General features: G+C 52.2%; 10 protein-coding genes across 27 annotated transcripts; 7 read left to right on the top strand and 3 right to left on the bottom strand.

Annotated features, from left to right (window-relative positions):
* Positions 1 to 38645: 38645 nt before the first annotated feature.
* LOC311510787 (nuclear receptor subfamily 1 group D member 2-like) lies at positions 38646 to 67856 on the top strand. 2 transcript variants are annotated; one of them, XM_084610767.1, is made up of 8 exons: positions 38646 to 38741; positions 55674 to 55964; positions 56532 to 56620; positions 56882 to 57026; positions 61565 to 62061; positions 63102 to 63287; positions 65008 to 65218; positions 65867 to 67856. In XM_084610767.1, exons 1-8 carry the CDS (start codon positions 38726 to 38728, stop codon positions 66061 to 66063), a joined length of 1632 nt encoding a protein of 543 aa, XP_084466893.1. In that variant the 5' UTR covers positions 38646 to 38725; the 3' UTR covers positions 66064 to 67856. The 2 variants fall into 2 exon arrangements, with proteins under 2 accessions (XP_084466893.1, XP_084466892.1); XM_084610766.1 differs by lacking the exon at positions 38646 to 38741 and having other exon boundaries at positions 55375 to 55964.
* Positions 67857 to 72216: 4360 nt separating this feature from the next.
* On the top strand, positions 72217 to 77885 carry MFSD5 (major facilitator superfamily domain containing 5). Its single transcript, XM_084610155.1, has 2 exons — positions 72217 to 72352; positions 75905 to 77885. Exon 2 carries the CDS (start codon positions 75953 to 75955, stop codon positions 77309 to 77311), a length of 1359 nt encoding a protein of 452 aa, XP_084466281.1. The 5' UTR covers positions 72217 to 72352; positions 75905 to 75952; the 3' UTR covers positions 77312 to 77885.
* An 8314-nt stretch (positions 77886 to 86199) lies between these two features.
* Positions 86200 to 114632, top strand: ESPL1 (extra spindle pole bodies like 1, separase). 2 transcript variants are annotated; one of them, XM_084609894.1, is made up of 31 exons: positions 86200 to 86296; positions 88438 to 88530; positions 88972 to 90087; positions 90974 to 91078; positions 92163 to 92283; positions 93970 to 94106; positions 94454 to 94647; positions 95733 to 95975; positions 96735 to 96879; positions 97516 to 97660; positions 98143 to 98282; positions 99607 to 99741; positions 100380 to 100499; positions 101635 to 101806; positions 102616 to 102744; positions 103410 to 103566; positions 104035 to 104144; positions 104812 to 105962; positions 107042 to 107474; positions 108183 to 108353; positions 108887 to 109100; positions 109817 to 110004; positions 110504 to 110631; positions 110714 to 110836; positions 111036 to 111191; positions 111504 to 111674; positions 111755 to 111859; positions 112357 to 112472; positions 112690 to 112773; positions 113334 to 113498; positions 114025 to 114632. In XM_084609894.1, the coding sequence occupies exons 2-31, from the start codon at positions 88450 to 88452 to the stop codon at positions 114224 to 114226; spliced, it is 6657 nt and encodes a 2218-aa protein (XP_084466020.1). In that variant the 5' UTR covers positions 86200 to 86296; positions 88438 to 88449; the 3' UTR covers positions 114227 to 114632. The 2 variants fall into 2 exon arrangements, with proteins under 2 accessions (XP_084466020.1, XP_084466019.1); XM_084609893.1 differs by lacking the exon at positions 86200 to 86296 and adding an exon at positions 87540 to 87965.
* A 5318-nt stretch (positions 114633 to 119950) lies between these two features.
* On the top strand, positions 119951 to 124828 carry PFDN5 (prefoldin subunit 5). The gene is made up of 6 exons (XM_084610379.1): positions 119951 to 120080; positions 121350 to 121452; positions 122046 to 122077; positions 123277 to 123351; positions 124262 to 124367; positions 124501 to 124828. Exons 1-6 carry the CDS (start codon positions 120009 to 120011, stop codon positions 124578 to 124580), a joined length of 468 nt encoding a protein of 155 aa, XP_084466505.1. The 5' UTR covers positions 119951 to 120008; the 3' UTR covers positions 124581 to 124828.
* Positions 124829 to 126991: 2163 nt separating this feature from the next.
* LOC311510594 (uncharacterized protein) lies at positions 126992 to 140025 on the bottom strand. 4 transcript variants are annotated; one of them, XM_084610377.1, is made up of 5 exons: positions 139724 to 140025; positions 137692 to 137821; positions 130867 to 130992; positions 129795 to 129909; positions 126992 to 128498 (listed from the first exon to the last, which is right to left on the bottom strand). In XM_084610377.1, exons 4-5 carry the CDS (start codon positions 129868 to 129870, stop codon positions 127639 to 127641), a joined length of 936 nt encoding a protein of 311 aa, XP_084466503.1. In that variant the 5' UTR covers positions 129871 to 129909; positions 130867 to 130992; positions 137692 to 137821; positions 139724 to 140025; the 3' UTR covers positions 126992 to 127638. The 4 variants fall into 4 exon arrangements, with proteins under 4 accessions (XP_084466503.1, XP_084466501.1, XP_084466504.1 ...); XM_084610375.1 differs by lacking the exons at positions 137692 to 137821; positions 139724 to 140025 and adding exons at positions 132600 to 132928; positions 133508 to 133647; XM_084610378.1 differs by lacking the exons at positions 137692 to 137821; positions 139724 to 140025 and adding exons at positions 132864 to 132928; positions 133508 to 133647.
* A 743-nt stretch (positions 140026 to 140768) lies between these two features.
* On the top strand, positions 140769 to 151188 carry LOC311510362 (uncharacterized protein). Of its 3 annotated transcripts, none has more exons than XM_084609972.1 (4): positions 140769 to 141167; positions 144114 to 144217; positions 146332 to 147491; positions 150148 to 151188. In XM_084609972.1, exons 2-4 carry the CDS (start codon positions 144148 to 144150, stop codon positions 150163 to 150165), a joined length of 1248 nt encoding a protein of 415 aa, XP_084466098.1. In that variant the 5' UTR covers positions 140769 to 141167; positions 144114 to 144147; the 3' UTR covers positions 150166 to 151188. The 3 variants fall into 3 exon arrangements, with proteins under 3 accessions (XP_084466098.1, XP_084466099.1, XP_084466097.1); XM_084609973.1 differs by lacking the exon at positions 140769 to 141167 and adding an exon at positions 141861 to 142470 and having other exon boundaries at positions 146335 to 147491; XM_084609971.1 differs by lacking the exon at positions 140769 to 141167 and adding an exon at positions 141864 to 142470.
* A 7138-nt stretch (positions 151189 to 158326) lies between these two features.
* LOC311510741 (uncharacterized protein) lies at positions 158327 to 162794 on the bottom strand. 2 transcript variants are annotated; one of them, XM_084610697.1, is made up of 3 exons: positions 162486 to 162794; positions 160234 to 160348; positions 158327 to 159002 (listed from the first exon to the last, which is right to left on the bottom strand). In XM_084610697.1, exons 1-3 carry the CDS (start codon positions 162501 to 162503, stop codon positions 158329 to 158331), a joined length of 807 nt encoding a protein of 268 aa, XP_084466823.1. In that variant the 5' UTR covers positions 162504 to 162794; the 3' UTR covers positions 158327 to 158328. The 2 variants fall into 2 exon arrangements, with proteins under 2 accessions (XP_084466823.1, XP_084466824.1); XM_084610698.1 differs by lacking the exon at positions 162486 to 162794 and adding an exon at positions 161507 to 161665.
* An 11578-nt stretch (positions 162795 to 174372) lies between these two features.
* Positions 174373 to 197890, top strand: ASB8 (ankyrin repeat and SOCS box containing 8). 4 transcript variants are annotated; one of them, XR_014709119.1, is made up of 5 exons: positions 174434 to 174512; positions 176250 to 176411; positions 180844 to 180948; positions 181697 to 183214; positions 197675 to 197890. XR_014709119.1 is itself a non-coding variant. In XM_084610482.1 (4 exons), exons 2-4 carry the CDS (start codon positions 176295 to 176297, stop codon positions 182327 to 182329), a joined length of 855 nt encoding a protein of 284 aa, XP_084466608.1. In that variant the 5' UTR covers positions 174373 to 174434; positions 176250 to 176294; the 3' UTR covers positions 182330 to 184405. The 4 variants fall into 4 exon arrangements, 3 of the variants coding, with proteins under 3 accessions (XP_084466608.1, XP_084466607.1, XP_084466609.1); XM_084610482.1 differs by lacking the exon at positions 197675 to 197890 and having other exon boundaries at positions 174373 to 174434; positions 181697 to 184405; XM_084610481.1 differs by lacking the exon at positions 197675 to 197890 and having other exon boundaries at positions 181697 to 184405.
* PFKM (phosphofructokinase, muscle) lies at positions 187872 to 244587 on the bottom strand. Of its 5 annotated transcripts, none has more exons than XM_084610474.1 (23): positions 244100 to 244587; positions 228184 to 228282; positions 219415 to 219488; positions 216226 to 216303; positions 213123 to 213312; positions 211762 to 211927; positions 211188 to 211232; positions 209850 to 209958; positions 208754 to 208849; positions 207262 to 207354; positions 205337 to 205462; positions 204582 to 204646; positions 203835 to 203898; positions 202942 to 203088; positions 201831 to 201901; positions 200682 to 200769; positions 199425 to 199577; positions 196678 to 196842; positions 195283 to 195344; positions 194294 to 194405; positions 193522 to 193621; positions 189112 to 189217; positions 187872 to 188117 (listed from the first exon to the last, which is right to left on the bottom strand). In XM_084610474.1, the coding sequence occupies exons 1-23, from the start codon at positions 244212 to 244214 to the stop codon at positions 187970 to 187972; spliced, it is 2472 nt and encodes an 823-aa protein (XP_084466600.1). In that variant the 5' UTR covers positions 244215 to 244587; the 3' UTR covers positions 187872 to 187969. The 5 variants fall into 5 exon arrangements, with proteins under 5 accessions (XP_084466600.1, XP_084466603.1, XP_084466602.1 ...); XM_084610477.1 differs by lacking the exon at positions 244100 to 244587 and adding an exon at positions 228805 to 228842; XM_084610476.1 differs by lacking the exon at positions 244100 to 244587 and adding an exon at positions 228643 to 228765.
* On the top strand, positions 243504 to 276243 carry SENP1 (SUMO specific peptidase 1). 3 transcript variants are annotated; one of them, XR_014709118.1, is made up of 18 exons: positions 243504 to 243586; positions 245335 to 245384; positions 246792 to 246922; positions 248108 to 248192; positions 248705 to 248864; positions 250518 to 250677; positions 251290 to 251390; positions 251482 to 251732; positions 254538 to 254592; positions 256212 to 256250; positions 257969 to 258053; positions 259137 to 259289; positions 259983 to 260114; positions 260969 to 261172; positions 262305 to 262384; positions 265971 to 266037; positions 272333 to 272417; positions 273170 to 273265. XR_014709118.1 is itself a non-coding variant. In XM_084610479.1 (18 exons), exons 2-18 carry the CDS (start codon positions 245381 to 245383, stop codon positions 274105 to 274107), a joined length of 1884 nt encoding a protein of 627 aa, XP_084466605.1. In that variant the 5' UTR covers positions 243504 to 243586; positions 245335 to 245380; the 3' UTR covers positions 274108 to 276243. The 3 variants fall into 3 exon arrangements, 2 of the variants coding, with proteins under 2 accessions (XP_084466605.1, XP_084466606.1); XM_084610479.1 differs by lacking the exon at positions 265971 to 266037 and adding an exon at positions 274045 to 276243; XM_084610480.1 differs by lacking the exons at positions 243504 to 243586; positions 245335 to 245384; positions 248108 to 248192; positions 265971 to 266037 and adding an exon at positions 274045 to 276243 and having other exon boundaries at positions 246816 to 246922.
* The last annotated feature ends 2484 nt before the right edge of the window (positions 276244 to 278727 follow it).

Genomic DNA, 278727 nt, shown 5'->3' with positions numbered 1-278727 from the left:
TCCCCATTGCGCTGCCCCCCACGCCTCTTTTGCACTGCCACTGAAGGTGATGCAGAATCAGGACCACCTGAATGGGATCAGGTTGAAGCCCCTGCCCCGTGTGGCAAACCTGAGAGAAAGAGGGGAATCTCCATGAGCTGAGAGCAATATAGGGCTAATGACACACAGACCAGTGGCTCTAAGTCTAATCATTACCAGGGAGTGCGGACGCAGGCGCATTACAAGATCAAGGGCATCAGAATGAAACTACACTTGAAAAACATCCAGGAGGTTAAGGTGTCACAAACCACAAACCCCCTGCAACGTTTCACTCTTGAGCAGGGCACATGGCGGGGCAGGGCAGGGCAGGGAGGGTAGGGAATGGGCTTTCACACCTTGCCGCTCTTCAATCCAGCTCAGTTCAGACCCGTGAGCCCCCCAAACTGATTGCTCCATCCAGGTCAGGCTAAAAAAAAAAAAAAATTACCCAGCAGACCAGGCAGCCACGTGACCTGGTGACTCAGACAAGCCACAGTTGTGGTTTGCCCTGAAAGCGAAATGCTGTGTGTGAGAGTCCCCTCCCCGCCTCGGTACTCTATTCTGGGCATCGGCCACCCCTCCCCATTCAGTGCCACGGTGGATGTGCTCTCCACTGGGGTCGGCTTCTGCAGCATCCCCCTCTCCTCCCCAAGCCCCTGCCCCCTTCCCTGGCTCTCTTCCACATGATGGTCCCTGTGCCACACATCAGCCCCGTGGGCAAACATTGCACCCTCTCGGTGTAAGTGGCATGCGTGGGACTCTGCATCATCTCAGCAAGGACCCATGCGGGCGGGAGGAGGGACAGGGGAAATCAGGGCTGCCCCATTCACACACACACACCCGACTTCTTACCCACGCTAGAGCTTCTGGGGTTGGCTGAAAAGGAGGACGATGAGAGCTCGTGGGAAACTGGTGCCATCCCCCCGGTTCAGTTGTGAAGCTCAGCAGCGGTGCGGATGGCCCGGACTGGTCCAGTAAAGAGGGATGGGAAGGGGCAGAGGCTGGTGTTTCCGCTGCTCTGTGGGTGCTGGGCATCCCCCATCAGGACTCAGACGCGAGCCGCAGCCCTGGTGCAGCCCAGCCGCCCGTGGTACAGGTGGAGCGTCCGGCTGGACAGAGCCAATCCCCTGGCACATGCCAAGATCTCACCGGTGCCACCTTGGAGGAGAGCGGAGCAGCTGTCCCTCCATGGGGCTCCCAGAGGAGACACCCCAGAATCTCTGCCTGGGAAGGACCCCATGCCAACGACAGGGAATCCATGGGAACCACAGGAGGGAAAGGGAGACCCTCCGATCTCCCAGGATCTGGCCCTAGAGGGATGGACTCGCTCCACTGACCCTGCCCTCCGAGCCCTGGTGCCAGCTCCTGTTACAGATGAGCTGAGCTGCAAAGTTCTCAGTCAGATTTTGACCCCTCACCTGCCCCAGGCTCCAGGTTCCAGTCTGGGGGTGGTGAGTCCTATTGAAACAGGGCATGGGCCGCTGGACGGAGCTGGATGTCCGCCGATGCGATGGTACCAGGAGCCAGCGGAGGATCCCAGCTTGCTAGCACTGTTCCGCAGAGGGGCGGGGGGAAGCCATGCAAAGCTACAGCCACCCCATGTAGCGAGCAAAGGGTGGCATGGGGGAGGGGGGGCTTTTCTCACGAGAGAAGCTCAAAAGTGCCTGCACAGCGTCTCTGTGCATCTCCCCAACCACTCGCCCAGCCCACCAAAACCACAGTCTAGCAGGGTTCTCCTCCGGTGCGCTGCTGAGGAGCCCCCAGCCCACGGCAGGGCAGGTCTCTCCCGCCCCCTCCGCTATCTCTCCCCTCCGGCCCGGAGAAGTTCCCCTTTCTGCAGCCCAACGCGCCTCGGTGCTGCGGCTCCAGGCCCTCGCCCGGCCCACGTGCGAACATGCAGCCCCCGCCCCAAACCGCTGCCACTCCGATGGCATGTGGAGAAATCGAGGCACAGGGCGAGCCCCTGACCGGCTTGAGGTCACATCCGGCGCCTGCGCTGGGAATGGTGCTCAGGTCCCGGGTTCACACCTCACCAGAGCCCTCCCTGCCCCGCCGACACTTCGGCAAAGGTGTGATCTCTTCCCTTCCACCAGCACGCCGCCCCTTTTCCGCTGCCCCTCCACCAGCAGGAGACCAGGCACACATCAGAGCAACCAGGGGTTAGAGCCGGGGTGGCTGGGAGTCAGGACTCCTGGGTTCGAGTCCTGGATTCCCAGTGTGATCGTGGGCCTGTCTTGTCTGGTAGCTGGAGCAGCCTAGGGGATGAAGTCAGGACTCCTGGGTTCTGGTCCCAGCTGTTGCAATCTCCCCCAAACCTCAGAGCTAGAGAGCAGAGAGAGCGACTCGAACAGGGGCATGAAGGGACCCAGCGTTGGCCAAGAGCTAATGAGAGATGCGCGGACGCCGTTCCGGGAGGCAGAAGCCGCCAAGGAGGTGGTTCTTGATCTGCTTTGCAGGGACAGGTTTCCGAGTAGCAGCCGTGTTAGTCTGTATTCGCAAAAAGAAAAGGAGGACTTGTGGCACCTTAGAGACTAACCAATTTATTTGAGCATGAGCTTTCATGAGCTACAGCTCACTTCATCGGATGCATGCCGTGGAAACTGCAGCAGACTTTATATACACACAGAGATCATGAACCAATACCTCCTCCCACCCCACTGTCCTGCTGGTAATAGCTTATCTAAAGTGATCAAGTTGGGCCATTTCCAGCACAAATCCAGGTTCTCTCACCCTCCACACCCCCACACACAAACTCACTCTCCTGCTGGTGATAGCCCATCCAAAGTGACAACTCTCTTCACAATGTGCCTGATAATCAAGGTGGGTGAGTTTGTGTGGGGGGTGGGGTGGAGGGTGAGAAAACCTGGATTTGTGCTGGAAATGGCCCACCTTGATTATCATGCACATTGTGTAGAGAGTTGTCACTTTGGATGGGCTATTACCAGCAGGAGAGTGAGTTTGTGTGTGTGTGGGGGGGGGGGGGGGGTGGAGAGTGAGAAAACCTGGATTTGTGCTGGAAATGGCCCAACTTGATGATCACTTTAGATAAGCTATTACCAGCAGGACAGTGGGGTGGGAGGAGGTATTGTTTCATGATCTCTGTGTGTATATAAAGTCTGCTGCAGTTTCCACGGCATGCATCCGATGAAGTGAGCTGTAGCTCATGAAAGCTCATGCTCAAATAAATTGGTTAGTCTCTAAGGTGCCACAAGTACTCCTTTTCTTTTTGCAGGGACAGGAGACCGGGTCCCTGTGATTCCTAAATGGAGCCTTTGAGCTGGACCCTCAGAGAAATAGGGAGCATGTGGGGCGGTCAGTAGCCCCCTTGAGCAGCAGCATGGCCTAGCAGATGGAGCCTGGGCACCAGGACGCCTGGGTTCGAGTCCCAGTTCTGCCCCTGACTCAGCACGGCCTTTGCAGGGAGGGGTGTCCCCAGGGGGATGGAACAGTTGGTATAACTGGGGGGGCTGAGCCATTGAACCAAACTGTAAGTCGGGCATTGCGGCAGCCCCCCTCGCTCCAACACCTAGGGGTGTCCCTGAAACAGGTCTGATGATGCCCACTGACCTCAGCTTCATTGTGCAATTGGTTAATTTCCTAAAGGGGCGGGGGGATTCTCATTTACCCCTCACCCTCCTCCAGTGCTGGATCGGCAATTGAAGCTGATTCTTAGCCCTGCTAGGACCTGCCTGCCCCCCCACCCCCTTGGCTGACCTCTGTCACCCCCTCCCAACTTAACTCAACATGATCTCTCCAACATGGCTGGTGTGCATGTGGGGTGGAGGGGATCCAGGCATGGTAAAATTCCCCCCTCTCCGCATAATAGACAGAGCACTCGGGTGCCCCATGCTAAGCAGGGGCCCTGCATGCCAGGCTCCCCCCGCAGCAACAGGAAACAACTGGGTGGCTGCTCAGAGCATACCTGGGGGGGGGATAGTGGGGAGTGGTTCCCCCCCCCCCCACACACACACACACACAGGCTGTGCTTTGTAGTCAAGATGGAGGGGGGAGGCCCAGCTGCAACAAATAAACGCAGATGGGAAGACAGCAGGGTGCGATTGTGCAACACACAAACCACACGCCCCCACCCCCACCCCCCCCACGGATGTTACAAGGGATGGGCGCAGTCCCTCGGTCGCAGCACCAGAAGGGCGAGCCCAGGAGCCCTGGGCTCTGCCCCTGACTCGCTGCGCTGCCTCCGGGCAGCCACTTCCTCCTCCGCCACCTCTGTGCCTCAGTTGCCTCCTCTGTACCAGGGGAGAGAAAAGCCCTGAGGCCGGCGGGGGGGGGGAGAGCAGGGGGCAAGGATGAATGTTAACAAACCTGGGAGGAAAGGTGCTAGCAGCAGGCGCATGGGGCTGTTGGGGTGAGGGTGGGTATGTCACTGCCCCCTGCTGGAGGGACTCAGAATGGGTCAGCCGCATGCACTAGACCCTGCACTGCTAAAAGCAAAGGAGGAGTCTCCGTTAGCTCACTTGGGAGGCGTAGGAGGATCACAGTTCTAGTCCAGCTGCTGCCATGACAGCTACAAAACTCCCAGCTGGCGGCAGGTCTGATACAGTATTTGAGAGCGCAGCTGTGCTGGGTGAAGAATCCCTGTATGAACAGCCCCAGAGGCAGCTGCATCTCACTGCTTTTGTGAAGGATCCCAGTATAAATCATTCCTGCACCCCACCCCAGAGACGGCTGCATCTCAGCACCGGCCGAGGGATCCCTGTACAACCATCCCCCCCGCCCCACCCCAGAGACGGCTGCATCTCAGCACTGGCCGAGGGACCCCTGTACAACCATCCCCCCCGCCCCACCCCAGAGACGGCTGCATCTCAGCACTGGCCGAGGGACCCCTGTACAACCATCCCCCCCGCCCCACCCCAGAGACGGCTGCATCTCAGCACTGGCCGAGGGACCCCTGTACAACCATCCCCCCCGCCCCACCCCAGAGATGGCTGCATCTCAGCACCGGCCGAGGGACCCCTGTACAACCATCCCCCCCGCCCCACCCCAGAGACGGCTGCATCTCAGCACCGGCTGAGGGATCCCTGTACAACCATCCCCCCCGCCCCACCCCAGAGATGGCTGCATCTCAGCACCGGCTGAGGGACCCCTGTACAACCATCCCCCCCGCCCGACCCCAGAGACAGCTGCATCTCAGCACCAGCCGAGGGACCCCTGTACAACCATCCCCCCCGCTCCACCCCAGAGATGGCTGCATCTCAGCCCGGGGAGATGCCTCTTCTGCTGAGCCTGAGAGTCTGTGAAGTGGGGTTGCTATGGAAACACAAATTGCCACTGAAGGTTGCATGGGTGGGGGGAAACAGAGTGCTCCCGAGAGGGGCCAGGGAGCGAGACCCTTGCCCAAAGGCCAGGCCTTTTAACCAGCCATCCATCTCCATCAGGGCTAGGATCTCCCTGCCCTTAATGGGGCGTCATAAATCGTGGGGCTGTCACAGGCACACTGCCGCCCCCCATGGAAAGACAAACACTGCGGCCACCTTTAACCCTTGACACTCTCCATCTCACCGGCAGGGCTGCTGTCTCGCCCTGCGCGGGGCCGGGAACCAGGAAGCCCCGGTGCACCCAGAGCCTGTGGGAAGCGGGATGCTGGGGGCCTGGGATGGGCTGAGAGGGGGGTGACACACAGGAAACAGCCAGCCTGGATCGGCCCAAAGGGCCCATCTAGCCCGGTATCCTGCCTGCTGCAGCGGCCGGTGCCAGCAGCTTTGGAGGATCCTGCAGGAGGCAGTGCCGAGACGACCTTCCCTCCCCAGCTGGGAACTTTCCTCCTAACCCCACTACTCAGTGCGTGGCACAATTCCCCCCCCCCGCCCCTCGAGAGCAATGAAGAGTCACACACACGCCCCTCCTCCATTGAGAGCCATGGAGCTGCTGGGCCTCTGCTAATCCCCAGCCCCGAGTGATCTGCTCAGGCCAGGCGGCTGGCTGGGTTTGGAGGGCTCCCCATGCTTGCCCCACTAGCCTGTGCTGCCTCAGACACGGGACCAGCGCTCCCAGGCATGATTCCTGATTAGCCACGGCCCAGCAGCTGACCCCAGCGCACTGGTTCATGGCCAGGCAAGGAAGGGCTGAGGCTCTGGCAGTGAAAGCATGGGACTCGGAGTTGGCAGCTCCGGGCTCTGCCCCTGACTCTGTGCCCCGCCGCGTGCCTCAGTTTCCCCCACCAGTCTGTACAGTGGCAGGGGGTGGTGGTGGTAGGCAGCTGCCTCCTAGGAAAGCTTTGAGGCACCCGCCCCCACCCCCACGCCAAAGGGCTGGAGGATCCTGAGTGCGAATCCTGGTGCTAGTGCCCGGTGTGTGGCTCCTAGTGGGCCGGGCATGTGACCCCTGATCCTAGTGCCCGGCACAGGAGGATCCTAATAGTACAATGGGACCCCGAGGCCCCACCCCAGAGGCAGGCCTCCAATCCCTGCAGTGCACTCCCTTCCATGTGGGCGGGCTTCAGGACAGGACTTAGGGAGACTCCACACAGTGACACGAGGCAGCCCAGCAGGGGGAGCTAGGGAGCCAGAGGGAACCACCCTGCGGTCCCCTGTGTCCACCAGCACAGAACCCCCTTGGCACCCACGGCAGCTGCTCCCTGCTGCTAGGGGATGCTACAGCCAGGGTCAGGGTGGGGTCTGCACAGCGGGACAGGACCCCCACCCCACACACTGCACAAGGGCTCTGTGCTGGGACGTTGGCAGCCCGGAGCTTCCCCTTCAGCCCCACGACTACCATAAAAGCTGGCCCCACAGGCCAGTTAGCCCTTGACATGGGGGCCACCCGAGGGGGAGAAGGGGTTACGCAGGAGGCTTAGATCTAATGACCCCTCTCCCACTACTCTGACATCCAGAGTTAGCCCCCACCTTGGGTCTGTCCTAATGCTGCACTGGGTCTAGTGTAGCATCATGGAAGCCTTCCAACCGTAAAACACATGCCGCTCCCTCCCCTCCTCTAGCAACCGGCTCACTAGTGGCAAACACCCTACTATAGCTACCAGCTGGTGGAGCTGCTCCTTTAGGTGGAAGCAGTAGAGATGTGTGCTGCGGGGTTGAATACCCCGAGTCTAAATCCTGCTGCAGAGGGGTCATTGCATTAGCAAGACCAGGATGTGTATGGAAAGCAAGGCTGGTTTAGAGAGAGGAGTTAGGGAGGAGAAAGACACCAGATATGAGGCTAAAGTAGTCACAGACCCCACGTGCTGAGCTCTATGAAAAATCCAGCCTGTATCAATCCATCTCCCCGTCCCACCACATCACACCCACACTGCACTGGGGCCAATCCAGCATCACTCTTACCCACGCTAGACGATCACTGAGAACTAGGACACAAACATGCTAACCCATGCTTTGAGCAGCAGTGTCAGTCAGGGGATGCTCAGTGTTTGCCCAGAAAGTGCCCTGGGACTCTCTGAGAGCCTCAGCATCCATTGTGTCTGCAGAGAACTGGAAAAACCATGACTCAGATGCACCTACCAGCTCCCAAACCAGAAGAGAAAGAAAACAGAACCCAGCAGTGAGTTTAGTTTTTTTTTTTTACAAACCTCACAGATTTTGGGGGGGAGATATGGACCCATGACTTCTGACCAGCCAGCGTTGCCGACAGTATTACAGTAGGACCCACCCAAATCCCCATGCTTACCTCAGCGAAGAGGCGCTTGCTATGGTACAAGGCTACAGCTTCAAATTCTGCACAACCCCTCTCCCCTTAGGAGCAGGTGACTGCTGGTTTATATACAGGAAGGCGGAGCTTGGGCACCCCTCAGATCCTGCCCACTCCTGGCGAGATGGTATAAAAAGACCCACTCCCCATGGGTTCACCTCTTTGCCTGCAGGTAGGGTGAGAGAAGGAGGTGGTTAGCTGCTGTGGCTGGGGGCGCAGGGTGTGTTCGGGGGGTGGGGAAAGGCTTTTTCTGATGCTGCTTTCAGGAGACAGATTGTGCTGGGCAGGTTTAGTGAGAGAATCGGGAAAGAGGGCTGATCTGAGCCCGGCTCGGCGAGGGGTTCTTCAGGAGACAGAGCGGGGCAAGGAGCTGAGGCAGGGCGGTGATGGGTGACGAGAAGAAGGAGGGAGGGGTGTGGTGGTGCTTTGCATGGGTCCCCCGCGCTCCCCACCCGCACCTGTTGAGTTCCTGGTAGTTATTGCAGCCAAGCCGGTGCCCAGGTTGGCACTCGGACGCCTGCTCAGAAACTTGATGCCTGCTTGGGACCATCATGAGCGTCCAGTCTGACCTCCTGCTCATGGCAGGCCACTGAGCCTCTGTACCCCCCCACCCCACCCCACCCCCATCATAGGCCCTGAACCTCTGGCGGAGCTGCATAGCATCTGTGCAGCTCCTGTGGCCGGGAGGAGGGGGCACTGCTGGGAGGTTTCCTGGGGTGCCCCGAGTGGTCGTGAGGGGGGCCCCATGCCTGGTCATGTCTCCTTAAAGCATGACTTGGTTAATGTCTGGTGAAGCCTGCCCTCCCGCAGCCAGCTCTGTGTTGGGGTGCTGCCTGCCCCCTGCTGCTGTATGGCGCCCGTGGCAGGGAGGGATTGATCGCCCGGCTGCTGGCCGCATGGCGTGAGCCCTCCCAGGTAATGGGTAATAGGATTACCTGGCAGCTCCTGGGGGAGGCACCTGCCTATTGATCTCCATTAGCTTCCCCCATTCAGTCAGCGTTCGGGTCGTGCCGGGGTCATGGGCCCAAGCCTAACCCAATCAACGCAGCGCTTCAGAGGGGAAGGGGTCTCCAGCAGGGAGCGGGCTGGGGGGAGTCAGCTGCTCTCTGTAGGCGAAAGAGCGGGGGTATGGGGGGAAACAGTCCCTGCCTGATTCAGGCTGGAGGGAATTGTGTCTAGGGCTGTATAATTCTTGGCCTGGTCCCCCCACAATGGCTGACCCACCCCCAAAGCTGACAGACGTGGGGTGGGTTGTGGAAGGGCAAAGGGGATCAGGGGTAAGCTGTGCTGGCAAGGTGGGGAGGATTGGGGGGGAACTGGCCTGCTGCTGCCTGAGAATTAGAGTGACTATGTGTCCTATCCCCCTTACTGCTGAGCAATAAGGGGGATTCTCCTCTAGCTGTGGAGGCAGGAGCAGCTGGGCTCTTGTTGCGGTGGCTGCATGAGTCTGAATCTCTGCCAGGGTCCTGAGTGCCCCCTGCCGATGCCCCTGAGCTGGACACGAGCAGCAGCGTCATGGGGAATGGCCTGGGGTGTGGAGCCAGAGTTTGGCCTGTTATAACCACCAGGGTCCCTTTGCCAAAGGGATTCCAAACACATCCCCACACAGCAACCCCCAGGTGGAGTAGGAACAGCACCCGGGCATGGTGCAGCTATGGGGGAGGTATTTATCTGGGGTGTTGGGCACAGAGGGGACTGGCCCAGCTCCTAGCCTGGCTGAAGTCTGGAGAGGGGCTTGGCCTCCATGACTCCAAGGGTATTATTGTGGATTTACCCCGGGGTGTACGAGAGAGGAATTGGAGACAGTGCTCAGCCTAACACCCCACCCCATCAGTAACCAGCTGCCCCCACTTTCCCAGAAGCCAGCCTCTCCACCGCCAGGAAGAGCTCCCTTCCGACTTTCTTCATTTCTCCCAATTGAATTTATTTCAGGCATGTGTGAAGTCATTGGGCCGCCTCCTGATTTCATTAGCCGGCCCCATGGCCCGCGGGGCGGCTGGGGCTGTCGGCTGGATGGAGATCTATAGGCCAATATCGGGCGCGAGAACTAGCCAGGCCGGTTCCCGGCAGACACATTACGGACGGGACAATCGCCTTGCGGCCTCGGCGCGCCTGACGGATTAGCGTATAAACCCTCCAACAGGCTGCTGAGTGATGGAGGGGTGGGGGGGTTCTCTGGGGTGGGGAAGGAGGCTCGGAGCAACTTTGTCTGCAGTGCCCAGGCTGGCCACAGAGCAGGGTGGCTGGAAACTTGTCACCCAGGGCCTGATCCTGCCCCCAGTGGGCAGTGCCACCATGCCCACTTCAAGGGTATAGGAGCAACTCCTGGCCCCCACCATGCTGGCTGCATCCACTGTGTCCCCGGCAAGTTAGGCAGCAAGTAGGAGGGGAAACTGAGGCAGGAAGAGGGGACGGGTCACCCAGCAGCCAAGGCAGGAATAGATCCCAGGTGTCTACCCATGAGAGAATGCTGCCTCTGCCTAGTTCCCATTTATCTGGGTATGGCCCATGTCTTGTCGGTGCCCTAAAGTCCTTCCGCCTGCTGCATTGCAACGCTCAGCATCAGCCCCAAGGAGGTGGCATCCCTGCGGGTGAGGGCTGGCATGAGGGGGCAACATGCCTGGAAAGATCTGGTCCATGGCACCCTAATAACCAACCAGCTAGCCAGGCTAGGCACACATGGGCGGTGCAGAGAGGGGCTAGCAGGTGGGAAAAACCGGGCATGGGGAGTGGTCTAGTGGTCGAGGGACTCGCCGTCAGGACTCCTGGGTTCCATTTGCAGCCCTGGGGTGCGGTGGGGTGTAGTGGTTAGGACAGGGAGTCAGGACTCCTGGCTTCTCATCCCAGCTTAGGGAGAGAAGTGGGGTCTAGTGGTTAGGGGAGGTGGGCCAGGGCACTGGGACCCCTGTGTTCTATGTCTGGGTCTGCTGGGTCCTGTGGTCTTATAGCTAAAGTGAGGTCAGGCTGCCAGGACTCCTGGGTCCCATCCCCAGCTCAGCGGTGCCATGATCAAGGAGGCCCTGGGGGCACAGGGTTGACTCACCCCGAGAAAGGGAAGAAGCTGGGTCCAATTTTCTCCCTACAAATCTCTGGATCCCATGGCTTAGATCTATCCAGGTCTGTCTGTCCCATCCTCCCTTGCTGTGGAGAGGCGACATGCCCCTGGGAAGCCCCATCTCTCCTTACCTATCAACCCCCTGGGGGGCCCATCTCTCCCCAGCCTTGACTGCCCAGCGCCGGCCCCGCAAGCTGGGCCAGGGCGCTGCTGGAGCAGTCAGCTGCTGTGTCATGGCAGGGGGAGAGGAGATGAGCCAGGAACATGGCCTCCTCAGCCCACCCTCAAGGAGGAGACCCCCTCTCAGCGCTCTGCTGGCATGATCCCACTGACCCCCCTGGGAACCTTATCCCTGATTGGCCTCTGGGGAAACCGAGGCACAGAGAAGGAAAGCGTCTCATCTGAAGCATGCCTGCTTGTCCACGAAGGAGCGGGGATAGAACCCCGGAGTCCTGGCTCCCAGAAACCCCCGCCCCCTTAATGCACTAGACCCCACTCCCCTCCCAGAGCTGGGGATAGAACCCAGGAGTCCTGCCTCTTGCCCTGCCACCTTTCCCCCACGTAGATGCAGGGTGATACTTTTCAGTGGATTTTAGCTGGCCGGGACCCAGGTTGGGCAGGAGACCAGAACCCTGGACCCCCCGCAAGGAGGAACTAGATCGGTCGAGTACACACCTCACTGTTTATACTGGGGTAGCACTGAGATCGGGGCCCCATTGTGCTGGGTGCTACACAGACCCCACTCAGACCCCTAAGAGATAACTACTGGGATAGCAGGGGACTGTGGTCAGGATTGAGGGGCATTGGCAGAGCTGGGGGGAAGCTCAGGGCTGGGAGAGCAAGGGGCTGTGGGTCGGGATTGAGGGGCACTGGGAGAGGGGCTGTGGGGAACCTGGGGCTGCAAGAGCAGGGGGCTGCGGTTGGGATGGAGGGGCATCGGCAGAGCTGGCAGGGGGAGCCCAGGGCTGGGAGAGCAGGGGGCTGTGGGTGGGAATGAAGGGAACCTGGGGCTGGGAGAGCAGGGGTCTGGGGGTCTGGAGTGAGGGGCTCTGGCAGAGGGGCTGGGGGGGAGCCCAGAGCTGGGAGAACAGGGGGTGTTGTCGGGAGGGAGGGGCACCGGCAGAGCTGGTGCGGGGAAGCTCAGGGCTGGGAGAGCAGGGGGCTGCAGGTCGGGAGTGAGGGGCACCGGCAGAGCGGTGTCTATGTACGATGGGGAGGAAGCCCAAGGCTGCGATAGTGGGAGGGGGCTGCAGGCCAGGGAGGGAAGAGCAGGGGGGTCAGCTTCCTGCCCAACGCGAGGGGGGCCCCGCTCCGGTTGGGCTCCCTGCCCCGTCGCCATCCAGCCGCAGCAGACACTGAGCTCCCCGGCCCATCTGCAATCGGTTTAGAGTGAAAAGAAGATCTGTGCACGCTGGCACGCAGGCGCCCCCCTTCCCCTCCGGGCCCCCCCTTCCCGTCCACAGCCAGGGGCTTCCAAGAAGTTAAGCAAACAATGCGTCAGGACTTGTGAGTTCTTTCCCCAGCTCGGACGCGGACCATGGATGAGTCCCTCCCCCACTCCCTGCCTCAGTTTCCCCACCTGTACATCTAGGTCCCAGCTGCCCTTTGGGGCCAGATGCGGAGATGTGCCCCATTCTTCCCAGGGGATGTGGTTTGTGGGGTGCAGAAGTGGAGTTCTCGGGGAGCTCCCACCCAAGCTCCCCATGCCCCAGCCCTGCCCTAGGCAGCAGCCCTCTGAAGCAGAGAGGGGCATTCAGTTGCGGGGGAGGGGGAAATCCCTTCTTGCTAGGGAACAGGCTGAGACCTGCCAACTCTTCCCAGGCCCCTGAGAAGGGAACTTCCGGCCACTGCCACCAGGGGGTGTCCTAGAGCTCACAGGCTCCCTACTCTGCTCCTGGTCGCCCCACCGCCAGGGCTCTTGTCCCAAAGGCCAGTGAACCGAGGGGACGGGAGGAGGCCTGGGGAGCTGCGGACTCCAGAGCCCTGCTCATCCCTGCCCTGGCACAGCGCCCCCAACTGGGTGTACAGCAGGAGAGAGGGACGGCGGAAGCGGAGCCGACAGAGGGGACGGAGAGAGGGATGGTGGAAGTAGAGCCGACGGAGGGGTAGAAGGAGGGGGGAGTGATGCAGGGGACGGAGAGAGGGATGGTGGAAGCGGAGTCGATGCAGGGGACAGAGAGAGGGATGGTGGAAGCGGAGTCGATGGAGGGGTAGAAGGACGGGGGAGTAATGCAGGGGACAGAGAGAGGGATGGTGGAAGTGGAGCCGACGGAGGGGTAGAAGGAGGGGGGAGCGATGCAGGGGATGGAGAGAGGAATGGTGGAAGTGGAGCCGACGGAGGGGTAGAAGGAGGGGTACTGCCGTCCCAGCCCCTGCTTTCTCAGAGGGCGGGGGGCTGGGTTCTCTCTGGGATGAGTGGGGAGGGAACAAACAGCCTCATTAATGTCTCCCCTTTGCTAGGAGTGAGTCAATATTTTCTCTGCCTCCCCCCCCCCCAGCCCCCAGCCCTGGAGCCCAGCCCAGCTGCCTCTGGGCTGAAATAACCACTTCAGAGCCTGGTGGCTGGGGGCGGGGGGGTGTCCATGGAATGAAACCCAGGCTTTGTGCTGCCCTTTCTGAGGGCTGGGCTGGCCGGCCCAGCCACGGCTGGGGGCTAATTACAGCAAACCACGCAGGGGAGGGGGCTGCGGCATGTTTGGGCCACATGTGGGGGGCAGGGGTGGGGGAGGGGGAGCGAGAGCGTGTGCACTAGTGTGTGTGTGTCCGGGGGGGTGAGCGTGCAGAGGGGGCCGACCTGTGACGGCCAGCAGGACGGCACTGGAGGGGTGAGAGCCTGGGGAGCGGAGTCCTTGCTCACTCTGGTGTCAATCTGGAGTCACCCCACTGAGCTGAGGGGGAGGGTCCTGATATACACCAGGGAGATCAGAGTTCAGCCCCCGCCCGATGTATGTGAGAGTGTGTGCGTCTGTGCACGTGTGTGTGTGTCTGTGTGTGTGTGTCTGTGTGTGTGCGTCTGTGCACATGTGTGTGTCTGTATCTGTGTGTGTGTGTCTGTGTGTGTTTGTATCTCTGTGCGTCTGTGCACGTGTGTGTGTCTGTATCTGTGTGTGTCTGTGCGTCTGTGCACATGTGTGTGTGTGTCTGTGTGCGTCTGTGCACGTGTGTGTCTGTGTGTGTGCGTCTGTGCACATGTGTGTGTCTGTATCTGTGTGTGTGTGTCTGTGCGTGTTTGTATCTCTGTGCGTCTGTGCACATGTGTGTGTCTGTATCTGTGTGTGTCTGTGCGTCTGTGCACATGTGTGTGTGTGTCTGTGTGCGTCTGTGCACGTGTGTGTCTGTGTGTGTGTCTGTGTGTGTGCGTCTGTGCACATGTGTGTGTCTGTATCTGTGTGTGTGTGTCTGTGTGTGTGTGTCTGTGCACATGTGTGTGTCTGTATCTGTGTGTGTGTGTCTGTGTGTGTTTGTATCTCTGTGCGTCTGTGCACGTGTGTGTGTCTGTATCTGTGTGTGTCTGTGCGTCTGTGCACATGTGTGTGTCTGTGTCTATGTGTGTGTGTCTCTGTGTGTCTGTGCACATGTGTGTCTGTATCTGTGTGTGTGTCTGTGCACATGTGTGTGTCTCTGTGTGTCTGTGCACGTGTGTGTGTGTGTCTGTGTGTGTGTGTCTGTGCACATGTGTGTGTCTGTGTCTGTGTGTGTGTGTATCTGTGTGTCTGTGTGTGTGTGTTTGTATCTCTGTGTGTCTGTGCACGTGTGTGTGTCTGTATCTGTATGTGTGTCTCTGTGTGTCTGTGCACATGTGTGTGTGTGTGTCTGTGTGTGTCTGTGTGTGTCTGTGTTTGTATCTCTGGGGGGGGTGTTTGTATCTCTGTGTGTCTGTGCACATGTGTGTGTGTCTCTGTGTGTGTGTGTGTGTCTGTGCACATGTGTGTGTATCTGTGTGTGTGTGTGTCTGTGTGTGTCTGTGCACGTGTGTCCGTATCTGTGTGTGTCTGTGTGTGTCTGTGTTTGTATCTCTGGGGGTGTGTGTGTCTGTTGGAGGCAGCATGAGTGTACGAGGGCGTGAGGCGGTTGGGGGTGCCCGGACATGGCTGTGAGGGAGGGGGCTGGGGCGGGCTGTGTGTGCAGACCAGGTGCCGGAGAGGGGGGGGCGGGGGGCTGAGGTGTGTCGGACAGTGCAAGGTGTGTGTGCACGAGTGACCGTGCAAGACGAGGTGCATTAAAGGGGCGCGTGTCAGGGCAGAACACATGAGGCCCCAGCCACCAGCCCATCTCCCCTATCGCAGTCTCACCTAGGGGGCCGGTCCAATGGTGCCTCCCCCCTCCCTCCCATCCTGGGGCAGAGCAGGCCCTGGGCAGGCAGGGGTTAACACTCAGCGTTCGTTCGCAGCCCTGGCACCCTCCCTGGGACTTTCCATTTTAATTAACTTCTCTTTTAAAGAACCTCCCTGCGGGCCAGAGAGCGAGCAGCTCCTCCTGCCATAGCATAGGGACCCCCTCCCCCACTGCCAGCCCAGCTCTGGGAGGATGGGGGGGTAGTAAAGTCAGAGTGATGCCCCCCACAAGGAGGTGTGTGGGGGGGGGTTGTCTGGCACAGAGCCCTCTGAGCCCGGGGCAGCTGATGGCTGAGGAGTCAGACCTGTGAACTGAACATTAGCCGGGGAATCTCCATTCGCTGTTAGCCATGTGGCGACTAGGACACGCAGGTGAGCGCTTCTCATTCAGCCCAGGAGAGGGCAATGGTGCACAGGCCCACAAGGACGCACAGGAAGGGATGCGCACGTACTCGTGAATGCACATGAATGCGCACAAATGCACACGCATCCACACAAGCCACATACGTATACACACGCATGTATACACAAATACCTGCATGCATGTAACACACACTGCTAACACACACACACACACACAGAGGAACCAACTCAACTTTCTGCCGCTCCCTGTTGGGTGAGGTGGTTTGAAGCAGCCCCAGCCCAGAGCTCTTGCTCTGTTGACACAGGACCAAGCCAGCAGGAGGCCCCGGGGGGGGGGGGTGCAATGGAGTTGGGGGGCCCAGTCTGCACCTTGCAAGAAAATATCCACTAGGTCTAGGCATGGGGCCAAAGCTCTGAGACCCAGGGCCACCCCCTGCCTCCTCCCGCAGTGACGCACAGAGGGGAATTTTGGATAAAGGGGACATTTACAAACCAATTTAGGGGGGGTCTCCCCCCCACTCTCCAGGAGTCTCCTCTTTATCCCCCTGGCAGCACGTACCCTCTAGAGAAGCTGTGATGGACGTAGGCCTAGCTGATTGCTGCTTGAGATCCCCCCCATCCCATGGGAATAGGCCTTATGCAGAGAACCCCCTGGCTCTAGATGCCCAGGGGGCACGTGCCAGGGTGAAACTTCCCCCCATGATCCTGCCATCCCAGCTGTCTCTGTGGCAGATCCTGCAGGCATGCACCACCGTGGAGAAGCAGGACTACAACCCACACCCTCTAGCTCCGGAGACCTGCCCCTGCCTGGGTCTGGAAGCCATGGGGGTGCTGACACTTCCCCATGGGCCCAGCCACTGTGGCAGCTTCTCTCCCACCGAAAGCCGGCATGTCTCACGGTGTGTGGCTGAGGGGTCTGTCTGTTTAGGGCAGGTTCAGAGAGGAACCAGGGGAGAACCTGGTTCCTGCTGGGCTAGTTTGCGGGGGGAAGATCCGGAGCCACCGATCCTCCCCGTTGGGCCCTGGGGTTCGATGCAGAGGGAGTTTGTTGCACAGAGATGGTGGGCAGCACTGCTTTGCAATGTGTTGCGACACACAACATACACACATACACACCCACTCTAACCCACAGAGCTGGGAACAGAACCCAGGAGCCCTGACTCCCAGCCCCCAAGCTCTAACCACTGGACCCCACACCCCTCCCCGCCCAGAGCTGGGAATAGAACCCAGGAGTCCAGACTCCCAGCCCCCCAGCTCTAACCACTAGACCCCACACCCCTCTCAGGGCTGGGAACAGAACCCAGGCATCCTGACTCCCGCCCTCTCTAAGCACAAACTCCCTCTTTCAAGTAGCAAGGGGGCAACTGGGGAATGGGGTTAGGTGTCTGGGGGGGGCCCCAAGTCCAGCATCAAGGGGAAAAGCTCCCCCTGCCTCCACCCCGCACCCCTCCCTCTGGAGACCGCTGCTCCCCAAACAGCAGCGCTTGGCTACCTACTCCGGAGTCGACTACAATCCGGGCCTTGTGCTGCTCTCTTGGCTGCGGCTCAAGTCAAACACCAGGGCTGATTTGTTGCCGTCGGTGGCAGGGGATGGAAAGGCGCGCACAGGTCTGAGGGGCCGCGGCCGCCACTCCGGGCGGCGCGGGAACAAGGGGGGCATTGAGGGGAGAGGTGGTTCCCCCAGGCTGTTTCCCGGCAATCTCTCCCAATATAGAGATTTGGGGAAACGGGGGCGGGGGGGGGTGGTGGTGTTTGTAGCACAGTCCTGCAGGGAGCAACGCGGCTGGTGGAGGAGGCTGGGGCGGGTATCAACCGGAGCTGTCTCCTGTGCCCCCTAGGACGCCCTCCCTTGGGAAATTTGCGAGGGGTGCCCTGACCTCATGGTGGCTTGTCCCCCACACTGCCCCCATCCGGGGTGCTGTGCAGAGAGGGGGCAGCCCTGCATTTCCCCCTCCTCACGACCTTCCAGCCTAAGGGATGGCGTAATGGAGTTTGCACACACCTACCCCTCCGCTCACTACTGGCCCCTTGTGGTGAGTCGCGGCGCTGTAGATGGAGAGCGCCCCCTGTGTTCACCAGCACGTCCTTTCTCCCCAGCCTCTGGGCTGCTCCCGGCCCTGAGTTAACACAGAATCTTCCTGTGTAGATTCCAAGGCCAAGGGACCACTGTGATCATCTCATCTGACCTCCTGGGTAGCCCAGGCCTGCAGATCTCCGTCTCCAAGAGCCCTTCCTTCCCCACGGATCCTCCCCGGGCCAGCCCCCGCGGATGTTCACGAGCCCGCCCATTTGGCACGGGCTCCTTTAACAATTAAGCCTGAGCAGCCCGGTTGGGCCATCAGTCCCCCTCCGTGGTTTACCTGTGCTACTCAGGGGTAGACAGGAGCCAGGCGCCCTGGGACAGCTGGTCTGCAAGTGCAAACCGGTGCCTCCATTCTTGTGCGGCATAAAGCGAGTGAGTCTGGGGAGTGTCTCTCCCTCCCGCCCTGGCCCATGAGAATGCAAAAGGCTTCCCCTGCTTTAGGCGTCCCAACAGCCCCCCTTCACTGATTGGCTCCAGCATGGGGTTGTTTATCACCAGTTCCTGCCTCCCTTCTCCCCTGCCCCCCAGCTCTGTTGTTCCCGCACTCGCATCTCTGGAGCAGACTCCAGGGCCCCAGCAAAGTGTTACCAACTGGGCGGGGGGGGGGAGTCCCCGGGGCTGGGGAGTGGGGCCAGGGCAGTGGCTTGGATCTGGGCTGAAGCATTGAAAAAAGAAGGAGGACTGGGGGTCAGGACTCCTGGGTTCTCTGCCTAGCCCCAAGACAGTGATCCGGGCATTTGAGCAGGAAGGTTAGTAGTCAGGACTCCTGGGGTTATCTTGCCACCTGCACGTAGCCTAGTATAATTCAGGACTACTAGTGGTTTGAGCAGGACACCTGGGTTCTGTCCCTGGCTCAGGGTGGGAGTGGGGTCTGGTGGGTTAAAGCAGGTGGGCTGGGATTCAGGACTCCTGGGTTCTATTCCTAACTCTGAGATGGGGATGCTGGCCAGCAGTTAGAGCAGGGAATCAGGACACCTGGGTTCAGGACCTCTGCACCCCGGGACGTTGGGCAAATCCCTGCCCCTCTTTGTGCCTTAGTTTCCCCCTCTGTACCACAGGGACGACATTCGCCTTGCCCAAAGCAGGGCCTGGGGGGGACTCCATCCTGACAGCCCTCGGAGGCCCCTGGAGGACGGGGCTAGAGAAGGGCCCAAGGTTCCCCTGGAGGGGAACCGCAAGCCCCAGTGGCTGCACCTCACTGCAAGGCAGCGCAGCCCTCGCACAGGTAAGCAGAGAGGGGCTGAGTGGCCTGAGCTGCTCCCAGCAGCTCCCCAGCCCCAGAGAAGCAGGAGGCCATGGGATCCAGACCCACCTTCCCCAGTGAAGAGCTCCAGGGCCTGGGGTGAAACCCCGGTTTCTTATGGAGATGTGGAGCAGCCTCTAGTGGAGCGTAGGGTAAACAGCAGCACTCCCAGCTACCATCCCACCGGGAGCTCGGAGCTCTCAGCTGTGGGGTCAGGCCCTTGATGCGGCTCTAACACTGGATCAGGGCTGTCTTGGAGAGGTAGTGTCCTCTAGTGGGTATGGCCGGTACTCAGGACACCTGGGTTCTACTGCCACCCCTGCTGGGTGACCTTGGGCATGTCACGTCCCGTCTCCGGGCCTCAGTTTCCCCTCCTGCCCCTGATCTATTCCAATTGGGCTCTCTTGCTCTGTGTCTGGGCAGTGCCAAGCCCAATGGGGCCCTGGCCTCCGATGGTGCCTCTTGGCACAGTTGCGCATAGCTGCTCATTTCGGTGGCTGCATTCTGCCAGCAGAGGGACTTTATGCGTCAAGTCCACTCCCGAATGCAGCTGTTAAAGCACTGCTGTGTTCCGCTCCAGAGGTGGCTGCTCCTCAGTGTTGGGTGAAACCAGCTCAATTTCTCTACCAGTGACGCAACAGCCTGGGCCTTTGGGAGCAGTTAGGATCTGACTTCTAGCCTTGAGCAAGTGTCTGGGAGTCAGGACTCCTGGGTTCTACTCCCTGATCTAGTTAGGAGTGTGGCTTAGTGGTTAGCACGGGGACTGGGGATTGGGGCTCCTGGGTCCCTGTTTGATATTTGGCAAGTCACAGTCTGTGCCTCTGCCTCAGTTTCCCCATTTGCAAAAAGAGGAGAATACAAAAGGCCAAATTTGGCAAATGCTCACAGATGCATGGATGGCACAGGGGTGCCAGCGAGAGGGGGAAGCCTGCGCTCTGTAAAGCCCCTCGAGCCCCGGGTTTCCTGTGGGCAGGGCATGGAGAGCCCGTGTCCAGCCACCCCTGTGTGGTAGGAGGGAGGCCAGTGTTTCTGCAGGCTCGGTGCCGGGGCTGCTGCGAGCACCTTACGTGTGGGGAGCAGAGATTTCCTGTCTCTAGGCCTCGGTGATGGCAGCCGCAGACCAGCAAGCTTCCGAGGGCTTAAAATACCCTCTCCCCAGCAACAGCGTTTCCTGCCAGCAGCTGCCTCTCGCCCTCTCGAGGCAGCGGCAGCTGGGGCCGGGTGCTGGGCAGAGGCGGGGGAAGGGGATCGAGCCGCACCCCCACCCCCACTGGGGACAGAAGGAAGCCCCCCACAAGGCTCAGCAGCAGCCCCTCCAGTCAAGGCACTGAAATGGGTCCCGACTAGGCCATCAGGGAGGGAGCAACAAGATGGCGCCTCCCAGCCAGCCGGGCTGGGTGGGAGGGGTTGCCCTTGGTCCTTCTGGGATGCAGAGGATCCCCAAGCATAGGGGCTGGGGACTGTAGATAACTCCCCACTCCAGAACCAAGAGACCTCCCGACAGCAGGGCAGAGGCCATGGCAGAGCCAGCCTCAGCCCCCTGTTTCATTCAGCCTCTAGGGGGGCAAAGACCCTTCAGCCCCGCTCCAGGGCAAAGCCCGCTGGCCTTCCTGCTGAGCGCTGGATGGGTGCAGGGTATGGGTGGAGCAAAGAGAGATGGGGCGGGGGGGCGAAGAGAGAAAGCAAGTGTGGCAGATAGAAGGGGGATGTGTATGGGGATGGAGGGGGGCGTATGAGGATAGATAGATAGATAGATAGATGGGATGTGGATGGGGATAGAGAGATAAGATTAGATGGATGGGCGGATGGACAGACGGACGGATGGATGGTCAGATGGATGGATAGGGCACACACCCATGAACCCTCGCTCAGTCTGTCTCCCCTTGACCTCACCCCCAAGTTTCAGCCCTGGCCACACTGGGGTTGGGGATGGCATCTCATGCCTCCCACCCCCACCCCCTGGTCGGTGAGTCCCCAGGGCTTTCGGGTGAGCCCCGGCTCTCGGCTTGGGAGTATGTTTAGCTGAGCTGGCTCCCTCCCTTGTGGGGCTTTTCAGTCCCCTGAGTAACCCGCCAGGGGGTGTCTCCAGGCCTGACGCCAGCACGCAGGGGAAGGGAATGGCCTTAACAGGGCCCTTCTGCGCTTGCTGCTGAACTCTGGGGCGGTTGGGTTTGGAGTGAGCCATGGCTAGCCGGAGAGCCCCTCCTGCCCACAGCACCCCCGGGGGGCAGAGGAGAGTCAGGTCATGATGGGTAGCAGGGGACTCTACTGAGGGTGCTGGGCACAGACAGGACCGTGGGGTTTGCCAGCTCCCAGCCTGCATGGCCTGCTGTCACCAGGAGGGGTGTCTCTAAGCACCAACCCGAAGGTGAACCCATGTTCGCCTAGCCCTCCCCCCGGGGGGCAGAGACCCATGGGCTCTGGCACCACGTCAGGGAGACACCTAGAGAGCTGGCACCCATTAGAGTGAGAACCAGCCCTGCCCACCTCCCCACCTGGCCCCGGGGCAGCGCTTGGCTTGTCCACGTGTCTGCCTCTGCCAGTCTGTCTGGGTCCCTATGAGCAGGGGCGTGTCTATATGTCTGTTGCCGTGTGGCTGTGTCCCCCTGTGTGGCTGTGCCTCACTCTGTCACAGGGCAGGTGTCGGGGTGTCTGTTGTGTGTGTGTGTGTCTCTGGATGTGTATGTCTGTGTGTGTGTGTCTCTGTGTGTGACACTGCCTGTGTGTCTGCGTGTATCCGTGTGTCTGTGTACGCCTGTGTGGGTCTGCATATCTGTGTGTGCATCTCTGCCTGCCTGTCTCTGTGTCTGATTGTCTCCGCATGTCTGTGAGTGTCTGCGTGTCTACATGTGTCTAGGTCTGCCTGTCTCTGTGTGTGTCACTGCATCTCTGCATGTGTGTGTCCAGGTCTGCCTGTCTCTGTGTGTCTATGTCTGCCTGTCTCTGTGTGTGTCACTGCATCTCTGCATGTCTGCATGTGTGTGTCCAGGTCTGCCTGTCTCTGTGTGTCTATGTCTGCCTGTCTCTGTGTCTACATCTGCCTGTCTCTGTGTGTGTCTGTGTGTGTCACTGCATCTCTGCATGTCTGCATGTGTGTGTCCAAGTCTGCCTGTCTCTGTGTGTCTATGTCTGCCTGTCTCTGTGTGTCTGTGTCTATGTCTGCCTGTCTCTGTGTGTCTGTGTGTTTGTGTCTATGTCTGCCTGTCTCTGTGTGTGTCTGTGTGTGTCACTGCATCTCTGCATGTCTGCATGTGTGTGTCCAAGTCTGCCTGCCTCTGTGTGTCTGTGTCTATGTCTGCCTGTCTCTGTGTGTCTGTGTGTTTGTGTCTATGTCTGCCTGTCTCTGTGTCTACCTCTGCATGTCTCTGTGTGTGTCTGTGTGTGTCACTGCATCTCTGCATGTGTGTCCATGTCTGCCTGCCTCTGTGCCTACCTCTGCCTGTCTCTGTGTGTCCATGTCTGCCTGTCTCCGTGTGTCTGTGTTTCTGTGTCTATGTCTGCCTGTCTCTGCATGTCTCTGTGTGTGTGTCTGTATTTTCAATGTGCCCCTAGTTGCCACAGCAACCCCCTGGCATGTGACGAACCCTGGACTGATGTAATTCACCAGGGATAATGCAGCCAGCGGCCACGGCGCCAAAAAGCTACATGAGCCCCGCAACGCTGTCCTTCCCCCGCTGCCCCCCCCAGAAAGGGTGGCCCACACCAGGGCAGCCATTGCCAGAGTGGGGGAGGGGGCCTCAGGGCTCTGCCCAGCTCCATCTCCTCCCTCTGCCACTCTGCTGGCACAGACAGCTGGGGGCCCATTTTTCCCATAAGCCATGTCAGCTTTCCTCCCCTGACTGCCACACACAAACCCACCTGGACATGATCCCCATTTTACAGGAAGGGAAACTGAGGCACAAAGAGGGGCATAGACACAGAGTCCATAATACAGCCCAGGAGTCCTGGCCCCCGCCTTTCTCTGGTCTAGCCACTAGGCCATGCGCCCCTCCCAGAACTGGGAATACAACCCAGGATTCCTGGCCCCCAGCCCTTCCCTGAGCTAACCACTAAGACCCACTCCCGGCCCAGAGCCAGGAATACAACCAAGGAGTCCTGACTCCCAGCCTTTCCCTGCGCTAACCACTAGATCCCACTCTCTCAACATAAACATTTTCCAGAAATGATGGCCCATTCCTCGCAGCCACCTCCCGTACTGCCCAAGACACCCACCCCACTCGCTGCTCCAGCCCTGGCCCTTTCCTGGTGTTCCCCACACTCCGGCGATGTACGGTCTGTACCCCTTCTGTATCACTCAGTTTCTCAGCCAGGCATTGGCAAGCACTTTCAATGAGCATATGAAGGATTAGGACATTAGGTCAAATCCCTGCCATCCTATAATACAATGGCAAAGGCCACTCCGTGACACGAAAAGGCAGGGGTGCCTGATTCTCAGGGCAATACAGCCTGTTTGCATCACACTAGCTGTACCTAGGGCCATCAACGTGGGGGCGAATATCACCTCAAGGCCCCTTTGCACTGCTAGAGCAGTGCACAGGGGCCTCAGCACGAATCCGAGCCAGGCCCGGGGTGCGCTGCATGGCAACGCTGCTCAAATGCAGCGTTAACCTGCGAAACTCACCGCCACAGGGTATTAGCCAAGCAAATGACTCTGCTAGACTAGACCACAGCACCCCTCACCTACAATGCTACTGGGGATTCTCTTTTGGCTCCGGGGGCTGGAGAGCAGGTGGTTCTGGGTTCTATCTCTCCTGGTACCAGCCGATAGAGCTCAGTCCCAGGGCCCTTTCCTTTGATGGTAATATGGCTTATGTGCTTTAGCCATTAGCGGCTAATGGTCCAACATCCAGGTGGCTCTTCTTGGCTTGATAGGGGCCCACCTTTGACCCCTGAGGGCGAATGGTCATCCCCAACTCCATGAGCTCTCTTTGATGGAGGAGGGGGTGACAGCAGAGTGCCCAGCCACGGCATCTGTCTGGGGGCCAGAGACACAAGCTATGCCAGACCTGGAGACTCGACTGCCGGGGGGTTGATACCATGGGACAGGTCAGATCTCCTGCCCCACAGCGGGCAGCTCATGGGCTACCAGCTCCTACTATGAGCAAATCATGCCACATCTAGCCCCACAGCTGCCCAGAGCCAGTTGGAAAGGGGGAGGAGTGCCCCCTGCTGGCAATCCCAGGCTGGAGCAGGCATGGTGATTGTTGATCTCATAACATTTTGGAGAGTGAAGGGGGCCATATCAGTCCTTCGCCCCACCCCCACCTGGTGTCAAGGGCTCCCACCCCATTCCTTCTATTTAAACCATAGGGCATGAATACACACCTCCCCCCGCCCCTGCCATGCCGCATCCCAAGGGAACTGGCCGTGGATACAGATGAGAGTAGCCCTGGATTTAAGGTGCTCAGTTTGCCACCCCAAGGCCTGCTATTTGCAAAACGCCCAAGGCCTCCAGTTTCAGAGGTGCTGAGTGCCCCCAGCTGGAGTCAGCAGGAACTGCAGGGCCTTAGGGCTCGCTAAACCAGGCAGGTGCGGTAGCCAGGATCAATGGCTGTTTCCGAGCATTGGGTGCGCTGGCCCTGTGCCCGTCACAGCATCCGTCGCTTGCATCCAGCCGCCTCTGAAATTCTGTACTTGTCCTGCTGGGAGAGCAAACGCCAAACATTTCTGTGAGTTCCTGGGGGCCGGGGCTACCTGTTTGGTCTGTGATTGTACAGCGCCGGGCGCAGTGGGGGCCTGGGCCACGCTTGGGGTTCCTGACTGTGACAGCAATCCAAATACTGCACAGACTTTCTACCTGGTCTCGTTATTTTAACTCCCTATCACAGCCGACCAGAAAACCCCTCAGAAACGCCAGCTGGATTTGCAAAAGGACCAAGGGGCTGGGTGTCTCATTGCCAAGTGGACAATCCCAGCCCGTAGCCAGGGGAAAGGAGCAGGGAAAGGCAGCTGCTTTCCCTCCCAGCCCTGTGTAATGATGAGCTTTTCACAGCGGAGCTGCTAAGGAAACACAGTGGGACAAGGCACAGGCTGGCTCCGGGACTTGATCCTGGGCGACAGAGCCTTGACTGGAAGCTGTTGGCATCTCGCTGGTGAGCAATGAGTTGGCAGGGCCTCGGCTTGCTGGCAGCCCCCTGCCGGCAGGCAGTGAGCGTGGCGCTGAATGGGTCTGAAGGTGCCAGCTCATTTCTCAGCACTAGGTGGCAGCAGGAGGCCACCAGCTCAGCCCCTCCAGTGCATCTTCTTAGCCCAGCCCTGGGCCCAGGGGGGCCCTAGAAGGTGGGATTAGCCTCAACCCCCTCAATGCACAATGGGCTTCAAAAGCAATGTGTCCTGCCTGCTCCCCTGTGGGGCCCAGCCCCCCCTTCCTCCCCAGCAGCACTCATTCCCCCTGGGCGGGAACCCCTCTCCCCGGCAGTTCCTCTGCCAGGGTTTGGGGGAAAGGCACGTTCTCCGGACGCTGGGGATTCCGCCTCGTCCACTCCCAGCGCCTGGCCCTGAGCGCTGCCCGACCCTGCAGGAGAGCTGCTGGAAAGTGGGAGCTAGGACTGCGTGCTCTCTAGTGGAGAGCGTGCCGCCCTAGGCATCATAGAATAGCAGGCTTGGAAGGGACCTCAGGAGGTCATCTAGTCCAACCCCCTGCTCAAAGCAGGACCAATTTTTGCCCCAGATCCTTAAATGGCCCCCTCAAGAATTGAACTCACAACCCTGGGTTTAGTAGGCCAATGCTCAAACCACTGAGCTATCCCCCGCCCCCCTCCTGGGTTATGTCCCTGGCCCAGCTGTGTGACCTCCGGCAAGCCGGTCCCCTGACTCCTCTGTGTCTCAGTCTCTCCTCCTACCCTTTGTGTGCTTTTCAAGGCGGGCTGGCTGTCCCTGTGTGGTTGGGCGGCACCCAGAGTGGTGGAGCCCTGTGGGACGCTGCTATAACACAGATACGAATCAAGGGCGGGCTGAGTAATGTGGAGTGTGGGAGGGATCCAGGAGCTTTCTGCCCCCATGAGGAATCCTGTGCCACAAGAAGTTAAGGGGCACTGGGGCAGGGAGAGAAGGGGGACAGCGTCTCCTGCTTTTGCCCAGAACCGGGCCAAGGGGAGCACAGGGGCCTGTCTCTGCAGCCTGTTGGGTGAGATGAGTTGGGGGGGTCTCAGCCCATGTCCTAGGGGATGGGGGGCTCCTTGTTTACAAAGCTTCCACCCCGTGTCGGCACTCAGCAGACAGGCTGTGCGCTCCTCTCTGCCCCGGCCAGAGCAGGACTGGGCAGGCTGGCAGGGGGCCAGTGGGCCAGGGCGGCACTGCTGCCAGGGCTGGATGGAGGCTGTCTGGGTCCCTCGAGGCGCAGCTCGTGTCAGACAAGGCAGGAAGGGGTTAGGTTCCCACCGCAGCCTGCTTTGCAGCCGCCTTTGCTGCTCCTGCCTGACCCAGATTCATGCTCTGCCCCAGATATATTTAGACTCCTCCAGCAGAGTGCGGCAACGTGATGCACGTGCCAAAGCCCAGGCTCCCACGGCGTCCTCGGCAGGGGTCCCCCCACATGCCACCATCTCTGTGCTGAGCCCCGGGGTGGGGTTTGTGCGGGTGGATGGAGACGCAGCCGGCTGGTGCAACGCAGGGCGTGCGATGATGTAATACGGGGGGGTGCCGGGGGCAGCCCACCTGGGTGAGTCACAATGGTGCAAGTCCCGTTTTGCACTAGTGCCCTGTGTTTGCACGCCATTATACTGGCATCCAGCTCAGAGAACCCACCCCCTTCCCCTCCCCCAACCTCCCCATCACTGGAGCCTGAGAGCTGCTCTGTCCTGCAGCCCTGATTGGTGGGTGCGAATCAGCTGCCGTTGGTCCCCCCCCACACACACACATGCACATGGCCCTTAGCATCTCACCCAGAGCAGAGAGCTACATTTGAAGACTGGCACATAGGCCAGGCTTGTCCGAGGGCTGCTCTCAGCAGGCTTTACCCCATGTGCTGCAACTCCTGCTGAAGATGGAGAGAAAATGGGCTAGAGCAGGGGGCTGGGCAGTCAGGACTCCTGGGTTCTATTCTCATCTCTGAGATGGGAGTGGGGTCTAGTGGTTAGAGCAGGAGGCTGGGGAGACAGAACGCCTGGGTTCTATTCCTAGCCCTGTTGCATACTCACCCTGTGACCTTGGGCACATTGTTTTCTCCTTGCCACAGTTTCCATGGGAGGGGTGAGCGTTTAATTCATTCACGTTTGTAAAGTGCTTTGAGATCCTTGGATGGCAGGTTCTAGAGCCAGGCACTCGCTGCAGGAGTTCCCCTTGGCACTGGCTCAGTCAACTGCAGTTAACAGTGCGGGCAGCCGCAGGGCTGGACTTCAGATGTTTCGGCTCCAAAAGCCCAGCCCCACCGCCCACTTGAGCTAAACGTCCAACAGCTTTCGGCAGTAAAGGAGCCATGACACACAGCTGAGCTGCCATTCACAGGGGGCAGGGTTGGGACACACACAGAACAGGGACTTCACACATGCACATACTCTGAGCATGTTGTCTCCTCCAGCAGGGGACACACACACAAGTCCATTCCAACACTTCCCTAACTCACGTCTGCGGGGGGCGGGGGAGTTTGAGGCTTAAGCCAGTCATGCTGCTAAAGTGCTTGGGGATAGCGGTGGTGTGTGGATGGGGCTAGTGGGTGATGGGGTGAGGGAGTATTATCATGTGTCTTTAAATATCCCCCCTGCCCCAGTCCCCATTTCATAAATATAAAGGGAAGGGTAACAACCTTTATGTATGCAGTAATATAAAATCCCTCTTGGCCAGAGGTACAGAATCACTTACCTGTAAGGGGTTAATCAGTTCAATTAACCTAGTTGGCACCTGATCAGAAGACCAATGGGGAAAGAAGATACTTTCAAATCTGGGGGGGGGGGAAGGTTTTGTTTTGTGCTCTGTTTGTGTGTGCCCTCTAGGGACAAAGAGAGAGACCAAGCAGGTAACCCAGCTCCTACTGAAATGATGCATCTAAAATTACAGAAATTATAAGTAATAGCAAGGAAATGCATTAGATTATCTTTTGTTTAAGCTTGTGAATTTTCCCTATGCTAAGAGGGAGGTTTATTCCTGTTTTTGTAACTTTGAAGTTGAGCCTAGAGGGGAATCCTCTGTGTTTAAAATATTTTTATTACCCGGTAAAATTACCTTCCATCCTGATTTTACAGAGGTGCTTCTTTTCCTTTCTTCTTTATAATAAAGTTCTTCTTTTAAGAACCTGATTGATTTTAGTGTCCTAAACATAAAGGGTCTGGTCTGTACTTTTATTAAAAGCAATTGGTTGGTATATTATTCTCAAGCCTCCCCAGGAAAGGGGGTGAAGGGGTTTGGGGGGATATTTGGGGGAAATGGGAACTCCAAGTGGTCCTTTTCCTGAATCTTTGTCTAAATCACTTGGTGGTGGCAGCAATACAGTCCAAGGACAAGGGAAGGATTTGTGCCTTTGTGCCTTCTAAGCTGGTAGAAATAAGCCATTCATGCGGGTCCCCACATCTGTACCCCAGAGTTCAGAGTGGGGAGGGAACCCTGACACCCGGTATGAGACAGCTTGTGTTATTTATGAGCTGCTGAGGGAGAAAAAGGAGACTGCCCAAAAAACAGCCCGAAGGTGAGAAATAAATGATGCCTTTTAAAAAATGAATCCCCAGTCATGGCCAGAGTCCTTGGTGTCCCCACAACCCTGGCGCAATCTCCAGCCTGGCCATATTTAGTTGGGATTGGTCCTGCTTTGAGCAGGGGGTGGGATTAGATGACCTCCTGAGGTCTCTTCCAACCCTGATCTTCTATGATTCTATGATAACACGCTGGAAAATGCTGACACCCCGGGAACTGGAACTGTAATAAATCCCCGTCAGCGTTGATTTTATGGTGCTTCAGAGCCATGCCCAAGATGGCTCTGTGTGTGTGTGTGTGTGTGTGTGTGAGATAGTGCTTCCTTCTGGAGGGGACAAGCCTGGCTCTTTGTGTGTTAGCATGTCCCCTAGTGATGGCCCGCAGCCCGGAAGGGAGGCTGCTCTGTGCTGCAGCAAAGCTAGACCACCTGTGATGTTTGCTTCTAGGTTTGTGCAGTCTGGTCTCTGGGGCCCCCTTAAGCGGGGCATTGTGGGGGGAGCTTGGCCCGGTGGACTCTGTGGATCTCTCTGGGCATGCCAACCTTTGCAGCTCACCTGTGGAGGGTGCCAGCAGGAACCTCAGGCCAGGTCTACCCTAGTCACGTTTGGCCATGGAGCAGTTAGGGGATGATTATTTCTGGGACATCTCTATGCTGGCCAAAGCTCTAATGTAGATGTGGCTACTGCGGCAAAGCAGTGCCCTGGCTGGGGTAACCTATTTCTCTTGGGGAGTCGGTGTAAGCTGTAAGAAGAAAAGGACGACTTGTGGCACCTTAGAGACTAACAAATTTATCTGAGCATAAGCTTTGAGCTACAGCTCACTTCATCGGATAAGCTGTGTCCACACTAGGAGGGCTTGCTGGGATAGCTATTCTGGAGAACCCCTCCTAGGGTAGACCTGGCCTTCATAATGGATCCGTGGCCACCTGGTGCTATAAGTCAGCTCCTCCCAGTCCACAAGCCCAGCCCGCTGAGCTAAAGGAGAATCACCATTGGCTACTAGTAGCATAGGGGGCCATGACACGGAAAAGCAGGTCGTATAAATTCCATCCAATAGGGGGCAGCGATGGCACGTATGCACGTGTGCACACGCCCACACCCCATCCAGTATCTTCCCCCCATCCCACATGCCACACACACACACACGCACCGTTTCTCTCTCTCTTTCAGCCCCCCATTCCAGATCCAGTAACACCCCACCCCTGGATCGGTATGCCTGAGCTGCTGCCTGGGGATGCCATGCCTCACAAGCGATGGGACCGAGGCTCCCCCCCCATTTAATTCCCAGTCCTCTGGGGCCCTCACAGCTCTGCATTCTGAGCCAATGGAGCAGTGAGCGCTGGGACCTGAGGAGGACTTGATAGAGCAGTGCATGCTGGGACCTGTCCCCTGCTGTGGGGGCTCTGTGTATCCCGGAGATCTCCACCCGCCCTGCTCAGAGCCGTGACTGGAAAATTGCCTGGAGCGAGCGGGCTCCGAGCAGGGATCCAGCCACTCCTCGCACTCATGCTTAACCCTGATCTAGCGCGCTGCCTCCAGGGACCTCAAAGCACACTGTAAATGGAAGTGGGTATCACCGTCCCCATCTTATGGAAGGGGAAACTGAGGCACGAAGCAGCGACCTGACTTGCTCAGGGTCACCCAGCAAGTCTGTAACAGAACTGTCATCGAACCCAGGAGTCCTGTCTCCTTGACGCTGTAATGCAATCCACACTCTTCTCAGGGCTGGCCATACAACCCAGGAGGCTGGTCTTCTACACCCCCCTGCTCTAACCACTGGACCAAACTCCCTTTCCAGCACCAGGCTGACCGATGGCCTTCCAAAGTGTCCAGCTCCCAGGCTGCAATCCTGCTCCCCCGGAAATCAATTCCCAAGCTCCCACGGGGGCCGGGTGTCTACATGCCGCTGCCTCGGGCCGGGGTCTGCCTTGCAGGGGGTGGGGGGCTTGCCCCTGCCCAGCAGCTGGGTCCCTGGGCAGCTGAGTGCGGGCCCAGAGCAGCCTGGTGAGCATAGGCCCCGTGCAGGGCTCAGCTGGCTTTAGGAGCCAAGTGTGCTTGGCCTTATGGACCTATAAATACAGCCAAGGCCGCTTTGCGGCAGGACCCGTGACTTGGAATATGAGAGGGGGCAGGGCCCACGAGCCACGGGGCTTTCTTGCCGGGTGCAGCAATCCGGCTGCAGAGAGCGGCTGGGCAGCCCGGGAGCATCTTCCCCAGGCTCTCCGCTGCCTCCCTCCCCTGCAATTACCCCGGGTGCTTTGTGCCCCCCCCCCCGCCCCCATGTGCAGCTGTGGCTGCTGTCCCCCTCTCTGCCCTATGTATTGCCCTGCCTGTTACCGCTGTCACTGTCCCACCTGTTGCCCGCCCCCTTGCTGCTGCCCCTGCTGCCCCTCTCCTTGCCCCGCCTGCTGCCACGCCCCCTGTTGCTTGGGCTGTTGCCGCCCTCCCCACCCCCCCTGCTGCCACCCTCGCCCCCCCTGCGGGTGCCTGGCCTGTTGCCCCCCTCCCTGCCACGGGTGCTACCCCGCTTCCTGCTCCGCTTGTCGAAGGCCTGGAACCCAGCTCACCACCAAGTGACCGGCGCTCGGGTCTCTCCAGTTGCTGCCGGATCCACAGGCCCGGGGGGACCGCCCCATCTCTGCTGCAACCGCGGCTCTGCTGCGGTAAGTTACCGGGGTCCCCCCCGCCCACCGTGCCTTACCTGCCGTGGTCAGGGACAAAGGGACCGTGCAGGCTAGGCCACCAGCACCTGGGCTGTTCCCGGCACCTTGGACACGTCCCTGCAGCCTGGCTGCCCACGGACCTGTGGAACATTCCCCGGGAGGGTCGGAGACCACAGGGGCTCATGCCAAGGCCTGGGAAGAGCTGTGTCCCCAGAAATCCCCAGAGCTCTGCAATGGGGTCCCTTTGCCGCACTAGCAGCCAATGCTGTGAGCTTCCCTGCAGCAGTGCCCAGCCATGGACCCCAGTGCTGTGAGCTTCCCTGCAGCAGTGCCCAGCCGTGGACCCCAGTGCTGTGAGCTTCCCTGCAGAAGTGCCCAACCAGGATGCTAGTTCTGTGAGCTTCCCTGAAGCAGTGCCCAGCCCTGGACCCCAGTGCTGTGAGCTTCCCTGCAGAAGTGCCCAACCAGGATGCTAGTTCTGTGAGCTTCCCTGAAGCAGTGCCCAGCCATGGACCCCAGTGCTGGGAGCTTCTCCGCAGCAGTGTCCAACCAGGATGCCAGTGCTGTGAGCTTCCCTGAAGCAGTGCCCAGGCAGGACGCCAGTGCTGTGAGCTTCACCGCAGCAATGCTCAGCTGGGATGTCAATGCTGTGAGCTTCCCCATAGCAGTGCTGCACTGGGGCATTGCTGTCAGCCTGACACAACCTGGGGACTTCCAGGTAGTTCCCAAGGCTTCAGTAGGAGCTATATCCCCTAGCTGCCTCTTGAATGAGGAGAGTGGTGAAGTCTAGTGGTTAGAGCACAGACCTGGGTGTCCAGTTCTGGCCTCTTTCCCAGCTTGGCCCCATCACCCAGCTCTTCTAAGCTGGACCAGCATCAATATTCCGATTATACAGCCTGAGAAGCCAAGGGGCAATAAGGGGACATCAAGGGAACAGTGCCCAGGGGTCACGCAGACACCCAGAGATGCAAGGGCTGGAGTAAGGAGCTCGGGCCCCTGTCCTGGAAGCGGGACACAGGCATGATCAGGGGCACGGTGTCGGGGACAGCTCTGCTTCCTTCTGAGGCTTCCCAAACAGGATCCTGGGCGGGGGCTGCCCCAACGATGCCAGCAAGGCAGTGAAGTAGGCAGGACAGGGAGAAGGGAGCTGAATCAGGGCCAGGGACGCAGTGTGTATGTTGGTGGGACTGGATATTTGCATGGGTGCTGGGTATTTGCACAAGCACAGGGGTAGTTGCATGGGGGTTGTGGTAGTTACACAGGGACAGAGGCATATTCTTGAGCACAGGGGTGGTTGCACGGGATGGGGTATTTACACACATGGAGGGGTATTTGCCTGGGGGAAGAGGCATATTCTTGAGCACAGGAGTATGTGCACGAGCACACGGGTATTTGCACAAGTGGAGGGGTATTTGAATGACCACTGGGTAGCTGCACATGGGCTGGGGCATTTGCACAAGCACAGGGGTAGTTGCACAGGGGCTGGGGTAGTTGCACAAGCAGAGGGGCAACTTGCACTGGGGCTTATGTAACCCATGCCTGCTTGGTGTGGCGCCCTGTCCCGCCGTAGGGATACTTTGACCATCCAGCGATTGACGAGTCTGCGACAGCGTTGGCTAAGAGCCACGAGGCTTTTAGCTCCTGCAATGGAGCCTCTTACACTAAGCTTCCCAGGTTCGATCCCGACGACCAGCATCTGTCAGCGTTACGTTTGCACTGAAGTAGCGATACGGCTTGGGGAAGTGTGGGAACGTGGACGGCTGAACGGTGGTGAGGTCCCCGGATTAGCTCAGACCCCCCCTGGCCCTCTCTTCCCCTGCACTGTGGGACGTCCCCGGGTGCCAGCAGGCTCTGCTAGAGCTGGGCTTGGGGGTGCTTTACTGCTGGGGCGTGTGTTTCCCCCCGGCGTGCGTCCCAGTAGGCCAGGCTGTGTGTGTATGTGTGACTCAGGAACTCCATGGGGGGGCATTGTTGGGGGATCCCCCCATCCCATCCATCCTCTCAGCTGGAGTCAAGTGGGCAATCCCAGCGGCTACCCTGCTTACTCCCCTAGCCACACCCCTGCTCGCCAGCCCCTTCCCCCCTAATCTGGGGTGAGCCATGCTCACATTGTCCGGGTCCATGTGCTACTAGGAAGTCACGCTGTGCCCCTCCCCCTCCGCACATGCCTTAATCTCGTTAATCTTCGCCTCACAGAACCGTGCCAGGGCCTCAAGGAATTAGCAGGGGCCGGGGCTGTCCCGAGGGGCCAGAACAGCTGGCGCCTGGATCCTGTCTCTGGGCCGGGCGATCCCACGAGGAGGCCAGGCAGCTGGGGCTCCAGCACGCTTCACGTGGTGCTCCAAAGAGCGCAGGAGGTCGATTCGGGCAGCGACGGGGGGTGAACCAGGCCCCCCGTGCGACGCTGAGCCCCCAAAGTTCAGTCCTGAGCTAGGGCCTCCATGGGGTGGTTGGGAAAGGGGGGGCATGGACCTGACCTGGGGAGTAGGGCCCCATGTGCTAGCCCCTCGTCCCCCACCCACCTGCAGGGAGCGGGCTGGCAGGTGGCCTGCCCTGTAACAGATCCGGGCTGGAATCTGGGTCAGCGTGGGCTGGCTGGAGCGACACACCCAGCCTGCCAAGGGTGATTAGAGATGGATCTCCCAAGATGGATGGGATCAGCACCTGCTGGGTGACCCTCCCACCCCACTGGGAGGAGGGGGGGGCACCAGGCACCCATCTGTTGCCCGGGTCACATATATTTGATACTGATCTTTAACAATACTCAATGGATCTGTGTCTCTGTCACGGGGCAGCTGGGGAGTTCTGCCGCATGTGGTGGGAAGGGACAGGGCTGATGAGAAGCGGGCTCTGGGCCCCCCATAATGTCTGTGACTGAGGCAAAATGGGTGGGGCCCCAGTGAACAAGATGTACCGGCGCCCCAAATTTCTCTCAACTGGCCTGGGGGAGATCTGGAGTTGGGGAATCCCCCAGTTGCCCCCCTCCTGTGCTCTGGGCAGGGTTCAGGGTTCCACTGTGTAGGGGGACAGGGATCTGGATTGTGGGGACCCCCCTTAGCCCCTGTGTGCCAAAAATCACATCTCTGTGGGGTTCACTGAGCCCTGGTGGGATTCAGGGGGTTCCACTGTGTAGGGGGAGGGATCTGGATTTTGGGGACACCCTTTTGTCCTCATGTGCCAAGGATCACACCTCTGTGGGGGCTCGCTGTCCCCTGGCTGGGTTCAGGGCGGCACAGTTGCAAGATCACCACCTGTTCTTTGTTGTAGAAGGGGAACCCCCAGGGCTACTGCAGCTTGGAGGGCAGTAGCCACAGTGTCTCTGCTTGTTCCATGCAGCGTTATGGGGAGGAATTCCCTACCCCCGAGCATTGAGAGCAGGATGTAGCCTAAATTGACTCAGGCCCCCCCCCCACTTCCCGAGGAGCTCACACCCCTCAGCATCACTGTCTTATTGCTGCAATGCTGGACAGGCAGGGGTTAAAGCAGGTTGAGCGGGGGGGAGGAGGAAGCCACTCAGCAGACCTCCCCTCCCCAAACTGCCACAGCATTGCAATGCCAGGGTGGACTTTCACTGGGCAGAGACCAGCCCCACCTCTTGAGTTACCCTGTGGCATAGGGAATGTGCACGGAGCTGGGAACCCGGTGCCAGTGAGGTCTAAACTCTTGGCTTCCCCTCAGTGCTGTCAATATCTTTGTGCCCCAAAGCCCTTCCCACAGAGCAAGACCTCAGACCCTCACAACTTAGGGCAAAAGCAAGTGTAATTCAATTCCCCACGCTCCTTGCTACAGATCTGTTAACCGAGCCTGCTTAAATAGAACCTCAGTCTCTAATACAAGAGAGCCACGCGAAGGGACGGGCCAAATTTTTGCAGCGGGCTTGTCTGTAACCACTAGCCCACACTCCCCTCCTAGAGGCAGGGATAACGTCTCACATTCTCGTGCTGCCTAGTGGAGAGTTGTGTAACCCGCTGGCAAGGTGTGTGTCTTGCCCGTGGGGTTTGTGCTGGGGATCTGAAGATGCTAGGCCCAAATCTTGGGGACCCCTTGCGGTTGCATGTGAGGGAATTCCTACCATCCCAGCGTTTTTTGTTTTTTTTTAAACAGGTGGTTTCTTGAATTTACCCAGCAAGAAACCAGCCTTGAAACACACTTGATGGTTTAACCCCTTCTAATTGTGGTGCTACAAGCAATGAAATGCCAGGGACTCACATGCCACCCATTTGCTGCATGTTTCCATTGCTCCCATCATGCCCTGGCAGGTCGGAAGGCTGAGCAGTGTGTGTGTGTGTGTGTGGTGGGGGTCAACTGGGGGAGATCAGGGTGTCTTGAGAGATCCGAACAAGCCCCCATGACAGGGAAACAAGCATTGAAATCAAATGCAAAACACCCCACTCAGGGACTGATTTAATACAAACCAAGAGGAAATACGTTTTCACACAAAACATCAGTTAACCTGTGGAACTCATCGCCAGGGGATGTTGTGATGGCCAAAGTATAACTGGGTTCAAAAAAGAACTAGATCATTTCCTGCAGGATAGGTCCACCAGTGGCCATTAGCCAAGATGGTTAGGGATGTCACCCCATCCTCCACGTGGCCCTAAACCTCCAACTGCCAGAAGCCGGGAGGGAAAGACAAGAGGTGGATCGCTCGAAAATTGCCCTGTTCTGTGAACTCCCCCTGAGGCTCTGGTACTGGCCTTTGTCGGAAGACAGGACACTGGGCTAGACGGACCATTGGCCTGGCCCAGTCTGGCCGTTCTTATGTTCTTATTATTGGAATCAGGACCCATACATGCTGCCGAGTCCCTCCCAGGCAGGCTCAGAAATCCAGTGCTGGCCTGTCTGGTTCTCAGAGAGCGTAGGACACTGCCTGCCTCTGGTCATGCTTCTGTCCTGTGATGGAAAGAGGGTTAGAGCAGCTGGAGATGAAGAAATCCTATTAGCCCATCAGGCAAGGGCTGGCATTAGCTCAATCTTCAGCACCAACTGGGGGCGCTGTACAGTTGAGTTCAGCCTTTTTGCCCTCATGCTAATCCTCTGCTCCTCTACAGCCCCCCTCCATCCACAGATCTCCCTTTGCTAGCCGGAGTGTGGGGCAGCTGCTCCTTCAGCTCAAATGCTTCGGTGTTGCATAGGGTCCTGGGTTCAAGTCAGGCTCTGGTTGAGTCCATTTGGGCACCCGTAACCCGAGGCTACTTTACAATCGTGGAGTTGGCTCAGTGAGGGGCAGCGCTCTGGAGCTTCCTGGCTGAGGCCTGTGGCTCATTGGGGTCCCTGAGCCTCCCCATTCTGTCCAATCTGTTGGGGTCTCTAAGCCCCGCCTCCATGGCCCATCTTTGTTGGGGTCTCTAAGCCCCACCCCTTGTGATCCAACTTCATTGGGGTCTCTAAGCCCAGCCCCTCATGTCCCTTCTTTGTTGGGGTCTGACGGCCCCGCCCCTCATAACCCATCTTCGTTGGGGTCTCTAAGCCCCGCACCTCATGTCCCTTTGTTGGGAACTGTAGGCCCTGCCCCTCATGACCCATCTTCATTGGGGTCTCTAAGCCCCACCCCTCATGTCCTTTTGTTGCTCAGGTGTTTATCCCCTTGCTGAGGCCCAGGGGTGACAGAGAAGAGACGTTCTCCCCCCACATCCTTGCACCTGGCACCCCCCCCGCCCCGATTCATTCCTGGTTCCGCTCCCGCTTGTCTTTCCATCACTTTCCCAATTCCTCACACTTCAGAAATGTCACCCCTTCCCCGCAGCCTTTCTCTCTTCTGATTGCCCCCTTCTTACATTCAGTAGCCCGGCCCCTTCCCCAACCCCACACTGCTAACCCTCCCCACCCTCGGGGCCTCCTCTTCCATTCCCCCAACACACAGGCTTCATTTCTGCCTCCCTCCATTTCTCCTTCCTTCTTTCCATCCCCTCTTTCTTCCACTTGCCCCACCCCACCGTCTCGGGGGGCACTTGGCACAGGACACTCCTGCCCCCTTCGGAAAATGCGTGGGTGAGATGCCAAGGGAGGAGAGGGGAGAACAGAGGGGAGAGGTGAGCATGGGGGGGAGGGGTGAAACGGTGGGGGAGGGTTGAATTGGTGGGGAGCGGATGAATCAGTTTGGGAGGAGATATTAATTGGGGATAAGTGAACAGCTGGGGAGAGGGTAGCATGGGGGAAGGGGGTGAATCAGTGGGGGAGGGGGATAATTGGAGGGAGGGGTGAATAGTTTGGGGGAGGGGGTCAATCTCCTAGGGAGAGGGGTGACTTGGCAGGGGAGGGGTGAATCGATGGGGGAGCAGGAGAGCCGGGGGAGGGGTGAATAGGTGGGGGGAGAGGGGAGGACAGGGGGTGGGGTGAATTAGCAGGGGAGGGGGATGAATTGGGGAGGGGGCGAATCGGCGGGGGAGGGGAAGAACAGGGGGAGGGGGATGAATTGGGGAGAGGGGTGAATCGGCGGGGGAGGGGAAGAACAGGGAGAGGGGGATGAATTGGGGAGAGGGGCGAATCGGCGGGGGAGGGGAAAAACAGGGGGAGGGGGCTGAATTGGGGAGAGGGGCGAATCGGCGGGGGAGGGGAAGAACAGGGGGAGGGGGCTGAATTGGGGAGAGGGGCGAATCCGCGGGGGTCCCCTGGCTGGCTAGTTGGCAGCTTTGGGGCTGGTGGTCCAAATGGGGCTGGGCCGGTGGGAGGATGACGAGGGGGCGTAGCCCGTAGACACACAAATGGGAACCTGGCAGAGATGGGGGAGCGATGGGGTGGGGGTAGGGGGAGAGGGGTAGGCAATCCCCCCACCCCCCCGGCCGGCTTTTCCCGGGGCGGGTAATGAACCACGGGCCAGGCGCGCCCTAGCCAGCAGGGCTGGATTCGGTTCACCCGGGGGGTGGCCAGGATGCGCCCTCACGTGGTGTCCTTCAATCCAGTTTTCCCTCCCGGCTCCCCCAGAAGTTCTGGGCCGCAGGCAGGGGACCCTCCCCGGCCTGGGCCAGGCTAAGCCCTTCGGGGCCTCGAAATCTAGTCGCCAGATCTGCCGGGCCCGTTCCCCGGGGCCACGGGGAGGTGACCCAGGCCTGGCACAGGCCGGCTCTCCGCGCCCCAGCTGGGCCCGTGCCAAGACGGCCGGCTGGCGAGCCTGGCACTGGGGGGCGGGCGGGCGCTGCAGGGCGAGCTCGCTCCGCGCTCCAGCGAGACGTGTTTACTCGCCCCCAGCTCCTCCCCTTCCCCATGTGCTCCGCAGAGCTGAGCTCCCCCCGTTCTCCTTGTCTGAAATGTGTGTCAGTGGGGCACGGCTCGGGCTGGCTCACATGCCGTCAACACACGAGCCGCCCGCGAAGGCATCGCCAGCGCCCGACTCCCCCGCAACCCCGCCTGGCTAGGAAACGAGCGCTTGCTAATCCCCGAGTGAACCAGCCACCCTCGCCCATGTAGACGCGGAGAAAGCTCCAGCCCCAGTTCGGAGCACGTGGAAGCCGCAGTCGGCAGCCGGGGCTGCCTTCTGGAATCTAAAGGCATTTGGGCAGCTGGCGGCTCGGGAGCGAACACGCCCGGAGGAGCCGCGGAGGAGGAAGCCGGGTGGCCAAAGACAACCGCCCCCCCCCGCCCTCGCCACCACCGCCCCCCGCCCACACACAGCCCCCTCACACTCCTGCCTGCCTCCCCGAAAGGGGCCCGGGTGAAATTAAGGACGAGCCAGACAGAGATCACCATGGATAACAGCCCTGGTAAGAGCACGGCCTTTCTGATCTGCACACTCGGAAGCATCGCGGTCACGGATTGCCGTGGGGACCCGGGGCTGGCCCGGGATTTGTGTGTGTGTCGGGGGGGAGGGGGCGGAGGGGGGGGTCAGACAAATTGCTGACGCACCTGGGGAGCTCATCGGTGCTGTGTTTATTTCAAGGATTCTCTTGCAGCTTCCAGAATGGGCTGGCTGACAAATAAGCTACTTTCTCTCTGCTGCAGCTAAATCAGAATCCGCCCCCCCTCCCGCCCGCTTTGCTTTATTTCCCTTCTCCCCACAAAACCCACTTGCGGGGGGGGGGAGAGGCAGGCGGACTTTTCAGAGGCTGGAATTTGTAAACTGGCAGTATCTTTCTTCTTTTCTTTTCTTTTTTTTTTTGCACGGCTGGAAAGCACGAAGGGTTAAAGCTCAGAGGGGAGGCTTCGTTTGGGGGGGGTCTGGGGGGGGTCCAGGGGAGGCGCTGAGCCTGGGGCGGGGGGGGGAATGGTTCCCTAGAGGCAGAGGGAGGATGCGAATCGGTGGTGCGTTCTGTTTGATGGGAGAGAGCCTGCAATCCTCCTCTAACCTGTCTCCAGCGCTTCTCCCCGTGGGACCGGCACAAAGCAAGGTGTGTGACACCAGGTCCCTGCAGACATGGGCCGGCTCTCGGGAGGGTGGCAAGAGGATGGCTCCTGGCGAGCTGGGGATTGGGCGTGTGACGTGGGAGGCATGGTATTGACCTACTAATGGGGAGTTTGGGGTCGACTGAGGTGCGGGTTGGGATTTCAAGCGGGTGCTTGGGATAGTGGGGGGGGGGGGAGGTCACCTCTCTCATTTCCAGGACTGATGTGGGTGGCGCGACTCCGGATTGGCACTGGCATTGATGGAGGGCAGGATATGCCCGTGGGAAGTGGGGATAATACAGTGCAGTTCTAGCCCCTTGGCGGAAGCTGCTGCCCTGTGCCTTGTAACCAGAGTTCACCTGGGGGCTCCTCTCCCTGTGTGCCGGGGCACGGGGACCCCCTCCCCTCTGGGGCAGGGAACCCCTCTTCCTGCATTTCATCCTCCTGTGTAAATCGCTTCTAAGCAGCTTGCAGCACTGGGCGGGTGGGGGGGGTGGAGGGAAGCAATGGAGGTCGTTAAGGTGTAACGGGTCCCTCTGAAATATCAAAATCTCTCCCGTAAGGGCCGCCATCCCAGATGTCGCAGTACCAGATGAGGGCACCTCATGCTCATTTCTGGGATCGCCACAGCGTTTGCGGGTCCTGGCATCGCTCCTGTGGGGTGAGAGGGATCCACGCGATGGCATTTGGACATGACGTCATTGTGGCATCTTGTGAAGTCACCGTGCAGTGTGGTGACATCACGGTGGGTCACCCTGGTGTCTTGGGGTCATGCCAGGGCACGCTGGCATCTTGAGAATGTCACACCAGTGCTTGTCCTGACGTCACAGTTGGGTCCCATTGGTCCTTTGAGGTCCCTGTGCCATGTGGTGACATCATGCGGAGTTGGTTTGCGTTTCGACATCACCTTCGTAACGTCCTGTCGTACGGAAGGCCCCGGGTGGCTGTCAAGTAGGGGTACGCAGGGAACTGCACCATCCAGCAACTGAGTCCGCCCCAGGTGGGCACCAAGCGGGAGAAAGGAGGAGGACAAAGTCTTCAGCCACCAGAGTAAATGGCAGCAGTGCAGGGGGACACGGCAGCAGTTTTATGCGAAGGATGCGGCCGTGAATTTTCCGCAAAAAATCACAATTTTCTCCCGGCCCTCCCCATATCTACCTGTCCATCCATTCCCTTATCCATCCCCCCTCCCTGCCCATATCTACTGTCCATCCATCTCCTTATACATCCCCCCTCCCTGCCCATCTCTACCTGTCCATCCATCCCCTTATCCATCCCCCCGCCCATCTCTACCTGTCCATCCATCCCCCCTCCCTGCCCATCTCTACCTGTCCATCAATCCCCTTATCCATCCTCCCCGCCCATCTCTACCTGTCCATCCATCCCCCCTCCCTGTCCATCTCTACCTGTCCATCAATCCCCTTATCCATCCCCCCGCCCATCTCTACCTGTCCATCCATCCCCCCTCCCTGCCCATCTCTACCTGTCCATCAATCCCCTTATCCATCCCCCCTCCCTGCCCATATCTACTGTCCATCCATCCCCTTATCCATCCCCCCTCCCTGCCCATCTCTACCTGTCCATCCATACCCTTATCCATCCCCCCTCCCTGCCCATATCTACCTGTCCATCCATCCCCTTATCCATCCCCCCTCCCTGCCCATATCTACTGTCCATCCATATCCTTATCCATCCCCCCTCCCTGCCCATATCTACCTGTCCATCCATCCCCTTATCCATCCCCCTCCCTGCCCATACCTACCTGTCCATCCATCCCCCCTCCCTGCCCATATCTACCTGTCCATCCATCCCCTTATCTATCCCCCCCGCCCATCTCTACCTGTCCATCCATCCCCTTATCCATCCCCCCTCCCTGCCCATATCTACCTGTCCATCCATCCCCCCTACATCCGCCCTCCCTGCCCAATATCTATCTATCTATCTATCTATCTATCTATCTATCTATCGAGCACCCTCTGTGTCCCATAGGATCCTAGCTGTCTCCTTTTGCTGCCCACTCATGGCTCTGTCTGTCTGTCCAGTCCCGGGGCTGGGACTGGCAGCTCAAGAGCTGTTGCTTGGCCCTCTCCAGCATAGGCCCTGGAGCTAGGGGGGCTGCCACAGCCCCGGCTGGAAGTGGTTTCCATCCTATCCAGGGTTTACAGTTTGGTTCAATGGCTCTCAGCGCCCCTGCTCTCCAGTGGCCACCTGGGCCATGGGGCAGCTCCTGAACATGCCTGTGTGCTATTCTTGCCTCCTGCCCCCTTCCCCCTGGCGGCCAGGGCACAGCCCTGGCAGCTGTGTCTTCTGCTGACCGTAATTCGCTCCGGCTGAGCTGTACATGCCCGAGGCTTCCCGGGTAAATCACGCTTAGGGGAAGATTGCCGGTGACTCAGAGGATGTCACGCAGGAGGGCGGGTGTGCGGGTGTGAGTGTGGGCGCTCCCAGCATCCAGCCAGGTCATTAAACCCTGGCGAGCTGGAACGTGAGTGTTGAACTCACCAGCCTGGCTTAGGCGGATCTCGTTTAGGAGGCTAAGGGCCCCAATCTTGGGGTCACGTGAAGTTCAAGGTGTTGGACACATTCCACAGCCGCCGGGGAAGTGCTTATCCGACCAGTCACAGCTGCGGTTTTCCCCGCTGAGGTCACACTCACTGTTGTCCAAGGAGGCTCCGCTTGCTGGGGGTGGGAAGAGGTAGGAAGGTCAGAGCTCTTGGAGTGGCACTTGGGAGGGTTGGGTGGGACTCAACGCCCAGCTCTGCAACTGATTTGCCGGATGACCTTGGGCATGTCACTTAATCCCCCGTGTCCCAGTTTCTCCATCTGTAGAATGGGGATGGCCCAGCCCTTCTTCGTGGGGATCATTAAATCTGTTAAGGATTGTAAGGTGCTCAGACAGTATGGTGGGGATAGTTCAGTGATGGGGACCTAAAGAAGGTGGGAGATGCCCATTTGCCCACTGGTGGCAGGAGCTCATAGAAGATGGAAGTTGAAATCTACTGACATACCTGTCCGTACCTGGTGCACTCTAAACAAGACAGAGAGACCCTGCCCCAAATCTAAATAGACAAAGAGTGGGAGGGGAAACTGAGGCACAGAGAAAGGCAGTGACTTGCCCAGGGCAGGACCTGCTCTGTGTTACAGTAAGACCAGACTTGACCCTTCCTAATAGGGATTGTTTACCAAGGCAGTTGGTTTGTGATGGGTCAAGACAGTTGGTTTGTAGTGGTACCAGATGCCTTGGTGATGGGCACCACTCTACACTGCTAAGTAAAATCCCAGGGCCGTGCTCGTTGCTGGGGTGACTGCATCCCGCACCCCGACACAAGCGCAAACTGGGAGCAGCAGCTATCCCTCCCAGTGTTCTGAGTGCCCCCTAGTGGCAGTCCTCATTAGAGCACCCCTCAGTGCCAGATGAGCCCACTGGACTGCACTGCCCTGTGCCCCGCATGGGGAACTGGGTTTGGAGAGAAGAAAAATGGCCGCCTGGAGGTTAGCTGCAAACCTCGTCGTCTGCTGCGTCTCGGGCCAAATCTCCCTGTGCTGCAACACCTCTTGCTCTCAGTCTCCGCTCTGCACCTCCCTTCCGGGACCTACATGCACGGTGCCTCGCAGGCGAGCGGCCCCCAGGGTTTAACGAAGGATCAGAATGGGCCTCTGACAATTCAGAGATGAGTGGACATGCCCAGCGCCCAGACATTGTCCATCTCCCTGCAGGCAGGGGTGCCCACACAGCCTATTCCTCGCCCACAATCTGGATTTAGGATTCTTACAGGGCACAGTTGAGGGTTAATCCTGGGGCTTTGATTATTTGGCTTGAGAGTGCGCCTCTCCCCTGGATGAGTCTGCTGCAGCCTGTCACATGACAGTGAGGGGGGTACGTGCAGGTATTTCTTGAGAGGGGGTGTCAGGTGATATCACGAGCATGCCTGAGCGGGCCTCTGGAAGAACCAAAGTGACGGCTTCTGGGTTATCCATCCAATACTGTCTTCTGATGCTGCTGGGAGCCTGGGTTGAGATTCTTAGAAGTGCCTAAGGGAGTTATGCACCTACATCCAGTGGGACTTAAGCACACATGAGGCACAGAGGCTGAATAGGGACAAATTGCAGGATCAGGGTCTTGATCGGTGCCAGATGCCTCCCCAGGCGTGAGCCAAAAAGACCCATTTCTGTTCCCCAATAGCCAGGCGTTTTTGGCGCCAGGATGCGCTCTCTGCTCAGCTCTGCAGTATTCTTACGGGCAGTTCCCCAGTTTAGTGGCTTTGTTCTTTGTCCAGAACCTAGAGAAGGTGGGAGATGCCTATTCTCCCGCTGGTGGCGGAAGCTCACGGAAGACGGGATCTGAAATCTACTGGCAGGCCTGTCCATACCTGGCACACTCTAAGCAAGACAGAGAGCCCCTGCCCCAGATCTACGTAGACAAAGAGACGGAGGGGAAACTGAGGCACGGAGAAAGGCCGTGGCAAAGCTGGGACCAGAAGCCAGGTCTCCTGAGTCCCAGCGAGGCCCTAGATCCACTTGCCCCCCTGAGTGCTGATGAATTGCACACCAGCGCCCACCAACCCAATCCCTTTGCCTCCTGCATGCCAATCACCCTGGCTTGCAGACACCAAGAGCTGTCCCTCCCTGCTCGTAGTTGAAAGGAGTAGTAATTCATCTGCCCAGACACCGAAAAAGAACCTGGGTAGGTTGGCAGGTCTCCCTTGAAGCCCCCAGAATGTTCTCCTCGTTCACTAATCAGCACGTTAATTAGGGGAACGTGCGGGGCGGCGGGGCGGGGGGAGTGGGAGCCAGTGCTTGAAACAAATATCTCCAAGGGGACACTAAAGGTTGCCTGAGCAGCGGGGTGATTTTTCCCCCAAAGCTGAGCTGGGGCTGGAGAAAAGCAGATGGCTTGATTGTTATCTCGGCCGGGATTTCGGTGCACTCTTTGTTTCAGGGCTCTTTCATTGTGCCACCGGAGCGTGGGGGGCTTGTCTCCCCTCCTGGAGCTATCCAGCTAGTGGGGCGATGGTGGGGTGTATGCACAAGGGTCGGGGGTTAGTTCTGGGCTGCCACCCCCACCCCCACACGCAGTCCCTGACCCAGAGGCTGCGTCACCTCATATATCTTGTCCACCGTCACAGTGACATTGACCTAATTTGCTCTCTGCTGCTTGTCTGCAGACGTCGGCGGGGCACCCAGGTGCCAGGGAGGCTGAAACCAGCTTGAAAATGAATAGGAAGCTGGCCCTAGAGAAAAAAAAAGCGGGGGGGGGGGGTTGCAGTTCGTTAGGCTGTCTCGTTTGCATGGCAACTGGAAAAGCCCTCTTTTCTCCAAAGCGAAGGGGAGGGGTTGCCTCTTGCCTGGTTCCTGCTGGCCAAGGAGACGCACCTGGCTCTGGCCCGGGCATCAAAACATATGCCCTAGCTCAACCCCAAGATATGGGCAGGACACAGGGATCACAGGGGAAGGGTCTCTGGCCTGGGCCATGGAGGGATCCTTGTGGGGGGGTGTCTCTTGCCCGGGCCATGCAGGGGTGGCTAGGTGACGGTCTCTGGGTTGGACTACACAGAGGACCAGATTAGATTATCAAAGTGGTGCCTTCTGGCCTCAAAATCTGCACCTCTTTTGCTGGAGAACAAATATCAGCGACTGAGGGAATCTGTCTTTCCAGGGGGAGCAGTCTGGTTCTCCGTTGCTTCCATGCCTTCCCCTAAGGGCCCAGCAGGCTTTAAAACAGCCCCTCCAAACAGCTTTTTCGTTCGTTGCTATGGCCACGAACCACAAAAAACTACAGCCAAAATTGGGAGCATCCGGGCCCATTGCACAGAGCACTGGACTGGGATGCTGGCTCTTGTCAGCTTTGCTAGTGGCTCCGTCTGTGCCTCAGTTTCCCTCTCTGAAAAGCAAGGATAAGGCTACTCGCCTGGGGACCTGAGTAAAGTGCTTTGAGGGCCCCAGATCGGATTATGTTTGCAGCCCCTTCCCGAAAGCTTGGGGTGGGGGTAGTGGTGGAGGGGATGGGGTCAGACCCATCTCTGCTTGGAAGGGGTCCCCCACCCTGACTTCCATGACAGGCAGAACCAGAACGCAGATCTGGGTCCAAAATGGGGAACTCTGTTCCTCCATTTATCGTTACCCCCATCTGCTCATGTGCAAGGGGGTCGCTCTGTACAGTGACTCCCCACTCAATTCTCCAGAGACCCCCCCATCCTGTCCCTGACCCTCCTCACCCACACACCAACCTCTCCTACCTTCTTGTAAATCCAGCACGGTCAGGCACCCCTGCAGAGTGGGCTCCCCAGTTGCTCAAAGGAAAGGAGCCTTTCCTTTTGTGGCAGGGGGCTGCCGAACTTGGAAGCCAAGGCAGAGCAGTCAGCTCAGCTGCTGGCTTTTGCTGCTCCCCCCTTGGTAAAGCAGGGTTCTCCACTCATCTGTCTTGGAAGGAAAGTCTCCCCAAAAGCAAGACATTGACTGGTTAAAATCAACACACAGCTCAGCTGGGAGTGAGAGGATGCAGGCTGTGTTGGGGCTTCCCACAGGACCCCTGGATCTGTAAGCTGGGGGGAGGGGAAGCCCCCCAGCATCAAGCAAGCCAGAGGCTAGGAGGCCAGAATTTTAGCTCCAATTTAGGCACTGATGCAAGTGGCTGCATCTCGGGTGTGTTGGATGCTGGAGAATCTGGCCCTGATTTTGTCCCAGCTGCTGCGTGCAGGGCTCTCTGGAAAAAATCAATGCCTCTCTGCGAATTGACCCCATGGGAATCCTGGCCTTTGGCTGGTTTAGAAACTCCAGCCATAGATGGTTGGAGATTTTGGTGATGGGGCTGTGGAAGTAGTCAGACTAGGGAGGGAGAGTCATTGAATTACTGTGCTCCTGATTATTATTATTCGTTATCATAGTGCAGATGTGCTCAAGAGTCCCAGGCACAGAGCAGGACCCTGCACAGAGAGAACAAAAAGACAACCAGGGGATCACTCCCCCACTGCTGAGATGCAGCCACCTCTGGACTGGAGCATGGCAGCTGTTTATACAGGGATTCTCTCGCCCAGATCTAAGCCAACCCCAGCCCCTGAGAGCGGGCGATCCTTGCTGCCTGCCCTTCTCCCCCTGACGCCGGACACTCGAGCTCTGTGGGGCTCGCTTGCCCTGCTGTCTCTGCTCCCAGATTCGCGCCTGATCGGAAGCTCCCGCCAGCCCGCAGATGCACTCCGATTTGCGTAACCTACTTAAGCCAAAAAAAGCGCGAGGCAGTTTCCTCCCCCGCCCCTCGCTCCACTGGTGAAGGAACGTGCTGGAAGATTAAACCCCGCACGAGTAGCTAGTGTCTCCTGGCAGCGCAGCTAAGTCCTTTACTAGACGCGTGTTCCCTTTCTGGGTAATCTCATTTATTTACACTTTACCATACGCAGGGATGCAGCATCCCATCTTGCCGGGGGAGAGGAGGGCTGTTTCCCACCCCCTGGGGGCCCCAGCTTGTCCTCTTTTTGCAGGAAGTTGCTTAGAGCTCAGGCACCCGAGACGGTTGCAAATGGAGCCTTGTGCCAAGCAAGAAATTTGGAGCTGGATTTTCAACGCCCTGAAATCCCGGGTTGTTCTGGTCTGGGCCCAGTATGAGGGGGCCTGAATTGGCAGAGGCTTCTGGGCACTGTCACAGTGTAAAGGTTAAACCAGATTAGTGAGGAGCTATACAAGCCAAGGAAGTTAACACCCTTTGTGTAACCCGGGCTGCAGCAACCTGTCTGGAGGGGCAGAGGGAAATCACCTGCATCCCAATCCCCTGCAGCACCTAGGTGACATGGGAAGGAGGGGGCAGGGGACAGATAGGACTGAAGAGCCAGGTTGTGTCTTGGCTTCTGCTGGGGTCAGGAACCCCAGATCCGACACACGTCCCTTACGAACTCCGGGGCCCTGGAGTTACAGCTCCAAATGTCCTGTCTTGCTCCAGCGAGGCGTCCCAAGCTGGGAACCCGAGATCTGACCCTCAGTTGCCCGATGCGACAAGTTATTTTACTGTGGGTGAAACTGACCCACTTTCTTGCTCCAAATCAGTGACAGACATCACGATCTTGCAGAGTCACGGCGGTGTGTGAAACCCCCACACGCTGGCATGAAGAATAGGCCTCTAGTCCCAGGCTTCCCCAGCGTGGAAAACACACAGGCAGAAGGGACACTGTGGTGGGGAGGGGGGCTGATTTTCAGGGCTGCCACCCGCTTGACTTCAGCTGGAATTGTGGGGTCCTCAGCACCTCTAAAAACTCAGGCAGTCAGCAATTTTGGGGCACCCGAAATCAGCGGAGCCAGGGTCAGAAAGGGGTCAGCAACCCCCCCTTTGTTTACCCATGAACCTACATTTGTTTCTGAGGTTTTTTGGGTTTTTTTTTTGGTATTTGGTATTTGGCTGCAGTTCTGGACAGATTGCCGGGGGAGGTGGGGAGTGTTTAAGAGACACGTGTGGGACTGCAAAGGCCAGCTTGGATTCAGCCTCTAAATAACTCCGAAAGCCAAGCACCAAAAAAACCCCAAAAAACTCAAAAACGTGCTTCCCGTGTCTGGAGAGAGAGGATAATGGGGTTTAAACGCTGCAAACGGCTGGTGGTGAGCCGACCCGGACTGTGAAATGTAGAAGGACTCCCCCAGCTGCTGGGAGCTGGGGAAGCTGCGGAGTGTGACATGCCTTGTAAATATGTTTGAGAGTGCAGTGTGATTTGCCTTTGTCAGGAGAATTCAGGTCACCAGGTACAGGAGGCAGCATCTGCTTCCAGCGCAGTGCCGAGGAGAAGGTGTCTTCATGATGGATTCCCCCCTTCTCCTCCGCCCCCCAGTGCCCATGAAACACACGCTGCGGCATCTTAACCTCTGCTGCTTTCCCAGCTCCAGGAGCTCTGCTGAAATCAGTCCCCCGGTGGGGATGGGTTTTATTTTTTTATTTTCCACGGTGCCCCTTTCCCGAAAGCAGCAGGTCCCCTTGTCAGATTGTCAAGTCAGCAAGGCTGGGACGGCGCCATTGTGCTACTCACGGCTCTGGGGCAGCAGGTGCCAACCGGGCTGCAAATGGCTGCGGCGAAACAGAGCCAGGGAAACTCAGAGGCGCTGGTGTCCTTTAGGCAGCGTGGTCTAGTGGCTAGAGTACTGAACTAGGACTCAGGGCAGCTGGGCTCTTCTTCAGCTCTGCCACTGCCAGCCTCTAGGCAAGTCACTTCCTCTCTCTTGGCATCTGTTTCCTCTGCCACCCTTTGTCTATTTAGACTGGGCACTTTTGGGGGCAGGGAGCCCCTCACTCTGTCTGTGCAGTGCCCAGCACAATAGGGCCCTGATCTCCACTGGGGTCTCTACATGCCATCCTAATGTAAATAGTGGCACATTTATCAAAGAGACATTGACTGAGCGGTCTAAGGGGAAATGGATCTAAATCTGAAGAGGGAATGTGCCATTCTGGGCTTCCCCTGTATTCCCAGTGCTGGAAATCAACAGGAGCTGTGAGTTGCAGGACTGGGTCAGTGTCTGGTTTGGGATCCCGCAGTGTAAGGTCCTGCAGTTGGATGGGGGCCAGGGCTGTGGGCTGAGAGTGATGCAGTTTTGCAAGCTGCCCTTTGGGGATCCCGATCCCCCAACATTCCCAGCCCAGCCACCATTCCCATAAGATGCCAGCGGCATCCGAACAGGAAAACAGGCCCCTGTCTGTACCTGACCTTGAACCCAAACCATTGGGGTGAGTTCAGATCCAAGGTTGTCAAATCCAGACCTCGCCTTCAAGAGGATCCAGAGCCAGGGGGCAAGTTTTTGGCCCATAGAGGAGGAGAGAGCTGAATTATAGGCTGCTTGTGCATTGCCCAGGGGTGCCAACCACCCAGTGGGGCTCTAACCCCCTTTGGAAGGGGCCATGGTCGGGAAGCAGGAAGCACCAGGCGCAGGGCAATTTGTTGGTCTGTCTGCCGGCTGCAACAGCAAGGCCCTGTCAAGGGGGGGAGGGTGCCCCCACAATGGGACAAGCCCCGTTCTGTTAAGGGCCGTCAGACGAGTCCAGGGCACCCAGCAGCTGATGGGTCATGGGAGCCAGGGCCCCAGCAGTCCCCCCACTTCCACCCAGCAGTCCCCCCACTTCCCCCCAGCAGTCCATTAAGACTTCCAAACCTTGGCACACACCAGCATCTCCGCCTTAGAGAAAAGCCCTGGGAAGAGTCCTTGGGCCAGCATGGAAGGGACCCTGAACGGAACTGCTGGGTCCAGATCTCATCCCAGCACCCAACATCTGCATCCCAACCTGGGTCCGGAGCCAAACTCAGAACCCGACAGCTGGTTCTGGTTCCAGATCCGAAGCTGAAACCCAGCAGCTGGGTCTGGAACCAAACCTGCAGTTGGATTTAAGATGTAAGAAACCCACCACCTGGCTTTGCAAAAGGAGTTAACTCCGGCAGGCTGACGGTCCCAGCTCCTGTCCCTCGGCCAGATATAGACTGGACCCACTGCTGGGCCTTGGCACCAAGCGACGGACAGACCCAAACCGAAGGGGAGCAGGGAAATTTACACCTTGCTCAAAAATAAATGTTTAAAGCGTTTTCAAGATTTTGGATGAACGACAGGGCCAGGCGCGGGCAGGAGGTTCCAGGTTCCAGGACAGGGCTGCCAGGCTGCAAAACCCCAGCGTGGTAATGGTTAACCCCTGGCACTGCAGGGTGGGGGCAGACCTCCCGTCCACCCCCAACTGTTTGCATTAGCCCGCTAGAAAGCCTTAAAGGGTTAATTTTTGGTCTGGGAGTGGACAGCCAGGTTCTGGTCTCAGAACAGGGAGGGGAGTGGGGACTAGTGGTTAGCGTGGGTGGGGGTGCCCAGGAGCCAGGACGCCTGGGTTCTGTTCCCAGTTCTGGGAGTAGGGGTGGTGGTTAGGGCAGACAAAGGGCAGCCAGGACTCCTGGGTTCTGTGCAGGGCTCCAGAAGGGAGTGGGGTCTAGTGGTTGGGGGAGGGGCTGACAGCCAGGACTCCTGGGTTCTGTTCCCTTCCCCCTCTCGGCACAGTGGAAGGGGGTGTGGGAGAGGGCGGGTAGCTTTGAGATGCAACCCCCTGAGGTCTGTCGGTCTGTCGCTCGGCCCAGCCGAGCCCCCTTCGCAGGGGGGCACTTTTGCCGCTACCCCCCCACCCCACATTCGGAGTTTAGGGGCGTCTGAAAGAGGCTGCCTTGGGTGCCCCCCCTCCCCGCCCATCGCCCCCGCCCCGAGCCATCGCGCCCCCCCGCCCGAGCGCCCCGGGCCGCCGCAGCCATGTGAGCAGCCGGTCAGGTGTCCCCGGGGCCTGGGGCTGGCGCGGCGCCCGCTGCTGTTCCCGGCACCGCGCCCCGGGCGGACACGTGCGAGCCGTGACCTGATTGAGGGGGGGCGGCCGTGTCCTCTCCTGCCCCTTTGGCCTGATCGTCTGCTGCCCCCCCCCGCCCCGGCGTGCCCTCTCCTACCCCTGCCCCTCCCTTCTGCCCCCACCATGCCCTCTCCTACCCCCAGCCCTCCCTTGTGCCCTGTCCTACCCCTGCCCCTCCCTTCTGCCCTCTCCTACCCCTGCCCCTCCCTTCTGCCCCCGCCCCCTGGCGTGCCCTCTCCTACCCCCTAGCCCTCCCTTGTGCCCTCTCCTACCCCTACCCCTCCCTTCTGCCCCCACCTCCTGGCGTGCCCTCTCCTACCCCCCAGCCCTCCCTTGTGCCCTCTCCTACCCCTACCCCTCCCTTCTGCCCCCGCCCCCTGGCGTGCCCTCTCCTACCCCCCAGCCCTCCCTTGTGCCCTCTCCTACCCCTACCCCTCCCTTCTGCCCCCGCCCCCTGGCGTGCCCTCTCCTAACCCCTAGCCCTCCCTTCTGCCCTCTCCTACCCCCTACCCCTCCCTTCTGCCCCCGCCCCCTGGCGTGCCCTCTCCTACCCCCTAGCCCTCCCTTGTGCCCTGTCCTACCCCTGCCCCTCCCTTCTGCCCCCACCATGCCCTCTCCTACCCCCTAGCCCTCCCTTGTGCCCTCTCCTACCCCTCCCCCTCCCTTCTGCCCCTGCCCCCTGGCATGCCCTCTCCTACCCCCTAGCCCTCCCTTCTGCCCTGTCCTACCCCCTGCCCCTCCCTTCTGCCCCCACCATGCCCTCTCCTACCCCCTAGCCCTCCCTTGTGCCCTCTCCTACCCCTACCCCTCCCTTCTGCCCCCGCCCCCTGGCGTGCCCTCTCCTACCCCCCAGCCCTCCCTTGTGCCCTCTCCTACCCCTACCCCTCCCTTTTGCCCCCGACCCCCGGCGTGCCCTCTCCTACCCCCAGCCCTCCCTTGTGCCCTGTCCTACCCCCTGCCCCTCCCTTTTGCCCCCACCATGCCCTCTCCTACCCCCTAGCCCTCCCTTGTGCCCTCTCCTACCCCTACCCCTCCATTCTGCCCCTGACCCACGGCGTGCCCTCTCCTACCCCCAGCCCTCCCTTGTGCCCTGTCCTACCCCCTGCCCCTCCCTTCTGCCCCCACCCCCTGGTGTGCCCTCTCCTACCCCCAGCCCTCCCTTGTGCCCTCTCCTACCCCCTGCCCCTCCCTTCTGCCCCCACCCCCTGGCGTGCCCTCTCCTACCCCTGCCCCTCCCTTCTGCCCTCTCCTACCCCCAGCCCTCCCTTCTGCCCTGTCCTACCCCCGCCCCTCCCTTCTGCCCCCACCATGCCCTCTCCTACCCCCTAGCCCTCCCTTGTGCCCTCTCCTACCCCTACCCCTCCCTTCTGCTCCCGCCCCCTGGCGTGCCCTCTCCTACCCCCTAGCCCTCCCTTGTGCCCTGTCCTACCCCTGCCCCTCCCTTCTGCCCCCACCATGCCCTCTCCTACCCCCTAGCCCTCCCTTGTGCCCTCTCCTACCCCTCCCCCTCCCTTCTGCCCCTGCCCCCTGGCATGCCCTCTCCTACCCCCTAGCCCTCCCTTCTGCCCTGTCCTACCCCCTGCCCCTCCCTTCTGCCCCCACCATGCCCTCTCCTACCCCCTAGCCCTCCCTTGTGCCCTCTCCTACCCCTACCCCTCCCTTCTGCCCCCGCCCCCTGGTGTGCCCTCTCCTACCCCCCAGCCCTCCCTTGTGCCCTCTCCTACCCCTACCCCTCCCTTTTGCCCCCGACCCCCGGCGTGCCCTCTCCTACCCCCAGCCCTCCCTTGTGCCCTGTCCTACCCCCTGCCCCTCCCTTTTGCCCCCACCATGCCCTCTCCTACCCCCTAGCCCTCCCTTGTGCCCTCTCCTACCCCTACCCCTCCATTCTGCCCCTGACCCACGGCGTGCCCTCTCCTACCCCCAGCCCTCCCTTGTGCCCTGTCCTACCCCCTACCCCTCCCTTGTGCCCTGTCCTACCCCCTGCCCCTCCCTTCTGCCCCCACCCCCTGGTGTGCCCTCTCCTACCCCCAGCCCTCCCTTGTGCCCTCTCCTACCCCCTGCCCCTCCCTTCTGCCCCCACCCCCTGGCGTGCCCTCTCCTACCCCCAGCCCTCCATTGTGCCCTGTCCTACCCCCTGCCCCTCCCTTCTGCCCCCTGCCCCCTGGCATGCCCTCTCCTACCCCCTACCCCTCCCTTGTGCCCTGCCCTACTCCTGCCCCTCCCTTCTGCCCCCTGCCCCCTGGCATGCCCTCTCCTACCCCCTACCCCTCCCTCGTGCTCTGTCCTATCCCTGCCCCTCCCTTCTGCCCCCGACCCACGGCGTGCCCTCTCCTACCCCCTACCCCTCCCTCATGCCCTGTCCTACCCCTGCCCCTCCCTTCTGCCCCCTGCCCCCCAGCGTGCCCTCTCCTACCCCCTAGCTCTCCCTTGTGCCCTGTCCTACCCCTACCCCTGCCCCTCCCTTCTGCCCCCTGCCCCCCGGCGTGCCCTGTCCTACCCCCCCGCCCCTCCCTTGTGCCCTGTCTTACCCCTGCCCCTCCCTTCTGCCTCCTGCCCCCCAGTGTGCCCTTTCCTACCCCCTAGCCCTCCCTTGTGCCCTCTCCTGCCCCTGCCCCTTCCTTCTGCCGCCTGCCCCCTGGTGTGCTCTCTCCCAACCCCCTGCCCCGGTTGTGCCCCCTCTGCCCCCATTGTGCCATCTATGCCCTGCCCTGATTGTGCCCCCTTCTGCTTCCTGTCCCCCTGTCCTGACCCCTTCTGCCTCCCTCCTGTTGTGCTCACTCCTACCCCTGACCCCACATCCCCGGCATCATCTGTCTGTCCGTCCCTCTGTTAGCTAGAGAGAGGGGTGTCAATCCTCTCATTTCTGCTGCCAGCTTGGATTTTAATCAACTATACATGAGGAGGGGGGGGGCGTTTAAAAATTGCACTGGGCTACTCCAGTCCCAGCCCCTCCCAGCAGTGGGCACTGTAGGGAGCGGGGCAGGAGTGCTGGCCGGGGTCGAGGCGCTCCTGGGGACACCAGTCCCAGCCCCTCCCAGCAGGGGGCGCTGTGGGTGTCAGGTAAGAGAGAACTATTGACAGGCTGCCTGCACTTTCCTGCCCTGCCGAAAGTAACTGGGCTGGAGTCTTGCTGCGGAGTGGTGGGCACTGGCAGGCTGAGCCGGGGGAGAGAAAGCGGCTGGCCCATGTGGCTGTTATGAACGTATTCCTCAGGCCCTGTGGCTGTGTTACCTGGGCGCCAGGGCACGCCACTCCCCGGGGGCATGGTGAGAGCAGAGCCCGACGGCAGCCTGATCTCTCTCTGCCCCCAGGCCGAATGGCGAAAGGGGCAAATCCCCCAGCTGGCTTAGCCTGGCGCCTCCTCCCATCCCGCCTGGCAACCCGCTGCTGCAGCAAAGGGCCTCTCTGAGTTTCACCCCACCATTTTCAGGGAGCAGGCAGGGCTCGGCTGTAAATATTTGCTCTGAGCTGGAATTTGGGCTGCCGGGGGTTGAGTCCGGGCAGCGCCTGCCAGGTTAAAAGACCGGATCGGGGCCTTCTTAAAATCACAGGCACAACCCCAGAAAATACCGGGAGGGGCGGGGAGCGCTTATTTTGGGTGCGGGCGGGTTTAAAGGAATGTGTGACGGTTCCCACTGTGGGGGAACCGGTTCCCGCTGAGATCTTCGAGTCAAGAGCAGCTATTTTCCTGATATAGGTCACCAGGAACATGCGTGCGTGTGGGTGCCCACGTGCACAAGGGGGCGAGGTCTCCTCTACGCCTCCGTGGGCTCCCTCCACACAATCTTCAGGCAGGTTTCAGAGTAACAGCCGTGTCAGTCTGTATTCGCAAAAAGAAAAGGAGGACTTGTGGCACCTTAGAGACTAACCAATTTATTTGAGCATGAGCTTTCGTGAGCTACAACTCACGAAAGCTCATGCTCAAATAAATTGGTTAGTCTCTAAGGTGCCACAAGTCCTCCTTTTCTTTTTGCGAATCTTCAGGCAGTTTGCTGTGACTGAGGGTGGAGGGGCCTCTGCTAATGCAAAAGGCAGAACTGGGATGGCAGGAGGGCTCCCCCCACGCTCCCTCTGCCAGTACAGGTGGGGACTGAGGGGCATGGACGGGGGCTGAGTGTCCGACCTGGATTTGGCTCAAAGCTCTCGCTCAGAACTGGGCCTGCAGAGAGATGGAATCGAGGCAGCTGGCGTCCCCACACCCCCACCCTCCCCGCCCCGGGCAGCTCCACACGCCAGCGTCCCTGGGAATCTTGGCACGACCCCTGCTGTACCCTCAGACCCCTGGGCCGGCTCCCAGCGGGATGAGCCGGGTTTGCATTTTGTCATCTGTTTCTTTGCCCTACTTTCTGCAGCACGTGCCTCACTGCCCCACATTCCCCGCAGCCTCATCTCAGGGCTGCCCGGCGACTGTGTGTACGTGTGTGTGAGTTGGTGTACGCAGGCGGACACTGTGTTCCTCCCCCCCCACACACGCTGCAGCTCCACGTGAGACACTGGGCGAGCTCCAGGGGGGGCTCTGATCTCCCCATCTCCCAGCCAGGTGGGCTGTAGCTGCTCCCTGGTCCCGGCCCCTCCAGCTGTCTGTTGCCAAGGGAAGGGAAGGGACCCTGAGTCTGTGCAGGGGTTCGGAGATGATGGAGTTCGTCAGTTGCACAGATTTCTCCCTGCCCTGTGTCTCCATGTCTTTCATTTTTCATCCTCCCGTTTCATTTGCCCTGCCCCCTGTTCTTTTTCCCCCCTCTCCCATTACACTAGCCAGGCAGGAAAACATCTGTGTGCCCTCCAAGATTAAACCCTGGCAGGCCTGAGCCCTGGGGGATGGATGCCGGCCTGCGTCCCCCGATGCAGTTCCCCTGCCCCTACTGGAGGCTGCAGATCCTGAGTACCCTCTATCCCAGCTGTTGCTTCCTGCTGTTTTCTGCAGCAAGACTCAAGCCAAGATCCCCATCTGACCTCCCCCGCACTGCTCTCTCTCCCCCAGGCAGCGTGATCCTCTACGTGGGCTCCACGGCCGGCTCCAGCCCCACCCCGGGCAGCCCACCCAGCGGCTACCTGGTGCCCTCCCCGCAGCACTCCCTGCCCTCATCGCTGGAGGAGCTGACGCTGACTGAGATCGGAGCCATCAAGCCGCAGGGTTCCAGCTCGCCATCCTCGCCTAAGGTGGCCTTCCAGTTCCCGGAGGGGGTCAGGTACCCCAGCAAGGGCCAGTCGCCCCCCACGCAGAGCAGAGTTGCCACGGCCAAGCAGAACGGCGTGACCGGCACCTTCTCTAGTAAGTGACCAGGGCGCGCGCTGTCATCATCCCCCTTCTCCAGCTGGGGAAACTGAGGCACAGAGAGGGGAAGGGACAGCAACTCAGCAGTAGAATCCAGGAGTCCTGATGCCCTGGCCCTCTGCTCTAACCACTAGACACCACTCCTCTCCCAGAACTGTGGATAGAACCCAGGAGTCCTGACGCCCAGCCCCCCTGCTCTAACCACTAGACCATCCAAAGCAGCAGGAATACTGGGGGGTAGGGTACTCTCACATGAAGCCACAAGGGGCCAAATTGACACACAGCTGGGACCATGCACCCCCTCTTTGGGGGGTCCCCAGTCCTGTAGGGCTGGCAACCTAGTCTGGCTGGAAACAGGGGCATCTCCGAGAGGCTAGTTAGTGACTCTGGGCAGCAGTGGGAAGGGGGCTGGGTCTGAGGGAGACAGGTGAGACCCTGGGGCGGGGCAGATGGTTGGAGGGAGGGGGTGGAGCGCCCCTGGCTCTCCGTCGGGGAGGCTGCAGTGGGGTGGGCAGGAGGGGACCGAAGGAGTGTGATGCTCACCCCTCCCCCTCCCCCTTGCAGAGACGGGCGGGATGGTGCTACTGTGCAAGGTGTGCGGGGACATCGCCTCCGGCTTCCACTACGGCGTCCACGCCTGCGAGGGCTGCAAGGTGAGGAGGCGGGGCGGGGGCGGGGCTTCGGGGGCGGGGCCAGGGGGGGCTTCGGGGGCGGGGGGGGGACCAAGGGGACGCGCGGCGCCTCCTTGCAAGCCGGGGCGTCACCGTGGCGCCGTCTCCCCGGGCGACCCGGCTCAGAGGGGAGCTTGTTGCCAGCACCCCCCACCCCGAGCCGGCGGGGCGGGGCGGGGCGGGGGGGCACAGAGGGGCGGGGGGTGCCTGGCGCTGACCCCTCTCCCCGCTGGCCCCCTCCAGGGCTTCTTCCGCCGCAGCATCCAGCAGAACATCAACTACAAGATGTGCGTGAAGAACGAGAACTGCATGATCATGCGTATGAACCGCAACCGCTGCCAGCACTGCCGCTTCAAGAAGTGCCTGGCCGTGGGCATGTCCCGCGACGGTGAGCGCAGGGGGCCCGGCCCCCGGCCCCTCGCCCCGCCCCTGGCCCCCCCCGCCCCCCAGCCCCGCCCCTGGCCCTCCCCCCTGCCCCCCAGCCCCGCCCCTGGCCCTCCCCCCTGCCCCCCGCCCCGCCCCCGCCCGCCTCCCTGCCCCCCAGCCCCGCCCCCCAGCCCCGCCCCCGGCCGCCTCCCTGCCCCCCGCCCCGCCCCTGGCCCTCCCCCCTGCCCCCAGCCCCGCCCCCGGCCCTCCCCCCTGCCCCCAGCCCCGCCCCCGGCCGCCTCCCTGCTTACCCTGCCCGAGAGTCTACCCCACCTGCGATCCCAGCCCTGGGCTCCCCCCCCAATCCCCTCTGCCAGTGCCCCTCCCTCCCGACCCGCAGCCCCACGTGCGATCCCAGCCCTGGGCTCCCCCCCCCCATCCCCTCTGCCAGTGCCCCTCCCTCCCGACCCGCAGCCCCACCTGCGATCCCAGCCCTGGGCTCCCCCCCCCCATCCCCTCTGCCAGTGCCCCTCCCTCCCGACCCGCAGCCCCACCTGCGATCCCAGCCCTGGGCTCCCCCCCCCCCATCCCCTCTGCCAGTGCCCCTCCCTCCCGACCCGCAGCCCCACCTGTGATCCCAGCCCTGGGCTCCCCCCCACATCCCCTCTGCCAGTGCCCCTCCCTCCCGACCCGCAGCCCCACCTGTGATCCCAGCCCTGGGCTCCCCCCCACATCCCCTCTGCCAGTGCCCCTCCCTCCCGACCCGCAGCCCCACCTGTGATCCCAGCCCTGGGCTCCCCCCCACATCCCCTCTGCCAGTGCCCCTCAATCCCGACCCGCAGCCCCACCTGTGATCCCAGCCCTGGGCTCCCCCCCACATCCCCTCTGCCAGTGCCCCTCCCTCCCGACCCGCAGCCCCACCTGCGATCCCAGCCCTGGGCTCCCCCCCACATCCCCTCTGCCAGTGCCCCTCCCTCCCGACCCGCAGCCCCACCTGCGATCCCAGCCCTGGGCTCCCCCCGCCCCCATCCCCTCTGCCAGTGCCCCTCCCTCCCGACCCGCAGCCCCACCTGTGATCCCAGCCCTGGGCTCCCCCCCACATCCCCTCTGCCAGTGCCCCTCCCTCCCGACCCGCAGCCCCACCTGTGATCCCAGCCCTGGGCTCCCCCCCACATCCCCTCTGCCAGTGCCCCTCCCTCCCGACCCGCAGCCCCACCTGTGATCCCAGCCCTGGGCTCCCCCCCACATCCCCTCTGCCAGTGCCCCTCAATCCCAACCTGCAGCCCCCCGCCCTTTTATCCTGGCCGTGGTTCTCTCTTGTGCAGACTCTCTGAATTGTGCTGACTGTTTCTGATATGCCGTCAAACCACCCTTTCCCCAGGAGACCCACAAAGGAATCTAGCAGGGGATGGAGGAGGTGGCTTGAGGCGAAAGGCCAGGGCACTGCCCCCCTGCGGCCGGGACCCCACCTCCCCCTGAGGCAGCCATAGCTGCCTCCCTGCTGCTCTGGCCAGTCAGCAGCTGCCCCAGCTGATAAATGGGAGCTCTGTGCTGGGGGCTGATTTATGGCTCTGAGCAAGGGGGGGGGGCAGTGCTGTGGGGGGATGCCAGGGCCAGGCTGTGATTAATGGCTCGAGCTTCTCCCATCCGCTCATGATGTATTTGTTAGACTTTGAAATGGCTCCTCAGCATTAGCGTGGTAAGAATGGCCGGGAGGAGGGGTGTGGTGTGAAGGGGTGGTGGAGAGACCAAGAGATGGGCCGAGACCAGACCCAGATCCATGGAGGTGTGCTTGGATCAGCACCAGAACGATGGAGAAGGATCAGGATTGGGGTTGGGACCACACCCAGATCCATGGAGGTGGGCTTGGATTAGCACCAGAACTGCAGAGATGGGCCAGACCGGGATTAGGGCTCGAACTTGAGCCATGGAGATGGGTCGGGACTGGGACCAGAATCAGAACCAGGGAAGTGGACTGGGACTATGACCAGAGGTTCCCAACCTGGACCTCTTCACTGGGACTCTTGGCTCCCCCGGCTTCCCTCCTCCCCTCCCCGATGGTTCTGGCTCTCTGCTGGTTTGGGTCAGGAACGTGTGAGAACCAGCTCCCTGGATCTCAGCACCATCAACACCCAAATGCATGAGTCCTGCGCACCCGTCCAACCACTAGTCAGGGGCTGGGGGCAGCAGGGGCCAGGCTCCTGGGTCCCGCCTGTCACTTGGCGTATTGTGCCAGGTAAAGCTTGCTCACTGGTCCAGAGTGCAGGGCAGAGGGGCACACAAAGGCAAAGTAGAGCCTAAGGGTGAGCAAACAGCCCGGGGATCTCGCCTCCCTTGGGCCTGATCCTCACAGGCAGGTGGGGGGAATCAGGAACTAAACCCCAAGACTGAGCAGCAGCCTCAAGAGCTCCCCAAAACCCCAGCTGCCAGGGGGTGTAGGGCAGGAAAGGCCCACGGACATTATCCAGGCTCACAGCTGCTGTGTTAACAAGGGGGGGGACTGCAGAGAGGGGCAGGGACTGGTGGGGGAATAGGGAGAGATGTGGTATAGAGTGGGGAGGAAAGAGTCAGGGACAGGGAGGTGAGGGTATGGGAGGAGGATGGGGGGAGGGCTGGGGAAGGGAGGGAAGGGGGTGGGGAGGGAATCCCAGGATGCTCTCCCCACCACTAGCCCTGCCAGTTCCAGGCCCATCTGGGGCTTTGCGGGGGCAGCGGGATCCTGTGTGCGGGAAAGAAGGTTTCCAGGTCACGGCTGCCATGTGCAGCCCCCGCTCCAGCTCAGGCTATGGCAGCAGCTCCCAGAGCAGGCAGCAGCCTCCAGACTTTCCCCCCTAATCTCCCCCGCACGCTACTCCCCACCAAGCCCCAGGTGGGCGTGAGAACCAGGCTCTCTGCCCTGCCCAACACGGGGCTCGTTCACCTCCCACACATGTCCCCTCGCCTGAGGCTGCAGCACTGGGGTCCGATCCTGCTTTCGTTGCCATGTTTCCATGCAGGATTGGGCCCCTCCGTGCTACACCCGCCAGGGGCGCAGTGTGGGGAGGGGGGAATCCCTGGGGCTACTCCTCCCCTTCCCCTGTTCCTTCCACCCCTGTGATCCACCCCATCCCCACCCAGCACGGGCAGGGCTGGAAATTCACTCCCGGGAAAGTCTCTTGTTGGGTCAGAGTTATTCTGCTGTCGGGCCTCAGCGGAGCAAGGAAGGAGAAATTGGGGGAAAGTGGGGGCTGGGGATAAGGAAGATACTTGTTATCATCAGCTAGAGGTCTCCGAGCACTTTGCAAAGTGGAGCAGTATCACTTTCCCCAACTTAACAGATGGGGAAACTGAGGCACAGAGCAAGCAAGTGTCTTGCATAGCAAATTGGAGTTGGTATGAGAACGCAGGAGTCCTGGATCCCTTCTCTTTCCCCACCCACAACCACTAGATCCTCACTTCTTGGGGCGGGGAATAGAATCCAGGAGTCCTGGCTCCTCTTTCCCCTGCTCTAATTAGACATCACTCGCCAAGGGTGGGAATAGAACCCAGGAGTCCTGACTTCCCTGCTCTAACCTTCTAGTCCCACTCCCCTCCCAGAGCTGGGGATAGAACCCAGGAGTCCTGACTCCCAGCCTCCCCTGCTCTAACCATCCCCCCACTCCAGTCCTCCAACCAGGAATAGAACTCTGGGCTCTGTAGCTGCCTGCCAAAGATCTGATCTGACACCCACGCAGCCATATTGACTGTAATGAGTCTCTCCTGATTTACATCAGCTTATGTCTGGCCTCAGGTCGGGACTTGGGGGAACCCCCTGAGTGGTGAGACCAGCAGGCAGGAGCAGAGGGAGCCACTCGGTCTGTCTGTCTCAAGGAGCCTTGATAAAATCTCATACTCCCCCCCCGCCTCCCCCATCTCTGCCTCAAGAGGCTCTAGAGGTGAATCCCACACCTCAGCAGAGGTGCTAGACCGTCCTATAGCAGTAAATTGCCCCAGCCCCTCTGTGCGTCTCCCATGGGCCTTGGTGCTGCTCCTGACTCACTGACCTCATTACGGAGAGAAGTGGAGCAGAGATGTGCCAGGCAGGGGGTGATCTGGGCAGAGGAAGGGGGATAGGCAAAGGTGCCACTGCGGGGAGGGGGGAGACATCAGCCAGTGGTGGGGGAGGGGCGCATGCGGGGGGTTTTGTAGGGCGTGTGGGGTGCAAAGCGAGCTGTGTCAGTCTCGACACACAGACCTCCAGAGGGAAGAGAAACAGCTGCATCGTGGGAGGCAGCTCTGCGATGCAGCGTGCTCTGGGGTGGAGCACAGAAGCCAAGCGCAACCATGTAGAACAGGACATTACTGTTACTACCTGCCGTGACTGGGGCCCTGCTGCATGCCCCACGAAGGGAACTGTGGGGGGTGACAAGCCCCTAGCGCCACCTCCTACTGCCTGGCCCTGGGGGGGGGGGGGCTCTCCACCCAGTGCTGCTGGCTCGCTCCCTCCCCATTGCTCTCTACCCCCAGTGGGGGGTGCTCACGAGTGCACCCCTAGTGCCTGCCCAGCTCACGCCCTCTCTCCTTCCTCCCTCGCCCCGGCAGCTGTGCGCTTCGGGCGCATCCCCAAGCGGGAGAAGCAGCGCCTGATGGACGAGATGCAGAGCTACATGATCAGCCTGAACGAGGCCCCCATGGACGTGGGGCTGGGGCCCGAGGGGGAGGCGCCCCCCAGCCCCGATGCCCAGGAGGAGGAGGCCATTGGCGCCATCTCGCGGGCCTATCATGACATCTTTGTCAGCGGGCAGGACCGGCTGGGCAAGCGGGCTGAGCCCTACCCCTCGCTCAGCTACACTGACCAACAGCTCAACAACGGCGATGCCTACGGGCAGTACGACTCGGCCCGCCTGCCCCTCTCCGGCTACGACGCCTGCCCCCAGGAGGCCCCCGGCTACGTGGACAACGGGCCCCGCCGCTTCGGCAACGACATCTACCAGGCCCAGCAGGCTGGGTATCTGGCCAACGCTGGACACTACCCCTCTTTCGAGTATGGCTACTCCGAGAGGGCATGCCCCTGGCGCTCGGCCACCAGCAGAGGCATTGTAAGTAGCCGGGCACGACCCCCGATGGCAGGGGTTAGGAGGGAGGGCACGGGCTCGCCCCTGGGGGGAAGCAGGACTGGCTCAGCTGGGTGTCCAGAGGGGGAAATTGACACCTAGAGACGGGGAGTGACTGGCCCAAGCTTACTCAGCTGAGTCAGAGTTGGGATGAGAACCCCGCCCTAACTATTAGACCCCACTCCCTTCCCAGAGCTGGGAATAGAACCAGAGTCCTGAAACCCAGCTCCCCCCACCCCCGCTCTAACCACTAGACCCTACCCCACCAAACAAAGGACCAGGAATACAACCCAGGAGTCCTGACTCCCAGACCCACCCCTCCACTCTAACCATTAGACCCCCTCCCCTCCCAGAGTCAGGAATAGAACCCAGGAGTCCTGACTCTCTCTAATTCCTAAACTGTTGCCATCTGATTGTATTCAAATCCCTCCACCCCTCCCTGCCCCATAGTAACTTCCTCCCCCTTCGGGTTCCCAGTGGGAATGAAGGGCGCTCTGCACCCCTCTGGGTTGGGCCCCAGAGCCCCAGATCTGCAGCTGGATTGACACCAAGAAGCAACTTGGTTCTTAAGAGTTGGCTCCCCCTGCTGGGCAGCAGCGGTGCTGCTGCACCCTCATGCGCTCTAGGCTGCATACCAGGGCGGGTCTGTCTCTGCAACCCCATGTGTTGCCCCTCGGGCTCAAATACAATCTCCTTTGGGGAGACTCCTCCCCCACCCCCGCAACAATCTGAGATGCCAGATCCTTGCCAGCCGCAATCCAGAGTCACTGAGCCCCACAAATGTGGACCCCCTTCGAAATCTGGATCTCGTTCCTCCTATTCCTCCAAATCTGGATCTGATTCTCCAACTCCCCCCAAATCTGGCTCTGAGCCCCCCCCATCTGGATCTGATTCCCCCATCCCCAAAGTTTTCAGTGTGTTTCCATTCTGGGGTCCCAATCCAGGCCCACCCTGCCCAGGTTAGGAGGCTGGTGCTCCTCTTGTCCCTCCCTGCATTGCTGACCTGCCTTGCTCTCCCCACCCAGGCATGCCCTTTGAACGCCAGCCCATACTGCAGCAACAGCAAGAGCAGCCAGCAGGTGTGGGAGGAGTTCTCCCAGTGCTTCACGCCTGCTGTCAAGGAGGTGGTGGAGTTCGCCAAGAGCATCCCAGGCTTCCAGTCGCTCTGCCAACAGGACCAGGTCATGCTCCTCAAAGCAGGCACCTTCCAGGTCAGTCAGATGCCCCACCAGCCTGAATCTGGGCCTCTCCTGCCTGGAGCGTGGCCTCGGGTTGAACCTGTAGCTTTGACCCCTGCGAGGTCGGGTCTGGTCTTTTCCCTTCACCCTGAGCTGACACACTGACTTGCTGGGGATATCACAGGGAGCTGGGTGGCTATAAAACCCCATCACAGGGAGAGAACCACAGGTCCCCCCAAGATTGGTGATGTCTGGGAACCAGAAAGTGGGTGCCCAAAAGGGACCCCGGAGGAGGAACACAGGCTCAGTTACCCAGAAACTGTGACCTAAACTAGACAAATTATGACTTGAAATAAAGCACAGATTTTTATGTGAGTGTAATTAACTATCAGCACAACTTTTACAGTCAATAAGTCCCAACATGGGGAGCAGATATTTTGTAGCGGGCTCTTCGGTCTAGCAGAGAAAGGTCTGACACCGGCCAATGGCTGGAAGTTGAAGCTATAGACAAGTTTAGGCTGGAAATCAGGTGTAAATTTTTAACGGTGGGAGTAATTAACCATTGGAACAATTTCCCAAAGATCATGGTAGATTCTCCATCACTGGCAATTTTAAAATCAAGACTGGATGTTTCTCTAAAAGATCTGCCCTAGGAATTATTTGGGGAAAATTCTTTGGCCTGGATTATCCAGGAGGTCAGATTAGATGATCACAATGATCCCTTCTGGCCTTGGAATCTATGTGTGTGTCCCTCTATGCTGGAGGGAGCAAGGCCTCTTTTTTTTCGTGTGCGCCCCCTACTGTCTGGAATCAGAACTACTGACCTGTGTGTCATAGCCCCCATATGGCTAACTGCCATGGGAGATTCTCCTCTAGCTCAGGGCTTTTGCAGCAGGAGGATTCAGCTGGGTTCTGCCCCTGCTGTCTATGTGGCCATGTCATGCTGGGCACAGATTCTGTTATATTGTGTTTTATGTGGGAAACATCAGGTGGGGGATAAACTGCTGTCCTAGTGGTTCCAGAGTTCCCTTCGTGAGTTCGTCTGTGGGGATCAAACCCAGGACGTGTGTCTCCAAACAGCTTGAGATAAAACTTCCGTAGCCTGGCAGCACCTGTAGAGAAGGTTCATCCACCCATGTCCATGTCCCAGGCACTAAACCCACCCTACTACCATGGAGCACCCTCATCCCAAGCCTCAGAGCTGCCAGGGCTATTCAATTTTCCACCCAGGCAGCTTGTACAGCACCCTCGACTCCCACTGGGAAGCCCAAGAGGGAGGAAGTTACTCCAGGGCAGGGTCGGGGATCGAATCCATTACCTGCATCTAAAGACCTAGTGGCTAGAGCACTGAACTGGGGCTTAGGACAGGCTGTTTCCCCTCTCTGTGCCTCAGTTTCCCCATCTGTAAGATAGGGATAATGATACTGACCTGCTTTGAGAGCTACTGATGACAAGTTCTAGGCCAGGGCTAGGTACTATTCTGATTATCATTGCCTGAGCTAAGAGACCAGGTCATAGGAATATAGGAGGGGAAAGGCTTCCTGGGTCAATGAGTCCAGTCCCCTGCTATCACAGGCAACCCAGGCTTATAATTATGTAACTCATCTGAGGACCCTTGGCACCCCCAGATTCCTAAACCCTGTACACTGTCTGGTCACTCACGGGGGACATTATCTGGATGCCCCCCACCGTGGTGCTTGTGTCAGAGCGCCCCCTGCAGGCTCAGCTCTGACCTTCTCCTCCCCTCCCGCAGGTGCTGATGGTGCGGTTCTCCTCCCTCTTCAACCCCAAGGAGAAGGTGGTGACGTTCCTGAGCGGCGAGACCTACTCGCTCTGCAGCCTGCGCTCTATGGGCATGGGCTGCCTGCTGGACGCCATGTTCGAGTTCAGCGAGAAGCTCGGCTCCCTCGGGCTGGACGCCCAGGAGATGGCGCTCTTCATGGCTGTCGTCCTTGTTTCAGCAGGTGGGTGCGCGCCCCGGGGGAATCTCTGATGCCGGCTCTCTCTCTGCAGAGCCACACAGGTGACGTCAGCTACAATCCCCCTGCAAAGCCCATCCCTGGGTGTATCGGGCCAGGTGTTCTGCACTATGCAGGCTGGCCCACTGCTAAAAGCCCTGCTGCCTGTTCTCTACGCTTGGCCCTGGGGGCAAGGACAATGATGGAGCCGGAGTCCCCCATGTCCCTCAGGGATCGCACCCCCAGTGCATGCAGCATGCTGTTGCACATGGAGCTGAACCCGCCTGGGACCTTCCAGACCCCCCACTGAACAGGACTGACTGTGGCAGCTCCCTGGGCTAAAGCTTTCCAGGGAAGCCTTCTCCTAGTGTTTCGACAGAAGGGTCGCCGCCGGTGGGTGTTAGAGGTGGGAAAAGACCTAACTGGGCACCACTTTGTCCAGCCTGGTTTTAAACGTCCCATCCCTTCCCGCAGAACACTCTTCCCCAGGCTGAGATCTCAGCATTAGGAAGCCTCTCCTCGCAGTTTGTGAGCTGTTGCGTGTGTCAAACACCCTATACCGCTATCATGGAGGGAGATTCCCCTGCAGCGGGGACCAGTTGCTTTTTTTTGAAGCAGGTTGGGTATTAATGTCATGACTCATCTGGTTCATAGATCGCTCTGGCATCTCAGATGTGGATGCCGTGGAAATTCTTCAGGAGACCCTCATCCGGGCCCTGCGGACTCTGGTGACGAAGAAGCATCCCGACGATTCCACCCTCTTCCCCAAACTCCTCCTGCGCCTTCCCGACCTGCGGACCCTCAACAACCAGCACTCGGAGAAGCTCCTGGCCTTCCGGATCGATCCTTAAGCCCACCGGAGACGCCCACCCTCCGAGCCTAGGGGGAGAAGGATCAAGAACAGTCACCGGACCCAGCACCTCGGGCTGCATTTAGCTCTTTCGAAGACGAGGAAGGAGGGCTCTGGCGTTGCAGGGCAGCACGTGGCCTGTCAAAGCCGGGCTCTGCCAGCGCACATCCCCCAACCCGGGGTGATCGGGTTCAGGAGGAGAGAGCACACTTCCCGCACGGCGCTCTGTGCCGCACAGCAAGGCCTGGAGAGCGTAGAGAACATGCGTCCGAACTGACCGCACCAACACAGACACAGTGTATATATGTGTATAGAACTCTCGCTCTGTATTGTGTTGAGGTTCTAGTCTATATATAAAGAGCCTGGATATGTTGTACATACTGCGTATCGGTAGATCTCGGGGGGGGGGAACGGGACAGCTCACCCCACTCAAGTTTCATTTGAAGATCTAGTTCCTTCTTAGGGTGCATGCTGTTTTAGCTCATTCCTCTCTGCCTCCACCCTCCATTCGTACCAGCCCTCTCCTATGCGTGGCTTGTGGAGCTGTGCTCTGTGGACGGTATAGGATAGACTGGATCAGAAAACGATATCCAAGGAGCCTTTTCGTCAGGGATGGTAGGAGCACTCGTCCGGTCCATTTCCATCGGCCAGGGAGGGGCCGGGGCAGTTCTCTCCCCCACCCCCGTCCTGTGCTGTGCGTTTTCCTGGCTGGTATTTTTTAAACACGTCTCACGCCGTCAGGGCTTCCAGGGAGTTTTCGGAAGAGGCTGGCGCGTGATGGCTTGGCTGGACAGGTGTGGGATGTGCTGGTTGTGTGGGGGCGCTGTCTCTCAGATGGGAGAGGTTGAAGGAGGCAGATCTTGAGTGCAAGCAGGTGACTGAAGTAGGAGAAAGGGTTTAATCGCCACTCCTCCCCCACTGGAACCTGGGGGTGTCTCTCCACCTTGGCTATTCCAGAAGAGATGGGATTAAGTCAGCCCTGGTGAGGAGGAGGTTAATGAAACCCTTCTGCTTCTTTCCTCTGTCCGGGGCAGTGCGCTTCGTACAGCCCTCCCTGCCAGGCTTCCCACGATTCCCCTCCGAGCCTGGAACAGAACTCGGGAGTCCTGCCTCTCACCACATCTGCTCTAACCACTAGACCCCGTCCCCGAGCCAGGAAGACTGGCTCCTGTTCCCCACCCCCATGGTCTAACCAGTAGACCCCACTCCCCTCCCAGAGCCACAATTACAACCCAAACGTCCTGAATCTCATTCTCCCCACCCCAGCCACTAGACAGCTCCCCCACTGCAGAAGAGCCTGGCTCTGTTTTTGTGGAGGTGGCACTTTAGACTGTTATAAGATGGAGACAAGTCTGGGGACCAGAAGTGGGGCCAAAGCTCCCCAGCTTTGCATTTCGATACATATCAGATCCTGAAGGTCCGCGGGGAGAGGGAATTAGCACACCAGAAGGGAGCACTTTATAGCTTGTGTTTGGTTCTTTGCCGAGCTCAGAACATCTGCAGGGAGAGGGGGAGCTGGGCCACGCCTCAGCTCCTGGCCCTGGGGCTCTGTTCTTTGTTTGTTTGTTTTTTTTAAAAAAAAGCAACAAAACTTTGCACTTTTCTGAAAAATATAAATGTACAGAAAAAAATAAACTATCCCCTATCCCAACTCGGAGCATATCAGCAAAGGGATGCCCCCCTGGGGCACGGCTGCGAAAAGCCCTAGTGCCTGGCAGTGGAAGAAAAGAAACGGTTTATTTTTGGTCTAATATTGAAGTGCAATAAATAAAATAAAGACTTGCTTAACGTTGAGCTGAGCGTGTACAGTTTGGTATTGTTGCTTTTCCAAGTGCACCCCTCGCCGAGACCAGATCCCCCTTGCACTAGGTGCTGTCCATCCATAGCCCCAAGTCCCCAGCTCCTGGAGTTGTGGGAATCTATGGCAATTTCAATTTTTCAGTTTCTAGCTCTCGTGGTTGGGGAAAACATGACCTCCTAAGGGTCTGAATGCCTTACTAATGAGGGCCTTATTATGTTCCCATGTACACAGGTGTAAATCTGGAGTCACTCCAGATATTCACTGACATCGTTCAGATTATCATCTGGTTTAGGATGCAATTTTACTCTGTCAGGATGATTTCTCTTTTCTCCCTTCTGTTCATTCCCTTACTGATTGGCCCACAGAGCCACCTGCTGGATAGCTCTATCCAGCTATCTATCCTCATGCACCCCCTCCTATCTAGCTAGCTAGCCCAGTAGTTCTCAAACTTTTGTACTGGTGACCCCTTTCACATACCAAGCCTCTGAGTGTGACCCTCCCTTATAAATTAAAAACACTTTTTTATATATTTAACACCATTATAAATGCCGGATGCAAAGCAGGGTTTGGGCTGGCGGCTGACAACTTGCGACCGCCCATGTAATAACCTTGCAACCCCCTGAGGGGTCCCGACCCCCAGTTTGAGAACTCCTGATCTAGCCTAAATCATATATCATAATCATGGCATGGTATCTAAGCACATCAATTCTACACTTTTGGGCTCCGTCTCTCTCTGTTCCAGGGGGACAGGGTGAAGTGAGTGAACCCCATTTTAAGAAAAGGCAATTGATTGTGCAGCAGTGTGAATCTGGCGTAACTCTGTCACTGTGACTAACCCCCAACCATTCGAGCATCAAGAGTCCAGCCCTCCCAAAATCATGCAATTGGCTTAAAATTCCTGAGGTTTTAAAAATACAATAATTTGGGGATCCTTTAGTTACTTTCAGGTGTTTTAGCCTTCAGGGATCATGTTTTCCAGCTTTTTTCCTCAGCCACAAGGGAAAGAAACCTAAGCTAGTACATCCATTTATTGAAATTTTTAAAAGCCTTCACAATCCGTCGCTAGCTTTGAGTGCTCAATAGCTGACCTTCCACTGATCTTCTGCACACCATCCATCCATCACCTCCTGGTCGTCCCCTACTACAATGACCTTCCACCGTTCTTTCCATAATAATTTTCTCAAGGTTATTCCCATCTCTATGTCTCAGGTGACCACAGCACATAAGTTTGCATCTGTTGATTTCTGGCATCCGGGTCTGCTTCTCTCCAATAATATTTCCAACATAGGCATTTGCCCTTCTTTTTTCGTCCAGGACATATGCAAAAGTCTTTGCCAGCACATTTCAAAAGCTTCAGTTGTCTTCTGGCCAGCAGCATTAACTTCCCATGATTCACATCCAGAAATTACTCTGAAAAAATTAGACTTTTCGCCAGTTGCACCTTCCCACATTTCGAGATGTAACAGTTTTTCCATATTTTCTTAAGGGAGGCCACAGCTGAGCAAGCCAGCCTCAGTTATTGATCTTACATGGTAAATCTGTAAAGATGTAGGGGGTGACTAGAGATTGACCAGAGGACTGGCTGAAGGGACCTTTTCTGCCTTTACCAAAGTAGGGAGAAATAACAGAGTGAAGTAACTATCGTACGATCCTCACATCGCATGCAAGCAAAGCTCTGCTCAATGTAATCCAGCATCGCACGAAATGAAGGATAGAAGCAAAACCACCCCAACAAGTTGGTTCCAGAGAAGGCCGAGACACATGTGACCAAATCATAAATATCTGTCACATCATTGAAAAATGCAGAGTGCATTCATCCATTAATCATGTGTTTCACTGACGCCCCAAAAGTGTTAGATATTGTCCCACACCCCCATCTTTGGAGGATACTGGCAGACATGGGGATTCCAAAGCCTCTCACTGAACTCATCACAAGTCTCTATCACCAAACAGGCCAAAGAGCAACCAGCAGGTTTTCCACTGGGTGGGGTGTGAGACAAGGGTATATTTTGTCCCTAACATATATGCAGAATTTATGATGACAGAAACTTACTTTTTTTTTAAATGAAGGCTGAGATTCTCTTGTATTTGCATGACTTCAGGAGCTGGGACTTCAAGAAAACTCTCCAACTCACAAGAGTTGGTAACATTGCCATGAAGTCAGTGGGGTTACCCTAGTATCAAACCAGTGTTCGTGTGAACAGAATCAGGAGCAGAGATGGGTCAAAACCAGAGCCTCAAAGCTGGATCCCTCTGAATTTTGAGGGAGGGGGTACCAATGGCAATCCCTTCTTCTGACCTCACCTTTGTGGCTTTGGTTCCAGGATGGGAATACTCCTAGTGCAGACGCAATCCAGGACTGGTGTTGGCCACCCTCCTTTGCAAGCTGGAATCCCGGAGGCACAAGGGTGGTGAAATACACCTTGTTACCTCTCCATTGCCAGGCCCGCACCTCCCATGCCGATCAGTAGAGGATCCAACCCTCCCGCTCTGCAGTCTCCTTGTCCAACACCCAGTCTGGGACCCCCAGTTCCAAAAGCCTGAAACCTTCACTGTTCTACTGTAGCATCAGGGATCATTCTGCTGAGGAGGAAAACAGCTGGTTTGGGAACATCTGCTCAGCTGTGATTGTTGCCCAGAAAGTGACTATCTGGAGCCCACCTTGCAGACAAACACAGCAACAACAATAGAGCCACTGACACACAGAGCCAAATTCTGCTCTCACAGTGGTGTACATCTAGGTTAACTGGGCAAATCCAGGCTCATAACGAGGCATGCACAGAGCCTCTGTTCCCTGGAAACATGCCCCTTAATCTCTTTAGCAGGTTTTAGCCCAGTTTTGCGTGCCACTGCTGCCCACATACTAAAATGGGCTGCTCCCTCCCATTTCTTGTGATTCTTAATGACATCTCATTTCCTGGCACCAAATGCTGGAGCATGATGCCACACCCGCCCTTTGGCATGCAGCATTTGACCCCAGGGCAAAGAGACAGGCAGCCCCGACGGAGCTGGAGACCAGTGCCCTGGCACCCAGCAGCCGAATGGGGCTGTGCTGGGGGGAAAGCACTTCCGAAGAATAAAGAGGAAAGACACTGTATGGTCCAGCAGCACAGCCGAGCAGGGATGGTGGGCCACTGCGTTCGATGTTCACAGTCTGCATCAAGGCCAAGCTGTTTGGATCCGAGGAGCCTGTGCTACTCCCAAGGGAAAGGAATTGATGGGACATTATTTGAGCTACATTTTTCAAATCTATTTCTTTACATAAGTGCTGGGTGAAGCTCTGGGGTCATACAGGGATCCTGATCTCTGCAACACTGGGCTAGCAGGGGCTGGGAGCGCTGTGGAAAAGATGACGTCAGCCCCAGGAAGAGCAAGGGGCAGGCCTGGTGGTAGGCTGGGGAAGGCAAAGGATAAGTGATGAGGTCCAGTGGTGGTTATGGCACCAGCCCTGGTGTTTCAGGTTCAAGTTCTGGCTGTGTCACTCGCTGGCTTCCTGTGCGACCTTGGGCAACCCACACCGAGCTTGTCTCCGTGACCACGTACTGCGCGGCAAGCGGAGGTAGAACTGTACAGGTCTTTAGCCTCTCTGCGCCGCAGGGTCCCCTCTTTAAAATGGGGGTAATAATGCTTCTCAACCTCATGCGGGGGCGGGGTGGGGTTGTGAAGATAAACCCCGTAATGGTTGCGATGCGCTCCAACGCTGCGGGAATGGGAGCCGTGGAAGCACCTCAGCCAGACAAAAGGGGAGCAGGCTCTGGCGGAGCTTCCTGCTGACACGACGCCGGCCTTGTTGCGACGCGCGGCTGGGGTGACGCCATGACTCCAGGAGGCTGTGACGGGGGAGGTGGTGCTTTGCCCCCCCCGCCAGCCATTACATGCCCCACACTGGCATTTTGGGGCCTCCCCGCCCTGCCACTTCGCCGAGCTGCAGCACCGCGGCCACATTTTGAGGGGGTCCCCGCCGGGCCAGGTCACCCCACGTCGGCGTCCACGTGACCCTGCACCCCCTTTGCCCCCCGCCCCCAGGATCCTGTGGCCGCGTTGGGAGCGGGCCACGCGCTGATGTCACACACCAGCAGCACTCCGACGTCATGCGCCGTCACCCCGGCGACGCGAGGATGTCATGAGCCATCACCGTGGCAACGGTAGGACGTCACGCATCAGCACCATGGCAACGCTGGGCCGGCCTCATGTGCCCAACACCCGCGACTCAGGCCCTCCGGGGGGGGAGGGAGGGGGGAGAGGTCACGGAGAAGGTGCGAAAGCAGCACGAGCGGCCTAGCCACCCGCCCCCCTGCAACGCTCGCCCTGTGGGCGGGGCCAAAGCGGCTCCCCCATCACGTGACCCCTTCTCCAGCATGGCGGCGCCCTGGGCTGCCTCGGACGGGGGCCGGCGGTGTGTCGCGGAAGCGGGTCGGGTTGCGTGTCAATGAGGCGGGCGGGCGCTGGCGAGAAGCCCCCCCCCCCCGCCCCCGAGCGAGCGGGGAAGGTGAGGGGCTGAGCGGGGAGCTGAACGCTGGGGAAACTGGGGGGGGGCTCTGCGGGGGGAGGGGGGCTGGCCGGGGGGCTGAGAGGGAGGGGGCTCTGGGAGGAGGGGGGCTAAGGGAAGGAGGGGGAGGCTCTGGGAGGGAGGGGCTGGAAGGGGAGGCTGCGAGGAGGGGGGCTCTGGGAGGGAGGGGCTGGAGGGGGCTCTGGGAGGAGTGCGGGCTCTGTGGGGAGACTCGAGGGAGAGCTCTCAGGGGAGAGGGAGGCTCAGGCTTTGGGGGAGTGGGGGACTCGAGAGGGAGCGAAGCTGGGGGATACTTTTTGTGTGGGAACGGAGAGTTAGTTGCGGGTTCTGAGAGGCAAATCCTTGTGGGAGAGCCTGGGGGGCTGTGAGTGAAGGGGTGGGAATGGGAGGCGTCTTGGGGGGATCCCTCTGAGCTGGGTGGAGCTGCCTGCCAATGGGGGCTGTGGCCCCCAAGTGCTCTTGATGAGGTTGAGGCTATAACTCCACATGGTTGCCCTGCTCAGCTTTGCCCTTTTCCCAGGGAGGCGTGGGGAGATGCTGTGGTGACTCCTCCTCTCCCTTCCCAAGCCCACGTATAAAGTGCTCTCTTCTGTTAAAATGTTTCCTGCCGCTAACAGGGCTGCTCTTGCCACTTTGACCATGTTTTCAGCAGACTGTTTCTATGCTAGTGAGTTTCTTCAGAGCGCAGGAGTCAATGTGGTGATGGTTTCAGAGTAGCAGCCATGTTAGCCTGTATTCGCAAAAAGAAAAGGAGGACTTGTGGCACCTTAGAGACTAACCAGTTTATTTGAGCATAAGTTTTCGTGAGCTACAGCTCACTTCATCGGATGCATAAAGTGGGAAGTACAGTGAGGAGATTTTATATACACACAGACCATGAAAAATTACACATTGTAAGGAGAGTGATCACTTAAGATGAGCTCTTACCAGCAGGAGAGTGGGGTGGGTGGTTGAGAAAACCTTTTGAAGTGATAATCAAGGTGGGCCATTTCCAGGAGTTAACAAGAATGTCTGAGGAACAGTGGGGGGGGGGGGAGGAATAAACAAGGGGAAATAGTTTTACTTAGTATAAAGAAAAGGAGTACTTGTGGCACCTTAGAGACTAACCAATCTGAGCATATGCTCAGATAAATTGGTTAGTCTCTAAGGTGCCACAAATACTCCTTTTCTTTTTGCGAATACAGACTTACGCAGCTGTTACTCTGAAACCTGTCATTACTTAATATAATGACTCAACCACTCCCAGTCTCTATTCAAGCCTAAGTTAATTGTATCCAATTTGCAAATTAATTCCAATTCAGCAGTCTCTCTTTGGAGTCTGTTTTCAAACTTTTTTTGTTGAAGGATAGTCACTTTGAGATCAGAAATTGAGTGACCAGAGAGATTGAAGTGTTCTCCGACTGGTTTATGAATGTTATAATTCTTGACATCTGATTTGTGTCCATTTATTCTTTTACGTGGAGACTGTCCAGTTTGCCCAATGTGGTGATGGTTACTGAACACACTGGCCCCTAGCAACTGTACTAAGAGCAATCTCGAGCTCTTTCACATTTGATCTGTCCTCTGGCTTATCTTTGAGCTCAGGTGGGAGAGTGTTGGTGAGAGGAAAGTTTTGATGTCCTGTATTAATTTGCAGGAGGCTCTCAGACCAGAGCACAGACGTCATCATCACAAGTTGCAGGTCTCAGCCCATAGGCTTAAAATTGAACAGAGTATATAGGCTAACCTGCTCTTTCACTCCTTGAACAAACGAATCCCTTCAGGTCAGGTTGGAGGCATGGGGCAGGGGAATGCGGGTGATGCTGGCTGTGCCCCAGCCTACGCTGTTCTCCCTCTATGACTAAACAGGACTTTTGCCTCCAGAGTGTTCAGTCTGGCACCTTTCACCGTTGCTTTACCAAAAAGAAATAGAGTCTCTTTAAAAGGTAGAGCTACAAAGAAACTCAACAAGAACACTTGAAGCGCGGTTTAGAATGATGTGAAGGAGGACACAGATGCAAGGGGAGGCTTTATTGTGCCATACCCAGATTAAAGGAGGGGATGGTTCCAGGCACTTTCTGGCAATCTTGTAATTTACAGGAGACCTAAAGGAAGCCATTCTATGGTAATCACTGTGAAGTTTGGCTGTGAAACTGGTGGCATGTCTTTTTGTAATTTTTCTTTAAAAACATGTGCCAAGATGGAAGTTAAAATCTCTGATTCAAGTGTCCCCAGTGGATCTTTCTTTCAGGAACACAGCCAGAGAGCTACAAATATCACACAGCAGATCACATGCTTTTTTCTTTTTTTTTCCTCTTTTCATTGTAACTGTTATCCTCCCCTATGACTTGAGGGTAGGAAAACAGGATGTGTTTTTTTTTTTTCTAGCATTGATTTGTGGCATTAGCTACTCTGTCCAACAGTCTGTTGGTACCAAAACCTTTACATCCATTCACAGTGAAGAAGTATCAAAGATCATGAAACCAGTTGCACCATCTGTGGCCTTGTCTTCACTACCGTATGTTATTGTGTTTCTACATAATTATGTAGAGTCAAGTTAGCTGACAGCATACGTCCCATGACTTTGTGGTCAGTGTCGATAAGGATGAGTTGGAGTCAGTGTTGTTGCTAGTTGAGGTTAAACCCTAGGGGTATGATGGCAGGAAGGTCTTTATCACACAGGGTGAGAAGGATGATTTACTGTGGTCAGGCCATTGGACTGGGATTCAGGAGACCTGGCTTCAATTCCAGCTCAGACACAGACTTCCTGTGTGACCTTGGGCAAGTCACTTAACTTAAATCAGAGAGATCTGAACTGCTGTTGGGATTTGAGGTCCCTTATCAAGAGAGGGATGGAAGAATGCAGCAAGTTCAGCTGATGATTCAGGTTTTGAAAATTTGCAAATATGGGGTTAGAGGGAGGCAGATGAAACAGCTGGAGGGAATCCTAGGAATTACCCCTATAGGATGGTCTAAAAGCCTAAATCATCTAGTCAATATCTCTCAACCCTTGGCTCATGCAGGATAGCTCCCTGCAATGTATTCACTGGTATTTTATCCTGTCCAGTTCTAAACATCCAAACTAATGGGGCTTCCGATACTTCCCTTGGGGAGACTCTTCCACAGCCTGAGAGATCTCAGTCCCAGAAAGGTTTCCCTAATTCTCAGCCCAAGTTTCCCTTTCCTTAGCATCAACTTCTAATTATACACTTCTTCCCCTCCCCTTGGGCCACCCTGAATGAACATTTCCTGGCTGCACTTCCAATCATATGCCTCATCTGTGGGACTTGGGGGTCAAGTGGAAAGTTTCAGAGGGAGGCCGCATGCCCAGCTAAGAACAGAAGGGCCAGAGCGCTCTAGGAAGGAGAGAGCATCCCACAGGGTATGTGCATGGGAGCCTGAGGTTAATCTCCAAGCAAAGCCAGTTTGACAGCAGTGCAAGGCGTCACAAACTGCTATGTGCTCGGGGCTGCGGCCCCTGCTGGCTGTCATAAATTCAGGAAAGGTGGCTCTCCCATCTGTGTCTCACTGCAAGTTCTTCTCTTCTCTCAGGTGCTTTGGAGTAGACCCCAGGGGATGCACATGATGTTTTGAGGCACCATGCTACTCACTGCATATGTCGCCTTTGCTGTCCTGCTGGCAATATGCCTGGGTTTGGAGTTCTCTGCCTGCCGCGCCAAGCTCACTGTCAGCGCCTGTACCAACCCTGTCTTCCTGCGGTTCCAGCTGGACTACTACCAAGTGTATTTCCTGGCTCTGGCGGCTGACTGGCTACAGGGCCCCTACCTCTATAAACTCTACCAGCACTATCACTTCCTGGAGGGCCAGATCGCCATCATTTATGTCTGCGGCTTTGCCTCCAGTGTGCTCTTTGGACTGGTCTCCACCTCCTTGGTTGACCGGCTGGGTCGCAAGAAATCCTGCATCCTCTTCTCCCTGACCTACTCGGTCTGCTGCCTCACCAAGCTGTCCTGGGATTACTTTGTGCTGGTAGTGGGGAGGGTATTAGGGGGGTTGTCCACGGCCCTGCTGTTCTCCGCCTTCGAGGCGTGGTATGTGCATGAGCATATGGAACGGCATGACTTCCCGGCAGAGTGGGTCCCGGCCACCTTTTCGAGGGCCGCCTTCTGGAACAACGTCATTGCGATCGGAGCGGGGGTGACAGCCAACTTCTTCGCTGAGTGGCTGGGCTTGGGCCCCGTGGCCCCATTCATGGTCTCCATCCCCTTCCTCATGCTGACAGGCATCTTTGCCATGAAGAACTGGGATGAGAACTATGGCAAGAAGCGGGCACTGTCCAAGACTTGCATCGATGGTTTGAAGTGTCTGCTGTCTGACCGGCGTGTCCTGCTCTTGGGCGCTATCCAGGCCTTGTTTGAAAGTGTCATCTATATCTTCATCTTCCTCTGGACACCCGTCCTGGATCCCCACAACCCACCTCTGGGCATTGTCTTCTCCAGCTTCATGGCTGCCAGCATGGCGGGGTCATCGCTGTACCGTATTGCCACATCCAAGAGGTACCACCTCCAGCCCATGCACATCCTCTCTCTTTCTGTCTTGATGGTATTCTTCTCCCTCTTCATGCTGACTTTCTCCACCAACCCTGGGCAGGAGAACCCTTCTGAGTCCTTCCTGGCCTTTTTGCTGATTGAACTCTCCTGTGGGCTGTATTTCCCTGCCATGGGCTTCCTCCGGCGGAAGGTGATCCCAGAGAAGGACCAGGTGGGCGTGATGAACTGGTTCCGAATCCCCCTGAACCTGCTGGCTTGCCTTGGCATGCTTATCCTCCATGACAGCGACTACAAGACAGGTACCAGGAACATGTTCACCATATGCTCTGTGATGATGGTGATGGCGTTGTTGGCCGTCGTTAGCCTCTTCACCGTGGTCCGGAACAACGCAGAGCTCAAGGTGCCTAGCCCGCAGGTGCAGAATGAGCTGTCCTCCCCGGAGCTCTGATCACATGCCTGGCACGACTGGCACCCCCCCCCCCCCGTTGGTAAAGTCTCCAAAAGCTTAATACTTTGAATACCAAGACTCTGGGCTAGAGGAGAGGACTCTAAGTGAGAGAGACTCTGTAGAAAAGACAGTTGCTCTGAGGACTGGTCTTTGGGTGTTGGGGCCGGTCCGGTATGTTCTAACTTTCACTTGGAAAAACGTTTTGTTTCAAACAAAATTTGTATAAATCACAAGCAGCCTCGTGAGCGCCCAGCAAGCATAGTTTGTTCCTTCCCACCCTGGAGTGCCTGCGTCCAAAACTTCCTAACCCGGGCCTTCAAACTCTGGGAGCTCCCCGCATCCTCGGTTCTGTAGCTGCCATGTTTGGAGGTGGCGGGGAGAGGCCAGGCGGTGGGAGCACATATCACAGCTGCTTGGCCCCTAGCTTTTGCTGGGGGGAGAACAAGGAAAGAGACTCTCTTCACATGTTGGAGGTATTGACCCCAGTTACTGCATGAGCCAAACTCCAAACCCCTTCACTCTATTATTTTTTTTTAAATAAAAAAGAAATAAAACTCTTTCCTTGGAGAAAACATCTCCTGTGGTTTTATTCCTTTGTGTCCTGAAGTCTTTCACCGTGCATGGAAATTTAATTATTCTTACGGTTGTTGGTTCAAGGGCTGCAGATCCGCCTTCGCTTCACTTGGATTTGTTGGGGCCAGGAGATGGCTCTGTGGGGGCTGCTATTGATTAGGATTTAAATTCAGGCAGATGTTAACCCCCCTTTCCCAACACTCTGTTAGACAGGAATTGAGAACTGAGTTTGCTAATGCCTGAGCTCTGTGTGTGGCTGGCTGTCATGGAGTACCTGGTTCAGGAAGCATCTGGCTCTCTGCCCCGCATGAATATTGAATAGAGGATTCCTCTCAGCAACTGCAACCTCAAGCCCAATCTGGAATCCTGATCACGCCACATTTTAGAACAGAGTTTATGACTAGTTTGGTGGCATGATTGTCTCTAAACATGGCTGCATTCCCACAGAATGTGGTTAATACTTTGGTTAGGAACCAAGGCAGCTGACAACAGTGAGTTGCCCTTGCCAGTCATGCAAGCATATACTTGTCTTCCTGTATCCAGTTCAGTAGTTTCAGGTGAAACTAGTTTGGCCTGTCCTCCTCCATCACTGAGTGCATTGCCCCGCGGGTTGCTGGTGCTGCTTTTTGCCCATCCTCTGGGCACTCTACCCCTTCTACATTAGTTTGGGATAGATGCCCAGCTATTCCCTGAATGCACTAATGCAACTAGGCTTTGGCAGGGAGGTAAACAGGGGTGAGATTGTGTTGGGGATATGGGGGAGGGAAAGATGCCAGGACCCCCAATTACCATGTTTGTAAGTGGACTGGAAGAGTGTCAGAAATTGATTACAGAAACATGAATGTACGCAGGGCCTTAAGGGTGCAGCATGCTGGTCCATCTTCGTTAAAGGGGCCCTGAAGTCTTGGGTCTATAAAGAGTAAAAACTTGAAGCCTTGCTCCAGCAGCTTGCATTCCCCTATAGAGAGCGCCCCCTTCCTGTTTCATGGTGAGTGACAAGTTAATGCTCTGAAGTGCTGTGTACAGAATGACTCTTGATAATTTGCAAAAAGAAAAGGAGTACTTGTGGCACCTTAGAGACTAACCAATTTATTTGAGCATAAGCTTTCGTGAGCTACAGCTCACTTCATCGGATGCATACTGTGGAACTCCCATTGCAACTCCCCCTACTGGGATGCCTCAGCATGCGCTCTTCTTCAGTGCCCCCCTGCCTCTGAAGGCAACCCCTGTAGGATGAAGGGGAAGGATGGTTAGGACAATAGCCTGGCACTTGAGACCCGAGTTCAGGTCCCTGCTATGCCACAGATGCCCTGTGTGAGCTTGGGCAACTCTTAGTCACTCTGTTCCACAGTTGCCAACATGTAGAATGGGGATAAGAGCTCTGCCCTGCCTCCCAGGGGGATTGGGACGTGTCCTGGATCCCCAGGAGCTATGCTACACTCCAATGTTTAAACAGTCCCTTGGAGGAGCCGCTTGAGTTGGCCAGACCCCCAAGGGGTCCCATTCTTCCTTAAGGATCGGCCATGGGGCCTCAACACCTCTGCGACTGAGCCCCGGGGCTCCAGCTCCCTTGCTTCACACTATGACCTCTGCCCAGCAAGAATGACGTAGACTCCCCCTCAGAGACTTGGCCACTCTTCAGGGACCAAAGCACCTCGGCAAGGACTTGCAGTGACGCCAGGCAGCCTTTTCAGAACAGAGCAGGGTTTGTTAGTCACCTGGAACACGGCTTCAGGAAGTCCCTAGGTTAAGAGAGAGAAAGAAAGGTTAAAATGGAGTCCATTCTGGCCAAGCCAGCGTGCCACACGGACCAGCTGCTGCGGACTCCATTTTGGCTCTCTCCTCTTTGTCAGTTCCAAGGGAGAGCTCTCTCCATCTCAGCCCTAATGCCCGCCACCAGACGCCTTCTGGGCCATTGTTCTTGAGCTGGGGCCTTTGCTCTGCTTCCCTGCCAAGAGCTGAGTGAAAACTCCTTCTTTTTGGTTGCTGGGTATGAACATCCTGGCTAGTCAGTGGTGGTGACCACAAGTATTCAAAAATCATGAGGTAGGCCCCCAAAAACTATGACTGGCTTAAAAATCTTGAGATTTAAAAATAATACATTTTGTGTCCTTTTCATTTGCTTTCTGGGTTTCTGAGCTTTTAGGTCACACTGGGGTCACACTTTCAGGCTTTTCACTGTAATCGGGGGGCCAGAAACTTACTTTGTATTGTGGGTGTGCAACATGGGGATCTGGCAGGGTTGTAAACCAGCTAATGCTGTTAGTTATGTTACCACCACCACCGTAGATTATTTTAAAAGTGGAGAATTTTAGAAATCCAAACCACTTGACACTTTTGATGTTCTGTGTTTAGTTTCTGCACTTTACCTAGCATGACCACTCGGGGAAAAGTCAGCTTCGCTTCCTGGTTCTCAGAGGGCCAGATTTTCTACAAAACTCAGCAGTGTTCATCCTTTCCCATTGCAGTAGCATCTGGATACTGAGCACTTTGAAAAATCAAGGCACCTCGCTGTATTCCCACTGTACACTTCAGTGTAGACACTACCTATGCCAAATATTGTGAGACTCATGATAAAACTCTGAAAGTTGGCACTGGATTCTACATTAGTCCTTATGTCTCCCTGGTAATTGTTATAGTTTTACATGCTCACTCTCTCGGTCTTTGAAAATATGCTTTCTTTCTGCTGCTTTGCTGCACACAAACAAGAAGGAAATTGACTTTTCAGAGGGAGGAGTGAAACTGACTCACAAAGGGCTGTCAAATGCACAACACCCCTCCAGTCAATGTTGGTTTCAGAGTAGCTGCTGTGTTAGTCTGTATCCGTAAAAAGAAAAGGAGGACTTGTGGCACCTTAGAGGCTAACAAATTTATTAGAGCATAAGCTTTTGTGAGCTACAGCTCACTTCATTGGATGCATCTGTAGCTCACGAAAGCTTATGCTCTAATAAATTGGTTAGTCTCGAAGGTGCCACAAGTCCTCCTTTTCTTTTTCCAGTCAATGTTGTTGTTACTGTTTGTATTATGGGAGCGCTTCAGGACTGAGGCCCCATTATGTTAGCAGATGGTCAAACATATCAGAAGACAGTTCCTGCCCCTAAGAATTCACAATCACAATGTAAAAAGTTAAGACATATGGATAATGGGGGAAAGGGTTAATCCAGGCAAACACAGTGATCGGAGTGATGATGCAAACAGATCTCATATAATAACATCCTCATGAGCTCTGCCCACCCTCCCAATACAGTTTAAAATGTTGCCATTCTGAATGGTTTAGCTCTCAAATAGGAAAGAAAATGATGGGTTTGATGCTGTATGGAATCTGGGGGACACTTTAGGATATTATGAATATTAATATTGTAAAATTGCAATGAGTTGTGGCAGATATGCCATGTAAGAGATCTGCAAAAATGTTATACTTTGCCAAATATGATACTCTCATTTATGTGTTTGTATCACCTTTTTACTGAGTTATAGATATGTATGTCTATGTGAGAGGTTGTCCCGCTTAGGATGCCATCTGATGAGCTGAGATACCACTGAGCCTGTCTATTATGCCAGCCTGGATACCCTTTTTACCTGTCTTGCTGAGCCATGCTATTCTATTAAGTCTCCTCCAGCACACACACAGGAAGGGCCACACCAAACTGAAGAACGAAACAGACACTGAGATCAGTTCTGTGAAGGCTTAGCTTAAGGGACTTGTCCCCAGCACTCAAGTGTCCACCTCTTTGGGGTGCAGACCCAAAGATATACTATTAAATCTGCCTCCTCCCTCAATATGGATGAAGGTGTGCACAACCTCTTACCCCATCCCGCAATTGTGACTTGTACAACCGGGGTTATATTATAAACAAGAAATATGTTTTTTAACTACAAAAGGTGAATTTGAAGTGACTATAAGAGTTAACAGACAGAACAAAACAGATTACTGAGCAAATAAAATTAAATACACAAGCTAAGCTCAATATACTTAAGAAACAGGTTACAAAATGTAATTTCTTACCCTAGATATTGTCACAGGTAGATTACAGAAAGTCTTTTTTTTTTTCTTTTTTTTGATAGGAGAAATTTTCATTTTTTAAAATTCAAAAACACATACAGATTTTTATAAATATTAGAGTAGTGTCCTCCTGTCTCACTAAAACTTACACTTTGGGTGATTATCTCCACACACAAAATCTGGCCAGAAAATGTACCCTGGGTAATAAGGGGCTTTAGCCAAACACTTGGCAGCTTTGCGGTCACATTCACACGCTATTGTTTGGCATTTGTCTTCTAGTGAATCACACACAGCAGCATTGTCTTCACATTCCCAGTTATAGCTCTCTATCTTGGGCTTATAGCCTGCTTGCTCTGCTTTACTGTAGCAGCAGTCGGGCTTAAAGCAGCACCAGTCTACTTTATCCTTAGGCCAGCCTTGCCCTCCCAGACCACAATAGCATCCATAACGTAGATAGGCAAAATGAGTGCGAAAGGCAGCTGCACTGGCCTGCAGCTAGAGATTTAAGGTATTTCCACTCACAGATTTGTTGCTGGCACCCAGTGCCAAGAGGCTAAACAACAGCTGAAGTTGGTTCGTTACCCGGTGTGCTACACCCAATAATCACAACGGGGTGGAGAAGCAGAAAAGTTGATTTGAAGCTTCAAAAAGGTACAGGGAGATTTGAATCTCAAATCCTGTACCCAGAGCAGGAAGTTACACAGGCTTTTATACATCCTTTTTCCCAGCATCCGATGAAGTGAGCTGTAGCTCACGAAAGCTCATGCTCAAATAAATTGGTTAGTCTCTAAGGTGCCACAAGTACTCCTTTTCTTTTTGCGAATACAGACTAACACGGCTGTTACTCTGAAACCTTTCCCAGCATACTTATCCAATAGCAAGCTGCCCCAAGTATCCAGCCAGCCAATCCAGTTCCCAGCTAGTTCCCTGATTCTCTGTATCATTTGTTAAACTATACATAAAGCTGCTTTATTCAGCATTGTTCTTCCATATCTGCCCTGTTTGGCCTTGTTTAGTTTCAGGCAGTCTGACTCCGCAGCATATTGTTGCAGATCCTCAGCATAACTGCTATGTGTGCCTCCAGGCGGGGGGGCCAGGACACTGGGGCCTAGTACGCAGAGCTGCTGCGAGTGCCTCCAGGCGGGAGGGGGGGCCAAGGACACCTGGGCCTAGTACGAGGGGGCTTCATCGCCACTCGTGGTCTTCCATCCCCTCGAGTTACCTAGTGGCCATGCCCCAGTGTCCCCAACAGATTGGACGCCCTCCCAGCCTGGGTTCAACCCTTCTCCCCTCAGTTCAGTTCTTGCTTCCATTCTGCAGTTTGGTGTGGCCCTGCCTGTGAGTGTGCTTCTGGGTGACACCCCCAGACAGTTTGGCATCAGCACTGCCTAGCCTGCTTGATGGCCCATTAAGGACCATGAGCTATACAACTGACCCATTGAGAGAAAGCAAGGGATACACCTTATGACTCAGCAAGGCATATGCAGGGGCATGCCTATGGACAGAAAAGGCTTCCAAGCCATGTGCTGGGCAACTTATATTGGAAACAAAGGAAGCACTAGGCCACATGGCAAAAGACTATAAAAGGCAGTTGCATCTTCTCCATTTTGTCTTCAATCCTTCTTCTTGCCTTGGAGGACCTTTGCTACAAACTGAAGCTCTGAACAAAGGACTGAATGACCAGTCCAAGCTGTAAAAAGAAAAGGAGTACTTGTGGCACCTTAGAGACTAACCAATTTATTTGAGCATGAGCTTTTGTGAGCTACAGCTCACTGCAGGATAGTGAGTTTGTGTGTGTGGTTTTTGGAGGGGGGTGAGGGGGTGAGAGAACCTGGATTTGTGCAGGAAATGGCCCACCTTGATTATCATGCACATTGTGTAGAGATTTCAGAGTAACAGCCGTGTTAGTCTGTATTCGCAAAAAGAAAAGGAGGACTTGTGGCACCTTAGAGACTAACCAATTTATTAGAGCATAAGCTTTCGTGAGCTACAGCTCACTTCCTCAGATGCATATCGTGGAAACTGCAGCAGGCTTTATATATACACAGAGAATATGAAACAATACCTATTCCCACCCCACTGTCCTGCTGGTAATAGCTTATCTAAAGTGATTTCCAGCACAAATCCAGGTTTTCTCACCCTCCACCCCCCCACACAAATTCACTCTCCTGCTGGTGATAGCCCATCCAAAGTGACAACTCTTTACACAATGTGCATGACAATCAAGCTGGGCTATTTCCTGCATAAATCCAGGTTCTCACATCCCCCCCACCCCCATACACACACAAACTCACTCTCCTGCTGGTAATAGCTCATCCAAACTGACCACTCTTCAAGTTAAAATCCAAGTTAAACCAGAACATCTGGGGAGGGGGGGGGTAGGAAAAAACAAGAGGAAACAGGCTACCTTGCATAATGACTTAGCCACTCCAAGTCTCTATTTAAGCCTAAATTAATAGTATCCAATTTGCAAATGATGGGCTATCACCAGCAGGAGAGTGAATTTGTGTGGGGGGGTGGAGGGTGAGAAAACCTGGATTTGTGCTGGAAATCACTTTAGATAAGCTATTACCAGCAGGACAGTGGGGTGGGAATAGGTATTGTTTCATATTCTCTGTGTATATATAAAGCCTGCTGCAGTTTCCACGATATGCATCTGAGGAAGTGAGCTGTAGCTCACGAAAGCTTATGCTCTAATAAATTGGTTAGTCTCTAAGGTGCCACAAGTCCTCCTTTTCTTATTGTGTAGAGAGTTGTCACTTTGGATGGGCTATTACCAGCAGGAGAGTGAGTTTGTGTGTGTGTGGGGGGGGGGGGTGGAGAGTGAGAAAACCTGGATTTGTGCTGGAAATGGCCCAACTTGATGGTCACTTTAGATAAGCTATTACCAGCAGGACAGTGGGGTGGGAGGAGGTATTGTTTCATGATCTCTGTGTGTATATAAAGTCTGCTGCAGTTTCCATGGTATGCATCCGATGAAGTGAGCTGTAGCTCACGAAAGCTCATGCTCAAATAAATTGGTTAGTCTCTAAGGTGCCACAAGTACTCCTTTTCTTTTTGCGAATACAGACTAACACGGCTGTTACTCTGAAACCAGTCCAAGCTGTGGATGTGTTCCAGAGGGACTTTCAAGCCAGCAAACTCACCAATACTGCTAGGAACCTGATATATGGACTTTGAAGTCTTTGTATATAGGTGACTGTTTTATCATTTAACATCTCTCTTCTTGTTCTTTCTTTTTTCTTTATAATAAACCTTTAGTTCTAGACACTAAAGGATGGGCTGGCAGCTTGGTATTTTGGGTAAGATCCAAACCTATACTGACCTGGTAATGTGGCTGACCCTTTGGGGTCAGAAGAACATTTTGTATATGCGAGCAGAGTTTTTAAAATAACTTCTCACTGTACTGGACTTAGGTGCTGAGTGGGAGCCAGAGAACTGGAATGCAATAAAGGGGCCTGTGTGATTTCTTTTTTGCTTCTTGATAACCAGTGTGGGGGATCAGAAGCACAGTTTATGTCTGTTTGAGGAGTTTAACTTCAGTGTTAGCCACCAGTCTTGGAGGATCTGCTCTCCCTTCTGCAGCCTGCCCTAATCTTTGGATTTCCGGTGGGGGCTGCCCCGGGCATCCCGGTCACAGTGGGGAGAATGGGACTAGGGACAGGGGGGAACTTGGTGGAGGAGGGAATGGGGTTGTGTGCACAGATCCTCTGGCATGGGGGTAATGGAGGTATCGCAGTGCCCCTGGCATGGGGAGGAAGGTTTGGAGTCGTATAGAGCCCCTGGCATGAGGGAAAGGGGAAATGGGGGACATACAGAGCACAGGGCACAATGCGGGGGACTGGAGAGAATCCCTGCAAAAGAAGGGGTTGGGAGATTGGCAGGCAAGGAGTTTATGGGGACCGGAGGGAGGGATGCAAGGAGTCCCATGTGTGCAATCACCTCGGCTTGCAGGAACGACAAACTGCGTCCCTTCTAGTGCTAGGTATTAAATATGGACCATTCCCTACAGCTCCTATCCCAAGCATAGCGGAGATTTGGGGGGAGGGGGGCCACACATTGCACACACAGGTTTGCACAGTGGTGGACCCCAGAGTTCACACACTCCGGCTGACTGGTGCTGGTGCACACGATGAGTTTGCGCACTCGGGCTGCCAGGATCCTCTCTTTGCACGGGGCACGCACTGGAGGGAGTTTAATTGCAAAACGGCCCCGCCCCACACCCGGACTGCTAACGCCCAGCCAGAGCGACCCTGAACTACAATCCCCAGCATGCAGCGAGGCAGGAAGGGGCGGAGCGCGGGGCGCCGCGGGCTGCTGATTGGCTGGGGCGGAGATTTGAACCGGCCCGGGCGCGGGGGAAGGGAGACGGCTTCGGTTGCTGTTACCCCAACCCCTCCCGGCTCGCTGTGAGTGGGGGCTCTGTGGGCAGGGACTCCAGAGGGGGGCGCTGGGAGGGGCCTTGGGGGTTGGCTGGGGGGGCTGGGAGAAGCCCTTGGGGAGAGAAGGAAGGAACAGGGAGCTGGCTGGAGGCTGGGGGAGGGGTATTAGGGGTAGGTAGGTAGGAGGGGGGCTGGAGGCTGGGGGAGGATGTGGGGGGGAGCTGAGTAGGAGGGGGGCTGGAGGCTGGGGGAGGATGTGGGGGGGGAGCTGAGTAGGAGGGGGGCTGGAGGCTGGGGGAGGATGTGGGGGGGGAGCTGAGTAGGAGGGGGGCTGGAGGCTGGGGGAGGATGTGGGGGGGGAGCTGAGTAGGAGGGGGGGCTGGAGGCTGGGGGAGGATGTGGGGGGGGAGCTGAGTAGGAGGGGGGCTGGAGGCTGGGGGAGGATGTGGGGGGGAGCTGAGTAGGAGGGGGGCTGGAGGCTGGGGGAGGATGTGGGGGGGGAGCTGAGTAGGAGGGGGGCTGGAGGCTGGGGGAGGATGTGGGGGGGGAGCTGAGTAGGAGGGGGGGCTGGAGGCTGGGGGAGGATGTGGGGGGGGAGCTGAGTAGGAGGGGGGCTGGAGGCTGGGGGAGGATGTGGGGGGGGAGCTGAGTAGGAGGGGGGCTGGAGGCTGGGGGAGGATGTGGGGGGGGGAGCTGAGTAGGAGGGGGGCTGGAGGCTGGGGGAGGATGTGGGGGGGGGAGCTGAGTAGGAGGGGGGCTGGAGGCTGGGGGAGGATGTGGGGGGGGAGCTGAGTAGGAGGGGGGCTGGAGGCTGGGGGAGGATGTGGGGGGGGAGCTGAGTAGGAGGGGGGCTGGAGGCTGGGGGAGGATGTGGGGGGGGGAGCTGAGTAGGAGGGGGGCTGGAGGCTGGGGGAGGATGTGGGGGGGGGAGCTGAGTAGGAGGGGGGCTGGAGGCTGGGGGAGGATGTGGGGGGGGAGCTGAGTAGGAGGGGGGCTGGAGGCTGGGGGAGGATGTGGGGGGGGAGCTGAGTAGGAGGGGGGCTGGAGGCTGGGGGAGGATGTGGGGGGGGAGCTGAGTAGGAGGGGGGCTGGAGGCTGGGGGAAGATGTGCGGGGGAGCTGAGTAGGAGGGGGGCTGGAGGCTGGGGGAGGATGTGGGGGGGGAGCTGAGTAGGAGGGGGGCTGGAGGCTGGGGGAGGATGTGGGGGGGGAGCTGAGTAGGAGGGGGGCTGGAGGCTGGGGGAGGATGTGGGGTGAGGAAGACCCCACTGGCAGCAGGGTGTATAGAGCAGACACTCCCCAGGGGGATGGCATGTCTGCTGCTGCTTGGGCAGGCTCTTGGCAGGCGATGCAGAGCTAGGCAGGATTTCACTCTGGCGGTTCTCAAAGTGGGCCGGGACCCCATTTTAATGGGGTGGCCAGGGCTGGCTTAGACTTGCTGCGGCCTGGGGCCAAAGCTGAAGCCTGAGGGCTTCAGCCCTGGGTGTCAGGACTCAGATTTCAGGCTCCCTGTCTGGGGCTGAAACCCTTTGGCTTTGGTGGTGAGGCCCAGGCTTTGCCATCTTCCCCCCCCCTGGGTGGCAGGGCTCAGGCAGGCTTAGGCTTTGGTCCCCCATCCTGGGGTTGTGTAGTAATTTTTGTTGTCAGAAGGGGGTTGCGGTGCAATGAAGTCTGAGAACCCCATAGCCAGGCTGTTGGTGAGTTAACAAGGGTCAGTCCCGAGGGCTAGTTGACAAGGATCTCCCGGGGCCCATTCGCAAGTGGGTCCCAGGGGAACTAGGGTGATAGTGGAGAGGCGGAAGCAGGATGGTACTTGGCAGAGTCAATGAAATGGCCTGTAGATGAGCATCGTCATTCAACACTGCAGAAGTTTTGATCTAGCTTACTGTGCACTGTGGTGTGGGAAGATGGGAGGGCAGTGAGGGATAAGAAGAGTACAGAGAACTGGTTTGGATGTGATGTTTTCACCCACATGAGGCCAGCACAGGAGACCTGGAGAGGTTCTCTGTGCAATGAGTCTTTACGCACACTTGCGTTTACAGAATTAATTGGCTCACAGAGTTCGAGGCCAGAAAGCATCACTAGATTCTTTAGTCTGACCTGTATAACAAAGGCCAGAGAATGCCATCCAATCACTCCTGTATCGTGGTTCATTCTTCCTTGCTACAGGCCAGAAGTAGGATGAAGCGCCTAAAAGGAACCGATTTTATGGCACGAACCAGCAATTGGGACGAGACGGGGGTGCTGCTGTTGGAATTGAAGGTGAGACTGCAGGAGAAGACCTCTGAAACCACTCCCACTGTGGGAGAAGTGGACGTCTAGCTGTTTTCTAGATCGGACCCTTAGCAAGAAGTATGGCCAGAAAAAAAGTTTGGCATTAACTACCAGAAACAGAGGAGGCTTTGTACATGGATCCACAGTTGAGGAAGTGGGCGTGTTCCATACTCCCTAGTTGTAGGAGTGCTTGGGGGTCACAGCAGGGGACTGGAGATCAGGACTCCGGGGTGCTATCCCCAGCTGTGCTGCTGACTCAGTGTAACTTCTCAATGGACGCTGCTTTCCTTCTGTGCCCCAGACTCTCCATCTGAAGAACCTGATCAATATTGTCCTGTGAGGGGGTTGGGAGGCCTAATATGAAAATGCTCTGAGATCCTCCGATAAAAGGTGTGTATCAGTTGCACTAATCATCTTGTTTCCTTTCAGGAAAGCCTTGCCTGTGCCCCAGAAGACCCAGCCAGTACAAGCAAGCTCTCCTGGCAGAGCACGGTGTGTGATAAAATCCTGCGGGCTTGCAACTACTGGCTGGGACTAGGCAGGAACTGCCTGGCACACTTTGAAAGCCTCTTGGACCTGGCTGAGCTGGCATGCCAGGGTTATATAGCAGCCGGGCCCCAGCGTGTTCCCCTTTACCTGGAGAAAATCCTCTACCACCTGCTGAGGAACATCGCCACCCAGGGAGCCTATGATGCCTGCTTAAGGTTTGCTGATCTGCTCTATGCCAACCTGGCAAGGTGCCGGTCCCCAGAGGTGCCTGCTGAAGACTTTGAGGCCATTGCCAAGAGCAGCTTTAGTGTGCTGTGGAAGGGTGCAGATGCACTTGCTAAATCAGACCAGGCACCAAAGGAAACCAGGGTGGTGCTTTCAGGCCGGCTGCAGGCCGTGCGCTTTCTGGTCTTTCTGGAGGAAGACTGCTCAGTCCAGCTGCCCCTGGAGCCCCCATTCTTTACCTCCCAAGTTGCTCGTCAAGCTGCAGCTGCTGCTGTGATGTTTGAGGCCCAAAGGACCCCCCTGAGCAAAGAAGATGCCTGCTTCTTCAGCGAGCAGCTTGCTCGCCACCTGATCGTAGCCATACTGGGTGGGAGGAGTGCAGCGGAGCCCTTGCCCCTGCAGCGGTCCCTATGCCTGTTCGAGCTCACCTTGGAGCGGTGCCGGCGTCTCTGCAAGAGCAGCTGCTTTGGGGAAGGCAAAGAAGCGATAGACGAAGCCCAGGGCTACCTGGAAGGAACTGGTGACATTGGGAAGGGCTTTGGTGCTGCTCTGGGTCTCCTTCGTGCCGGAGTCCGGCTAAACCAGGTGTTGGCACTGGGTGAGAGTCAGGCTGGGCTGCCCCTCTCCCAAGCTGCTGCAGCTCTGAGCTGTGCAGCTGGAGTCCCTGAGCCCCTGCCCAGAGTGCTGGGTGAAAGCTGCCAGCTCATTGTCTCTTCCCTAAATGGGTACATGAAGAAGAGCAAGCGGAGGCTGTTCAACCTGGAGGACATCCTTGGCCTTTCCGCCTTCATGGAGGGTTATTCCTGGCTTCTCCGTAGGCTGCTGGATAGCGTGAGTAAAGCTTGTGATTTAGGGGCTTCCCCTAGGTAGGGTGGGGCCTGAGACACAAAGGGTTGTGCCAGGGTTTCATCTGGGCTTTGTATGCAGCCTGGGAGTGCAGCAAAGGATCAGACCCATTGGCAGCTGGGATCTTTCGAGCTCCAGGGCTCTAAAGCCCAGTCTGGTATTAGGCTGGAGATTGCCTATGGCTGAGGTGCCACTTCCGCAGTTCACCCGCTTGGCACCGCAGAAAGGAAGCACGCTCTCTGGGTAACTCTACACTCAGGTAAGTCTGAGCTCAGGTAGACATACCTGCACTAGCTTTGATAGAACTAGCGCACTCAAAATAGCAGTGTCGCCACAGCCGAGCTGCCTCAGCAAAATCCCGTCTGAGACCCTAAGAAGTACATATGTGAGCGGCTAATGTCTGCTGCTGCCCATGCTGCAGCAACGGTGTTTTTAATGTGCTAGTTCGATCCAAGCTAGCGTGCGTTGGTCTCCCCAAGATGGAAATTACACCTCCAGTTGCAGTGTCGATGTCCCCTCTGTCTGGGAATCATGTAGCCTTCCAAAATCTAACCTGCTAGGGTGCACAGGTGTGTCTCCACCTGATAAAGGGGTTCTGCTGACAAATGCAAGCTTCCCTTCTCTGTGAGCTAGATGAGGACTAATAAGGATGCATCACAGGTGAGTGGGGTGGGCCTGCATCCACATGCTAGCCAGTTGCTGCTGCTGCTGTTTGATAGCTCATCTGTCTGCCAATTAATGACAGTGCAACCTTTTGTATTGTTTTGGGGCCTGATCCATGTGTGTTGAGCTGGTACGGATGCTCCTTGGGGATGCCAGTGTGCGTTCTCCATGCTGATCTGTGGACTGCCTTTTTGTTTTCCCTCTTCAGATTCCTCCTGACAACATGAAACAGCAACAAGCCGTGAAACAGCTATACTATCACAGCCTGCAGCTCTGCACCACAGTGGCATATGATGCCTTCCTGGGTTCCCAGGTACTGGCAGTGGAGGGAATCGGGTACACCACTAGGAGCTGGGAGTGGGCAAGGGAGATTTCCAAGAAGTGTGGGTGCAAAAAAACATTAAGCTTCTCATTGCTGGACTGGTCCCAATCTGAGGCCACTGAACTCCCATGTGGGGGCTGGTTCACTGAGGTCCTGGCTCAGCAGGGCTCTGAGTGCTGTAATGACAACACTCCCCCTCTCTGAGATTGCTCAGTCTCATCCAGCCTACCCCTGAACAGTACAATGGATGCCTTATGCAGCCTTTCTTGGTTGGAAGGCTTCTGATTAGACTGGGCTGAAGATGCCTTAGAGCATCACTGAATGGCCAACAGGTCAGCGGGAGATGTCCTGTAGGAGCCATGGTTCTTGCAGGTTGTTATGAGCATAAGGTACATTTATTACACCAGGGTTCCCTCTTGTCAGTTGTTTTCTGCTCCCACCCAAAGGAAGGCAGTGTGGTCATGTGGTTAGTGTTGGGAAATCTGGATTCCATTCCTGAATCTGCCCTTGACTTCCTGTAAACCCTCAGCCTTTGACTCTGGGCTGCACTATTAGAGAGGCCTAGTGGACTGGGACTCAGGAGACCTGGGTTCAATTCCTGACCATCACTGCTTTGCTGGGTGACCTTGGGCAAGTCACTCTGCCTCCCTGCACTTTAGTTTTCCCAGCTGCAAAATGGAGATATTTACCTTTTGTAAGGTGCTGTGAGATCTACAGGTGAGAAGTATTATGCAAGAGCTAGGTGGTGATGTTCCTCTTCTACGTGGCATGAAACTTTAACCAGTATTTTGAGAGAAGAGTAGCTGGTGTATCTCATCTGGAGGTCAGACTGCTTTGCAAAGTCAAGTCAATTATCACAGTCACCACTCTATAGTGCTAACCAGCAATAGCAACTCCAGGTGCAGTGGTGACCCTCTTAGTTCTGAGAATAGCTAGCAGATAAAGGCTGTGCAACAGTGGAAGAATGCTGCTTTGTGCTCTTAATCCCTGATTATTTCTTTCCCATGCAACTGCTCAAATGTTCCAGCACTCTTGCTGCATCTCCCTTGCTCCCCAAACCTCTGATTTTCCACAGGTGGCAGGGGCGGCTGGACTGGAGCAGCTGGTGGGCTCTTGCCAAAGGGTCATTACCTGGATGCTTGATGCACTAGAGGGGCTCTCCGAACAAGACCAGGTGGACTACCTTGATGTCACAGGTCAGTCTCTGAGCCTCTGAGCAGGGTCCTGCTCCGTCGTGGGTTACAAAACTTGCTGTCGTGGGGAGGGAATGGCCTTCCCAATGTTCACTGCTCTGTGCTGCTCTGCGAGAGGATCTGGTCCTTTACCCTGAATGCAGAACAAAACTCTGCATGAAAAAAGTTGGAACATTCAGTAACGCCTCACAAATATCCTAAGCCCCACTGGGCTGCCAGGGAGAGAAACTGACCACTTCCTCCACTGAGATCCCTCTGCCAGGTCTGACTGAGATTTTTCCCTTCTAGGCAGGGAAGCATTGCAATCACTCTGGGCTCCTCCCTATCCTGCAAAAGCTCTAACCTGTAGTAGCTGGAACAGGCATGGCTTGTGACCAGATGGCCCTGGTTCTTTGGATTACAAAATCCTTCCCAGAGTAACCCCGTGCTGGTGCTGGACTGGAGCTGACTACAGAATGTGGTATTGCAAAGTCTTGCCACTGGATGGTGCTAAGACTCCCATGTGAACCGGAACAAGAGCAGCATGATGGCTGCTGCTGCTCCTTTCTCTTGCCCCAAGCCTCTCCGAAGTTCTGCTTCTTGACTCCTGTTAGTCCTGGTAATCCCTGCTACCAGGAAGCAGCAGCTCCACTGCAGTGTCTTTCCTGATGGGACCCCAAAGAAAATGTTCTTCCTAGACCCCGTGAGCCATCCTCTTCCTCCCACCTCAGTATGCCTATCAACTGTTCTGTTCAAATCACCTGCCACTAGACCTTCCTCCCACCTCCCCCTCAGTCCCAGGAAGTGCTTGGCCTGCTTCTGCATCTGACTCTTCCCACTCTTCCTTAAATCTGCACTGCAGGGAAATGACTGAGCATCTTGTGGCCCAAAGAGCAGTGAAGGATCAGTGTGGGCTTGAGACTCACAAAGTCCACCCTGGAATGGAAGTGTGTGAGTGTGTTACTGGTATCCAGTATCCATTGGAGGAATTGATATCCATGCCTTGCACATAGCATAGGATTAGGGGGGTGTTCAAACCAGGGAATGCGGGGAGAGGGGCCCCAGAATGGTGATGTGGAGCTGTATAAAAGCCTTCAGCCTTTTTCGTCAAGAGGGGATGGTATCCTACCTTAACTGAGCTCCTGGGGCCTGATCCTGTCACTTGTGCAAATCTCCAGCAATTCAGCTGAAGTCTGTGGAGTGGCACCGGGGTAAGTGAGGAGATTTGGATAGACTAGTTTAGTAGTGACTGGTGTGTCTCCTCCTGTCAGTGTTTACACTTCCTCTGTAGACTGATGCTTTCTTCTGATGGGATGGCTGTCGGGAGTTTGCAACCATAGCTCTCTAACAGGAGGTGCCCAAGGCAAATCCTTCCTTTTTGAGACCAAATAGGGTGCCTCCATGACATACTCTCCTTGCTGGAGTATTGGGGACAGTGTCTGTAAGTGGCTACGTATGGCTGGCACTAGGCCAATGAGATCCTTGATGCTCTGCTGGAAAATCCAGATCTCTCCAGAAAAGTGGTTTGCTCAGTCTCCATGAGCTGTGGGAGCAATGGCAGACAGATTCTCTTGCAAGGGTATTGGTAACAAGGCTTGCAGAATGAGGGCGGTGGGCCCCTATCCTCCATAGGGGTGAGGACAGTGTGAGAGTAATGTAATCTCGTAGTGAGGCAGCCTTTAATATTCATGCTTTTGTTTGCTGTGGCAGCCTCGTGTGCATTCAAGCTGGCCTATGGCTTCTACAGCCAGAAGCTGTATGTGGAGGCCAGCTCGGTGACTGAGGTGTTCTGTTGCAAGCTGGGGATGGCAGAATCCTGTAAATATCCAGAGATGTCCACAGAAAGAGTGAGTAGCTGTCTAAGATTCCAGGTAGCTCACTGCAGGCTTGGGGGTCTGGTGTAAGGGGGAGCCATGAGCTTGAGTACCTGGGTTATAGGAACCAGACTACCATGAAGGCAGCATGCTGCGGCCCTGAGTGTCAGGAGATGTAAGGCACTTCCTTTCTGTCCTCTCGTGATGTGGAGTCCTGACTGGCTCTCCACCAGGATGGGGGCTGCAATGTGGGGCTTGGGCCTCTAGGGAACGGGGAAGCTTTTGTCGATGGTGCCTCCTTGCAGGGATTAGGTGGAAGTGAATCTTGTCCATCCTATTCCAAAATGCTCCTTCAAGTCATGCTCTCTGTCTCTCTGCAGTTGCACAAATGCTTTAAGCTGCAGGTGGAAAGCTACAGGAAGCTGTGTTGGTTTGAGAAGGGCCTTGAGTCTGTGGCACTCTGGCTGGCGGCACTGCAAAGCAAAATCACGGAGCAGATGGCAGAGCCAGTCTTGCTCTGGGTCAGAGTCAAAATGGACGCAACAAAAAATGGAGATGAAGACTTGAGGCTAAAGTAAGGAGGGGGCTGAAATCAGGGGTGGGAGCATTTCTTTTGGCCTGTCATTTCATGGATCCTGGGACTGGGAGCCAGGATTCCTGGGGTCTATCCTGGTTCAGCCAGTGACCTTGTGGCCAGACTGCGCTCTGCCTCAGTTTCCCCATCTGTAAAATGGAAGTATATTTCTTCCAGTAGCCCAAGACAGATCTGTTGTCACACACACAATCTAGTCACTATCCTAGCAGAGCCACAGCTGTGTAAGCAATGATTAGGGCCCTACCAAATTCATGGTCCGTTTTGGTCAATTTCACAGTCATAGAATTTTAAAAATCGCAAATTTCATGATTTCAGCTACTTAAATCTGAAATTTCACGGTGTTGTAATACTAGGGGTCCTGACCCCAAAAATGAGTTGTGGGGGGTCACAAGGTTATTGGGGGGTTGCAATACTGCTACCCTGCCTTCTGCGCTGCTGCTGGTGGCGGCTCTGCCTTCGGAGCTGGGCAGCTGGAGAGCGGCAGCTGCTGGCCGGGAGCCCAGCTCTGACGGCAGAGTTGTCGCCAGCAGCAGCGCAGAAGGAAGGGTGGCGTGGTACAGGATTGCCACCCTCACTTCTGCACCACTGTTGGTGGTGCTGCCTTCAGAGCTGGGTGCCTGGCCAGCATCTGCCACACTCTGGCCGCCCAGCTCTGAAGGCAGCGCAGAAGTAAGGGTGGCAATACCATGACCCCCTCCCTAAAATAAACTTGTGACCTCCCCTCTCCCCCCACAACTCTCATTTGGGTCAGCCCCCCCATATGAGAAACACTGGTCTCTCCAAAGAAATCTGTATAGTGTAGGGTAAAAGCACACAAAAGACCAGATTTCAGTCTGTGACACATTTTTCATGGCTGTGAATTTGGTAGGCCCTAATAATGATCAAAGCTATTGACATACCTAAAGACTAACCTGACACTTGCCAGAAGAAATGCTACCTTGGCTAGAAAGCTGGGTCTGTGCTGTAGTGCACAGCTATGGGTGGGGCTATCAGGAGCCCTAGCAGCCATCTTGAGTGGCCCACCTCCAAGCACTGCTCCTGTCTGACCTGCATGTTTGCTGCAGGACTCTGAAGGATGGCTTGGAGGGGCATGGCCTGGATGTAGGGACCCTGGTGTCTGTGCTCTCTGAAGAACTGAAAGCCTACAAGGCTACACGGGCCGACACGGGGCAGGAGCGCTTCAATGTGATCTGTGACCTGCTGGAGATCTGCTCGGAGGAGAGCGGCCGAGAGCATGAGCGGGCGGTGAACCTGGTGGAGCTGGCCCAGGTGCTGTGTTATCATGACTACACGGAGCAGACCGCCTGGTGAGTGGAGGGTGGGGCGGGCCTCATCACCCTCTTATCTGCCTGTCCCTCTGCTTCCTGCAGCAGTTCTGATTGGCTACCCTTCCACAGGAGGCAGCCACGTGGGGAAAGCAGCCAGTTGTGGGGGGTTCCCCAGCAGTACTGAAAACATGGGGCCACTTAGTGACCCAGCTTCTGTCTTGCAAATGTTGTTTCCAGGTCTGCAGCCCCTTGCAATCTGGCACCCTGTAAACACTGGAGATTGCTCCAGGCATGTGCAGAGCAGGAGATGTCTCCATTACACTAATGATCCCTATAGCAGAGCTACTGAATAAAAAGGGCCATGTCTTTTCTATTGTGCCTACCATCTGGGAGGTTCATGTTCCACCTACCCTATAGGAGCATTCCATGGAGTTCCTCTAGAAGACTAAAGCTAAGGCTCCAGGACAGTTGGGTTGCCCCTGGTGTGAACTATCATGGGGTTTGACCTCACATGACTCCTCTTCCCTGGTTTGAATCTTATGGTGCCGGACAATAGTCCTGGGGACTAAAGGCCTCTCTGTACAGTACATGCCTTATGGAGACACGAGTGGTGAGACAAGGGACTGGAATATGGGAGACCTGGGTTCTGTACCAAGCTCTGTCACTTAATTGCTGACCTGTGCCCATTTCTCTTCTCTAAAATGGGGATAATATTTTCCCACCTTCTGTGAAGTTCTGTGAGATCCTTGAGGGTGAGATGCTGTTAGTCTGTCTTATAACCGGTCTCCTCTCCTGTAGCTCCTCCCTGGACTCAGTACAGGAGGCCCTGCGACTGTTGGACTCTGTACCTGTTAGTGCTGAGAACCAGGAGCAGCTCCTGGATGACAAAGCACAGGCCTTGCTCTGGCTCTACATCTGCACCCTCGAATCCAAAATGCAGGAGGTAGGTAGCCGCAGCAGCGGTGTGATGCAGCGCTGGTGATTCTGATCAAACCTCACTGCCACGTGGGAGGTCTATGCTCCGGAGCCACCTCGGCATTGTACTGGGGTGAGGACAGTGTTTTGGGTGTCAAGGGTAGGTGAGAGGCTTTGGCACCACAGACATGGTGCTGTCTTTGGGGAGTTGTGCCTGGGGGCAGCCCCAGTATCAATGGGGCCAATGAAAAGCTCTCCAACTGCCTGATGGCCACAATGAGAAGTGGTGGGTGCCATGTGTGCCAGCTATGCCTGGTTTAAACTGGATATACCAGGTGTCTTTCTAGTAGAACGTCAATGGTCCACCTGTAGAGACTGGCTGCAAAGCACCAGCACCTGCAGCAGTGAAATGGCTGAGCAGGAAGGACACGGAAGTGCCCATGCTGCTCCCATGCAGTTGTCTGGGATGCTGTCCTTGAGAGCCTTCCCCATGCCTGGCCCATCAGACTGGCTGCCTTCCCCCCAAGGGGTGAAAAGCCAGTGGTGATGGAGCTGAGACAAACTCTCACCCCCTGATACTTGATGGGAGATCTAGCTCTTCTCCCATCAGATGTCCCATTAACAATGTGCTGTAACTGCCTTGGCTTCTCTCAACCTGCTGCAGAGCATTGAGAGGGACCAGAGAGCCGGAGACCAGGGGCATAAGAACCTGGAGGATTTTGAACCCAATGACCTCAACTATGAAGACAAGCTCCAAGATGACAAGTTCCTGTACAACAGCATCTCCTTCAACCTGGTGGCAGATTCTGGTGAGGATCCTCTCTGAGGTGGTACAGTTAAATGCCTACAGTATCTTGGAGCAATGCCTATCTCTTCCGGTCTGGGTTAAATCGATCCATTGGGCCCAGGAAAGAAAATCCCTGAGGTGGGGGTGAGGCACACAGTCTCCCATTCAGTCTTCCAGGGTGCAAGGGGGTGGGGGATGCTCCCATTGGGAGCAAAGGGAATGTATCCCACAATTCTGCCACTGCAGTGGGTGTGGAATTAGTGGTCTCTCCATTGTTTAGTTTGAGCACATTGGGCCTGTCTAGATACTGTCACCTGCAAACCTACAACACCCCTGCTTGCGTGTGGTGGGGGTTGTTGAATCATTCCCTCTGCCTTCTCTCAAGAACTGTTTAGTCACTGCTGCTATAGAGGTGGGTTTTATCCATGTCTGATCCTCTGGCCCTGGAGGAAGAGGGATCAGACCCCTGGTGGCTGAGTGACAGCTACATGCCTTGGTTTTTAGCACAGGCCAAGTGCCTGGATGATGCCCTTGCCTTGTGGAAGAAGCTCCTGGCCAAGAAGGGAGTCCCGGTAGTGCGCAGTGCTGAGCAGACTGTGGTCTCCCTGCACATCTTGGCAGCACTCTACAGAATGATGGCAAAGGTATTTGGAGCCTTGGGCTCTGATGGGCTGGGGAGGTGGCTTCATCATAGCCTTGTGGCATTGAGGGCTATTCAACATGAACGTTGAAGTGCATGAGGGCTTCAGACTAGTACTAACCCTAGGTCATCTCTATAGCTACTCACACTATAAAGTTATTTGTGTCTGACCCAGTGGCTAAAAGTGAGCCAGCGTGTTGTCTTATGTGACCCTTCATGTTTTAATCAAGTGCCTGTGCTGCTCTAGCCAAGGGGAAACTGAGGCAGAGAACAGTCTGGCCACAAGGTGAGTGGCTGAACCAGGACAGACCCCAGGAATCCTGGCTCCTAATCCCATGCTCCATGAAATGACAGGCCAAAAGAAATGCTCCCACCCCTGATTTCAGCCCCCTCCGTACTTTAGTCTCAAGTCTTCATCTCCATTTTTTTGTTGTGTCCATTTTGACTCTGACCCAGAGCAAGACTGGCTCTGCCATCTACTCTGATCTTGCTATGCAGCGCGGCCAGCCAGAGTGCCACAGACTCAAGGCCCTTGTGGGCACTGCAGCCCCAGCACTTGGAGCTCCCTGACATGATCTGTGATCAGCTTCTGTTGATCCTCCTTCCTCCCTAGATTAGGACCATAGCCTGACCTACAGCAGTGCTCCCTATTGGGCCATGTAGTTGGGTATCCCTATCTCAACAGTAGCCTGTTCCATGTTTCTGAGGAAGGTGTCACACCATTATGGAAATCTCTTCAGTACTTGGCCATGGAGGTTTCATTCCTGACCTTTAGCCATTGGCGGTTGGCTTATGCCCTGAAGCATGAGGATTTATATCCTTACACTTTTATCTACTGTAACAGAGGCGTAGGGATGGGGGTGGGAGGTGTTCATATAAACATTCAGCTCTTGAAGCCAATTAAAATCTTGTCTTTGGTACCTTGCGGCAGGGAGTTTGCAGGCTAATTATACAATGTCAGTTTCCTGTGTTGCCTTTTCTAATCTCATTGTGAGGGTCAATAGGAGCCTTCTGGTTGTGACCGTCTCTAACAATCCCTGTTTGTATCTCGCTCTCCGTGTCTCCTTTTTAAACAATCCTAATCTCTTCCACTGTGGCTTCCTGTGGTCCCTTCTTTATTTGGGTACTCGCACGGCCCTCATTGCTGTAGGAGTGTTTGTCTCCTCTCCTCTCTCCCTGCAGCTTGCCGCTCTGAAGGGTCATGTAACTCTTAAATGGCTGCAATACCTCATCCTGAAGTGGATGAAGTGATGGCTTTAAAGTATGTGCAGCTTGTCTAGGATGAGCCTCCAAAGAGATGGGGTGTATTTGTTTTCCTTGTCCCACAGCCGCTGCAATCCATGGAAAGCTATCTCCTGATCAGAACCCTCTCCAGTGTCCTTGGTGACTGGCTTGGGACAGCCAACGCCTTGTGTCAAGTGACTAAACTACTGTTCCTGCTGGAGAGCCCCAGTGAAGCCAAGGTAAGTATCAGGGTTAGGTTGGTGGTAAAAAGGTGACTTATAGGAGTGGTTCCCAAGGTGGGGTCTGTCTGGGCTTATGTGGGGGTCAGTCCTTTGAGCCAGAGCAGCATTCTAGCACTTTTGCTGCATGGAGGATGGCATTTTGTTCTCAATGGCCTCCTTCACACCACGCATGAGAGATCATGCTGGCGGGGTTTGTTCCAGGACTATTGGAAATGAATGGGGTTTGGGACAATTAGGCAGACTCCAGAAAGGTTCTTGGTGGAAAGAAACTTGGGAGCCACTGACCCACAGGCCGATGGTGCCATGCTCTGCTAGGGTGGGGACACTTGGCCTAACTTCCATGCTCTGAACTGTCAAGCCTGGAGTGTCGTACACTTGATAGGTCTGACTTTCAGCTTTTCTGTGTAGTGTTGCTGCCTTTTAGGATTGTGATGGGGAGTTGAAGAAAAGCTAGCTGCCCAGTACGTGGAAGTTCAGTGGAAGAAGTGGTTTCTAATGTGATCCTAATCTTCCAGCTTTTGTGGTGCTTTGTGCCTCTTACGATTCTTAACATGACCATGGTTGAGCTGAATTCAGCTATCGCTCTGTGGCAATCCCTGGACTGGGCATGCTTCATTTGGCTTATCTCCTTTCAGATCTTCCTGGAAGAAGCAGAGTCCTGCTTGCAAAAGGCTGACTGCAGCAGTGACTCCTATCTAGTGCTGAAGCAAACGTGCCTTATACTCCATAGCCAACTGTGCTGTGCAAACCATAAGGTAACCAACCCTTTGAAATGTGGCTCCTGTTACTTTCCAGTCCCTTTGATTAATGATTTCTGCAGAGCTGAAGCTTGATAATGTGACCTTTAAATATGGATCTGCTAGAGCTAGTTGGAAAATGGAGCTTTCCCCTGCCCACAGAAAATTCAGCTTTTTTTTTTTTTTTTTTTTTGGCTGTAACAGTTTGATTCTGAAATACAGCTGCTATGCCTCGTGGGACATGTAGTTTCGGTACCTTGAGCTCCCATTGTCCTGTAGACTGGACTCCCTGCCTGGACTCCTCTCCCATGATGTACGATTACGATGCATCCTCCTCCCCACCCCACCCCCTGCATTCCTCCTGTGCATGGTAGTCACGTGGCCCTGGAGCATCATAGGAGATGGAGTCTGGTCAATAGAAGAAAGTGGAAGCATGAGATGCCTCGGTGACATTTCAGAATTAACATATTTCAGTTTTCAGGCAGAAAATTTCTTTGACAAAAAAACAGAACTCCCCGTGGAATGCAGATACTCTTTTTTATGAAAAGCTCAATTTAGTTGAAACCCTTACATGTTTAATAGAAAACTTTTGATTTGCCCAATAGCCACCTTGTTTAGGAATCAAAGCCCACCCTGGCACCACTGGAAAGGAATCTTTGAAGATCTGATGCCAGAATGGAAACCTTTCTGTTCAGCTGTGAGAGGACTTAGAGTAATGAGTCCTCTGCAAGCCAGGCTGTTCGCTTACATGCTCCTGAGGGAAGGTGCCAGGTGGAGATGCCTGGAGAGGGCAAATCCAGAAAAGGGTGAGCAGAGGCAGTGTAAATGCCTTGCACACTGCCCCCTGCCAGTCTGAGGTTTTTCCACAGTGTTCCTGACTAGCAGGATCTTAAACCCATTCTGCTGTGTCTCAGTCAACAGATCTTGCATGGAGGAAATCCCCTCCTCAAAAGGGGTGAAAGAAGTGGCTGTTTCAACGAAACTGTTGTTCTTGAAACTTCTCCCTTTATATTTCTAGTCCTCCACTCCAGCCTGTTCCATGGATTACAGCTACTAGAATCAAGCTGTAAGGCTGAATTGATAGGTCTTGGTTCATATGAAGACCTGTTTTCCAGGTCACTGTACCCTCAGTCCTAATCTCTATCACATACAGGTTGAAGAAGGCCTCACTCTGTTGCTAGAGGTCCTCCAACACCCAGCCCTGCAGAAGATCTCAAAGGTTTGGTACCTGCTCCGAGCCCATGTCCTCCAGTTGATGGCAGTTTATCTCAGTCTTTCTTCAACCAGCCTTTTGCCTGAGCTCAGGCAAAAGCTCTGGGCTCAAGGTGAGCATGGGGACATGGCAAAACCCTGACTGCAGTCCAGAGTGTCTCAGCAGCATGGGAGATATTCTGATGGCAGTGGGCTTGTGGGCATATACTGGGTGGCATATGCTACCTTGGCAGACTGGGGTGGCTTGAGTTCACAGATACCTAGATTTGGCTTTCTCCTGGCCTGCCAGTGATGACCACCTGGCCCACAACATTAGTGACATGCTAAACTTGGGTACCTTCTACCTTTCTTGCCACAAATGTGGCAAATGCTTTTCTCCATCCCTCCTGTGTGGGCAGAAGCAAAGCAGCCTCCCGATCTGGGGCTGTCCTCCAGAGCTTTGAGAGCATGGACGCTAACGTACCAGTGGTGGATCTAGTCCTGTGTCCATCTGCAATGGCAACCAATGCCAAATCTATTCGAGGTATAGAACTCCCATAGCATACTTCATTGTATAAGGCTAGACGGGGAGAGGGATTGTTTCCTGACCCAGGCTGGGGATCAGCACGTGTCCTGGAATAGGAGGGCGCTGGTCCAAGTAACTTCTATCCAAGTGTCATTGCAGATGCTCCTCTTCCTAAAAATGGCCCTCACTTGGCTGAGGGTTGCCTGCTTTGATCTCCCCATCTTGTGACACCGCCCTTCCAATTGAGATGGGCGGAGAGTGAATGCTGGAATCTGCATGCTTTATAAGTTCAGCTGGCGTTTCTGCAGATAGCTGGTGTCATGCCAAGCACGCTGCTATTAATGACGCTGGGGGAATTTAACTACTGCCTGCATGGGTAGGCAGATGGTACTAATGTTCATACGCTCCCTTGTACAGGATGGAAGACCCCTGAGACTGCTCTTGCTGATGCTCACAAACTCTTCCGCAGCATCCTCCTTCTCCTGATGGGCGGTGACTTGCTGTCCTCTCCTAAAACTGTGACAGAAACGCAGTTTGTGGATCATGGTAAGCTGTGTATGTGCATGGACAGTATCGCTAACAGCCCTGACTAAGAGGACTTGGCTGTCTTAACTGGATCTTGCGTCTGTGCATAGAAGGAAATGGAGAACAAGCCTCTTTTCAAGTTGTACTCTTCAAAGTCTGTGCAGGGATTAGCTGCTGTGTGGAAAACTTCAGGTTGATCTGGTTTTGCGTGGATGGAAATGCATCTTATTTTAATCTAACTTCATCCTTGATGTCAGCAGGCCTACTCTCTCCTTCTAGAAGTAGGAGAGTCTTAAGCTTCCATATACCCCAGTCTAGCTTCCATGATCAAGTGCCCACAGAGAGCACTGAAGGGACCAACTAAAGGGGCAGGGGGCAAAATACCAGTGAACGCTGAGTTGAGGGAATTCTAGCTGTTCTGCTAGTGATGCAGAGCCTGCTATCATGATATCTGGCTGGCTGCCTGCTGATCCAGGCCCTTCAGTATCAACTAGGATGACTTTACATTGGAGCATAAGCTCTTGTGTGACCTACGCTGACCAGCCTCTCCAGCAAAAAGCTGGATGATGTTTACGGTCTGGAGTAGTGCAGTGTCTTGTAGACCTTAATTACCAAGTGGCTTCCCCTTCGCTCTGTAGGTACAGTGCAAAAGAGGATCCCTATTCACCTGTTCCCTTCTTATGCAGGGGAAAATCTCCTGCAGAAATGGCAGGTGCTGGCTGACATGCTGGTCTGCTCTGAGAAGCTCATTGCCCTCTTCAGCCAAGTGGAGATGGTGTGTGAAGCCAAAGCCTTCTGCTTGGAAGCCCTCAAACTTGCCATGAAGCTGCAGGCCATTCGGTGGTAAGGGACTCACTGGGAAAGATTCCTTCACAGGGCACAGCACGTCCATCTCAATGTGAAGCAACTCCGTCAGTGTTGTGTCTCAATCCCTGTGAAGGAACTCCATGTTTCTGGGAGCTGTTCAGCTCTGCTTTCAGGCCAGCCCTAGGGGACAACTTCCTCATCACAGATGGGGAGGCCAGATATTGGGTCTTGTCCAAGCTGCCGCCAGTGCAGGAAGCAGCCTTAGTGGTGAGGCTTGCTGATCGTTCCCTGGTGCATCTCAAACGAGCAGCTGCTCACAGGAATTCTCTAGGGCATGTTGCCCAAGTTTTAATCTTCACAAACTAAACTCTCCTGTAGCTTGATGTCTTTAGCCTTCATTAATGGTTCTGAGGTGGAAGAGAAAAAATTGGTGTTCATGGACTGCTAATCAAGCTGCCATCTTACCTCATTGGATCCAGGTTGTTGATAGGTTTCTCTTCCTAGGTGTGCTGGGTTTCTGGTCTTGAAGGCCAAGCTGGAGCTGCAGCGAAGTGAGCTGGAGCTGTGTCACTCAGACCTCCAACAAGCCCTGTTCCTGCTAGAATCTGGCACTGGTGAGTTTTTTTTACTTCAGATTTAAAGGAGAGAAGCGGGATGGGGAAGAGGACTTTATGCCCTCTCAAAGGGAAATGTGACCAGCTTGTCCCGTGGCATTGTCCATTGGTGGCAGTGGCCGTACAGCTCACGCTTCAGAGGCAGATGGTGAGGGGTAGAGAAGGCTCTATAGACATCAAGGTGGTGCTTTTCCTGCTCTGCAGGGTGTCTCTTACAATAGTTTTAATGATACAACTGAGGACACCGAGATCCGTGAACCAGAGTGGTTGGAGGTGGGGGAGGTCTTGAGACTTGGCAATCATAATTCCAAACCAAATCAAGTTCAGCTCGCTGAGAGCGACTCCCACTGGCCAGTAAAGGAGTGTCTAGTAGCTGCTTCCTGGAAAGAGAGAGGCAATGTTAATATAGGAATAAAACTAGATTTTTGGGGGGGTCCCATGGTTACAAGTCTGGCTCTACACCCCAAGATCGGTGTTGTCTTGAGGCTGCCTAGAGCAGAGTGGTGGTGGTGGGAAGCATTCTGTCCTGTTGAGGGGAAAAGGCCTCCTACAAAGGACAGTAATAGATTGTCTTGAGTCTACTGTGTGTTAAGTATATCACAGCACAGGTTGACTGCAAGTGGCAACACTCAAATAACTAACCCCACTCCCTCTCCTCCACCTCCAGACTTTGAAACGAAAGAGAAGCAGAAAAGCGAAGTGAAGATCAAACCCAAGAAGGGCAGGTCCAAGGGCAGCAAGCGCCAAGGCCTCAGTGCTGAGCCTGCCGGGGAAGAGGATGGCTTCCTGAAGGGCCCGTCGCTAGAGTTTGTGGATACAGTGAGCAGGCAGGAGAAGGAGAGTGTCCTGACCACCTCCCCAGTGCTGAAACCCAAGAAAAAGAGGTGTTTGAACTTCCTGAGCCACTCCGCCCTGTGCTCCTGCTCCCTCTGCTCTGATGTGACCCTCTCAGCCGTCTGCCTCCACTGGGTGGTCTCCTATGCCCAGTGGGAGCTGGCATCAGGGAACAGAGCAGAAGGGTTAGGTCTCCTTCAGGCTAGTCTGGAGCGCTGTATGGTCATGACCTCACGCTTCTCCACCATGGTGCGGGAGGCATCTTGCCTTTGTGCTGGGAAGGCTGCTATTTGGGACCGATCCATGCTTGGGCTGCTGGACAATCTGGTCGCCAACATCTATGCCACTGTGGCTGCTCAAAGCCTGGGTAGCCACCAGCTGGAGAAGAGATTATGGGAGCTCCTGGAGGCCGGCCTGACATTCCTGTCTTCCAGAGTGCCCTGCCTGCCAGGTCTGGAGTACCACAAAGCCAGCCTGCTGCTCACCAAAGCTGTGGCTACCATCTACAGCCTGGCCTCCAAGCATAATGGCTGCATGGCCCACATCTTCTCCAGCGCCTGGGCCTGGAAACCCTTAACTCCCTCCTCTGAGACCAAAGGATCAGCAGTGACCAAGACAATCAAGAGAGAGGAGAATCTGCCCCTGAAGAGTAGAAGCAAGAAGATTCCAGTGGCAGCATCTGGCCCAAAACCCAAAGCCAAGAGAGGCCAGGGAATCAAACCTTTGCCTTTGATAGACTCCAGTGATGTCTTTGCCCTGGGTGACTCAGACGGAGAGGTGCCCCCAATTGTTATTAGACCTGTGATGGATCCCTGCACCCCAGTGCAGAAATCCTTGCCTCCTACCAAGGGTCGTTCGCACACTAAGCCAACCCCTGGCCCCAAGGCTCCGTTCATGGTGTTCAACGAGTCCTCCCCTCCAGGGGCAAAGTCCCAGCTGCTGAAGGCTCCCAAAGCTTCCAAGAGAGTCCGATCTCGCCTGAAGGTAAGTGGGTGGGCGGAGAGCTCATTGATGGACAGTATCTTTGGGGCAGAAGGTATATTTGGGGGTGGGGGGGATATGTGTCCAGGAATGACGCTGTGCCTGGGCAACTTCCAGAGCACCGCCTGTTGGTCAGACGTGAACAGCTTGTGCTTATTTGGGATAGGGAGATGGTCTACTGGGTGGTGCCCACTCCATCTGTCTCCCCGCCTCTAATCAGCGCAGATTGCTCTCTCTAGGGCATTGTCCTGGCTAGTTCTGCCATGTCCCTGGCGATGGGGCTTGTTCTCCTTCCCTGGGGAAGACCAGGCTGCGGCCTGACACAGCTTACTGTTGCAAAATTCTTCAGTAATCCAACCTAATTTAGGTCTCCCTTTGCTCTATCACACCCCCCTGCTGCTAGCTACACGAGTTAAATACAAGCAGCTGGCCATCTCTGCTCTAGGAACCTGATCCCTTCATGAGGACTCTGGTCTTACCACGTCTTTGCAGGGACTGAAAGGGTTAATAGTGCCCCAAAGCTGAAATTGTCCCAAGGCCAGGTGGAGACTCATCTAGATTTGCAGGCTAACCCTTCCATTGCTAGTTCTCTGGTGCGTAAGACGCCCCTGAAACTCCTGTTGGCTCACAAGATGCACAGAGCCTTTCACTTTTAGGTTAGCTGGCCCAATTCCATAAGGACTGGAAACCACTAGCATCTAAGAGCCAGGCTTGTGAGCAGAGTTGGGCAACAAAAGCCAGTTCCAATGGGGATGTCAGTCCTCTTAGACCTCTCAGCCAAGAATATCATGAACTGCATACACGAATTGTCCTCTCGCTCCTACTCCCCTTGCCCAAGGCCAAGAGCTTGGGCTAGAGTGGAGGAGAAGTTGAAGTTGGTGCTGCTGGAGTTGGAGAGAAACTCAGGCCTTCAGATTCCAGGGCTACTGATCCCATGATTTAAAAAATGGCTGTTTCCTGTAGTCCCATCCTGGTGCCAAGAAGGGCTTGATAAATCTCTCTCCACATGCATTCTGAGCACTGCCCCAGAGGGGGTCACTAGACTAGACTGGAGAAAACTGATTGTGTCCCCCTGTTCCCAGGTGGTCTTCAGCGATGACAGTGATGTGGAGGATCCCACTGCAGCAGCCCAGGGGCCAGAGAACAAGGGGTTGGCAGCTCGCAAAGAGTCAGGGCCTGCCAGCCACAAGACAACACAGGCATCGGCCTATGGCAGGAAGGCTTCACGGCCAAAGGCCTTGGTTGCTGATGCAGAGGGGGCCCAAGCCCGCTCTTCGGATAACTGCCCCCAGAGCAGCAAAGCCAAGCCCCGGAGAGCACGAGCAGGCAACAGGAAAGCTGCTGGGCAAGAAGAAAAGAAGGGAGCAGCCCAGAGAGGCCCCTGTGGGCGTGGACAGGGTCAGGAGGAGGAAGGGGAGCTCCTGAGAACCATCAAGGAACAGGAGGTGATGGAAGAGGGATTTGAGATCAGCTTTGAGGTCTTGCGAGGATCTGATGAGGAGGAGCCAGCCCCAGGTAGGCCTGGCTTTCTGGCCTATCCAGAAACAGGTGGGGGGAGTCAGCAGGGAGGACTTGACTACTAGACCGCTTTGTCCTGTGTAATGTGTCTTGGGCAAGCTGTATCCTGGATCTTGTTAGATCAAGAGTGGCGGAGGGGCACAGAATCTGGGGAGGTCTCAGGCTGAGAATAGAGGCAAAGGAGAAAGCACTTGCTAAAAGAAATCTGGTCTGAGCCCAGATTTGGGAGGCACCCAAGGTCTAACCTTGACTTGCCCTTGGTTTGCAGCTGCAAGTCCCTTCACTGTTGTACCCTCTGTTTGTAAGATTGGCCTTGCTCTCAGGGGTGGAGTGAAAGCACTCGGGACGCTCTCTAACCACCTTGGGCATATAGGTGTGAGCCCATATAGGGCCTTGAAGATAAGGGGGCGGCCTGTGCAGCTGGGTCCTGAAATGGATAGGGAAGCCTCTGGGGGTTAGACAGCAGAGGCAAGTTGGAGGCCTGAGCTGAGGAAGTGGGCAGGGTCGATCTGAAGATGCTGCTCTTGTCCCAACGCTGAACAAGGGAGAGCTGAATCCTGTCACATTCTGGATCCAACTTCTCCCACGGAAGCGTATATCTTTCCAAGTCCTGTCTGCAGAGCCTGGGCTTGAGCAGACTCCAATGGAAGCTAGAGCCTTGATGTCCTGGCAAGGTCTGAGGGAAGTGTCTGCTCTTGTCTGCAGGGAGGAAGAGGCTCTTTGCCTACGGGCAGGACGGTGTCGAAGGGGAGCAAGAGGTTCTCCGGCGAGATGCCAGTGCTGATCTGGAAGAGAACTTCCTAGTGGCAGAGAAGAAAGGAAGCCATGACCCCTTCAACCTGCAGCCGCTCTCCTCCTCCCTGGCTGCTGCTGTCAGTAAGTGCCCTAGGAACCCCACAAAACCTGGATCTTTCTTTGTTGCTTCCCCTCCTCACTGAAACATCAGGGCCTTGTGGCAGTGGCAGGGGACAGAGAGGTGAGCTCCTGTGGGAATCCAGGGACCGTTGTATAACCAAGGTGTAGTTGCACTCTGTGCTTTGTCTGTCCTTAATCCCATCATTCTAACAAGCCACAATAGCAGCATGGTGGGCTTGGATCAGGCACTGGCAGACCTCCTGTCTCTGCTATAACATTGCAGCAACTAATCCTGTTGGAGGCTGCCTCCACTCTTCCCTGGGACAGCCGAGGCATGTCCATTCTGCCCTGCCTGCCAGCTCCCCAACCTGCCAACTCCTTTGAAAACCTGCTTGCTGCCACTCCAACCCCCTTCCAATCCACTCAAGCCTTCACACCCCACCTGCTCCCCTCTGCTCCGATCTCCACCTTCACGCTGGGCGGGAGGGAGGGCTGAATGAAAAAGCTCTTGTCGCACCATCTGACAACAGGGTTATCTGCTCTGACTGTTCCAGGTTTGTCCTCTCTGGACTCTGTCTGCAACTCCCTGAAAGCCGCCTTCCAGGCCATCAGCCACTGCCCTCCAGGCACCCTCTACTGCCAGCTCTGCAGGCTGTTGGCACTGTGCATTGGCAGTCGGGACCCCCTCACTACTGCCTACCTGGTTTCAGAGTCCGTCTCTATCACTGTCCGCCATCAGCTGATGAGCAACGTTCACAGGAGACTGTAGTAAGAGCTGTCAGCCCTTGGCTGGCAGGTTCATACAGTAAAGGGAAACCCTTCTAGATCCACTACTTCTCTTCCTGCAAAGGCTGCCTTTATATCCTCTGTTTATGTGAGGCATAACTAGCCTGTGGAACCCACTGCCATAAGATGAGAGAGCATTAAAACTGTCCATGAGCAGGACAATGCCTCCGAAAGTGAACAGGCAAATAACTTGGTTAACACTGAACTGGAGGCAGGAAGGGAAGATGGGTTGGTGACTGATTGACCAAGCTGGGAGCCAGCTCTGCCCCACAGCTCCTGGTGCTGCCAGACCAGTGTGTGACCTTAGGCTGTTCATCCCATCTATAACGTGGAGATAATGCCTAGCTTGGGGAGGGGTGTGGGTGGCTTAATCCTCAGGAGCTCCTGAGATGGAAGCTACTGTGAGGGTGGCAACATCAAACTGGAAGAAGCACTGTCAGGACACTCGTCCTAGTTTAAACACCCCATAGCCTCCTGCCTCACTGGAGCTAGACCAGTTGATTTCACTTCCTGGATTCCACAGCCTGGCGTTCTGCTCGCTGCTCCTGGCATCACGCTGCTATGGGGACTTGCCTGTTCCATAACCCTCGGTTCAGAACAGTCTTTCTGAACCTGCCCCCACCCATCTGCCCCCCTCCTTTCTGGGTTCTGGGGTCTCTGCTGTACTGACCCTCCCTGCACGCTGCTTCCATCTCCAGCAAAATGAAGAAAAAGTCAGTGGCCGATGTCGCTGACCAGCTGCAGGAGCTCGCCCTTCAGGGAGGGGATGCCGACTTGCAGCTCCAGCACCTCTTGCAGCTTCAGCGTTTATTTGCATTCAGCTCGGCGGGGCTGGGCCAGTGGGAGACAGAGAGCTTCAGGGAGCAGCTGCAAAAAATCCCCAGCGGTATGTGCTGCGAGGGAGGGTCCCTTTCAGCTGGCAGTAGCGGGCAGCTTTTGGCTTTGCCTCTGGGAAAGGGCATCTCGCAGCTGGATGCCTGATCTGGACCCAGCTGGGTTTGTGGTGGCTGAATGTTGCTACACCACCTGGCCATAGAGCAGCGCCTTTGCTAAATGAGTTGTCCTTGGTCCAGTTCCTAGTGGGCAGGCGTCCCTATGGCAAACAGCCATCCCAGCTGGGGGACCTTGTTTGCAACCTGAGGCCCCAAACAAGGAGTGAATGGGCTTGGGGAACCAAAAATCTCCTCCTCCCCCTAGAGGGGCAGGGCTGTTGGCGTGTGGGAGGCTTGCACCGTTCTTTGTCCATGCCACAGAAGGGCAGGGCTCTCCTGCAGGCTGCCTGCTCCCTTCCACTGGGGGGGATTCGGAATGCATTCTCTGACACCAAAGGAGGACTCTTAGCTGGGTTTGGCTCGTTGATTGACTCCCCTAACTGCTCATCCCAGGTGTAACCGTGTGCGTGCTGACCCTGGTGAGCCTTCAGCCTGGCACCCTTGGGGACACCTTGCTGCTAACACGGCTGGAGAAGGAGAGTACCCCAGTGACCATTCACATCCCAACTGTGCAGAGCAAGGTGAGGGGCAGGGTCAATGGGGCACCTGGACAGCAGCAACTCTGTGAGCTCGGGGCAGGGCTCACGGTGCTGTCTCTTGCAGGCGCCCCTGAGCTCGGTGCTTGGCGAGTTTGATGCCATCCAGAAGGAGCAGAAGGAATTCAGCAGCTGCACAGACAAGAGGGACTGGTGGCTGGGCCGGACAGAGCTGGACAGGAGGATGAAGGTAGGTGGGGACGTGGGAACATGTGCTGGCTCAGCCAAGCTGGAGACTTGGGCTTTCTGGCTTCCCATATCTTTACCCCACTCTGCCGACAAGGACAAGAGGGGGAGCTCCCTCCTCGTGGGCCAGCCCTTGGCCTTCCCACTGCAGGGGCTAGTTCTCCAGTGCCAAGGGGCTTTAGACTCCCTCTTCCCTTCTGCAGGTCCTGACCGAGACCCTGGAGAAGGAGGTGCTGAGCTGCTGGAAGGGGGCCTTGCTGCCGGCCAGCCAGGACTCTGGTGTGGCCAAGGAGGCCTCCAGCCTGCAGGAACGTCTCAGGGGGTGTGGCTGGCAAAATTCAGATCCGGCACTGCTGAAGGTGAGAGGGGTGGTCCTGGGAGAACCAGCTGAGAAGCCCCTAGCATGACCAGGCTTTTGGCTGAGCCTGGGCAGGATTGATATGGCTGGCCTAGCTTTAGTTGATGAGCTAATGCTGTGACTGTGTGGTAGGAAGGGAGCCAGGTCCCTAGTGTGCTCTCATGGGGTAAGGAAGTCCCTTGTATACACATAGGGGAGGCTTTTCAGTTGAAGCCATTCCCCTGGGGCATGGAGGGGGATTTGCTGTACCCATCACGTTGCTGGCCCCTGCGTGGGGACACTGGCTCAGTCACTCGTCTTTCTCTTTCCTCAGCTCGTGTTGAACAGCTCTCACCTCCTCACCCCTCAAGATGTGCAGTGCCTGGCATCCGGGCTGTGCCCAGCGCAGCCAGATGCTGCCCAGGCCTTCCTGCAGGAGGCGGTGGACAAGTGGAAATCCTGCAGTGGGCAGACGAGCGGTCACCTGGTTCTTGTGCTGGACAAGGTTAGTGGTCCTCTCCCCAAAGCATGCACCTACCAGCCTCTGCCTCTGGCTCAGCGGATAACTCCTCCTTTCCTCTCTAGCACCTGCAGAAGCTGCCCTGGGAGAACATCCCCTGCCTGAGAACCCTGCCAGTGACCCGGTTACCCTCCCTGCACTTCCTGCTCAGCTACTCCCTCACTCAGAGGGTAAGGGGAGGGGAGGGGGGCTGTTCTGGGATGGCTCTGCTGGGCCTTGGGGAAGGATTCCCAGCCCGTGTGAGAAAGCTAGGCCAGTAAGTAGCTCCCATGCTCTCAGATCAGCTGGACCCTCCCTTTTGAGGTGGGCGGGGGGAGACCCACTTCCCCCTGCATGACCCGTCAGGTCATGTCTTGAAAGGGTCAGACAAAAGTGCTGGCCCCACTCCCTGCTAGCTGGAGGGGCTCTGAGCACCCCTGGCCTGGCAAATGGGTGCAATGGGGCAGGCTCCAAGTGCTGGGTGGAATGATCACACAGGCCAGCCAGGTGCTTCCCTAGCTGTAGCATGGACACTCGGTTCACATGGCTGGACTGGGTGGTGCCCAGCACCCATAGCTCCCAGTGGGATTGTGGCTGCCCACATGGGTGCCCGCCTAGATCTCAGCCTGGGCTCTGCAGTATGCTGCACCTAAGGGAGGGAGCAACACGTCTTGTGTCCTCATTTCAGTATCGGCCAGGGTTCCTCCTCACCTGCGGGGTGAATCCCAGCAGTGCCTTCTACGTCCTCAACCCACATGACAACCTGCCTGGGACGGAGGAGCGCTTCCGAGCCTGGTTTGAGAGGTGGGTGCATCTCCCTGCCCCCACATGCCCACTGGGGGAGGGATTCTGCACGGTTTGGCTGTAATCTGCCTCCCTCGGCAGAGATGGAGATGTGTCCCATTGAGACCTCCTGCCTGCAGCCATAGGGGGCGTTGCTGAGCAATGCCGTTGGGGTTTGCCCTTCATTGTGGGCGTGGCAGGTGTCCATGCTCCGTTCTCATCCAGTGTCGTCTTACAGCGAACCCGGCTGGACGGGGGTGACAGGAGAAGTCCCAAGCCAGGAGCAGATGCAGTCGGCTCTCACGCAGCGTGATCTCTATATGTAAGTGGTGCCGGCATAAGCCAGCTACAAGCCAGCGAGACTAGTGTCTCCGAGGGTGGGTGGTGGTAGCAAGCGGGACTGACCAGGTCTCCATAGAAGATGGGCACCTTAGACTCCTGGGTTCTATTCCCCGCTCTCTCCCTGGCTTGGGATGTGACCTTGGACAAGCTACCTCCCCTTCTCCCTGCTTGTTCCTGTACAGTGAGGATACCTGCCTTGGTAGGAGATCCCTCTCTACAGGATGCTGATACGTGCAGGTTTCAGTAACCATCAGCTTCATGGCAGGTGGCTTTTCCCTGTGTATAAAGACCCAAGCGTAACAATTCTGGAGAGACAGAGGTTTCTGCTGCTCAGGGATGGGGGTGTAACTATATTCAAGCGCTGGGGAGCTGAGGGGGGAACAATGGCAGGGTATCAGATCAGTTCATGGAGGTGCAGAGCACTTGCCCTGTAAGTCAGTCTCATTGGAGGCCAAGGAGCTGAGTGTGGGAGCAGTGACCCCAAGATAGCTGCAGTCACCAAGTCCCCTGCTGTGAGCTCACCCACAAACTCTGCCTTAGCTACGCCGGGCATGGAGCCGGTGCCCGCTTCCTGGATGGACCGTCAATCCTAAAGCTGGACTGCGGTGCTGTGGCCCTGCTCTTTGGCTGCAGCAGTGCCGCCCTGGCTGTGCGCGGCAACTTGGAGGGAACTGGTATCATCCTCAAGTACATCATGGCAGGATGGTGAGTCTGCTGGGGATGAGATCTTGAGTGTGGGAAATCTGTGCTCTGGCTACTATTGACTGATTGGCCCGTGCCCCCCATCCTGCTTTAGAGGCAGGTATAAGCCAGGGAGATGCCAGGGTTGTAGGTTTCCTTCCTGATCCCTTTAGAAGCTCTGTTTGTGCCCTGGAAGCATGAGGTCTGGTCACCCCTGGCTTAGCCCATAGAGCTTCAAATGCTAATGGCCATAAATCAATGTCTCCTCAAGTCCGAGCCACAGCACTACACTCTGCTGCAGGGAAGCCCGATGCCAACACAGGCAGAGCTCTATGGCTCTAGTACTTGTCTGATTCCAGTCCAAGATATACACACTTTTTTTCCCTCATCCAGATCTAATTAAATAGTGGGAGGGGGTTGGGGGAATTGAACCTGCCCTCCTTGTACCCAGACGAGGCTTGATCCAGACATGGCTGGGCTGGGTTAAGGTACTGGCTATAGCCCTGTGTCTGCTGGAGGGGAGACAAGTGTCTGTCTGTTCCCTTTGCAGCCCCTTGGTGTTGGGAAACCTCTGGGACGTGACTGACCGAGACATCGACCGCTATATGGAGGCGCTCCTCCAGAGCTGGCTAAAGGCAGGGTCAGGCGCACCTCTCCTCCAGTACGTTGCCCAGTCCCGCCAGGCCCCCAAACTCAAATACCTCATCGGAGCAGCCCCCATAGCCTATGGCTTACCTGTGTCTCTGCGGTGAGGCCCCTGCCCATTGGGCTCCCAGGGGTCATGGGACTTGGATCATGAAGTGGATCCAGCACTTCATCCCTCCAGGCTCTTGTATGAAACACTTGACCTGAAAACTGCCTCCTAGCCAAACTTTTTCCTCTGGACCATAGCTTCTCTGAAAATGCGTTGCACTCAGCCGCTGGTTTCAGCCTTCTCTGTCTGACTCTCGGCAGAAGGCCCCTGGGTGGCTTCTCATAAGGACTCATGAATGGATATTTTTTAGCTTCGTTGTGGCACGTTTAAACAGCTGCAGTGACTTGCAGAGTGGCTGGTCTGGGGGAAGAATCATATACATGTAAATTGTCAAATCTCTATGAATATAACTTATTTTAATTAAAATAAATCTGAGTTTTTATATTGCAAATGGTTGCTGAATATCTGAGGCTTGTACAGCTATAATAAATCTGGTGGAGCCATGGACTTGGACCACGTGGATTTCCTGGGCCCTCGGGGTGAGAGGACAATCTACTCCCCCACGCCTAACCCAGTTACCTTCTCTGTTAGGTGCCTTTTTGGACAATGCCACTCTGACTTCTGACTGTCTGCCTCGGCTGGAGTGTGTAACTTGAACCACCCTCTAGACCAATTCTTCTGGGTAAATTGAGGCAGTGATTACTTGGAAGATTAGATGCCACTGTTGCCCCCCCATCAAAGGGCCATCTTCCTATGCCCCATATGCTGGTAGGGGGTCCGCATTGGACAAAACACCTTACAACACTTGGCTTTTGTTCCTTCAGTCGCTGCTGTTCTATCCTCCCACGGGGGGTGTGTGTCTTTTTGCCAGTGTCCGTCATCCTGAATGGGATGTGAGAGGGAGGATCTCTTAGTCTTGGGTGCAGTTTTGCTGGTAATGTGGGAAGAGCTGTTTTATGGTATTAAAAAGCCACCTTGGGCCGCAGAACTGGTTGGGGACAGGGGTTGTTTAGACAGCTATGCTGCTGTAAAACCCTCCTGGTGTAGAACCACAGAAATATATAGGGCTGGAAGGGGCTGCAAGAGGTTATGTAGCCCATTCCCCATCCCTCATGCTGAGGCAGGGTGACACATCTGATGGGTAATTGGAGGCTTTTAAGATTAGACTACACAATGATGGGGATTTCCTGAGTAAACAAGGACAAAGCCATGGGGGCCAAGCCCACAAAGGCCTCAAGTGTGTTGGGGTCCTAGATGGACACATTCCCCTCCATGTTGCTGCTTATCTGTCTCAGGTGGCTGGATGAGGCTGCTGAACCAGAAAGCAAGTTTGAGGCTTTTGTGGCATTTAACTGCAGCTTTGTTGCCCTAGATTTGCAGAGGCCCCTGCTACTTTGCTGGACCAGTGGGGCCACTGGACAATCGAGGTGCTAAAGGAGCACTCAAGGACGACAAGGCCATTGTGGAGAAACTAAATGAATTCTTTGCATCGGTCTTCACAGCCAAGGATGTGAGGGAGATTCCCCAACCTGAGACAGTCTTTTTAGGTGACAAATCTGAGGAACTGTCCCAGCTTGAGGTGTCATTAGAGGAGGTTTTGGAACAAATAAACTGAACAGTAATAAGTCACCAGAAGCAGCTGGTATTCACCCAAGAGTTCTGAAGGAACTCAAATGTGAAATTGCAGAACTACAAACTGTAGTCTGTAACCTATCATTTAAATCCAGCTTCTGTACCAAATGACTGGAGGATAGCTAATGTGATGCCAATTTTTAAGAAGGGCTTCAGAGGTGATTCTGGCAATCACAGGTGGGTAAGCCTGACTTCAGTACTGGGGAAACTGGTTGAAACTATAGTAAAGAACAAAATTGTCAGACACATAGATGAACATAATTTGTTGGGGAAGAGGCAATAGGGCTTTTGTAAAGGGAAATCATGCCTCCCCAATCTGCTAGAGTTCTTTGAGGGGGTCAACAAGCACCTGGATAAGGGGGATCCAGTGGATATAGTGTACTTAGATTTTCAGAAAGCCTTTGACAGGGTCCTTCACCAGAGGCTCTTAAGCAAAGTAAGCTGTCATGGGATAAGAGGGAAGGTCCTCTCATGGATTGGTAACTGGTAAAAGACAGGAAACAAAGCGTAGGAATAAATAGTCCATTTTCATAATGGAGAGAGGTAAATAGTGGTGTCCCCCAGGCGTCTGATCTGGGGCCAGTGCTGTTCAATGTTGTCATAAATGATCTGGAAAAAGGGGTAAACAGTGAGGTGGCAAAATTTGTAGATGATACAAAACTTCTCAAAATAGTTAGTTCTCAAGCAGGCTGTGAAGAGCTACAAAAGGATGTCTCAGAACTGGGTGACTAGGCAACAATATGGCAGACGAAATTCAGTGTTGATAAATGCAAAGTAATGCACCTTGGAAAACATCATCCCAACTATACATATTAAATGATGGGGTCTAAATTAGCTTTACCACTCAAGGAAGAGATCTTGGAGTCACTGTGGATAGTTCTCTGCAAGCTTGCACAGAGTGTGCTGTGGCAGTGAAAAAGGCTAATAGAGTGTTGGGAATCATTAAGAAAGGGATAGATAAGACACAAAATATCATTGCTTCTATATAAATCCATGATATGCTCACATCTTGAATACTGTGTGAAGATGTGGTCACCCCATCTCAAAGATAGATTGGAAAAGGTTCAGAAAAGGGCAACAAATTATTAGGGGTATGGAATGGCTTCTGTATGAGGAGAGATTAAGATGGGAGGGGGGCTTTTCAGTTTGGAAAAGAGATGACTTGGGGGGATCTGATAGAGGTCTATAAAAATCATGCCTGGTGTGGAGAAAGTAACTAAGTGTTATTTACTCCTTCTCAGAACACAAGAACTAGGGGGTCACCAAATGAAATTAATAGGCAGCAGATTAAAAACAAAAGGAAGTATTTCTTTACCCAACACAGTCAGGCTGTGGAACTCTGCCAGAGGATGTTGTGAAGGCTGAGTAATAGGATTAAAAAAAGAACTAGACAAATTCATGGAGGATAGGTCCACCAATGGCTATTAGCCAGGATGGGCAGGGATGGTGTCCCTAGCCTCTGTTTGCCAGAAGCTGGGACTGCATCACTTGATGATTATCTGTTCTGTTCATTCCCTCCAGGACACCTGGCATTGGCCACTATTGGAAGACAGGATAGGGGGCTAGATGGACCTTTGGTCTGACCCAGTTGGCCATTCTTATGGTCTATGTTCTTTGTCAGCCTCCCCAAAGAATATGTGCCATGCCATCTGCATGCTTCAGGCTGGAGGGTTTTTAGGAGATCTAACTTGCAGAGCTATTAACAATGGCTTGGATTTCACTCTTTGCTTGGTAGTTTGAACTGTGTCAATACACAAAGTCAAGGAGGGAGAGTAGCATGAAGCATGGCCATCAGGAGAGCTGGAAGTGGACCTAGATGCAGCTGTAGACACTTCCAGGAGCGAAGTGTTGGGGAGTTGATGGGGGAATTCTCTCCCATCCCCAGAAAACTTGGTAGGGCTGTGGGACATCTAATGCTTCATAAAGGGAAGCCATAACCTTACTTTGTTCAGAGGAGAAACTGAGTCAGGGCAGATGAAGTGACTTGGTTGATGGTTCCACAGATTGAGTGGAAACGTTGGGCCTAGAATCCAAATCTCTGAGCTCAGCGTCCTGTACCCTACCGCAACAGACCATTCTACCTTACTTGGGAACAGCCGCCACGCTACAGCGGGGCTTGGCTGTAGTTATGTCTCTAGCTGACAGTTACTTTAGTGGCCAAATGCTGCCTAATAACGATCTTCGGCACCAGCCCCCTCACTCTTCCTCTGCACATAGGATGGTCTCTACAGGGTAGGTGTGCTTCTTTCTTTTAACCTGCACCTAAGCAACCATCCTTTCACACCAGCTGTCCTTCTCGTCCGTGTGTGTATTGCTTTAGTAGGTAGTGGTATCGCATCCGAGTCTGCCTCTGTGCTTAGAGATCCCCAGCATAATGCCCCTGTTGCTGCCTCTGTGAAAAGCATCACGCTGAGGTCCTGTAAGCATCCCATGGAGCAACTTGGATGTAAAATGACCACTAGTGGAGCTGTGTAAACCCCAAGACCTGAGGCTGCCCCCTCCATCTGGTGTTCATCCAACTTGCTATCATTAATTATGGGACTGGCTTCTTCATTTGTATTGTAGTGCCTAGGAGTCCAGGCATGGAGCAGGCCCCCATTGTGCTAGGGCCTGTACAAACAATGAAAAGACCACCCCTGTCCTAAAAAGCTTACAATGCACATTTATTTTATTTCAGAGTAGCAGCCGTGTTAGTCTGCATTCGCAAAAAGAAAAGGAGTACTTGTGGCACCTTAGACTAATACTTATTTGAGCATGCTCAAATAAATTTGTTAATCTCTAAGGTGCCACAAGTACTCCATTTATTTTATTGTGGGTTTATTACACTGGTAAGGTGATGTCCTCTCTCAGAGAACATGCTGTGCTCTGTGCTAGGTTGTTCTCAAGTTTCCTTCTGTCTCCTTGGACTTCCTATGCCCTGAGTAAACTTAGAGCATTCCAATAGCCCTGACTGACTGACTCGGCTGTGCCATGGAACTTCCCCACAATAATTCCTAGAGCAGATCTTGAAGAAAAGCATCCAGTCTTGATCTGAAACCTGCCCATGAGGGAGAATCCATCACGACTCTTGATAAGTTGCTCCTATGGTTACTTACTCTGTTAAAAATTGACACCATATTTCCAATCTGAATTTGTCTGGCTTCAGCTTCCAGCCAGTGGATCATGTTCTTCCTTTCTCTGGTAGACATATGAACCCATTATTAAATCTTTATTAAGTATTTCTGTGTGTTGATGGGTATGGGGGGAGGCAGGGGGAGCAGTGTGGATTCCAGCATCAGTCTAGGATAGTCATTCTCAAACTTATTTGATTGTGCCCCCTTTTTTGTCTACAGAATTTTACACACCCACCCCTGCCTCTTACCACACAAGTACGTATACCAATTTAACAAATATCAACATGCAACTCTCACTAGATATTAAAAATAGTAAGGCATTGATTCAAGCAGAGCCAACGATCCAGTGTAATAAGAGCAAAAGCACAAAACTGATTGTGGTTGTTGCTTACAATTAAATGTGCACACTGCGTCGTAGCAAAGGGATGATTGCACAGAAGGCAACGACTTTATATAATGCTCTGCAAGCTCAACAGAACTCCATCAAACTGCCCAGTGCCATCGGAGGAGCTGATATCTCTGGAGGAATCGGGTTTGGTAGTTATTCAGGGCTGTGGGTGAAATGTGTGCAGTAAGTTTTTTTGCCCCTTAAACTTCTCCATCCCCTCTGCCTCCCGAAAACACTCCGCATCCCCCACCCCCTGCAGTTTGAGTTTGTCTGGTCTAGGAGTTTAGTGCTGTTAGGACCATTCCCCGTGAATGCCATATGGAGGTTTGTGGTATAAGAACTAGACAGACACATCTCTGCTGCGGTGGGCTGGCTCTTTGTAACCTTGTAGCCCACCTAGACCTTGAAACTGAGCAAGGCCTCACTTCTGAACTCCAGGGCACAGGCTCCAATTGTGGTTGATCCCCTCAGAGCAATGGCGACCGGAAGTAGAGGTAGCCCCCTCAGAGCAATGGCGACCGGAAGTAGAGGTAGCCCCCTCAGAACAATGGCGACCGGAAGTAGGGTAGAGGCTTAGCCCTGCAGAGCAATGGCTGCCCTTAGGAAATCATAGAGACGGGGGTCCAGCGGAGGCGTCGCGTACCATAGAGTGGCGCTGTGTCCGGCCCAGAGCGCCTCCCCGCCTCGCTCATTGACTCTCCCCCAAGATGGCGCAGCAGGTGAACATCACGGAGCTGACGCTGCCGCAGCTCGAGGTGCTGAAGAACCAGCTGGACCAGGTCAGGGCCCAGCCCCGGGAGGGACCCCCCGCACCCCGTCTGAGGGGCCCCGCCCCCCCGAAAGCCCCCCCTTCTAAACCCTCCCCCAGCCCCGTCTGAGGGGCCCCGCCCCCCCGAGAGACCCCCCCGCTCCCCGCCCCTCCCCGCCCCGTCTGAGGGGCCCCGCCCCCCCGAGAGACCCCCCCGCTCCCCGCCCCTCCCCGCCCCGTCTGAGGGGCCCCGCCCCCCCGAGAGACCCCCCCGCTCCCCGCCCCTCCCAGCCCCGTCTGAGGGGCCCCGCCCCCCCGAGAGACCCCCCCGCTCCCCGCCCCTCCCCGCCCCGTCTGAGGGGCCCCGCCCCCCCGAGAGACCCCCCCGCTCCCCGCCCCTCCCAGCCCCGTCTGAGGGGCCCCGACCCCCCAGAGAGAGACCCCCACCGCAACCCGCCCGCAGCCCCGTCTGAGGGGCCCCGCCCAGCGAGACCCTCCCAGCCCCGTCTGAGCGGCCCCGCCCCCCCAGAGAGAGACCCCCTGCTCCCCACCCCTCCCACCGTCGTCTGAGTGGCCCTGCCCCCCCAGAGAGAGACCCCCACCGCAACCCGCCCGCAGCCCCGTCTGACGGGCCCCACCCCCAGCGAGAGACCCCCCCACTCCCTGCCCCTCCCAGCCCCGTCTGAGGGGTTGAAACCCCCCCTGTTCCCCACCCCTCCTAGCCCCGTCTGAGGGGCCCTGCCCCCAGCGAGACCCCCCCGCTCCCTGCCCCTCCCAGCCCCGTCTGAGGGACCCCGCCCCCCCAGAGAGAGACTCCCCGCCCCTCCCAGCCCCACCTGAGGGGCCCCGCCCCCACAGAGAGAGACCCCCCCGCAACTCACCCCTGCCAACCCCGTCTGAGGGGCCCCACCCCCCCAGAGAGAGACCCCCCCGCAACCCGCCCCCAGCCCCGTCTGAGGGGCTCCGCCCGCCAGAGAGATCCCCCCCGCAACTCGCTCCTCCCAGCCCCGTCTGAGGGGTCCCGCCCCCTCCTAAACCCTCCTCCAGCCCCATATGAGAGGCCCCGCCCCCCAATGAACCCCCCCGCTATCTTCCGTCAGCGAGACCCCCTGCAGCCCCGTCTGAAGGACCCCCCCCCAGAAAACCCTCTCCTAAACCCTCCTCCAGCCCCATTGGAGGGGCCCATCCCCCCAGCGAGACCCCGAGCCTGGGGAGCCCCATCCCGTCCCTCTGTTCTCCTGCCCCGATAGTGATGCTGGGTTCTGCCCCCACGGGTGCTGGGCTTTGCTCTTCCCCCTAGGAAGTGGAGTTCCTCTCCTCCTCCATCGCCCAGCTCAAGGTGGTGCAGACCAAGTATGTGGAAGCCAAGGACTGTCTGAATGTGCTCAACAAAAGCAACGAAGGTCAGTGCAGACCCGCCCTGCGCCCTTGGGACCCCCGTTTCCCCCAGGCCCATCTGGGGATGGTGCAGTCGCAGAGGGCACCCCTTGGCGTTTGCACGCAATTGTTAAGCTCCCCGCACTGCTGCTGTAGAGCCCCGTGTCCTCCAGCTTTGTGCATGTGTCTTGGCTCTAGGCCCCCTGGAATGACCTCCCTCTTCCCATGGACCAGGTCCTGAGGGGAGGGAGTTTTCATTAGTGGTTAGAGCAAACACCTGGGAGCCAGGACTCCTTGATCCTGATCCTGATCCTGGCTGTGCTGCTGACTTGCTGCGTGGCCTTGGGCAGGCCACAGCCCTGGTTGGTGCCTCAGTTGCCTTACAGGGCGCATGTGTGTAATTAATTAAAGAGCTGTGAGATCTGGATGAAAGATGCTATGGAGGGGCCAGGCGTTGCTATTAACTTGCCCCAAACAGTGCAAAGCCTCTGAATACTGATGAGCACCCATAGTCGTGGCTGTCCCCCCACTCTCGCGCTGCTTTTTGAAGGCCCCCCCCCCGTACTGTGCAGTAGGGGGTAGTGTCTGGGTAATAACAGGCATTTGTTTCTGTCTCCAGGGAAGGAGCTGCTAGTCCCGCTAACCAGCTCTGTATCCTTTACCCACCACCTCAAAGATGCTGCCGACATTGTGCTCTGGCTCCTTGCTACCCTGGCGTTTTGATTCTCATCCCAACGGGGAACTTAACCCTTTGGGCCCCAACATGCAGCCTGCTCTGGCTTTGATGCAGCTGGCAGCTAGCAGGCTAGCATTGAACATTTCCAGTCAGGGGACTGAAGGCTGGGAACAGTCACAGGGACCCTTTTCCCTTTACGACACTAGTCTAAATCCTGCCTGGATTGACAGCGACCGAAGCTGCTCCCGCTGGACAGCTGTTCCAGTGACCTCTCTATGAAATGATCTGTGCTGTTCCATATGGCCTGCCATCCCCATCCCAAACCCACACCCCAGCTGGCCCATTAGCCCCCTCCTTGCCAGAGGGGCCAAGAACCAAGGAGGCTGGTAGAGCATGAGCTCCCCTCTAACTCTGTGGCAGGGCTGAGGCTTGTTGGCCAAGATGCACTGGGGGCGCTTGCCCTGCAGCTGCTTGGTTTGTGCCTGCTCTGGGAACGAACAGGGGCTTCTAGTTCCATGCTCAGTTCCTGCTGCCTCCTCTGCCTGCTGATTTTTCCAGCGATACTGGGACACTGCAGTGTCTCTCTGCAACCTCCTCCCATTAATCCCGGCTTGGGTTTCTCCTCTGCCCAAGCGTCACAAAGCGACCTTGGGACTGAGCTGATCTTTTGATAATGTTGAAATCAGTTCTAGTCGTTCCCATGGGGACTGCACCGTTCATATCTAGCAACATGGTCCAGTGGTTAGGGCACTGGCCTGCGACCTGGGTTCTATTCCCAGCTGTAGCACTGACCTGCTGTGTGACCGTGGGTGAGTCACTTCCTTTCTCTGCACCTGTTTCCCATCCCACCTTCTCTGTCCTGTCTGTTTGGACTATGAGCTTTCCAGGACAGAGACACACACTCTCTCTCTCTATTTGTGCAGCGGGGCCCTGAGTTTGGTCAAGCCTTCAACCTGCCACCACAATATAATCTAGTAAAACACTGTTTTATTAAACTGAATCTCTGGGCAAATTGCATTCACATCTGCCCGTGCTCAAAGGAGTTCTGTTGCTTTATACCAGCTCAGGAGCAGGTGTGGAGCTAAGATGCTTTTTCTCAGGACCTGTCACCGTAACCTTGTTGCTCTCATGGTTTCCCTGCTGGTTCTGTGTTTTCCCTTGACCTCCCTGGCAGATGTACGTCCCCGGGAAGCTCTCCGACGTTGGCCACGTGCTGGTAGACGTGGGGACAGGCTACTACGTAGAAAAGGTAGGAGGCACTCGTAAGCCAACCCACCGTGACAGCGTTATTAGACTTGGTGTGTTCCAGGGAGTGGCAGGATGTGCTTTACCTGCACATAAAAGTGTTAGACTCAGAGCCATCTCTTCCCCACCCAGTCTCTCTGTATGAAATGCACTCACACCTTGAGCACAGAATTCTTGCTGTACACCCTGCAAGGTCTGCCCTGGGACTGGAGGGATGTGTCTGACAGCAGGCTAGGTAAATGGCCAGTGAGGTTAGTGCACTGGAATTCTCTGCTAGGGGATTAGGTTGCATTCCCTTAGCCAGACCTCCTTGTCTACGCTGCAGTTGGGTCTTGCAAGCTAAGGAGGTGGGTTCTTCAATGAGAAACCTTCAAAACCCAAGCAGGTACCGCAGGCAGTGGTGGTGCACTCTTCCCTGGGTGCTGCCATCTGTCAGGGCAGATGTAAAATCAACCTGCTGACCATTAACACTCGTGCAACCCTTTCCCTAAGTGTCAGGGGTTTATCCGTGGCCAAAGATGCATGGTTACGTGCTGTCACCTCTTGCTGCTTCAGTCAGAGACGACGCCATCAATTTCTATCTTGTTTTGTGGTGTTGTGATGCCCTATTGGACAGCTGTCATGTTCCACCCCCGAGGTGGCTGCATTTCAGTAGCAGATGAAGTGATATATAGGTACACCTACAACTAAGGCATGCTGTGAGGCTTCATGACGTAGTGCTTTGAGGGTCTCTGATGAAAGGTGCTGTAGAAAGGCTAAGCATGTTACTGCCTGAGCAGCCAAATCTTGGAGTGATTCAAGTGTTTACCCTCTGTCCTGTGCATTGTCACTGCACTTCAGGCAGGGGGTGAACCCCTTCCCAGGTGCCCACCTCTCCTTGGGGTGGACATATCAGGCCACCTTTCCTCTTGCAGACAGCAGACAATGCCCGAGATTTCTTCAAGAGGAAGATAGACTTTCTGACCAAACAGATGGAGAAAATTCAGCCAGCACTGCAGGAAAAACATGCCATGAAACAAGGTATAGACATGTTGTTTTTTTCAGGCAGGCCTGGCTCTGGGGCGTTGCCCATTGCTGGCACCCACCTATTCTTAACAGCTAGAACGGCCCCTGGCCAACTCCCTTCACTGTGTGCGTGTTCTCTCCCTTGCAGCTGTGATGGAAATGATGAGCCAGAAGATCCAGCAGCTAACGGCCATGGGGGCTTCACAGGCTGCAGCAACCAAGGCATAGCCTTTGGCATCGGTTCCTTGGGCCCCGCATGCTGCGCCTTGACTGTGGCATTTTGTTCTCTTACGAGCAGAGTCTTAAAACCACCAACGAAGCAGCTGGGGCCGAAATCATCATGGCGCCATCGGGAGGCATCTGCTCTTTGTGCTGGTGGCTGTGTCTTAAGTGCAAACCTGGTGGAAGCTCTTCCCCTTTTGTATGTGGCAGGTGATATCAATGTGCGAGATAAATTAAAGCATTGCGGAACAGTACTCGGCTGCCTCTGGTGAGAGATACGAGGGGTGGGGCTATGAAGACTTCCAGCTGTCTGTGTGGCCCCTTTAAATCCAGTGGAAGTTATTGCCAGCTGATGTGTGAGGTGGATCTGTCTCTCTGAAGCTTCTGTCCATCATCCTAGCATCTGAGCTCTTATGGGCTCTGGCCGCAGAAGGGGAGGAGGCGCAGGGGATGCAGCGGGGTGTTGCTTCTTCAGGGAGAACAAGTCTCTAATGGGCAGGCCTGTGCTGGAGCACTGCAGGGAAACAAGGTGGTTCCCATATGAGATGCAATAGGACAGCAGCCAGCTGGTGTGGAGATTCCCTTATGGCATCTGGTGAGCACCCCAGACACAAGGCAAGTCACTGGCACATACCAGCACCCCTACCCACTGGCTGGATTTCAAGCTGTGGGTGTGTTTCTTGTCAGATACGTGTTCCTTCTGGTCCCACCCAGGGCTCCCACTCCCCAGCCTCCTCTCCAACCACTCAGCGCTACAAGCAGGAACCCAGTTTCCTGCTAGGATGAGGAAGAAGGGCTCTGAGGAGCAGCGGCCGTTGCCCACTGTCCCTGTTTACCATTCTGAGAGGCAGCGGGGGCCAGGCCATGATGTGATGGGTTTTTGATGGGCTGCATGTGATGTGGTTGGGGGAGGGGTAATACTGGCCAGGCTTCAAGCTGCACGTAGATCTTGAGCAGAGGGTTGCCATAGAGATTAAGCCTAAACTGGAAGCAGGCATCTGGTCAGCATCTTATGCCACTGGCTCTTCCCCTACAGCTGCTCAGAGGCGGGAGAGTTCCCTCCCTCTTTGTCCCTGGCTGCTGAGAGAGGCAGGAAGGGAGATTGGTTCACTTCTGTTGCCCCTAGATGCAGGCCTTAGAGTTAAGATTTTTAAAGCTCCCCAGAGGATTCAGGCACCTGGATTCCCTTGATGGGGTGTCTAAATCCCTTAGGTAACTAACACTCTCAGCTTCCATTTGTGCACAGCTCCTCTCTCCCTCAGTTCAAGGGAATTCACATGGACCACCTTCACAACTTAAAATAATGCACCTCGCTCTAGCTCAAAGCCACCTGCTGCAAGGAATGGAGAAAGGCAGTGAACAGAGCTAGAGGGGCCAATTGTATAGCCAGCACCTCTATTTAGCATCTACACAGCGGGACAGAGACACCAACTGATGGTTCCTGCTGAGTTTCGTTCCCAAAATAAACAAGCCCTTGTAGCTGAGCTGCAGAAGATTTTACTTTCACGAAGCTGCCATGGGTTTCTATTCCCTTTGGCGGAAGCAGCCTGTCTGAAACTCCTGCAGAAGTTAGGGGCTACTGGCCTCCTGAAAATCAGGCCCTGAGGTCTTAACCCCATACAGCAAGATCCAGCTCATGCCAAGTCACCAAGAGGGAAAAAATGCCCTGTCCTCCTCTGCCAATCATGCCCTAGAAGTCTAGGAGTTGGAGAGAAGTGACTTGCAGTTTGGGATCAAGATCCTGGGGCCTGCGTTTTACCAGGTGCTTTGAGGAGGGGGGTGATCGTAAGTTGGACACTAATCACTTGTGAAACCCTCAGGCAAAGGGTGGTCCTGCAGCACTGCAGGGGGCAAGGCAAAGCCCCCACCCCCAAAGGGAAACAGCTTTTCCTATCACCTATACACACTGCGAGCAGCCCCTGTTTACACCAGCCAATACAACTGACTGCACTGAGCCAAGCCTTACTGCTGCATGGTGCCCTGGAGCAGCCCCTGGGAGTCCCCTGAGGGATCCCGCCTGGCACTAGGTCACTGAGGAGGCTTTCCCAGGCCAGAGGGAACACAGACAGACTGGGGGTTTGGTTCTGAGCTTCTGTTCTGCTTCGCTCTTTCACTTCCATTGCCGCTTCCTTCTTTCAGTCTCCAATGGGACCACACCCTCAGAAGGGCAAGTCCTGTCCCCTGCTAGCCCACTGGGGCATGTCCACCAGGCAGAAAGCTGCCAGCTGGGAGGGAGGGTGGATGAGAGACGCTAAGGATCTTAGAAGGGATAAAGAACCTTTAATTAATTCAAGCGATTTCCCCCACCCCCATTATCAGTATTAGCACAATACCTGGGGCCCCCCACTCAGAGCAGGACCCCAAATACGGAACCAAGGTACCATTTCCTTCCCAACGAGCCTGACCCATACAGAATCTACACCCTCAAAACAGCAGAATTTTATTCTACACTGCACCTCCTCCTCCACAATCCATCCTTTAATGTCACCCCCCAGGAGAGGACGCCCTCCCCTGTCCCAAGACGCTGGCTTCCCTAGGATGTGCGCTGCCTTGAGTATTATGGCTTCTACCTTAAACATCCCCTCCCCCCCCAACCCTGGTCCCTGCCCCCCACCTTATGTACATCTGTAAGCTCTGTCCCCTGTGAGTTTTTTGAGGTCTGCTTTCCAAGGCTTTGACCACAATGTTGATACCATGGACGGCCACACGTGACCCGCCCCGATCTAGTGGATGGCCACGTGACGCCGTAGACAGCCATGTGACTCGCCAACGCTAAGTGCTCGCTGAGATCATGGAAGGTCAAATGACAGGCCACAGGCATGCTCAGCAACATCATGGATAGCACAGGCATGCTCAACGTGTTGATATGGTAGAGGGCCCTGCTCAGCACACGTCAATACCGTGGACACCCACGTTTGGCGACGCTGTGGCTGGTCACGTGACGGGCATGGCCATGCTTCACAGGCATCAACGCTGTAGCCAGCCACGTGCCGAACCACACTGAGCGCATCTTGATGCCGCACACGGTCACGTGACGGGCACGGCCCCCCTCCACGCCCGTCGTTCAGCGGACGAAAAGGGGCTTGTGGACCCTCTTGTGCCGGTTGAGCGTGGCGCTCTTGGCAAAACTCTCCCCGCACTCCACGCAGATGAAGGGCTCGTGCCCGTGGGCTTCAGCCCGGTGGCGCTCCAGCTCCGCGCTCTCGCGGAAGGCCTGGCCGCACTCGGGGCAGGGCTGGCTCTGGCGGGCGGCGTGGAGCCGCTGGTGCTTGAGGAGGTTGGTGCTCTGGGTGAAGCCGCGGCCACACTCGGTGCAGCGGTGAGGACGGGCGCCCGAGTGGGTGCGCTGGTGCTTGATGAGGTTCTTGCTCTGGGTGAAGCTCTTGCCGCACTCCCCGCATTGGTAGGGCTTCTCGCCGGTGTGGATGCGCTGGTGCTGGATGAGGTTGGAGCTCCAGCTGAAGCTCTTGCCGCAGTCGCCGCAGCGGTAGGGCTTCTCGCCGGTGTGGGTACGCCGGTGCTGCACCAGGTGCGAGTTCTGGCTGAAGCTTTTGCCGCACTCGCTGCAGGTGCTGGGCCGCTCGCCGGTGTGAGTCCGCTGGTGCCGCAGCAGCTTCGACCAGTGGCTGAAGCTCTTGCCGCACTCGTTACAGATGAAGGGCCGTTGCCGGCTGGTGGCACCACGGTGCCGCACCACCATCCCCCCCTCTTCCTCCTGCCCGCCAGCCAACTCCACCAACTCGCCGCCATAGGCAGGGGGCGGCCCTGCCGGGCTCTCCGGCCCCCGGGCTTTGGCGCTGCCCCCGTCAGCTCTCTGGGGAGCCTTCTTCTTGGGCTTCTTGGCCAGCGGGCTGTGGGGGATGACGGTTTGGATGATCTCGTGCTGAAGCTCCTCCTCGCTCTCGCTCACGATGCCGTCGTCAGCTGGAAAGCAAAGGGGAGCCGGGGTCGGCACAAACGCACAGCCCTGGGGCTCTGTCTGGAAGCCAGGGCTGAGCACTGCAGGGCCGCCCAAGGGATCGGAGGTCCTGTTGCCATTAAAATTCACAGCAACCAGGTATTTGGATTCTCCAGGCAGCTTCGAAAGTCTCCCCCATAGTCCTCAAGGTGGGAGAGACGGCAGAGGCCAGTTCTCATTTCAAACCCCACCCCTCCCAGCAGAGGCCCCAAGCTTCCCCTCAGCTTGGCTGGGGTGACAAGAGTGACCCACAGAACCCATGAGAACTGGATGGGGAAGCCTTTGGCTGGAAGTGCGGGGGGGAGGGGGGCGGTGTATTTACAGCCCAGGACCCATAAGACATGGGAACCTCCCCTTTTCCCCACCCACCCTGTCCCGGGACACCATATGGAAGAGAATGGGCATGGGGTGGGGAGGGGGGAGAGAAGCCCAGCTGCCTTGCACCCTGAAAACAACCCCTTCCTAGCAAACCCTGCAAAACTGGAGCACACAGGGACCCCCTCCTTAGCAGAACCCCCAACTCAAAGCTGGTGGGATGGGACACTCGTCAGAGAGAGGGGTCTCCACAAAGCAACACCAAGCTTTGCCCCATGCAGGGAGGACAGGCGGAGGAAAGATCCCAGGGACCAGGGGGGGAGGGATGGAACTAGGTCACCCTTTTGATGCTAGCAATTTAATGGAGGAATTAAAGCCACCCAAGGGGCACAGGGAGTTCACCCTGAAGGCTCCTCAAGGCACCAGCCTGCCGAGGACCCTGCACTCAGTAACCCCCAGGCACCCTCTTCCCTTCAAATCAAAGCCACTTGGCAAGTGAAACAGCAAGTTGCGCCGAGGGGAGGGGCCTCTCAGGAGTCTCATGGAATTGGCAGGGAGCCATGAGTGACACCTGCATCCATGTGGGAAGGATGGCCCGGTGGTCAGGCCACTAGCCTAGGACTTGGCAGACCCAGGGGGTTCGAGTCCTTGCTCTGCCACAGACTTCCTGTGTGACCCTGAGCTAATCTCTTAGCCTCAGTTCCCCCTCTGGATAATGAGGACACCCAGCCCTGCCTCAGAGAGATGCGTGAGGATAACTCCATTGACAACTGGGAGGTGCTTAGATACAATGTGAATGGGGCCAGACAGGTATCATACACTGCGCAAGGAGCGCTAGGCTAGGACAGATGGAACAAAGAGTCCCCTCCATCCCCTGGGTCTCAGCTCCCTCCACCCACACTTCACCAAATCGGTGGCTCCTGGGCTGGCTTCGCGTCCATCCTCACCTATGTAGACTCGTCGAACAATATCGGGGTCGTCAGAGTCATGGAGCTCCACCACGCACGGCTCTTCTTGCTCCATTGGGGGTGGGAAAGGAGACGTGAGGAGTCAGGAATCTTGCTAACGGGAGAGAGAACAGAACACAGGCCATTAACTCTCTGCCCCACAGCAGCGTCACCACTGCTCACACCCTACAGAGCCCGTTCCCCACGCGTGCAGCCATTGAATCGGACATGAGATGGAGCTCAGCAGTAAGCCCAAGAGGGATCACTGTGATCTCACAGCCTGATCTCCTGCAGAGCACAGGCCAGAGAAACTCAGCTAGCGAGTCCTGCCCTGAGCCCAACGGGTGAGTTAGAGGCATCAGATTGCTGTGAATGAGGCGAGTGCCGACCAGCTGAAGCACTTCTTAGCCGTCAGGTGCCTGAATTTCCTAGAAAAATCTGGCCCTAAGTGACTTTGCCCAAGGTCAGTGGCAGAGCAGGGAATTGAACCCAGATCTCCAGGCTGCTGCCCTGACCACTAGGCCATCCCTCCTTCCTTTGAAGGGCTTTGATTGCATCCCAGTGCAAATCTAGCTCTTCCAGGAGCTTCTCCTGAGATCTCAGGTTAACGCTTCACAGAACTGCTTCAGCGGGAAGGCGAGGAAACATCTGACCCGTCGGTAAGGAGCCCGGGCAAAGCGTATTACATGGGCTAGTGAGACACAGACTAGCTAACCCCGCCGTGGGCTAGCTCAGCTCCCGTTTCGGCACCATTATTTTCAGAGCTCAGGAACACTCTTGGAAAACCCAACCTCGCTTTCGGGTGTTGAGCCCCTGAAAACCCAGCCCCATGTGTCTAGTTCCCAGTGTTGCACCATCCCTGTTCTGAGCAACAGGCATTGCCAGCCACAGGTATAGAGCGCCACCGCCCAGGTAATCTAGGTGCCAAGGCTGCGATTGCTCCCCAGAGCTGCCTGGGGAATTCAGTCACCCCAACTCCCGTTGGTTTTAGCCCAACCTGACACTCCCATGCCAGGGTTCCTCTAACAGGCATGTGCTGTAAAGGGACAGTGGGACATCTCTGCACCGTTACCTGCACTCCGAGAGGCGTGGGTCAGGGTTTCCAATGCAGGCGGCGCCGTGGCAATTCAAAGGCTATTTTCCCACCTTGCCCCCCTCTCTCTGCACTGTGTTGCTGTGGCTGGATGCACTTGAAGACCTAATGGAGAAAGCAAAGCAAGTAAGAACCCTTATCATTACCTGGTCATCAGCAGTACAGCAGCTTATATCCTTCTCACACCGCTCTGGGGTTGTGGGGGGCATGAGTCTCATTGCAACTGGGGCACAGGGAGATAGAATACTTAGCTCTTAAATAGCTCAATGGGCTTGGCAAATGAGGTCACACAGTCCTTGGCCCCATTTTACAGATGGGGAAACTGAGGCATGGAGCAGCTAAGTGACTGGTCCGAGGAGTCAGGCAGGAAGTCTGTGGCAGAGCAAGGAACTGAACCCAGGTCTCTGGAGATCCAGGCTAGTGCGCTAGTCCCCCTTCCTCTCCTAGTCATCTACACGAGGGTGAGTCAGGAGGGACTGCACTGAAGTCTCTAGACCAGGGGTAGGCAATCTATAGCACGTGAGCTGGTTTTCAGCGGCACTCACTGCCCGGGTCCTGGCCACCAGTCTGGGGGGCTCTGCATTTTAATTTAACTTTAAATAAAGCTTCTTAAAAACCTCATTTACTTTACGTACAACAATAGTTTAGTTACATATTATAGACTTACAGAAAGAGACCATTGAGAAATGTTCAAGTGTATGACTGGCACGCGACACCTTAAATTAGAGTGAATAAATGAAGACTCGGCCTGCCGCTCCTGAAAGGTTGCCGACCCCTGCTCTAGAGAGACAGCCGCAGAAAACTGGGGAGGGGGGAGAATCCAGCCCAGAGTTTTCACTCCCTGCTCCTAAGAACTGAAGTCAACATCTTCCACAAAGCAGCTATTGATTTTGAGGGCCTCGATCTTTGGGAGTCCAGCTTGAGGCCCCCACGGCTCTGTTCCAGGGGGGCAGGATAATATTATGACATGAGGCTTTTTTAGTAAGGTAAGATCTAGTCACTTCTCTTTGGAACACAGGACTGGAAGGGACCTCCTGAGTCACAGAGGCCAGTCCCTTGTTACCGCATGCAGACCAGTCATACAATCCTGTTCATAAATGTATCAAGCTCCAGCTTTAAGCTCGTTAAGGTGTTAGCCTCCCGCTAGGAGTCATGGAGGGGCAATTCCAGAACCTCCCTCCTCTGACGGTTAGAAACCTTCGGATCTCCAGCCAGAAATTATTTCTGGCCAGTTTCTCCCCACTTGTTCTTGTGCCAGCACAAGTTCTCTTTTAAACTGAAGATTCAACCTGAAAAAAAGAAAATCCGGGGAGAGGGAGGGGAGACAAAATAATCCAAAACACAGTCTCTAGGGCAGGAACCATCCCTGTTTGTACAGCACCTAGTGCAACATGGTCCTGATCTGTGACTACAGCTCCGAGGTTCTACTGCGATACCAATATTAAGTTCTTACAAGGGAAGTGGTTTGTGGGGGTGGATCAGTCCTTCAGGAAATGGGGCCTGTTTTCAGAGCTTTCAAAAAAAAATTATTAAAAAAATGAAAAAAAAATTCTTACAAAGTCACCATTTTTGTTTTAAACAGAACTAATTCCTTAGTTTGCTGTTGTTCTGGTTTGCAGTGCTGGAGTGCCCAGAGACCCCCCTCCCCAACTGAGATCACATCTCCCTCCTGTTCCTTCCTATTGTAAGGAGATGCTTTAAGGCTGAAATACCTGTTCCTGGCAGCTTTACCAGCTGGGAGATGGAGGGGACAATCCTGGTAAAGAGCAATGTCACTTGGGACAGATCAGCTGGGTTTGAGGGAGGAAAGGAGCCTGGTTTTTAGAGACTGCATCCGATGAAGCGAGCTGTAGCTCACAAAAGCTTATGCTCTAATAAGCGTGTTCGTCTCGAAGGTGCTACAAGTCCTCCTGTTCTGGTTGCGGATACAGACTGACCCGGCTGCTCCTCTGAAGCCTGTCAACCCAAAGGCTCACCCGGAGTGTCGCAACGGCCTGCAGTTGTGTGCACCCAACGGAACAATTTCTTCCCCCTCCGGTAACTGATGGCAAAGTTGGTAAAGGAGAACAAAGTGGCGGTGAATCATCCCCCGGCAGGGAGGGAGAAAGCTGGCAGGTTCCAGCAGACATTAGCCACCCACTGCTCTCAAACTCAGGGGGCAGGGGCCCCGAGTCCCATCTGGGCTCAGGGGCCAGGCAGCCATGGATCTCCCCCCGCCCCCCCCCCGGCACCCAGCTGCCCAGATCAGGACACACCCCCCCATCGCCCCCCAGCTGCCTGGATCTCGCTCCTCCAATCACCCCCCAGCTGCCCGCAAATCGCGCCCCGCCCCCAGGATCAGGACCCCCCCGCAGCTGCCCGGATCTCGCCCCCCATCACCCCCCCCCCATCTGCCCGCAAATCGAGCCCCGACCCCAGGTGCCAGGATCAGGACCGACCCCCCCCATAACCCCCCAGCTGCCCGGATCTCGCCCCCGCCCCCACCCCGAGGTGCCAGGATCAGGACCCCCCCCCCATTGCCCTCCCCCTGCTCGGATCGCTCCCCGCTGGCTGCCCGGATCGGGGCCCCCCCCGCCGCGCTGGTGCCCCCGTTCCCGGCCCAGCCCCCCCCGCCGCTCACCGCTCGGCCCGGGCTCGGGCGCAGCCAGGTGCGGGGGCTGCTGGGAACAGGAAGGTCCCTGCGCGGCCACCCGCTCCCCGCCCCCCGCATTTCCTGGAGAGCTCTAGGAACGGGCGGAGCCGCGGCTCTATGGTGGGGGGAGGGGTCAGGCTCTACGGGGCGGGGGGGGGGTCAGGCTCCGCTCCGCGGCCGGGGGGCTCAGGCTCTATGGGGCGGGGGGGGGGGTCAGGCTCCGCTCCGCAGCCGGGGGGGTCAGGCTCTATGGGGCGGGGGGGGTCAGGCTCCGCTCCGCGGCCGGGGGGGTCAGGCTCTACGGGGCGGGGGGGGGGGGGTCAGGCTCCGCTCCGCAGCCGGGGGGCTCAGGCTCCGCTCCGCGGCCGGGGGGGGTCGGGCTCTATGGGGCGGGGGGGGTCAGGCTCTACGGGGGGGGTCAGGCTCCGCTCCGCGGCAGGGGGAGGTCAGGCTCTATGGGGCGGGGGGGGGGTCAGGCTCCGCTCCGCAGCCGGGGGGCTCAGGCTCCGCTCCGCGGCCGGGGGGGGTCAGGCTCTACGGGGCGGGGGGGGGTCAGGCTCCGCTCCGCGGCAGGGGGAGGTCAGGCTCTATGGGGCGGGGGGGGTCAGGCTCCGCTCCGCGGCAGGGGGAGGTCAGGCTCTATGGGGCGGGGGGGGGTCAGGCTCCGCTCCGCAGCCGGGGGGCTCAGGCTCCGCTCCGCGGCCGGGGGGGGTCAGGCTCTACGGGGCGGGGGGGGGGTCAGGCTCCGCTCCGCGGCAGGGGGAGGTCAGGCTCTATGGGGCGGGGGGGGTCAGGCTCCGCTCCGCGGCAGGGGGAGGTCAGGCTCTATGGGGCGGGGGGGGGGTCAGGCTCCGCTCCGCGGCCGGGGGAGGTCAGGCTCTGTGGGGCGGGGGGGGGGTCAGGCTCTACGGGGCGGGTCAGGCTCCGCTCCGCGGCAGGGGGAGGTCAGGCTCTATGACGGGGGGGGGTCAGGCTCCGTTCTGTGGTCGGGGGGGAAGAAAGGGGTCAGGCTCTGGGGGGGAGGGTCCAGGAGGCTGAAGCCATATTTTAGTAGGGGATTTTTTCAAGACACAAAAGGGCATTAAGGACCCAGCTTCCCGCCCCCCCATCTCACACTGACTTCACCCCCCCCACACACCCAACTCTCACCAAACTCCCCCAACTTCCCCGTCTGGCCCCCAACTCCCACCCACCGCCTCTCCTGCCCCCCAACTCCCAGCAACCTCCTGTCGACAACACCCCCGCTCCCCCAACTCCCAGGTTCCCCAGCTCCCACCCATCACTCCAAGTCCTCTCGACACCTTTAACAAATCTTCATCCCTAATTTATGGGCCTGGATGGACGGACACACACACAATAGGGTGACCAGATGTCTCATTTTAAAAGGACAGTCCTGCTTTTTTGGGACATTTTCTTATATAGGCGCCTGTTGCCCCCTGCCCTGTTTTTTCACTGTTGCTAGTTGCCCTGCCGCGTTGCTAGTTGGTCACCCCCCACACACACACACACCTCTCAACCCCAGCAGAGCTACCTAGGAATTGCCAGGCTGAATCAGACCCTCTAGCCCACTGTCCTAATCTCAGACACTGGCCAGTGCCAGATGCCCCAGAGGAAGGTGTTTGTGGGATAATCTGCCCCTCAATTTTAGGTCTCCTCCTGGCCTCTAATCAAGCTCTGGGTTTAATATCCTTTCCACAATTTCAACTGTCAACTCTTCTTAGTCACAGAAATGTTCCAGTCCTTTTGGCATCTTGCTAATTTCTTGTGGCAATGAGTTCTGCAGGCTAACGACGTGGCATGTGAGGAAAAGTATTTCTTCTGCTCAGTTCTGAATTCAACCATCTTTCGTGTTATTAAGTGTCCCCCTGTTTTTGTGTCATGAGACAGGGAGAACAGAAGCTCCACATCTACCTCCAAGTGACACCCATGGGACGTTTGCACAAAGACAGTGATATGGCCCAACTCAGCGGTCACTATAAAGTGCTCAGTGTTTTACTAACACATGCAGGACTCCTCAGTGGGGGAATCTGCTGCTACTCCTACCTTTTGCTTCTCTTCCTTCTCCATCGTCCTTCCTCTTTTTCTCTCTCTCCTTTCCTTGTCTCACTCCTTTCTTCCCTGCAGCAAATCTCAGTCCTCCCACTGGGTTTAACCCCACCCCCCTTTCACATCCCATCTGGGCTAATACTCGACAATGAAGGGTTAACATTGACATTTTAAATGAGTCATCATTAGGCACCAGTGTCAACACCCAAATGTTACAAATGGAGGATGGGAGGTTCACACTCTTCAGAGCCAACGTTTCAGGTTGTCTGCAGACATCACTACATTGGGTTACACGTGGTTCAAGATCAGAAATTTATCTTCACACTCATGAGAGCTAGAAACTTAAGGTTTGTGGTTAACACAAAAGTTTAGATTCTGAACATGTCTCACCCACATGAGCATAAATACACCAGGCTAACCTGGCCTGGCCCAGGGGTCAGGTGTCCAACACCCTTACCTTAAATCACTACGGAGACAATTTGGACAGGGAAAGCAACTGGGGTGTTGGGTTGCAAACTTTCTCGGTGGGAGTGCTTCTCAGCCCCCTCCCACCGTAAAATCCGGTTGCACATAGGCGGTGTTAGGCTCTGGCTACACTATGGAGCCTACACTTGAGGTTGTGTCTACACTACCCGCACTACACCGACGTGGCTGCAGCTGTGCTGCTGTAGTGTAGACACTTGCTGCGGCTATGGAAGAGGTTTCGCCTATCATTGTAGTTAATCCACCTCCTCGACAGGCAGCAGCTAGGTCTAGGGAAGAATTCTTCAATCCACCTAGCAGTATTTACACCAGGCTTAGGTCGGCTTAACTACATCTCTCAGCGGCATGAATTTTTCTCACATCCCTGAGAGACTTAGCCAGGTTGACCTAACTTGGAGGTACAGACTGCGCCCGACAGAAGGAGTTTTTCTGCTGGTGTAGGAACACCACCTCCCCGAACGACAGTAGCTGACAGAAGTCCTCTTCTGCTGACAGAGCTGCGTCTACGCTTGGGGTTTTGTGGGTCAGGGCTGTGGGTCAGGGCTGTGGTTCTTTCGCAGCTCTGCCAATATAACTTTTAAGCGTAGACCAGACTTTAGCTACAAGGGCCAGATTTTCAAAATGGTCAGATTCATTTTATGCTCCTAAACAAGGATCAGATTTTCAGAAGAGTTAAGCGCCGTGTACACTGAGCTCTTTTGTAAAACTGGCTCCTCACTCTGGTGCTGAGGTCATCTGAAAATCTGACTCGTCCACACACAAAATGTACCACTTTATGCCGGTATAATTAAAGAGGTACAGCCTACCTAAGGTGGATGCAGTTATACAAGTACAGCTATTCCCAAGTGGGATGGGGAATACGTCATACCTGTATAAGAACGGCCATACTGGGTCAGACCAATGGCCCACTAGCCCAGTATTCTGTCTTCTGACAGTGGCCAGTGCCAGGTGCCCCAGAGGGAATGAACAAAACAGGTAATCAAGTGATCCATCCCCTGTCACCCATTCCCAGCTTTTAGCAAACAGAGGCTAGGGACACCATCCCTGCCCATCCTGGCTAATAGCCATTGATGGACCTATCCTCCATGAACTTATCTAGTTCTTTTTTGAACCTGGTTATAGTCTTGGCCTTCACAAAATCCTCTGGCAGGGAGTTCCACAGGTTGACTGTGCATTGTGTGAAAAAACACTTCCTTTTGTTTGTTTTAAGCCTGCTGCCTATTAATTTCATTTGGTGATCCCTAGTTCTCGTGTTATGAGTAAATAACACTTCCTTATTTACTTTCTCCACACCAATCATGATTTTATAGCCCTCTATCATATCCCCCCTTAGTCATCTCTTTTCCCAGCTGAAAAGCCCCCGTCTTATTAATCTCGGTCAGTGGCAGCGAGGGGAATAGAGGCTGTATCTCCATTGCCTGGGATCTTGATTGTATGTGAGTGCAAAGTCTTATTAATCTCTTCTCATATGTCAGCCATTCCATACTCCTGTAACTGCATTCACACTTGGGATGCTATTGGTATAATTATATTGCTCAGACACTAGAGTAATGGGAACCAGATAAGTACCTTAAATAGACAGACATAATTGTATTGGTACAAAACCTGTGTAGACCAGGCTTGTGTGTTTGCATGATAATCACCATTTTCCAGTTGCTCCGACCTTTAAGCTGAAATCATCCAGGTCCAATTAATTTTTTTAGGAACAGTTTAGCAAAGCCAGTTCAGGCATTTGTGAAGAGGATGAGAAGGGACGATAAGGTACTTTTCTCACTAGGAAAAAAGAAAGTACTCCTTAGTTATTTATTTTTGGAAGCATTAGCACTTTGGGGCAGAAATTTTCACTTGGGTCATAACCGCAGTGGTTTTCTGAGGCACACAACATGAGAAGATCCAGGATTTGTGGGCTTGATACAGAAATGACGGGGAAGGGTTCAGTGATGCCATGCTGTTACCTGCAGCTCTCACGGTCTCAGGATGGAGTCAAACGTAGAGCCTGACTGCAGCCTGACCCAAACCCGATGGGGACAGTGTCAGGTTCAGGATGTCTCTAAAAAAAACCCTACCCTCTTGGGGTCAGGTCATGTCTTCTCCGATCAGGTCAGGTCAACCTCATTCTGCTGGTGGGATTAACACGGCAGTGGGAGCGTACCCTACTCCTGATGGCCAACAGCACCTCCCTGAGCTCTGAGGGCACTGCAGAGGGAGCATGCTGACTACCCCCCAGAGCTGGCTGCAGACAGATGGCGGGCACAAGGAACGAGACGCTCCCACTGGCCTAGCCCCAGGGATGGGGCGGCAGCAGTGCTGACATAAGTTTTGGGGGAAGTATCGGGTTTGGGTCAGTTCGGTTCTAAAAATAACCGAACGTTCTCGGTTCAGGTCAGGCTTTAAAATTAGGCTCAAGCAGACTCAGAACTAGATGAGGTAGGAAAAGGTTGGCAGGAAATTTCTAATACTTCTGGTTTTATTCTCCAAACTTTCCAACAATCTTTTTAGTTAAAAAAAAAGGAATACTTTTTTTTGGGGGGGCGGGGGGAATCTGGTTGTAGGAAAGGGAATTTAGTTTTCAAAATCCAAATATTTTGACCAAAAAATAGCCAATTCCTGGTTTTTTGTTTTCCTTCCTTTCTCTCCTCTTTCACAATGAAGAACCAGAAATGTCTGACCAAAATTCACTCTTTGGCAGTATAAATTTACACATCAGCCCTAAAAAGTTTGTTTTTTAAAAAAAAGTTTTGATGAGAAAAAACAAAACAAAACACACTCAGCCAGCTCAACGCCACACCTGTGAATGGTTCCTTCTGAACGTCAAACTCATTTTCAAGATAGATCGGCACCAAGTCTAAGGGCCAGATTTTCAGAGGAACACAGCACTCTGGTTACCCCATACCTTACCATAAGAATACTTTGCACATTACATCAGCAAATTTCAAAGCACTCTACAAAAGAGAGATTCCCCATGGACAGGTGGGGAAACTGAGGCACAGAGCAATGAAGTGAGTTGCCCAAGGCCATGCAGCAGGCCAATGGCAGAGCTGAGAATGCAATCCTGCTGTTCCTCAGGCTACCAATAAAGAAGCCCATATATTTAAGCCCTTTACAGGTCCCTTTCAAGCAGCACTCAGCCAGAGTTTTGCACCCACACGCAATCAGCATCCAAGGCACTGGAGATACAGGCTCTATTCCCCTCCCTGCCACTGACCTCCTGCTTGACCTTGGGCAAGCTACCCTCCCCTCCCGTGCCTCGATTTCCCCTCCACCCTTGGTCTGTTTAGGAGGGGGGCTCTTTGGGGCAGGGGCTGCCCAGGCAGCGCCCACCCAGCCCTGCTCTCAGTTGGGCCCGCTGGGCGTTACCGCAACGCCTTTAATAATCACTCCGAGTTTTATAAGGCCACATAATTTCTTCCGCCTGCAGTAACTGATTGCACGGTTTGGAAGGCACCACGGAGAACAACGCGGCGATGAATCATCCGCAGGAAGGTGCGGCTGGGCCTGGCTGGTCCCAGGTGACACCAGCCACCCACTGCTCTCAACCCCAGCGGGCCTGGATTCCCACGCGCTCAGCGGGCAGCTCTCCAGCCGCCGCAGCCGCCCCCGCTGACCGGAGCTTCCCCTCTCTCCATCCCCAGCAACGCGCCAGGCTCTGGCCCTCTAATCCCAGCCCTTCCTCACCTCCGTTGTTGGTTGCTGCCCCTCCCCGGGGGCTGCCGCTCCTTGCACCTTCCCAACTCGCCGCTCCAGCTGGGGAAAGCGACTGATTCGGGGTGCCTCCGATGGGGATCCAGGAGCTCCCAGCTGCCAGGCTCCGAGAGCAGGATTAAATGAGTGGCTGGGAACAGGAAGGTCCCTCCGTTATCCCATCCCCCCGGCTGTGATCGCTGGGAGCTGGCAGACCTACCCGCTCCAGGGTTAGAGCCCTGAAGGCACTGGGGGGGGGGGGCATTAACTATTTACTGTGGGATCAATCGGATATGGGGCTCCCCTAAGGTGGCGCATGAAATCTCAGCGCGGCAGCGGCTCCAGGGCAGCTCGCATCGGGGCTGGATCACGAAGCAACCCCCAGCGTTAAAACTCCTGCCTGTTGCCGCTGAAACTCCCTATTGCGGTTGCTCAGAATTTGCACACACCTTGGGCTGACATTTGCCAGGGCAGGCCTTGGCCCAAGGGTGAATGTCTTCGGGAAGATTTAGCGAAGGTGGGGCAGGGGTGGAGGAGTGGAGAAAAACCACCAGAAAAAAACCGACACCACCCAAAACACTGCGGCTTTTTTAAACAGTGGCTCTAAATCTGACCGAAGAACTTCCATGTGCAAATAAAATAATGCTTTAAACACTTTACCCTGGAAATATATTATGGGGCAGGAGGTAGCAGTAGGATAGGTAAGGCCCTCGACCTGCAAAGAACTTGTTTTTATTGATTTGTTCTTTTTTATTATTTGTAATACCATAGTGTGGAGGAGCCCCAGTCACAGGCCAGGACCCTACTGCACTTGTATTAGGTGTATTATGGCAGCACTTAGGAGTCTTGGTCAGGAACCAGGGCCACATTATGCTGGGCACTGTACATTATTTATTAGGTGTATTATGGTAGTGCGTAGAAGGCCCAGTTGTGGACCGGGATGCCACTGTGCAAGGCGCTGTACAAACACAGAACAAAAAGATGGTCTCTGCCCATCTACATATAAGACGAGAGACACCAGATGACGGAATGCAAGGAGACAGCACCGCTCAGCAAACCAGCTGCCTAACTGTGGTCAAGTTTAATAGACCGACTCATTTTCACAAAGTTAAGCACATGCGTAAGGGCTTGTGAGATCAGTTGCTAACTCAGGTACTGGTCTAGCCCCCATCAGCGTAGTATCTGGGCACAATCGGCAATGATCTTCCCAGCCCTTCTGGAATGCATGGCTATTGTTGCTGTTTTACAGATGGGGAAATGGAGCCATGGAGAGGCTAAGGGACTCGCTCAAGGCCACACAGGAAGTCTATGGCAGAGTGGAGAATTGATTGCAGGTCTTCCCAGGCCTAAGCTACTGCTCTAACCACTGCACCATCCTTCCTTTCAAGCTTGAAGTAGAGGGTTCTGCTTCATAGGAGCACTAAACACAGTGGTTAAGGTATGTGTGCGGGTAGGGGAGGGTTTGCCAGGGGGTCACAGACCCCAAACCAGGTAATTGAGGGGCACGCTTTAAGCACTGTCTGACCAGTCAGATTCTCGTTGGTCCTGCTAGACCTCCCCACCCTTTTTTCAGGTCACTTTAAGCACAGGATAAACCTTTGTTTTGTGAAATCTGCACTGGCCAAATCCCCGGGTTCAAAAATCATGGTTCAGGCCTGAAAAATCATGACTTTAAACCATTATGCTCAGTGGTTTGAGCATTGGCCTACTAAACCCAGGGTTGTGAGTTCAATCCTTGAGGGGGCCATTTAGGAGTCTGGGGCAAAAATTGGGAATTGGTCCTGCTTTGAGCAGGGGGTTGGACTAGATGATCTCCTGAGGTCCCTTCCAACCTGGATATTCTATGATTCTATGATTATTTGGAGGTTCTTTTATTTGCCTCCTTTTGGCATCCTGTTTCCCAGCTCTTCTCTGCAATCCTCAGGACTAGAAATGTACCTTAAAAAAAAAAAAAAAAAAAGCTGAGTCTCCCATAATAACAGGACTCCAGAAGCTTGGGCTTTAAAAAAACCACCAAATATCATGATGCCTGGGACAAAATTGCAGGAGCTGATAATGCCATAAAAATCCCCTCAAAATGCCAATAAAGGAAAGGTGGTGGGTACAAAAAATGTAACACCATTTGGGTTTTTCACAGTGGGGCTTCCTGAAAAAATATGTTGCCGGAAGGAGAGTAATAAGAGTTCCAAAATCGCCGCTTCTCCTCAGACAGTTTTTCCTAATATTTAGCCTAAATCTCTTTTGCTGCACTCAAGTCCTTTCCCTTTAACTTCCCGTTCCCATGCTTTTAAAGTTTCGGCCTGGCAAAGAGAAACAGGGTTGGGAGGGGGGCACAGACCCTGACCTCCTTCCCCCCACGGATCCATTTCATAGCTTGAAGCCAGCAGGGACCATTAGATCATCCAGTCTGGCCCCTGTATTTCACCCAGTTCCCTAACCTGCTCTAGGGGTTAGGTGCAGAAGGGTGGGACAGGCGCCCTGGCCACTGCATGGGGTGGTCAGTTTGGCCCTAGAAGTGTTTTCACCCTTTGAAAGGCTTAAACCCATAGAGATCCTCCAGCTCTCCCGGTGCGGGGCGGGAGGGGGGATTTAATGCAGCAAGGACCTTCCTGTTGCCTGAATCCTGGCGGTGTCTGATCTCTGCTGCGGGCAGCCCCTGCTGCCTGGGTCCCCCAGCTCCAGCGGGGACGCCGCTCTGCCCCGAGAGCCCAAGAGACTCAAGCAACCCCCCAGCAGGAGCGGTGAGTGGGGCGGAGAGGATCCGATCCTGGGGGGAGGCCGCCCTAGGGGAGGGGAAAAGCAAAGGAAGAGGAGAGGACGGCTGCTGCCTGGAGCAGGCAGCCAGAGGAGAAACGGGATCAGGCCCTGGGTGGCAGCTGGGGCAAGGAGGAAGGAGGAGGTCCAGCTGTCTGAAGCAGAGATAACACGGTGAGGGGGCTATGCAGCCTTCAGCCCTGTCGTTCCCTCCAGCCAGTCTTTCCGTGCCTCGGTTTCCCTGTCAGCAACGCAGGGATGGTAACGCCGCCCTCACACTGCAGGATGGTGTGGGATCAGTGGGGCAGGGCTGGTAAACGCTTTGAGATGCTCCGGTGGAAGGTGCTGCAGAAACTGGTGAAAAAGGATGTAAGCAGAAATGATTGTGTATTACAACAGCGCCCTGCGCTCAGGGACCTGTGGTACCGGGTGCCGCCCAGACCCAGAGCGGGAGACGCTCCTGGTCCCAAAGAGAGCACCTCCTAAATAGACAAGACAGGCAAAGGGTGGGAGGGAAACTGAGGCACGAGTGGGGAAAGTGACTTGCCCAAGGTCATGCACAGCAGTTTGGTAGCAGGTCTGGGAGTGGAATTCCGGACTCCTGGGACCCAGCCACTAGACCACCTGCAGCCTCCCAGACATGCAAAAAGCAGCCATGGCAAATGTGTTGTTATAGCAACTCCTCTCCTTGCTTATTAGCAGGATTTGAACACCTGATCCTGTGCATCACAGGACTGAACTGCAGTCACCCAAGCTGAAGGCCTAACTCTGCTACTTGTTATTAATAGCAGGTAGTTATCCTCTATGGACCATTCACAGAGCCAAACACGTCATACGCTGTCATTAGGGCTACATGCAACTGCTCATGGACTGACTGCTCCTTATGGAGCAGCAGGTGTGCTCAACCCCAGAAGGGACGCAATCAGAACATAGAGACTCATGACCACCCTCTATGGCTAGATGGTGGCGGTGGTAAGGTGGGGTTGCAGTATAGTAAAGGCTGAGAGCCAATGGATAGATCTGGATGACAAAGGGGGAAGGTGGCTGGCTGGCCCAGGTTCTATAGAGTTGATTATTTAAACACCGGTGAGGTTTTAATGTAACTGTTTTTATTATACAGTTAATTATATTAGGGTGCTTAGAGCCTTCTGGTAGATTTGGGTGATTTTTTCAGCCAATTTCTGGTGAAAAATGCAGAATTGGCGACACCAAAACTTTTCACAGTTTTGTGTTTGATTTTGCCAAATTGTTTGTGTCAAAAAAAAAAACCCTCTAAAAAAATTCAGAAAAAAATCAAACCTTTTGACATTTTTGAAACAAAAGGTTTCAATTTATCAACATTTTCCTGAATTTTATTCAAACCAACAAAACCATTAAAAAATGTTTGAAAGAAAAACAAACCCGCTTTGTTCAACCTGCAGTGATTGTGTTTTCAATTTGTCAAAAATTTTGCAAAAAGTGTTCAACCAAAACTGAGCATCTTTTCTTTTTCATTTTTTTGGAATTTGCCAGAGAGCCAAACAATCCATTTTGCCAGCCAGCTCTGCCTCCAATAGATAAATAAGCCACTGCTCTGCGGATGTTTAACAAGTCACAGCACCTCCTGTTACCTCCCACCCTTCTTTTGCAGGTGGTGTGTTCCTAATCCTGACACCCTCTCTCGCATGGAAGAACCCTGTGTCTCAACTCTCCGGCACCCCAGCAAATGGCTGAATCCAAGAGGTGCCTGCAAAGGTAATGAATAATCAGAACTAGAATGAGGGAGAGTGTTTGGATTGTTTCTGGAGGATCCCAAGTGGCTATTAGGCTTGATCTACAATATATGAGAGAGAGAGAGAGCGAGAGAGAGAGAGAGAAAAAAAAAAAAAACAAGATTAGTTTTCAGAGTAGCAGCCGTGTTAGTCTGTATCTGCAAAAAGAAAAGGAGGACTGTAGCTCACGAAAGCTTATGCTCAAATAAATTTGTTAGTCTCTAAGGTGCCACAAGTCCTCCTGTTCTTTTTAAGATTAGTTTTGTGGCGCGAGAAAGTTAGTTTCATGTGTCATACAGAGTCAGAGATCATCACAATGGGCCCTTCTGGCCTTGAAATCTATGAATCTTTGTGGACATCAATAATGAAGACTACGTTATCCAGTCAGAGAACAGAAATGATACCATTTGATTTTGGTGACCAGTTGCACAGTGGTAAAATGCGGTAAAGGCCAGGGGGCCAGCACTGGGTCTATGGACTACTTAATTCCCCCTTCAGCCCTAGTAGTTCAATGGGTCATGAGTGAGCCTCTGCATTGCAGTGAATTTCACCCACTGTGAATGGTGAATGCTTGTCTGAGTATTTGAATGAAGTTCACAAGTAACAGTGATTTGAGGGCTGGAAAAATTAGAGTAGGGAGAAGGTAGGGAGGTAATTTTACCTGGGTATATGGCATTGCTGAGACTGGTACTGGAAGACTGCATCCAGCGCTGGTGTCCACATTTTAAACAGACTTTGAACAACTGGAGAGGGTGCAGAGGAGAGTCACAAAAGTGATTTGGGGGCTGGATAAAATGCCTTACTGTGAGAGACTGACAGAGCTAGGTCTGTTTAACTTAACAAACAGAACATCCAGACGTGACTTGATTACAGTGTACAAAGTACCATCCCAGGGAGAAAATACTGGATACTGAAGGTCTCTTTAATCTAGCGGAGAAAGGCAGCGGTCTCTGGTCCAGTGACTCCGTTCTTCGTTATTTCCTGGTAGGCCTGGGCATTCCCGGTGCTCATACTAAAACCGAATGGTTTGCTCGCCTCGCACCAGAGATTTTCCAAAATCTGGCTGTGCTCCTGGGAGCTGCAGGCTTGGCAAAGGATTTTCTTCTGCTTGGTGGCTAGTGCAAACGCAGGAGGTGGTTCACGGCATTTGCAGCTCACGGGTCAGAATAAAATGGAACGGTTAAACGCCGAGCTGCTCTGTTTGAACTGGGGGATTGCTTCCATTTCCTGGGAGTCCATTGGCTACTCTTGGGATAGCAAGGTCAAAGAACGCCAGCCCATGGGACTGTGGGATAGGATTGGCTGACTCAGGGTCTGAGTCTAGTCTAGCTGCGTCCTCACTGCAAAACGATGGAGTTTGGGTCCGAGTCCCAGCTGGACCCACAGGCTCAAACCCGTCCTCCAATGGGGTCCTGGGGTCCAGGCCTGAGTCAGACAGAGTTGTGTGTAGATGGAAGTGGGGGTTGGGCGCAAGCCTGAATCTGAGCCCAAGTTTACATTGCAGTGTAAACGCACCCTTGGGAAAGGTCTACACGGCAATAAACAATCCATGCCACCAAGTATCAGAGCCTGGGTCAATTGACTCGGGCTCACTGGCCTCAGGCTGCAGGGCTAAACATTGTAGTGTAGATGTTTGACTCAGGCTGGAGTCTGAGCGCGGAGATCCAACCCCCTTGTGGGGATTCAGAGTCGGGCTTCAACCAGCCCAAGTCTGACTATCTACACTGCAGTTTTTAGCCCCATAGCCTAAGCCCCGCAAGCCCGAGTCAGCTGACCCTGCCAGCCACAGCTGTGCCGTGGGTCTTTTATTGCCACGTAGATATACCCTTAGTTTCTGTGCCTCAGTTTCCCCATCTGTACAATGTAGGTAATAGCACTGCCCTGCCTCGCCGCGGGTTGTGAGGATAAATGCGTTAAAGAGTGTGAGGTGCTCAGAAACAGAGGTGATGGGGACCATAGTAAACACCTTAGGTAGAGTGGGGTGAGGAAGTTATCCTGGGGTCATCAGGAGTGGGGGAGAGGGATTGTAGTATCAGGGACCATGTCAGTACTTTAAAGAGCACTGTAGCCATGTCTGAATTCTCCTTTTCATTCCAGCAGATCACCAGATCCTGAGCCAAACTGAGGAGGAGACCCCGCAGCGGGAAGGCACTGGGAAAGCAGAGAGAACTGGAGGGGACGTCTCACAGCAGATCCAGCCTGGGGCAGGGGGAAACCCTGTGGAGCAGGATCACCATGCCTCCACCACCGCACTGGAAAACTCCACAGAGCGGGATCTCCAAGATGTCACCACCAGGAGACCTGGAGGGGACATCTCCCAGCAGAGCTTGTGTGGGGCTGGGGAAAACCCCACTGAGCGGGATCTCCTAGACCCACTGGCATCCCGGCATCCCAGCGTCTGTGCCGACTGCGGGAAAACCTTCAGCCTGAGCTCGAATTTGCTGCGTCACCGTCGTGCCCACCTGGGTCAGAAGCCCTACCGGTGCGTTGAATGCGGCAAGGCCTTCGCCCAGAGCCAGCACCTCCTGGCCCACCAGCGGGTCCACACGGGCGAGCGTCCCTTCCTCTGCACCCAGTGCGGGAAGAGCTTCTCCCAGAGCCAGCACCTGCGCACCCACCGGCAGACCCACGGGGGCCAGCGGCCCCACCAGTGCCCCGAGTGCGGGCAGAGCTTCAGCCAGACCTCCAACCTCCTCAAACACCGCCGGGGCCACCTGGGCCACAAGCCTTTCCAGTGCGCCCAGTGCGGCAAAGGGTTCGGGGAGAGCTCCACCCTGATCCGCCACCAGCGCACCCACACCGGCGAGCGGCCCTACCGCTGCCCGGCCTGTGGCAAGGCCTTCAGCCAGAGCTCCAACCTCCTCAAGCACCAGCGCACCCACACCGGCGAGCGGCCCTACCGCTGCGAGCAGTGCGGCAAGGCCTTCGGCAAGAGCTCCGCCGCCATCCTGCACCAGCGCACCCACACCGGCGAGCGGCCCTACCCCTGCCCCCAGTGCGGCAAGCGCTTCAGCCAGCGCCCCCACCTGGCCGCCCACTGCCGCGTCCACACCGGCGAGAAGCCCTTCGCCTGCCCGCAGTGCGGCCGCATCTTCAGCCAGAGCGCCACCCTGAGCCGGCACCGCCGCACGCACCGGCAGGAGGGGGAGCTGGCAGGGGAGGCGCCCCGGCCGGGAGGAGACAGGGGGGCGGAGAAGGAGGCGCCGTGCGAGAGCAGTGCGCGGTGGGGGGAGCGCGTGGCCGAGGAGCACCGATACGTAAGCTCTGGGGGAGGGGCGACAACCGCAGCGGTTGTTGAGCCTTGAGCCAGGGTAAAACGCGTGGACAGCACCGAGGTGGGGGGGACAGAGAAGCTCTGGCAGGGGGGCGGTGCTAACGGGGGCACACAGAGAGCCTGGTGTGTAGAGTAAAGGGGGAATGGGGGGCACACAGAGCTCCTGGCACGGGGTAGGAGAGATGGGGGGGCACACAGAGCCCCTGGCAGGGGGGAGGGAGAGATGGGGGGGCACACAGAGCCCCTGGCAGGGGGGAGGGAGAGATGGGGGGGCACACAGAGCCCCTGGCAGGGGGGAGGGAGAGATGGGGGGGCACACAGAGCCCCTGGCAGGGAGGAGGGAGAGATGGGGGGGCACACAGAGCCCCTGGCAGGGAGGAGGGAGAGATAGGAGGCACACAGAGCCCCTGGCAGGGGGGAGGGAGAGATGGGGGGGCACACAGAGCCCCTGGCAGGGAGGAGGGAGAGATAGGAGGCACACAGAGCTCCTGGCAGGGGGGAGGGAGAGATGGGGGGGCACACAGAGCCCCTGGCAGAGGGGAGGGAGAGATGGGGGGCACACAGAGACCCTGGCATAGAGGGTTAATTGGGGACACCCATTAACCCAGAGCCCCTGGCATGGGGGCAAGAGGAGAATAAGGGGCACACAGAGCCCCTGGCTTGGCGGTGTCATGAGGGACCCATAGAGCCCCGGCCTTGTGGGAGGACGTGAAGGGGAGTGTTGCAGGGGGTCCCTGAAATAGAGATAATGGAGTGGCTGATATGGGACTTGATTAACAGAGTTAAAGAAGGGTAATATAATTAATGCCCATCAACATGGGTTTATGGAAAATAGATCCTGTCAAACTAATGTGCTATATATTTTTGATGAGGGTACAAGTTTGATTGATGAAGGTAATCGTGTTGACGTAACAGACTGAGACCCCTGGAAGGTGTCTGAGTTGGTACTGTACGACATTTTGATTAAGAAAACTAGAATGCTATAAAATGAACACAGCCCACATTAAATGGTTTAAACCCTGGGGGATTGATCGGTCTGCAAATGTAGCTATAAACAGGGAATCATCATCATCAACGGGGTCTATGTCTAGTGGCGTCCCGCAGGGATCGAGTCTTGGCCCTAACCTGTGTCACATTTTTACAATGGCTTGGCAGAAAAGAGAAAAGCATCACTGATGACACACACACTGGGGGGCGTGGTTAACAGTGAAGGGGACAGGTTACTGATACAGAGCGAGCTGGATCGCTTGCTAAGCTGAATGCAAGCAAACAATGTGCATTATAATAGGACTACATGTAAATGTATACCTCTGGGAACAAAGACTGTTGGCCATAGTTACAGGATGAGGGACTCATTCCCGGGAAGCAGTGATTCTGAAAAGGCTTTGGGGGTTGTGGTAGATAATGAGCTCCCGATGCAATTGGCTAATACAATCCTTGGATGCATAAACAGGGGAATCTTGAGTAGGAACAGTCGTGGTGTTTTATCTTTATGTTTGGCACTGGTGCAAGGGGGTGGCCAGATGTCTGGTTTTCAACTGGAAAGTCCAGTCAAAAAGGGAGCCTGACAGTGTCCGGTCAGAGCTACTGACCGGACACCCAAAGTCCAGTTACTGCGGGCAGGGAGGCGCCAGGTCATCACCCGCGCCAGCCCCGACTCAGCAGGGGCCACCTCCTACCTGCCACAGCTCCCAGCCTCTGCTCTGCAGGCGAGTCCCACCTGACCCAGGAGAGGAGAGGGGAAAAGCAGCAAGCGAGGTGGGGCTGGGGGAAGAGGAGCAAATGGGGGCAGGGTCTTGGGGGAAGAGGCGGGGCAGGGGAGGGACCTCCAGGGGAAGAGATGGAGCAGGGGAGGTTCCAGCACTTCAGCTGGAGTGTCCGGTTTTTAAATATTACAAAGTCTGGTGCGTGCTCCTGGAATCCTGGGTCCAGTTCTGCTGTCCACAGTTCAAGATGGCTGTGGATAAATTGGAGCTGGTTCAGAGATGAGCTAGGAGAATACTTAAAGGTTAGAAAACATGCCTTATAGTGAAGACTCAAGGAGCTCAATCTAGTTAGCTTAACAAAGAGATTGATTACAGTCTGGAAGTTTCTACATGGGGAACAAAATTTGACCATAGCAGGCTACTCAATCTAGCAGACAACTACATAACAGGAGCCAGTGGCTGGAAGTTGAAGTGAAACAAATTCAGACGAGAAATAAGGCACTTTTTTAACAGTGAGGGTAAGTAACCATTGGCTCATCTTAGCAGCATGGGAAATTTCAGCTCACAAGGTTTAAGTCTGGCAAAGTTATAAGCAACTGAAAACACTTCTTATAGGGTTGTGAGCTCAATCCTTGAGGGGGCCATTTAGGGATCTGGGGCAAACATTGGGGATTGGTCCTGCTTTGAGCAGGGGGTGCGACTAGATACCTCCTGAGGTCCCTTCCAACCCTGATAGTCTATGATTAACCTTAACTAGACGTGTTGCTACTGACTTATAATAAAGATGTGGCTGAAGAATACATGTCCAAATCCTGCCAAGCAAACAGGAGGCTCTTGTGGAAAATGATGTATTCCAGATGGTTACCAATGATACCGGCCAGGCTGAATTTTTAAACATCTAAAGAATTGTTACTATTGTCTGTATCTCCGCAGGGCTACTCCGGCCTGTGACATACTTGGACTGCGGAAACAGCGTCACAGATGTAAAGACCGGGCGCTAGCTCAAAGCTCAAGTAACCATACCTCCAACTGGTGGTATTTCCATCAAAGTAGGCTCCAGAACATGGTGGGCGTTGTACAGATTTTTTTTCCCCCTTCTCTTCTCTTGTGTTATTTCTTGACTTACTTCCTATCCTCAGGGATTGTTTTCTTCTTTGGGAGAGAAGCGAGAATGGCAGAACTAAAGACTTCCTAGTGCTAGTGGATGGCGGGGGAATTGAACCTGGGACTTATGTATCTTGAAGCGTGGGCCTGCACGGTCCGAGCTAAAAGAGCATCTTCACTCAGCCAAGGCTGTTATGTGCTGATATAACCTCCCAGCTACCTCGAGAAGGAACCAGCACACAGCTCTGAGTGTGGGTTAAATCAGCTTCTCTTCTAAGCGTTGATTTAAAGCAGCAGGCCACATGGACTTAAACAGAAAGACTGCGTGAGAGAATATTCCTGGCACTTAAAAAAAAAAAAATCAACTGCAAGGCTGGACTGGCTGGTATGCCCAACACCTCTGTGAGCTGCTGCCGCCTGGAGAGATGGCTGAGAGGCAGAGGAGAAGGGTGAAAAGCAAAGGAACCAGACTCAGTGTCAAAATTTGCCCAGTTGTTCGTCTTTCCTCTTGCATGCGTGGGTCTGTGGTGTGGCAGTAAATGAGCAGAACAAAGGAGGGTTACGGGGCAGCACCACGACACCCCCTAGTGGGGTCGGCAGCGGGGCTGGGATCTCGGCGTCCTGATGCTAAATGGGTCAGCGTCTACTGCCCGAGTGAAGTTGGCCCAGCAGGGTTGTGTATATGGTCCTGCCGCTAGCCGGGGACGCAGCCACACTGTCTGCCAGGGTGGGATGTGACAGAGATCACAGATGCCATTTCATTTACTGACCAAATGAGCTGGGGTTTTGGCCTCCCGATCAGCTGTGACCTGGGAAAGCCACCGGCTGACCCAGCTTTTAAGCTAATAAAACACGTCCAATTATCACCAACCAGACCCTGTTTATTTGATTGATAATGACTGGTCTCTGCTTTTCTGTTGCTCCTCCCCCTGCCCCACAGACAGAGCAGTAACGGTGGGGGCCTGCCTGGGCCCATAGCTTTGCCCATGGCATTGCATTAATTCTGTTAATGGTACAGGTATGGTCAGCGGGGCAGCAGCTGCTCCCAGCTCAGCATCCAGAGCTGCTGCAGGTGAAGTAGCAGGCCCCTTCACTCCACCTCCACCGGCATGAGTCAATCACCTGTTTAAAAATCCCAGGGTCCGGATCGGGGCAAACATTTGAAATTCCGAATCAAATACAAATTTTCTAGCGCCACTGCTCGGATGCCACTGGCAACAGCCACTCTTTGAACCCACTGATCTGAGCGAGGCGCGGAACGCCTGGCTTTTGTGGCCCGTCGCACCAGCAGATGACAGTAGGTTTTAAGTGGAACGCTCGCTTTTAAGGCTGTCTCATGGCGGGATGCAGCCAACCCAGAGCTGCAGCCTGTAAAGGCTTAATTGGGCTGCGGAGCTAGGAATAAGGTGACTCCAGGAGCTGAAGGAAAACAGCAACTCCGGCATGTCTGTTCCTGTGAGCCCCAGTCTCTTCCTAAGCTTCCTCAAGCGTGCCCAGTAGGCCAGTGGTTCCCTGGGGGGGCCAGGAGTAGGTTTCAGGGGGATCACAAAGCAGGGCCAGTGTTGGACCATGGGCCCAAGCAGTTGCCCTGCTTGCTACCCCCTAATGCCAGCCCTGGCTTTTAGATGCAGAAAACCAGGTATTGTGGCGAAGTTTTTACAGCGTATGGGGGTGGGGGGGGGAGAGAAAACGGTTGAAAACCCCTGCAGTAGGCAACCACCCCTGCCTGGACCGCTATGCAGCCTTGTGAGCTACTCCCACGTGCAGGGCGAGGCTGACAAGGTGCTGCCGGCTGCATAACCCTCGAGCAAAGTGAGATGGGGTGGGGAGGAGGAAAGCCTCCCCAGCCTCCAGCACCAAATGGGCCCTCGGTGGGCCTGATGTGAGTGGCAGTTCCCACCAAAATCAATAGGGCCATTGCTCGGCCAATAAAAATAAAGCCTGGGGGCTGAGATTTGTGCTGGCCTGCGGCTGGCCTGCCCTTGACACCAGGGTGCAAACGCTGCACAGGTGAGTAGGCTGGTACCTTGCTGCTCATTTCCCACCTGCGTGGCATGAGGTGAGACACACAGTGATGGAGAATTGAGCCGATTATTGGGGTTCTTTTTCCCTCTTTCCTGTTTTTTTTCCTCCCTTTGCTCATGTTTTCCATTAACTAAGTCCAGTCCTGCCCCCTGCTCTCTGCGGCAGGTTCTGGCAAGAGCCCTGAGTGGCAGGGACAGGAAGGAAGGGGCTGAACTCCAAATCCCAGGAGAGTGGAGGAAGGTCCTTGAATTTGTAATATATGAGGGCAGCAGATAACTGCGGAGGTGTAACCCCCTGAAGTGTGTTGCAAGTCACACCCAGTCTCTGCTCCCCAGCGCTCGGCAGGGAGTCACAACTCTTTAGCTCACGCTGGAGCGGCTCAAGCTTTTAGCGCTGGCGTCCCTGGTTCAGTCCCCTGCGTGGCGGCTCTCACAGAAGCTATAATGCAGAGGAACAGGGAAAGCAAAACCCAAACTTCTCATGATCTGGTGGATGGGAGTGTTTGGGTGCTGCTGCAGCCCTGGCTTCCATCCACAGAGTCAGAGCGAAGGCCTGTCTACACTTAAAATGCAAAAGCTACACTTAGTAGCAGTTTAGTGTAGACACTACCTCCTCTGATGGGAGGGGTTCTCCCGCTGGCGTACGTAATCCATCTCCCTGAGAATTCTCTCCATTGACCTAGCGCTGTCTACACAGAGGAACATAGTTATGCCGACTTGTCTAGTGTAGACCAGGCCTGAGATTTCAAAGTCATATGAACCGGTTTGGGGACCCCACTCCTATAAGAATGAAGGGGAACTTGGCCCCAAATCCTCACAGCCTTGTTGCAAAATCTCATCCCAAGAGAGCTCAGTGGCGCCTAGTCTCACAAGTGTTGTTACTTTCCTTGAAGCCCCACCTCCAGGAGTCATGACGCTCAGGCTCCCTTTCAAAAGTCAGTGTCTAGCCCTCGTGGTTGTGGAGAAAAGCTGGAAAGCAGGACCCCATACGCCCAGACAGCAAATTAAATAATAAATTGTAAGTGTGCTTTTATTTTTACATCTCAAGATTTTTAGGCCAATCTGATGCTTTGGTGGTGGGGGGGGGCTCATATTTTTGATCACACACGGTTGGCAATACTCGAATTTAAGGCAAAGACAAGAATGAAACCAGATCCCATGGAACAGGTTTGGTTTTGTTTTTAATTAAAAAAACTGTCGCCTCTCGTTTATTCAACTGAAATCCTACAAGTTATTCAACATCTACAAGCAGCCGTTTGTCTGCACTTTTATCCTGGCTTCTAGGGCAAGACTCGGGCACCGGATGGTGCAAGGGATGTTCCTGACCGGCATGCCAACTGCTCTGCTCGCAACAGCAGCAAACTCTCCACAAGAGAGTTTTAAACTGACCCCAGCTGCCGGCTGGGAGTAATGGAAATGGAATGCGCCTCCTTCTCGAGCCGCGACCGGCCGATTGCTCTCGAAGACCACTGATGCGAGTAACCTACCGCTCATTTAAAAAGAAAAAGAGACACCGAGACACTGCAGAAGTGACTAGCATATAAATGCGACTACGCTTGTCCTAGTTTTCCTCTAATTAACGAACCGGCTGGCTTCTGCTGCTCCATCCCCTGCTAAGGAGACCCGGCCTCCACAAGACATCCCCTTGAAATTAGAGGAATATGGAGTGGGGGTGGGGGTTGGCTGCCTATACGTGACTGACGCGGTGCAATCCCACGTGGACACTCTTAATTCAATTTTGCCCAGAGCATGGTTAGTGGGAACCAGATTAATTCTGGGTTACGGAAGGAAGGATCATGGGAGTTTGACCCCATGTCCCTCAATGGCATTAGCCACCAGCATAGAATAGAATCATAGAATCATAGAATATCAGGGTTGGAAGGGACCCCAGTAGGTCATCTAGTCCAACCCCCTGCTCAAAGCAGGACCAATTCCCAGTTAAATCATCCCAGCCAGGGCTTTGTCAAGCCTGACCTTAAAAACCTCTAAGGAAGGAGATTCAGCAGGTATCCCACAATCTATTGCAAAAATTCCCAGAATGTGCAGCCGCAGCTTGGCACCCTGGGATGCTCCGTTACACACTTCTATCAGTATAGGCCGGATGCAACGTTTTGCGAGTAATGTAGCTCAAAGCAGGGCATGTACATAATTGGCTTAAACCAAATCCAAACCTGTTCAGGCCTCTGCTGCAGTCACTCCTCATCAGACGCTGGGATTGGCAGTAGGTGCTTAAGGGAGTTAGGTGCCTGATTCTCATTGGAATCAATAGGAATTGGGCACCTCATTCAGCATCTCGGCCTTAAACTAACTGGCTCTACTCTGAACCGGAGATGAGTCTTTGGATAGTTTGGATCGGGATTTGAACCTCCAGAGTTCAGGGTTTCCACTGAAGAACTTCTCATCCCCATGTTACTTTGTATCTACCTAGGAACCTATTCTACCCTAGCTATATCGTTAACCATGCTACTCTAGTAAATCCTATGTACACTGACACTGTATCTTATAGTTACCTAAGCTAAGTTTGCCTCAGACATTAAAAAGAAACCTGTCTCTATTACAGTGATATACATATGTGCATGTGGGAATACCCTCATTCAAGATCCAGATCTCGGTCTTTCACCAAACAGGTACCAGCTCGATACAGCCTCGGTATCCCTTTCCATCGGAACTCAAGTCCCTTCTGCTAGTGATTTTGTCCATCCTCCAAAGTTTCCGCTAGACTCTCGGTTTCTGAACTTTGGTTCACGACGCAATTGATGTTTTGTTGGGTTTTTGGACAGTTAAAATCTTGGATTCTGGTGGTTGTTTTCATGATCAAATTCCAGTTTTCTCCAGAGCATGTGGCCATGACAGTAGTCATCAAAGGCTGATGTTTACGGACCACACCATTCTCTACTTATGCGGTCTTGTTTCATAGGTTTCCTAGAGTTGGGGTTTTTCCCCACCTGTGTCTTCGTCTAAATCTCCAAGAAACTCCTTTAATTTTATCCCCCAGGATCTTCTCAACTTGCTTGCCATTTTGTGCTTGGATCCTGTGGATGTCTTCTTGCTTTGATAGGTGCCATTGAGTTTGGATCTAAGCCAGTTCAGATTGAGTAGCTATCCTGAGTAGCTCAGTGAGATCCCAGAACCTTTGAAGGTTCCTCTTCACTCACTGTGATGGTCTCCAGATTTCCCAGACACCATCTTAAGAACATTCATCTCATGAAAAGACTCTACCTTTTATTTAAAAAAAAAAAAAAAAAAAAAGGGGAAAAAATTGTTATTTTTCTTTAGTTCCAGCCCTTTTTCAAAGGAGTTGTCCTTGCTTAAATATTTACAGCAGGTCTCTCGGCATTCCAAGCGATCTTCCTTGACTTGTCCCATAATTTGGACCACTTTGGTTTCGTTGTGGCCATCACATGTTCCTGCACCCAGATCCTCATTTGTTTGGAAATTCTCTGGCCTGTATCATGCAGAAGGTCAGACAGGCGGTTCAGGGTGGTCCCTTCTGGCTTTAAAATCTGAATCTATGAATTCCCAGCCTTCTGCTCTGCAAAGTCCATCATCAAATCGGTGACTTTGCTGCTACTCTTCCCTTCCCAATCTTCTAGGATTCCTTACGGCTCCCTTTACACCTCCTTGTGGTGAGTCTTGCTAACATTTTGGTCTTTGCTCCTCTTTGCTTCTCAGCCTTCCAAGACTGCTCTCCCTACCCTCTGTCTGCAGCTGGGGGATCTGATTCTGCCACTTTTCGTCCACTGGATTGAAGTGACGTTCAAGGACCCTTCATCCCTGGCATCAGCTCCTGCTCTCTCCACTTGCAACCTTGCTCCATCGGCTAATCCTCCATTCCATCTCCTTCAGCCTCATCTCAGCAGGTGGACCTACTTTTCTGCTCTAATGATGGCAGGTCGTTACTGAGCTGAAGATCATCACCATTCACCTGAACAGAGGTGCGGTGGAGACAACCATATGCAGGTTTATGAGCTTCTTCTTCCATCTTGGGTAAGCTGCATTTTCACCTCATTCACATGTCCATCTACCTTCCTTTTCAGCCTGGATTTTACCTCTATAGAGAATCCAGCCTATCAGTGTTTCCCAATGTGTGAGGTGTCCCCCCCAAATGGAGCATGTGAAGAATTAGCCTGAGGAAAGGGGGGCGGACCTTGTAACTCTTCTCCAGATTCTCAGCTTTCACCTGGTCTTTAGCTGTTATAGTTGGGAAGAAAACCTTGGAAGCTGATGCAACAGCAACACGTACCTGAGTTTGCAGAGAGCCTGAAACAAAAGCTCCTCGCCCAGTTCATTTCAATGGGGCACTAGCTCAGAGGCCAATGACAATGCTTTAAATGCCAGTGTTGTGAGCTATTTCAATGCTCACTGAAGTATGTGAGGCAAGGCTGGGTCAGATGATGAAAATCAACAATCCATCGCTCATCTTGGGTACAGCTTTTAACAATACACAGTGGGGGGGATGGGCACAACTGATTTCATTTGGCTAATGTGGGGGCTCAGCTTTTACATGTTTTGGAAACACTGCACTATACAATGGTGATTGCTCTTGGCTTATGCTGTCCCCGTCGTTCTCCATCAGCTTCCTCTCTATGTTCACCTCGACCTTCAGCTCTGCTCAAGAAAGATCTCTATCCCTTCTCCAAGCCATATTCACAACCTCAATCTCCAGCTCTTTTCAGGCCACAGCTACTCCTTCCATTCTTTGGAATGGCTCCAGGAGAGGAGAGAACCTTTGAAGGTTTCTCTTCACTAGGTGGGTCTTGAGAACTTCTTTGGATACCACTCCAAGAGCATTTGCCTTACACAAAGATTTGTCTTTCCTAAAAAAAAAACCAAAAACCATCTTTCTTCCATGGATTTCAGATCTTGTTTAAAAGGCCTCCCTCAAAATACGTTCTTTTCTCTTGCAAACCATGCTCTGCTGTTCCTTCAGAGCCATGCTCATCAGCCTCCCGCTGCTCAGTGAAGTTTTGGGACAGTGCATGGACCATTTGAGCAGGCTGGCATGGGAACGGAGCCGTTACATGCACCTTGAGAGAGAGGAGATGTGACAATAGTCCGTGCGTGCCTGAATCAGGGCTGTTAAACTAAATTGATAGGAGGCTGGGACTCCGGCTTCTCTCTCACTTCAGCAGGACTTAAAACACAGTTGAGCATGTGCCAGGGCCCAGTGCTACGCGTTGCTAATGCTAGAGAGTATCTAAATATGCTCAGCTGCTCAATATGCTACATAGACACCCATGTGCTCCTGATCCAGCCATGGCTCTGACTTTGGCCTGGTGGTTGACTCTCTCGTCTTACATTGAATCTCCACCTTTGGGCGGATGCTAGGAATCTCCATCATGGATCCCAGCATCCTGGGGTTCTTTGCAACGCCAGCGTACCCACCCCTCCTTCGGGTCTGCCGTTCGCCACTGCCGTGGGCTCCCGAAGCCCTCTCACTGCTGCTTTGTTGGTGCAGCCTGCGCCGCCTCGTTGATCTCATTCTCGGGACGGCTCGGCATTGCCCAGTTTCACCAATAAGGCAGTGACAGCCCCTGGGTGGGGAGTCTCTCCGGGGAAACTGAGGCTTAGATTTTTCAAAGGCGCCAAAGGGAGTTAAGCACCCCTCCAAGGTGCGATTTTCAAGGTCACCTGAGGGATTTAGGAGCAAAGTTGATAGGGCTTAAAGAGCCACAAGCCCCACTGTCGTTCAATCAGACGTAAGCTCTTAAATCCCTTTGGCATTTTCAAAATTCTCTGACAATATAACGGGAGAGAGTCATGCACCCAACTCCCCTAGGCCTCCAGAAAAAAAGCATAACTAAATAGGAACCGTCTCCCATCTAATCCCACCGCCAGCTGTCCCTAAGCAACAGAGCTTCCCGCAAGCCATCCATGCCACCCCCCCTCCCTGCAAGGAACCCCCCATCTCACAACCCCCCCCGCACCTCACCCAACCACCTGTTCTGTATCTGATCTATCCCCCTCGCCCCCCCCCCCCCGCCTTCTATGCCACATGCAGCTTCTGGTGCCGTCTCAGTTGCGACTTGTGGCGGAAGCTCTCGCCGCATTCGATGCATATGTAGGGCTTCTCGTCGGTGTGGGTCCGGCGGTGGCGGATGAGGTTGGAGCTGACGCTGAAGCGCTTCCCGCACTCCCCACACTTGTAGGGCTTCTCGCCGGTGTGGGTGCGCTGGTGCTGGATGAGGGCGGAGCTCTCGCTGAAGCGTTTCTCGCAGTCCCTGCACTGGTAGGGCTTCTCGCCGGTGTGGATGCGCTGGTGGGTCACCAGGTTGGAGTTCTGGCTGAAGCCTTTGCCGCAGTCGGCACAGGTGTATGGTTTTTCGCCAGTGTGGGTGATCTGATGCCGGATGAGGTCGGAGCTCCGGCTGAAGCCTTTGCCGCACTCGCTGCAGATGGTGGGTCTCAGCCGGGAGTGGGATCGCTGCAGCACCAGGATGTCCTTGAGTTTCTGGAAGCCTTTCTCGCACTGGGTGGGGGATTTAACCAGCCTCTTGCCCGGGGTCTTTCTCCGCTGCCTTTCTGGCCGGCTCTGACTCTTCTCTGGATCGGGGCTCTGCGAGACAGCCTCCCTGAGGCTTTCAGAGACGGGCCCCGGCGGCTCAGCGCCTCCCTCTTGGGGCGTCTCTCCCTCGTTCTCACTCACACTTCCACCGGCGGCTGGAACGAAGAGAGAGATTCCAGTCCCGAGCTAAACGCAGAGAGGGCTGTGCAGACTAGTGGGCAGTGCTGGACCGGCCCTTGGAGACATGGCTTCTATTTGTGTCTCTGCCACCGCCTTGGGCAGGTCACTTTCCCTCTCTGTGTTTCTGTTTCTCCTCCCACCTTTTGTCTAATTAGGACCAGATCCTAACACGTATTTAGGTGCCTAACTCCCACTGGATACCATTTAGGTGCCAGTGAGAGTTAGGCACCTAAATGCCCAGGAGGCTAGGGGCCATTATAAACTCTTCAAGGGAGGGGGGTGCTGGAAAAGGGAGGTGGCCCAGTGGTTAGCGCATTTGACTAGCACCCAAGAAACCTCAGTACAACTTCCTCCTCCGCTACCCGTAGGACCATGGACAAGTCCTCGGGCTCTCTGTTCCCACATGTACGCTGGGGAGGACAGCCCTGCTCTGCCTGGAAGGATGCCTGCTTCAGGCTGTGTTGTGGTGATAGGCTGTGTTATGGCATGTCACTACCACAGCCAGCCTCGCTCTTAAAATGTATTTGTACACCACCTATCACCCAGGGGGCCCTCAGCTTGCTTGGGGGAATCAATACAAGCAATAAACTGGAGAGCGACTGTCGTAAATATCCAGCAGGAGCCAGTTCCCCCTGGACTTGGTTGCTAGGACCACCTCCAGGTCAGATGCGTGCAGAGGGGGGATAGAATTGGAAGTCAACGAGGATGGGTGAAAAGCTTAGAATTGACACCTGCCCTGGGGAGAGAAGTGTTGCCCGTAGTATTGAACTAGACGAGAAGGAGCTTGTTGGAAGACACTGAACTGGAGCTGCCGGAGAATCCCTAACTCGTATATAGCACTTGTTCCCTCAAGGCGCTTTACAAAGTGGGTCAGCATTGGTATCCCTTTTACAGCTGGAGAAACTGAGGAACAGTGACTTGCCCAGGGTCACCCAGCACGTCAGTAGCAGAGCCAGGAATAGAAGCTAGGCCTTCTCAAGTCCAGACAACTGCTCCATCCACTAGGCCACACTGGATCTTAAAACATAAGCCCCTACAGCCTGCTTTAAAGAATCAGGCCCATTAGCTCAGAGGCATACTGCAATACATGTTGCAGCCACTAGGAGGAGACAAAGCCCCCTCTTATCGCTTGCAACAGCTGTGTTGGGATTTCCTCTCTTTCCCTTGCAGGCTGATGTCCAGGGGCTGCTTCGACATCTCCCTCACCTGCACAGGTGCCTCCTAGGAGCTCCGCTTCCCCCAAGTCCTGGGAATCCCGGACACGTGGCTCTCCCTCTTGTTCCATCCAGGATATCACGTGAGGCTCGGGAACCGGGAAATCCTGAGCCCAAAGGAAAGACACAAGGCAAACAGGCAGGTGACATCTGGGTTCGATAACTAGTCACTGAGGCTTTGTTACAATGTGTGTCCTCCCCATCCCTTCTAAGGATGGGGAATCCCAGCAGATGGGATACAGCGCAGGGAAATTCTTCAGATCCTAGGATATTTGAAACACAGAGGGTGGCATGCTCACGGGAAGGACCTCCACGCACAAGGGGACTTGGCTGGCTCAGAACCAGCCCTGAAGTAAGCCTCTTGCTCTTTCTAATAATCATAAAGATCAGATCTATTCTGGGGCAGAAAGCCAGCACAGTCCATTCATCGTGGTCTCGGGCTATGGTACTGCACTGGGACAGGGGCGACCTATTCCTGGCCCTGCCATGAGCTTGCTGGGTGACTTGGGCAAGTAACTGCCCTGCACCTCAGTTTCCCCTCCCAACTTTGTCTTTAGCACGTGAGCTTTTCAGGGCAAGGACTCTCTCTTGCTCTGCATCTGCGCTGCCCCTGGCATGATGGGGCCCTGATCTTGGCTGGAGCCCCAAGGTGATAGTGTAATATAAAGTAATCAGAATAATACCATGGGAGAGAACTAAATTAAGATTCACAAGCAACAAACCCCAGATCCTGGATCCCAGCCCCTGCTCCCCTGCAGCGATCCTGGATCCCGCCCTCTGCTCCCCTGCCGCAACCCCAGATCCCTCCCTCTGCTGCCCCGCATCACCCACCCCACCTAGGACCCCCCCCCCGATCCCTCCCTCTGCTCCCCCGCATCACCCCCCCCCCCCGATCCAGGATCCCAGCCCCTGCTCCCCAGCACCCCGGTTAATCCACGGTTGCACTACAAGGCATCTAACCACTAGCCAAAAAAGGGCGCACTCTGAGTGCCCCCACCCTGGCACGGGGCACTGGAGTCCCAGGGACGGGCGCGTCGCAAGCCCCTCGGTAGCCTGCTGGCCCCTTAGGCCGTGCCGCCTGCCCCCCCTTGCAAGTGGCTGGGGGGGCCGCAGCCACCTGGGCCCTGTTCCCCGCCCGCCAGGCTCCCGATCCCCGCCTGCTCCCCAGGGGCAGCAATTTCTCGCCTCCCCGGCTGGCGCTTCCCCTTCCCCCGGGTCAGCCTCTCCCTGCGCCGCCCCGGCCCCGGCCCCGCAGCCCGGCTCACCCCAGCGGACGGGCCCTGGGTCTCGGCTCCGGGGCGCTCTCCCGTCGCGCGGGGGCTGCGGGAGGAGGCTACCCGGGGGCTGCGGGCTGCCGCGAGCCGGAGGAGGCTGGGAACAGGAAGGTCCCTGCTCTATTCGCTCCCCCCGGCCTGTGAGCTCCAGCGACGGGCGGAGGCGGCAGCTCTATGGTCGGAAGCCTTCGCGCAGCCCGGGGACCCGCCGAGGCTCAGGGGGCTGCGCCCGGGGCGGGGGGAGCGTGGCCCGCGGTAACAGCGCGCTTCAGCCCCCGGCGCACGGCGCTGTACCAAGGGGCGCTGCTGAAATCCGCGGGGCCAGAGCCCCGGCGGGTGTAAATCGGCCACTAGCGCTGCTGAATTCCATGGGGCCAGATCCCCCACGGGTGTAAATCTGCCATAGCGCCGTTGAAATGGATGGGGCCAGAGCCTCAGCGGCTGTAAATCAGCCGCCAGAGGCGCTGAAATCCGTGGGGCCAGATCCCCCCCCCCCGCGGGTGTAAATCACCCATCGCTCCATTAACTTCAGCGGAGCTGCAGCTGATTTACACCAACAGATGATTTGGCCCACTCTAATGCCCTACCTCGGGGGTGGCCCGCCTGAGCCTGAGAAGGAGCCAGAATTTACCAGTGTACCTTGCCAAAGAAACACGTCAGCAGCCCCCCATCAGTTCCCCCCACTCCCAGCACCTCCCAGCCCTGCTGATCAGTGCCTCCCCTTCCCTCCCGGACTCCCCGCACCTCCCGATCTGCTGTTTCCAGGGGTGCAGGAGCAGGCTCAGGGGAAGGGGCAGGAAGGGGTGGAGTCGGGGCAAGGCCTGAGTTGAGCAGTGAGCACCCCCTGGCACCCTGGAACTGGCGCCTGCAGCTCCAGCCCCGGAGTCAGGGCCTAGACAAGGAGCCGCATGTTAACCTCTGAAAAGCTGCATGTGGCTCGGGAGCCCCAGGCTGGCCACCCCTGCCCTACCTTGTGACTGGTTCTCATTCATCTTCTCTTCTGAATCCTGGCAGAAAGTCTGGGCTGTCTTGTTTCTCTACTGCTACGCCATGCCTGGAAGACCATCATGTTAGAGATGGAAAGAAGGAGCAGGAGGCCCCGGGGGGATTGAGTAAAGGGACTTCTTTCTCACGGTAAACTCCTTCCCCTCGACCCAGTCGTCGAGTAAGCCCCGAGTTCGTCATGTCACACTCTTTCATCTAAGTTAATATGTAAATACCCACATTTACTACAACACCCTTCCAAAACCCTTATTCAGTAATATGAATGCCCATCTAATGAATATTAATAGCTAGATACTGAATAGAATTATACCCGCCCCTGTTTACTGCTTACAGTATTAAGCATAGTGTACAGACATTTTTACCGTTAAGGTACATTTCTTTGCAGTAATTGTAGCCACAAGTTCCCTTAATCAGTAGTTCACAGGGGAAGGAGGAAGGGGCCATGACCCCCAAGCTCGTTTTTGTAGCTGGGAAAGGAAGGAAGGGGGAGATAACACTTCTTTACTCAAGGGGGATCCTTCAGACAACCGCATTCTTTATGCAGCTGCAACTCTTATCTATCCTTACCACGCAGAAGGGAAGGGAAAAGGACGGCAACTTTATCAAGCCAAGAAATAGTGCTGACCTGTGCCTCACTCCCTGTTACCATGATCTTTACCCAGGTCTTTACTTAACCCTTAACCCTTCCATACCCCAACACATAAGAGCCAGGTTTCCAAGGTGCTCAGCTCCCCTGGTTCTATGCAGCGGCTTTCCCATGCTCTGAAGAGGAGTAGGTTACTGCACCCTTATGCAGCAGCTTACACCAGCAAGTAGGCGGGGGCAAAGCCGGGGCCAACGTTGGCGCGGGGAGAAGACCATTAGGGTAACAGGGCAGTGTGCAGAGACTCATCCAACAGTTGGTATTTCTTAAAGCCCCAGCTCTTGGAGTCATGGGGTTCGGTGTGAATCTAAGTTTGCATTTAAAAAAAAATTAAGTTTGTTTCTAGTCTTCGCAGTAGTAGAGAAAAACTGAAAAACGTGACCCCTAAAAGTTCTAAAATAACCCCAAATTTTTTTAATCCCAGGATTTTTTAGCCAATCTCATGAGTTTGGGAGGCCTGTTTCATTAGTGTTTCCCCCCCGCCCCCCATATTTGGGGTTCGCAAGACTGGGTTTAATGTGGTCCCCACACCAGCTGTCTAGCCTTTGTCTAGTGTTCTGCAGGCATCACAGGAGAGGGGCATTTTAAGGATTTGCAGGTTTTTTGGTCAAACAAAGGGAAGCTCTGTACACAACTCAGTGGCATTTCCCTATTTGTCTTTCCATTGGTCATGTGAGAACTTTTGAATGCCACATCCCATCTAGTTCAGAATCTCAGGGAATGTTCTAGGCATCAGGGCACAGAATCCTATTGATTTGGGGGAAAACTGGAAAACCAGAAAAGTCTGATTTCTACTCGTGTAAGTAAGAGGAAAATTTGGGGTCCAGTCCTCTACTGGGAGGATCATGTTGTCCCTCAAGAGCTGGTCCTGAGGGGAATAAGCTATACTTTATATGGCACAAATATACAGGTATAGCTGCAGCTGCACTGGGGTGGGGGGGTTGCCACTTTATCTATAGTCATATAAGCTTTGAGAGGCAGTGTGGCATAGTGGCTAGTGCCCTGGACTAGGCCTTAGGAGACATGAGTTCTCATCCTAGCTCTACCAGTGGCCTAGGGCAAGTTGGGTCACTTTTCTGTGCCTCAGTGTCTCCATCTGTAAAATGGGGATAATGATACTGCCATCCTTTGTAAAGTGCTGTGAGATCTATGGCTGAAAAGCACTATGTAAGAGCTAAAACAACGAGTCCTGTGGCACTTTAGAGACTAGAGTATTATTTTCATAGATTCCGAGGCCAGAAGGGACCATTGTGATGATCAATCTGACCTCCTGTATATCACAGACCATAGAGCTCAGCTCCCACAATTTTGAAAGACAAGACCTAAACCAAGAAAGTCCTATTGACTGTGAGTGGGATCTTCCTTAGGCATCTTGGAAAAATCTCGGCCTTTGCCCTTTATAACAGGACCACCCGAGACCCAGGAAATAAAGACGATGACAAGTGCAACATTGAAAAAGTGATAGGGTTGTTTATCCGATAAGCAAGAACGCAAGACCCCCAAACCCAAGTCTTTCTGTAACGTCACAAAGCTATGAGCCTATAGCAGATCCTCCTCTTTGGTTTCAGTGCTGTTCCCCCCTTTTGGATCTGATGAGGATAATGTGAGGGTGCCTAGTGATTGATCCAAGTAACATGACATTGGGCACAAGCGGTGAATTCACTCTAAAATTCCAATGAGTCCTTCAAAAAGGGTGTGGACGTTTACAAGGATAACAGAAAAAATCCAGAGTTAGAACAGTGACTGCTGCCATGAGCAGAACTATTAAATCTCATGCTTCAGGACTTATAACAGCTCTCTATTAGAGACCTAATGTGGGGCCAGATAATCCAACATCTGCTACTGTGGGGTTCTTACACCTTCCTCTGAAGTAGCTGCTGCTGGCCACTGGTGGAGATGGGATACTGGATCAGATGAACCTCAGGTCTGAGCTAGTCTGGCCATTTCCGTGTTCCTACCCTCTACTTTTCCCCTCCCAATACACTTGGAAAGTGTCTGCAGGGCAAAACAACACAATGCTTAGGGCCCCGGATCACACTTTACTCTCAAGTATCAGAGGGGTAGCCGTGTTAGTCTGGATCTGTAAAAGCGGCAAAGAGTCCAGTGGCACCTTATAGACTAACAGACGTATTGGAGCATAAGCTTTCGTGGGTGAATACCCACTTCGTGCCATGCCTGGGCATCATCATTACACCAAATCAGGGAGCCTATGGCCTGCCTTTCCTTCAAGCACTCAGCTCCGGAGAAAACAATTCAGAAACATTTCAAGACCTCTTCAGACCACCCATCCCCACCCCACCCCAATGCTGATCAACACAGGGTCAGATTTTCAAAAGAGCTCAGCACCCATTGAAGCACTCAACTAAGGACCAGGTTTTTCAAACCGCGATGGGCCAAATTTGAAAATGAGTAAAAGACCCAGCGTGCACCCAACACACTGAAAATCTGGCCCCAAATATCCTTGTCATGTGCCACCTCAAAACCATCCTGTTTGCTTCATCTGCTCTGCATGTCCGCCGTGCTCCATTCAGCTGAGAACAAGGGGGATTGCTTTTTCCTCTTTTCCCTGGTCCACTAGAACTTTACCCACAGTCTGGTGGCAATCTTAAATGTGACTGCCCAGTTTATGTCAAGATTGCTCTGTTTTTTTGTCCTTTCGGGCACTTACAGGCCATATGCCCAGGTCTGTAAGAGACCAGTGCCTGCTGTTCCTGAAGCCTGGACCCAGCCATGTTTCAGCTCTTTCTGCTGTTGCCTCTTTATTAAATGATATACCAGTCTGGCTGCCCACCCTGCCACCCTGGTGGTTCTGCTTTCAGGTTTAGTCGTCCCAGAAATCACTGCTGATCTCCACCCATCTGGCTGCTGCTGCAGTAACTCACCTCATAACAGAGAGAAAGGAGCTGGATTCACTCCTGTACTGCCCTTGGTTTCTTGGGCTGCCTTATGGGCTGATCCCAATCCTAACCCCCCCCGCCCCCCGCCCCAGTTTAGCTTCTCTATAGGAGCAGAAGACAAGAAAGCAGAAGACAAAAATGTCTCTAAAATATATGGTCAGGAGGAGATTTTCAGAAGCACCTAAGAGATTTAGAAGCACAAGTTCCACAGATTCTCAGATGCTTTTGAAAGCCTCCCACTGGATGTCCAAATTCTACGGCCAACATCCCCTTAATGGGAGGGCAGATTATCCCACATCTGCCTGCTGTGGGGCTCTCAGTGCTGGCTACTGTCAGAGACAGGGCACTGGGCTAGATCGACCCTGGGGCTGATCCAGTCTGGGAATGCTACATTAAGGAGGGGAATCGGGTCCCTCATCCACATGGATCCGTCGATTCTGGATCAGGTTGGAGCTCTGACTAAAGCACTTTCCACACTGGGTGCACTTGTAGGGCCGCTCCCCCGTGTGGGTCCTCTGGTGCTGGATGAGCGCGGAGCACCACCAGAAGCTCCTCCCGCAGTCGGCGCAGAGATGAAGTTTCTCTCCTGTGTGGACCCTCTGATGCTTGATCAGGTTCGAGTTCAGACCAAAGCTCTTCCCACACTGGCTGCATTTGTAGGGTCTGTCTCCCACATGGATCTTCTGATGCTTCAGAAGGTTGGAGCTCAGGCTGAAGCTCCTCCCACACCCGGGGCATTTGTAGGGCCACTCGCCCGTGTGGGTCCCCTGGTGGTACACGAAGTGAGAGCTCTGGTAGAAGCCCTTCCCACACTCCCGGCATTGATAGGATCGCTCTCCAGTGTGGATCCTCTGGTGGGTGAGAAGGTTGGAGCTCAGGCAGAAGCTCTTACCGCAATCCCAACACCAGTAGGGTCGCTCTCCCCAGTGGCTGCGCTGGTGGTAAACGAAGTGCGAGCTCTGGTAGAAGCCCTTCCCGCACTCCTCACATTCATAGGGTTGCTCCCTGGAGTGGGTTTTCTGGTGGTACCCCAAATGCGAGCTCTGGTTGAAGTTCTCTCCGCATCGGTAGGGTCGCTCTCCTGTGTGGGTCCCCTGGTGGTACACCAGGTGTGAGCTCTGCGTGAAGGTCTTCCCGCAGTCAGGACACTTGTAGGGTTGGTCTTCTGAGTGGATTAACTGGTGTCGAATGAGGGCCGTGCTCTGGTAGAAGCTTTTCCCACACTGCAGACATTTGTAGGCCTTCTCTTTTTTGTGGCAAGGAGTGTGGGCGAGGAGGTCTTTATATTCCCTTTCAGACAGATCAGATTTCCCTTGCCTCTTCTCTGGATGGCTTGTTTGATTCCTTTCCGAACTGTGTTGGTCCTCGCAGGCTTCCCCTTGGCAAGAATGCTGGGCAACATACTCTTTGGACCTTCTGCCCAATACACTAAGCGGTTCTGCCTCCTCAGGGCCTCCTGGATGATGATCTACGTCCTTGTTGCCATTACTGACCTCAACATCTGCTGGAACAGAAAGAGTGTCCAGGCACGAGTCACTCCCTGTGCGTGAGAGACAGGCGTTTTAAGCTGGGAAACAAACCCTTTGATACTGCAGCTCTGGAGCCGAACCCCCCCACCCCCCGAAGAGCAAGGTGGAGCAATCTTTGATTTGCATCCCATCTAAACACACTGGGCACCCAGTTCTCAGTTAGTCTATTCCTGTGCTATGGCAGGGCAAAGGTAACAAAGTCACCTCTGTACATCCTGTATTCAGGTCCTGGCCACACTCTGGTGTAAGTTAGAGCAGCCTTGGGGCTGCTCTAATTTACACTCTGCTTCCCATTACCCCTTGTGGGCCTTGAGAAGCGAGGCTACTCATAGCATAGTACATTCTGGCCACACCTCCGACATACTCCCTACAATCAGGGCTGATGCAGAGCCCTTACACCAGCTCTGCATGCACTAGCAAGGACCCCTGCACAGAGGGTATTCTCAGGGAGTTGTTTATGCCCACTTCAGGGCATCAGTATATGGGAATGAGGTCCTAGTCTCTGCAGCCCTGCACCTTGAGTGATCATTTGCACCAGTGTAGGGGGAGTGTGACGTGGGTGTAAACCACTACCATTCCAATTTGGTACTAATTTATACCCACTTTGCTTTGGTGTACATGATGACACAGGGTACAGGACAGCAGTACATTTGGACCTCAGATGAAGGATTGCTGGTGGGTGGAGGGTGGGTGTCCCCCCACTTGCAAAAAGTCAGTCCTGGTTGGAAACTGGGCATGATCTTTCCTCTAAAGATCTGGCAACTGCTGATTGGATAATACTGGACACAATACTGGACACGATGAGACAGGAATCCAAGGGCTCACAACCACTTGGTTGGAATTCTACATTTTTGCTTTGCTCGTTGATAAGGAGGTCACTTATTCCTTACCTGCACAGTTGTCTCTGGGGAGCTCCTCGAAACCTGGGGAGCACGATAGCTCAGTGGTTTGAGCATTGGCCTGCTAAACGCAGGGTTGTGAGCTCAATCCTTGAGGGGGCCATTTAGGGATCTGGGCCAAAAAATGGGGATTGGTCCTGCTTTGAGCAGGGGGTTGGACTAGAGGACCTCCTGAGGTCCCTTCCAACCCTGATATTCTATGACTCAGCCATCCAGCACCTCACATCTGGGTTCAAAAGTGAGAAATGCTCCTGATCCCAGGCAATAAAACAGGGACTATCACACTTTATTGGGGCAGGGACTGTCTTCTGTGTTTGTACAGGTCCTGGCACCATGAGGTTCTTGTCCATGACGGGGTCCCTAGGCACTACGATAATACAAATAAATAATCATTACTAGCTGGTACAAAGAATGTTCCAGTATTTTAAGACCACACTAGTTTTTGGCCAGTTGGGAGGGATGTAATTTGAATGGATGAGAAACTATTTGGGGATGTCTCTTGGAAATTAAAACATGCCCCTGTATAAATCGGCAGAAAGAGCAGGGTCAATGGCAACCCCCACACCGCCCAATGATTAAAATGGGGCCCAGTTTTCACCCCAGAGCTTCCAAGTAAGGGGGTGTGGGAATAGGAAATAAAATAATCCAGGGTGCTTGCAAATTAATACAATTCTCGCCCTGAAGTCAACGGAACTACTGTACTGTACTTTATTTACACCAGCGACGAGGTCTGGCCCTATGTTTCCTGCTCTTTTTAAATGGAAAGCCAGGACAGATGGGGCACAGTCCAGTCCTCCTTTGCCTGGCACCTTGTGTAGTTATTTATCCCTGTCCGAAGTGCCCAATTCTCAGTTCCACCTAAGCTCTGCTATGATCTGAAGCCAGCCCGGTTCATGAAGTAAGTTAGAATAGTCCTGAGGCCCCTCTAACTTACACTATCCACTATCTGTTAGTCTATAAGGCGCCACAGGACTCTTTGCTGTTTTTACAGATCCAGAGCAACACGGCTACCCTTCTGATGCTATCCACTAGACCGCCCAACCTCTCACTAGATTCTGCCCCTCCTCAGAGGAATGTTGTACATCGTCACTGCAGCACAAGGGCAGCTGTGGTTTCAAACTGCTTTTGATTTTCTCGAGAGTGGACCACGTTCAGTTATGTGAACCTGGGTGGGCTAGCGGACACCACACTGGACTAGGCCTTGGGAGACCTGGGGTGACCTGGGGCAAGTCACTTCGCTGCTCCGTGCCTCCATTTCCCCAAGGGTAAAATGGGAATCAGGGTATTGATCTCCTCTGTAAAATGCTTTGAGATCTACTGATGGAACGCGCAATAGGAGAGCCGGGGATTATTCTTAAAGACAGACAGCACGCTACGGGACATGACTCGGAAAAGAGTGACAGCCACCTCCAGGTCCTTGCCTCTTGGGTCCTTGCCTCTTAGCTCGCCTCAGTAAGAGGTGCCTGGCTCAGATTTCGATTCCTATGCTCCTTTCCGCCCCACTTAGCTCAGGCAATGAGTTTTTTGCCTCCCTTGTTTGCTTTTTCCAGGGGAAGGACCGCCTTTCTGTCCCCTTCCCTAGACCGTGCTCTCCTCCTAACTCACCGCTCCTGCTGTGGGATGAGGACAAGTTACTCCCCTTTTGGGGTCATCAGTGGAGAAGGGGATCCAGCCATTGTAGGCAGAAGGAGCTGAGAGCTGTCCCAGCAACAAGGCTCAGCCACTTGGAGTCAGGGAGAGGCTGAGACCAGGAAGGTCTTTGTTAAATCTCCCCCTCCCTGTGTTTCCTCATCTCCACTAAGAGCCAGATGATTTGGGTGCTCTATGGTTGTAACCCTTTCGTTTCCTAGCTAGGAAGGAAAAATCCTGAACAATAGAGCAATTAGGGTGGAGCACTGCAGGCCAGGGGCTTTATTTGTCTGGTTAAACCTGGAAAAAAAGATCAGATTTCTGCCCATTGAATACAAATTTCAATATCAGGGACACGTGTCCTGCTGCTGTGCTTGCTAGTCTGTTTGCGGAGGATGCAGGCAGCACCACTGGCTGATCAAGGAGCCAGTGGCTAAGTCAAGGCTGGTTGCCCAGCCACTAACTTCAGCTGCCCACAGGAGCTCCATGGCCACCGTCACAGATACGGCTACCAACAGGGCTGCTGGGAAGCCACTCCAGCCCCACACTAGTTATTATTTCTTTTATATATTATGGTAGCGCCTAGGGTCCCAATTAGGATTTGGGGAACCGTTGTGCTAGGTGCTGTACATACAAGATTGTACATTACAAGACCCTGCCCCAGATTACTCATGGTCTGACTCTAGATTGATGACAAGATGCAACAGGTGGATAAAAGAGACAAACTGGGTGTGTAGAGGGGACAGGGAGGACACAGGAAAGAGGCAGTGTGATCTAGTGGGTAGTATAGCAGTCAAGAGACCATCATTTAATCCTGGTTCTGCCACTGATCTGCTGTGTGACCTTGGACAAACCACTTCACTTCCTGTCTGACTTGTCTATTTAGATTATATGCTTGGCAGAGCAAGGATTGTTTCTATGTGTTTGTATAGTGCCTGGCACAATGAGACCATGGTCTTGGTGTTGTGATTTTTTTTAAAGCCCCAGCTCTTGCAGTCATGAGATTATGTGAGACTTTCTGCTCGGTAAGTTTCTAGCCCACATATTTGCTGAGACAAGCTTGAAAACGTGAAACCTAAAGAATCAAAAACAAGAAGCAAAAAAACAACAACACCACCCCACCATTTATTGTTAAAAATTTCATTATTTTAAAGCAAATCTCATAGGGGCCTGACTCATAATTTTCGGAATCCTTGAGGTTGGCGATTCTGTTGGTTGGGTCCTCTAAGCCCTTGTAATACAAACAATTAATAGTAATAAGCAATGGCAGGACGAACAAGTCTGACATATGTGACAAAATGGGATTTTTCTGTAATATTTCCATGAACGATATGGATGGCAGTAACTTCACTATGGATTGCTACCCAGTGGGTGCAAAAGAGCTAAGCAGCTGCTCTTGGGGCGGAACAGGAGACATGAGGTGTTTGTGTCACATCACTGTCACTGACTTGAATGGGTCAGAAATGGCTAAATCTGACCCATATTAATGAAGGATCTCAGAAAGACAACGGGAACCCAGGGACTGAACAACTGATGCCTGACAAAAGGAAACTCCAGCAGATGGAACATGCGAACGCTGCATGGGTCTGCAGGAGGAAGGAACGGACCGAGAGGTGACAGGAGCCTAGATACAAGCTGGCCTCTGGAGAGACACCGGGGCCCACCTGGGATTGACAGACCAAAGGACAGAGATAGAAAGAGGAAACTAGGATGTTCTCTTCAGCAGCATGAGTCAAGCAAGCCCTGGCTTGGCCAGCACGGACTATGTCTTCACCTTTGCTTCTCTGTGCTAACCTAAAGACTTCCTGGTGCTGGGTTCCAGGTGACTAATAAACCCTACTCTGTTTTGAAAAGGCTGCCTGGTGTCACTGTAAATACTTGCTGAGGTGCTTTGGTCTCTGAAGAGTGGAAAAGTCTCTGAGTAGGAGTCTGGCTCGCTGGCCAGAGCTCCTGGGATGAAACAGGAGTGCTGGAACCCAGGGGCACATCTCAGAAGCATTGGGGCGGCATGGCCGACACTTAAGGAAGAGTGGGACCCCTGGGGAGTCTGGCATATTGAACAGGTTGCTCTATGGGACACTTTAAGAATAGCACAGGGCCAGTGGATCTGTGACAACACATCAGGCAGTTTTAGTATTAATTAGTTGTATTGTGGTACCACTTGGGAGCCCCAGTCATAGACCAAAAGGCCATTGTGCTAGGCGCTGTACAAACACAGAATAAAAAGATCTCTGAACCAAACATCTTACAGTTTCCCTGATCTCCTCAGTTAGGCACAATATCAGAGGAAGTCCTTGAGCTCCCCAGGCCACCACCAGAGAGCCCCCTCGTACAGAAATAATGTTTAAATATTAGTGTCGACCCTGAATGAAACAACACGATGGAAACAGCTGTGCAGATGCCACTGCTAAGGCACTTCAGCTAGCATCGGCAATGAGTGGATTTGCAGTTGTATCACGTGAGCGTAGCATGGTCAGGATTTTCAAAAGCAACTAGTGATTTGGGGTTCCTCAGTTGCCCAACTTGAAACACCTTAAAAGGGGCTAATTTTTAGAAAGTGCTGAGTTCCTGCCCTCTGAAAATCAGGCCCCTTTTGGGGGTCCAAAATAACTTGAGAAACTATTAACCTATGTGTTTTTGTCACTTCTGTAAAAGATGAAAATCTGCTATTGGCCTCAGCTAAGGAATTAGTTCTTTAACTCAGATGATAAAAGCTCAGGCTTTTATATCTGGAGGTGCTGGATTCAAGCTCGTCTGGTGACCCAAGTATAGGGGGTATTGTTACATTTTATCTGAGTTCCTTGAAGAAAGGATCAGCTTCTCCACACAAAGAAAAGGAGGACTTGTGGCACCTTAGAGACTAACCAATTTATTTGAGCATAAGGTTTCGTGAGCTACAGCTCACTTCATCGGATGCATCGGAAGCATAGGAAGACAGACCTTCTTGTGTGACTATAAGGAGCAAGTAAAACCCACTCTAGGGTGCCCAGGCAGCAAGTCTGAAAAGTCTGAAAAGTCGGGTCAGGGGTGGGGGTGGGACATCTGGTCACCCTAACCCACTCAGAATAGCATGTGCTTACACTTCAATCCCCTGTTTCCATTTGCCATGATGGTCCATTCCTGATCTGGTGGCAGGTTCCTTTGTAGTGTGATACCAACTCCCTCCTTCTTTTTCCAAGGGTCAGGCACCATCTTTCCTCCTTGCCCTCTGACCAGATGTCTTTAAGATCCCATATACCTTGAGCAAATCACTGTCTCGCCCCCTCACATTTGGGACACTGGAGTAGGAAGTGTTTGTGCTTCAGTCTGTCTTGCTGGCCACAGAGTCGCTCCTCTCGGGGATCAGGCCACGCGTGGTGTCTCCTAGTTGCTCCCTCTAGCTGGTGGTCACCAACGTGGTATTTGGCAAGTCTCTGCCTTAGCACCAAGAAGAAAAGGAGGACTTGTGGCACCTTAGAGACTAACCAATTTATTTGAGCATGAGCTTTCGTGAGCTACAGCTCACTTCATCGGATGCATCCGATAATAAATTGGTTAGTCTCTAAGGTGCCACAAGTCCTCCTTTTCTTTTTGCGAATACAGCCCAACACGGCTGCTACTCTGAAACCTGCCTTAGCACCAGCTCCTTCGGTGGGAGGCACAAGAAGCCCTCCCCCGCCCCGAGAAAGCTGAACTCCTGCGCGCAGGGGGCAGGGGAAAGGAGCCGAGGGGGTTATGGAACCATCTGTCCACAGGGGGCTCCTCCAGACACTTCCCATCCATTCCCCCCACTCAGGGGCTGGCTCAGGCCTTGACCCGGGACCGTTTCTACACCCCCCGGCCCCAGATTTTTGGGTCCTGTCCCCACCCTTCCCTGGCGCCCAGGGTTTATGCAGCCCAGCACAAGCCACCCCAACACCCCACCCGGCCAGAGCCAGGGAGCGGGGTCCCCCCAAACCAGTCACCAGAACAAGGGGCCCCTAGGCTCCCAGACCCACTGGGCCCGGGCAAGGGGATTGAGCCGGGCAGGATGAGCAAGGAGGGGATTGGAGCAGAGCAGGGTGAGGGGCGGGGCCTGGAGGGTGAGGGAGGAGGGGATTGGAGCAGAGCAGGGTGAGGGGCGGGGCCTGGAGGGTGAGGGAGGAGGGGATTGGAGAAGAGCAGGGTGAGGGGCGGGGCCTGGAGGGTGAGGGAGGAGGGGATTGGAGAAGAGCAGGGTGAGGGGCGGGGCCTGGAGGGTGAGGGAGGAGGGGATTGGAACAGAACAGTCGGAGTCTTTCAATGCGCACGCGCGCTGTTTCGTCATTGCTTCAATCACGTTGTCTCGCCTTCCGGCCGGTGAGTTTCCGCCTCCGGTTGCGGACAGCGGGACCCCGTTTCCCCCATGTCCGGGGCTCAGCGCCGCTGCCGGGGCTGGTGAGTGAGGCCGGGCCCCGCGTCCCCTCCCGGTGCCCAGACCCGTGTAGCGGCCCTGAACGTCCCGCCCCCGTCACCCCCCCACTGCCCCGTCACCCCCCCGTCACCCCTCCCCCCACTGCCCCGTCACCCCTCCCCCCATCGCCCCCCATCGCCCCCCGTCACCCCTCCCCCCACTGCCCCATCGCCCCCCGTCACCCCTCCCCCCACTGCCCCGTCACCCCCCATCGCCCCCCCGTCACCCCCCATCGCCCCCCCGTCACCCCATCCCCCTCCGCCCCATCGCCCCCCGTCACCCCTCCCCCCCACTGCCCCGTCACCCCCCATCGCCCCCCCGTCACCCCTCCCCCCACTACCCCGTCACCCCCCTCCGCCCCATCGCCCCCCGTCACCCCTCCCCCCCACTGCCCCGTCACCCCTCCCCCCACTACCCCGTCACCCCTCCCCCCACTACCCCGTCACCCCCCATCGCCCCCCGTCACCCCCCATCGCCCTCCGCCCCATCGCCCCCCGTCACCCCTCCCCCCCACTGCCCTGTCACCCCCCATCGCCCCCCCGTCACCCCTCCCCCCACTACCCCGTCACCCCCCATCGCCCCCCCGTCACCCCTTCCCCCTCCGCCCCATCGCCCCCCGTAGCCCCTCCCCCCACTGCCCCATCACCCCCATCGCCCCCAGTCACTCCTCCCCCCACTGCCCCATCGCCCCCCGTCACTCCCCCCATTGCTCCCCCGTCACACCCCCATTGCCCCCCCTCCCCCCACTGCCCTGTCACCCCCTGTCATCCCCTCCCCCCACTGCCCCATCGCCCCTCGTCACTCCCCCATCGCCCCTCGTCACTCCCCCATTGCCCCCCTTCACCCCCCCACTGCCCCATCACCCCCCCATTGCCCCCTGTCACCCCTCCCCCCACTGACCCGTCATCCCCCACCATCTCCACCTCTGCCTGTCTCCTTCCCCTCCCCCTACCTCCCATCACCCCTTTTTTATCTTCCTCTGCTGTCCCCCTTTCCCTCCCCCCAGCCAGTCCCTACTCGCTCTCTGCCTTCCCCCTGCTGGCCCTTTCGGCCATCGCCTGACCCCCATCGACTAGTGTTGGGTGAAGGCAGGTGTGTGTGAGAGAGAGAGAGAGAGATTAAGGGCTCAGGCTGGAAAGTGTCACTCACTTGTGGTGTCCTTTCACTTGCTGCAGGATGCCAGGCATCCTAGTTGCCAGGTGTGCTGCGGGCTGCTGTGAAGTTATAGATCCTGCCTCAGAGAGCTACCTGCCATCAGAGGAAGGAAGTGGAGCGGGCGGGGGGGCAGGGGAGATGGTAGGATTGGAAGTTTTTTAGGGCAGGGACTGTAATTTTGCTCTGTATTTTCCCGTGTCTAGCACAATGGGGTCCTGGACCATGGCTGGTGCCCCTAGGCATTACAGTAATTCAAATGAATAGTAATTGTCTTTGGCTTTAAAAAAACTGCGAACATGGGAAGGTCACAGACATGCAGTTGTTAAAATTCAGGGATTAAAAATATCTTTGTCTGAAGGGGAAACATCCGTTAGTTTTGAAGCTTTTAAAAAAAATTGTAGAAAGAGAGCAAATAGTGTTGATATAAATGCTGCTAGGAAACGGAGTGGTGTCTGGCCAGTCTCATGGGCAGACTGAGTCTTCGTGCCGAGATGAATAATGCTTGGTGTGTGGCTTGCAGGGGAGTTGAGAAGTAATTTGTTTAAAACTTTTTTTTTTCTTTCCAGGCAGTTTAGAGCATGTGGATTAACTGAAGGAGCTTGAGTTCCAGTATGTGGTATATTATGCAGAGCATTCAGAGTAAATACTCCTTGTCAGAGCGGTTGATCCGGACTATAACAGCCATACGATCTTTCCCACATGATAATGTTGAAGATCTTATCAGCAGGGTATGTAAACACTATGTTGCTTTAGTGTTGTGTTTTGAAAGCTTGTGCTTCTCTATCTGTATATCTCTATCTCATCTAATATATGTATAGGCGAGTCTCATCTTACGCGCATTTAACATGCGCGAATTCAGCTTTGCGCGGTCGGCAGAAACAAAACCAAAAAAAAGAGAAAAATAACAATTTAAATACTGTACCTGTAGTGTGGGCGATTCCGCCTGCCATTACACTCAATGTAATTTTGACTTTTCGCGATTTTCTTTTTACGCACTGACTGCGGAACGTAACCCCAGCGTAAGATGAAACTCGCCTGTATTTGTGAATGAGAGGCACCGATGGCAAGGGCATGAACCTGGCTTTTGTTTCTGGCTCTCCCACTGTTGTGTGACCTGGGGCAAGTCACTTACCCTCTCTGTGCTTCTTTCGCCCCTCACTCTTTGTCTTATCTGTCTAGATTCAGGGCAGAGATTGTCCCACTGTGTCTTTACGGTGTCCAGAGCAACAGAGCTCTGATTTTGTTTGAGACCTGCAGGTACTGTGGTAATAGAGGTAATGTGTAGCTTGACTGAGTGGCTAGGTGGATATCAAGTCATAGTGCCATGTTGAAATGCTGAAGCTGAGAACTTAAACACACAATTCAGGGAAATTCTAGAGGTAAGGTTCACACAACAAATTTAACTCCGCTGCATTGTGCCTAATACCCAGCGCCCCATAATTCTGTTGCAGAGTTCATCAAGATCTTCCACCCTAGAAATCCTCTTCTGTTGATCTGTATCTCACCTCTGAGTGAAACTGTTTCCCTAAGGGCAGAGGTACTATAGAGATGGATGCTATATAAAGACCCACATAAAGGAGAACTTGTAAACAAAGGGTTCAGACAGCCCTTTCCAAGTCCTACCTGGAGATACGAAAACAAGGGATTGCAGCAGGCAATTTGCAGCCCTGCCATGTGGATCAGAAGCCTGCTTGTAACTGGAGTTTACCTTAACCTGTGAGAGAGCGTCTGGCAGGAGGCAGAAGACGCTTTGTCTTCTGAACTACATGATACTCTTACTGCATTTGGTTTCTTTATTACATGCATCACTGTGCCATTACAGTTAGTTATTGAACACTTTGTGTTCTAGCCTCTGGTTTCACACCCTCATATTCCCAATCTGAAGTGTTCAAAAGTCATGATTCAGGCCTCCAAAAATTGAGATTTTATTTTTTTTAAATTGGGGTTGTTGGTGTTTTTGCCTTGTATTTCTTCAGCCTGAAGGGGTGTGTTTTTTCAAACTTTTTCTCCATAAATGTGAGGGCTAGAAACTTTTTTTTTTTTTTTTTATAAGAAAAGCTGAGAGTCTCACATAATTACAGGTGTCCGGGAGGTGGAGCTTTAAGAAAAACACCAACTAATGTGAGAACTTGCGATTTAAAAATGAGAAGTGGCAATGCCAACGTTGACCTTGAGGGCTGAAAGTTTTCACGCTTGGTCTCTACCTACGGGTGACTGAAGAAAGAAAGAACTGCTGCTGGAAGTCAACTAAAAATAATCCCGAGCGCCTATTTTTCATGGGGGGGAAAACCTCTCAGAACAGCAGAACTTCAAAGCTTTAGACTAAATTCAACCTTTAATAGTGATAGAATATTTGAAAATTCAGGGCATCAGGCTTTCCATATATCCTCCTGCTCACATTTGGTGTGGGAGTTGCACAAACCTGCCTTTCTCATTACAAAAATCCCCGCCATCTTCATCCCAGTTGCCGTAAAATTCCTAGCTCTTCCCACAACATTCAATGAACGGAGCCTTCAGCTTTTTCTTCTGCCCACTGCTATTGTCAGTGTTAAATATCATCATTCTAGAATTTCTGCCCCCGTGTAAGATACCTGGGGAAGCATTCCATATCCAGTGCGTTTGATCAAAATATTCAAATAACAAATGCAGTATGGTATGGATTGTAATTCATTCTATCTAATGCAATAAAAATCTGCGGCTTTTCCCCTCTCATTTTGGGCTGCTGCAGAAGTTCGGAGGGGGGTATGTGTGTGTTGGGGGAGGCTTAAAGAGAATATGAAGGGCACTTAGAAATGTATCAGGAAATGGAGGGATGTGGAAGGAATATGAGTCAACCATATAATTAATGAGATGGAGAAGAATCTTTCTGCCAGGCAGACTCATACACACCACGAGCAATTACTTTTGTCCAGTATTGATCAATGGGAACGTCAGGTATCAGAGGGGTAGCTGTGTTAGTCAGTATCCACAAAAGCAACGAGGAGTTCTGTGGCACCTTAAAGACTAACCGATTTATTTGGGCATAAGCTTTCGAGAGTAAAAACCCCCCACTTCTTCAGATGCATCTAATGCCATTTGACAGAGGCCATGACGTAAAATGGGCCGGAATAGATGCATTTACTAACGCCATTCACTGTTCCCTGTTTTTTACCCATGAAAGCTTAGGCCCAAATAAATCTGTTAGTCTTCAAGGTGCTACCGGACTCCTTGTTGTCTTTTTGGGAATGTCATGCAACTTCTGGCTGCAAGGGAGAAGGGGAGAAAATTGGGGTGGGGTGTTTAGTCTGTTATAAGTGATCCAGAACTGAGATTCTGCATACTGTTCAAACCCTTAAATGTCAAACTCTTCCAAACTCCGCTTCTTAAAATTAAACTGTAAAATATGCTCAGCCTACTGCAAAGGAAAAGGCTACGCACTTGTCATCGTTTCAGATTCCTCACCCCGTTGTAAATGGCAGAGGGTCCAGATTAGCCTGGACTGATTCAAGCAGCTGCTGTGCTATTTTAATCCCCCAGGTATTTCGAGGTTAAGGAAGTCCAGAAAAAGTGCCATAAATCAGCTTGGTGATTAAGGAAGCCCTTTGAAGTGGGCAGACTCCCTGGCTTCATGCAGTGTATTCTATAGCTGAACAATACTTCAAAACCGTATAGGTGCAGGACGTGCCTTAACCTGAGATTAGCTGGGAGGCATCTGCGTTCTGTAAGTTTGTTTGCCAGTCCTAATGTGTCAGATGCTTGGATGCCAGTGATTCGGGTGCAGTATTGAAAAGTAGGAACAGGGCCCACCCCTGCCTTTTGCCAGAGCCCCTTTTAAATGAACAGAAGTCCAGACTCAGTATATGGAACCAGAGGCTCCTCCCTATAAAACAGGGCAGTCTAGGAATAGAATTTGGGGCTGCAACTGAACTTGTCAAGGGTTACCTAACTTGCTGCCAGCTTTCTCAGTGTCCAATAAAATTGCCACCAATGATTCTTGAGTCCGAAGGAAATGTCAGCTGAAACAAGTTGCCTGCCCGAGTTTGTTTGGAAGATGGCTCATATACCAGTTGTGACTGTGATATGTAATAATGTTACGAACACTGTACGTGACCGGTCAGAGGGGAAGTTATTGTATAGCGCATTATTAGAATTTCCTGGGTGATTGTGCTAACCCCAATATACGATGTTTGTTTGTTATATGCCTGTAATGCTCAAATTCAATGGCTTTTGTGCATGAGCGCAACACCGGTGGCTTCCCAGTTAAGAACTTTCAAGCGCACACTCTAAAGACAATGGGTCAAGCCGCTAGCTTCAAGGATCCTGTCTCCAACAAGCGGCAAACTTTGTTTTGCCGGAACTGAAAGTTGCCCATTACAAAGGGTTAAATTAAGCTAGACCTATGTATAGTCTGTTTTATTGTTTTAAAGATGTTTTCTGTAGAACGCTCTTGTTTTAAGTAAATGATACTTCGCTTTAAGGAGGCTGTTTGGTCACTGGTTACCACTCTTGGTGCCCTGAAGGGAACAGAACTGCAGCGTCTGAACCCAAGTCAGACTTGCTGAAGCAACCATGGTTAGTACCAGGAGACTGCGACCCAGGGCCTGCTCTGAGAGTGGGAGAATCGTGTGATTCCATCCCCAGCCAGGTGACTGCTAGAGGCTACTGGCCTGAGGGTGGGGGGTGCATTCACCAGGATCGGATGGCGTCAGAGGTGCAGTGCACCTGGTAACTCTGACACCAGTGGCAAGTGATCAAGGTTTATTAGGGCCATGGGTTGCTAGTGTGTTGATCTGAACTTTGTCCTCTGCTTGAGATAAGGGCAGCTCTTAGGATGGGGGAGAGAACGCCTCTCCAGAGCCATAGTAGCAACAAAGGGGAGTGAATTACAAAGACACCGATGGAAGCTGCAAGATGAGAGGATCTAGACAGTGGTCTGAATTTGCAGGTTCTAATACAAAAAATGACCTGATATTACTCATGAGTGTAATATGCTTGGAACATCTGTTTAGAAACACTTTATAATAAGGTTCCATTGATACTGTAACCATCTCAGTATGTAGCATCTAGTGTGGGAATATCTTACACTTAACTGGTATGTGAATGTGACAGAGGCCATGATGTAAACTGGACCGGAATAGATGCATTTACTAATGCCATTCGCAATTCCCTGTTTTTCCTTAGGGAGCCGATGTTAACTGTATGCACGGCATTCTGAAGCCGCTACACTGCGCTTGTATGGTTGCTGATGTGGACTGTGTTGAATTACTGCTGCAAAAAGGAGCGGAGGTAAAAGCATTTAAAAAAACATTCCTTTAAACTGGATATAGGAGAGCCATTCAGTTGGGAGCTGATGCAGCCACAGTAAAGACGCTCTGTAGTTTGAAAGAAAATCAGTTTGCAGCCAACCTATTAAAAAAACCCGTCAGTCTTGGCATGCGTCTAGATCTCAATGAACTGTAGTTACCGTACCATGATCTTGAACGGATGTATTTTAACTACGGAGGCTTAAAGTTGTGTATATGTACAGCACGTGTCTATAGTTCAGTAACTTGCATTCACGGCATCTGCCTTATGCCCTAGTCTGGCAAATGTGCGCTTACCGAGCTGCACAGCTGATGTTACACAATTCGGGAAGTCTTTCCTTACCTTTTATGGGAGTGTGTGTCTGCAGTTTGACTCTCTCATATGCATCAGTTGGGGAGGAAGGAGGTTTTGTGGCTAATGCCCAGGATTGGGTGTTTGAAGATCTAGGTTACATTAATGACTTTAGTACAAGCTTCCTGTGTAATCTTGGGCAAATCATTAACCCTCTGTGCCTGAGTTTCCTCTTTTGTAAAACAGAGGTGAAAATTCCCATCGTTGTCAGAGTGTTGCAATGCAGAGCTAATGCCGCGAACACTGGTAAAACTTCCATCAACTTCAGTGAGAGCAGAGTTAGATTAGTGCCCGACTGTTCTGCAAATCCCACTCAAAGATCTGTTAATGCGTAATACCCATCTCCCAAGAATCCATTCCTCTCTCTCTCTCTCTGCAGGTCAACGCCCTTGACGGGTACAACCGAACAGCCCTTCATTATGCAGCAGAAAAAGATGAGACCTGTGTTGAGATCCTCTTAGAATATGGTGCAAACCCCAGTGCACTGGATGGGAACAAGGACACGCCCCTCCATTGGGCTGCCTTTAAAAACAATGCAGAGTGTGTCCGAACGCTTTTGGAGAACGGCGCCTTGGTTAATGCTCGGGATTATAATGACGACACCCCCCTGAGCTGGGCTGCCATGAAAGGAAACCTAGAGAGTGTGAGCATACTCTTGGATTTTGGAGCGGAGGTCAGAGTGGTTAACTTGAAAGGCCAGACACCGATATCTAGGCTGGTTGCGTTGTTGGTCAGAGGACTTGGTACTGAGCGAGAAGATTCTTGCTTTGATCTTCTTCATAGAGCTATTGGTCACTTTGATTTAAGAAAAAATGGTAATATGCCCAGGGAGGTAACAAGAGATCAGCAGCTGTGTGAAAAACTTACCCTGCTCTGCTCCACCCCAGGTACCTTAAAGACACTGTCTCGCTACGCCCTGCGGCATAGCCTGGGAGTCCAGTTCCTGCCGGATGCAGTGAAGGAGCTTCCTTTGCCTGAGTCCCTGAAAGAATATCTGTTGCTCCTTAGATAAGCGAGCAGTCAAATTCTAGGGGATTCTGTGCTTGATTCACTGCCCCCGTTCCTTATGCTTTATGGGGATGCCAGTAACATTACTAGATTTGTGACTCAATCTCTGACATGACAGACACTGGGTTCCTCCTCCTCGCTCTGATGGTCAAGCTGATGACCAGTCGTCATCCAAGATTACTCCAGGCTCTAGGGCTTCCTCTCTTGTCTCACGCAGAGCACCATACAGGACGGTGACCTCCACCATGGTGGCACCTGGCACTATTGATGGCTCAAAAGGTGTGGGGGTGAAATACTTGGGCAATTTCTTCCTGCATGAGCCTGTTCCCCATCTCCAGCCTCAGGATTTCTCTCCGAGTTCAGTACCAAGCCACCAGCTGTCTCACAAGACATTGTTGAATAGAATCCATCACCTTCCCTGCCACAGAAAGACAAATTATTGTCCTGCTTTCTGGAGACTAGGTGGGCTTTAGCGAGAGAGAGGCCCTCTCAACTAGGTGTGGAGAGCAGGCAAAGGGGATCTAGTCCTGTTGGAAGGAATTAAGTACGGGAGGGAGTCTTGGAGCATGGGAAAATCCCACATGGTTGCTCTTCCCTGTTGGAGGAAGTGAGCTGGTGCCAGCCAGCTTCAGAGCTGTCTTGACTGAGTCAACCAGGCAGTAAGCAGGACTCCTGCTTGCAGACTTGTTAGTTTTAGCGATAGCTCCCACCCCAAGCACACGTATTCAGTTTGTATTTTTTCATAGACTTTGGAAGGAGAGCTCCTTCCTACAGAGTGTTTGTATCTCTAATCATGGCTTTCCGCACTGCACCTCTCAAAGTGTAGAGCACCGCAGCCAGCTCTCCGGGTGGATGGAGTCATGAGCAGAGATGGAGAACTGTAGGGAAGGTAAGCTCTGTCTGGAGATACACCGGTTTTTCCTTCACAACATGCACTGGGAGATTCCCCCTGTACACCTCCCTTATTATTTCTAAGATGCATCAACTCTTCATTGCAGGGGAAGGAGATATTTTAAATGTGTTCCTAACAAAGCAAATAGCGTGAACACAGACGTTTCCCGAGAGCAGGGTGGGGCGGGCGTGTGAATCTTTGGCCCTCCTGTAGCACCAGTAAGAGAGGTCTCCCGGCTCACTACTGCTGTGGAATCATTAAGGGGAGAGTAGCACCCAACACTGCTGCCGGGATCCAGCAGCACTTGCCAGAGCCACTGAACTGCATCGTCTCTGGCTGCTTTCAGAAAGGCTCCAGTGGAGCTGTCCTTGCCCACGACTGCAGTAACAGTGGCTATTAAGCAGAGCTGGGTGGATGTGATGGGGGGGGGCGGGGGTTTAAGTGGGGAGCGTTATGGGATTCTCACAATATAAAGGGTGCGCCCTCTCGAAAACACAATCAGCAACCGCCACACTTTGTCCTAATGAACAGCCCCTCTCAAAATCCTGCACTTCAGGTGGTTCGGGTCCTCTGGTGAAAGAAGTAGGTGCCAAAGTGCAGCGGGAGTCTAGACTCCGTTGTGAGGGCTGTTCTCTGCTTCAGGAGATCACCCTGCTGAGAACATGCTTTTCGCATCTTCCAGTGTTGGGGCACCCTGCACTACTGATCTCCAGTCCTGCCTGGTGTGAATGTACTCTGGAGCAACGGGAGGGATTCACAGCTTGTAATCCTAGGCACTTGGTTTCTGTGATATATTCACTCACACACATTTGAAGGTGTTTTGGTTAAAGTCTGACACTTGGTTTTACACTATCCCGCTTGCCATTTCACTGATTTTCTTGAGGGCAGCGTATATGAGGGCTCACAGCACTTCCAGGAGGGAGAACTGGTCAGCAATTCCTCAGGCAGTTCCCCATTTTTAACAAGACTCTGTTTTCAATGTGGGGTTCTTTGAAGCACAGAGTGACAACATCCAACTAGGGAGAACGTTCCAAAATAGGAAAAGGAGCTGTTGGAAAGCTCTTCTGTATATAAAATTCTGCTGGGAACCATGAAACACTACCCCCACTTCTGGTTTCTGTAGTGATTTGTCTTGTTGCTCTCTGTATTTTATAGTTACAAAAATAAACCACTCACGACCAGCTCTAAGCAGCTCCTTCTGTGCTAGCTATCTTTTCACTGATGCTGTCTGGGTGCTTTGGGATTCTCTCCTTATTAATTTGGCTTCATTGCTCAGGCCTGGTCTACACTACAGAGTACTGCCGTACATTGACCGAACTGTAAGTGTCCACGCTAAAATGTTGCTCCCGCCAATGTAACTCGCCCACTACAGCAACCTAATAATTGTACCTTGATGAGAAGTGTAGCGCTTAACTCGATGTAGTTAGGTTGACGCAGTGAAAGTGTAGGCACTGCATTGCTTACATTGCCTGTTGCCCCATGGGGCTGACCGCTGGAGCCCTGCCACCCATTGAGGGATTGGGGGGCAGAAAGGAGATTCTGAGCCTGGCCTGCCGCCCGATGAGGGATGGTGGGGGAGGAGAGGGGAGTCCGTGCCTCGGCTACCTCCTGGTGAGGGATTGGGCTGGGAGAGGAGGGTCATCCGTGTGTACGCTCCCGCTGAGGATGCACACCGCTGACCGAAGGAGCTAGTGTGGACCTTAAAAATTGAATTAACTACTGCGGTAGCTATATATCGACTTCATTTTGTAGTGTAGACGTGCCCCGAGACTCTTCACAAATCCTTTTGCTGTTCTGGCAATGATCACAGCATTTCTAGGAGACCGAATTCAGCTCTTAAATGACTGCTCTCCAAGGAGTTCTCATGGAGAAACACAGCGAAGAGCAGGCTGCCCGTGAAAGCTTTCTGAGCCTTACTGTTAGTGAGCTGCAGAAAGGTGGCTCGGCAACATGGGGATGCTTAAGAGAATGAGTGACTGTCCAGATCCCAGCCAGTCCTTTAAGGAATAACTCAGTTTCTCCTTGCTGCTTTCCCTCAGCCTGTTCCAGTGACGTTCACTAGGTCTCATTGATATCTGAGGTCTCCAGTTCTACATTATACCTCCTCCAGCCGTTCTCTTCAAACAAGCAAGCTCTTGTATCTACCATCCTTAAACCACTTGCTCCAGGATTCCTCCCCATCTCAGGAAACTGCTCTCTTCTGGCCTCTCTACTCCATTCCTTAACCAGATGCGTTCAGCAGTGTGGCTGCTGCTGATGCACCCAGGATCAGACTCCTGGGCGGTGTTGTTCTCAATGGAGAGTCCTCGCATGTTGAATTAGTTTAGTACTAAAGCTTGAGATGTGCTACAAGACCTGTCTTGTTATGCTGGTCTCCTTGCCAATATGAAGCGGGACAGTAGGCCAGCAATGTTCTTCTGAGAAGAACCTCCCAGAGTTTTTCCCTATTTGGGAAGCAGCTCAAAATGTAGGGGAAGCTAGCCTTTGCCCTTTGGACGATGGGACCTGATGGGTCTCAGTACATCAGAGGGTATTTAGCTCTTGGTCAGAAGAGCCATGAGGGCCATCAGCTTAGCTGGTGCCAGGAGAAGCCAACCTGCTCAGAGCTGGTTCAAAAAAAGGTAAGTGTGTTTTGGGAAAATCTTTTTTGGGGAGAGGAACCCCAGTTTGTTTTTTGGTGGGAAATATTCCCCTTGTCTTCAAAACAAAACAACTCCCCTCCAGAAAAAGATGCCAGAGTTTTTTCCTCACTTACTTTATTTTTATTTTCTCTTTTCTAAAAAAACAGAACCTAGTTCAAAATGAAAAAAAAATTCAAAATTTTGTTTTGAAATTCTTGTAAAAATTGAGCAGGGGGAGAAACTTTTCTGCCATAGGGTCACCTCTTTTCTGTTTTTTGACAAAACAAAAGGCTTCCACCGTCTCTCCTCTTCAGCCTGAATTTCCCTCCGCCGGCCCCTCCAGAGACCAGGATTCTCTTCCTGGAGGAGGGGTTGTTTAGCGCAGCTCTTGGCATTTGTCCAAGGATCTGACCCATTAGTACCTCTGCTGCAGTGAAGGTATTAGCGGCAGTGCTCATGTGAGCCTCCACCGCCCCGTGCGGGTGACAAAGCTGGTAGACCTGGTATCTGTAACGTTCTTAGGCTCTGGCCTCAGCTCCTGCGAACTACCAGGTGCTGGGTGTTGTGATACGGAATTGTCATCCTGGAGGGGGAGATCATGGTTGGGGGGACATTATAGGCTAGGGGATGAGGACTCAGGCCCGGTCTCCATTAGACACTTTTGCCAGCATAGCAATGTTGGTTAGGGGAATGACTCTCTCTTGCCGATATAGAAAGGTCACCAAAAGACCTAACGTAGATGCAGGGATACCAGCTTAAAAGTGCTTTTGCTGGCATAGGTTATTTCACTCGAGGAGCTGGTATAAGCTATCCCAACACCAGCCCTTTATTGCCAGTATGAGATGCATCTGCACTAGGAAGGTTTGCCAGGACAGCTCTACAGGTAATCCTTTAATAGTGTAGACTAGGCTTCTGGAGAGCTGGGTTCTATTCCTGGCTCTGCCACTGGGTGACCTAGTTGACCCTGTGCCGCTTGTTTCCCCAGCAAGGGGGCTAATCCTTTGCTGCTGCAGAAGGGTGTTGAGGATAAATTCCACTAGAGAATGCGAGGTACTCAGATCTGGAGCTATGTGAAGTGTCCAGCTAGCTGGACGTGAACAGATAGTGTGTTCGAACGGTGGCATTCATAGTGCATTGATCGGTTAAGTATTGGGGCATGAGTTTGATTGAAGTAGCTTGCTAGAAAAGCAGGATGCTGAAGTAGAATCTCACCCAGACCCTGCGTGCATACTCCAGTAGCAAGCCCATATCCCCTCCATGGCTATGCTGCTGCTTTAGTAAGGCGATCTCGGGTAGGCCTACATGTGCTGCAGTCATACCTCTGACTGATTGCCGTGTAGACAGACCCTTATAAGCTCTTCGGGGAAGGGACTGTCTTTTTGTTGTTAGAAAAGGAGTACTTGTGGCACCTTAGAGACTAACTGTTTCTGTATTCCTTTTCTTTTTGCGGATACAGAGTAACACGTCTGCTACTCTGAAACCTGTCTTTTTGTTGTGTGTTTGTACAGCACCGAACACCGTGAGGCCTGATCCGTGACTGGGGCTCCTAGGTGCCACCATAATATAAATTAGTAACAGGATTCAGACAGGTTGATGCAGGCAACTCCCTGGTCAAACAATTCCTGTTCATTCAAGCGTCTGGAGAAGTTAAAACCAAAGTAATTCTACTCATAGTGTTTATTCTCATTTCGCTGGCACTTCCTGACATAACAAGAGCCAGTTCAGAAACATGGAGGGTTTCTTTTAAAACCGTGACATAAATTAGACTCTAACATTTTAAAATGATTAACTTGGATGTACAAGAAGCCTGACCGATTCATCCATTTAAACTACCCTGTGGAAGCTAAATCAGCCCCAGAAAGTGCATTTCAAAACTCTTTTTTAACCAGTAAATTAGGCAGTTTTATATACCAGGATATTGCATTGCCATCCTGGGAGTTGTGTGTCTTGTTTTCATACGCACACGTGACTGACTGCAGCCCCAACTACTGTATAAATGCTAGACTGCTGCATGCTGAGCTGGGGACGTGAGCTAAAACAGGGAGAACTTTATTTCAGAGGTCCCTGATGCCAAAAGCTATTTTTAGAGGCAGATCTGCTTTTGTTCCAGCTGTGTTGCCTCTCCAGCGGTTCAGATGTTGGCTTCAGCAGGCACCCCCTTGTGCGTGATGTGTTCCAAGTGGGCTTTCTCGGAGGTATCCAAGTCGGTCTTGTATTTGGCCAGAATCTTTAAGATTGGACGAAGTTTTAGCCACCACTGTTGTTTGGGGAGGCGGTGCCTGTTGGGGAAAAAGAAATGTATATTGTAAAACCCACTCCCGAACATGGGACACACGTTAGGCATATTGCTTAATGCATTACTGGAAGGTGCTCAGAAACTCTGATGATGAGCATGGTAGGGGAACCTATAGAGAAAAGAAAATAATTGTGATCAGCAGCGACTTTTTAATCCACACCTCTGGATCACACAGGCATATGCGTGATGCTGCTCATTCGTGAGCTAATATACTTAGAAAAGACTTGGAGTTACCAGGAAGGTCAAAGCAATGATCCCCACCCAGGGGCTGGATGAGCTACTGCTCCCAACAGGAAATAACTCTGGGAGCAGGCAGGGAAGTGTTGATTTTATTAATAGATTTCAAGGTCAGATGGGACATTCTGATCAGCTTGACCTCCCACAGGTGTAGAACCTCCCCCAGTGATTCCTGCTGTGAGCTTGTCGCTTCTGGTTGAGCTAGAGCATCACTTTTAGGAAGATACCTAGTCCTGGATTTTAAAGACTCCACATGAGAAAGGATCTGCTGTGTCCCTTGGGAAGCTGTTCCCATTGCTTACTCTGGTTTAAGGCACACATTTTTATTTCCAACCATGTGATTTTTATCTAGCTTCAACTTCCAGGTCCTGGGTCTTGTTACTCCTTTATCTGCTGGATTCAAAAGCCTTTCTTCATGCTGATCGTGGTCTTTATGGTACAACTGCTCTGTACCCTCACACTGTCTTCTCCTGTTGGTTTCTTAAATGAGTTGAGCCGTGGGACTTCCACCACTTCTTTTGGGATACTATTCTGTTCGCTGAGAGATCTTCCCAGTTGGAAGACATACCTGATGTTCAGCCTATGATATACCTGTGTCTTAATTAGAGACCAGCCCTCTACAACCTCCCTCCTTGCTTCCTAACCCTTTCAAATATTGTTTTCATATCCTCCCTTACTCATCAATTCGTCACCAGTGCGGTAGATGGACAGGAAAGGGGAAGAATGTTTGGAAAACCTACTCAAAATCGGTCTGTTCTTCGAGTTCGGCGAGTGGCTGGAAGACAAGATTCCGTCTGCGCATGCCCAAGAGGCAGGCTGAATCTGCGGTGTTGGCAAAGATACGACCTGCAAGGAATTGGAGTGAAACCATCTTAGTACTTCAGTACCCAGCCCTCCAGCTCATCTGCTGCAGCTCACTGATTGTGTGCCTAAGTTCATTTGCAGAGGAGGCAAAAACCTGGACAAGGAGGCAGAGAACAAAGCAAGGCAGCCTGAGGCCACCCTCAAATGTGACAGTGAGGCCTCTTGCTGAATGCTATGGGATTGCATGGTCCCCTGAGCCATTTCATTCTGCCGAGAAATGCAATATAGGGAGATATCTTGTTTGAAGGCTAGTTGGTCCGTCTCTGCCTTCAACCAGTTCTGTTATGACTGGTGTATGGAGTACATGCTGTCAAGCTTAGATAAGTCTTAAGTGTAATTTTTCCCATATCCTCACACTGTACTTCAGAAGAGAATTATATGTACCAAACAAATTGTCCAATAAAAAAGTCACTGTCTGTGGGAGGAAAAAAAACCCCAAAACCAGGTTCCACCCTGCCCACTGATTGCATGGGGCGAATATCCCTGCGGATTTTGAAATCTGTATGTTCCTGGAGACTGACGCTAGGTGAATTCAAAGTAAGTGAAAAGCACAACTGGATGCAAGGATCCTTCCTCCTCAAACACATTTGGTTAACTTAGCAGCCACAGCATTTCATTTCTAACCATCACCTCCTCATGCGCTAAGCAGCCTGCTTCTCCATGTCCCGTAATAATGCCTAGCTCTTTTCATCAGTAGATCCCACAGTATTCTTGCCAGCAAGTTAAAGAAGTATGGGCTGGATGAATGCACTATAAGGTGGGTAGAAAGTTGGCTAGATTGTCGGGCTCAACGGGTAGTGATCAATGGCTCCATGGCTAGTTGGCAGCTGGTGTCAAGTGGAGTGCCCCAAGGGTCGGTCCTGGGGCCGGTTTTGTTCAATATCTTCATAAATGATCTGGAGGATGGTGTGGATTGCACTCTCAGCCAGTTTGCGGATGACACTAAACTGGGAGGAGTGGTAGATACGCTGGAGGGCAGGGATAGGATACAGAGGGACCTAGACAAATTGGAGGATTGGGCCAAAAGAAATCTGATGAGGTTCAATAAGGATAAGTGCAGGGTCCTGCACTTAGGACGGAAGAACCCAATGCACCGCTACAGACTAGGGACCGAATGGCTAGGCAGCAGTTCAGCGGAAAAGGACCTAGGGGTGACAGTGGACGAGAAGCTGGATATGAGTCAGCAGTGTGCCCCTGTTGCCAAGAAGGCCAATGGCATTTTGGGATGTATAAGTAGGGGCATAGCGAGCAGATGGAGGGACTTGATCATCCCCCTCTATTTGACATTGGTGAGGCCTCATCTGGAGTACTGTGTCCAGTTTTGGGCCCCACACTACAAGAAGGATGTGGATAAATTGGAGAGAGTCCAGCGAAGGGCAACAAAAATGATTAGGGGTCTGGAACACATGACTTATGAGGAGAGGCTGAGGGAACTGGGATTGTTTAGTCTGCAGAAGAGAAGAATGAGGGAGGATTTGATAGCTGCTTTCAACTACCTGAGAGGTGGTTCCAGAGAGGATGGTTCTAGACTATTCTCAGTGGTGGAAGAGGACAGGACAAGGAGTAATGGTCTCAAGTTGCAGTGGGGGAGGTTTAGGTTGGATATTAGGAAAAACTTTTTCACTAGGAGGGTGGTGAAACACTGGAATGTGTTACCTAGGGAGATGGTGGAATCTCCTTCCTTAGACGTTTTTAAGGTCAGGCTTGACAAAGCCCTGGCTGGGATGATTTAATTGGGGATTGGTCCTGCTTTGAGCAGGGGGTTGGACTAGATGACCTCCTGAGGTCCCTTCCAACCCTGATATTCTATGATTCTATGATTTCAAAGCGCTTTACAAAGGTCAGTTTCCTTATCCCCATTATACAGATGTGGAAACTGAAGCACAGAGAGGGGATGTGACTTGCTCCAGGTCACCCAACAGGCGCCCATGTTTCCGGAGTCCACCCAGTGCTCTAGCCTCTAGGCCACACAGTTTTGCTACCATAAGCCTCATCCCAGCCTCTGTTAGTTTTTGAACGGCCAAATTCTCTTCTCCCCCAAACGTACCCTAGGTGTCTGTGGCTCAGGCTCTTGCGGTTCCTGGGGCCAGCGCTGGTCCTAGCCCTTATACCCCCATCTGTTTTTTTTTCCCCATCAGAAATGAGGAGCTGCCTCCCCACCCAGCTGCTCTCCCACAGTCTGAGACGTCCTCCTTAACTCTGAAAAACCAGGTCCTAAATGCGCTGCGTTAGGGTTACCGCCTTTGTGAAAATGCACTGAGAACTTAGTTCTCAACGTCCGCCACTAGGTGGCGGCAGTGCCTTCACCCACTATGCTGTAAATGCAACACTCACCCACCTTGTCTCTCTACTCTCCTGGGACCCACACAGCTACACCAACACTGCAGGGTCCCACAAAGCAGCTGGCAGAGAAGCAACAGCCCCAGCGTGGATTGCCAAGTGCTTTGAAAGCATTGGTTTTAACCATGATTTAAATCAGCAGGCAGGAACCTCTGATTTAATAATCCGTTTTAATCTTATTTTGCATTTGTACTTAGTTATTTTCCTTTAAAAAAACTGATTCTCATTAGTTAATAACCACTACATGTTGGTTTGCAACTAAATACAGCCTTTTCACTCCATCTGATGCTTCTTTTTGCTAACCAGGAAGCTGTAGTGTCTATTAGCTTAACATACATTTATTCAGATGCTTAATTTTTCCTTTTTTCTTACTCTTAGAAAACGGTGAATGACACATTTATTTACTACATTAATTTTTTACTCAAGCTACCTTAAATGTGCTGAATACATAAGAAAAAAATAAGTTTATCAAAACCAACTGATTTATTAAACAAAGGAAGCATTGACTGTAGTTGGTGAATTGAATTGACTGTTTTCTGGTCACTATGGCCCAGATCCACAGAGAGTTATGTGCCTAAACGCCAGCCAGAGGTGCTAAGTCCCTTTTTTGGCATCATTGCAATCCATAAAACTCAGAACCCGTAGGCCCTTATACTCACTCAGACCTAAGTTGTCAGGGTAAAAGCTACCTTGGTGCTTATGTTTCTGCCTCTGGGCATGCACGCTGCTGCCTCCCTCTAGGAATCCAGATGCCCATCTCCCACCTAGGTCCCAGAGTGATTCACAAACTGGGGGAAGATCAGTGAAAGGCCACCTGCTGGATCAGGTCTCGTTCAACACCCTGGTGGAGAGGGTAATGCCCACTCTTAGCCCAGTGATTAGAGCACTTGCCTGGTATGTGAGAAGGGAAATCCCTCAAATCCTACCTCTCCGGAGAGTGCTCTAGCCACTGAGCTATGCAATAGTCTGGTGGGGGGCTTCCTTAACCTCTCCCACTGAAGCTGTTCCACTCTGGATAAATAATGGAGCAATTGGAGCCGGGGGACTGGACGCTGGGTCTCCGTTCTCCCAGGTGGATGCCCTAATCGCTGGCCTACAGAGCCACTCTCAGTCATCGGGCCAGAGAGAGAGAGTGGCTCTGTCGGCCAGCGGTCAGGGCATCAGGTGGGTGATGGGCGACCCATCTTCCATTGACCTCATTCCATCAACCTCACACTGCCTACACTGGGGGTTAGGTCGACTTAACTATGTCTCTTGAGGGGTGGATTTTTCATACCCGAGAGATCGCTCTGCCGATACAACTTTTCAGTGTATACGGTGTTGCAACCCTGAGTCCCTTCATAGATCCTCATGTCCTTCAAGATTTTAGAGCCAGTAGATCTCATCCTCTCACAGCTCCTTTAGATGGAAAGAGGGAAAACAAACTTTCCTGCTTTTTTCAACTCCCATTCGGTTCCTCAGCTTCAGACAAACTAATCATGGAGCTGAACTAGTTGAATAAACCGAAATGAAGAAAACAGCCTCTCTGCACTCGCAGCAGAGGCTGTGGCTGTTAAAAGCTGGTTTAGCATGTCCGCAAAGTCTAGTTCCAGGTGCTAAGCCAGTGCTTTCTCCCCGCTCAGCGGTTTGATTTTCTTTAAAACTTCTACAGCAATCAGGTACTGTTTGAATATTTTTTATTTAATTTAAATGATTTTAAAAGATTATAGTAAGTTTAGGCCTTATGTAGGTTGTTAAATTTGAAATTAAATTTAAAGAAAAATGGATTTAATTTCAAAACCAAATCCCATTTAAATACAAATTTGATTTTTTAAAATCGATTTTTATCCACCCTGAATGTAGCCATAAAAGCACGTGACATGTGCACCCAACTACTGCACAGAAAGCTAGGTGGATGGCTCTGCCTGGGCCATGGGGGTCTCTTCCTACCGTGACGTGTAACCTACCATGCCTGGAGTATTCCTTGATTTTTCCAGTGAGCCATGCCACAGACTTTGCACCCATCTTTGTTCCAAAGTTCCTGTCGAAGGGAGTCGGCGTCCCACCCTGCCATTCGCAGCGAGAGAGTCAGTTTGGTTTCAGGCATGAAGAGTCATGACAACAGGGTGAACTCGCTGCCTTTCAATGGGATACCTGGCGCATCACCGGCCCAGAAGGCAGAATTAATCGTACAAGGGCTGTTGCTTCCGGACACTGTACCAACCCCAAATTCTAGCACCTGTGATCAACACCAAGACCCCCAGCACTTGGCTCAGCAAGGCGATTTCCATCTAGTATCGTTCTCTCCCAGCAGAGGATTTTGGAGCCCAGAAGAGCTGCTATTGGCTCTTTAAGGTGGTGTTGCCAGAAGCCAATCCAACTGCTCCTTTCCAGAGGTTTGGGTCATTTGGACAAAGCAATAGGGCAGAGGAAAGATGGTACTGAACTGGGAGGAGCTTTGCTGTCTAGAGGAGAGCATCCTCTGTTATTTAGCATATTATAATGGCACTGACTGAGATCAGGGCTCCATTGGGCCGAGTGGTACCGAGATAGGCACAAAGAGCTCAGTCTAAGCAGCCAAAGGGTGGGAGGGGAAACAGAGGCATCAAGAGGGAAAGGGACTTGGACAAGGTCACTCACCAGCTGAGTGGCGAAGCTAGGACCAGAACTCAGGTCTCCTGAGTTCTCGTCTAGTGCCCCATCCACTAGGCCATGCTACCTCACCAGCTTACTGTGTACCTGCTGCATGTGTCCCAGCACGTTCTTCCTGCTCTCGAAGATGCCTTTCCCTTCCTCTGAATACAGGTTGAAGATGAAGTCGGTGGTGTAGTTTTCGTTGCACTTCTCATTCCTGTGAGGTGCAAACACGAAAGCCCAAGTGAATGAGGGGTGGACATGACAGATGGAGACAGAATACTCAAATAAGTGGCTTTTAGGCATTGGGTGATGGGGGAAAAACTGGGGCAGGAAGGAGATTCATGAAGAGAGAAATATAGATTGGTGAGGCAGAGCTGAATGACAGCTCAGGGTCAGCCCTTTAGAAATGTGCTGGGCCTGTATTGCCTATGGTTTTCATTTGTGAGTATGGCTGGATTGTTTTTTTTTTACCGTTACACCAGGGAGATGAGCAGATCTTTTCCCTAGACAGATCTGGAGAACATTCCCAAAGATACAAAATGACTCAGGTTCCTAAATCCCATTGAAAGTCAATGGGACCTGTGTTTCTAAAGCCCCAGATCCTCAGAAGTATTTAGGTGCCTAATTCCTACTGAACTCAATGGGCACCTAAATACCTTTGCTGAGCTGGGCCTAAGTGACTTAGGTGCTTTTGAAAATGTTGCCTTATAGCTGACTGTATTTTACGAATCCCAAGGTCCCTTGGTGGTCTTTGCACCAGGATTCTGATTGCTCTCCAGACCCTCAGAGCACCTTTGTTAATAAAGGCTGTGGAATGTATATCCCACGTAAGAGGCATCCAGCATAATATGGATTATCTAATGCTGTTCATGGAAAAGGGCTTTACGAGAGGGAAAGTCTCATCCCCAGGGTACAGCTGAGGAACCTGCTAGACAAAGAAGGCAAGTGACTTGCCTTAGGACAGCCAGCAGGGCTGTGGCAAAGCCACGAACAGAACCCAGGTCTCCTAAGTCCTGGTCCAGCGCTTCAGCCACTGGCCCCTGCTACAGCCTGTGACTGTCCCCACCCTGACTTGTTCTGTTGCTGGTTACCTCAACACCAGGCCTCTCTTCACTGTGGTCTTCATTTTCTCACACAGATGCTCGACGTTAACCTGTTAACGTAGAAAAGAGCAGGAGGCTTCTTAGATTCCTGTGAATTTTTTAAAGCAAATCCAGATATTTTAAAAGCAATTTTTAGAAGGAGTAGACGCAAATCCACATCTCGGGGAGCAGGAAAACCTCTCCGGTCAGGCGATAAAGCTCAGCTAAAGGGGAATGCCTATCAGATGAGAGCTAACTAGGCTGCTGAAATGCCCGTGTGATGTATACCTAGACTGCAGTAACTGAGAGTTCAGAACTGACATTGATTTTAACGGGACGTTACGGCCAATGGCAAAACAGTGGTGTCTGCGTGCACCCTTGGAGGAGTAGATGCCCCTAACCGCAACGCTGATCTCAGTCTAGTTACTAGGCTCCATGCAGGAGTCGCTGGGTGAGATCCTTCAGCCTGTGAGGTGCAGGAGGTCAGAGCAGATGATCAGAATGGCCCCCTCAGGCCTTAAAGTCTATGGGCCAGCTTCTCATTCGCACCGTTACTGATTATGATTTGTATTCTGGCATGGACCAGGATCCCATTGTGCTAGGCGCTGTATGGACACAGGCCAAAAAGCCAGTCCAGGCTCCAAAGTGCTCACAGGCTCCAGTTCCTTTGTGTTGCCAGAGCCGTGGAAAAGGGCATTGGTGTAAATAAGAACCAGGCCCTACAAAAGCCGGAATAACTCCACTGCAGCCCAGGGCCTTGCTCTGGATTTAGACTAGGATCACTGAGAGCAGCATTTGCTCCCTTGCCTGACACGAGCCTTTCCAGCAGGAAGTGGGACAAGTCCATCCACACAGACCTGCGTGGATTCCCCAGGGATCCCGGTCCACTGAGACCCTCCGATTAGTTTGCATCTCTGCCCTCTAGGATACAGGCCAACAGCTGAATTAAGCAGGCACTGCTCCATTGACTTTGGTGGACTTGCACTTGTTTCTGCTAGGGGTGAACTTGGCCTTGATGTCTGTGGAATGCCATGCCCCAGGGTGGCTCGTCAGCAGGAGGAAACAAACCTGGGGCTTCTGGATCACGAGACTCCATGGGCTGAGCTAAAAAGTCCATCGCTCTTAGCCAGGTCTGTAGCAGGCTCCTCAACCTGTATGGGGTGCTATCCCAGCCACCGCTCGAGGGAGAGCACACACTGAAGGGGCGTGGGTCAGACCTCGGGCCTGTTGGTTCCCAGTACGACAGCCACTGTGCTTTCTAGGTACATGCTTCTGCACAGCTGTAGCTCCATGCCTGTCTAGTGGAAGGTGCTTGGACTCCAGGTGAAGAAGTCGATGCACCGTGTACTTGTGCTGTGCTCGAGCACAGAGGAACAGATGAGTTGTTTATAGGTAGAGACTCACCTGTAAGTCGCGGATGGTGAAGGGATCTTCATAAATATAAGCTGCGTCCGCTCCTGAAGCCAAGCCTGCCATGGTGGCCAGATAGCCGCAGTACCCTCCCATGGTCTCGATGATGAACACCCGCCTCTTGGTGCCGGCTGCAGATTGTTTGATACGGTCACAGGTCTGGGGAGGGAATAGGAACAAGATTTACTTAGAGCCGCTTAATAAAGGCGATCAAGGCTGGGATGATGTGAATTAGGGTTAAAGAACTACTCTGGGGGTGTGGGGACGGGGCATGTCTGTGAAACACCCAGTGAAATCTTTCATCGGAAGCGAGGTAGAGAGACTTTCCCACTCATCCCAGACCAGGAAGGCTCCTGGAGGGGAAGGACTCTCACTTTAACAGCAGCGAGGCTGAAGTGTAGTTCTCTCTTAACTGCAGAATTCCACAATGCCTCAGATTCAGTGGGATCTTGTTCTGCCGTGGTGACTTTGAGAAGCTGGGCCAAGCAGGCAGTGGTAGCAGATAACAGGGCCCCTGGGGTGGGGGTGTCACGCTGAATATTAGGGGTGGATTGGCACCTTGCAATCCAGCCTGAGTTATAGTGGTGGCGTGCGGCTGCAGTGTCCCAGGGACAGGGCAGGAAGCGAACTGAGACGGAGGGTAGCAGTTTGATCACTGCTTCACCATCTCTCCATGAGAGGGGAGTTAGCTGCCAACCCTTTTCCTGGCATAGCTTACGTCTCCCTCCATGGGCACAGCTGCATTGACTGGCACATTGTGAGAGAGGGGCACTGCTTTGGCTCCAGCCACTCCCCACCCCTGCCCACCCGTCTGCAAAGCAAGGGGATTAGCAGCCCAAAGGCCACTCTCTTCTTTGCACAGTGTCTGGCAATCATGGTATCCCATGCAGGGGAAGTGGGCTCCTCATGAGCATACAACAAGGCTCATAACTGAGGCCTTAGAAAGATGCAGCTGTTATGGATCAACTCATGTTTATTTTATATTTTGCAGTGGCACTGAAAACGCTTTTTATAGAACACCACAGACGATGCTCGGAATTTTGACTGTAATCTAGCCTGGAGCTGGGCAGTAGATCAATCTAATGGATTCAGCCCTCAGCAAGAAGAGCAATATACAAATCAGGTCATTGCTAGAGTTCGTGTGGGCAGGGAGGGACTGAGGAGGAGAGAAAGGGAGAAACTTTTGAGGTTTTTTTTCATGTTCAGTTGGAAATTTTAAGAAATTTTGTAAACTTGAAATTTCAATAAATAAATAAATTCAGCCTCCTCTATAATTTCCTCAATGTTTTTTCCTGATTTTCCCTCCCTGAGATTTTTAAAGCCGGAAGGAACCTTTGTGATCGTCTAGTCTGACCTCCTGCATAAAACAGGCCAGAAAACCTCACCCAATAATTCCTGCATCAAGGCCATAACTTCTGCTTGACTTATAGCATACTTGAAGGGGATGTCTCACAAATGGGAGATGGAATTCCCAGCTCGGGTAGAAGTACATGCATTAGTTTGGCTCGAGATCCTAGGTATGTATTCGGCCAGCTAACCTGAACTGCCGCCCATGCGGCTGCAACCAACTGCTCTTTGACTGCGCTAGCTTGACTGAAGTATCACACCCCCAATTGCTGTGTAGATGTACTCAAAGACTTCCAGGGATGGAGAATTCCCCCATTTCCATTGGTAGGGAGAACAATCGAGATGGTCGGGGTCAGAATTCAAAACATTCCACCCTGCTCTGGTAACTAGAATGGCACTAAAACCATTGATCAACTCTTGAATGAAATAAGACAGGTGTCTCCAAAAGATAAAATATTTTTTTCCTATGAAATTTCATTTAGTTAAGGTTGCTTTAATAAAAAATTTAAAAATAACCAAGGGTATTGCCTTAATACCTGGGAAGTATACAGCCAAGGAATTGTGAAGTAATTTCCTTTCTACATAAAGAAATATTTCAATCTTTTTCAGCAATTCTATCTTTCGTTTTTACCTCATTACACTCTTCCTTTACTGACACTAACTAATATCTTTCAATATATTTTCAACCTTTACTATGGACTTGTTGCTGATCTTTATATAACAAAGACAGTAAACTAATTCCTTTTGACAATTAGTAAGAACATAACATAAGCGGCGCCACCCCGCTTAGCCCAACCCCCAGTCGAGTTTTAGGCAGGGGTGTATAGTAAAGGCATGGACAGGTCACGGGCCGTGAATTTTTGTTTACGGCCTGTGACCTGTCGTTGACTTTTACTAAAAATACCCGTGACTAAAACATAGCCTTATTTATCGTGATAGATTCAAGGAGCTCAAGCTCTTTAGCTCAACAAAGAGAAAGTTAAGGGGTGGCTTGATCACAGTCTGGTACCTAGATGGGGAACAAAAACTTGCAAATGGGCTCTTCAGTCTAGCAGACAAAGATCGAGCAAGATCCAGTGCCTGGAAGCTGAAGCTAGACAAAGTCAGAGTACAAATAGGCTCATATTTGTAAGTGTAATTAACCCCTGGAACAATTTACCAAGGGTCATGGCGAATTCTCCATCACTGGCAATTTTAAAATCAAGATTGGATGTTGTTTCTAAGAGATCTCTCTAGTTCAAACAGCAGGTACTTCAGGGAAGTTCTCTGGCCTGTGTTGTGCAATAAGTCAGACGAGATGATCACAGTGGTCCCTTATGGCTTTTGACTCTACAAATCATACTACTAGTGGACTGGAGGTTTCCATAGCAGGAAGAAGATTTCAAATGCTTTACCGTGGTAATAGTATTGAGGGCAGTGTCAGTTCCGATGCTGAAGTCAGAGCCAGGGACGTTGTTGGACACAGTGGCTGGAATAACACACACCGGGATGCAGAGTTCTTCGTATTTGCCACGGCCTTCCACGAGCTCTAAGCTCCCAGTGAAAGCCTACGGGATGCCGGGAAGAAAGGGAAAGCAGCACTGAAAAGCCCTGGGTTTGCTTCTGGCTGGGGCCACATTCTGCTCCAGGTGCAGGGAGGATAGTGACTGAGTTGAAAGCTTTTCCTAACACCCAGTAGTTTGGTAACATAATCCTGGCCCCGCTGAAGATGGGTGTTTTGCCATGGACTTCAATGGGGCCAGGATTTCCCTCGGTGCGGCATCTGGAAAATGGTCAGCGTGAAGATTAATCCTATCGTACCCAGAATGAGACAGTTGGGTATTTATTATTTGTATTATCATAGAGCCTGGAATCTCCAGTCATGGACCAGGTGGTAGGCATGGTACACAGAAAGGACAGGAAGGGTATTCTGCTGGATCTAGGGCCTTTTGGAGTGGGATCAAGATTGGTTCAGGGTCGGGTAGCAGTGGCTTTGTGGGATGCTCCCCTCCACCCCCAAAAGCCTGAAGACGGGCAATGGGTCCAGCAGGTGCCCAGCGTGTTGTTTTGCACAGAGCGGCAAAGAACGGACACCAGTGCCGTGCATCTACCATGAGAGCTTTGCTGAAGATCACCCAGTGTCCCATGCAAACACATTCTGGTCCTCTCAGAAATGGAGAACCAACTCCATGATCTTTATGATCCAACTCCAGCAATGCAACCCAGACACCCAGTGAGACCAGCCATTCTAGGAAGCTGTAGGGAATGGAACCCTGACAGATCCCCTGAGCCTGGAGAAGGAAAAGGAGATGGGCCTGGAAGGGATCAGCCCACTGGTTGAGTTCCTTAATGCCCTGGTGACTGGAGCCCCGCTCTGGATGAGACTCAGCACTCAGGCTGCATTGGGATGATCTGTGCTCCTGAGTCACCACGGGAGATTTCCAGCATTTTCAAGGCATTAACAGGCCTGGGAATGGTCAAGTTCCTCCAGTAATGACCTCCTATTCTCGGTGAGTATCTTTGCACCTGGCCAAGCAGCTGGCCTCACGTCCCCCAGGATTCAGATCTCCTCTGGGGTATTCCATGGGTGGAGAAAGGGGGCTGGCCCCCTGCTACTCCACAGGCCCGAGGTTCTACGCCTGTAAAGACTCATGGCAGCCTGCCTGACTCACCTCAAAGCCCCCGATGATGATCAGCCCGTGAATGTTAAAATCGCTGATGGTTGTGCTGATTTCCTCCAAGTATTTCTTAGGCAGAGTCCTGTTGCAGGCAGAAATGCCACAAAAACCATCAATGTACCCTCCTGGGCCTGTATAGTCCCTGGATGTGGCGAGCACTGCATTGGGGGGGGGGGCGGGGGGGATGGCACAAGAGGAATTTGCTGGGAGGACATAGGGGAGTGGGGCTCAATTTGCTGAATGCAAGGAAGAGGCTGGATCAGTTTGCAGAGCTCCAGACTAGTTAAGGGCTTAACAGACTTGCCATCTGATCATTGCAACAGTCGCTTCAGTTTTCTCCATTGAATGCACGTATGTGTGAGCAGGTCAATATCCCCCCACCCCCAACACATCATTCATGGCATCCTGCTGTGTTTTAGAACAGGAATATTCTCTCTGTGCTCTGGATACCATCAAACAGCTCTCGCTTCCAGGCTGAGGCCAAGCGTGAGAAGCCACGGAAAGAGGAAAAGTAAAAAGCAACTGAAATGAGCGGCTCAGAATGCCAGGGCCATCTCGGCTTCTGCTTGCTACAGCATCGCCATGGAGACATGCGGGCCACGATCCTTCACTGCCCCAAGGGACAGCTGGTTGCAGCTCCCTGATCTCCAGTGGCCTGGGGCTGGCAGAAGGTCATGCTGCTTGAGGGGCTAATTTAACTTCCGCCGCTGGTGTAAGCTTCATGGTGGAGAGAGCTCAGCTCCATCACTCAGGCTAAGGATGCACCTGGGCGAATTCTCCAGTCTGTATCTCTGGCTGGTTTCAGTCTGTGCTGCACGTGTCATTTATTTGTGTTACAGTAGCACCTAGGAGCGGATCCTATTGTGCTAGGTGCTGTACAAACACAGAGCAAAGACAGTTTCTGCCCCAAAGAGCCTAAGTGATTTCTACGTACTTGGTGGCCCCTGAGACCTAATCTCCAGAGGTGCTGAGTGTCTGCAGGGAGCGCTGATTTCACCTGGAGTTGCAGCAGGTGGTGTCACAAGTCTGAAAATCGGGCCTGCAATGACGCTGATCAAAGCATGTGTTTGAGACCACTCTGGTAATAGTATCTTGAAGGACACAAAGGTAGCTAGCTAGAGGAAGAATGCTTTAGTGGGTTACCTCTTTGTTCCAAGTTTCGATCCACCAAGCCCAGTCCAGCCACCTACGCCTCCCCAGCCAATCTCTTCCACCTGGTGAAAAAGGAAGAGAAGAACGGAGTCACGAAGAGCTGGGCTATTTGATTTGCCAGTAATTTGCCAGTAACAATGGAGGGAACAATTTTCCAACATGAAAACAAGGTGGGGACAGTGGAAGTGACTCCCGATGGGAAATTGCACCTACTGAGCCCAAAGCACATCTTGAAAGAACTATTTTCCCGTTTAGAGAGTAAGCAACTGATGTTGGTGTGAAATTGTGGGTTTGATTCTCCAGTGCCCGGCATCTTGTGATGTCATTTACCCCAGTGCTTCATAGGCAATAGACAGTGAGGCTAGTCTGTCCAGAGCAGCTCTTACCGGACAGAACTTTCCTAAGCAATTTGAATCGCGTCCTCTGGGACTGCACCCGATGTCCCCCCATATGTACAGAGTTAAACACCTTTCAGACACCTTCAGGAAGACACGTTCAAGATAGTTATGTATAGTACTCAGTACTGCATCTAACCAGAATCCACATCAGCGCGGACCTTCTTTGGGATATGCTTGTGTCTCCTGGAGACGGAAAGGCACCACTGGGCTGAGATACAGATACTGCCCACAGCAGCTTTTGATCCAGTGTTGCTGTCCACACTGCCTGGAAGCCCAATACTAAACCAAGAGCCTTTTCTCTTTCACCTTGATTGTTCACTCCATAACCCTGCTATGTCGAACATCACCTGAATAGGGCTGGAGCCTTATCGTAGGCTCTCCCGTTCAGTTTAGGATCCATAGCCTCCTTGGGCTTGCTCCAGCCTATCTCACAACCTTGTCCCTCTCTCCAGACCTCCACACCGCTAGCACGACCCTTCTCCAGACACTCCTGCCATGTGTTGTGTAAGCGCCTTCTCTTCTGCAGCTGTTGTTCTCTGGAAAGGCCTCCCTATCTCATCAGACCCCTGTTACACCTCAGATTTCCCTCCTCTCCATGGCTCTGAATGTTCCTCTCCCACGGCTGCTAGTCAGGGCTCTTTACAGCGCACGGACACTCTGTCTGGAAGAAGGATGCTGTAGAGCTGCCTTGTCCTAGCTGGTACCTGTCCATGGGCGAGACCGTCAAACCCATCGTGCACAGCCAGCATCTTGTGCCCATGGATCAGCCCAATCCTGACGGCCGCCCTCACGGCTGCGTTCATCCCGGAGGCTGGAGCTCCAACGTTCATCACAGCCAGGTTATACCCGCTCTGCAGTGGGGGGGGGAGCAGGAGATGGCATTGAGAAAGAAACAAAGAAAACAGGAATGCTCCCCAAACTGTCAGGCCTGCTGAAATAAGTGGGGCAAGGTCCCAAAGCACCAGGACAGCAAGGCCCCATGGCAGTGGCACAGATGTACAGCTTTGGGCTGGCCCATAGTTCAGACTGGTAGCCTTGCATTGGCATAGCCGCATGGCCCCACAGCATGCTGAGGGTCTAGACCAGTGGTGGGCAACCTGCAGCTTCAGGGTAATCTGATTGCGGGCTGCGAGACATTTTGCTGATGTTGACCATCCCCAGGCATGGCCCCCCACAGCTCCCATTGGCCAGGAATGGCAAACCGCAGCCAATAGGAGCTGCGGGAAGCGGCAGTCAGCACATCCCTGCAGCCCGCAGCTTCCCGCAGCTCCCATTGGCCAAGAATGGTGAACCACGGCCACTGGGAGCTGTCGGGGGCTGTGCCTGCAGACGGTCAACGTCAGCAAAATGTCTCGCAATCAGATTAACCTGATGGGACGCATGCAGCCTGCAGGCCGCAGGTTGCCCATCACTTGTCTAGACTTTCATTTTCAAAGGGGCCTGGGGCATTAGGCACCTAACTCCCATTGAAAACTAACAGGGCGGGTTGGATGCCTATCTCCCTTAGCCTTCTTTGAAAATCCCAGCCCTGATGCACACACAGCTGCGCAGACCGTAAAGAAAATGGACGAGGAGCCACCTCTCGTTTGTTTCGTACCTTTGTAGAGGGCGGGCGCACGTGAGCCAGCAACTTGTAAACGTTCCAGTTATTCTGAAAGCTCCTGCAAGAAAGGAGGGGGAGTCAGATCTCAAGGCCAGAAGGGGCCATTCTGATCATCTAGTCTGACCTCCTGCATCACACAGACCGGAGAACCTCTCCCAGTGAGTCCTGCATCCAGCCCAGCTCTGGTGGTTGAGCTAGAATATTTTTTAGAAAGGGAGGTCCAGCATTGATTTAAAGACCCCAAGCAATGGAGAATCTACCATGTTCCTGGGAAAGTTGTTCCAATGGTTAATTCCCCTCCCTGTAAAAATGGGTACCTTTCTTTTGTGTAGTAGATAAGTATCTTCATGCTATGGAAGAGGCTGTGAGCTTCACCTACTTGTAAGTCTCCCAATTAAGCACCATTAGAGGAACGCTGGTTTCTTTTGAGTGCAGTGTGGCTTAGTAGCTAGAGCACTGGACTGGGACTCAGGAGACTTGGGTGCTATTCCTGGCTCTGCCACTGGCCTGCTGTGTGACCTTGGGCAAGTCACGTCACTCCTCTGTGCCTCATTTTCCCCACCTGTTTAATGGGGGTCATAATACTGACCTCCTTTGTAAAGCACTGTGAGATCTGCTAATGAAAAGTGCTAGATAAGAGCTAGGGATTATTTATTTATTAATTATTATTATAGTATATTTAGAGCCACAATAGGTCCCTGATCCTTTAAATATCTTATTTTAAATAGCACATTCGCTCACCTTCCCCTCAAGTTTACAGCATCTTCAAATCGTCCCTCATTCATTGCTGTCGTGACATCTTTGGTCTGTGAAGAGGAAGCAGCAGGAAAAAGAAAAGATCTAAAGATGTGTCTCTAAAAATTGCATTTTAACTCAACTGCAATCCCAGATGGAAAACCATGTTAAGCACAAGCAGGTCTGGAGCAAGGCACTATGGGCCTGGGCTGTTCGTTCAGATCAGAATCTGTTTTCATTTAAAAATAGCATTCTTGGCTTTTGTGGATGCACAGAAAAGCTTGGAAATGTGACCTGAGAGTGACTAAGGCCTGCTGGAGTCTGCAAAGAGCCTGAAACAAGAGCTCCAAGAGGCGTGAACTGCTCCATTCATTTTAAGTCTGAAACCTGATACCTCCCCTAGGGTAGGGGCCATGCCACAGGGGTGGGGGGACATGTGCCTCAGACACTAGATTGCTTTAATTCATACCTGCTCTCCAGCAGTTCAGCCAGTCAACATCAGGAACACTATGATACCTAGAGAACATGGCCCCTAGATGTCTAGGTGGATGGCAAGTTGTGATCTCTGCTACTGATTGGCTAAGAACTGCCCATCTGTTTTAAAGCATCCATTCGTATTATTACCGTCCACCCTCTTGTTAGTCTCATCCACCAGTCTGTTAAACTGTAAACTCTTTGGGGCAGGGGCTGTCATTTACCATATGTTCGTACACCATCTAGCGCATTGGACATGGTTGGAGTGGAGAGAGGTAAATACTCACCACTTGGACACACTCCATGAGAGGCAGGCGGACAGCTTGATTCCCGGACAGGCTGACAACACATGCTGGGGTATCCGGAGTCCCTTCCAACAAGGCCATGACTGCTTCCACCCCCATTCTGCTTCCCTGAGACACACAGAAGGTGCTTTAATCCTTGATGAATCTATATTTCCTTGGACATCCATATCTCATGCTCCCACTTATACCCTCAATACAGATTCCCCCGAATCTTAGGAAGAACTTTAAAAAATCACAGTGTAACACATAGATAAGTAGATCTCTTCCCCCAGCCCTACCATTGGTGGCTAGTCTACATAGAAGATAACAGCCTACTACTGCTATCAGATAATGGAGCTACTCCTTTTGCTCTTTCATTTGGAGCTGGAGGTCACAGGTTCGTTCCATACTGATGAATGGAGGATGGTGGTCCTTTTTAGGTCTGGTCAAAAAAATTGCCATTGAAGCTGGGGGCGGTTTTTTATGTAAAATCTGGTTTTCAGCTAAACTAGTTTTTTTGTAAAAAGTGTCTGCTTTCTAGGAAAATGTTGATTTTTCATTGAAAAAATTAAATGTCCAAAAACGGAAATATTTCAGTTCTAAAATGCAACCGTGGTCCCTCATGGGCACTGTAGTTTGGGTGTCTTATTCCTCCATTCCCCTCTCTGGGCTGGGCTCTCCAACTGGCCTATATTTCCCATGATGCACCATGGCCATGAGACTGCCATGAGAGACAGTCCAGAGGAGAGCAACAGAAAAGATGCAGTTTAGAAAACCTGATCTCTGAGGAAAGGTTGAAAGAACTGGGCATGTTTAATAGAAGAGTAGGCTGCATGGGGTCACGATAACAGCCTAACAACATAACATAAGAACGGCCATAATGGGTCAGACCAGTCACCAATGGTCCATCGAGCCCAGTGTCCTGTCTTCTGACAGTGGTCAGTGCCAAGTGCTTCAGAGGGAACGAATAGAACAGGGCAATTATTGAGTTATCCATCCCATCACCCAGTCCCAGCTTCTGTCAGTCAAAGGTTTAGGGACACCCAGAGCATGGGATCGTGTCCCTGACTATCTTGGCTAATAGCCATTGATGAACCTATCCTCCAGTAACTTATCTAATTCTTTTGTGAACCTAATTATACTACTGGCCTTCACAACATCTCTTGGCAATGAGTTCCACAGGTTGACTGTGCATTCTGTGCAGGGGTGGTGGGTGAAGCTTCCCCTTGGGGAGGCCAGCATCCCTGCTCTGCCTCTTCCAGCTGAGGCCCTGCCCCTGCAGGCTGCTCTCAGCCTTCCCCCCTGCCCCCACAGTCCCCACACCCGTGGCCTTGGCCAGGACTGCAGTGGCGCTCTCAGCCCTGGCCAGAGCTCCAAGCCCGGAGCCCCTCCCCACCCCATCTGGAGGCCGCAGCCGCGGAGCTCTGAGCTTGGAGTCCCTCCCCCACCCCATCTGCTTGCAGCCCCCCCATGTCACCCACTGTGCCTCTTTTCCCCGAGGCCCCGCCCCCCACTCCCTCATTACCCACCCGCCCCCGCTTCAGCCCCAAAACTGGAAAAGCTCTGTGCCCCTGCTGGAGCAAGAGCTCCTCCAGCCCCGGGGCCAGGGAGATTTTTCCACTGGGCCACAAATTGGCCAGGGCCAGTGTGAAACGCTGGTTAAACAGTGACGCACTGGAACAGGTTCCCTAGGGAGGTTGTTTTTAAGACAAATCCCAGTCAGGGATGATCTAGGCTTAACCCTGCCTCAGGGCAGGGGGATGCACTGGATGACCTCTCGAGGTCCCTTCCAGCCCTGTGTTACCACGACTCCATGCTCTTCTCTGGAATCCCCTGGCTCTGTCTTGAAGGAAGGTCACAATGTGGGTAATCAGGGTTTGTAAAAGGATCTGAAGGAGAAGCATGGAGGAGATAGCAAATGTTCATACCAGGATGCGGTCAAAGGCAGAGGGGGTCCCACCACGCTGCACATGCCCGAGGATGGTAACTCTCGTGTCATAGCCAACGCGTTTAACAACCAACTAAAGGGAAGCGAGAAAATGACAGAAGAGATTTGTCATAAATATAAAGGGAAGGGTAACCACCTTTCTGTATACAGTGCTATAAAATTCCTCCTGGCCAGAGGCAAAACCCTTTCACCTGTAAAGAGTTAAGAAGCTAAGGTAACCTCGCTGGCACCTGACCCAAAATGACCAATGAGGGGACAAGATACTTTCAAATCTGGAGTGGGTGGGGAACAAAGGGTTCTGTCTGTCTGTGTGATGTTTTTTTCTGAGAACAGATCAGGAATGCAAGCCTTACCACTCCTATAAGGTTAGTAAGTAATCTAACTAGAAAATGCATTAGATTTTCTTTTGTTTAGTGGCTTGTAAAATAAGCTGTGCTGGAGGGAATGTATATTCCTGTTTTTGTGTCTTTTTGTAACTTAAGGTTTTGCCTAGAGCGATTCCCTATGTTTTGAATCTGATTACCCTGTAAGGTATTTACCATCCTGATTTTACAGAGGTGATTCTTTTACTTTTTCTTTAATTAAAATTCTTCTTTTAAGAACCTGATTGATTTTTCATTGTTCTTAAGATCCAAGGGTTTGGGTCTGTGTTCACCTGTTGGTGAGGATTATTATCAAGCCTTCCCCAGGAAAGGGGGTGTAGGGCTTGGGGGGATATTTTGGGGGAAGACGTCTCCAAGTGGTCTCTTTCCTTGTTCTTTGTTTAACACGCTTGGTGGTGGCAGCATACTGTTCAAGGACAAGGCAAAGTTTGTACCTTGGGGAAGTTTTTAACCTAAGCTGGTAAGAATAAGCTTAGGGGGTCTTTCATGCAGGTCCCCACATCTGTACCCTAGAATTCAGAGTGGGGAAGGAACCGTAACAAGATTCATCTTTATCTCAAGAGTCCAGACTGTGACATGAGTGAACATGCAACAGCAGAGACCACCGGAGACTAAGATCTGGGGGCCAGATCCTCAGCCTTCAAATGGAACCGGGCCCGATTGACACCAGTTGAAGCTCAGCAACTGATGGCGGGTTTTAAAGCTTTCTGCTAGCAGAGCCCTGTCTTGCCCAGCCATAATGTCTGGCTAGCGGTGACCCTGCACAGCTGCTGGACAGCAAAGAGTACCAGCAAATCATTAAGGCCTCCAGGCCCTCCAGATCTCATTCAGGCAGCCGAGTGGAAGGCTGCAGGCGCCTCATTCCGTTTGGGCATCTCAGGCAGCTCCAAATGGGGATGCACTTTTGGGGTCACATCTGTAGCTGGGGTAAATTGCCAACACTCCGTTGAGCAATCCTGCTTTACACCATCCGAGGAGCTGAGCGTTCGTGTTAGTTTGAAAGCAGACAGATACATTCTGGGAGATCACGAGAGCACAGGAGAGAGGTTCTCGGGGCTGAGCACAGAGCTGATCCCAGGCCCCACTCACGTTTTTGATGTCCTCCGAGGTGATGGGTTTGCCCTGCCTGTTGATGGCTCCTTCAGCCACAATAATGATGTTTAGTCTCGATCCCCGGCCTCTTGTCTGAAGGAAGGGAAAGGAGAAAGCAACCCACTGATGTAATGTGTAAAATTGCATCCTGTGGATTGGATTCACCCCCATACAGGGGGACAGAATAGGGGCAGTGCACTGCTCCAGTCCCACTAACAGCCATGGGCTGAAGCAGGATCTAAGCAGAGCACTGGGTGCTAGCGAGGGCTGGCCGGGAAAGCAGAAGTCCATTCTGTGAACAGTTTTGAGCTGTCGACGTTCTTGTTCCATGTCAGAATGATGCCAAGGCCCTGCCTGTTTTTTTGTGAACAGAGACTGATTCCCATGATCAGCATATGACAGCACACTGACCACTGTGGCAAATCGCCTAGTGGTTAGGGCACTCCCTGGGGATATGGAAGAGCCTCGTTCAAAACTCTGCTCTGCCAGATTCTGACAGATCAGACCAGTGGGCTACTCAGGGGTGTCTCTCTCTCTCCAGAAAGCCCATCCTGGATGCGAGAAATGTTTTTTCACAAAATTCCTGATCAATTAGCCTTCCTGTCCCCGGGAACTCCTTCCAACAGGAGACCGGACCAAATGTAGAAAGGAAAGCATCGAGCTAAATATAGCTTCAGTTCGCATATGCCCCCCCCCCGCCACTACCGCAGTATCTAAGCACTTCACAATCTTTAAGTGGATTTATGCTCACAATCCTCCCGTGAGGTGGAGCCATGCTAATACTCATGTGGGGAATTTCAGGCACAGAGAGACGAGGGCTCAGATGTTTCGGCGTCTAATTCCCAGTGATGTCAGTGGGAGTTAGGCACCTAAATACCTCTGATGAGCTGGGCCTGCGTGACTTGCCAAATGTCAAACAGGAAGCAGTGGCAGAGCAGAGACCTGAACTCCAGGATCTGACCAGTACCCTAACCGCTAGACCACTGGCCTTCTCAGAGCCTGACTCTTGAGCGTCCTAGTTTTAAGGCATCCCAATCTGGGATCAAGTCTGTGCCAAGCAGGAGTCGCCTACAAGAAGTTTGGCTGGGGTTACCTCAATTAGCCTCCTGCACAAGTGTTCCTCCCAGTCATCCTCAGGCGGAGATTCTGGAATGAAAACCCAGTCGGCACCACAAGCCAGGGCTGTTATGAGAGCTAGGTAGCTAAGGCGAAAGAAAAGGATGAAGGTTAGAAAGCCAGGGGCGTGCTGCGAGTTTTAAAGTTCACGCCTCGTGCTTAGCAAGTGGAGATGCTGCTGTTGATGGCCAGGGCTGGAGGGAGACACTCTGGAAATAACTGCTTGGTGGTTTCAAATTTGCATGCAAAAATAAGCTATTCCATGCAGTTCTGTTCGATGCCCTGGGGCACCCCAGAGCTCCCTGGCGCTCTGTTTCTCTTCTGAAGTAACTTCGATGAAATTTCAAACCTCCTGAAGTTTTGGGGGACAATCAGGGTGTATGTGGGGGACCATACTGCAGACTGAGCTCCCTCAGCTTCCTGGGGATGTCTACCCTGGTGCAGGAGGGGCCCAGCTGAAGGGCAATTCAAGCCCTATTATGGGGGCGTATGTGGGACACCAGCCTTGTGCTAGGGGAGAATTCCACCTGCAGCTAACTTAACAAAACTTGTATACAACCACAGATCTCAAGGTCAGAAGGGACAGTGCGCTGAGCCCCAGAATTTCAGCCTTGATTTCAATGGAGCGACACCATTTTACACCAGCTGAGAACTGGCCCACTGTCTTCAATGGGAGCAGGATCAAGGCCCCAATCCTTATGACACTCGACATTTTCCCTTCCCTGAGTCAGCCTTTCTTCTCTTCAAACCGGAGGAGCTTGCCCTGTGGTTATGTTTATTAAATAGTGAGTGAGTCACAACCTTAACTACAGGACCAACGGTAAGACTAACGCCACTGTTTAGTGGAGGCCCAGTGAATCGCTTAGGGCGAGAAATGCCCCGGCAGGTGCGTCATCAGAGAATCCCATCTGAGGCTAGGAAGGTCCTAGCTGGAAAGAGGAGACTATTATATAGCGGGCGAGAGAGATAATGCAGAGAGGCAGCATCTAGGCCTAGTACAGTGATTTGTCACTTAAGCCCTAAGGGTGCATAGGACTCATGCTGGCCCCTCTGCATCAGGATCAGTTTGACCCAGCTTGATTACAGTGAAGAGTGACTTTTTTCCACCCCTGGGTTTTCACTGGCTTCACTGGTTGGAAAGACAGGTGGGATGGCTTTCCCCTCCGGCCTTTCTTTTCCTGCGACTGGCCCCTCTGTCTAGCCTCTCCACTTCCTGTGAAGCAAGGACCCCGCCTCCCCATGCGCTGGGCCAAAGGGTCAGGAGGTGGTGAAAATGCAGAACCGTTAAACGCGCAGAAAGGAAAGATTTACCCACCCGCAGTGACGGCCCATCACCTCCAGCACAAACGTCCTCTGGTGACTGCAAGAGACAGGAGAGAGTGCACCCAACAGTTACAGCAGGTATATCAACCTAAGTAATAACAAGGCCTTAATATTGTGGAGATGCAGCTGAGTCCAGTGGATGACTGGGATTCAGAAGACCTTGGTACTATGCCTGGCTCTCCCGTGTGACCTTTGGCAAGTCATTTTTCCTCCTGTGTTTGTCTTGACTTTGCAGATTGTCAGCAATTCAGGGCTGGGACTGGCTCCCACCACGCATTTGTGCTGCACCTCGTTATTAGCGTTATTAATAATAATCTGTGTTGCATCAGTGCCCAGGAGCCCTAGTCACGGAACAGGACCCCATTGTGCAAGGTGCTGTACAGACACAGAACACAAAACCAAGTCCCTAATGTAGAAAGCTGCCCTATAATTACCCAGGGTGCTGGGCAGGCTGGTCCATCCACCCCGTGATTGCAGTGTGGACATACCCTTAGGCTCTGGCATCCCAACACCCCTGCATCGCACCGCCGATGCTGAAAAGGAAGAGGTGAGTTGCAGACTCTCACCTCTGGGCAGTCGTCGTTATAGCGTCGACTATCTCCATGATCCTGTGAAGGGCAGAGTCTGTGCCTATGGTCATGTCCGTGCCGCAAAAGTCGTTATCGATGGAGCCGACCATTCCTACAATGTTCAGGTGACTCGAGTTCTTGGCTTCCTCTGCCGTGATGCCACCTGCGGAGAGATTCCACAGACCCCTTGGAACGCTGACAGTCTGCGGTGAGCTTATCATTGGGTGATGCACACCGAGGACCTGAGCCAGAGCCCAGTGAATTCGAGGGGCTTTGGGTAAGGCCCAAAGTCACACAGCTTAAGGCCAGAAGGAACCACCAGCCCATCTAGTCGGACCTGTTGCACATCACAGGCCACAAAAGGCCACACTGCCACCCCAGTACCAAACCCAGCAACCAGACCAAAGAAGTACAGCCCTCAGGAGACTAAACTGTTGTGGGCCTCACGTGGAGAACAGGAGGGACTGAGTTGCCACCCATGCCCCAGGCCTCTGCAATGGCAAGGAATTGATTTAGTGAGATACACACAGATGATCCTAGCAAGTGACCTGTGTCCATGCTGAAGAGGAAGGGGAATCCCTGCCCCTTCCTGACCCCCCCACAGATCTCTGCCAGTCTGACCACGTGGAAAATTCCTTCCTGACCCCAGAAATGGCCATCATTTAGGGTCTGAGCATGTGAGCCAAGCCCCTGAGAAAATTCTCAGTACCACCTCAGTGATGCTTCAAACCCATCACTTCCTGCTAGAGCTGAATGAGGAACAACATCTGGATGGAAAAACAGTGAATTTCCCCTCCCCTAAGTGTTTGTGAAATTTTTTCCCACTTCCCAGCAAGCTCTACTGGCATTTGCATGCCCCCGTCCCCAGCTTTGCTCCACTGTGGTCTGCTTGGGGACGTGCATGGGTGGGGAACAGGGCAGACGGGTGTCCTGGGACGAGACACACACACTAGGAGGCGTCTCCGGGAAGGGAGTGCACTCGTGAGTGGGTGTCTTGGGGGCAGGAGCTAGGGAGATGACATGCACTTGGAGCGTGCGTAGATGTGCCAATGTCCCTTGGGGAGTGCCTGGGGCTTCAGGGGTGGAGAAGACATGGGAAGCTGGGTGACATCGTAGAGGGAGCAGGGCCCAGATCCTCAAAGGTATTTAGGTGCCTGACTCTCACTGAAATCAGTGGAAGTTGTGCACCTGGTTTGCGGATCGGGGCCCAAGTGACTGAGGTAGCCAGTTACTTTGTAACTAAGCTCAGGGGAAGGAGGAGACCATGTACCAGAATTACTGGGGCTCCTGGCCACACTCTGGCAGGGTGGACAGCTTAACCCCCTCCCACTCCACCTATTGCTTTGTCACCACGGTACCTGTTTTAACCAGTTCCCCTAGCAAACTGCTCCACTCGGCCCGGAAGGTGTCTGCACCAGTCAGGCTGCCGTCTCCCCCGATGACACACAGGTTGGTGATGCCTCTCTTCACCAGGTTGCGGGCAGCTTTCAAACGACCTTCGTGCGTGCGGAAGTCCTGGCACCTGGCACTTCCAATTACAGTGCCGCCCTGGAATGGAGGCAGAAGGGGGGTCAATAGGGAACCCCCCCATACCCACTCACCGAGAGGGTTGTGTGATCTGTCGCAGGAGCTGATCGGGCGTGGAGGCCAGCAGGTTGCAAGTCAAAGGGGATTCTCAGTGAGACTGACGCGGGAATGCCGAGAACAGTTCTGGTGTCCACATTTTAAAAAGGATGTTGACAAATTGGAGAGGATGCAGAAAAGAGTCACAGGGCTGGACAAAAAAACTGAGAGAGCTTGATGTGTTTAGTTTATCAGCCAGAAGATTGAGAGGTGGCTTGATTACAGTGGAAAAGTACCTTCCCCGGGAGAGGGCTCCCTAACTAGCAGAGAAAGGCAGGACAAGAACCAAGGGCTGGAAGCTAAAGCCAGACCAATTCAAATTCAAGATAAGGCATATATTTCTAACAGTGAGGATGCTGGAACAAACCTCCACAGGGAAGTGGTGGACTCTCCATCCCTTGCTACCTTCAGATCCAGACTGGATGCCTTTCTCAACGATGCTGATGTCAAACATACGATATTGGCCTCAACACACAGGTGAAATATAATGGCCTGGGCTTTGCAGGAGTCCAAACTCAATGATCTAATGGTCCCTTATAGCCTTAAACGCTGAATCTATCTTGGTTACGCCAGGCCTTGATCTTTACACTGGCACTTTCCCAGCAGGCAGGTACCCTGGTAGATAAGAGGCCTAGGCACCGACTCCATGGGTGCTCTGGGGTGGCGCACCCACGGGGGAAAAATGGTGGGTTCTGAGCACCCACCAGCAGCCCCCATATCAGCCCTCCCCTCCCTCCCCCAGCGCCTCCCACCCGCCAGCGGTCCCCGTGGATCAGCGCTTCCCCGTGCTTCCCGCCCTCCACAAACAGCTGTTTCACGATGTGCAGGGGGCTGCGAGGGAGGGGGGAGGAGCAAGGACGCGGCACGCTCGGGGGAGGGGGTGGAGCGGGGATGGGAAGGGGCGGGGCGGGGGTGGGGCTTTGGGGAAAGGGGTGGAGTGGGGGTGGGGCCTGGGGCAGAGCCAGGGGTCGAGCACCCCCCAGCACTTTGGAAAGTCAGTGCCTGTGGATGGAGCTGCTATGATTTCACTGCCATGAGTAGTGCAAGCTACACCCCCCTACCCCCCACTATGGCCAGTCTTCAGCTTGTGGGGGGGGGCCTCAGAGAGAAAAAGATTGAGAACCCCAGCTCTAGAACACAAGCAGCTAGTTATCCATGGCAGCAGTGTCCCGCGGCATTCCCCCTCGAGTCCTTTCAGAGGGCGAAGTTCACCTCTGTGCGGGAGGCCAGCACAAGGGCCTACAACATGTGTAAGTTCCACATAAGCCTTATTTTGAGGACTTAAAATGATGCATGATTTCTGCAGAGTGGTCAGTTTTGTCCTTAGATACGGGCCGGAGAGTTAGAATCAGGTTTGAAACAACAACATTTGCACGTGTGGGGGGCTGGGGGGAGAGGGAGGTCTGATTTAATGCCAGTTGATTCCGTCTCGAGGGTGGCACACTGCTTAGAGATGGGCGCAGCCCTCTGCAGTCCTTGTTTGTGAAACCGGACCCGAGGTCCCCGATCACAAGCAGGGCTGCTGGCAGCCTTCATCTCTGATTTCACGTTATTTTAGGTCTCAGACATTCATTGTGACCCCAGCCTCGGGATATCATTACATGCAAGTTCCCGAGCCCTTGCCTGTGACCCCGCCGAAGAAAAGGGCAAGATGCTACAATCATTTTCCTCCTGGCAGGAATCCCTTCCATGGAATTGCAATGACCTTTAGAGTCATCATAAGGTCAATGGTTCTCTTCCAACCACGGGCGGACAGGCGGGTCCAGCGAAGGCAAAAGCCTGGGCTCAAGAGAGCTGTGGTGACTATGACTTAATGGCACATTTCCCTGTCCCTGTTGCTAACCTGTGTTCCCCAGGATGGAGACAATGGTGCTCTCTGGGGTTCTGGGCCTATTTTATGTTCCCTCATAGCTGCTTGCCTCCAAGGACTAGATGGTGGGGTGAGCCTTGCTGTATGCCTCCAGGTGCTCCCTCCTCTCCTGTGCTGGCTGTTCACACGGCAGGTAGCATTGTGGGAAGTAGCTTGCAGGGTTTTCTACTCCCCACTCCCGGGCATGTGAGTGGGCGGAGCCTGGATTCAGCCCTGCCCCCTCCCTCCAACTCAGCCAGGCTGGCATGGAAGGGGAAGTATTCTGTGCTGCCAGGTATCCTGGGCTAATCCTAGGGCAGCCCAGCGACATGCTGCCCCCTTTGCTTGGGGTGTGTGGCACAGCCATGATTCGTGTGTAACGTGTCTTACCCGCTGATTCAAACCCAAGTGCCATAAGGCAGGAGGAAAAGTGCACTTGTATTCCCACCTGCCAGAGCTTCTGCCTGCGGCCTCCCGCCTGCCGCGGCCTTTTGCTGCCACGTGTAGCTACTACGCGGGTAGTGCCTGTATGCTACATGCTGCCGTAAGGGGACACATAGAGGAAAGCAGTTAGGAGCACAAGTCCCAGGGGGGAGGTCTAGGTTGGATAGTAGGAAAAACTTTTTCACTAGGAGGGTGGTGAAGCACTGGAATGGGTTCCCTAGGGAGGTGGTGGAATCTCCTTCCTTAGATGTTTTTAAGGTCAGGCTTGACAAAGCCCTAGCTGGGATGATTTAGTTGGGGACTGGTCCTGCTTTGAGCAGGGGGTGGGACTAGATGACCTCCTGAGGTCCCTTCCAACCCTGAGAGTCTAGGATTCCATGACTTTCAATGGGGACATACGTTCCAAAGCCCCTTAAGCACATTTGAAAATCTAGCCCTTAGGTCTCCAAATCCCACTGAAATTCAGTGAGAGTTGGGTGCCTGGCTCCTTTGTAAAGCGCTGGCTCCCTTTCACAGCCAGCAAGGGGATCCATGCCAGGACTTACCAGCTGAAGCATCATGGAGACACGTTCCCATGTGGCCTCCTTGATATTGTCACCGCCGTCCACCAGTCCTTGGTAACCCTAGAACAGAAGGCACAGGAGAGAGATTAGGGGCAAGTCTGAAGGCTTTGCGATGCCAGTTACCGCTTGGAGAGATAGATGGACAATTATGGTGATGGATGGACAGAGGGTGCCCACAGGAACTGGGGAGGAGAGTTAAGCAGAGTGAGCCTCAAACTGAATGGAACCATTAACATTCAGAGGAGCACTCCCTTCCCCAGCACAGACACCTCCCCAGCCCCACACAGAGGTACTGTCTTGCCCAAAGCCCACCCAGTCCATTGCAGGGTTTCAACAATCCCAGCAGCTGCTGATTTCAAAACCTGTATCTCACTGGCCTGTTGTGGACTCAGAGGATTGCTCAGACCATTTTGGGTAGACCCAGAGAGGGTGAGAACTGAAGAGGGGGAGGGATAGCTCAGTGGTTTGAACATTGGCCTGCTAAACCCAGGGTAGTAGTTCAATCCTTGAGGGGGCCATTTAGGGATCTGGGGCAAAAATTGGGGATTGGTCCTGCTTTGAGCAGGGGGTTGGACTAGATGACCTGAGGTCCCTTCCAACCCTGATATTCTATGATTCTAAGACAACAGTAGATCTGAGTTTGGTTCTGAACAAAGTACTCTGAGTAGGAAACACGTCCACATCGGATATTGGCAGTCCAGGCACACAATATAGGATAGTAAGCAAATAACAGACTGGCAATACAATGAGACACAGGACGAGGTGACATCTTTTATTGGACCAACTTCTGTTGGTGAGAGAGACAAACTTTCGAGCTTACAAGTAAGTTTCCCAGATCTGAAGAGGAGCTTTAAGTGTCACAGCTAAATACAAGGTGGAACAGATTGTTTAGCACAAGTAGTTAACACATATTTCAAGGGACCATTCCAGGTGAAGTGGCCTGTTAACACCTCTCCAGTTACAGGGAGGAAAGTGTGGGGGAAAGCAGGTGGGTTTTTTGTTGTTTTTTTTTGGGGGGGGCGGGGGGGGGTTTGTTAGTGGGTTATAAATTGTTGTAATCAGCCAAAAATCCAGTGTCTATTCTGTCCATGATTTTTAGTGTCTAGCAACAACAACGAGGAGTCTGGTGGCACCTTAAAGACTAACAGATTTATTTGGGCCTAAGCTTTCATGGGTAAAAACTCGCTTCTTCAGTGTCTAGCAAGGCTCTCAATTTAAGCTCCCAGGCTCGTCTTGTGAAAGTGCAGTGCAGGTTCCCTTGGCAGTACAATGGACTTGGGAGTGTTCCTGTGCTTGAGCCTACAGCTTCTCTCTGCTCCAGTCTGCTTTCTCCTACGCTTACTGCCCTCCCCTTCCACACCTTTTCTGATCTTCTCCTTTAGCCCAGCATGAAGCATCAGTTACAATCACTAGGAAGCAGAAACTGTAATGCTAAATTCCCTCTAAGCTGCTCAGCAGGCTATCAAGGGCTGCAAAGGTGCCAGGGAGAGGCAGCTCTCTCCCAGCTCCGGAGCTGCCACGGCCAGGGAGAGACAGCCCTCTCCCCTGGACCCGAGCTGCTGCAGCAAACGAGGGCTGGGGGGAGTCCTCTCTCCCTGCTGCAGCCTGGGGCAGCCTGTACCCCAAACCCCTCATCCCCGACCCCATCTGAGAGCCTGCACCGCCCAAAACCTCTGCCCCAGTCCTGAGCCCCTTCCCACACCCTGAACCCTTCAGCCTCATCCCCACCCCAGAGTCCATACCCCCAGCCAGAGCCCTCACTCCCCGCACCCCAATCCTCTGCCCCAACCCTGAACCCCCTCCCACACTCCAAACCCCTCGGCCCCACCTCCGCCACACATCACCTCCATATTGGTGCACATAACAAAATTCATTCCGCACATGGATGTAAAAAATTAGAGGGAACATTGGTGTAACAAGAAAAGGAGGACTTGTGGCACCTTAGAGACTAACCAATTTATTTGAGCATGAGCTTTTGTGAGCTACAGCTCACTTCATCGGGTGCATACCGTGGAAATTGCAGCAGACTTTATATACACACAGAGATCATAAAACAATACCTCCTCCCACCCCACTGTCCTGCTGGTAATAGCTTATCTAAAGTGATCATCAAGTTGGACCATTTCCAGCACTGATGAAGTGAGCTGTAGCTCACGAAAGCTCATGCTCAAATAAATTGGTTAGTCTCTAAGGTGCCACAAGTCCTCCTTTTCTTTTTGCGAATACAGACTAACACGGCTGTTACTCTGAAACCTGTCATTGGTGTAACAGTCATCTGCCACTGCTGCCCTGATAACATGATGATGGGCATATTAGAAATGATGGCTACGTGAGTATTTATGGTGATGGATAGCTAGATGCGTATATGTAGAAATGAATGGATATAAATATGCTGATAGATATAGATAGAGCAATGGAAAGATGGGTACATGTAGGAAAGGATGGATGGACAGACATATGGGAACGTGGTAATAGATGGATAGACGATATTAATAATGAACAATAAGCTGCAGTTCAAGATAACTAATATATTCTCCCTGTTTCTCACTATTCCTCTTCCCATGTGGCAGATGTCTCCTCATATCTAAAGCCGGCTTCCTTTTCATACAAGGCAGGACAGTAAAACTAACATAGAACCTTTAAGAGCAGTATGTCCCATGGAGACATCACAAAATAAATGTCAAAATATGCACTCCGGCCCCGACTCTGATTAAATCAGTGAGTCTTAGTCTCAGGTGAGGTCCTGGTCTCTCAGTGGCTCTGTGTCTAGACGCAGAATGGGTCTTTGAGGTTACTGCAGGGGTGCAGGCTGCTGATGGAATTGCGGTGCTGGGGACCAGAGGATTGGGATTTAGGGTAGCAGGTTCTGGTTTAGGTTTGGGGTAGCGGGCTGGGGTACAGGGATGTAGGTTCTGGTTTGGGGCAGGGAGTTAGGGTGGAGGCCAAGGATTAACTGTAAGATATTACGTCAAGCACCCCATGAAAATCAAAAGAGATTTCCCTTTCTATCGCCCTTTGCCATGGGGATTTTTCTAGACACAACTGGCTACGTTTATAATGATTCATGTACTGTGGAGACATTACGTTATTAAAATCCCAATGAGAGCAAAGCTAGATGCAGTTCAGAGCAGAGGTGGGGAAGCCATCCAAGAAGGAAACAATCGTACCAACCTCATGAACAAAGTACACCTTGGCTCCTGTGAAGATACCCACTCGAACCACAGCCCGGACAGCCGCATTCATGCCTGTGCAGAGAGAGAGAGAGAGAGAGAAATCACTCTTGCATGCAAAACACCTGCCATCTCATTCCATAATGGAAGGGAATCTCTGCAGGACTTGGCTTTCTGATTCAGTAGTGTGCTCCAATTCAATCACAAACCGCTGGGCTCGGCAGCGGAATCGCCAGGTAACATTCTCTGGCCTGTGCCATGCTTTTGGAATGTCCTACCACTTAGATGATTCCGATGGTCCCTTCTGGCCAACATGATGGAGCTCAGGGGTTTCTGATGCAGTAACAGGAAGGGGCTTTGAGCAGTTCTGGGCTGGATATAGATTCCAGGTTTCAGCTGACACTTGCAGGAGAAGGCTAGTTTTTCCTACAGGACAGGAATGGTTTCAGCACTAGTCAAGCCTTTCCCCTACACAGCTGGGGGCAGCCTAGTCAAGTGTCTCATAGGAATTCATGGAGCCATTAACAAGAGATGGCTGGCCCAAAGTGAATGCAGGATGGTGCAACAGTGTGATGCATGGGAAGGAGGCAGCATTATTCCAGGCCCCTATATCTGCTGATCCTTCCCAGAAGCCCTCTTTGTCCTCTTCCAGCTCTGCTCTGGTGCCAGCCAGCTCAGTCTCTGGAAGAAGGATGCCTCAAAAGCAGACTTAGCGGGGTTAGCTTTTTCTTCATAAATGTCGATAAATGTCAATTTCACCCTGTACACACAAAAAATATTTCATCCATGATCATTGAGATTCACTGATAGGCAGAGCAAGAAAAATGCTGCTTAAGAATGGGTTAGAGTTTGATTTAAGGCTCTTTGCTTTGCAGCTTTTGACAAGTGATGTTGGCAGTTTGTGTTTTAATGTTATGAAGCTTTAACTTTTTGAATCTCGGTGTCTACGGTTATTAAATAATTATCGTCTGACCTCCCATAATTTTCTGCAAATCAATAAAATAAATGTTTAAATCAATAAAAATAAAAAATGCTTCAAATAAACATTATACTTTCCATCAAAATGATAAAAAACACAAAAAAATCTAATTCTGTCAGGCCTACTCAAAAGGGGTTGGTGGACACTTCTCCTCTATTGTCCAAGAGCCCCTCCCCTTACAGATCTCTCTGTACCTCACAGAAGGCACATCAAGTGGCTGTGGACCACTAGGTTGATGCTATTCTTTGATGACAGAACTGAACCCTCCATTCACAACACACCACCACCACTGAAGTAATCACGGGATAAATTGTGGAGCAAACGTGACTTGTGTGGAGCTTCCCTGTTCAACCACGCAGCGTTTCACTGCACCCTGTCCTTCCTCCAGCCGTTATCTGTTGAGGCCCTGAGCCTGCAAGCAACCCTTGTGCTTCTCTGATGTGAAATTCTATCAAAGCCATCAATGTTCAGAACATATTTGATTGAAGCAAATCCCATGAATCCCTGTGCTGCCTAAGCGGCCGTGATACAGCAGGGCTGGATTTTTATGGAAGCACTCGCCCAGAGGTGGGCAGGAAAAGCAGCCCTGTCAGCTCCAGCAGCTCAACCAGATAAGGGCCCAATTCAGATCCCTCTACACAACTCTGGTAGCCTGCAGTGGCTGTAATAGAGCCAGAAGGAGATGGTGGCAGGGCATCTGGCACAGAACCAGCAGAAGATTGATGTAAGAAGAACTGGGTAAAATTTTTCAACAAAAACTCCCCCCTCCCGGTAAAAAATTGTTGATTCAGCAACACAGAAACATTCAGGAAATTTGTGGATTTTGGCAAATCATTTCAATGGGGGGGGGGGAACTTAAAAGAAAACTCCAAAAACATTGAAAAGTTTCATCTCAACATTGTTTAAGCAAAACATTTTGATTTTTTATCTGAAAGGACTTTTTGTTGAGAAATTTTTGTTAAAAAATATAAAAACCTGAAACAATGCTCGAAATTGAAGCAAAATGTTTCAATTCAGGCCAAACAAAATATTTTGTTCAACCCAAAACAGGATTTTTCCCCCAACTTTTCAAGTAGCCAAAAACGTAAAAAGAGTGTGTTTTCTGTGGTCCGAAAATGGATTTTCCCCTCCCCCAATTAGTTGGATATGCCAGTGAATTGAAACATCCCATTATTTGCCCAGCTCTAGATGTAAATGACCCTATGCTGCACCCCCCTGGGGGTCTTGGCATGGGCCGGGGCATGACAGGAAGGAATGTGCTCAGACCACTCTGTGCTACAGGGATTTTGGGCTGGGTTGAAGCCCTTGGGAAGCTGCTGTAAAAGTTAGACTAGTCCCTGAGGCTGCTCTAACTTACCCCAGGGGTCATTCTGGTCCCCAAGTCAACGCAAAAGCCAGAGAGTGCAGAGATGGCTTAAAGAACGTGCCCCTATTAAAGAGAAATATCCACAGGTTCCATTTAAATTTGGATTCTGGCACACAGACTAATGTCCCATCAGAGCTTGGGAATGGTTAGATTTCTCCAGACCCCTCCTGGCTACCACCCAGAAACTGGCCAGCTATAGAAGGGAACCTCCTCCAAGTGTTAACCTGGTGATGGCTGGGCAGGTGGAAAGCTGGGACCATTGCTACTGACCAGCTAAGAATTGTGCCTATCTTATTCTATTTATACATCACCCTGTCTCCCCCACCTCACCTTGGGCCACTGGTTTGTCTCATCTACCTGCTCCATCTTGGCTTTGAGGTTGGATGCTCTTTGAGGCAGGGAGTGTCATTTATCCTAGCTTTGTACAGCACCTAGCACAATAGTGCCCAAACTGGTTGTGGACTTTAGGTGCTCCCTCAATGTAAACGACAGATATTATCTAAGGTACTTTTATGGCCCCCATCACCCTAGCATCTGGGCACCTCACCATCTTTAATATAGTAAATTAGTGACATAAGCTGTCATGCTTCAGGGCATAAGCTTGCCCCTAACTAACTGGTGGTCAGAAAGAAACTTTCCCGTCCCAACACTGCTCTGAGATAGGGCAAGGTGGGCCATTTCCAGTAGTTGACAAGAACGTGTGAGGAATAGTGGGGGCGGGGGAGGAAATAAACATGGGGAAATAGTTTTATTTAATTAGTAAAACTATTCCCCCCCCCCCCCGTTCCTCACACATTCTTGTCAACTGCTGGAAATGGCCCACCTTGATTATCACTACAAAAGGTTTTTTTTCTCTCCTGCTGGTAATAGCTCACCTTACCTGATCACTCTCCTTACAGTGTGTATGGTAACACCCATTGTTTCATGTTCTCTGTGTATATAAAATCTCCCCACTGTATTTTCCACTGCATGCATTCAATGAAGTGAGCTGTAGCTCACGAAAGCTCATGCTCAAATAAATTTGTTAGTCTCTAAGGTGCCACAAGTCCTCCTTTTCTTTTTGTGTCACACAGTAACTCAAATAGGCTTTGTGCTGTGTCACAGACACATCACGATCCATCCCCTGTGTGGGGTGATCCCCTCTAGCGGACCTCTTCAAGACCCTGCCGCTCCCTCTGCAACCTTTGCTCCCACTCCATGTGTGGGCAATGGGCAGTGGCTCAGCACAGCAGCTGATGTGCCAGCTTAGCCTCTGCCCTAAACCCATGCCACGTTAAAACATGCAAGGAGCTGGCTCTGTATCACATGGGGGGGCTCTAGGCTCCCCAAATTGTCCTCCATCTCTTTGCCCAGCAGAACCTCCCAATGCTGCCTAATATAACTCAGCCCTCCCCAGCCCTCCTGTGTTCCTGGAGCCCCTTACTGCTGGATGATGCTGTCTCATGCACCTGATCCCTCAGATGATTTTCACATTTTATTTTTGGTCTGCTGACATTTAACCTGGCGCGCCTGCGTGGCTGAAAATACCCCAGCAGGAGAGGCCTCTCCTTGGGACAGAGGAGTACTTTGCGATTGGATTACAACCCCTCTCCCACGGGGGTATTCCCAGCCACAGCTACCCTCCGTGTGCGGACAGCGGCCTTGTCTGAAGGCACAATGAGAGTTTGTCGGTCACAATGCAATCTTGGACGAGAGCCTGCAGACAAACTGTAATAGCAAAGCAGTGGGGGGAGATATTAAGAACGAAGACAAAGGAGAAAAGATATTTGTGCTCGACAAATTCACGCCAGAAATTACAATGCAATGATTAACAGGGAGGGTGATTAACTATCAAGATAAATCAAGACTGGACCCCTTTCCAAAAGCGAGGCTCTATTTCAGTTTACAGGGGGCAGAGAGAGAATGGTCATCTTTACCTTCTTACACATCAAGGGCGGTTTCTCCCCTTGTGCATCAGCTGGCTCTGAGCCCAAAGACCCGAATTCAGCTGGGAGATGGTTTGACTCTCCCATAGAGGGACCCCCATACAGTCACGCCAGCTAATGATGCTATTAGCCAAGTCTGCTCCTGCCAGTGCTGATGCGTTGCTGGTATCCCAGCTCCTGGAGCATCAGGCTGGTGTCGCCCAGTTAATCACCCCCAGCCCTGCAGCTCCCACTTCACCCGCACATCCTAGATCAAAGCCATCAGGTCTATTCCCTGCCCCTTTCTTCTCTTGCTCCAGTGCAGGACATCCCTCAGCTAAGGGGACATGGGGATTCCTCCAGCCCTGTTCTACCCTTTGAGGATGAGTGTGTCACTTCTCTACCCCCTGCTGCAAGCTGCTGTCTCTCTCACATGGGAAGGGAGTTCTGTAGAGTTGCAAGATCAGTGGAGGTAGAGCAGAGGGCTAGGCAATGCCAAAGCACTGCCGGCACCAATCCTCCCCCCCTAAGCTTCCTGCACAATTTATAAACCGGGGGAGGTTGTGGGGGGGGCGGAGGGTCCCAGAAATTTCTGAGCGCCGCAGATCTTCTGTTGTGATTTACAGCACAGTAGTACTTCACACAGGGACAGACAAACATAACCCAGCCAAGGATTTGCAAAAGCAACTAGGGATTTTGGGTGCACAACCTGAAATGCCTTAAAGGGGCCTGACTTTCAAAGGGTTGAGGACTCAGCACTTTCTGAGCATCTGGGCCCTTAACGTGCCTTAAATAGGGCTCCCAGAATCTCTAGTCACTTTTGAAAGTATTCAGTTGAAACCAACAACATTGAACGTATGAAAGAACTTCCCTTGAAATGAAAAACTTAAGAAATTCCCAGACCCAAAAAAAACTTTGTTAAACTGGAGTTAGGTTGCAAATATTGATCAAAAACTTAAGGGGATCAAACTTGAGAAGAATGTTGTGATTTAGAATGAAATCAAACAGTGGAAAAGCCAGAAAATTCTCAGTTAGGGAAAATCTTGAAACAGACACAAGTATGGAAATGCAGAGTAAGTTCCCCTTAACTCTTCCCCTGTTGTTCTTCCCACCTATTCCTGTAATCATGAGATAAGCTCCTGCCTGCCCATTAAATACCTTCAGGATTGATACCAACTACCAACCAGTACTTTACTAATGTGTGACCACCCACCCTAATGAGTGCACATGGTACGTGCTATCTCCACAGCCCCAGATTCTCCTCCAGTTACCCTCCACGCTACCACCTTGCCTTGTGCTTCACACACACACACACACACACACGGCCATCCAAGAAATTTCACCGCCATGTATATGCTTTACTCTCTGAACATATCCCATAGCTGCAGGAGTCTTGCAACTTCTTCTGCAGCATCTGGTGCTGATCACTGTCAGAGACAGGACACAGAGCTAGATGAACCTCGGGTCTGAGCCGTTCCGGGAGTTTCCTCTGTTTCCTTTAACATGTTGATGCTTTGCCCCTAATGTAAATGATAGTGGACATGCTTAAAGACATCTTCAGTCATAGACTCTGGTGAGCTTAAGATACAGCTCATATGTGGAAGGAAGAATGGTGTAGTGGTTAGGGTACTTGCCTAGGTCCTGGGAGACCCAGGGTTCAATTCCCAGCTTCTTAGGCAAGTCAGTCTCTCTATACTTCTGTACCCCCCCCCCGCCATCTGCAGAATGGGGATGATAACCCTGCCTGCCTCATACGGGTCCTGCCCTGCCTCATAGGGGTGTGTGAGGACAAATACAGTAAAGGCCTTGAAATGAGGGTTTGTATGTGAGATACACAGAGAACCCCTGTTCCTTGGTGCTCTCCCAGCTGCTTATTGCACAGACCTGCTGTCTCACCTCTTAGTGCAGGGGCCATCTGGGATATGTCTGCACAGCACCTAGTGCAAAGGGGCCTTGGTTACCTCGATATCAATAAGAACAATAGATGGACTGGACCTTGGGGCGAGGACAGAGGAAGGCTTGTGTGTCTCACTGTCCCTGGAAGCTATGCCAGTTGGAGCTTTCACTCCTGGTAGGATCACCTGAGCCGGACGGGTCAAAGGGTAGGGACCTGATGAAGGGCAGCCGACTGGCCCCCCAGTTTGGGTTCTGAGTGACAGTGACAGCAGGAGAGACAGGGATGGCAGAGCCTTGTTTGTGCCATAAGCAGGGAAGGAAGCAAAGGGGGAGTCTAAAGTGTTGTGTTCTGGTGGGCTAGAGTTTGAGTGCATAATGAGTGTATGATGGGAGAGGAGAGTACACAGGGAGCATTGCCCAGCTCTCTGCTCCTGCACACAACCCTCCTCCTTGCATTCCCTGACTGCAAGCATCAGGAGAGCCTGCTGCAACCAAGAGCTGCCCCCTGGGCAAGGAGATTGAAGGGTCAGCCCATGCTGCACCCTGCTAAAAGCCATCATAGCCCTTGCAAGCTTGGCTGCGTGGAGCTGTTCTGCGAGGCCCCCGAATGCAGGCTGCAGCTTACAAGCTGCACTGGAGCCCATGGTGCTGCTTGACTGGAATGGGTCTCTTTACTTCCAGACCTGCTCTGTCCACACACGAGAGTCACTTTAATAAGCACCTTCCAGCTGGGGAGATCAAAGCACTTCACAAACATTGATCCTGTGGGGCAGGGGAGCGTGATCATCTTTCTTCTGCAGAAAGGGAAAATGGGGCAGGGGTAGGGGAAGCGACTTGCCCAGCGTCACGCGGAAAGTCAGGGACAGAACCCAGGAGTCCTGACTCCCAGTCCTGTGCTCTACCCACTTGAAAATGCGTACTCCCATCAGCCCCGCTTGGGGTCTGAAAGCCAAGAAGCTGCAAGGCCTCACGCTCAGGCACGAATTCTGGAGACAATAGTCCATCCACAGTGAAACTTGCCACCAGAGGAGTCCAACAGCATAAGTGAGGACAGAATCGGGCCTTGCAGTCGGGACTTAGTCAATAATGCTGTGGTTCCACAAGAGGCATAGACTTCAGGCCCCTCTCCCATAGCCGTGTGGGTTCTGCAGGGCTAGCCGAAGCAGAATAAGAGTAATAGAAATATATTTCACTCAGCCAATCAGCTCACAGGACGTCACACTTGATGCTCCCCAATTTAAAATAAATACGGGTATCTATCCAGGTACCTGATTCTCTTCCCTGTAGTGTCCAAACCTCAACATTTGCCAAAGCGGCTTCTGAAAAATGATCTGTTTTAAAGTTTATATCTATATGAAATTTTGGGTCGCTTGATTTTTGGAGGGCTCTGTTTTAGCCACCCCTAACCCCGCAATCAATACACTTGGAATGAGAGGCCCCATTTGCAAATCAGGTTGTAAGAGGGGCATTATTGTATTTTTTATCTGATGGTTTATGAAAGCAATAACAGGCTCTAGGTGCCATCACAGATCATTGCAGTGCTTCCCTAGTAGTGGTTAAAGCCACAAGGGCTCATGGTCACCTGAGCCAGGTTGGCATCTGGTCCAAGATCACACCTTGTGATTTTATTGCCAGTCTCATGATAGTTAATGTTCTCCAAGCCCCAGCTCCCGGAGTCACATGATGAGAATCTCAGCTCTCCTTTAAAAAAAAGAAGTATGTTTCTAGCCTTTGGGGTTATGGAGAGAAGCTTGAAAACATGACTCCTAAAGGCTCAAAACCCCAAAGGCAAAGAAAATGCACCCACAATTTATTGTTTCCTTCAAGCCCCCCCCCCCGATTTTTATGCCTATCTCATGACTTTGGGAGGTGTAACTCATGATTTTGGATGCTCGGGGAATACCGCATTTAAGCGCCAACATAAGGATTGGGTTTCCCGAAAGGATCTTGCCGACATATCTATACCACACACATTGGTCACCATTTTAAAAAACAACTGGGGGGTTCTGAGTTCCCAACTGGAGATACCTTAAAGCAGTGGTTCTCAACCAGGGGTACATGTACTCCTGGAGGTATGCAGAGGTCTTCCAGGGGGTACATCAACTCATCTAGATATGTGCCTAGTTTTACACCAGGCTACAGAAACAGCGCTAACCAAGTCAGTACAAACTAAAATTGCATACAGACAATGACTTGTTTATACAGTTCTATATACTATGCACTGAAATGTAAGTACAATATTTATATTCCTGTTGATTTATTTTATAATTAGATGGTAAAAATGAGAAAGTCAGCAATTTTTCAGCACTAGTGTGCTGTGACACTTGTATTTTTATGTCTAATTTTGGAAGCAAGTAGTTTTTAAGTGAGGTGCAACTTGGGGGTAAGGAAGACAAATCAGACTCCTGAAAGGGGGACAGTCATCTGGAAAGCTTGAGAGCCATTGCCTTAAAGGGACCTGCTGCAATGTGGGCGAGTGCTCAGCATTTCTTGAAAATCTCCAGCGTTCTCCCGCTGGGCTCTCCCAAAACTGAAGCAACCAGAACCTCTAGTCTCTTTTGAAAATCATGCCCATTGATTCAAACAGACAGACTCCAAACACAAACAGTGCTGTTATCTCCTTACCCTGTGCGTCTCCTCCTGAGGTCAACACAGCAATGGCTTTCCCAGTCCCCAGACTGTGTGTGTGCTCATGTTTTTCTGGTGGCGGCGACATTTTCTTAGCTGGAATATAAAAATAATATATAGATTGATGAAGGAGAGCCCCTTCCCAGGCGCCTCCTGCCTACCCGATTCCCACACAGTCTCTGGGACCAGGACAGTTTCTTGCAGTCGCGGCTATCTCCTTTCAAAGCACCACCACTCGGTAAACGACAAGCCAAAATGTCATACTGTAAATTATACTCTGTGCAGCGTCAGCCACACCTAAATCTGGATGCACACAACGAGTTGTCACGGTGTGTGACTGAGGGACCAATGGATACAGACTTTGGCAGAGCAGCTGGGAATTGCTGCTTTGGGGCCTTTTCAACAGGTTTTTGGGTTTTTTTTGTTTGTTTGTTTAGTTGTTCTGATTGTACACACCACCGACCTACAGACACATCCCTGCAAAGTAACAAAACCACATGGTAGGAGCTGAAATTTAGATTTGCAAAATTCCAAAGTACAATCAGAAGGGAAAAGCTAATTCTGTGCCTCTGAGGGTTTTTTCTCAGATGTCCCTAGTGACTGAGCAGCGGCACACACCAGCTGGTCAGCTAGCAGAAGTATCTGATCAAAGCGACCTGTTCTCCAAATATGCTGCTGAGTCCAAGGTCCGAAAGTTCAACAGTTTTTGCAAATACAAACATCATGGGCCTAATTCTCAGCTATGGTAAGGCCATTTTATACTGCTTTGGCAGTGTACAGGGCCTTACACTCTGCCACTGACATGCTGGGTGAACTTGGGCAAGTCATTTCACCACCCAGTGCCTCAGTTTCCCCATCTGTAAAATGAGGAGAATGATATGGACCCCCTTTATAAAGCTCCAATATGGATGAAAAACACCATAAGAGTTATGTATTATTAATTATCAGGTGAGTATAAATTACATTTATGTTCATTTTAAGGCCCCTTCACATCATCAGAGAGGTGTAAAGTGACTTTAGGGTAACTAAGAGTTAGGCTCAGAGGCACATTTAAAGAAACATTCTCTGGTGGCTTAAGTCCCACATGGAGGTTTTGGTTAAAAAGAAAAGAAAAGAAAAGAAACTCTAATATTAATAGATTTCTTTCATATTTTTCCAGTAAAAACATTTTAGAACATTTCCCTGCAGCATCTGGACCCAAACCATTTTAGCATGCTTAGGATCTCCATTCATCTACTGATGGAAAACCCTAGATAAGAGCTAGGTGCTAGCATGATTATTGTCCCAGGGCCCCAGAACCAGCCCATGTAGCTGCCTAGAAACAGAAGAGAAACTGACTTGCCTATTTTCATCCTGGGGTGAGTTTTAAAGAAAAGAAATCCAGTATCATAAACAGTGGCAATTATTCTTTGTGTTACAGGAGCAGAGATTGGCTCTGAACAAAAACCAGGGTCACATTGTGCTTAGCGCTGTACAAATACCTAGGAAGAGACAGTCCCTGCCCTGAATAATAATAAGGCACAAAGAGGGGAAGTCACTTGTCCAAGATCACCTGGAAGGTCAGTGGCAGAGCTGGGAATAGAACCTAGGTCATTTGAGTCCCAGCCTGTTCTATTCTATATAAGTTTGCATGGCGTGTTCAACACTGTGGTATCTGTGCACTATAGTCCAGCACTCTATTCACTAGGTCATACTGCCTCGCTGCCTGAAGACCTTATAATCTAAACTAACATGAAAGACAAAGGGTGGGAGGGGAAACTGAGGCACAGAGTGGGGCCGTGACTTGCCTGAGGTTATGCACCGGGTCAGTGGCAGAGCCTGAGTCCAAGGAGGTCTCCTGAGTCCAAGTCCAGTGCCCTAACCACTAGACCACGTAGCCTCCTCCATAAAAGTGTGACGTGTCATTCTTCGGTGTCTCAGATCAGGCACCCAAATCAGAGAGCACTTTGGCAAAGCTGGGCCTATATAACTGCAGTAAAATAAAACTCCTGTGCCCTGTGTGCTCCACCCTGTTATTAACTTCAACGTGATCCTCTCAGCCTGTCCCTACACTGAATCCTCCTGGTGTGACGAGCGGTTGTCCTTTCTCCATGCCCTTTCTCACTGTTGATCTCAGTGGAACTCTGGAGGTCACCAGCTTTCAGTTACATCAACATCTTCCAGGAAGAAGCTGAGCCGAAACCATTAATGCCGCCTGCCCACTTTGGGGACCCCGATTTGAGGAGTGGTGCTGGAGTTAGCAATGCCCCCACCAGGAAGCCATCTGCAAATGAAAGCTCTGGGGCCCGCAGTATATGCAGATGTTGTACCAGTTTAATAATTTTGATTGGGGGGGGGGTGTGATTTTATACTTTGATAATTATAGTAACACAACCCCTAGTGACGGATGCAGTCCTCCTAACAGTGATAACAATACCTAGCTCTTCTAGAGCATTTTTCCTCAGTCGCTCTCCGAGCGCTTTACAGAGGAGATTATACAGGTACAAAGGTGCCACATGGACATGATGCACCATCTGTGCACACTGTCTGCCAAAAGAGCTCAGTCTTTGCTCCGACCAAGCTCTTTCAGCAGAAAGCGTGCTCTGTCCATGCAGCATCAGGTTGCACTGGCTGAAGCGTGGGGCACTGTCAGTAAGGCCCTTTGTTTGGGGTTTTTACCAGTTTTCATGGAAAATGTCCTGGGTTTTACATTGTTCAAGTTTTACCAATTTTCACCAGAATTTTGGAAGAGGGGAACTCCCCAGAACCAGCGCTCTGCTCCAGAAGGAGAGAGAGTGGCTCAGTAAATTGGTGGCCCAGGTCATCCTCCTGTCTCCAAATATTAACCTCAATATTTACTCAGAAAACCATGAAGTTAATTCTTTGCACCGATTTTCACCCATTGTAAAATTTTTGTAATAAATACTGATAAATTCTGGTGACATTTTAAACAAAATAAAACCCGAAAACAAAGGACTGTGACTGTGGATAGACACCCCAGCATCCTTTGGGCACATGGCCTTGTGGGAAATTGTCACTGTGCAGTGTGGGATACCCATTCATCACTCAGGAAGTTGTGGGTATTTGGGGTCAATCCCCTCTGTTCTATCCCATGATCAACAGCACACAACACACAACTCTTCTTCATTGTAAGGGCAGGGCATACAATCCTGCTGGCTTTGCAAGACCTGTCTCTACCTCAGCTTTCCATTGGTTCAAATGGAGACAATACCCATCCTTTGCTTAAACTCTTTGGGGACAAGGACTGTTCCTATGTGTCTTTACAGCACCCAGCACCACATTGAGAAAAGACTTGTTCTACCAGGACCTTGGTTATGGCTTTTAGAGGAAATGCCTCTACCCACTTTGAAAAAGGATCGACAACCACCAAGAGATATTCATTGCCGCTCTGGTTCCTTAGTAAAGGACTATAAAATCAATCTGCAGAGCCATCCATGGACTTTTATACACCTGAGATTGCAAAGGTGCATTTCTTTTGGATGGAGTAGAGCTGGCTTGGGCACAAGCCAAACAGTTGTCACAATATTGTTGTACATCCAACCTAAGAAGTGGCAGTCAGGAGGCGCTGGACTGTTTTATCCACTCCCTGGTGTCCTCTTGTAGGAGTGTCATGAACCATGTACATTATTTCCTTCCTTAGGTGAGTTGGAACCACCCACAGAGGAAAAGGACCTCCTGTGTACATGAGGATTCTGTCCACTACTTGTAAATGCTGTCTATATCTCCTGTGTAAGGGGTTTAATGTTAATGATCATTCTCCTTCTGCTGTGGAAAGCTCCTGGATTACCCTCACTATGTCCTTGTCCAATTTTTGCATTTCTTTTTAAGTCAAGAATGTCAATATTTACAATCTTAGTTGCGGCAATTGGGCACATGGGACCAAGAGTAATGATGGAATACTCTTGGTCTTTTCCCCTCCAGAATTCCCCTGATCAGGCACCCTCTTGGGCCAATTTATCAGCCTTTCCATTCTCAGTAGTATAGGGTCTAATTTCCAGTGGGCCTTTATCTTTATCTAGCAGGCTAGCCCCATGGGCTGCACACTGGCCGCTAGGTGCAACCATAACACATATAATAGTTTTCAGAGTAACAGCCGTGTTAGTCTGTATTCGCAAAAAGAAAAGGAGTAGTACTCCTTTTCTTTTTACATATAATAATGTTGCTCCTTTGTTTAGCCCATATTTAGGGTGTCTCCCTTAGGAGGAGAAAGTGATGATATGAGTATTCTTTGACGCAATCCTGTTTACGTACAAAGTATGTACATAGCCCTTGAACACAGCAGACAAAAACAGCAGGCAGTTTCTTTGCTCACAATGCCCAAGCCTGCCTCCCCCACCAGTCCTGTGCCCCAAGGAGATCTGTCCCTCTGCTTCTTCATGAGTCATGACTACTTCACCTCCTGTCTTGCAACTTTCTGCCTTATTCACACACAGTTGCAACCAATCAATCCCCTATCCCCAGTGTTTGCAATCAATTCCAGGGAAACCCCTCAGCTCACATGGCTTAGATTAGAACTTCTTAGCTTTGCCATTCTGGCACTGTGCTTTGAGCGGTAGCCTCCTTTTGTTTCAGCTATCACTACACAAAGAGGTATTTAACTGCTTCTTCCAGTTGGCCCAAATGAAGGGTCATTATTACACCCATCAGCTTTAACCTGGTCTGTGACTGTCCATAGAGATCAATGACCCACTTGATGGCAGCCATGAATACCTTCCAGCAAAACAAACAACAACAGGGATTGTATATTGGGATGTATAAGTAGGGGCATAGCGAGCAGATCAAGGGACGTGATCGTTCCCCTCTATTTGACATTGGTGAGGCCTCATCTGGAGTACTGTGTCCAGTTTTGGGCCCCACACTTCAAGAAGGATGTGGATAAATTGGAGAGAGTCCAGCGAAGGGCAACAAAAATGATTAGGGGTCTGGAACACATGAGTTATGAGGAGAGGCTGAGGGAGCTGGGATTGTTTAGCCTGCAGAAGAGAAGAATGAGGGGGGATTTGATAGCTGCTTTCAACTACCTGAAAGGGGGTTCCAAAGAGGATGGCTCTAGACTGTTCTCAATGGTAGCAGATGACAGAACGAGGAGTAATGGTCTCAAGTTGCAGTGGGGGAGGTTTAGATTGGATATTAGGAAAAACTTTTTCACTAAGAGGGTGGTGAAACACTGGAATGCGTTACCTAGGGAGTTGGTTGAATCTCCTTCCTTAGAGGTTTTTAAGGTCAGGCTTGACAAAGCCCTGGCTGGGATGATTTAACTGGGAATTGGTCCTGCTTCGAGCAGGGGGTTGGACTAGATGACCTTCTGGGGTCCCTTCCAACCCTGATATTCTATGATTCTATGATTCTATGATTGGAAAAATAACTGCAAGAAAATAGTATTCAGTACCTGAATGTTTTGGGTACGGTTCTATATAATTTTAGCACAGTTACCACGGTCATTGGAACCTTTGACATTTCCTTTACACTTTGCAAGAATATACAATTTGGGGCGGGATGGGTGAGGCACTTGCATTTGATACACTGTAGCCCAAGCAATAAAGCTACAAAAGCAATGATGTTATTGCAAGAGAGGACGCGAAGGCGGATTAGTGGCTAATGCAGGGCCACGCAGTCAACCATAAAGTGAATTAGCTTAGGGCAGCAATAACTCGCACAGAATCCTAGAAACGATATGCATCTACTGGGGAGAAAACCTTAGCAAAGATCCCGTAGTGGTGTATATCTCCGCAATTGTTCCAACAAGGGATGCAAGTTACGCCTCATCAGAATGGACTGTGGGTCCAACCCCCAAATCCACCGGACTCCACAGGATCCACAGAAGACAAGGGCTATAAACCCAAAAGCCCTTATGTCTCTGGGTTCCTGATGCCTCCCATCCCATTCCCTAGAAGCATGGCTCCACTGACTTCCTCTAGCTATAGCTCCCTTTGGGACCTCCCTTAAATGGTGAGGGGAGTTCCCCACTGTGGACACCTGGCGGGGGGGGGGTATTTCCCTTTTCCTTGGGGATCTCCATAGGGGCCAGTGTGGTGGCAACAATTGTCAGCCCTGCCCCCAGTGTCAGATTGGAGCTGCCCCCACTCCCTATGCAGATCCTGACCCTATGAAAGGTTCTACATGGAGTCTCAAAAATGGGATTGGGGGTAGGGGGTGTGTGTGTACATCAGTGCCACAAACATGGTCTAGGGCAGCAGTTCTAAACCAGGGGTCCAGGGCCTCCTTGTGGGGGGGCTGCAAGCAGGTTTCAGGGGGTCCACCAAGCAGAGGCAGTGTTAGGCTCACTGGAGCCCGAGCCCTGCGGTGCAGAGCTGAAGGCTGGGCCCCTGAGCTCTGCCACCTGGGGCCGAAGTTGAAGCTGGAACAACTTGGCTTTGCGGGGCCTGCTATGGTGTGGGGCCCTGGGCCATTGCCCTGCTTGCTTCCCCCTAACGCCGGCCCTGGCTTTTACAGCACAGGGGAGCCGTGGAGGTTTTACAGTAGATTGGAAGGGGCGGGCTCAGAAAGGAAAATGTTGAGAACCCCTGGTCTAGGGCTTACCTAATTCTCTACCCTGCCAAATCTCCATATTCAATGGGCGTTTGGGCCAGTCACCAAGGAGAGCTCTCAAGTCAAGCCCGTTAACTAGCATGGGGCTAGATTCTCTCAGGCCAAGGCGGAGGCCTCCCCAACAGCCCTCAGTCCAGTCGCTACTATAGGGTCTGCTCTCCTCCATGGGCCGCTAGCGCAGAACTCGGTCATTGTGATGTCACTGGAAAGCCCAGGCAACCGTTTCTCTGTTCACAGGTTAGGCCATCTCCATGGCCTGGGGGCCGACCCCCTCCCGGTGAGGACGGATGGGATGCTGCATCAGGAGGCAGCTAACCAGGGAGAGGATTTTTTTTTTTTAGCTACCTCTCAATTTTGTCCCATAGTCTCCCAATTTCCATAGCCACGCGGGATGCGCCAGTTCTACTTTTCCGCCAGCTCCCCTGAGATCCCTCTGCTCCAGCACTAGGGTGACCAGATGTCCCGATTTTATACTTTTTTCTTACATAGGCACCTATTACCTCCCACCCCCCTGTCCCGACTTTCACACTTTCTATCTGGTCACCCTATCCAGCACACTTGGCTGCTTCCCCGGGCACCGTACTCCTTCCGGTCCCAGTGTGGCAAGTGGCGTAGATGGAGTCCAATTCTGGCTGCCACACTACATTAAGTCCTTAGGAACTGCGGGTTCTTAGCATCTCTGAAGAGCAGGCCTCTAGGGCCAAGATCCTGATGGGCATTTAGGCATTGATTTCAATGGAAGTAAGGAGCCTGCATACCTTTGAGGATCTGGGCCCAGGTGTCTCAGGTTGGTCCCTGAAAAACTGAGGAACACTAATCAGTGACCACTTAAAAAAATATTGGCCAAAGCCTCTAGCTCCCTACAGTTGTGAAGGAAACCTTCCAAAGGTGAACCAGCTGTTGCAGCAACCCAAACGTTTTAAGGAGCAATTTGAAGAAGGAGAGGGTTCTTCAAGACACTTTCCCTGCTCCTCCAGTATTACAGTACGCTACAGTCTTCAGCTACCTTATGGCAGTGTTTATTTCCCATTCCGAGCCTAAGAAATCCTTAGAAAGCATGTCTGGGGTAACTCATGCAGGGCCACTGCCCACAACATCCTTTCCTGCTGGGTCTACAGGGATAAGGAAACAAGCCGGCAAAGGGTTAAGTGGATGGAGCTCAGATGCAGCTGGGGCTCATTAAGCTACAGGGCCCAGCTGCCATGTATTAAAGGAAGATGGAGGGCTAGATTTTTGGCTCCCCTGAGAAGGGGGAAAGATTGTTGTAATTGCCAGTATTGTCTGGGACAGTTTTCCACAGACTCTGGGGAGGCAGAGAGAGATGGTGTGGGGGAGCTAGGGGGGTCACTGGGCAGCTGGGAGTGGGTGGGAGCAGGGGTTGCTCTGATGGGAGGGGAATCTGTTGGCTTGGGAAGGTGGGGTGGGAGAGGAGGAAGAGTTGGGTAACGGGGGAGTCAGTGGGTGAGTGAGGGAAGCAGGAATGGGTGTGAGTAGACTGAAGGGACAGTGAGCCATTCTGTAGCAGCAGCCCCTCCGCTCCATGGAAACAATTAGTGTAGGCCTTAGACTATGTCATGAGCATATCCTTAGGGCTGCTGGGTGTTGTAAGAGGAGCTATGGAGTGGCATAGCTTTAGCTGCTAGCACTATTCCTGGCAGGGATGGAAGCATCCCCATCCCCATCCCCTCCTGCTACATGGGCTGGGGCAGCAGCTTCCAAGGGTGGGTGTTTTAAACCCCAGGACTGTCCTGGTGAAAACAGCAGAGTTGGGGAGAAGAGATAAGAATTGGGGGGAGCCCCAACCTGTGAGAGGCACGATCACACACTGTTGTTCCTGCAGAATCTGTCTCACAAGGCACACACTGAACAAGGTGGGGGGGGGCGTGTGCAGTGAATGATTCCTGCCTCGTTCTAACCCTTATTTGTCTGTGGTTAACCACTGTGCAGATCTGCTGAGGGCTATCTATAGACTTGCTCTGAACTGACACCGACTGTCACTGAGCATAATCTGGTGCCTGGGATGGATGGTCTATGACGAATGTGGGTGGGGGAACTTGTTCAGCAGAGATTATAAAAATAACTTATTGCAAAAAAAAAAAAAGTGTATTTACACAAAATTTAAATGTATTTTAAAATAAGTAATTTAACTTGATGCACACAGAAAACATTTGATTTTTTGGTAGACAGGCACCACGTGTCCTGCTTGTGACCTTTTCTCTTTACTCCTGATCTACTAAGCGATTTAAAAATACATGTTGCATCCTTCCCACATTCACTGCTGCTATTACATGAATTCTAGCTGAAGCTCCTCATGAAATCAGAGCCCTGCAGTGCGAGGTGCTGGACATACACTTTGTAAGAGACGGTCTCTGCCCCAAAGAGCGTGCTATTTCCCTATTTTACAGATGGGGAAACTGAGGCACGGAGAACGAGCTTGTGATTCAGGAAGATAGCTAAGCATGTGCATCATTTCCATGACTTCAGTGGGACTTCTCACATGCTTAAGTAGGTGGCTGAATCAAGGTCTGTGTGACTTACCTGAGATCAGATGGAGTGCATATGGCAAGCCAGGTCTCCCGAGTCACAATTCATAGAGTTTAAAGCCAGAAGGGACTACTGTGATCATCTAGTCTGACCTCCTGCATATCACAGACCACAGGACTTCCCTTGATTAAGTCCTGTTCCAACTAGTGCATATTTTTAGAAAAAAAATCCAATCTTGATTTAAAAATTTCCAGTTGAGGAGAATCCACCATAGCCCTTGGTAAGTTGTCTCAGTGATCAATTGTCTTCACTCTTGAAAAAACGGAGCCTTACTTCTAGTCTGAATTTGTCTAGTGCTTTAACCACAAGACTCCTCTCTTGCATCCAGCTTGGCCAATGAATGGGGCAGGAGTGCAGCAGTAACACAATGAAAGCCTGTGTTGTGATGGACACAGGATTTGCATGAAACAACTAGTTGGACAATTATGAATAAATGCCCCTGTTATCAAACCAACCAAAATAATGATCAGTTGGCAACAGTTAATAAACAGAGGAAAGTTAAATTAATTGGCTAACATTCATGAACTGCAAATTGAGGGCTTGGCTTTAATCATCACAAACATTCCCCTTGTCAACTGTCTTGGTTGTCTCTCAAGGAAGAGAAGTGTGGTTAGTTGAGGGAGCTCTGCAGTTTGTAAAACCTGCTGGTTTGCATTTATAACCCGTCTTTATTAAGTCGATGCCATCAGCCAGATTTTCTCTGAGCTCCCTTCATGCTCCGAGCTGAAGCACCGGGGCTGGTTGAAAGTTTTCCATTTAAACTGTTCTTTGATGGAAAATTGGGGCTTTAATTAAAAAAATTTCATTAAAAGTGCTGGCTTTCTGCAGGGAATTTTGATATTTAATGAAAAACCTCAATACCTGAAATCCAAAGAGGTTTCACGTTTGGGCTGAAATATTTCAGGTCTTCCACCACTGCCCACTGGAAGAATGCCAAGATGATTAGTCTTAGAAGCCTGACAAAAACTCCTTGAGCAGAGTGGCCTAGAACTCACCAGCATCTGCATGGTGGCATGATTCCTGGGATTCACATACTAAGTAGTTGTGCTAGACTGCTTTCATTCCTGAGAAGGAACCAACTCCTGTACCTAGGTCAGATGAAAAAACCCAGCCTTGCACCCAACTTGCCATGCCTGGGCTCATAACTGAGTGTGAGCTATAGCTCACGAAAGCTTATGCTCAAATAAATTTGTTAGTCTCTAAGGTGCCACAAGTCCTCCTTTTCTTTTTGTGAATACAGACTAACACGGCTGCTACTCTGAAACCAGTGGGAGAGAGTGTGCTAACACAGGACCAGCTGAGTTATCCAGCCAGATTTCAAGGGATGTACACAAGACCAGACCCCTCTTTATCACTATGATTTGATGGCACTCATTTGTAAAGCATTTATCACTGCTGGTTTGGTGGCATGATAGGTCCTGGTACCTAGGAAGGGAAAGGCCAAAGGAACAGCAAACTCACTGACTCGTTATTGCTTTGTCAAACACCAAGTACATTGTCAGTGCTCAAGCTCAATAAATAATAATTAATAATAGGTATTTCCCACACCTGTACCTTTCCATTTGCTGAAATCCCCAAACCCTCCACCTGATATTCCCACTACAACATCTCTCCCTGCTCATCCACTAAAGTGCCACTGTCTCCTACCCTCTGCTGTAATTCCTGCTCCTCCATCCAACTTCAACAAACCTCGCTATCAGGGGGTAGCTGTGTAAGGTCTGTATCCACAAAAACAACGAGGAGTCCGGTGGCACCTTGAAGACTAACAGATTTATTTGGGCCTAAGCTTTCATGGGTAAAAAAACATTCTTCTCCAGATGCATGGAGTGAAAATTAGAGTTGCAGGCATATATATACTGACACATGAAGAGAAGAGTAAGGTAAATATACTGTCTGCATCTGTAATTTTCACTCGATGCATCTGAAGAAGTGGAGTTTTTACCCACGAAAGCTTATGCCCAAACAAATATGTTAAACCTATGCATCCGATGAAGTGAGCTGTAGCTCACCAAAGCTTATGCTCAAATAAATTGGTTAGTCTCTAAGGTGCCACAAGTACTCCTTTTCTTTTTGCGAATACAGACTAACACAGCTGTTACTCTGAAATATGTTTCAATTAAGATCTTTTAATGAATCATTTCTCAGCACCAACATGCCCACTGGCTCCAACCATCCCCCCATCATACACCCAGACCCACTCCATCCAAATCCTCTTCAAATCCCCAGCCTTTCCCCATCCCAGATGTATTCAACCCCGTACCGTGTGCATGCTCAGTTTCCATTCACTTGTTAAAGAAGGGCTAGATTGTGATGTCCTTGCTCACTTTGGGTAGCTTCCTATCCCATCAGCAGCCCCATTATAATCAACCAGATGATACCTGGGGAATAAAGCACTACCAGGTGCAAGCAAGAGTGTACCAATCTGATCCTAAGTGTTTCAGCAACAAATTACTCATCAGTCTGCAAATATCAAACTCCACTAACCTGGTGGCTCTTTTTTTTTCTGGGAGAACGGGAAGAAGGTGAAGAAAAAGAAAACTGCAAAAGCAAGTGACACAGAAATGAAAAGTTTGGACCCAACTACAGAGAGTTCCAATGGAGACCACATAACCGGAAAGTGCATGCTTTCTTCCCTTGTATTTATAGACATTATATCAGCCCACTGGAGCAGCTGCCTCTCCCATGCCTCCCTCTTATTGGCTAATATAAAGGGCATGGCCTTACATTGAAAAGGTTTGAATCACATTGCCTTGCAAACTAATTTTAAAAAACAGGGCCTGATTCCCACTTACACTATGGCCTCTTTATGTCATTCTGGCAGTGTAAAAGTGCCTTGAAGTGGGCATAAATGTCCCACCCACCCCTGCACTGAGAACACCCTCCAGACAGAGGGCCACTGTATTTGATTCAGAACAGAGATAAGGGCTCTACAATAGCTCTACCATTAGCCCACAGCATAGGAAGGAGAAAAGGGGTGTAGGCAGAGTGCACCGCACTGGCCCATAGGAAGCAGAGTATAAGTCAGGACAGCCCCACGGTTGCTCTGACTTACACCATGAGTCAGGCCAGGCACAGCCACAGAATACAGGGAATGCCAAAGTGGCTTCAATCTACCTTAAACTCCCTCCACCCACACACCGTTCCTGCCCCAAGTGCAGAAAAATAACACCAGGCCTATAAAATTTACTTTATTTCAATTATAAATGGTTAATTTCAACTGCTCAGCAAACAAAGTTACAAACAGAATGGTCTCTTGGATTCTCACTGCAGAAAGCACCATCATGATTTGAACAAACAGCAAATCCCTCTTCTGAATCAGGCAGGCAGAAGATTTGAATCCACATCTCCTACCTCCCAGGTGAGTGCCTTAATCACTAAGCTGAACAGTTGTTTGTTCTCTCTGGCCCAATGACAAATTATATTTTTATAGAAAGTGGAAGACCTTCAACAAGAGAGCTTGAGAAGATGACTAGGCTACAGCCTGGTGGTTGGGCTGCTCACCTACATAGGGGAAGATTTGAGTTCAAGTCCCACTGCAAGAGTAGGGATTCAGCCCTGGCTTTTCCATACATCAGGCAAGTACCCTTATCACTGCGATAAAGGTAAACACACAGTTTTCTGCAGCTGAATTTTTTCAGTTTGATTTGATTTAAAAGTTTGCTGGGCAAACCAAGTCCCAATGTGGCATCCTATATGTACCAGGCCATGCTGCCTCAGCAAGCTTCATAGAAGGGGCCAGGTGCTCTGCAAGTTTCCCTCATTTTCACCAACCCCTCCAGCTGAAATATATTTTAAGGAAGTTTCAGTAGAAGTGGGTTTCTGAAAAGCAGCAGGGCTGGCCCACTCCCAACTGGAGAGAGCAGGATAATTTATTAAAGCATGTTGAAAAATAAATTTGTGATGAAAAATTTAGATTTTTCAACCAAACAAAACTATTTTTTATTCTTTTTTTTGGGGGGGGGGGTTTAAATATGTCAAAACTGAACTGTTTTTCCAACACATTTTGATTTTGAACAAAGCTGAAAAATCTCAACCAGCTGTGTGACTTGTATAGCATCCAAATGATAAGTCCTTTGCAGACAAATATGAAGACAAGAAGATAAAGTCCCTCTTCCAAAGTACACACCCAGCTAAAGGCTTCTCTACACTCAAATGTATACTGGTATAAGATAAGACTTACACCAACACAAGTCATTCTGGTCTCACCTCCTGTGTGGACACTCTTCTTCTAGGATGAGTGCCTTCTTTTGGTTTAGTTTATGTCACTGGGGAAGGGGCTGAAGATAAATGGAGAAGAAAAAACAAAACAAAACAAAAAAACAAAAGCAAACCATGCTTATACCAAACTAAAAGTATCCACATGGGGGCTATCCTGGTAGAACTGGTTTCAGAGTAGCAGCCGTGTTAGTCTGTATTCGCAAAAAGAACAGGAGGACTTGGGGCACCTTAGAGACTAACCAATTTATTGGAGCATGAGCTTTCGCAAGCTACAGCCCACTTCCTCAGATCCACGAAAGCTGATGCTCAAATAAATGTGTTAGTCTCTAAGGTGCCCCAAGTCCGCCTTTCCTTTTTGCTGGTAGAACTGCTCAATCTTGCCTGTGACAGCTAGCTAGCTCGACAGCATAATGTGATGCCCGGTGTATTTTCCACTGCAGGCATCCGATGCAGTGAGCTGTAGCTCAGGAAAGTGGATGCTCAAATACATATGCTAGTCTCTAAGGTGCCACAAGGGCTCCGGTTGTTTTTTCTGCGTATGTCGGTGCTCATGGTCTCCCTCGCCCAGGCTGGGCTGCACCGCACCGGGCACCGAACACGGCCGCCCGCGGCTCGCTCCCTTCCGTTCGCAGTTTGGTCTTTCGTGCCACCCTCTCTCGGGGGCGCGTGGGGGGGAAGCGATTTTTAAAGCGAGTTTGGAGGTTCCCTCCCCCCCAACTTCTTAACGTAGCTGCCTCCGCCCCCCAGGTACCCCCAGCTTGCTCTCCGCCGTGGGGCTGCTGCTGCGGCTGCTTTCTCACCCCCCCCCCCGTGAGTGACCCCGCTCCCCTCCCCCGGCAACCAACCTACTCGGAGCCCCTCCCCCAGCACACCGCCCCTCCTCTGATCCCCGGGGCAGGGGGGGGGAGGCACACACTGACCAATCTACGCTCCTCTCCCACCCCCCCCCCAGCACACTGCCCCCCCCTCCTCTGCTCCCCGGGGCGGGAGGGGGTCACACACCAACCAACCTACGCTCCTCCCCCGAGCACACTGCCCCGCCCCTCCTCTGCTTCCCTGGGGGGCACACACCGACCAACCTACGCTCCTCTCCCCCCCCAGCACACTGCCCCCCCCTCCTCTGCTCCCCGGGGGGGCACACACCGACCAACCTACGCTCCTCTCCCATCCCCCTCCCCCCAGCACACTGCCCCCCTCTTCTGCTCCCCTGGGGGGGGCACACACCGACCAACCTACACTCCTCTCCCATCCCCCCCCCGAGCACACTGCCCCCCCTCTTCTGCTCCCCTGGGGGGGGCACACACCGACCAACCTACACTCCTCTCCCATCCCCCCCCCGAGCACGCTGCCCCCCCTCTTCTGCTCCCCTGGGGGGGGCACACACCTACCAACCTACGCTCCTCTCCCATCCCCCCCAGCACACTGCCCCGCCCCTCCTCTGCTCCCCTGGGGGGGGCACACACCGACCAACCTACGCTCCTCTCCCATCCCCCCCCCCAGCACACTGCCCCCCTCTTCTGCTCCCCTGGGGGGGGCACACACCGACCAACCTACACTCCTCTCCCATCCCCCCCCCCGAGCACACTGCCCCCCCTCTTCTGCTCCCCTGGGGGGGGCACACACCGACCAACCTACACTCCTCTCCCATCCCCCCCCCGAGCACACTGCCCCCCCTCTTCTGCTCCCCGGGGGGGGCACACACCTACCAACCTACGCTCCTCTCCCATCCCCCCCCAGCACACTGCCCCGCCCCTCCTCTGCTCCCCTGGGGGGGGCACACACCGACCAACCTACGCTCCTCTCCCATCCCCCCCCCCAGCACACTGCCCCCCCTCTTCTGCTCCCCTGGGGGGGGCACACACCGACCAACCTACGCTCCTCTCCCATCCCCCCCCCGGAGCGGCTAGTCCCACTCTGGCCCCGCCCCCTGAGGGGACGGCGCCAGCGCCCTTCCCGACCTGCCGCGCGCCGAGGCGCTCTCCGAAGCGTCACTTCCGCTACCGCCCGCCGGGCTCCCGCCGTTTCCGGCCGCCTCGTTGCCGGGGTTTGGGGGTGAGGGGCCCGCGCGCTCCGGCTGGTTCCGCTTCCGGTAAGCCCCCCCCGCCGGCCGGTGGGATTCCCCCCGCCAGGCCCCCCCAGGAGCTCTCGCTACCCCCGAGTGCCTCCCATCATGTCCCCCCACCCGCCCCATCCCCTCTGCTTCCACCCCCGTCAGACACCATGACCCTTGGTGTGTCTCCCCCCCCCCAGTCCTCTCCCCCCCACCTTCCCGGCTGGCCCCTTCCCCTCAGGCCCTGGTGGTGTCTCCCCCATAGGTCCCCACCCCTGCTGGTGCTGTGCTCCCTCGCCCCCCGGTAACTCTGCCCCCTGAGTGCCTCCCAGTCTTACCCCCCCCCTGCAAACTCCCCTGTCAGACTGTCTGAGCCCTTGGGGTCCCCCTTCCCCCAGTGTGTCCCCTTGTCGCTAACGTCCCTCTCCACTGCTACTTCCCTTTCTTGCTAACATGCTCCTGAGACCTCATGATCCCATGGTGCTCCCTCTCCCCCCCCCCCGGCAATTCCTTTACCCCCAGTAATTCCTTGTGTCCCACCACTTCCACCACCTGCTAACATCCGCCTGTCGGGTTCCTGCGTCTTCCCTTCAGGCCCCTGCCATGGTGGTTGTGGGCTCCCTTCCTGCCCCGTCAGATGCCTGTCTCTCTCCTTCTCTTTCCCCATTGAACCCTAAATGCACATACCCCTTGTATCTCCCTCTCCGGCTTGCTAACATCTCTCCTGTATCACCACCTGTAACCCCTAACTGCAGGTCTCCCTTTCAAGTACTAGACCTGTCCATTCTTGCTTAACTCTTATGTGCTGATGGGATTGCAAGGTGACATGGCAGCAGCCTTCTCTCTGCCTGAAGACTAGTGTGCACCTGTATGCTCCCTTGCTGCATGTGTCTACATCTTACTATGCAAACAGACTTTCCCTCTAGCAGTCAAACTGCTAGGTCGTTTGCAAAGCTGTTCTTGTTCAAAGCAAATAGATGGGAGATCAAATCCTCCAGCACTGGTTCTGTAGCCAGTCTTATTCCATACTGAACTGGAGAGCAGAAAGAAAAGGAGTACTTGTGGCACCTTAGAGACTAACAAATTTATTTGAGCATAAGCTTTCGTGAGCTATGACTCACTTCATCGGATGCATGCAGTGGAAAATACAGTGGGGAGATTTATATATATAGTGAACATGAAACAATGGGTGTTACCATACACACTGTAAGGAGAAGTGAGCTGTAGCTCACAAAAGCTTATGCTCAAATAAATTTGTTAGTCTCTAAGGTGCTACAAGTCCTCCTTTTCTTTTTGCGAATACAGACTAACACGGTTGCTACTCTGAAAACTGTAAGGAGAGTGATCACTTAAGGTGAGCTATTACCAGCAGCCCCTGTCAGAGGGGAGAGTGCATACCTGTGGTCTAGAGAGCCTGCTGGCCTATGTCGTTGGTGATGTGAGTGCAATTTGTTGCATTTCAGAAGCATTCTATAGGAGTTTATATAGTGGTATCTGGTAGACCAGATGAGAAATAGGACTGTCCCAGGAATGAGGCGGGGGCAGTCCCTGGCATGTGGAAAAGATGGCAGCTGCCAACATTTAGTGAAGAAAAATGGGTGCACAGCGTAACAGACTGAGATGGAAGCTCTAAAACCTTTGGGTAGCAAGTTCCATCTCTCCTGCTGTCCCTGTGTTCTTTTCATTCAGAGAAAGTTAGTGTCTGCTTGGACATCAGGTTCATACTTGATTTGGCTATTTGAGGTCTTTTGTGTTGTGTGAACCGTATTCTTTCCCTTCCTTTTCAGTTCCCTTGAGTTTGTCGTCAGCATCAGTGATGTGAGCAGTCTGGAAATGGGTAAGTGCTTGTGCATTTCTGCCAAATGAGAGGGTATGCTGTCTCTAGGTGTGTACAGGACCAAACTCAACAGGGAATCTGAGTGCTGCCTTGACACACCCAACCTCTGGAATTCTGTGTGTTTTGCCTGGGCCTTATGTCTGTGTAACATCATGTAAAAGAAACTTGCAGCTGAAATGTTCTTGCATTTTCACTGAGGAAGCACAATAAGCTGTGTCTCATTTCCAGGCACTTCTGCTGCCTCTAGCTTTTGGTATGAACTAGGAGCAGGCTTGTTATGAATGATAGAGCACTTTCAGTCCCATGTTTGTTTATTCCTCATGTTGTTTAAATTGTATCGAAGGATCAATATCAGTTCTGTGCTGTAGCAAACTTGAGAGGGAAAAAAGGGCCAGATTCTGCTATCAGTTACACTAGTATAAATTGGGAGTAAGTGTACTAAAATCGGTGGTATAAGAGGATATAAATGAGAGGAGAATCATGCCCATAAATGTAAAATAAGGATATTAAAGCACATGGGATAGTGCAAGATCAAGACTAAATGTCTTAATCAGTGAGGCTTTCATTGCTTCATGTGTGAGACTGCTTGCTGCTAAGAAGGTTTCCAGATAACCTAAATTTTCTGTCCCGTAATTTCCCCTAGATATAGCCCCATGTATCACCCTAAATAATTCCTCTCCCTTCTTGGCATTTACACCCTTTAATTAATATTAGTATTTCAGTAGTGCCTAGAGGCCCCAACAGAGGTTAGGACCCCATTGTCCTTGACACCGGACAATGGGGTCCTTTCTATTGAGATTGTAAACTCTTTAGGGCAGGGAATCGTCTCTTACAATCAAAGGGCAGGAGGCAATATAGAGGCACAGATTTGGGCAAGGTCACACAGCAGGGCAGGGGCAGAGCCAGGAATAGAACCCCATTGTCCCGATTCCCAGTTCAGTGCCCTACCGACTAGATCAGGCTGCTTCTCATATTCTAGCATGTAGATGGTTCTTACCTATCTAACAATTTTATCATCTACTGGTGAAAATTGCATAAGAGCTGGGTGTTTTTTTTATTATTTTATCATCATTATAAAACTTCTATTGGCTTCTTTAGAGTCTTTGTATCATTTATGAAGGAGGTATTAATGATCTCTGAGGATTAGAAGCAAAAAAGGTTACAAAACATATTCAGGTGTTTCCATGATGTGTGGGGATGTTTTCTAGGTAGAGGTAGAAAAGTACTATGCCTTTGTTTTGGGGTTACTGTTTCTCCTTGGTTTTTGCAATATGTTCAGGTGCTTTTACTAAATCATTCACTGGCATTAGCTGGACAGAAACTTTTTTAAAGTGAGATTGCATGGAAAATGCCTGCTTCATTGGAGAGCCCTTTGTGAGAATTGAATACAGAGCTGTGTTTTCTCAGATGAGATTGCTGATCCTATGAGGATGGAAGCTGGTGACGCAACGTTGGCTAATCACAACTTGATATTCAAGGCCTTTCCTCTACAACAGACTGCTATTCCAGGGGATCAGCTTTCACAGTCTGATGACAAGGTTTGGGATCATTTACTCTTTACTCATTTACAACTTCACATCTGTCAATTCAGGTTGCTGAAATGCATCGTTTTGACTTAATGTTTCTGTTGGTCCGATTTATTTTTAATGTTCTGAAGAGCTAGTTTCAAAATGAAATCCCTCCTTAAAACTCTTTTCTGCTGTGATGTGTACAAGACATTTCACAGTAATTAGGCAACTGATATGCTGTGACAGCTGCTGTTCATGTTGACTGGTTTTGTCTCATTGTGTCCTTGTGCTTTCCCTGTCTATACATCTATCCACTTGTGGTCTCTTGTCTCACACTCAGATTGTAAGCTACTTGTGGCAGGGGCGGTCTTTTTGTTGTGTTTGTGCAACACGTAGCACAGTGGGTCCTGATCCGTGACTGGAGTCCTGTGGTGCTGCCACAATGTATAAATGATAATACAGTGATGCAGAATAGTCTTTGAATTCTAAAATCTTGCACATTTGAAATTGCAACCTTTTTAGTATTTGTAGTACAGTAGCATCTGAAGCCTGAGCTGTGTTTTGCTAAGCACTCTCTGAAAATATAACAAAAAAAAAAATCTCTTGCACCAAAGAGTGTACAGTCTGTGTTTACTGATCAATGTAGAAAGCTATACTTGCATGTGTACACACACGCTAATATTAATATATCATGTGAAAGCTACACGCATAGTCTGTGGAAGCTACACACATATGGATGCACACAAATATATATTTTGTGAAAGCTATACCCTTGTATGTGTGTACACACTCTCACATATATCTTATGGAAGCTACACAAAATTGCGTACCCTTATTTTTGAGACAACTGTGCACTTGCAAGATAGTTATGAAAATTTACCAGCTTAAGTACAAAATCTGGTTGCCTGCCCCATACTGTGGTGATGATAAACTTAATATTTTACTGACATCTCAAAAAAAAAATAATAAAAAAAGTTCACCCCAGAAGGGTAGAATTTTGCAAGGCTGCCTGTGGATAGAGCCATCTCAAAAATTTGCCAAGTTGTCAGAAAAGTGTTGACATTATATTACAACTCATCCTATGATCACACTGTCGTAGATTAGTAAGTTGCAGAAGATATTAGAGTAGTGTAGCTTTATTTTTCATGTCCCAGTGTCATTTTTCTTTAAATAGTAACCTTAACAGTTAATAATTTTGATTTTCTTTTTGTGTAGTTTTTACCAAATAAGTTTGGCAGTTTGGAGAGATCTTTTACATGCTCTGCGGGAAGTGCATTATGCAATCCAAGTAACTACTCAGGTAAAACATGCTTATTTGGAATCAGTTCAGTTACACAGGAAGTGTCTTTCTAAGTGCTCAGAAATTATAGCCTTGCATTAAAACACTTTAGCTCAGGCTGAGCTGGCACCTCCTGCTCTGTCACTCATAATATTTTCTCAAATATTGTCTTAGGCTGGGATTTGCAAAGGGAGTTAGGGCCAGGTTCCTCTGAATATCCCATTTTTTCACCCCAGGACTGAGTTATGTTTTTGGAAAGTTAGAATAAAATCTTTACAGCCATTTGAGTTGTGCAAGTTTTGTTTGTTTTTGTTTGTTTTGGTTTTTTTGAGGGGGGCATGGGGAGTGTGGATATTTCTAAAAGCATCCTTCAGGCTCTGATCCTGCAAGCTGTTCCATATGGTTGAATTCTTACACATGCAGACAGTCACTGAAGTCAAGTGATACCTGAGGTCCTTTAATATTTAATGCTGAATAGTTGGAGCTGAGTATGTGGGCTCTTTATTTACTGTTCAATATTTCTCTCCCGGCAGAAGTTCCATCCTCTGAGAGTTACCGGGTGTCGGGAGAATTGAGAATGTTGGGACCAAGTGCCAACGGACAGTGGAGGGGTTTGGTACCCACCCTGGGTTCTATGTTACAGAAACCTAGAGTGAGTCGAAACTTGTATCTCGACACTCGCAAAACTCCAAGGTGTGTATGGTTCTGCTCCATCTTTAACATACTTCCACAGGATCCTCATTAGAAACCATTCATTTAAGTTGTGTGTTGTGGAGTTTTTACTGCCCCCTCTGACACTCAAGCAGCATCTTTTAAAAGCCTTTGATAAGCAATCCCAAATCTTTCAATATCTTAACAAAGTTCAATATAGCATTGAATGAGTGGTGATTTGGTGTCTAATGTGACTCTGCTTTTGCGTCCTCATAGAGGACAAGGTCCTCCTGGGCTCTAACTGCTGTCTGCATACATGGTAGATATATCTGAAAATCTTTTCACCACAGCGGTATAATTTGTCATCTTTAGAAAGTTTGCATAGCATAGCCTTTTTGGGGGGGAGGGGCCCTTCACACAGATCCTTAAGGTCCCAATCAAATAATAGTTGGAGAAACATTCTCCATGACTGCGTTATGGTCATTCTTTGCCATTCCATTGTCACTTGGCAGCCAATGGGGGGGAAAGGCGGGAGCAGGGTGTCGGGGGTGGGGGAGTAGTACGAGAGACTCAGAAGGGAACAGGTTTAACCCAACTTTGAGTGCATTTAAAAATTTCCTTTTAGACCTTATCTGAACACACAAGTTGTGACACTTTCACTATATCAGTCTAGTTAAAACAGTACAACCCCCTTTAGAATGGAGGTATTTATGCCAGTATAAACCTGCCTTCTGCCAGTGTACCTTATTTCCATATAAGGCAGCTTTATACTGGTATATGTATTCCATGCTAGGGGCTGTACTGGTATAATTATATTGCTTTAAAAAAGCACATCTCTAACAAAGCTATACCAGTACAAAAACTTAGTACTGTGAACAGATGGGAATTCCTACAGAGTAGCTATTGAAACTATATCTGAATTGCAAAGTGAGGTCATGAATTACTCTCTGGAGCCCGAGATGAGAGAGATTGGAAAAAAGTATGACTAGGTGAGAACAAGACCAGTGAAGCAGCTGTTAATTCTCTTGTCTGACCAGCAGCAATGGAGATACCTTCCATCTTAACTTTCAGAATTGTGTTTTAATCAGGATCATTGTGCCATCTGGGGGCCAGACTTTTAAACTGTACTTAAGTGTAAAATCAGCTTAAAGGGGTGCATGTGGGGTCTGTTAATTTTAGATTGTTTTTAATTTCACAAAATGCCAGTTTCTGATCAATCCCCCTTTAAAGAAGATGGCCAAATATTTTTTTTTTTTAAAAAGCATTAAAAGTTCTAAGGGTTTTCCTGCATCCCTGTTGATGTTCACAAGAATCATCTGGGTAGGCCGGAGATCAACAGTCCCAAATGGAGGCCAGCCCCTCCTGTCCCCCTCTATGTGCACATGCCGGTGGCAGCAGTGAAATGTGGTCTCTGTGCATTTAAACACCATCCCAGGTCCTTGGAGAGAAGAGTGGAGAATCCAGTTTCTTGCTGTGTCCCTAGGCTCTCTTTGCTCCCTGATCTACCTGGGGGGAGAGTTTCTGTTGCATTCTTGCTGCATACAGGAATCTAGGGAGAGAATAAAAGGGTTGTTCCAGCCCTGCATCAGTCTCCTTTTTCTCCCAGGCTCTTTGAGGGGGTTTCTGGGAAAATGTATACGTGTCTGTGATTGTAATGCTTATTTTGTAGACTAACATTCTGTCCTCTTTCCACAGTGGAATGTCAAATAGTTTTGTAGGGAAGTCAAACCATCATTGCCACATATCTGCCTATGAAAAAACGTTTCCAATCAAGCCCGTTACAAGTCCCTCATGCCGTCGCAGCCTGCTGAGCCCCAAGAAAACCCAGAGGAGATTTGTCAGCACTGCAGAAGAGGTAAGAACAAGCAGTGGAGACTTAAGTTTGAATACAAGAACTTCCATTGGGTAGCACTGTATGCTGCTGTCTGGGATGTTCAAGTGCTCCTTTCTTCCTGAACTCCAACCCATACCCCTTTCAAAATCGTGCTGCAACCGGAGTGATAACTTCCCCTTGAGATCTCAGGAGGGGGAAAATGACGAGAACCTCAGGAGACCTGATTTGGCCCCTCCAGCCTTGTGAGATGTGAAGAGGTTGAGCAAGGGTTCCTGTGCACTTTGAAGACTAGAGTCAACATTCCCCTTTATAGATGGAGTAGTGCCGGCATCTGAAGTACTTTCAGTTTCCATTAGGCAGAAGTTCGGACTGCAGCCTTACTCCTGTGGAGTTTGCAAGCTCTGCCATCAGTCTAGCCCTGGTAGCTCTCTGATCCTGTGGCGCTTAAGTTCTGTAAGTTCCTGAGACCCCCGGGGTGTGTGTGTGTGCCGGGTGTCTGCTCCAGCAGAGTGTATGTAATCCACAGTGTCTGTCTCTGCTCCTGTTCACTTACTATTATTGATCGTGTTTGTATTTGTTAAGCCTGACTTGAGTCTTAGGGCAGTGGTGAAGTGTCTGCTTATTTCTCTGCAGACAGTTCGAGAGGAAGAGCGAGAGATCTACAGGCAGCTGCTTCAGGTGGTCACAGGAAAACAGTTCTCAACATCCAAGCCAGCCTCGCCTTTCCTCCACCTGTGAGTATATGAAATACCCTCCCCAACTGAGGGTCAGTACCATGGTGCAATTCTTCTTCTTTGGGAGCTTTAATTTTCTGTTTGTGTGTAGGTCCAGATGTTTGAGTTCCAGTAAAAACGTAGTGAAAGAAACCCCATGCAAGAATGCAAAACCATTTGAAATGTACAGCCTCGCTCCAGGCTGCCAGTCAGCTAGTGTTCTGGGAACACAGGAGCAGCCATCACACAAGCCACCACCGTACCCTGTATCCAGTTATCCATCAAATGTAACTTTTGAGTCCGATAATACCAGCACTCAGCATCAGCAAGATAATCTACCAGCATCCAACGCCCAGTCTGAAGGTAAAAATACACTGAGATCAACTAAATGTATAGGTCAGAGATCGCCTTTTTGTTCTGTTTCCCCACTCCGCAGCGCCAGGCACAATGGGGCCCTGGCCCATGACTGGGACTCTTAGGCGCTACTGCAATACATGTAACAAATAATGGTTTGAATAACATTTTAAACCAGAGCTCACTGCTCGCTTTCATCCCAAGTTTTGCTTGCGGGTCACAGACTTGGATCTAATTTATTTCCCTAGTGGGAGAGGAGGGGTAGGTCCTGTTCTGTCCTTGTAGTTGCTTTGCTGAATTGTAGGAGCAGCAAATGTGTGAAGACCAGTTAAATCGCTTCCTTGTTCAAAATGCCTAAAAGGTAGATGTCAACATAAGCATATCTTTGTGGTCCTTGGTAGCGATTGCTATAGTGAAGGTCACAAATAGCTTCTGTTATAATTCCCCATTTCTGTAACTTCTGGAAAGGTTCACCTTTGCACTGATATTTCCAGGCTTGAGTAAAATATCCAAATCTGATTTAGGAGCCATTGAGAATCAATGGGACTTAGGCTCCTAAGTCACATAAGTGCTTTAAAAATGTTTACCCATGGCTTTTGCCTGAAGGAGATTATAAGAACGGCCATCAGACCAAAGGCCCATCTAGCCCAGTATCATGTCTTCCAACAGTGGCCAATACCAGGTGTCCCAGAGGGACTGAACAGAACAGGTAATCATCAAATTATCCATCCCCTGTCACCCATTCCCAGCTTCTGGCAAACAGAGGCTAGGGACGCCATCCTTGCCCATCCTGGCTAATAGCCATTGATTGGACCTATCCCCCATTAATTTATCTCGTTCTTTTTTGAACCCTGTTATGGTCTTGGCCTTCACAGCATCTTCTGGCAAAGAGTTCCACAGGTTGGCTGTGCGTTGTTTGAAGAAATACTTCCTTTTTGTTTTAAACCTGCTGCCTCTTAATTTCATTTGGTGACCCCTTAGTTCTTGTGTTCTGAGAAGGAATAAATAACACTTCCTTAGTTACACTTCCTTAGTTACTTTCTCCACACCAGTCGTGATTTCATAGACCTCTATCATATCCAATTTTAGTCATCTCTTTTGCAAGGTGAAAAGTCCCAGTCTTATTAATCTCTCCTCATATAGTTATTTTTCTTTTAAATTGGAGCAAATCCCTAGGCATTTTGGGGCAATGTGCTTGCCAGTATGGAAAATAATTTTCTTCTGAATATGTGCAGCAGTGCATGTTTCCAAATGTCTGCAGTTGGATTATTTGAAAATCAGTTCTTTTTGGAAAAAATTAGCCAAGTGCTTGCTACTTTTGTAGGGCCATGCCTTGGCCAGATTTCAAGTTTGAGTGACATTTTCAAAGTCTCCTAGGGAGCTGGGTAGCCAAGGAGAGATGATTTTCAAAAGCACAAATGAGAGTTAGGCACCAACCTGCCATTTGTGTCTTTGAAAAATCTCTCCAGACCCCTTGCAATTTCAAATCCAAAAAAGCATCCATCTCCCTTTGGACTGAAATTTTTAAAGCTGTCTAAGGTTCAGGATAAAATTTTCAAAAGTGCCCAAGTCCCATTGAAAATCAGTGGGATTTAGGCTCCTAAGTCACTTGGGGGCTCTTGGAAGTGTTACATTCAGCCGTCTTGCATTTTCACCTCCCGCCCCTCGTGGAAGGGAGAGGAGGAGGAAATCACAGTAATTTTTTTTTATACATCGGGGGGAAATGTTCCTTATTCACCATCTCCCAGCTTAGAAATGGCTGCAGGCAATTTGCTTATCCCCCACACGTCACCTGGAAGCATAGACCAAGCAGGGAAAATTCCCAAAAGATGTATGTTTCAGACAGCTATAGCTATTCAAAAATGAGCATATAATGGAAAGTGTTTGACAGCCAGTTTTAGCTGGCACTGCCTACACGCCTAATCATATATTTGTCTTTCTGTGGCACTCCTAATCCATGGGACTTGAAACATGTTGCAAACAATAATGCACAATGCATATTTTCTCCTGAGAAATGGGCTATAAGTCGGGAAGTGCAGGGAAAGAGAGGTAAATTGAGGGATTCTGTCACCATCCTATTCCCTGACCTATTCGTTACATTTTAAAGCCTGAGAAATTAAGAATAGATAGGGGGTTACAAAACTGCATTGTCTTTGGCGTGTATCAAAACCACAGGTCCCAAATGTGGTTTCAATACAAATGTGTCTTCTAGAGAACCTGCTAAATAACAAAACCCTTCTAGGTTTGTTCCAAATACTCTGTGCATCCAGTCAGCTTAAATACACAGCAGCAGCTCTTGCATCAAATACGGCAATACAATACAGCAAACATACAGCTTACTCCTTTCTTTCCCTTCCCACTGCTTATCTTATTTCCCATTGTAGCTCTAGTCTCCTCTGTTCTATTTTCTCCCTTCTTTCAAGCCATTCATACTTCCTCTGCCTGTTACAATTATGTATTATTTTAGATTATTTTTATGGTTTGAGACAAAGTTAGTTTTCAACACTAATATCTTCTAGGACAACATCAATGATTTTATAATCTTTTGTTTCTGTAATCTAAAACCTAATGTACCTTTAAAGCTGAGCTTTCAGAGGAACCTAAGGGAATTAAGCACCCAAATCAGGCATCTACTTCCCTTAGTTTCCTTTGAACATCCCTGTCTGAAGTTTAAAATGAAGATTAGAATTTTGAATCCAAACTGAAAACCTGTTTTAAGAATGAGAATGGGGCATAAGGAACAGAAATTTGCATAGAGAGTATATTAAAAACTAGCAAGAGTTTGATTAATATTATTTCTTTTGCTTTGGGTAGGATCTGACTCAGTCATTGTGCTCAAGGTAAAAGATTCCAGAACTCCGACTCCAAGGTAAGTTTGTAAAATGGCATATATAAAAAAGGGTGTTAATTACTCTCAAAATATCTTCCTGCCTCTGGCTAATTGGCTGTTTCTTTGCTCTATCACTGCCAACTTGCGCAGATTCTGCACTTGGATTATTTTTTCCATAAGACTAGGTTAGTCATCTAGTCCGATCACCCGCATGTTGCAGGGTACCTCCCTCCACTGCTTCCACGGACATCTAGCACGTCCCTGAGTCTTCAGTGACGGTGCCTTGAGCAGCTCCCTTTGGAGTTTGCCCAGTTGCTCTGTTGAGTACTGCTTCCTAATATCTAGACTAAACGTTTCTCTGCTTAGCTCAGGCTGTTGCTCCTTATGTCATTATCTTCTGCGATTGTGAATAATTCCCTTCAGTGGAAACCTTTCCTGGAATTCATTTCTAGACTGTGGCATTGTCTCTGTGAGTCTGCAGCTGAATCTACATGAATTAAATCTCCCCCGTTCTCTCCTTAGTGTCTGATGCACTGATCCTTGTATCATCTTTGTCACCTGTTTTAATTTTCCTGAGTCTCTCTTTTCACTTCTTAAATTGATGTGTATGGGCCTGGGAGGACCATTCCAGGTGGCACAATTCTAGTGATGTGCAGAGCAATACTCTCACCTGCCTAGTTCTGCAAGCAATTTCACTACATATACATCTTTAAATAGCATTGTCTGTCTTCATAATGGCATCACACTGTGACCTTTTTAGTTTGCTTTCCCACTGTTTTTTTCCCCCCTTGTAGGCTTGATATTTTCCGTGTAACTGACTTCCCCCAGCTTGTATCATAGCTGATATCCTGGCAGAAAGTTAAATGTAGAAATGGTTTCTTTGCAATGTATAAAATCTTAAGCACAGAATCTGAAGGGTCAGATTTTCCAAAGTGCTTAGCAACCCCCATTGGAAAATCAAGGCCAGGGCTACTCTTAAAAGTTTTGCTGGCATAATTAAACTGGCAAAACCTTCCTAGTATAGTGACAGCTGTACTGGGGTGAAAGTGCTTTTGCTGATGTAGTTTGTCAGCTCCTTGAACTGGCAAAGGCACTCTGAGGTTGGTATAGGTTTATCTACACTAGGACGTACATAGCTATATTGGTAAAAATTCACGTTTCTAACTGACATAGCTATGCTGATCTGACTTTTAAGTGTATTGCTGTTATTTCTGTTACAGATTGCAATAAAAGGCCCACTAACCCAATAATTTTGGCTAATACTATATTAAACTTTCATTTGATGGTGAAGGGCTGAAGTTACTTTTAAAATAAACTAGGGGGAAAATATTTGTCCTCTGAGAAATAATTCAGGTTGCTGTAGGAACTTTTGTGTATTCCTGTTTCTGTTGATACTTCTGTGGCGCAGCAATCATGTTCTTATGTTGATTGATCATGTTCTTATGTTGAACTTTCCTTTCCTCTCATGACTGGGTTGGTATGCATGTAATTGACTTGAACCTTAACGCTAAAGATGGTCTTAAATTTTTCACATTTCATCCAAGGGTCATGGGCATACTCAGATTGCAATTATTTGTTATGTGAGCAATTAAAACAGTTGTCTACTGTCCATGTAGAGCAATATTCACATTTTGTCTTGTTTTTTCCCCCTCTTTTAGCCTCCCTTTCTTCCAAGCAGAACTGTGGATCAAAGAATTGTAAGTTCCTCACATTTCGATTCTTTCCGTTTGCTTTGGTTTGTTTTTATTCAGAAGGTCAACAAATGATCTAACATCTCTAAGATCTAGACCAGTTTTACATGGTGTGTAGGCACCTAAAGATGCAGATAGGTACCTAATGTGATTTACAAAAACACCTGTCTGCAGCTTTAGTTATCTAAATAACTTTGTATATCTGGCACCCATCTCTGTCCAGATGGCTAAATTCTCATCCAGGCCCTTATCTGATGTTTTGTCTTGTGCATTCACCTCCTTTCTGTCCTTGACTATTGCAATCTTGCCTCCCTTCAGTCCATTCAGAATCTTGCCCTCTTCCTAGCTTCAATCATATCTCCTCTGTCATGGAATCCATCCCCCGGCTCTATCTTTCACACGTTGCATACAAGCTTCTTGACCTTCACCTTAAGGTGCTTTGCAATTTAGCTCCTCCCAGCCTATCAGATCTATCACAGCATTGACAGCTACCTTTCTACCAGCTTCTTCTATCTGTTAGTCTGCTTTTCCCTCAAGTACCTCTGTGCTTTCTCCCATGTCATCCCCTTAAGCCTTGTACAAACTTTTCCCAGGAGTTACTTATCCTCCCTCAGTTCCCTTCATAAGGTTCACTTCCTCTGTGATGCCTACAGAATGTTTCCAACGTATAACAGTGAGGCAGGTGACAATACGGTGACCAAATAGCAAGCGTGAAAAATCGGGACGGGGTGGGGGGTAATAGGAGCCTAGGTAAGAAAAAAGCCCCAAATACTGGGACTGTCCCTACAAAATCGGGACATCTGGTCACCCTAGGTGACAAGCTACATTGTGCATGTGGACTGACTTCAATGGGAACACTCACATACTGTAAAGTCAAGCATGTGTTGAAGTACTTTGCTGGATCATGGCCAGAGGACTCGGCACTTTGCAGGAGTAAGCCATGTATTAAGTGCTATAGTGACGCTGATTCCCATTGCTTTGCTTGGTTCTGGGCTGTGCTATGGTTCTCTTCCTGCTAGAGACACCTGATTCATCCCATTTTTGCCTTGAAAAACAAAAGCAAACCACCACTGCTCCCTCTCTGGAAGTTCTTGGGCTGTAGTGAGACAGGTGGGGTGGGAGAGGACACAGCTGTCTTTCGGAGAGATAGAATCATAGAATATCAGAGTTGGAAGGGACCTCAGGAGGTCATCTAGTCCCACCTCCTGCTCAAAGCAGGACCAATCCCCAACTAAATCATCCCAGCCAGGGCTTTGTCAAGCCTGACCTTAAAAACCTTTAAGGAAGGAGATTCCACCACCTCCCTAGGTAACCCATTCCAGTGCTTCACCACCCTCCAAAAGTCTGATGCTCTACTGACTGAGCTAGCTAGGCTCACAGATGCTTATTGTTTGTCCACCTGCCTGAAATCTGCACTGTTTGTTCTGTGCTGGTGGAAAGTAAGTAACAGAAGGTGAAAAATTCTCAGTATTTCAGGTACTTGGTATCCATAACCCCTTTGCTGCTGCCAGAATATGAACTGTTTAAGCCACCCAAGTAAACATGAATTGCAGATAATACAAAATATGTTCCATAGTGCCCGAGCTGTGCACAGTTAATTTGTTAATGTAGGCAAGAAGCTAACCCAGTAGCTGTAGTAGTTTAATACGATCTGTTTTCCTTTTGTGGTCCTCTTTAACACTTGCAACAAACACGCTCTTTGTACCAACGTCTTTGTTTTCCAGAACCAGCGTCTATGATTCACGAGCTCGGGAGAGATGGCGTCAAATAGAAGAGCAGAAAGCTTTGGCGTTGCAGCTGCAGAGCCAGGTGAAACATCTGGGCATATCTAGCACGGAGCGTTAGGGTTTAAAGCTGCCTCCCAGGTTCTCCAGATAGTTGGTGGCTTAAAATATATAGATAGTTGGAATATATATATAGTTGGAAGTAGCGTGAGCCAGTGGTTATGCTGCCGGACTGGGGATCACAAATAAATGTGTGCTAAATAGAGGGGATTGCAAATGAAAATGGAAATCAGAAGGGGTCATGAGGAAACAAAACAAAAAATAAACTGTAGGGAGGTGGAAGGATTTTATCTCCCCTTTTCCCCTTTTGAGGCCATTGGTGTCTGGGGCAAACGCTCCCCATAAGCATCTCTCTCTAGCCTCTGCCTGCCTGGCCAGCTGGCATCATTGGACCTGTGTTGCTCCCTCACTAGCCAAGGTACAGAGCTTATTTGAATCTAGGTCTCCACAGGCAAAGGCTTAAGGGCGTGAACCAAAACGCTCCTCCTATTGACTGTCATGGGACAGGGTTTTGGGATTAGGGGCCTTCAGTGCATGGACTCACCCACTACATTGCTCCTTTTGACTTTCTACCATGGGGTCGGCAACCTATGGCACTCTGCTGCCTGGGTTCTGTCCGCCGACCCCGGGTCCTGGCCACCGGCCCTGCTCATCCCACTGCTGGCCTGGATGGACAGAACCCTGGGCCAGCAGTGGGCTAAGTGGGGCTGGCAGCCGGTACCCGGGCTGGCAGAGGCCGGTGGATAGAACCCCAGAGCGGCAGCGGACTGAGCTGCTCAGCTTGCTGCCGGTCTGGGGTTCCGTCCGCCGGCCCCCACTGCCGGTCTGGGGTTCCGTCCGCCGGCCCCCACTGCCGGTCTGGGGTTCCGTCTGTCAGACCCTGTAAATGTAAAATGTATTACTGGCATGCAAAATGTTAAATTAGAGTGAATAAATGAAGACTTGGCACACCACTTCTGAAAGGTTGCCGACCCCTGTTGTACCAGAATCTGTTGCTCTAAAATGAGTCCCTCTGTCCAAGACAGTGGTTGGGAATTGGACACCTAATGCCCAGAAGGTGCCACAAAAATCCTCGGCTGTTATTCTAACCTAAAGATCTCTCTTTCAGAGATTGCAGGAGCAGGAACACTTGATACAGGATCCAGTGGATTTGAATCTTCGAGTGCCTCTTGAGAAAGAGATCCCTGTCACAGTTCTCCCAGAAGAGAAAGAGAATGCTAAATCAGCTGATAATGAAGAGGAATTCCCTGAAATCACAGAGGTAGATCTGCATAGATTATTAACACTTGAGGCAATTAGCAAGTCTTGGAGAAGCACTCTGTGTGGCAGATGTTGATCTTGAAATTGATTCAAAATACCATGGGGAGGAAGGGAAAATAGTACACTAAAAGTTATTCATTAAGTAAAGCAAGGCAGGGTGTCTTTCTAAAAGATATGCTATAGCTCATACAGGAGTTACAGACTTGACGCAGGTCTTGATGGATGAGGTTCTCTGGCCTGTGTGATACAGGAGGTCAGACTCCTTTCTGGCCCTAAAATCCAGAATCCCAATGAAGCCAAAGAATAGAGGGGCTTCCACATGGACAGTCTCTGCCCAGTATTGTTCCTGCTGCCATTGCTTCAAGCCAGTTTTGTATTTTTCCAGTGGGATTAACTAACCAGACGCCCAAATCCTCATTGTGCTTCTGCAGTGTCATTGTCACATCATTCAGAGACGTCTGGTGGCGTGTTCTTAATTTAGGCCTTGTCTCCACATGGTTTTTTGTGCCGGATTCCTGAGCTCAGCATTCCAGGTTCTTTTTGCTTGTTGGAGCTGTCATAGGACCAAGCCTTTCCCTTTCCCCATTGGAAAGGGAAAGCTCTTTACTAGTTTAGGTAGCTAGAACGCTTGAGTTTGTGGGACTAGAATATCAGAATCTCCTTTTTGTTCCCATCACATATGTGTCCTCTGTAGGAAATGGAGAAGGAAATCAAGAGCGTATTCCGCAGTGGAAACCAGGATGAGATCCTGAGCGAAGCTTTTCGGTTAACGATAACCCGGAAAGATATTCAGACTTTGAACAACCTGAACTGGCTTAATGATGAGGTAACTCCTTCACCAACACAACTGCAGGTTCCTTACTTCTAAAAGTGAAAAGATTCTGGGGGAAGCAGTAGCTACTCCACACTAACTCTCCATGCGGACACTCTTACTGCACACTGAGTGCCCTTAGCTAAACTGTCCGAGGGCACTTTTAGTGCACGCTGAGTGTGTCCACATGGAGAGGTAGTGCAGAATAGCTGATACGCTTTAAAATCAGACCCTAGCTTACTGCATTCATACAGCCCTGGGTAGTAACGAGAGCTAAGCGCATAATTGACTTTTCAGTTTAACACCCCCCGCCCCCCCCAAAAAATGGTTTGGATCCAATGAAATGTCACATGTCAGTTCCAGTCAACATTTCTGATTTTTTTTTTTCCTTCAGTTTTGGCTGAAAAAAACAATCCACCAAATTTGACCCAGATTCAAAACTAGTTTCTGTGTTCCAAAAAGTTCATTTTTCAGCACTTTACTATTCAAATTTTTTTTTTGCTCTGCTCTAGTAAGTAGCCTTGTCACCTTTTCTTCCCCCCCACCCCCCTTCTTCTCTAAGGCTACTGAGGAAGGAGTGGGCTGATGGTGGATAATCTGAATGGGCAGTGTTTTGCTAAATTTTAACGTAAGGGCTAGTAGTCCACAGTGCAGAATGGGTACCTGTAGCTACGCTGTAGGAACTCTGAAGAAGTAACTACTACTTAGTAGAGCTTAGGGACAAAATTTCAAAATCCAAGTCATTAACATTAAGTTCTGAAATCCATTTTTAGAAAATATTCTTTTGCTCAGAAAACTTCACTTTTTCACGTGCATGCAAAGTAATTATTGCAAAGTTATCAACACACATGGATGATTTTCCCTCCCAGATAATTAATTTCTACATGAATTTGCTGATGGAACGAAGCAAAGAGAAGGGGTTGCCAACAGTTCATGCATTTAATACCTTCTTTTTTACCAAATTAAAAACTGCTGGGTACCAAGCAGTGAAACGGTGGACAAAAAAGGTGGATGTTTTCTCTGTGGATGTTCTCTTGGTGCCTATTCATCTTGGAGTCCATTGGTGCCTAGCTGTGAGTATTCATTTGTTTAATGTTGTATTAAAAAGAATGAATAGCTGGAACAGATGCAGCATGAATTCGTTTAACCTCCCCATCTGTTTTGTGGTTTGTGCACCGGGCAGATATACCCTGAGAAATTCACATTCATGGCTAAAGATCGGGAATTCTATGGTGGGCCACAAAATATCTGTAATTTTTAAAGCGTGATTCTAACCTAAAAAGTGGCTCTGTAAAAATGAGGTGACATCATTTTTGTCTTCCTGGGATTCACGTCAGATTTGCTCAGTTTTTGCATAAAGAGATTTCACCGTTGGTCCCACAAACTCATCCTACGCTCTGACAGCCAGTCAAGGTTTTTCACTCTGATTTATGATTACCAGTAATAAAGGGTTCTGTGGGCCAAATTAAGCCCTCTGCTGTACCTGCACACCTCCGTGGTCCCTCCGAGACTCCTGTCCAAACCTACCTGAGGTTGATAAGAGAAACATGGAAAAGCAGCGGTGGTGATAGTGAGCAGCAAAACCAGATGTGTCCTCTCTCTCTACTGCCCTTGGAATACTGCATGCAGTTCTTGGCACTTCAGCACCAGAAAAATGTAGCCCAATTGGAGGGAGTGCAAAATTAAGCAACCTCCTGCTACCTTACAATAACAATAGGCATGTGAAATCTAAGAGCAGGAGTAAGTAGAATAGTAATTGAGGAAAAGGGTGGTGCAGTAGTTAAAGTGCTAGCCCTGGACTTAGGAGACCTGGGTTCAATTTCCTGCTCTACCACAGATATCCTGTGTGACCTTGGCCAAGTCACTTAGTCTCTCTGTGCCTCATTTCCCCAGTTGTAAAAATGTGGATAATAGCCTTGCCCTTCCCCACAGAGGTATGTTGTGAGTATAAATATGTTAAAGATTGCACGGTGCACTGATACTGTGGTAATGGGGGCCATAAAAGGACCATTTGATAGAAAAGTCCTCTGAGAAATCCTTGAGATTTCAAGGGACATCCCTGTGGATGGTCTAAATTCCTGTCAGTTTTTTTTTCTTATCCTTGCTTTACAGAGAATACGGCTCTAGATTTGCAGAATATATGTCCTGGGAAAGAGGAAGTCACTTTGTTTACTGTATTATTAACAAGACTTTCTCTTTATGTAGGTTATAGACTTCAGGAAGAAAACCATCACCTATTACGATTCTATGGGTGGAATAAACAACGAAGCCTGCAGGATACTGTTGTGAGTAGCTGATCTGTATTTGAGTGTCACTGTTTTGTCTAAATGTTACAAATATTTCTGTCCCTTACTAAATGATGAAGTAACACATGAGACATTTAAGATTCCGAGAATAGATGGAAAGCCGTGCTCTTGGCCACAGTTAGTAGCTGAACATCCAGAAACAGCTAAGGATACAGCAGGACCCTGCTCCCACTGTGGTTTGGTCAAAGGCACACCCTCTTAGTTGAGGGAGCAGGTGTTGCCACCATGTCTTCCAGCTGTTTCCCCACAGTGTAACTTCTGTTTTATGTGGGGTTGGCCTAACCTTGCTAACTCTCATCCCAAAACCCAGCCTCTGCTTGACACTGGGGAATCTGAGCTTCTGCCATATCTGGGCCTAAGGAAATAAACACATGGAGCTGTGACATTGGTATACTGAAGACATTGTAGTCCACTGCCTCACTATCTTCTCTAAGAACCACCTGTGTTGAACAGAAAGGTGATGAAATAGAACCATGTGGGTGCACTACATAAGTGGTCCATCAGGGTATGCAAACTATTGCACAATGCTATTCTCTATGTCCAGGGAATGGAACCACAGGAGCACCTGGGCCTTTCCTTGTCGAGGCTCCTAGGTGTGTCGCTGACCGATCTAAAAGAATCAGCATGGACACTTGATCTTCATCCGTTGCCAGAAGATCGTCAGCCAGTGAGACCAGAGTAGTTTCCATAAAATACTCAGTCTTAACGCCCCCCTCCCCTCCCCCCACTGACCTATAAATTACAGACATCGGAGCACTCCAGCTATTTCCAGATTCTGTGCTGCTACTTTTTCTGTGATCTTTGTCACAGTGCAGGGCAGCTACACCTGGATACCCCCTCAGTAGTTCAGCAAGGGCACCTGCTCTCTGCTTTCAGCTCCCCCGGCTGTCGCCTTTCTGTGGTGGAGAGCTGCATCTCTCTTCTGACCAGGGTATTCCCAGACTACACCGTTCTCTTGCCTTTATTGTGTAATTCCCAGCACAGTCAGATTGTCCCAGGATGCCTTCTTGCTTTCTCTTCGGAGACGGGTAACAGTATAAGTACTACAGATAAAAGCGATCACACACCGTTTTCTAGGCAAACCTGCTTCAGTCTTAAGGTAAAAAGGATTACAGAGAAAACCCATTAAAACACAATAAAAGAACCTACACGCATACTAGTAGATTTATCAGAGATCATCCCAACCCTCACATAGGCCTGTCAGGTGCAGTCTTTTAATACCTTCCTTAGTGGCATCCTTGTGGTTACAAGTTCATCAGAGACTCAGCTTCAAACAAGCACACTCATAACATGTTCAGTTGCTTTTTGTACACTTCAGGGGTCTTTGAACAGGAGTTTCCAGGAGCAGGAAGTATGCAAAGGATCTCTTTTCCCTAGGGCATATCTTCAAAAGGTTGGCTTTGGAGTGGGAAAATTTGTATTCTCCTCACCTCAAGATATTTCCTGCAGAAGTCCACTTCTCATGTATTATTCCAAAAAGACCTTTAGTCTTCCTTCCAAAGATGAACACAGTCTTGTCTTTCTGCTACAGAAGTTCTGTAAAATCTCACAAGAGTACATAAACATTTGCATTTGTAATACAATGACTGCCAAAAACACTAATTCAGTAAGATTTAATTTAATTCACTAAACTTAATCTTAACTACATTAAATTTGCTCTGGATATTTCAGGAAATTGTCAATCCATCACAATCTCTCTGAAAGAAAGAAAGCAGGACTGATTTTCAGATTAAAGAGATGGATTCTGGTCAAGAATCCAACATCTGCCTCTGAGAGATGGCACCTGTTGACATCTCCGGGAATGAACCCAGTGTTTCCGCTCTGGATTTTGCAAGCCTAGTGCCCACGTACTTACCGTGGCCTGTTCGTGTCAAATAGCTTGGTAACCTAGCTCCTCCATTGCAGACTGACACATTCTTCCTGCTTTCCCCCCACCCTCCAAAAACCACGAAATATATCACTCTCCCAAGAGGATCATTAAGAACCAGGATGCCCTAGGTGGTGGGTGGCTTGTGTCTCGTGCTGAGCACCAGAGCTCCTGATGAAAGTCTGGGAATGTCATTTATGTCCCTAATGAATCTCAAGGCATGAATGTGCCTTAGTTTCTGTTACCAACCTGGACTGGGGCTAAGATATTTTTCTCTCTGACTCATGCTGAAAATCAGTTCCTGCTGTCGTGCCTGTGAGCATGACTCTTGGATATATGTGCAACCTTCAGTGCGAACAGGCTTGCCCAAAGAGTCTGGAGACTTGAAAGGAGCTTTCATTTGAAGTATTGCGAAATCCAGAAAAGAAAAGAAATAAAGAATCCAGTTTGAATCAGCCCCTGCACTTTCCCATACCAAGAAGCTGGGTCATTAGAGCAGGGTTACAAATGCAGCAGCGTACAAAAAGGCAAAAACTTGCAAAGGTTCTCAAGTCCTATTTTCAGAAGTCTTTGAAGTGCAGAGGTCCCCAGGTCTCATTTAAAATTAGTGGGACTTTTGAATATAGGACTCAGGCTGCTATGTCCCTTAATGTAGTTCTTATTCTAGGTTTAAATGGGTCTGGTAGCTAAATCTCTCAAGAGTCACAGCGCACTCAAGTGATGCGCTCTGGTATTGCAGGGGATGTGTTTTGTACTTTTTCTGAAATCCTTTCTGGTTTCTCTCTGCACCGAGTGAGTCATATTTAGAATTGGAACAATCTGCTATAATGTAAATGTTTATGTAAATGAAATATGGACATGAAGGAGACAAGTGCAATATAAATGCCTAGCTAGGAATCCCTTTCAATATAATATTGATTGTATTTAGCACTTTTCATCCCTTAAGATCTCCAAGTGCTTTCTGAGTTCCATATGCCAGAATAACTTCACTCACTACAAAAATAGCTACAAGGCTTCTCTTCCATTTCTGAGTAGCTAGGCTGAGAGTCATAGATTCCAAGGCCAGAAGAGACCATTGTGATCATTTAGCCTATCTTCCTGGATAGCACAGGCCAGAGAACTTCCCCAAAATAATTCCTAGAGCAGCTCTTGTAGCAAAACATCCAGTCTTCGTTTAAAAACTGTCATTGATGGAAAATCCACCATGACCCTGGTAAATTGCTCCAATAATTGATTAATCTCACTGTTAAAAATTTACACCTTATTTCCAGTCTGAATGAGACAAATCCGTGAGAAAGGAAGAATTATGAGAAAAACATAAAACCTCTGAAAATGGGCTTAAAATACAGTGGTCTCAGACTTAACTGCTGTTGCGATAGCAAGAAGTCACCAACATCTGGTAAATAAGGCTACAACTGAGATGTGATCAAGTAAGTCAGGAGGTTTTGCCTAGTAGTGCATTTAGGGTTTGGGATGAGGACCCAGCTCTTTAGATCGCTAGCTAACAAAACTGTTAAGCTACCACATAGTGGCCTTAGATTTTGGCCTATTGGCTAATGGGATAGGTGGGATTTGAGATAGAGACCCAAGATTTCAGCCTATTGGCTAACAGCACGGTTGGAATCGACAGTAGCAATGTGCAATTACAGCTCATTCTATGCCCGTGCCATAATTGCTTTTCCCTTTGTTTCCTTTTAGGAGGCTTTTTTGGTTGAATGCACTGGGAGGATCACACCGGGAAGAGGGGACGGAGGTCCTATTCATGGTTAGTGACCCTTTCATGCTTTCAATCTTTAGAGCTTCCTGAAGGTGGTGAGTTTTTAAATAATTTTTAGCCCCATTTTACTGATGGGAATGATTTTCAGGCATAGAGCGGTTCGGTGATTTGCTGAAGGTCAAATGGCCAGGAATGAATAATGGTTCCCCAGCTTTCTATAGCTGGGTGAATGTCATGGGAGTTGTGCTCTGTGTTGCTATTTGGGGGCCTGGGGTATGTGAATGTCATGGTAGCTGTGCATTAGACCTTGCAAGCGAAGTAGGGTTGGCCTGGTCAGTATTTGGATGGGAGATCTTTCAAGAAGGTGATGCTGGTTATTCAGCTTGTTTTTTTGATTATCTTCCTTCATAAATCCAGTGCCTGGTAGCAAAGTACCCTGGACTGTACTAGGAGGTTCTGCGTTTTGACTCGGGCTTGTACACGCTACCTCTTATGTTGGCATAACTGATGTCACTCAGGTGTGTGAATAAAGCCACACCCTGAGCGACGTAAGTTGCGCCGATATGGACAGTGTTATGTCGGCGGGAGAGCTTCTCCCACTGACATAGCTACCACCTCTCGCGGAAGCGGTTACGATGCCAGCAGGAGAGCTCTCTCCTCTTGGCATAGAGCGTCTTCACCAGACGTGCTACAGCAGCTGTGCTGCTGTAACACTTCGAGTGTAGACTAGCCCCCAGATGTAAAACTAAGGTCTTTACCTTTTATGGTCATTACAAATCTCAGTATCGTTTTCTCAAGAATAGGAGTGATAAAGGGACCACTTAAAAATCAACCTTACTAAATCTTTTTATCTATGGTTATAAGTCTCACCTAAGAATGCCTAGAACTTGAAAGATTAGAGGGGAACATTTTCTCTGGTTTTTCAGTTTTTTTAAACCGTGTGCTTGTAGCAACACATTGTGCATCGATTTCAATGTTTTACCTTCAGAGTCAGTCAATTTCTTCTTGTTTGTGAAGATCTTGGAGGGAAAAATATTTTAAAATTTACATTATAAATCCACAGAAATTTATGGGGGTGGGGGGATTTAGGAGCTGAAGACTCTTAGTTATACTATTTTAAAAATACCTGACTATATCAATTTGATTTATCCCTTTTAATCCAAATGTCATGACCAAATGCAACTTGGAAAAATTAAATTTCTGCCCCCATAAATTTCCTCATGCAGTTTCAACTGGAGAGATGCATTTTCTTTCCCTCCCTAAAAACTTGTTCTGGGTTGTTGCTTATGCACAGTTGTTGCCATGTGTATGTGGCTACATTCCTGCAGTGGCTTGAGTGGTCCTTATATGTGCAGACTGTAAATCACCAAGGGATACTTCTGGAAAACAGCAAAAGAGATGGTCACTGTTAATGATAGTATGTAGTTGTTAATTCCCGTGCTGTTCTAGAAACCATAATGTAGAATTTCCTGGCCTTTGTGCATTTACCCTCTCAACCCGCATTGCAGTAATATGGTTTGCAATTACTCTAGATCTAAATTTCTAGATTACATGAGCTGCTGAATCTAGTTCTTCACTAAAGCTCATATGCTGTGTTTACACCTCAGCTGCATTCCCTTTACCCACTACACCTTGATCCTGCTCTTGACTCCCCAGGCCTGCCCAGAGTCTCAGGGTTCACCCACAGAGATCCAGTTGCAGAACTGAGGTCTCATTCTGAAATACATTCCAGTTGATCTCGCCTGATGCATTCTTTATAAATCTGCTATTTATTGTTCTGAGTGCTCTTCTCTTTAGAGTGTGTGCAGATCAGTATTCTCTTTGGTTATGTCATTATTTTACTAGGGATTGAATTTAGATGTGCAGACTGGTAGGATTTCTTCTCTTTAAAAAAGAAATCCTGAGAGTGCTTGTATAGTGCAATGAAAGATACAAAGCACCGAAGAATAAGAGCCAGGCAAGTTCTTGTTTTCCCTAGATCCTGACCTTTTCCCCCAGCACCATAGGATCGGGCTGCACCTATCTGCCAGTATATACCGTGGGCAGCTCAGACTTCTGCACAGGGGCTCTGCCACACTTCCAAACAGTCCCTCACAAGACTCTCTTCCTCTGGCCAGCTGTACAGGGTGGGGGCTCAGCTCTCCTTTCTTCCCGTTTACAGACTTTTTTTGACAGTTTGGGGCTAGTTGTGAGCGATTTGCCTCCCCCCACCCGCCCAACCTCTTTCCTTCTCTGGGGCCAAAACTTGGAGATTTTAAAAAATCTCCAACAAGAGAAGGGTCGTCTCCAGAACTGCACCACCTTCCAACCTCCTCTCATGTATTTGACATCATCCTTTCCTCACAGGCTGGCTGAGTCAGCCAGCTGGAATAAGCGAAAGGCGAGGAGACCCCTACCTAGAAGCCGTTGTAGAGATTGCAGTCAGCCAGCAGATCCTTGCTTAGCCAAGTGAAAGGGCTTGGAGTCTAGACAGCTTATTGAGGCTTCTCCATTTCCCCCCGTGCCAGCAGACACTGGTAGAAAATATATTGCTTGGAACAATCTAATTTCAGCTGATATCCAGGGAGCTGGACCGCCCCCACCAGACCCTATTTGCATCCAGCAAAATGCAGATTGCCTTTTCTCAAAGGAAACATACCAATGATCATCAGGAATGGACACTTCGGTGAGGGAAGGATGGACTAGCTCCCACTCTTCATTCAGGGCTGTTCCAAGTTATCTACCTGCTGTCAGCTTAGCTACTCTGCTTTCATATACTGTGCCCATCTTATGTGCCCATGAGAGAATCTGCCATCATTTCAGCAAGTAGATTCAAGTAACACTTCTAGCACAATGGACATGTTTTGGGACTGCCCCAAGTCTTGTTCTTTCCACAGATGATCCTGGAAATCGGGAATAGACAACCTGACTGTTCTTATCTCTAGGAGGCTGATGACCTGGAGTGTCTCTGACCTTGACTACATTCGCCATGGATGGAGGAGCCCCCTCTGTGCTGCTTGTCTTGAAGCTGATGTCCATTGGCAGGATTTGCCAGTGGGGTTTGCAAAGGAAGAATTCTGCTATTAGATGGGCTTTTCTTTTTCCTCTAGCCAGGGGATGGAATTACTGGGTGGCTTCCTCATCTTCCTTTATGCTGAGACTGTTTCCAAGCATCTAAGAGGAATCCTTGAAGCTCTTTTAGGTGCACCCTTGCCCATGAGGTTATCTCTGTGCAAGAGAGAAGGTAAAGTTGGATGGTGAAGCTCTGCTCCTTCACACCTATAGGAGTATGGGAAAATTCTCCTACTAGTGCCACGATGGTAGAATTGACCACTGCTCTCAAGGACTTCTTTGCAGGGTGGCCTTGAGCTAGGCCACGGACATCCTACCATTGCACCTCATGTCTTGCCATGTGTCATCAACTCTGGCTCAGGCAAGTCTGCAGTGGATCACGTTTCCTTAGGCCGGCACCTCTGTCCAAACTGACAACCAACACTGTTTTCCTTAGCTGGTATCTTCCCACTGTGCTACTGGCTTCTGTGTCCCATCCATTCAAACCCACGGTATTTAATCTCTGTTTCCTTTCTGTGCTTACTGATCAAAACCACCACGGCAAGAAGAATCCCTGAAATTTCTGCTTTGAGAAGATGCAAGCCCTGTGGTACCTTCCAAAGGGACAACATTTTTCTTTAGAGTTTAGAGTCCTTTGTAACCAAGATTTTAAGCCTGCATTCTCTACCTTACAGGAAAGCAGTTGGTCTGTCCAAGGTAGCTGAAGGAAAAAGCCTAGCATGTGTTAGATGGCAGAAGAGCAGTGAAAATTTACTTTAGGAGAACCAAACAGCTGAGGGGAAATATCATTTGTTCATCACCATTCAGCCTTAACTCCTGGGTTTGTGGAGCTTTGGAATCCTCCCACGCCAGGCAGAGCTCTGCATCACCATGGCTTGCACAGCTTCCGATAAACCGATTCCAGAATGGATCGGAGCCCTGTCAACCCACCCCCGCATCCTGAGCAGAAAGTGCCTTAACTACTACTGAGGAAACCAACCGCAAAGCTGGCCCCTGGTCTTCCATCAGCACCTGCAGCAGCCTCTTTCAGCAGGAAGGTGCTCCCAGGAGCAGTCCCAAAATACTAATTTTTAGGGGAGGGGGAAATTGCATTCTTTGAATGTTCTTCTTTCTTCCCACCCTGCCAGTGTTTCCATACCCTAGTTGCTTGGGGCTGAGGATGAGGTCAAGGTCCAGGTCCAGAACTGAAAATCTGATTTTTTCCCTTTTTAGGAGTGACCTCATCCCCAGTCCACCCCACCAAGATTAGTTCTTTGGGTGATTTTTGCGATGGCCTCTTTGGAGTCCATGCCTACAGCCTGCATAAGAGGTTTATAATAAATCTACTGATAAGACATTTAGGGTTTCAATGCAGCGTGGAAGCACTCATCTGGAGAGGATTGTTTTGAGGTGTGGCCTTCAAAGAGAGGCCTGAGTTGTCTCTGGAGGAGAGACACAGCCCAAATGTCTGACAGGGGCAGAAGTCCTTTCCAGAAAAGAAATAACTAGGCAACAGATTTTTCCATTATTTCACTGGTACCACACTTGCCCTTTTCCCGTCCTCCGGCACCTGCCCCGATCTCAGTGATGGCTCAGAAGTGAGGGCCAACTTGTGAATAAATTTACGAGCCTGTTCCTTGGCAACTCTAGGCCTCATTTAGTCTGGGCTTGCTCTCTTGAATGGATTGTTTTCCTATTTTCCCTTACATTTTGTGTCTTCAAGATAGAAGTCTTCAAGGAATTTCCCTGCGGTCAGATTGGCAGGGACCTGGGGGAGGGGGTGTTGCATACTTCAAAGCATGGAGCATGGTTTACCTGTGATCCTTTGGGCATAACTCACCTAATCAGTCCTTGCCATTGCAGGGGCCTTGGGCATCGATGGCACCTCAGTCTCTCCTAGTCTCTGTATACACAGCTTAGTGTCCTGAGGACTGAAACGCTTTGGTCTAACTCAAGATTTTGGGCTTAACGTAGGAGTATTTGGGTGAAAATTAATAGCCTGTGATATACAGAAGGTCAGGATAGTAGATCTGAGGGTCCCTTTGGTCCTTAAACTCTGAAAATATTATTTCTCATGTTGTAGACAGGTTTTATAGAGCAATTTTATAGCTTGGCCTCTCTAGACTTCTGTATAGGAGTTGTCCTGACTTATTAATGCATCATCTTCGTTGCCAGTATTCCTTTCCTCCCAATGGATTTGTAAAAACCCTGTCTGTTCCCCTTTGGTTAGCAGTAGTTCATTCTGCTGCCCTGATTCCACCACCGCTTTAGCTAGTATATCGGGTGTATTCTTGTTGGATTCTCTCCTCTTTTTTTTCTTGTGCAAACTCATTTTTTCTCTGCACATCTTTGGAGTTACTTTGGCTACTTCTTGTTTTTTCGCATTCTCTTGATGGCTTTTGTGGTCTGATGCACCTTAATTTTGGTGTTTTCAGATGTCCCATTTTCCCACTGCTGGACTGAGTGTGATTTGCTCACTAGATTTAATTCCCCAAAGATGCTTCCTTGAAATCTAATATCCTTGAGTCTTTACATTGCACACCCCCCCCCCCCCCCCGCATTACTACATTGCATTCAAATAACTCCTGACCACTAGTTCTAAGCTTTCCTATTGCACACACACACTGTCGGTCCCTCCATATTGGTAAGAAAAAGATGAAACGTTATATCAATGACCGAATGGAACCCTGGGTGAAGAGGTCTTGGAAAAAAGATTGCGGAGTTTTAGAACTGATGTTAGCAAGTTACATAGCGTCCTTCAAAGTTTAGCATCCAGGTTACTATTTAACATCTACATACCTGCAACAAATTGCTCTTGTCCACATTCACTGAGGACACCACATTAAAGTGGGAGGAGATGATGAATGAGGACAGCAGAATGTGAGCAGCAACAATCTACAGGAAGCTCTAGATACAGGAGAAGTGAGTTCAGTCTCCAAACCTAAAGCTCATTTTGAAGGAGCCTTTCCAGCCAAACCAGTTGCTATTTTGGCTCTTCCATATCATGAGTCGCCCCTTAATTAATCAGGAGATTTCTGCTGACGTGTTTGTGGCTTTGACCCTTGGCTCAGTGGATATTTTTGGGATGAGTTTCAGAGCTCTGCTCAGTCCTACTTCAGATTGCCTAGAACTTTAAAATTCTGTGTTAAAAAGCAAGAACTGCCAAGGGTGAGAGAGGAAAATATTAAATTTCCGAAGCCCAGTTCTCAGAATTAATTGGAGATGGAAGTTTTAGATAAACTATGAATTAAAAATTGATTTTTGTTTGTTTGTTTCCTCTCTAAGCACATTCTCTGTCCCCTGTTTCCTGCAGGCAATACTTAAAACAGGAAAGTCTTGACAAAAGACGGAAAGAATTTGATGCTAACGGCTGGTTGTTGCTCAGCAAGAAGAGTCAGGTGCGTTGGTCTCGCACAGTTGGAGCCCATAGTAGGGACCTGAGAGAGCTGCACAGATGGTATCGTGGCCTAATCATTCCCCGTTGTTAATCTCTCACTGTCACTTGATGGTTGTGCATGGGAAAGCTGCTCTTCTCCAAGATGAGTCAGCAGCAGCCCCAAGGGGATCCACTCTCACATCACAGAGCACACCTGAGCATAGCACTTCCATCTCACCAGGGAAGAAGGATGGCTGTGTGGTTAAGGCAGTGGAATGGGAGTTAGAAGGACCCAGGTTCTGTTCCTGGCTCTGCTTCAGCCTTTTTATGTGGCCTAAAGCAAGTCACTGCTCTCTCTGCCTCCATTTCCCATCTGTAAATTGAAGCTAATCCTCCCCGCTTCTCTACAGGGGTGTTGTAAAGACAAGTTCACCAATGACTGAGGTCCTCAGACCCTAGGGTGCCTAGATAGACATGACTACCTGGAGTCCATGATGCACCATCAGTCTCCTCATTTCAGTTGCTTCCCAGAGTGGGTTGCTCCTCACTTTTTTTTTTTTTCATCTCCATTTGACCAGGCAACTATTGGCCCATCTGTTTCAAAGCTTCATTTTGCCCCAATGCCCTAAATCTCAAGAACATGGAGACACCCTGGGGTTTTCTTACCCGCTTCATTGCTCATGGCCCTTTATCTGTGGAGCGTTTGCTAAAGTTGAGGGGAGGCTTTGGTCTCCTCTAAATCTAGAGGCTCAGAGCTTGTTTTTACTGTTAAAGGAAATCCCTCAACAAATGAATGGCAGCGACTGTGGAATGTTTGCCTGCAAATATGCTGACTGCATTACCAAAGACAGACCGATCAATTTCACTCAGGTAAGCTGGGCACTGACATGTTGGGGTGCGCTGTGGGACTAACGCAGGATCCCATTGGCAGCGGGTTGGCTCACACAGAATGATGATAGGAGGGTCAATAATGATGTTGCCAATTGACACTAAATGTCTTTATTTTCCAGATCTTCCGCTCCTTTCTCAGTTGTCAATGTCTTCTAATAGTTTTCCACACTTAGCACAATCATTCATTAGGTCCCTTAACACCCCAGGATCCGTAGGACTGGATGACACATTTGTATATCTTCAGATTTTGTTTTCCCCTTCATCAATATCTATTTTAGAGGGTCCCCCTTACTAGCTGTGCTATTCTCTTTACATGGGGGAAAAGTTCATTCTTGTGCAAAGGGCAAGGTGTGTGCATCACTTAAGTCCCCAGAGTAGGCCTTACTTCATTTGCACAGAGGATTTCTACTGGCCATACAAATTTGTGCCACCAAAGGCACCCCCACCCTCCCCAGTGTAAACACTCTTTTGTACCTTTTAAGTGGTTAATAGTAGATTGGCTTGAAAAGAACATAATGATCATGGTTTCATCTCCGCTCACACGCAGTGAAAAGAATTAAGGTTGAGATTTTCACAGTAGCTTAAGGGAGTTAGGTGCTCAAATCCCACTGAATTTCAATTCAGGCACTTGGTTACATTTCATGGGGAACAGGCACATGTGTAATTAATGCGCATTCTGTGGTGATCGGGTGTAGAAACCATCTATTAGGAAAAGGGGCATTAATGTGGGTGTCTTTTTCTCTCTCCCTTCCCCCAAGCAACACATGCCCTACTTCCGCAAGCGGATGGCCTGGGAGATCCTCCATCGCAAGCTGTTATGATGACACTGTGCCAAAAGCTGGATCCTTGAGAGATTCTGTCAAAAGCGTCCAGACTCGCCCCTCTCAGCAATCTCCACTCCAACAGACATGGGACTTGCGCTGGTTTCCAATCAAAGAAATCTTAAATGACTCAGTATGAGTTTTTATGAACTCTGCTCATGGACCAGTGCATGATGGGAACTGTCAGAAGCACACTCGCCTTGGGGTTTTTTTTGTGTTTTGAAACCTATTTTTACAATCCAGTGGACAACTTTGGACATTCAAGGAATTTATTTTCTGCTTCTAGAATCTCTCGCTGTCAGTTCCACAGAGCTGATTGCTCTACACTTTCAGGTTTCTAGATTTCAGGGAAGGGGAAAGCAATTACATGGGTTTCAGCATTCCCACTGTGAGCAGAAGAACCTAACTCTTAAACTTCGTGGTGGGTGGGGTGGGATTTTATGTAATGGGCATACTTGGGGATGGAAGCTTTGTGGGCTGTTAGGTACCAGCACATAGGAAGCAGCTGCTCTGTTGATTGCCAGCAAATGGGTATGCTTGCAGCTGGTAGAAACTGGACAGGAAAACGCAAGCCCTTTGTGTTGATGGTCAGAAATGGTGATTCTAACAAGGACTCATTGGTCCTTTGTATCTATTCTGCTAGTGACCCTTCTGCTCTCTTTCAAAGCCAGCATTTTTTCCCCCTAATGGCAAGCTCAGCCGACGGTCCCCTGAAATCAACGCCTACCTATCAGTCGTGCCCATGGTGCCTGAGACAGAATAGGACATGGTGCTTGCTTCTTGTAGAGCTGACAGGAAAACTACAAGCATGGGATAGTTTCTTTTGCGAGCAAATTTTTAAGCAGCCAGGAGTGAGATGATCCATGAGGCTGGATTTGCTTGGGTCAGGTGCCACTTCTACAGCATCATTTTTCTGACCAAGGAAAATAAGTCTCCCAATTTTTAACATAAAGTGTTGTTTATGGAATTCAGGTACACATACAACTTCTTGTAGATTAGGACAAGCGTACTGAGTATGATTAATTGTTTCTTATATTTATATTTGACAAGTGTTTCCCAGAGCAACGAAGAACAAACAATTTAATATGTATCTTGTTCAGCAGCTGTCCTCTTGCTTCCTTGATTTTTAAAGTCCTACCAAGAGACAATGGATTTGATTCTCGCCAGTCACCTTCATTCAGGGCATGCATTTACAGCTGAGCAGTGTGGGTGTGAAACACCCCGTATCTGAACTCTTCCCCCCACTGCTTGGTAACATTTTGCCTAGGTATAAATGATGACACAAGGTGCGAGGCCGTGGTGTTGGATCCAGGCTCTGGATTGAGGTTAAAATGTGCTTCCAGAGGCATCATTTTTAGGTACATTCAGGCTGAGATTTTCAAAGGAACCTAAGGGAATTAGGCACCAAAATCCCATTGATGTTCAGTGAGGAATTAGAAATAAAATTTTTAGAAGCACTTAAGCCTGTTGAAAGTCAATGGGATGTAGGCATTTAAGTCATTTTAGGTATTTCTGAAAACTTTTCCCTGGGTGTTTGACTCCCTTATCATTTGAAAATCCCAGCCTTTGTTTTTGCTGATGCATTCAGCTGTCTAATTTATTTTGAAGCCTGGTGTTTTTGTTTTTTGGGGGGTGGTGGGGGTCAGGGTGTGTGTGTGTGTGTGGAGGGGATGTTTGACTACAATTTCCCAAACAACCAAGCCTAGTTTCTCCAATTTATGTATCTTTTTAATTATCAAGTAAAGAATTCAATAATGTGCTTTTGTATTTTGTCTCCAAATAGGGAATATTTTTTACATTTTTTCTGTACCCGTATAAGCAGTAGTTTTGTACAAAATGTCCCCACAACTAGGTTGTGTTCTTCATAGACTGGTTTGTAAATTCCTTTGTCTGTGTGTGTTTTATACCAAGCTCATTTAGTACCTTTTTTATCTTTTACTGCAAGTAAAGATCTGAAACCTGAAACTGTATTTTTTGTAATGTTACATTGTTAAACTGTCTGTAAAAGTGTCTATCCTAATAACCGAGGGACTCCAACATTGTTTCTCTAACAAACTGTTCATATAGATGGATGGCAAATTTACTTAATACATTTTTTTTGTATTTTGAAATAAATATCACTTTCAATAAGCTGTCCACACTGAGTAGTTTTAGTTTTTCCCCACAGTCGTTTCTTTACCGGGGGCCCTAAGAGGAAAGACGCATTTCATGATGAAAGGTTTCAGAGTAGCAGCCGTGTTAGTCTGTATTCGCAAAAAGAAAAGGAGGACGTGTGGCACCTTAGAGACTAAGCAATTTATTTGAGCATGAGCTTTCGTGAGCTACAGCTCACTTCACTATTACCAGCAGGAGAGTGGTATTACCTGCTGGTAATAGTGAAGTGAGCTGTAGCTCACGAAAGCTCATGCTCAAATAAATTGGTTAGTCTCTAAGGTGCCACACGTCCTCCTTTTCTTTTCATGATGAAAGATGCTTTTGGAGGATTCCCAGCTTCTGGCTTGAAGGTTCTTTCCTTTTCAGACATTTGAAATGATTGTCTCTGGTTTGTACGAGCTGTCTGTGGACCTGCTCCCATCTGTGGCACATCCCCATTATTATGGTATCATGTAAACTCTGCTGTTTTGCCTGTGGTACCGCCTGTGTGGGTTGTACTTTAAGATGCTGTGGACCTGATTCTCAGTGACCTCATTCCTGCATTTAAGCCACCCAATCCAGAGACTATGAAGGTTCCTGCCTCGTGTGTACCCACCCTCCTTCCCGGTGTAACTTAGAGCAGCCTCAAGGTTGCTCTAATTTAAGTTTGGCTTCCCATGGTCCCTTGGAAGCAGGGAAAAAGCTGCAGTGCACTCTGGCTGTCCCCCCTTCCAGGGGTTGGGAGCAAGGCTCATCTTACACCAGTTCTGCACTCGCTAGGGGAGGTCCATACACAGGGTATAGTCTTATAGGCCATTTCTACTCACCTTTAAAGCCCTTTTAAGGCCTCTTTAACCTGCTCTCACAGTATAATGTAACAATCAGGTGTCTTGCCAGGGGTGCAAGGTGGAGACCTAAACAGCTGATGCCAAGTAATGTCATTAACTCCTTCAGTGTCAGTAAATCCAGGAGAGAGAGAGAAGGGTGGTTTATTCTTTGGAATTCTAGCTGGATTTTAATCCCTTGAGACCCTCTATACGTACATGCCCTTTACTTCCTAGACATGTGGGTCTGACACCAAAGCAACTGTGCTTTCAGTTGACACAAACAGTACAGATGGGCTCCCACTACTGCTGGTTCTGGCCCTGCTTCTGCAAAGACATACACACCTGACAACACTACACCTGGGTGTCGTTCCACTGACTTGCATATGGTTGCTTGTGCACTGTGCAGGTAAGCAGTTGTCAAAGTCTGCTGGGTGATCAAACCTAACCATCCAAACTGCTGCAGTGGCAGCAGGTTTAATCTAGTGCATGTATTACAATGCTTTTAAGTGTTCCCTTCCCTCACAGGCATCATAGAGTGGTTTACAGTACCTCAAGACCCCCACCAGGATCAGGGTCCCTGTTGCACAAGACGGTACCAACATATCGTAGTCCCTACTGCAAAGGATTTACAAACTACACAGAGAAAAGATGGTTGAAGGGTCCCTGCCTACCACTGTGACCCCTGTCGTTTCCTTGCGTTCCCCTGTCAGCTTGTCTGTATCCCTCTGTTGTCTCCTGTCTACAGATTGGAAGCTCTTGGGGCAGGGACCATCTTTTTATTTTGTGTTTGTACAGCGCCTAGCACAACAGGATCCTGGCCTGTGACTAGGGCTCTTAGGTGCTACCGCCATATAAACGAACAACCTGGGTTTCCTGAGGTCCCGGCCAGTGCCCTAACCACTGAACTCCATGCTGTCTCATTTCTTATATGATAGCTCTTGTAAGCCCCGCCAGGAATCCCACCCTGGCGTACATTGTTAATTCCCCATGGCGGGTGGGCACGGAAGTGTCACATAGCAATGCTCATTACAACCTTTAAACGGCTGGACCATTCCAGAAAAACATCAGCTGTTAACTATGCATCAGTCACTTCAGGTACTTAAGTAACTTTTTAAAAAAAAGGTAAAGATAAGGTAACTTCAAAACAAGTCTTTGAGAATCTGGAAATGGAGTCACAGAGCTACAGGACAGGCCCCCAACACGACCAGCACCTGCACACTTAATCCAGCCACTGAAATTAGACTGAAGTATTACAGCACCTGGGAGACTAGACTGTTCTGGGCAGAGACTAGAGGGATTGAGGTGCACCAGTGCCCAAGCCCCTGCAAGGGCAGGGAAGGAATTAAGTGAGACACACCCAGGTAATCCTGGTACGTGACCCACACCTACACGCTGCAGAGGAAGGTGAAACCCCAGCAAGGGCAGTGCCAATCTGACCCAGGGAAAACTCCTTCCTGACCTCAGATCTGGTGATCAGTTAGACCCTGGGCGTGTGAGCAAAAACCAGCCAGCCACGCAGCTAAGAGAGGGAATGCTCAGTGCCACTTCCAAGTCCTGCCTGCATCCCCTCATCCAATGTCCTCGCTCCAGCTGTGGCCATTCTGGTTTCAGAGGAAGGAGTTAAACCAATCACCCAGAATGCACTGAGGTGGGGATGGGG

This window comes from Lepidochelys olivacea (assembly GCF_965140295.1).
Source record: "Lepidochelys olivacea isolate rLepOli2 genome assembly, chromosome: 20".
In the NCBI taxonomy this organism is placed as follows: domain Eukaryota; kingdom Metazoa; phylum Chordata; order Testudines; family Cheloniidae; genus Lepidochelys; species Lepidochelys olivacea.
The sequence above is the reverse complement of the archived record's forward strand: the minus strand, read 5'-3'. Positions and strand labels throughout refer to the sequence as shown.

Bases quoted from the DNA above. Each gene is read 5' to 3' on its own strand.
- LOC311510787 (XM_084610766.1), top strand. From the start codon at position 55,511: ATGGATGCCGGCCTGCGTCCCCCGATGCAGTTCCCCTGCCCCTACTGG. The intron at 55,965-56,531 runs GTAAGTGACCAG...TCCCCCTTGCAG, and splicing joins CGTGACCGGCACCTTCTCTA to AGACGGGCGGGATGGTGCTA. The intron at 57,027-61,564 runs GTGAGCGCAGGG...TCGCCCCGGCAG, and splicing joins CGTGGGCATGTCCCGCGACG to CTGTGCGCTTCGGGCGCATC.
- MFSD5 (XM_084610155.1), top strand. From the start codon at position 75,953: ATGCTACTCACTGCATATGTCGCCTTTGCTGTCCTGCTGGCAATATGC.
- ESPL1 (XM_084609893.1), top strand. From the start codon at position 87,933: ATGAAGTCTGAGAACCCCATAGCCAGGCTGTTG. The intron at 88,531-88,971 runs GTGAGACTGCAG...GTTTCCTTTCAG, and splicing joins TGCTGCTGTTGGAATTGAAG to GAAAGCCTTGCCTGTGCCCC. The intron at 110,005-110,503 runs GTATGTGCTGCG...TGCTCATCCCAG, and splicing joins GCTGCAAAAAATCCCCAGCG to GTGTAACCGTGTGCGTGCTG.
- PFDN5 (XM_084610379.1), top strand. From the start codon at position 120,009: ATGGCGCAGCAGGTGAACATCACGGAGCTGACGCTGCCGCAGCTCGAG. The intron at 122,078-123,276 runs GTATCCTTTACC...CCTCCCTGGCAG, and splicing joins TAGTCCCGCTAACCAGCTCT to ATGTACGTCCCCGGGAAGCT. The intron at 123,352-124,261 runs GTAGGAGGCACT...TTCCTCTTGCAG, and splicing joins CAGGCTACTACGTAGAAAAG to ACAGCAGACAATGCCCGAGA.
- LOC311510594 (XM_084610377.1), bottom strand. From the start codon at position 129,870: ATGGAGCAAGAAGAGCCGTGCGTGGTGGAGCTCCATGACTCTGACGAC. The intron at 128,499-129,794 runs GTGAGGATGGAC...TTTGCTTTCCAG, and splicing joins TGTTCGACGAGTCTACATAG to CTGACGACGGCATCGTGAGC.
- LOC311510362 (XM_084609972.1), top strand. From the start codon at position 144,148: ATGGAAGAACCCTGTGTCTCAACTCTCCGGCACCCCAGCAAATGGCTG. The intron at 144,218-146,331 runs GTAATGAATAAT...TTTTCATTCCAG, and splicing joins TCCAAGAGGTGCCTGCAAAG to CAGATCACCAGATCCTGAGC.
- LOC311510741 (XM_084610697.1), bottom strand. The intron at 159,003-160,233 runs GTGAGGGAGATG...TCTTCGTTCCAG, and splicing joins CCTAGGAGGCACCTGTGCAG to CCGCCGGTGGAAGTGTGAGT.
- ASB8 (XM_084610482.1), top strand. From the start codon at position 176,295: ATGTGGTATATTATGCAGAGCATTCAGAGTAAATACTCCTTGTCAGAG. The intron at 176,412-180,843 runs GTATGTAAACAC...GTTTTTCCTTAG, and splicing joins TTGAAGATCTTATCAGCAGG to GGAGCCGATGTTAACTGTAT. The intron at 180,949-181,696 runs GTAAAAGCATTT...CTCTCTCTGCAG, and splicing joins TGCTGCAAAAAGGAGCGGAG to GTCAACGCCCTTGACGGGTA.
- PFKM (XM_084610474.1), bottom strand. From the start codon at position 244,214: ATGGGGAAAGAGAAGGAGAGAGACAGGCATCTGACGGGGCAGGAAGGG. The intron at 216,304-219,414 runs GTTGGTACGATT...CTTCTGTTCTAG, and splicing joins AGGTGTACTTTGTTCATGAG to GGTTACCAAGGACTGGTGGA. The intron at 204,647-205,336 runs GTGAGTATTTAC...TCCTCTTCACAG, and splicing joins TCATGGAGTGTGTCCAAGTG to ACCAAAGATGTCACGACAGC.
- SENP1 (XM_084610479.1), top strand. The intron at 250,678-251,289 runs GTAAGAACAAGC...ATTTCTCTGCAG, and splicing joins TTGTCAGCACTGCAGAAGAG to ACAGTTCGAGAGGAAGAGCG. The intron at 272,418-273,169 runs GTGCGTTGGTCT...TTACTGTTAAAG, and splicing joins TGCTCAGCAAGAAGAGTCAG to GAAATCCCTCAACAAATGAA.